The following is a 281,876-nucleotide window of genomic DNA, read 5'->3' as shown; positions in this document are numbered from 1 at the left end:
CAGGCACCAGGAAGGCCAAGGTCCTGTACGACTACGAGGGCCACGATGGAAGCGAGCTGTCCCTGTTGGCTGATGAGGTAATCAAAAACCTCTCTGTTAGACAAGGGGCAATGCTCGACCTACTCATGAGCAGAAAGCACTTACAAGACGACAGAATATAAAATATTACAATCTACATATACTTTGAGCATTTCTCGTTGCGCCCCTCGTATTTAGTTAAAGAATAAATAGCTCTGATTCTCACATTTGGTTTTGTTAACCATTCGACGCAACACATCTTTAATGTGTCTCAAAACAGAATTCAAATGCCTATATGTCTGTTCAAACATTATTTGTCTGGGTGGAGGTGTTCAGTTGTGAGTGTGTGTCTCTCAGCAGCAGATTGCATCATATCTGGCTGCTATGATCGAGGTTCTCCAGATGACTCCTCACAAACTACACATATGATCAGGGCCACTAGTCACAACACTGTGACCGGAGACACAGATTTTGTTTTGTTTAAAGTTTGTGATACGATAGCTTTTACATCTCTTAAATTGCTACTTCTTTATTATTTGGATGCCTTACAGCACTGGTTGTTCATTCATGTTGGTAGCAGGGACTCTTCTTTTTGGGTGATCCAGAGATGGAAGAGATATTTTGAGTGGAAGTACATCTCAGGCTGAAGCGTGGAAGGAGGAAGATGATGATCCATTATTAACACATGAGGTTGCTCCTCTGGTTCCCTTTGCTTGGGATTAACATAGTATTAGGGTTTTCTGGTAAAAAATATTTTTAACAAATCTTAAAATGTATTGTTTTGTGTTTCTCCAGCTCATTACTGTACACACAGTACCAGGAATGGATCCTGATTGGTTGATTGGAGAACGGGGGAACCAAAAGGGAAAAGTCCCAGTCACCTACCTCGAACTGCTGAGCTAATGGACCAAACAAGAGGATGCACACACACACACACACACATACATGTGTGCATTCAGTACAGTTACATTTTCATCTTAAACACTCATGGTATCTGTTGCAAAATGTTCTATAAATACAGGTGACTCGTGGGAGGAAATTGAAACAAAGGCTTGTAACTGTGGAAGCAACCGTTTTGTTTGGTGTAGCTGTGTGGGTCATTATGAAGGTCTCCCTCCTATTTTAGTAACGTGTGTTCGATGTGGTAAGTCCACAGTTACACCTACACTCCCTCATTTTGCCATCAGAGCACTCTGGATATTTTTGTGTTTAAAAACTGAAATTCCTCTGAATCTGTATTTATGAGGCTTTTAAAGAATTTGCATAATCCATTAAAGGATCTTTCTGGTTCACAACATTACGACTTGGGTCTTATTTGGGGGTGTGGAGCGTTTGTATTTGAAGGGAAGTAAATGTAGTGAAGAAGAAGACTATGCGAGCCGAGCTCAGCTGGACCCTGGATGCAGCTCGTTGTCTGCCAGAAACTTCAACTTAAACATAGAACATTGTGTTGTTGCAATCTTTGTCATCACCTAGCATTTGACTTGGTAAACTGAACCCATGTTGATTTTAATACCAAGTTAATTGTATACAGTAAGCTGACCGTTTACAGCAGTGAGAGTCCACCATCACCTCCAGTGTTTCCCATTCTAAAAGGTGGGTGTCTTTTTATATTTACAATTATGCTTTGGTCTGTACGCACGGGGGAGATCCCTCCCAATAGGCACACACTGACACGTGCACGCTCCCACCAGCAGACAGAGAGCGTGTGTTGGAAAACAAAGTTGCGGCCTGATTATTTACGGCTGTTTTCGGCCATGAAAAAGTTGGCTGACTGTCATGAATAAAAGTCGTTACTGCAAAAGGCTGAGCAATAAAAACGTAGATCCAAACTATATTTTAAAGATGGAATTGAATGCAGCACATGCTGTGTTTTTTTGCAAAGAACGTGGCCAGCTATTAAAAACCACATTTTTCTTCTTCTCTCAACTCGACTTTGATGTAAAACTGAAGGGATTCAGGGAAAAACACTAAAACCAGAGACTAATTCCCATGGAAAGATTCTGACTTGGAAAAGTCCCAGAATTTTGCAGCCATAGCGATTTGTAATGTCGTCTTTCAAAGAGAATCACAAGGTTGATTTTACATCCCAAGTTGCTAGAAGTATACAGCAGTTTAGTGGATGTGAGTTTACAACTGACATAGATTATTGGTCCCATAAGATGATGCTGAAAGAGATTGACTTTTTTCTTTAGAGCCATCATTGGGCCAAATATCATCCTTTTATTTGAGTGGTTTACTCGATTTGTATTACTTATTGGAATGATCATTGCAGCAATGTAATATGTAAGTTGTTGGATGTTGCTAATTACTATTAGTATTTCTTAACCTTGGTTATAGAAATTAATCTTACCTCATTGCCAATAACGGCCTTTTTCCAGAGCTTTCCAGTGAATTTTACAGCAGATGACTACTGAGCGGAGAGCTCCAGAAAAAGGTTGTCAAAAGGCTAAAGAGCTGAAAATGTTTTGTCAAACGAATCAAAATCATACCATGACGAATTATAATTTACACATTCAGTTTAGGATGTCATCGTTATGCTAATAGAGTGTGTTGCATGGGACCAAAAGTGAAAGTTATGCTCCTTTCATGTTTTATTTCAACATTTTTAAATACAAATCGATCCTAAAATGTAGGATAGACTGAGCACTGAGCAAAAAGGTACAGTAAGTTAATTAAGTGGGGTTAGTTATAGTATCACAATGTCATTGGATGGAGTAAAACAAGTAAAAATATGTATATTGTACAGTATGTAAAAATGAACTAAAGTGAGCTTGCGTCAGAGGTGATTTTCAGATGTGAAATAAACTATGGGCTTAGGCATGTGAAAATGATTTTCTGTTCTCAATCAGGAACATTTATTGCCAAAGTTTGTTGGACACACAAGAAATTTGACATGGCGGTTGGTGCAAAACATTGGACATTAAGACAATGAGACAATGGACAACGAGACAAATAACAGCCTCTCAAAATGTCAACATGTGATACAAATATACCACGGCTTCTTAAAAATGATGTTCCCATACACTCATTAGTCACAGTTTTAAACACTCTGTTAACGTTTGGAAAACACACCACACAACTATTTGAACATTTTTAGTAAAAGCCAAGCTTCGTCTAATAAATAAGTAGTGTTTGTTAATTAACTTAAGCTGCAGGTGTAATGTGAAACTTTCAACATAACGTTAAAATGAATGGATGCCAACTTTTCCTTTTTCCATTGGTCATGTGCAGCAGTCTTCCTAGTGAAAGTCTTGTGTTAATGAACCCATCCATGCGCAAAAAGTAAGTGACACCTGATTTTTAGCAAATGAGGCTGCGAAAAAGCCCGTCGATGCGTTTTGAGCACATGAAGAGATATACAGTAGATGAACTTTAGATGTGTGTTGACTGAGGTTGCTCAGTGAGAGCTAGCAGTGAGTCTCCTCCCCTCAGCCAAGGTCTACTTGGTATGGTCCTGTACCCAGTGACACAGTCTCAGGCAGTAAGTCTGAGGACTGACAGTGGAGAAGGACCGGCCTGGATGTCTCAGCCTCTTCCATAAATGCTCGAGTCTCTTCTTAAAACCATAAACTGTGAAAATGTCAATGATGCCGATGAAGTAGCGCTCCTCTGGCCCATCAATGACGTGCAGAGGATTCTTTAGATTGGGCAACAAACGTCTGTTTTGGGCCCTGAAGTCTGGAAGCTGAGCTGCGTCACAGCTCGGCACTGAAGGCTCTGGACACGCTTGACTGTTCAACCTGCCGCCGCATGATGCACCTGCTGCCAAATAGCTCCAATCAGTTTCAGACCAATTGAAGGTGGAGTCATCTTCTAAGATCGCCCCAGGGACAGGAGCCATGCCTCCGTGGAGAAGGCTGCAGCCTGGATTCACAGATCTGGAATAAGAAAGTCAGGGGAGATACAAGTTATGAGTCACAATTACTCTGTGTAGCTAATTCACATGACGTGCTGTATTTGTTGTAAAGGGATGGCAGGTAGATAAGGAAAATGAATTAGGATGTACTCCATCTTATTGTGAAATCAATAAGGAAATTCATTTTACAACTACTAAGATGTTGTATGAGATCTGAAGCAAAGACACATTTTATAATGAAGAAACGTGTTTTTGCCTCATTCCCAAAAGAACAAAAATAGACCAAACCTGGATATGGCTTTGAGAGACACCGAAGCAGAAAGAAGTCTTTGCATTCAATAGTACATGTCAATTTGGCTCACAGCTAAGGGACGCCCCGAAGAATAGTGCCATTTAAAGTGGAATTAATCCAAGACACATCAGGGTTCTTCTCGCTCCACTGTGTCATGACGAGGTTGGTCAGGACGAGCCACTCCAACACGAGCTCAGAACACAGCGATGTTCAGATGTCTAATGTAGGGATCACAAGGTACTATATTACAACAAACTGCAGTGCTCAGCATCTTAGTTTACGTGTGTGACGTGTACTTCTCGTAGCAATCAACATGGATGGGGATGAAATCATCATGTATCAGATGAGCACAAAATATGAAAGGGAGCATATTGGATTACATGTTGGGGGTTTATTCAAACAACACAACAACATTCCTTTTGCCACACTGCCCGTCAATCAGCTTCTTCTGTAAATGCTCCTTATCCCTACGAAATCATAGAAAATCAGCTAAAAGCTGCTTGGCTGCAAATGGTTTTTACTAATTACTTTGATTGGGCTACTCTGTAGTTTTGTAACATTTGTTTGAACTGTGGTCCCTTTTAAATAAAATGAATAAATAACTTTGAACCAGTCCCAATCAAATCATTCATCTCTGATTATTTATCCATATTGGTAGATAAAGATTGTTTCGGTAGTTTGTTTTTATCCACCATCCAAATTTAAATCAATTTCATTTCATTTCATTTGATGCCTGCCTTCCACTTATTCCAAAAGAACAACATTATCATCTTGCTAAAGCGTCCGATGAGTCAGTTTGATCTTTTTGGTATTGATAAGAAGTTTGATTTAGTGCATGCAGCACCACATTTCTGTGTAACACCCTTTTATTAATATTGCTGTGCTCTTCCCATCACTGTTCACCAAACTGTCACACGCCACTGTAGAGACAATACAACGCTGGACCACTTCTATGCCAACGGCAAAGAGGCATGCACATCAACATGATCAACAACCTGGTGCATCCCCTGCCTGCGTACAACCCTCTTGTACACAGGCAGTCAAATGATGGTCCAATGAAGCCGAGGATCAATCCATTGTGTGGGAAGTATTTGGTGATGTCCATGGGGAGGACATCAACGGCCACAAGACACAAGACTGCATCAAGAGCTACATAAACGTGTGTTCTGAACACCAAACCCACGAGGACTGTACCGTGTTTCTAACAGCAAACTCTGGATCAGACCTGAACTAAAGGAGGAGTTAAGGATTGTATATCGAAGAGGCCGAAGAGGACAAATAGAGAGGGAAGAGAGTAACGAGGACAAAGATGGAGGATCAGCTGGGTGAATGACCTGAACCCCACATCAACAAGATAACTGAAGGGATAATGTTAGACCCTCCAGAAGGGATCACCACACCACACAAGCAGGGTGGCAAAATGTTGGGAAGATATGTAAAACAAAAGGGGTTAAAGACACTGACTTTTTGGTTCTCATAATGAGAGTCGCGAAGGAGATACTCTGGTGGCGTTCATCCTGGTGTAAGGGCTGATGGGCCAAAAGGAGACTGTAGTCCAACACATTGAGCGTCTGGAGGAAGTGCGTGTCAATCTCCACCTGCTGAAGAAGCCATTGACGCTGCCGGTCTGCACACAAACAAACACCACGGGTCAAACATGGCTCCTCAGAAATACACAGCCAACTTTAAAAGTCTTTTTTGATCATTGGCATCATCTTTATACAATTGGAATCCTTTAAATTAGAATTTCTTACACAGTTCATTTTGTTGTTGGAGACATGAAGCACATCTCTTTATGTCTCCCATCACACAAACATCCCATTATCTCTTTTCTTACCAAGGATGACAAACTGGCCTTCAAAGTTGAGGTCTTTGAGAACCACAATGATCTGGCTCCCCTCTGGTGTCGGCTCTGTCCACCGACTCACCTCACAGCCCTTAATGTCGTATCTGCAACACAAAACACACATCGAACCGCACAAGGATGCTGCACCCTCCATTCCTGTGTAGTAAAACAGTAACACGTTGTGTTCGGGGCTGACCTGGCGTTGATTCGATCATCGGGATAAAATACGCTTTGCATAACAATGAAGTATTTCTGCAAAGGACGTGAAAAAAGGAAATGTGCTTTATTACCCTTTGTAACAAGCATTCATTTTAATGCCGTAAGATATATATATATATATATATTCTGGTACCTTGCTTCTGCGTGGGATTTTGATCCTATGAACACCTTGAAAAAACAGCGAGAAATAATTTAGTCCAATTCACTGAAAACATATTTATCCTTAAACATTAGCAGTGTTTGCCCGACCATTATAACAGGGATATGGTTTAGTCTACAAACTCCTGAAAAAAACATCTGTCTAGTGAGATTCAACATTAAATTAAGCAGGTCATACTTCAATAAGCGGATCAGTGTTTAAATACCCGGCTCCACAGGTCCACATGGGGATGTGTTAAACACTTAAGCCCAACATTGCTCCCTTAGCTGTGACTACAAGGTGTGCATGTAGTGAATGTTAGTTACTGATGGGCAGGTGTCACTGTGTATGGTAGTTCCTATCAATGGTTGGAAAAGAGAAATACAAGTACAGTTCATTTACCATTTTACTATCTAGCCCAAATAAAAGTGTGTCATTGTGTGTGGTGTGTGTACCTAGGAACTTCACCAGCAATGAATGGGGGAACTTCCTCAGATGTTCCATGTAGATTTTCAAGTTGGTCAGAAGGAATTTAATTTCCCTTTTGTTCTGAGTCTTCAAGAAGAAGCGCTTATCATTTCTAGAAGTCCATAAGCACAAAGGATACATATTTCTACCCTCTCAGTATAATTTGGATTCAACATTGTATCTTTCTTAACCATTTACAAACAGAAATACTGCATTAAACTGTGATACAAAAGGGAAAGCTGTTGCACAACAAAGTGCACCGCTGTCATTAAGCATGTGGAGATTCAGTTATTAAAGTGCAAGGCCACTTCTTTTCCTATGGAAAAGAGGAATAATTGTGTGTGCAGGCTAGTTCCCACAGCTGGTGTGTGATGACTCACGTCAGGAAGAAGTCGGCCTTGCTCTTGGAGTTGCTGATGAACTGGAGGTAGCAGCTGTCAGAGCAGAGCGACTGCTGATACTCCTGCTCCGTCATTCCTGAAGAGCTACGCAGGCTGGCAAACACAGGGCCTGCAAATGTCTCCATTGTAAAGTCCTACACACACACAAACACACACACACAAACACTCTAAATATACAGGTTCAACACAAAAACAAATTTGTGCCAGTTTAGTTACTTCCACCTACCTTATGAATCTGAGTGACCTCTAATTTGTAATCATCATCTGACAGTTCATTCTAAAGTGGAATAAAGAGGAAAGATGTCTTTAAGATTAGAAAGGCCTAATTGTTTATTGATTACCAATAATAGTAAAAAACCTGCCCTTAACATTCTATAAAATAATTGTTGCCGTTACTTAATCAATGCGTTGACATGATAATGCCGCGTTACAGTGACCAGCACTAATATTCATATATATATATTTTTATAACACTGAATTCACACACAGACAAACCATGGGTCACAGTGAGGGTGGGAGGTTGATCAGTATTGGCCTGGGAGGGGCATCATCGCACAGCCAATGAGAGCTTGCTGCAGCGCTCTGATGTATTTTGAATCCCTCCTGGGTCCTAAAACCCTCCCCCACTGCTTCTCATGAACATCAATAAGCATCATGAAGAAGATCAATCTACCAACATGCATTCATAACAAATCCGACAACTAGTGAACAGAGACTATTTATGCTGCTCTCTGATAAAAGATAAATGTCCATGCTGGTACCTGTTCAGAAATATAAGAAAACAGATTTATAAATGTTAACTTGCTGTTGCTCGGATGTACCAGTTATAATGAACTTATAATAGCTCGTCAGCAAAGCGTTGTTAAAACAAAGGCGACAGACACCTCTCTGTAACGATAGTGATGTAGACAGTCAAGTACAACCCCAAATAACCATCATTTTAGGAAACACCACCGGTCTGCGATCTGGACAAATCACATTGATCTTAATGTGCCTGCAAAGCGACATCTGATCCGTGCACTTTTGATAGTCCCTTTTACCGTAAAAACCATAAAACAAAAACACGAAAAACGAGAAAAGAGTGTTTTCATTTCATGTTTTTTTCGGTAAAAGGGAGTATCAAAAGATACACGGACCACATCACCATTTGTTACAGAGAGGTGTCGTTTGTATTTCAACAACGTTTTGCTGACCAGGGGCCTGTTTCAATAAGGAGGTTCAACCAACTCTGAGTTAAAACTTGAACTCTGAGTTGACTTACCCTGAGATGGGAAACTCTGAGTTTTCGGTTACAGAACAGCTGAAATGAGTTAGTTCAATCAACTCTGAGTTGACCTACTCTGAGTTAAGCGCGTGCACCACAACTATAAAAAGCCATTATCAATGGAGCGCAGATATTACGAGTCACCATGGCAACAGCGCCAGACAAAAAGAGGTCTTCATATTTTTCACCAGCAGAACTGGATGTGCTTATGCAAGCATATGGAGAGTACGAACATATATTTTAAAAAAAAGCAACACGGCTGCAGCGGCGAAGGACAGAGAGTTAGCTTGGGAGAAAATAGCTGCTCGAGTCAATGCGTAAGTTTACATTTGAATTACTGTTATACAGTGTTGTGTGTAATTAATTTCTATGTAATCTAAAAACTGTAATTTAATTCCGTAATTTAAAGTAAAATCTGATGTAATTGCATTAAATGCTGCATAAACTATAAAGCAATTCTGTATAAAACAATAGTGGATTTAACATCAAATTTTAAAAGATATATTTTTTCAAGAATAATTCATGCAATTGTATAATGTTTATTTGAAAGCATTAAAAGTGCAGTTTCTTGTCTCTCCTTGTATTGTTCAAGTGGTTGAAGTTGATATGGGATTTAGAAAGTAATTAGTAATAAGTAGACCAATACTTTCTAGAGATAGTCATTATTACATTAATCTAATTACACTGTTGAAGAAGCCAGTTGTAGTTAGTAATATAAGTGACTTGCCCAACTGTTATAATATCAGAAGTGAAACTGGAAGAAGAGTGTGTTATTCAACCTAATTTTAATTTTCATGTAGGTGCAATCTTGCACATTATTACTGTGGATGGACCTCCTGTTGACATAGTCCGCTTCATTTTCGGAAGGTGCAATGATGGGAATATGTGTGCCATCAATGCATCCAACCACATTCGGAAATCCTAAAAGGAATTCTATTATTAGTTTACTTCCAGGGGTCGCAGCAATATGCTCTTAACTGAACGTCATTTATCAGGTTAGCCTCATTTAAACCGATTTATACATCACTGACCTGCAATCCTGTGAAACTCCTCTTTGATGGCTTTCACGGGTTTGTGCCCAGGAAACAGCACAAAAATTTGGAGAAAGCGCTTAAGAGCGAGGCACACTTTCCTTACAACTCTGCAAACAGTAGCCTTACTGATATGTTCTGCATCCCCAATGTTATACAGAAAACTACCATTTGCAAAGAAACGTAATGCAACGCAAAGCATCTGCTCGGATGTTAGAGCACGGCCGCGATGGCTGATGTTTCTGATGTAAGGATGGATGAGATTATGGATGTATCTTAATGACTGTAAAGAAAAACGGTACCGCTCAAATAAAAATGAATATGGATATGACAAAAAATCCACTCTGGGTCTCAAAATCCTCTCCCGACGTAAATGCAACTCCCTACGGATTAATGCAGCCTCTTCATCCACAGGATCGTCCATAAAAGGACATGCCATTTCATTCACTTGATTTGATGCGCTCTGCGTGACTGAAATGTGCGCAATGAATGAATACCGAAAGAATGAATGAGGTGATTAAATACCACTTCCTCTTTAAAAAAGGGGAGGAGACGAAATAAACTCTGGGTTTCCCGAAGAAAACCTGCTCCCGACCAGGTTAGGTTCACAGAGTAAGTTGCCATGGTAACTGACTCTGAGTATAAGTTACCTCTCTTTCTGAAACAGGCTTGACTTACTCTGCTTTCTCAGGCTTAACATACCTCCCATTCTGAAACAGAAAACTCAGAGTTTCCCTCATTTCAGGGTTAACATACTCAGAGTTTTCACTTAACCTCCTTTCTGAAACAGGCCCCTGCTATTAAACCAGGAACCAAACAACAACAAAACTTTCAGGTTCACATTTGTTTTTCAAATGATCTAAACTTTTGACCTGGATTTATTCATTTAAATTCGTTGCCCAGCGGTAATAAATATATATCATGTATAGCAATAAAAAATCAACAAGCAGCCATGGACAACAACGTTTGGGAAATGCTAACAAACTTGAACAATTGACATTATTCTTTCTACCGGTTGGACCAGCATGGCAGACAGCAGCCCTGGATTTGGTTTGTCCAAGCGATGTTGTCCTACCTTAGCAGAACCGACGATACACCACAGATAACAGGGCGGGTTCATTTTCGTTTTAAATTCTAGGACCTTATTCTGATTAATATATGGCTTTGCCATTAGACGAATCTCAGTAGAGATGGCCAAGATATTGTTTATTTACTGTCTGCAGGACCGCATTAGTGCAAAGGAACAGAGGGGACTTATTGTATTGGGATAAAGGCTCAGAGGGGACTGGTTATAGTGGGATAAAGGAACAGAGGGGACTGGTTATAGTGGGATAAAGGAACAGAGGGGACTGGTTATAGTGGGATAAAGGAACAGAGGGGACTGGTTATAGTGGGATAAAGGAACAAAGGGGACTGGTTATAGTGGGATAAAGGAACAGAGGGGACTGGTTATAGTGGGATAAAGGAACAGAGGGGACTGGTTATAGTGGGATAAAGGAACAGAGGGGACTGGTTATAGTGGGATAAAGGAACAGAGGGGACTGGTTATAGTAGGATAAAGGAACAGAGGGGACTGGTTATAGTAGGATAAAGGGGCAGAGGGGACTGGTTATAGTAGGATAAAGGAACAGAGGGGACTGGTTATAGTAGGATAAAGGAACAGAGGGGACTGGTTATAGTAGGATAAAGGGGCAGAGGGGACTGGTTATAGTAGGATAAAGGGGCAGAGGGGACTGGTTATAGTAGGATAAAGGGGCAGAGGGGACTGGTTATAGTAGTATAAAGGGGCAGAGGGGACTGGTTATAATGACATAAAGGGGCAGAGGGGACTGGCTATAGTGGGATAAAGGGACACAGTGGGATAAATTCACTTTGATTGGAGTTGCTGGTGTCCTGACAATCTTAATAACATTGAAGTGTCGCATGTCTATTTTTATACTTGTAAACATTCGTTCTTGTCCAGTTTGAATGCAGTTTATGTTAACTATTCACAGTGAAAGATAAACTTATATTCAGAAATGGTACAGTTCTATATTTCTAGTGTAAGAAGGTTTCCTTTATTAACATATTATTTTTGCATTTATATGTTAATACAGCAACACTAGAATAAATCTTTTTTATATATTTTACATATTTTGAACATCTACGTAAAAGTATTGAAATTTATTAAAGCTTTATTAAAATGAGACCTTTTCCTGCAACCCATAATACTTTCAATAATAATTGAGCAAATTTGAAAACTATTGCATATGTGGAGGTGATTGAAATGGTGCCTCTGCCGACCCGTACTCACTGTAGGTGAATTGTTAATATTGTTTTCAATCGCTGCGGCCAATCCCTCCTTCATCATGCAGGTGAGACTGTAGAACTCGTGCTGCTGATCAATCTCAAAAACGCCCAGAAGCTTCCACTGCTGCCTTAACCCTCCCCAGAGCCTCCTCTTCACTGTGCCGGAGCGCTGACGGTGACCAGACATCCCCAGGCCACCCCCAGCTGCTGACATCTCCATCTGGGATACAAAAAAATACACACATCAAAAAAGAATCACCACAACCCTACCCACTGCACTCTAAATGCAGAAAGGTTTCCAAAGCTCCAGCAAAAAAGAAATGAAAGAGTAAGCGGAGGTCAGAGAGGCCAGTGACAAACACAAAAGACAGTTGAGTCGTTTACAGGGTAGCTATGGAAACCAACACAAAGGAATAGAACTTTCATGAGCTGTGGTAATGGGATGATACTGGCCCTCCTTTATTCAATCACATCTATGTCTACATTAGAGAAAAACAATCCAACCTTAATCGGTGTACCTGCAAATTAAAGCAGTGACAGTAATTAACATGACAAGGCAAAGACAAAAAGGGCATAGACTGGTGAAAATGTAAAATGTATTAATGTTCATGTAAAAACAGTTAGTTTGTACGTATTTGCTCAGAAATTGATTGTGTACCAAACATAAACAATGTTAAAATGACCAAAATCCACTTTTTAGGGTTAAAGGCTGGTGATATTCCTGTTTTTTGCTAGTTTACATATTCCAAACTAACAATGAATGCATTTACTAACCAGTACAGCAACATCAATGAGCCTCACTGTGTCACTAAGTCACACATTCCTTCATCGCCACTAGAACAAACACAGAGACAATTGCTTACTTTGATTCAATCCCAGGAATCTGATTGGAGTGAACTGGTCCTTTAACCTTTTATGCCTGTCACTGTGACAGTGGAGGAGGGATCGGACATGCTCTGGCCCTGACCCCTTTTGTAACTTGGTCAGATATGCTGTTGGGAAACCCCATAGCAACAAGCTTCAGGCACCTTTTTGGCTCTTTCTGTTACTTGCAACACTCACAACTTAAAATAAAATCAGTTTGATGGGTCCCGAGTGTGTATTTTGGAATCTTCATTCTGATCTTTAGAAGGTTCTTAACAAGTTTGGTCCTTAAAACATAGAAAGTCATTATTGTGGGTGATACAAATAGCACTGGTACTTTGTTTGTCTCATTGTTAAGATTCAATTGGTTGGACCAGGAAGCAGAGTCGCAGTCTTACACACTTCTCTGCGCTTCCTTCCGAGCAGTCACTCAGCGTAATTAACTCTATAGAAACGGACACCGTTATTTAAGTTAAAGGTAAACAACCCGAGGAGTTATATTTAATAACTTAATCAAAGTTAAATGTAACAATACAACATATTTGCAAGTTCAAAAAGATAATTCCTCAATGTTTGAATTATTGTTGATGAAATGAAAATGTTTAAATCCAATAAATTTACTGCAATCTCAACCATAGCAACCTTCTGGATCCTCACCAGTCAAGCTTTAAGGCAGACCATTCCACAAATACTGCTCTCCTCGCTGTCTCAGAGCCGGCTCTCTCTCCTCTGTCCTCGTCCTCCTGGACCTTTCTGCAGCATTTGACACTGTAAACCACCAGATCCTTATCTCCTCCCTTCAGGAAGTTGGTGTCAAAGGGTCTGCTATCTCCTTTCTCTCATCCTACCTTGACGGTTGCACTTACAGGGTAACTTGAAGAGGATCTGTGTCTGAACCTTGTCCTCTTACTACTGGAGTTCCCCAAGGTTCCGTCCTGGGTCCCCTCCTCTTCTCTCTGTACACCAACTCTCTCGGCTCTGTCATTTGCTCACATGGCTTCTCCTACCAACCCTGACTAGACTGAACTACTTCTCTTTTCAGCAAAAGGTTCTCCTATCCAGGACCCGAATGTGAACTTTGGCAACTCTGTGTTAACGTCAACTTTGACTGCTAGGAACAATGGTGAGACACTCGACAGCCAATTCTCCTTCACTGCCAACATTACAGCAACAACACGATCCTGTAGGTACACGCTTTACAACATCACAAGAATACGCCCCCTTTTCAATTAGAAGGCGGCGCAGGTACTCAAATATTGAGAAATTGTCTTTTTGAACTTGCAAATATGAGACTTTTACTTTTGAGATATCTCCAAATTTGTAAAGTAAAAATACTTCATATTCAGTATCATAGTAGTTAGAGAGGTCCTTAACAAATATGAATTGGTATTTGTCTGGATTTAGTGTGTTTATTGAGGTTCAAATATGGATAAATGGTGATTTTGAACTTGTACATGATTATAGGACAATAATTATATGCTTATAGGACATTCCAATATGTGTCTCATTGTCAGCAAGTGTTATGCATCCTTTGTAAAGAGACAGTTCAAAAATGGGCCTCACACTGTCTGTTTCCTTTAGTTATAAGGAAAATAGTGGGAATAGAACTGCTTGTTCTCCCTCCTGGAGGGACAGTCTCTATGTATTTCCTCGCTCAATTGATTTATTTTTTTTAATCTGAAAAAAATACTCAAAATAATTGTAGGGTTAAAAATAATTTTCTTTTAGTTCTGGAAGGCTTTTTAATAAATTATGTATTTTTATCTTTTCACTTTTATATTTTGAGGTCATATATTCCTTACATTTTTTTTATTGGCCAATATCAAATTACATTTTTTTGGTTTCAAATATTTGTGTCACTTTCAGATCGTATTTTCTTGGTTTCAGACCAAATTTGGATTTCATTTGGTATTCTTGAGGCTTAAGGAGCAGATCATCTATCAACAAAATCATCAACTGAGAGGGGCTTGTAATCATGACTGACAGCCTAAGAAGTCACAGGACCTTCCTCAATCGTTTGCATTCAGGAAACATCACGGCCTTTCAAAAATGATACTTCAGCGTGTTCTATACATCATATTCACGTTATTGGCATTACAAATATCAACGCTAGTGTTTAGCAATGTGTTTTGGAACATATTTGGCTTAAATCGCAGTATATCAGCAATAAACTATGCCAGATGGTGCCTTTCAACAAACATGCTTTGATTTGTGACGTTTTGCACTTCTCGCCGGGACACATGAGCTTGGTGTTGGACACCTCGTCTCTGTGTGTCACTCTGATGCACTGCTCATTGTTGTCTGGAAGCCTCTCAAGCTGGCCCATGATATTTCTGACAGTAAGCCGTAAACAAATCACAACAAAGCTGGATGCTGATCAATCATGGTATGTGTTTCAGACAGAGGTTGAAAAGAACAGCAAGGATGGAAAAATTAAGCAGGCACTTAGTTTTCACTTCAGACAACCATGCTTATTGTTTAAACTAAAATCCTGTTTTAAATAGCCGGATTGGAAATAAATACTCTCCTACAAAGGTGGCTCAAATAGTATTTACAAAAATGGCCACAATTATGGTTAGGAGAGAAGACGCTTCAGGCCAAACTACAGCTCTGTCATGCTCACAGAATTCCTCAAACTCATGACAGCGACAGCATTGCACAGCTGCAAAAATATTTGCGTCTAAAGAGGTCCAAATCAGAGGTTGGTCAAGGTCTGCACTATTCTTTACATTAGCAAAGTTCTAAATAAATACAACGCAGACATTTGCAGAGAGATGGACTTTACCAATGAACAAGGAGGATCTAGTGAAAAACCAACAAACTAAAGCTGTGGATGTTTTCGCATATGCATCCTCATTTGAACATGATGTTATATATATATATATATATATATATATATATATATATGCCAAAACATATACTTTAAATATACTTTTTTTAAATACTTTTTCATTGGCATGGTTTTCCGGACTTCGGTCTGGCAGCATGTTGTTCGAAACACACTGGCCCAGTGATGCTGAGTATGCAGCTGGTTGACAACCACATAAAAGGTGTTTTTCAGGGTTAATGCGGGTCAACCTCACAACCTCATTTGCCCACCACTATACAGTAAATATTTAAGAGCTATACATATTTACTAAAGATATAACTTTTTGTACATAATATCGTTAGTAAATATGTATAAAATCATAACTAACAAAATGCTGAAATCTGGCTCTGATTAAATCTCACCAGATATGTAGACCGAAAATCAGAATGCTCTCAGCTCAAAATTGCATAGCAATTTCCGTCAGTGTTAAACAACCGTGGGAAGAATTAAGGAAATACCAATGAAAACATAAAAAGCATTATCAAAGTTCAGAATGAGCTAGTAAGGTACTCTTTAAATGCTGCATGTTTACTTGCCTCAGTGTGGCTCGTGGATGCAGAGAAAAACAGGTCGATGCTCGGCCGCTGGACTGGTGTGTGTGTGTGTCTGTGTGTGTGTGGGTATGTGCGTGATGATACAGAGCCTTACCCCGCGGTCACACCCACAGGCACTGACTGCCCAGCCGCATTGCACTAGCAGCATAATGGTGGTGCAGTGATGAAACAGGAAGCACTATGGCATCAAGTTACAAATAATGTCGCTCAAATGTACAGAAACACACCACATGGTTCTGTAAGTAACACAAGGCACATTTTGGATGAGTAGGATCTAAATGAACACTTTAAATGAACCCAACGCCCAGCGGCTCATATGTTGCATGTTGCATGTGCATGCCTATGTTTTTGTGTGCCGCTTCTGTCAGAAAGTCCATGGAGCCCCATGTAGGGTTTAGTGAGATCTAGTGCTCATCTAGCTCATCACCAATCTGCCCCTTTGCCAATTACTGGACTGGACAGGACTGCTTCTGACAATCTGGATGCCTTCACAGAGGCTGTAACTTCCTACATCGGCTTCTGTGAAGACAACTGTGTGCCATCATGCACCAGGGTGAGTCACAACAAAGACAAACCCTGGTTCACAGCGGAACTCAGGAAACTACGTCTGCAGAAGGATCAGGCATTTAGGAGGGGGAACAAAGACTTGTACACAGAGTCTAAATACAGGTTTAGCAAGGCGGTGAGAGACGCTAAACGACTGTACTCTGAGAGACTCCAACATCAGTTCTCAGCTAACGACTCTGCTTCGGTTTGGAGAGGCTTTAAACACCTCACAAACTACAAGCCCAAAACCCCCCATTTCATGAATGACCTCCGCCTGGCAGACGAGCTGAATGAGTTCTACTGTAGATTTGAAAGACAATGTCCTGACTCCATCCCCACAACTTCACCCCCTCCTTCCTCCCCATACCCATCGGTGGCTCACACCTGTGGATTACCCTCCCCTTCCCCACCGTCCCTCTCTGTCCTGGAGAGAGACGTTAACCGGCTTTTTAAAAGACAGAACCCCCGTAAAGCAGCCGGTCCGGACTCAGTCTTGGCCCACACTATGAAGCATTGTGCTGACCAGCTGTCTCCTGTGTTCACCGCCATCTTCGACACCTCCTTGGAGACGTGCCACATTCCAGGCTGCTTCAAGGCCTCCACCATCATCCCTGTTCCCAAGAAGCCCAGGATCACAGGACTGAATGACTACAGGCCCATCGCCCTGACCTCTGTAGTCATGAAGTCCGTTTGAAGGGCTAGTCCTGTCCCACCTGAAGACCCTCACCGACCCCCTCCTGGACCCCTGCAGATTGCCTACAGAGCCTACAGGTCTGTAGACGATGCTGTCAACATGGCCCTCCACTTCATCCTCCAGCTTCTGGACTCCCCAGGAACCTACGCCAGGATCCTGTTTGTGGTCTTAAGCTCTGCCTTCAACACCATCATCCCGTCTCTGCTGCAGGACAAACTCTCTCAGCCCCACGTGGATCACTGACTTCCTGTCCGGGATGCTGGGGTTACATTATCTCCGCCTCTCGGTCCATCGGCACCGGTTCCCCCCAAGGCTGCGTTCTTTCCCCTCTGCTCTTCTCCCTGTACACCAACAGCTGCACCTCCAGTCACCAGTCCGTCAAGCTCCTGAAGTTTGCTGATGACACCACCCTCATTGGACTGATCTCTGGTGGGGACGAGTCCGCCTACAGGTGGGAGTCTGACCACCTGGTGACGTGGTGCAGCCAGAACAACCTGGAGCTCAACGCCCGGAAGACAGTGGAGATGGTTGTGGACTTCAGGAAGAACGCAGCCCCACCTTCCCCCCTCACCCAGTGTAACTCCTGGGATCCATCATCACCCAGGACCTCAAGTGGGAGCTGAACATCAGCCGACCCCTCCCACCCTGGACATGAACTGTTTGTGCCCCTTCCATCCGGCAGGAGGCTGAGGTCCATCAGGACTAAGACCACCCGGCAGACGAACAGTTTCTTCCCTTCGGCAGTTGGGCTCATCAACAGAGCCCTGGTACCCCGCTTTATTTCTTAACTAATATTGACAATAGTTATTTTTTATATTTATAATAAATCGAATTTAATAATAAAGCAGCAGTAGTTGGTTCACTTGTGCTTCGATCATGTGTCTGTTTTGGTTGTGCGGGTGCCTGTGTGTATTTGTCTGTGTTTGTCTGGTCCGCTTAGGTGGGCCCCGTCCCTGTGGAGCCTTCAAAGCATGTTACCGGCTCCGAGCTAATTATTACATGATTGCACCTCAGTTATTTCAAGTCATTTCACTCACTCAGCTTCTACTTTGAAAGAGGATCTGCGATAGCGGCATAGCAGGGCACAGCGCTGAGCGCGGCCCCAACTCAACCAACACGCCATTAGGAGAGACTAAATATAAGGCATGATGATGACATACTAAGTTGTTATTTTCACATACAGGATCTTTATTTCTTTCATCAATAGGCATTTTAACAATATGATTAAAGTAACCCTTGCCCACTAATAAACCTGCTCTGTTACTGCTGCCAACATACTAGTGTAAAAAACTAGTTTCCCAGCATCAACATTGCCCCATTACAAGATATACTGTTATACAAAATACAGTTTTCCCTTCAAAACTATTTACAATCAGCATACACAAAACTAAAATAGACACATCTTTAATAAATAAAGATTCATGCTGCTTTCAGAGTGTTTCCTCACAGTGAAACATATTTCACCTCCCTTCAAACCTGCCATGTCACAGTTAACTGTATTGGCCCAGTCACAAAAATGGAAAAGCATAATATTAGAGAAGCTGATATTTAGATATTCACGACATTCAATTTTCACTGAGAAGGGAGGGAGTACCTTCAGTGTGATGCATTGCAGGTACCATGAAGCCCTGCTCTTACTGGGTTAGTGAGAGTTCTCATGTGGAGTTTAGAAGCCCTCAAAGTGTTTCATTTGACGGATGAGGCCTGCAGGTGTTTGACTGTAACATGGGTGCTCTCTTGCAATCTAGTCTTTGCCCTGGATCGCAATGAAAACCTTCAGGTGTATTAAATTACATTGATATCACTCCTTGGCTAATGGATTCTTGTTTACACTTTCTAGACAATTAACAACTGTTGAATGGCAGCCATTTTTTTTATTTAGTCATAGGTTTTCTCAAAAGTCTTTCAAATTAAACACATCTTAACTAAACACTTAAACTGATCCTGAAATAGAACCAAAATACAAAATAAATGTCAACAAATACAATTTTGTAAGGATTAACATCATCTGTTGCTTGTGGTGCCACCAGAGAGGTTTTAGCATCACGGCTATTTTCACATCCATAAATTCACAGCCGTCCCTCCATCCTGACATTAGTCCACTTTCTTTGGCTTATGGTTCTTCCACATGATGACTGCAGTGAAGGTCCCTGTGAAGATGAAAGCGGTTTGGACTTAGCTTCAACATAGAGCATGAGACGGTTTGTGTGTGCAGAATGCAGACAGTGTACTCACCGACACAGAGGAGCAGTATTACTGCTGCGATGCCAGGCAGAATGACGGAGTACTCTCGAGGAAGAAAATACTTGTGTAGGAGGTGATCATTGTCCACGAAAGGCTGGAAGAGGACCAGATATCACATCATGAATTTGATTAGAAAGGTATTCTTTCATTTCACTTAAGTCATTTTGAAAGAATAATGTATTCAAGAGAATGTGATGCAAACTCTAAGCAGGTTATGTTTTACACAGTACTGTGTGGACACGGGAGAAAAGTCCTCACGTTTAATGGACATGAACAGAACCTACCAGGATGATGACCCAGACCGAGTAGTATGTAAACAGCAGGAGGCTGAAGACAACAAGACTCAGACCAACAGCTTGGTCCACCCCTGTAGCCTGAAAGGAGACCATTAAACACTGAGCAGAAAGCATTGTGGGGCAGTTATAAGTCAGTCATGGCCAAAACTCAATCTAATTATTCTACATATCCCAGATTAACTCTAAACTCTAATGAGTTTGGATAACAGTGCTGGTGCTAACTGCATATATGTTTTATACTTACTCCATACTCAATCAATATTCTGTAGTTACACTTCTAGACAGCTAGTTTAACTAACTACAGCTAAGTAGGTGGCATCATGTGGAGCAAAAGAGACAAAGCAGGAAACACAGAGATATCTGGATTTCCTGACTAGAAGTTTCCAGTAGGACTCAAGATCCAGATTTCCCACAATGCAACAGAAAAGGGGGCTAACGACTACTTGCATTATTGATTAATTAAAGGCCTTGATTGTCAGGAGAGTGATGTTCAGCCAGGTTCCTCAAAGTTGTAAATAAAAGATAACAAAATATATCAAAAATAATGGAATGTGAAGAGAAGGAAATCTTTAAACAAACATAATACTTTAACAAAGAATGATTATAAATGGAAGAAGAGCTGCTGCCACGGCGACAGGACGCAAAAAAAGGGAGGAAAATGTATTATAAAAATCTATTGCCAGTTATTTATTTGTCTTTGACTAATTATTTGGTTTCTCAGAATTTATGACATCCCACAGAGAACATCATCACCTGTTTAACCAGCTGAGAAGTCCTCCAAACTGTCCTCCCTGACACGAACACAACGTGAGAATAAGTGAGAGGGTCACAGAGAAGAGCAGCAAAAGGCTTACAAACAGCACCTGAATCTCTTTGGAAGGATGCAAATTCATAATAGTGAATACACTGTGTTGAGATTTGAGAAGGATGGAATCTATAGGGCCTGTAGGACAGGTCTCATCAATGAGGTAACAGACTGTCTCACATATTAGTCACGTGACGCACAGCATCAGGTACATTTGCTTTATCAATAATAAACGCTGCACTATAAAATGTAAGCCAATGATTGGCAGAAGATCATTAGGGATAACCTGCCTAATGTGCAAGTCAGTATTAAATTGGATACAGCGTTGCACTGAACCGGAGACGAAAGGCTAACGTTAATAACAAGAGATTTTACGCTGAGTGACGTTAACGTTACCGAGTTTACAGAAGGTCGATTCTCACCGTCCACAGGTAAAAGAAGCTAACCCTAGCTAACGATGTGTTAGGAAGCTTCTCTGCGGAATCAAATACCCAAATGTTCTGTTGCTACTTGACGAGTTACAGCTTTAAGTTTTAGGTTAAAGCAGGATGTCTCTTACCATTTCTGTTTGCTGACGTTTTCTGCTCCTCTTCTTCTTCCTGTTCCGGTTAAACCAGCTGATCAGAAGCCTCTGAGAGCCTCTGCTGCCTCCTGCCGGTTGATCAGCAAACACACAGTTTTGCTACAGTTAATGAAGCTACTGCAACTTAACAGGCATTTGTATGTATGGACTTTACATTTTGTTTTTGTTATAGACATGGATTCATCCATTAACGGACGTAATATGATGTATTTTTTATATGCAGTTTTCTTAATAAAGTACAAACTCAGGTAAACAATGTCCGATCAGTGAGTTCCCTGTAGTTTGTGCTTGCAGTGCTCTAGGGACAGGCGCCGCTGGCTCCATGCTGTCTGCTGCTTCACAGATGTTTGTTGCAAAGTAATCAAAAACGTCTTGATAACAACTCTGAGAGCAACCGGGAGACAAAATCGTTGCAGCAGAACAGATTTGTTTAGCTAAGAGCAAAGAGTCGTCGGATCAACTTGCCAATACAAGCTTTTTGGGTGAAATGAATTGTCCAATGCCTAACCCTAGCCCAAAGAAAGCAGGATTGCACTTTTATATATATGAGATGGTTGCTGAAACTGAGGTTTTGAGTGTTCATTGGATTAGACTACTAAGACGGTTTTTGGACCAACTCCCAATAAATCTCTTATTCAAATTAGTTTCATTTTTGTCAAGTGTAAATAAAAAAATCACAGATTTGCCTCAGAGGGTTTTACAATCTGCCCACATGCACCACTCCTCTGTTCCAAAGCCCTCACATCAGCACAAGAAAATAAAATACTTTTTAATGGGGAGGAAAAAAGGAAGATCCCTCTGCTATGATGTCCAAAGTGATATATAGTATGTCACGTGTACAGAATAAACAACATAGAGTTGTATAATATGTTCAATGCAAATGGAAGAAATGATTCAAGTTATAAGAGTAGTGAGCAGAATAATGATGGAATAATGACTACATATAATAATGACAGTAGCTGTTGATAAAGCAAAAAAAAAAGGAATGGTGTCAGTAATAGAAATGTGACTAATAATAATTGTGATAGTTGATACCAGCAGTTGTCAGCAGAGTCATGGCAGGAGGCAGGAACAGGGTCCAGAGAGAACCATGATCAGGAATCGTTTATTGCCATACGTCATACATGGAATTTGACTTAGTGGTTGGTGCATGACAGCAGACAGTACGACAATGGACAACAAACAATGTAGTGCGGGAATAAGATAAAAATATAATAAAATATAGTGAAATATATGCTATGGATTAGTAAGCTATGGGTATATCCTGCACTTGCCTGGGAACGCCTTGGTATCCCCCAGTAAGAGCTGGTGGATGTGGCCTGGGAAAGGGAAGTCTGGGGTCCCCTGCTGGAGCTGGAGCCTCCACAACCCGACCCCGGATAAGCGAGTGAATATGGATGGATGGATGGATGGCATTGTTAACAACAAAAATACAGACCAACTTGTTTACTTTAGAGAGTGTTTATTTTCATTTTCATTTTTAAAAGTATAGATCCAATTTGAGCAGCAATTTTCATTTGATAAATTAAATTAGAACAGTAAAAAATGTTTCCATTTTCTGTCCACAAAAAAAATCCAATATAATTACTCAACAATGTTTTCAAATCACCAGGAAAGAACAAAAACTTTCTGTGGGAACCAGTAGTTACGTCTGTCTTTAATATGTTAGAATTGGGCTCCTATCTCAGGGTGACCACGGGCGGCAGTGTGTATTAGTGAGGGAGGGTATAATGGGGCACAGGGATAATGATGCAGGGGTGACGGAGGACCACACGGTTTCTAGCGCAAACTAAGACAGACAGAGCTGGCCAGGAAGCCAAGTTATATAAAAGTGTGCATTATAAATTGTGAACAGTAATAATTGGGTACATCACCCAAAGAGACGAAAGACCTGGAATCTCTGTGTCAACGAGAGTAAGAAACAGGATCTTCCTCTGCAGCGAGCCCAGCGCCTCACTAAGATCAGTCACTACACCTTCTTACTGAATGAAAAAACATGCAACGCAAGGTCATAGGTTCCAATGGTCAGGTACAAAGAAATAATTATTACAGGTATTGAGAGAACAAATCAAAGCATCAGACAATTCACCAACAGACCCTCCTACAATATCCCATCCCACCATACAATATCTATTTGATATGGAATTCCAAATACATCTGCAGACCAGCCTGCTGGTCTGAAAATAAAAGGAAACCGAATTGGATGGATGTGTAACAACAGTTTCTAATCACTGGATGTGTACAAGGTGGGAATGACCTCATTCATACTTAAAGAGCACATTTGTTTAAAGATACAGGAATGGCAACCGTAGAGCATCGAAAATGAACACCACCTTACGGTATGAAGGTTAATGTTAAAGTCGTTCTAGTGCTTAGTGTAGATAGCAATGGAAAACTGTGGCTGAGCCCCGTGTGACAACCCCAGTATCCACTCTGTTTACCAGTTTAATCCTACATCTCCACTGTTTTTACGAGAGATGTGCCAAAACCAATACAGGTCCTATGCCGATTCAAGCTGGATTGGGAACCAGGAACAATAGAGTTGATCTGGTATCACAGATTATTTCTATAAATATCAATTCAGCAAATTTATATCTATGAAATGATTTGTTACATATAGTTTGACAAATAAAAAAGTCAAATTAGGCCTGATGTTGCCTTACACATTGATCCAAAAAGTCGTATCACTGAACTCACACAGTACAGGACTTAATGGTAAAGGATAACGATAAAAAGGACAAACATTCATGTACAGCATAGAGTGTGTATAGTGGAATGAACACACACTGCAGACTGAGAGCTGGGTGCTGAGCCTCTTTACTCACAGTCCATGTGCAGCAACAACTTCAATATGTTGTGTTTACTGCCCCTCGTGCAGCTCTAAGCATCAATGCAGTTCTAAGTAACTTTTCTTTGCAGCCTGTCGCAATGTGAAACATTTCATATCCTGTAGTCGGCATTCCGAACTCAGCTAATCCGTGCGTTCTCATTGGTGAGCCAGCAAGTACATCACTAGAAAACTGTATTTAGTCCCTGATTAATTTAAAATGTGATTTACTGCGATTAGTATTTTTTAAGTCCAGAGAATGAACGGCTACATATGGCCAGCCATATGAACATGTGTCTCATAAGACAAACTCTTTGACATATTCACCGGACTACATTTGTCCCATAACAACAGCATTGAAAGACAACAAAAACAGAAAAGATATTTCACATGTCATTTTACACAGCTATACAATCCCCATATGCTTTTAGTGGTTTTTCCAATCCCCACAAAGCAAACATGTGCAAAATAGTATATTAGATGCGTATATAGAGTGATCACATGACATCAAAATCAAAGAAGAGAACAACAGCTCAGAAAGACCTTCTGCTGCATTTGAAGGGTTTTCATCAACCCGTAAAGCCTTAAAATGATGTCAAAATCATATTAAACAATATTTGACTTCTGTACTTATACATTATGAGGGATAAATAATATGGATAACAATTGATTGCAGACATTCATTCTTGTATTTTGTATTTTGAAAAGCAGGTGCTTCTTCCCCATAAAAACTCAGAAATGTTCATGTTTTACGCAATGACCAAGCATTTCTGAACGCTGCGTTATTTCAGTGTTTCACTACTATTACCACATGTGGTGGTTTCAAGCTGTTGTTCAAGTCATTTCTGCAGTACGGACTGGTCAACGTTTCACTGGGTGTGTTTCATACTGGTCCCTAGTCCAGTAATGAGGAAAGAAAACCCCTGTACAGTGAAACAGGACTTCTGCATAGCTCAGTTATCGATGATATGGGCAAATGATTAATCATTTGGTCTCTTTATTAAAGACAATTCTAACCTTACGATACCTAAAATGTCTCATTCAGCGTTCAGATGATCTTTGCTCTGCCTTCTCCTGTCACTTATGATTGTAATATACAGTATATATATACATATTGATTTTTTGCATATAATGTACATAACATGTATATATATAAATATCACCACATGTTTATGAATGTTAAAGATGTATTAGTGTATTAGTGATCATTTTCAAACCAGCCAGTATCGCTAAAATGTAGCACAACAGCTGTACAAACAAAGAACAAACCAAAAAGGAATGTGACTGCAATTCAAGATAATAATTAATGAACAGAACAGAACTGAATGTCCTTAAGGAAGGAGTCAACTCAGTCATTTTAGGCACCTCATTCATGCTGTGAAAGTCATTTGTCACAACTCCAGATTAAGAATTGCTTACCTGTGTACATTAAATAAGTCAAAGCTAATAGCTAACAACAAAACCTATGAAATAACAAGGCAACCAGAATGAAATCAGTATAACATATTTTTTTCTTAACTTGACCTAAAAAACAATAAATAAGGCTGTGTCCAGTATTTGAGAAAATAGATTAATTGTTTGTTATAGACCTTCCATCCTCTGATTATATAAAATACCTAGTCTTCACAGTCTTATTCCGAGCCACGCCTCAGTGAGTCTCGATGACCACCGGCTCAAAAACACCAGCTGTTCCTCTGGGAAAACACAGAAACACCCGATCAGTAACAGAAGGTGGGCTGGTGGGAGGAGTCACGGAGGAACGCTGCTGTACCTGCTGGAGAGCTGTGTCCCGCTGAGGGCAGTGGTCCCATCTTTGCTGACAAACAGTCTCAAGTTGCTGTCTGAGGAAAATGAGGAGGAGGAGGAGTTACTTTTGTGACACCAAACGTTGAGCTGAAACCAAATCCTGACGATTAAGCTGCGTCATACCTTCATTGTTGCTGCTGTCAGAAAAGTTCTGACTCTGGACAATCTTGTCCACAATGTCATCTGCATCAATGCGGGTGTCGTCCACACAGCTGGGCTGCGTCTCCACACTCTCCTTCTTTCTCCTGTTGTTGGGAAAAAGACACAATAGAAAGAGATGGCACATCTCAGAAGTACAACAACATTGTACAAGAAGCAAAAGGAGCAGAAGCCTCGTACGACTCTTTCACTTCGATCAGCGTCTCATAACTACAGCCGATTTAACAAATCCATGGGATTCATTCCAATGACAAAGAATACAACATCGCCAGCATCATCCATCCGTTTGGTTCACAGCTGGATTGGTAGGCAGCGCATTGAAATAAGGCAAGCTTTTTGAATTTTATATTTTTATCAAGTGTTATTTTGATGGAGTGCCTTCATCCATCTATTGTCTTTAACCTGGAGGGTGATGACTTTGTATTAGTGCAATGTTACCATAACCCATCATGCATGTCAATAGAGATGGTATTCAAATCCTTTACAGCAGTAAAAGTACTAATAGCCCTTGCACTTATTGTAAGTCGCTTTGGATATTAGCGTCAGCTAAATGACATGTAATGTAATGTAATGTAATGTAATGTAATAGCCCAGTGTGATAATACACCACAACAGCTCAAAACCTTACTGAAGTAAAAGTAGGTCAGTATTTTTGTCTGTCTGTTTTACAACGGAACAGTCCTCCTCCCAGAAAGGAAAGAATCTCAGGCATGCAAGTCTACACATGCCTGAGATTCAACCTAAACCTTTATCAGTGAGATGGAGTTCAGACATGCACCAAATGCATGAGCAGATCGTTTGCAGGTGGAGGTGGAGGTGGAGGGGGGGTGCTAGAGCAAGTATCAAATGAAAGCACAACTTCTACAACAGAAATACCCGACTCAAAGTTGACTCGGTTTGATTGGCGGAAAAGCTTATAAAATACAAATCCGGTGTTACGTCCCCACTGGTACATTCAGGAGTGGTTATTTTTTATTCCCTTCTCTTGGAGGGACCACCATATCATGTGCGTTGTACACAGCACCTGAATATCCAAGTACCAAGACCACATACCACTGAAAAATGGACAAAGAAAGTAAATGTCTGAAAATGCATTATGTTTTCTTGTTGAAAACTAAATAAAAAGTGCAGGTGTGTGTGCCTGTACCTGGAGGATCTGTTGTTCATGAGGGCAGCTGCAGAGGGTAGAGGAGGTCTCCCTGGTCTGGTGGGCGTGCCTTGTTGGTGCAGCTCGGTGGGGGTAGAGGGAGCCAGCTGGGAGGGTGGAGCCAACCCACAGGAGACGCTGCTGCTGGAGGACGTGTTCCTCTGGTGACCGAGGTCAGTCAGGCTGGAGCAGCGAGAGTGAGCTGTGCTGTAGCCTGGAGGGGACGGGAGGGTTATCATTAACCCCCTTTCCTCCCACTGTGTGTACAGTTTTTACAGATGGAATTATTAACTTGCGCTGCAGACCGTTTGTTGGGATTTTGTCCCGAAGAAAAAACATTTGTGGTTCCTGAATGTTCCACGTGGAACCCTCTGGAAAAGGCCCTTACAGGACTTGGATGTGGTTTATGATGTTTGCTGCTGGTTCAATATTCTTTGTGTTGCCGCTGGCCCAATTTTAGATAGCTTTATGAAATATATTTAGATCTTGGTTTTTTAAAAGGGCTCTTTGCACCTGGTAAGCTTTGGATTCAAAACGACTACAGGGAGTATTTTGTTACAATAACAGGATGAAAACTGTATTTTCGTTTAATTACGTGACATAAAAAAGTATTTTCTGCTTTGTGCCCATTTTGCAATCCAACATGCCACTTGTTCATGGAAAAGTCCACTACCTATTGACACAGTCACTTGTTCCAATTTCATACCTTGGCATTCAAAGTGCTATACCTGAGGGGGGGATACACACGCCAGCTGACAAAACATCTAATTACCTGATTACACTACTTTTGTTTCCACAAATGAGTTTTCTGTGTTTGTGTTTTACTTAGCTCTGCTCTGTTCTAAGGCACCACTGTTGCTGCTTCCACGTCACCACATCAACCACATAAAAAAAACCTTTTCCAGAGTTCAGCTGGCGGTCTACTCTCGCACTCCCAATTTACCTCTAAGTTAATATTAAGCATGAATAACAAAATGTTTTTCATATGTGCATACAGCATGAGGTCATCATCTGCATATAGCATGAGCTAAAACCATTGCAAACTGATGGGAGATAATTGATTTATTGTACTGAAGAGCAGTGGTCCTTAAATCAAGCCATGCGGCACACCCATCCTGAAGGTTTTCAGAGGTGATTATTTACTGTTTATCCACACAGACTGCTGTCGTCCACTCGGCTGGGATCCAGAGTTATGGACAGGTTGAAGCCAGTTTGTTGAGTAGTATTTGATGGTTTACTGTGTCCAAAGTACTGCTCCCTCCTTTATCTGCGTCTGCTTCAACGACTTCAAGGAAGTACTAGCCTGTTATTGTAGTTGAATCTTTATTTTTCTGAAAACACATGGCAGAGGGTCTGAAAGTGATTTGGAATCAAGGTGTACAATGCCTTGTTCCGCTACAACCTTATGAATGCACATTGAAAAGTATAATGATCAGAGCTATAGTTGCTGAACCGTCGTCTCCGGATGTGTATGTATGGGTTATTATTGCCGGTTTCAGGGCATTGGGAACGTGGTCCCATTTGGGGGCGGGGGTTAGATCCCCTCTTTTAAACTACATCTCAAGATCGAATATCAAGCAGGATTCAGAATGATTATACTGACCGTGATTTGTACTAATAGATTACATATGTCCATTGATGTTAATGGTATATGCTATTAGCAATTAGCATCTACTACTACTAAATTAATGTTATTTTCTCTTTTTACAGCTGGTGGTCCCTGCATGAACAGTAGGCTTTGCATCAGGGTGATCTATAGTAGCGTCCAGCATCCAACCATTTAGTAGTTGCAAAAAGGGTTTTACTTTTGCAAAGAGACACAGTCGGAGAAAACCTCGCACCACCAATCTGTTTTTAAAACTTACAGTTTTATCTCAGTCGCTTTAGTACATTTCTCAGATTAGAATTTTAATTATCCAAACTACATGTTCAATCTTCACATCATTGTGTCACATCAAAAAAGCAGATTCCCATTTCTTTGAACAAGTGTCAAATGCTTTGGCACATCCATGTAAATGATTATGTACAATTATCTCCTGTTTTCTACATTATCAATTGCCTATGTCATCAAAATGTATTATAATCTGTTGAACCTAAAAACAAAGATCTATATCATGAACCATCAACTGGCAAGTAAATATACAATGTTCCAATGTCTGACAATGGAAAAAGAGGACAAGTTGGGAGGCAAAACAGAGGAAGAGGCAGAAGAGTCTGAGGACATATGCTGTTCCTGATGGGATAAGAGCCACACTCTCTACAGGGATTTCATCCCTGAACAAGAGAGGGTCGGATTGGAGATGAATTGCCAAAGTACGTGATAGTTTGGGACAATGTCAGTTTCCATCGCTCCAACATCATCAGGCAACGGTTTGCGATCCACAACAGGATGCTAAGTCAGGGAGTTCCTCTCACCCTACCCTACCTCCTTAACCCCATTGAGGTATTCTTCTCCACATGGAGATGGAAACTATATGAACACCAGCCACATACATAGATGACCCTGTAAAAGCCCCTGAGCCCCTCTGACCTGAGATCTTGCTGTGCTGGCTGGCAGAGCTGGAGCTGCGGAAATGAGAAGTATGAAAGACCTCATCTGGGCTGGACACACTCCCTCCCTCCTCAGGAAGCCCTGCAGAAAACACACACACATACACAGCCCTGACTGCAGTATGTGTCTTTAATATGTAAATATATATATATTTAATATGGCATATACGTAGCTGTCAACAGCTTTCCTGAAGACACATTCAGTCAATTTGTTGTTCAGGATCAGGAATCAGGAAACATTTATTGCCATAATATGTCAGACATACAGGGAATTTGACTTGGCGGTTGGTGCATGACAGACATTTAGACATTGGACAATGAGACAACATAGTGCAAGGAATAAAAAAAATGTATAATGCTATGGGTTAGTAATCTCATGAATACGAAGAGTTTCACACCGTAGGGCTCTCCTCCAGCAAGGTCTTAGTCCTGAATCTGACAAATGGCCGTTTGCTCTCTCCCTCCCCATTTCCTGACTGACATTTGTGAAAGACGTTTTAAAAATTATCCATGTGACCGTTAAACACATGGACTTTGGTCATTTTATAGGTTTTGTTTTAAATATGAAATCTGCAGAACATTGTTTATCCTATCATCAGTTTTGGGCAAGCATTCAAAGCATTCATGTGTATGTTGAATTCACATTTAAAAAGACACCTGAGCAGTCAGAAGATCAGATCCCAGGTAAGAAGAAAAATGTTAACACAATGATTATAATCAACAATTCAGGTGCTTTTCAGTCTGCCCTCCAAATAAACATTCATGGACACACTGTGTGCTTGCATACAACAAGTCTAATGGTCTTCCTGCTCAAGCTTCCTTCCTTCCAAGACTTCACTGATAAAATGTCACTGTGTTCCCAAATCTCACAACCAAAAGCTGCAAAAATAAGAACCACATTGTAATAAGTTTGTTTAACCCTTCATTTCCATTTAGTTAAAAAGGACAGTTACCTGAGCTACGTACTGACGACTCTCTGGGTTTTAAAGCTCCGGGACCCTCAAAAATGCCACCTAGCGTCTGCATGGTGGAATCAATGCTCTCACCCTTACAGTCCAGCTGCAGGGTGGGGTCCTCATCCCCAAGAGAGACAGATGTGGTTGTGCATGGAAGTCTGATGGTGAAAACACAAAAGAAACGTCAGTCAGGAGCAGGTACCTACTAGGATTCTAAGAACTAGAGAAGGTTAGACATTACAGTTTGACTGCTATTTGGCCTGCTGCTGTGACACACTGATCATGGAAGTTTTTACTGTATGGTTCTTTAAAGGAGCCATATTGGTTCTTTGTGGTCTGAATGAAATGTCTCAAACATGCTATGGTCACGGGGATCATTATTGACAGCACCGTTTTCAGCCGGCGTAAAACAATGGGAAATGTAAAAAACAAATGATTAAAAATAAGTATTTGTAATTGAAATGTAATTATAGTATGATTCCAATCATTCTATTGATTTTTATAGTCAATATTGCTGAATTTGTGCATTTTCCTATTCAGTTGCAAGACGCACAGTGAATAAAAGTCTCTGCACGTCCCCTCAGCGCACGTGACTGTCAGTCAGATACACTCTACGACACTATCGCTTGGAACCAGTCACACCCTGAACAAGAGGCTCCCCACCAAGATCCACAATTCAGGGCACCCCCCTCCATCGACCAAGCAGCACCACCCCTGGAATGTGTAATGTTCACCAAGGCACTGAAAGCCCATGCATTCAATTAGACCATAGAAAAAAACTAGAAAAACTAGAAACACTGGGTAGAGGGTGTTTGGGGGAGTTTCAGTTTGTCTGAGGGGGGTCCACAGAGTCAGGGTCTCTGAAAAAGAGGCACTCACGTTTTAAAGCAGGGATCCCCGGACAGCAGAGTTGTCCCAATCGTTACCTTGAAAAAAAGATGGATGTTACTAAACCTTAGTGTTTGTGTGTATGTATGTGTGTGTGGGGGTGGGGGGGGGCATTTCCCCACCTTAAGGATAGAATTGTCCTGTCGAATGTTTTTGGTGTCATAACCCTCAAGAATGCAGCAGCGAACTGTGGAGCCTGAACCAGCAAACTCTGCAATGTTGAGATCAGCAAAACCTAGCTGGAGCCACCAAAACACAGACAGACACATAGACAGACATGTGGACAGACAGACAGACACATAGACAGACATGTGGACAGACAGACAGACATGTGGACAGACAGACACATAGACAGACATGTGGACAGACAGACAGAGACATAGACACATAGACAGACATGTGGACAGACAGACAGACACATAGACAGACATGTGGACAGACAGACAGACACATAGACAGACATGTTGACAGACAGACAGAGACATAGACACATAGACAGACATGTGGACATACAGACAGACACATAGACAGACATGTGGACAGACATACAGACACATAGACAGACATGTGGACAGACAGACAGACACATAGACAGACAGACATACAGACACATAGACAGACATGTGGACAGACAGACACATAGACAGACAGACATACAGACAGACACATAGACAGACATGTGGACAGACAGACAGACACATAGACACATAGACAGACATGTGGACAGACAGACAGACACATAGACAGACATGTGGACAGACAGACAGACACATAGACACATAGACAGACATGTGGACAGACAGACAGACACATAGACAGACATGTGGACAGACAGACACATAGACAGACAGACATACAGACAGACACATAGACAGACATGTGGACAGACAGACAGAGACATAGACACATAGACAGACATGTGGACAGACAGACAGACAGACACATAGACAGACATGTGGACAGACAGACAGAGACATAGACACATAGACAGACATGTGGACATACAGACAGACACATAGACAGACATGTGGACAGACAGACAGACACATAGACAGACATGTGGACAGACAGACACATAGACAGACAGGCATACAGACACATAGACAGACATGTGGACAGACAGACATACAGACACATAGACAGACAGACATACAGACAGACACATAGACAGACATGTGGACAGACAGACATACACATAGACAGACATGTGGACAGACAGACAGACACATAGACAGACATGTGGACAGACAGACACATAGACAGACAGACATACAGACAGACACATAGACAGACATGTGGACAGACAGACAGACACATAGACAGACATGTGGACAGACAGACACATAGACAGACAGACAGACATACAGACACATAGACAGACATGTGGACAGACAGACAGACACATAGACAGACATGTGGACAGACAGACACATAGACAGACAGACATACAGACACATAGACAGACATGTGGACAGACAGACACATAGACAGACATGTGGACAGACAGACAGACACATAGACACATAGACAGACATGTGGACAGACAGACAGACACATAGACAGACATGTGGACAGACAGACAGACACATAGACACATAGACAGACATGTGGACAGACAGACAGACACATAGACAGACATGTGGACAGACAGACACATAGACAGACAGACATACAGACAGACACATAGACAGACATGTGGACAGACAGACAGAGACATAGACACATAGACAGACATGTGGACAGACAGACAGACAGACACATAGACAGACATGTGGACAGACAGACAGAGACATAGACAGACATGTGGACAGACAGACACATAGACAGACAGACATACAGACACATAGACAGACATGTGGACAGACAGACATACAGACACATAGACAGACAGACATACAGACAGACACATAGACAGACATGTGGACAGACAGACATACACATAGACAGACATGTGGACAGACAGACACATAGACAGACAGACAGACATACAGACACATAGACAGACAGAGTTCTTTAGCTTTGTCTCCCTTTGACTTTTGACTTGTCCAAACTCCAGAGAAATGTAACTGAACAACAAAGGCCGGGTTTGCATTCATGTGGATATTCAAGTTCCTGGAGGAGGATTCGTCCCGTTTTAATGTCTCCTTCACCTCATCACATGCATTAAAAAAGCCAAAAGGTTTGTGTATGGAATCAGACTCATTGCCACCACATTTCCTGAACTCGCCAGAGGCTACATCTTTTCGATTTTTGAAATTCCATGAGCTGGTAATATCGAGACAACATTGTTGTAATGTTATGAACCTTTAAAGTTATCTCTTATTTGTTTTATGTATTATTATTATAGTGAATGCATGCTGCTAAACTGCAGGTTCATCTCCAGTCCGTCTAAAGTCATTTATCAATCATACTTACATGTTGACCTTTTATTACATTTTAACAGCAGACATGACTCAGCATGGTTACACCCTATTAATTAAGCAGGAAGGATAACAGGATCCCTGTCTTCAGGATATGACATGACAATATTCTAATCTTTATTATTGAGCTGGAACAGCTGATGCTGTAAACTACATGACAGGTGCTTTAAGTTCAGCTGTTCAGCACACACACAGCGTGATCTGTTGCAGGCTACTTCTCACACTCATTACCCCTGTCACATGGCCCTGTAATGTGGATATTTTTGTACAGCTTTCAGCATCACTGACTACTTCACACGCTAAACAGGTCTGGGCTGGATTAATGAGAAGTTTGAATGTCTTCTATATTTTCCTGTTTACTAGTCACATCATCAGAAAATCAACTTACCTTTGAGAAGGCCTTTCCACCTTTGAGCTCCTGTACAGATAGAGAGCACAACAGTCCATCACATTACTCCATGTCAGCCTGCTATCACCACCTCCACAGTCATATCCATAAACATATTGTTACTTTTACATTGTTACACAGGGATGCTGTGGGGGAAACAGTTACTTGCATCATGCAGCAGGTATAATCACGTCTGCATTATGGGGCTGTTTGGGGTAATGGCACTGACTTTAAATAATAATCAAGAGAAGCAAGAGAGGGGGCTGCTGGGACTTGTAGTTTACCTTACGTACAGAGACCCGGCAGATGCAGGGATCCAACACTCCAGTGTTTGGACTGGCACTCATTTTACACACAAAAGAAAACTTCTTCCTCCATCGAACACAGTTCTGCTGCACCTCCTCCCTACACACACACACACACACACACAGGTGGACAAATAAAACTTAATAATCCCTTTCCATTGCTTGGCTTCCTGTCCTGCCCCTGGCCCCCTGTTAACTGGGCCCCAAATAATTGGTCATTAATAATTGCCCCCTTAGTGCAATCGATTGATGATTCCAATGTGATCTTACTTCTAAAGGCAGATCCTTGTTCTGCATCACACAGCCAAAGGCTCTTTAGTTTATGCATTTTGCACAGGCAAGATACGATGTCCACGTGATGTGGAGGGAAGCTGTGAGCTCCGGCCTCACAGCAGTTGACCAACACTATTATTGTCCTGGTGTTCTTTAGTAGCGCAGCCAGCAAACAGGCTCCTCCCTCAACAAAAGCTCTGGCATGCGCTCATCTGCTTCATACGTGTAGTGACAGTGAGACTTTAAAAGTCCAAAGTGTCACTGTGTTCTCCTCAGTACTTTCTGAATACTAAGCTTATTCTTTGTGGTTCAGAGTTTTGTTTTCCATTAGTACGTCTTCATAAAGAGATGCTAAAAGTGAATTATGGGTATTATCACCGTTAATGATTCACATAAGAAATATAAAAAATATGTAGGGCTTTTCTCCTGATGGAAATGTTTGTTGGAGGACAATTACTTCCCTCCCTATCTCGTCTATAACAATTACAATTGAATCATTTTGGCTGGTCCACTGTGTCCCTCCCTCAGTCTGTCAGCAGGCTTTTCTTACTAAACTAAAGTTAACTTCTACACTGTATTCTCTGATCACACACAGGCATCAAGGTCCTTTGCTTGTCCCGACTTGGCTGGTAGACTGATGTTATCACTGATACTCATGTCAGAAGACTGTTCCAGAGTATCATCCAGCTCTCCACAGGATCAGCACTTCAACGTGCAGATTTAGTCATGCACGTTTTTTTTAAATTGACTTGCTTTTGGCAAACCCACATAAGTATTCTTTTGGAGATGTGTTTGTGACCACATGTCAAATATATATGTTTTCTTTCTTATATTATCTGTCATGCCATCAATCATAGGATCTTAGGTTAGTTATCTTACGGCCTACTTTTCCAACACTGATTTTAACATTATCTGTACCAGAGAAAGCTCCCACTCTGCTTATCTGAAAGGTGACCTGCCGTTTACAGCCCTCCAAACAACTGGCTGCCTGGGAGGAGAAGAAATGGCCAGACAGGTTCTGCCACTTCTTTTCTTACAGCCCAAGCTCCCTGCCTTCACAAACACACCATTGTACAAGTAGATACAAGCAGAGCTTTGGGTCACAATGAAGCTACACTACAGAATGTGAGACTTCCAAAAAACTGGATCTCTCATCCTCTCATCCTCTCTTGGAATCTTAGTCATTCTTGCAATTCACTGTTACATTTTGCATTATCCATAATAATTGTTCCACCTCGGGCCACTGAGTATGTGTACTATTTAGTTTTTTGCTCTTTTGTGGATATCATTTAAGATTTCTAAAGCATAACTGGTAATAGTGCCATGGTCTGCCCTGTTCGCTTTAATCAAGCAGGCTTTACTGTGGGAGAATAGTTTAGTACTAGAGGGCTGTAAACTACCTGACTTTAACTTCATCACAGCCACCACACAGGCACCACATAGCCTGTGAACTTGTCTGACCTAAAGCAATGAATGTTATGCATTGCCTCAAGCAGGCTGCTGCTACTAATATTTAGTAGATAAACAATACACTATAATGAACTGTTTTCAGTGCAGTGATGGGATGTGTAAAAAAGGCACAAACGGTTAACGTGTTTGTAAAAGTGCAAGGTGAATGTAAAAACATATCAAATATAATGAGTACTGACCAAGCGGCTGGGTCAACTTGGTTTGGTTTCCATTTTATCTATTTTTATCATGGCTCACACTGAACGTAAAGCTTGCAGACCATGACCAGATAAAGTAAAAAATAAAGAAAAAGTGCATTGGATTATTCCTAATTTTATCTTATCTCCTCTAACTTACTAACCCATAGCTTATATTTTATTATACTTTTATTCTATTTTTATCTCATTTGCACTATGTTGTCTTTATTGCACTGTCTTCATGCACCTTCCGCCAAGACAATTGCCATAGTATGTACAACATACTATGGCAATAAACGTTTCCTGATTCCTGATTCCTGAAAATCACAGATTTCACCTTTATATATGCATTTACATCATCACGGGAGGTGGAATCCTGTTTGTTAATGTTTGTTACACAATATATTGACCCAGAGAATGCAGTAATGATCTCATCTCTAAACTAAACCGTTATCAGGTTGCCAGGGCAACAGTTCCACCAGGGCACCCCAAACTTCCCTTTCCCGGGCCACATATACATGCTCTGACAGGGGGATCTCAAGGCCTTCCCAGGCAAGTGTGGAGATATGATTTCTCCACCTAGTCCTGGGTCTTCCCAGGGCCATGCCAGGAAAACATTTGTTGGTAGGCGCTCAAGGGGCATCCCTACCAGAAGCCAAAGCCACCTCAACGGGCTCCTTTCTACGCAAAGGTACAACAGTGCGGTTAAAGAGGTGCAATACTGCAACGATGAGATCTGCAGCCCCCCAAACTGTTGACCCCCCTTCCCCGACTACGCCTCGATGCCCTGTCCATGAAAACCACAAACAGGATTGGTGACAAGGCGCAGCCCTTGCGAAGGCCAACCTCCGCCCTTACTGCCCTGTATACTACAGGGATTGTACCCCGCAATTCCTGCAGCACCTCCCACATTACCTCTCGAGGTGCCACGTCATACACCATCGCCAGGTGCTGTGGATTACCACAGTGGTTCTCAACTTGTCTGGCTCCGGGACCCACCTTTACCCCTTAAGGACAAGCTGCGACCCAATTCGATCTGTCGACCGGGGGGGGGTGGTGTCGACGGGGGGGGTGCTTCCGCGCGTTCTAATGGACGAACGAGCCGGAAAAAAGACAAAGCTCCGCTGCATTACAAAAAGTCCCTTCAAAATAACAAAAATAACAAAATAACTACAAACGGGTCCCACCAGTTGAGAAACACTGGAGTAGCATACTCCTAGGCCTCCTCCATGATCCAAGAAAGAGTAAAGAGATGGTCTGTCGTTCCATGACCAGGACGAAAACTGCATTGTTCCTCTTCAATCCTTGGTGATGAGATTCGAGTGACCCATTAAAACTGTCCTGTCTCCCCTGCCATGGTTATAATAATTCATTTTAAAATGATATTTTTAAAGCCTTATGCTGCTAAATGGATATTCTGTCGCCAGAACACTCCGCTTTTTATGCTGCCGCTTCCAGGCCTAGTCCAACACTCCTGTTCCACATCATCCTCCAAATATCTAGATTATGGGTCAACCTGTCTCTTATGCGTCACTTGTTCTCACATTCATAGCTCTGCTGGCTTCCAGTTGCTATGTGAACTAAATAAGCATTAAAAAGAAAAGGAAAGTCAAAGTTGCAAACCAGGAGTTCAAACTCCACACTGCTGATAGCGTGAGGCGCAATAAATCAGGAAAGGGGCGTCGCGACTGCAAACACCCAATCCAGTAGTGAAACATCATCAGCATTGTTTTAAAACTTCAATAAGCCTGTTCACACTGAGAGTTGACAACAGAGTTTTAAATGTATCCAGGTCTGTTTGTGTTTCAGAACTCCTTTGTTTTTAGTCTAAAATACATGCCTTTTTAAGAGGAATTGGAATAGTGTGGATGTAGGTGTGGAGTTCATTTTTCAAGCAAATAACTGGAACCATTTATTGAAACAAATAGGAAATCAAGGTAATCTCCCTAAAATTTCTGGCCCCCTTGTAACCAGGAGTTATTTGCATGCAGACAAGTGCAGGTAAGCACTGACCTACATTGTCTGGAAGCACTTTCGATTTCAGCCAACTGTTCTCAATTGTGGGATGGGTAAAACGCAGTGGTGTAGTCTAGGTGATACGTAGGTACACACCGTATACCCACTAGGAAAAGTAAAGGATTTCCACCCAAAAAAGCGTGATGATAAGTATCAATGTTGTTGTGACAGATAGTTCTAACTGTCATTCATAAATTCACGCCTACTGATGGAATCACGTCACACATACGCAGTCTACCGCTGTCCAATCCTCGCTTACTAACGGATGCATTCTTCTAACTTCTGGAATAACTTCATAATAATAACACTACATGGCTACAAACAAGAATAGTAAAAGAGACAATTTGTAGGTTTTGTAAATGTCACCTTCTTGTCTATTTTCAAGGGAAACTGGATTCTCGTCATCACAGTGGGGCAGAAGTGAGCGTGTACCAAGACATGGACCTTGTGCTCACATAAAAACTGGGCAGATTCAACAACTGTTTGTGATGAAATACTTACACAACGACTCAATGCCCCCCATGAAGTCCCAAATATGTCATTTTAACAAAACTGGTTTGTACGAAATAACCCCCCCCCCCCCGTCACATATGAGGTTGATATTGACCGTATCTGAGTTAAAAAAAAAGAAATGATGAGCTGCTATTTAACCATCATCAAAGTGAAGGTATTAATGAGTGCATTGCATACATTTCTTTCTGAGGGAAAAAAAGGTTTTGTCTCCACTTCCTTGTTTTCTAAATGTGCAGAGAATTGTTTAGAAGAAGGTGGGAAAACTGAACATTAATGGTATCCTCTCATTGGATTAAAACAAGTAAAAAGAATTAGTGACCCACTGTAATTGTAATTGGAGCAAGTCTATCTAATGCAGATATACCCGAGTTCCATATTTAAAAAATTCTTTGGAACAGCAGTCTGCTTTTTAGGAACTTTGTCATAGTAATTGAGATAATCTAAATACCTGATAGTGAACTACTTTTTTTGGAACTGTAGTACGTATGTTCTCCAAAAAACAGGATGGAGACGGCTAAGAATTGCTTTGGCCGGGACCACCTTTGTGATCAAAGGTAGACCTTAAGAGAAGCTGGCAAGTTTCAATCAATTATTTTGCTCGCTCAAGAAGTTTGCCGAAGAGCCCTCGGGCCACTTACTTAACCTCTGCATAGATCCACAAAGAGGCTGCGACACGTTTGTGGGTCTCAGTGTGAATGTACTCCAGGGGGCAGCTGAGAAACAGCATAAAGAAAACTTGCAGGAGACACAGGGGTGAAATAATATAAACTGTATTGAACTGGTTGAAGTGCAAGATATGCGGTTTGACACCAGTTTTACAGCGGTACCAGTCCTTATCTGAGGTGGAAAACTAACAAGAGAGGTCAACAGCTACATTCACTCTCTACATACTCTAGTCATACGCTCTCTTTGTAGTAAATCGTGTGGGAAAATGCATTTAAATCTGCAAGAGTTCCATTTGAAGTAGCTGCACATCACGTGTCAAATAGATGCAATATAGGTTTCATCAGGATATAGCAACGAAGTTATAAGTTGTTCTAAATACCTGGATGACAAAATGGCAAAGTCCCCGCCATCAATCAGCCGGATTTTGCAGAAAAGCACACCGTTGACGAAAGGCACCGCTGTAAGCTCCTCCAATGTGAAGTGCACTTGAAACTTAAACTTCTTCTTTTTCATCAAAAAAGACATTGCTCCCGGGTTCTCATGGTACGATGATAACTACCAATGAATGAAAACTGTAAAATATAGACGTATATATATGTATGTTGATTTCAAGTGTAAAATTCTACTTTGCTTGAAGCTCAGTCATCTCGGAAGTTGTTTTTAGACCTGGAATTGGGAGGGAAAAATACACTTATTAAAGTTATAGCAAGAACAAGATGAACTCGGTGTCTTTTGCAACTGCGTGGTAGCTGTGTTGCAGCACCGACAACTTTAGAAATCATGTGGTCCGTTTATTTTTCTACCCGACATTGCAGAAAAGGCATTCTCTAATCACAGTCATCTGGTGTATTCCATTAGTTCAGACACTGTCTCTATGAATGCTTTTCTCCAACACCAACACATTCGATCGGTGCACACATCTGCCACGCAAACACCGAAATCACTCGGCGGCTCAACGCCTTCGATATAAAGCTCACTGACCCTTTCCGTTCCGTCGGTCTGGATAAAACACCGCAATCAACTCGAGTCGTCGGCAGCCGTCTCGGTTTCAGCGCATCTTCACCAACTTGTGTCTCTCTAGCAATGACTTCTCAAGAATTCAGTGAGATCGGCTCCGTGAACGTCTCACGGGGCCAGTTAGGGACCGTCCACAAAGTCTGAGCAGAGGCGTGTAAGGAAAGATACCCTTCATGGAAATCTAATATAGACAGGATGTGCATTTCTGAAATTGTCCGAGAGCCGGTGGTGGCTGGTCAATATCTGGCGTGGCCACACCTTGAGCACCTGTAAAAAAATTAAATATGGAATATATCTGTACAATATGATACCTGTCTGAATGTCCCAGCAGTAATGATGAATGATACTAAATAGCATGACTATACTGAATAAGATCTCTGGTAAGAGGTCTTGCACTGTGTCTGGTGCAGGGGCGGATGGGGTATACGGGCGATTTCGGCAACGCCCCACCAACTGGGAGAAAGAGGGGGGGGTTCAACAAATTCTATCACAGCCAAAGTAGTCTTCTGTGTTCTAGACATATTATCTGTCATTGTCCAATCAGATTCGTCAGATTCAGGTCACGTTTCAAATGGTCGTGCGCGCCCGCCTCGAGTCCCGCCTCTCTCGGGGCGAATTCATTGACGTGGAAAATTGCCCAAGCATTCTCCCGTTGACTCTCATGTTAAAACTTTTTTTTTAGAAAATCGAGCGTTCAATGCCTTTTCAATGAGGATTTGGGGCTCGCACTTACGCGCTTGTGTCATACGTAAACGAGTAAGGGGGGTTTTGACTGATAGTTCATGAACTCGTTCATATTTTGGGCGAACGTGAACTGAACGTACTGTATTAATGCCCGATGAACGTTACTGTGAACTCGTTCATTCTGGTGTCTAGGAACGGCACTGTTCTTTCAGTTTAACGTTGTCCAAATAGGGTGCCAGATTTTTATAGACGCGCTAATAATAAGTAGCGGAAAAAACACCCAATCTGGCAACACCAGCCTCCAGTGTCGCACCTCTGCTTGCGTCATCAAAAAAGAAAGAAATGCATGGAGGCAACAGCTGCGTGTAGCAAAGAGGCAGCGTATAATAATTTAAATGTGTTTTATGAAGTTACTGACAAGGTCGGTGAGGATGGGAGGAATCTGACCTTTCTTTGCAAACATTTGCACTTCAATGATAACTGTCCTGTTTTTATTCCTTATTTAAAAAAGACCATTCAAGCAGCATGTGTTTGAGAATGTACTGTAGGGGTGAACGCTGCAGCTGCTCCTAGTGTGGAGTGAATGGACAGCAACATTAAAGCAACAAAGGGGAAATGCTCTCCCCTCAATGCTAATGTAAACCCTGGTTGGATAAGGATTCAAAATTGGATATGAAGGTTAAATCTGATGCATAGCTTCAGTGTTATAACTGATAAAATAATTGCTCTGTGGTTCTATATGGGTTGTGGCAATAATTTAGAAACATAATAGCTTGCAGCAACATATGGAAAAAAAGAACTGAATTAGTTGGAACTGTGAACAAATATTTTGAAGTTTGAACTATGAACTGAACTAGTTCACTTTAAAATTTGTGAACTGAACTTTGAACTAGTTCATGTAGAAAATGGACTCTCCCAACACTAACCAACACAATAGATTGGCCATAACACGAATCACATTCTGTTAACTTGTTCGAATGTTAACTTGTGTATAATTCCCAATTTCTATTGATGTATTTGCACTTAATCTTACTAAATTCTACAAGGCAAATACATTAAATTTACTTGGCCCTTGTCACAGGCAGACGCTCCCCGTCCCCGGAATATTGAGGTGCGAAGATCGGGACCTCAGTCACCCCTCTGTTTTGAGCCATAATGGTTTGTGCCATCTGGGATCAGCCCACCGACTCACCTGGGGCTCGTCACTAATCAGGGCCAGCCCTGTACTTAAGCCTGTGACTCCCCAAAGCTCCTTGCGAAGTCTTGTGCATGTTCCATCACATTCTGTTCGTTTTCCCGATCTCCTGTTCTTGCCTGTTATTGACCTCTCGTTTGTCCCAGACCTCGTTCCTGCCTGCCTGATCCTCAACGGTACTTCTGCCTAGCTCCACGCAATCCCGGCTTTCGACCACCCGCCTGTACTCCGGATACGACCACGCCTGACCCCCTGACGGTGCCTCTGTTTATCCCCGCTCTCCTGGCTTTCGACCCTCTGCCCGCCTACTGGACGCAACTACGCCTGACCCCCTGACGGTGACTCTGTTTATCCCCGCTCTCCTGGCTTTCGACCCTCTGCCCACCTACTGGACTCGACTACGCCTAACCCTTGTCTGTACTTCCCCAATAAAGCTGCGCTCTGCGCTTGGGTTTCACTCCTGTCTCTTGTGGTGCGTTACAGAAGACTTCGCCTTCAATCAGACCCAGCAGAGTCGCAGAGTCCCTTCAGTCCATGGAACCCTCGCACCAGCGTTACCGCAGTCAGCACTTCATCTAGCGCCACCTCAGCGATATGATGGTAGTCCCGAACTCTGCAGAGGTTTCCTGACGCAGTGCTCGTTGATATTTGAACTGCAATCCCCACAGTTTGCTTCAGACCGTGCTAAAGTGGCATTTATCATCTCTAGGCTCACAGGAAGAGCCTTGGAGTGGGCCACGGCCGTGTGGGACCAACAGGAACCTGTCTGTTCCGACCATGAGGGGTTCATGCAACGGCTAAGACAGGTGTTTGGTCACTCTACTAGCCTGCAGGAGGCTGCGAGGCGCCTCCTGAAGTTACCCCAGGGCCCACGGTCAGTGTCTGACTTTTCGATAGACTTCAGGACCTTGGCAACAGAAAGCGGGTGGGAAGACTCTGCCCTGATGCCCACCTTTTATCATGGCCTTAGCGAGTCTCTTAAGGATGAACTGGTGAACAGGGACTGGGGCAATACCCTTGAGGACCTCATCAGCCTGGCTGCCCAACTCGACCGTCGCAGGAGGGAGAGACAGCAGGAGAAGGAGTCCAGGGGCAGTGATGACCACCCGCTAAGGGGTCTTCCACACAGCGTCTCCGAGGGTACCCCAGGCCCGGAGGGGGAACCAGTGCAGCTCAGAAAAACTCGACTGTCCCCTGAGGAACGAGATCAACGAAGGAGGGAGTGGTTGTGCTTTTATTGTGGAAAGGCTGGGCACTACCGGAACAACTGCCCCCATCGGCGGACCAGGGAACAACCACTGACAGTGAGTACGCTCTTCTGTCCAAACATCTCCCAGCACCAATGCCTGGTGCCGGTCACTATCATCGGGAGCATGGGGCAGGCAACAACCGTTCCTGCGTTGATAGACTCGGGGTCTGCGGGGAATTTCATTAGTCAACGCCTAGTACAACAACTGCAACTAGCTACGTTGCCCTGTTCCCCACCATTATCGATTACCGCCATAAACAATCAGCCCCTTGGGTCAGGCTTCATCTCACAGGTTACCGTCCCGGTTACCCTGGTTGTGGGTGTTCTGCATTCTGAAGAATTATCCCTGTTAGTCATTGACAATGTATCGAACGATGTTATTTTAGGTCTGCCATGGCTGGCTTTTCATGAACCACAAATTTCTTGGAACACTAACGAACTGCTCCGTTGGGGTGACAAGTGTGTCTCTCAGTGTTTGACAAAACCCCTCAGAACAGCCACCATCAGGAGCACAGCCACTGCTGCCACACCAGAGGTCCCCCCGGCCTACCGAGACCTTGCAGCGATGTTCAGCAAGGCGAGCGCCGAGTGCCTGCCACCACACAGACCATGGGACTGCGCCATTGACTTGGTGCCAGGAGCTACGCTACCCCGAGGTAGGATCTTCCCATTATCTTTACCAGAGTCCCGGGCCATGGAAAAATATGTGGAGGAGGCTCTTGCCAACGGCTTTATTCGCCCATCCACGTCACCTGCAGCCTCAAGTTTCTTTTTTGTAAAGAAGAAGGATGGGGGTCTCAGACCATGTATTGACTACAGGGGGTTGAATTCAGTCACCGTTAAGTACCGCTACCCCCTGCCTTTGGTGCCTGCAGCAGTGGAACAACTGCGAGAAGCTCGGATATATACTAAACTAGATCTCCGCAGCGCCTACAATCTCATTCGCATCAGGAACGGGGACGAGTGGAAAACGGCGTTCCACACGGCAACAGGGCATTACGAGTATCGGGTGATGCCTTTTGGATTAGCCAATGCCCCATCGGTGTTCCAAGCCTTTGTCAATGAAGTACTCCGGGAATTCATAGGCAGGAGTAATAGTGTATATTGATGACATTCTGGTCTACTCCACAGATCTGGAGGCGCATGTCAGGCATGTACGCCAAGTCCTCGACAAACTGCTTGAGAACCACCTGTATGTCAAGCTGGAGAAGTGCGAATTCCACCAGACACAGGTACAATTTCTGGGATACATAATCTCCCCCCAGGGGGTCCAGATGGACGAGGGGAAGGTCAAGGCAGTAATGAACTGGCCCGAGCCCCAGACCATCAAGGAGCTCCAGCGGTTCCTAGGGTTTGCAAACTTTTACAGACGCTTCGTCCGTAATTTCAGTTCTGTTGCAGCACCCTTAACGTCTCTATTCAAGGGGTCCTCCAAGAAGCTCAGGTGGAATGAGGCTGCCGCCTCGGCCTTCCGGAAACTGAAGGACATGTTCACCTCAGCGCCGGTCCTCAGGCACCCGGATCCGGCCCTCCCCTTTGTGGTGGAGGTGGATGCATCTGAGACAGGAGTGGGAGGCGTCCTCTCACAACGCCAGGGTAAGCCCGCAAAGCTACACCCGTGCGCGTTCTTCTCTCACAAATTGACCTCGGCCGAAAGAAATTATGATGTAGGGAATCGAGAACTCTTGGCGGTCAAACTGGCGTTTGAGGAGTGGCGGCATTGGCTAGAGGGAGCCAAACACCCCTTTCTGGTGCTAACGGACCACCGTAATTTGGAGTACATACAGTCTGCTAAACGGCTAAATCCGCGTCAAGCTCGCTGGTCTGTTTTTTACCCGCTTTGACTTCATTTTGAGTTATAGACCCGGCTCGAAAAATGGCAAGGCAGATGCACTCTCCCGGCTCCAGGAATCTGCGTCCTCCCAGGACACTTCGGGACCAATCCTACCACCTAAGCACATCATCGCTCCCATCAGGTGGGATATCATGGGGCAGATACAACAGGCCCTGCCAGGTGACCCGATTCCCCAGGGGTGCCCCGGGAATAAAACCTATGTGCCCGCAGCGGTCTGAGCTCAGCTCCTTCAGTGGATGCATTCATGCCCCAGTTCTGGGCACCCAGGTATCCAACGCACCCTTGCACTAGCCAGAGAGCAGTTTTGGTGGCCATCTCTAACACAGGATGTCACGGACTATGTCCAGGCATGTACCACGTGTGCACAAACAAGATCCCCCCGGGACCTCCCCTCAGGTCTCCTGGAACCCCTCCCCATACCTAACCGACCCTGGTCCCATATGGCAGTGGACTTTATCACCGACCTCCCCTGTTCCCAGGGTTTTACCACCATCTTGGTGGCGGTGGATAGATTCTCCAAAGCCTGCCGCTTGATTCCCCTTAAGAAGCTACCCTCTGCCTTGGAGACCGCGGAATCTCTATTCCATCATGTGTTCGCTACCCGGACGGAGATACAACGGGCCGTTCAGCGCCAGAAGAAGAACGCTGACCAGCGCAGGCGCCCAGCGCCCCGGTTCCAACCCGGGCAGGACGTGTGGCTGTCCACGCGGAACATCCGTCTCCGCCTCCCGCCTAAGAAGCTAAGCCCCCGTTTTATTGGCCCATTCAAAATTATCAAACAGATCAACACAGTGTCATATCGGTTACAGTTACCCTCCCATTACAGGATCAATCCGACCTTTCATGTTTCCTTGCTTAAACCTGCAGTCAGGACCGAGGGCGGTCAGTCAGGACCTGAGGTGCAGCCGGCACCACCCCCATCGCTCCTGGATGACGGGGTAACATACACGGTCAGGGCACTATTAAATTCGCGTTGTCGCCAGTCTGGTCTACAATATCTCGTAGACTGGGAGGGTTATGGCCCTGAGGAGAGAGCCTGGCGTCCAGCCGCGGACATACACCCTGACCTCATCACGGACTTCCATCAGGCCCACCCCGAATGTCCCGGCCCGCGGCCTCGGGGTCGGCCCCCCCGTAGAGGACGAACTTCGGCTTCCGGAGCCGCCTGTAGAAGGGGGGGCTCTGTCACAGGCAGACGCTCCCCGTCCCCGGAATATTGAGGTGCGAAGATCGGGACCTCAGTCACCCCTCTGTTTTGAGCCATAATGGTTTGTGCCATCTGGGATCAGCCCACCGACTCACCTGGGGCTCGTCACTAATCAGGGCCAGCCCTGTACTTAAGCCTGTGACTCCCCAAAGCTCCTTGCGAAGTCTTGTGCATGTTCCATCACATTCTGAGCGTTTTCCCGATCTCCTGTTCTTGCCTGTTATTGACCTCTCGTTTGTCCCAGACCTCGTTCCGGCCTGCCTGATCCCCAACGGTACCTCTGCCTAGCTCCACGCAATCCCGGCTTTCGACCACCCGCCTGTACTCCGGATACGACCACGCCTGACCCCCTGACGGTGCCTCTGTTTATCCCCGCTCTCCTGGCTTTCGACCCTCTGCCCGCCTACTGGACGCAACTACGCCTGACCCCCTGACGGTGACTCTGTTTATCCCCGCTCTCCTGGCTTTCGACCCTCTGCCCGCCTACTGGACTCGACTACGCCTAACCCTTGTCTGTACTTCCCCAATAAAGCTGCGCTCTGCGCTTGGGTTTCACTCATGTCTCTTGTGGTGCGTTACAGCCCTATTTGCCTTTGTAATAAAATGTTCTATTTTGTCTTTATTATTTTGTCAGAATGCACCAGAATGCTTCGTTTGCATGTGAAAAAAAAACTTTATCCAGCCACCCCTACAATAAAATTCACCAGCCTCCACTGGTCTGGTGGTCTTACTCCGATTCTCAATTTTTAGTCGGGGTTCTTGGTCCTTAGGCCTTGGCGGGAAAAGAAACTCCTCTTGGGGGTCTAGCAGCGGGTTTGAATTTGCCGGCATTGATGGGGGAGGAGAAGGAACCGGGAGTAATTTGGGCTCTATTGTTGTGTTTTTGACTGTGCACATTATATCAGGTCCCCGGCAAAAGTAATGGTATTGATTCAGACGCATTTGGCAGTGGGCTTGAGCACAAACTAGTCCGTCTGTATTTCTACCCATAGCCTATAGGACAATAATGTCTCTCTTATGGTTGTGTTGCCCGCTATGAAAAATAGTGTGGGAACCCCTTCCCTCAGCAGATTTTATGAGATACAGGTGTTCAACATTCTTAGCAAGTTGAGTGAATTAAATCTTTTAAATACTCTGAACAGGACTATACATGTATTTATGTTGTGAAAGTTGTATGAGTAGAATATGTCTGCCCAAATACATTCATCAGCTTCGGAAAAGCGAGCATGAGGATTGGATTAAGGGCAGCGGACTGTGAGTATCACCGCCCATGGCCGACCAGCCAAACAGACCAACGCCATCAAACTGCCCCAGAGCAGATAAGGCCGTTGAAGCTGAGCTAACCCAGACAGGACGTGAGGTTAATTTGCACATTCGGCCCCTGGTTAATGTTTTTAAGACTACTCAAGGCCACCAGCAGTTGGAGGTCGTTGGAAAATAAATAGAAAAGATAATATTAAATTATGAAAAACATTCGATATTTGTGTTCATATATGTGTTGACATATGGAATGTACCCAGTAATGTAAGCTGTTATATCTTCACAAAATATATGCTTTTCCTACACGTCCCTGCCTGTATTGTATATATTACATCCTGTCTTTATGCGCTTTCTGGTTGCGCTAAGGGCAAGCTCAAGATTTCCCACAGAAGGCGGATCTAAGAAGCACTTAAGCCAATGGCTGATTAAATAAACAATTTGGCCAATCAGCATCCTTAAATAGACTCAAGCTTGCGTCAAAGCTGATATTGACAGACACGCTGGAGGAAGTAAAGAGCATAGACATATATACAGTACACACTGTATCATACTGATTTTATTGTATATACATGTATATTGTACTGAATTGCATGTGTTAACTGCAAAGCAGTAATGTGTTTTGGATTCATGGTCAGACAAGAGAAGGTGGACACTGGTGGGACCAAAGCACACTCAAAAAAAGGATATTGGCTGGTTGTTACATTTACTAATGTGTAACATGTAGAATGAACGATATTCATTAATGTTTTCAATGTGAACGTGATTCAGTCATGTAGGATTGGCATGAACTTCAAAAACGTAACGTTTATTAGATCCATTCATGTTGCGATTAACTGAGACAATCGAGTAGCCAGGCATGACCGCGAAAACCAAGGCGAGGGCAGTCTTCGTCAGAACCAGATTAAGAAGATACACCGTTGGCCGCACATGGAAAAGGTAAGCAGAAATCCATCACCATCCTTCTAAAAGTAAAACAATTATACGTGCATTAATGTCTTCATATCTTAGCTCGTTGTTCTGTTTATGCTATTTTTTATGTAGTGTTATTTTTTACTACATTTAAAAAGGGTAAAGTCCCCATGCGCATGGCTAGCAATGTCGCTTATATAACGTTACGTCACTCCTTTTTGCAACCTACCAATGTGAATGGTGAACAGTGAGCTATTGTTAATGACGAGGTAACGTTTTAGCAATATATTATAAGGTGTTCACGACTAGCTGACGTTGACTTAATGACGTTAGCATACTCCTTGTAGGGTTACATTAGCGCGCTAACGTTACTGCTGAATTTGAATGACAATAAATGACTAAGCACACGTTTCATTTACTAAGAGTAATACTACCGTCATTATATATATATATATATATATATATATATATATATATATATATATATATATATATATATATATATATATATATATATATATATTGACGGTAGCTAACGTTAGTTTGGAACATGGCCAATAGCTGCGCGCGGCAAATATAGCAGGCCGTTTTACCGACTCTCATAGATAGAAAGATAGCAATGAGTCGGCGGACCATCGGCGGTTCTCCAGAGGCAGTAGAAGCGACAGTATGACGTAATCGCAAACACGTTTGCCGGCGCACCGCCAGCGGCAACCGCTTCGTTTCCCGGACGGCCAGCCGCCGTTCCGCCGCAGTTATACCGAAGGCGGCTTCTCCGCGGCCCGCCGGAGGCAAACGCTATTTTGGAGCGATCTGTATATATATTTATACATATAAAAATGTATAGCATGCAGTTTATCTAGAATAATGATTGATCAAACCAGACAAATCTCCATTCCATTTTAATTCCACATTTCAAAGTACAGTACTGTCAATGGGCTGGCTCCGCTCTGGCCACCCGGCCCCCGCGCACACACTGGTCTGATGCGTCACAACAACCGGGAGTTTTTCGCGCGTCACTGACTTAGGAGGCCTTAACTTCCATGAATATTAATTGATTGTTCTATCTGACTTTATTGCAGCAATTTCTGACTGCAAAAGTGTCCTGTGTCTGCTATCCCCCAAAGTGTGTCTTGGATCAACCTCACTGACTACACCATCCCACTACAAGTCTCCTGGAATTCAAGAGAATCACAACAATCAATTTGCAGTCAAAGTTCTTCTCCCAGCTGGATCTGTACTCTGAAAACCTGATCCAGGTGTATGCCAAGAAAAGTGGAGTTCAAGGGAGAAAGATCAAGAGCATCATAACCCAGGTATGATGACAATGGAAAAGTTAAAGAGAGGCTATTCTACTCGTAGAACTTTTGTATTTTGTTTACTTACTTGTTGCCTTTATTGGTCGTCTGCACTTGTTGCTAACACCCCTGGATCCCAAGGGTTCACATACTAATTTACACACTGATATTGCATGGTTACTCATTGTGATTAATAAGATGGTTGGTTTAGATGGTGTTCCTAATGTTATTTTATCTGCATACTTAGACTGCCAGCATTGACGTCAGACGAGAATGCGTCCTCAAAGGTCTATGTGTTTACTTGAACGAAGATCCAGAGAAGCTGGTGAAGGAATACACGGTATGTTCATTTACCTTTATCTTTACTTGGGTAAGATCAAATACGATTAAGTTGGCCCAACTTAACTTCTTAGTGTTGTTTTCAACTATTTGAATATAGAATATTCTTTGAAAGCCCTAATGAATGAAGTTATTGATAGCTGTTTATACAGTAAAATAGTGCAATAAAAATGGCATGTAATGCACATAAGTGAAAAATGATTGCTTTTGTTAACTGTTTTGTCACAGAATATTGAAAGCAGTCAAACAGCTATGGCGGAGACAGTCTTTGCGATCCATGTGATTCGAAAAGAAGGAGCGGAGCCCAGTGATGACCCAGATGAAGTCGGAGTCATTCTGGAGGGGGTGGAAGTGCTGAGCGAGTTGGGAAATGTACCCTTTGCAGTGTCAATGTTGCTTGCGCTTGTGTATGCTCTCAACTTGAGCTACCCTCGAGAGCTCAAGTATACTTTTGAAGTTCTGCAGAAAATAATAATGGAACTAGACCCAAACAAACTATCCATAAAAGGACAAGCTCTCAAAATAAAGCTATCCCGTTAGACACATTATGATGGCTAAAGCAGATTAGACACTTCTGTGTGTGTTTATTATTTTCTGTATTCCTGCGTGTTCACCAGTGCATTAATTAAGTAATCACAAGTCTTTAAGATGAATGTTGTGAATGTAAGAGGATAAGAGGGATGTTTGTACAAAGACAAAGTCTTCAGAGTTCAGGTCAAGACTGCACTAATAACCACTGTTAGCACTTTCAAAAATGTATTTTAATTGTGTAAGTGTCATAGAAAGTTGAGAAAAGCTTTTGATATGTATGTTTATAAGAGAAGCTGCTCATTAAAACATTATTCAGTGCCTACTTTGAGAAATACAGTTGTATTGCAACATCTCTCATTTGTCTTGTTTCCAGCCAAAACAGTTGTATATTTTGTTAAAACTTAGTTTTAGTTGTGGTTCAGGGTAAATGTTAACACTAACATTTTTAGTATTACTATAGCGAAATCATGGAAAGTATTTCAACATAATTTAACTGCTTTCTTTAAGCAATAAGCAATTAAGTTGGTTCACTATAATATACTCAAGTCGGATCAACGTAATTTATTAGAGTTAGTCCAACCTATTTTTCTTGGGCAGGATTAAATTGAATAATTTGGGTTGGTCTAACTTCATTGACTAGCCTACATTTTACTAATGTGGCATTAGTCAAACCAACCGTATTCATTTGAGTTTGACACAACCCAAGAAAATGCGTTGAACCAACCATAATAAATTAAGTTGATCCTACTCAAATACATCAAGTCGTATCAACATAATTTCTTTATGCTCAAAGAATCAATAAAATAGTGTGCAAATCATTTCCATGATTTTATTAAGTTCGTTGAAAGCGTTGTTTTTTTGAGTGCAGGTGAACTCTAGTGGGACCAGAGAAGGTGGGCTCTAGTAAGACCTGGGCTCTGGTGGCACCAGAGCAGGGGGATTCTGGTGGTACAGGGGAAGCTGGACTCTAAAAACACTTACCGGTCCAGGGCTGCCTACAGGTGGGAATCTGACATCTGGTTACCGTGTGCGGTCAATACAAATTAGAGCTCAACGGTCTGAAGACAGTGGAGATGGTAATGGTGGATTTCAGGAAAAACGTAGCTCCACCAGCCTCTATCAACCTGTGGGACTTCCCCTGTTGACTCTGTGGAGTCTTTCCGCTTCTGGTACTCCATCATTACCCAGGATCTCAAGTGGGAGCTGAATATCAGCTCCATCACCAAGAAGACTCTCCAGAGAGCGTTCTTTCTGAGGCTGCTAAAGAAATTCAACCTGCCAAAGATGGTAATGTTGTACTTCTACTCTCTCCGCAGTGTCCCTTCCATCTGGCAGGAGGCTGAGGTCCATCAGGACCAAGACCTCATGCCACACTAACAGTTCCTCCCCGTCAGTAGTCGTGCTGTTATCTGTTTGCCTGTGCAATTGTATTGTATATGTACTGTCTTTTATGTTCTATTGTAAATTGAATTGTAAATTAAAATGTTTATATTCCTGCACTGTGTTAATATGTCTCAATGTCTTATTTTCCAATGTATGCACCAACCGCCATGACAAATTCCATACTTTGCAATAAATGGTTCTGTTTCTGATTCTGAACATAGGAGGTGGACTCTAGTTGGACCATGGGACGAGGACTGGTAGTACCAGAGCAGGGGGACTCTGTTGGGACAAGAGATGGTCATCCGTCTTTCATAACGACAATAAATTATTCTTGAATCCTTGAATTCCAAATTAGGGATAAATCATTTCAGTTAACACAGATTTCTTCCTCAAGGGAATATTAAAGATGAATATACAACTACGCTGCATGCAACTCACATGTAGACACTGACCTCTTCTGGTCCTTTAATAGGGATGCAGCCAGTAGTAAAAAAGAATGGTGAGTGATTTTTAAAATATTTTATTAAGTTCTGAGGACATACACACTAACTGAAGTGTGCTAGACTCACTCTAAGGGTAAACCGCAGGATGACTTGAAAACTAAGAATGACATTTTCAGCAAACAGCAGGGAATGACTTTCTGCTGCTTTGTATTAAAAACCTCATTTCAAAATTAAATACAATGTATTAAATAACAAACGCAATGTTAATTGTCATTTCACTGCTTCCGTGACTCCTTTTCCAATTCATAAACTTAACCAAAATCCTGCACACACTTACCTCAAGGCATCTTTTGACAAACTTTTTATTATAAAGTCTGTGTGCATGCACTCCTCTAAGTACAAAGCACACACACACACACACACACACACACACACACACACACACACACACACACACAGTCTTTATTGTGCATCCTCAGCCTGCTGTTTAGGGGTTGGAGGTGTTTTGGGCCTGCTGTGCTCCTCAGTTCCTGCCCCGTCAGCTGTTCCCATTGCTGCTGAGCTGCTGTGGGGAGCTGCTACCTCACTCCCAGTCTGTAGGAATTTGCGCAGGTCTTTGAGTGCAGGCCTGAGCATTTGAACTAATGCTAGAAGAGCAGCCTGGGTTCCTTCCAAGGCCTGAGCCTGTCTCTCTTGGGCGAATGCCTGAGCCTCCTGGGAGCGCCGCATCATGTGCAGCAGATCGTTCTGGCCCTCCAAGTGCTGGGCGATCTGTCGGATGTGAACGTTGGTGACTCTCTGTTCCTGCAGCAGGCGAGCTGAGTTAAGGGCGATACGGCTCTTCAGCTCCTGAGGTTTGGCCTGGCCTTGAGGGGGAGGAGGGGACGCCGCAGACGAGGCCAGCATCTCCACTGGAGCCTCAACGATGGGCATTGAGTCGGTTACAGTGGTGGTGCAGTACTCCACTACTCCTTCATCCTCCAGAGAGTGGTAGGTGGTTTCAGCTGGACACAGAACAGGAAAACAGTTATTACTAACTTAAAAGTTTTGGGGTTACCAAGTAAAGAGAGGGGGGGGGGTTAAAAAATTCTATCACAGTATATATAGTGCCCATGTGACCCACAGCAACAGCTAATAGTTTTTTTTGTCATTTTGTTGAGGTTAAAACGAGAAGATCAATAGCACATTCCTGTCTTTTATTGAAGAGTCAGGATGTGGTCCAAGGTGGAGGGGTGGGATTTTTTTAATTACTTGTACATCTATTTTCTAGTCTTCGACCACTTGAAGCTGTTTAACCCTACATGTCTTCATTAACACCCATTCATACACAGTTGAAAGGAGCTACCATACGCAGGGACAGCCCATCCATGACTAACAGTCAACATTCCCAAAAACTACATCAGAGCCGGGGATTGAACTATGACCCTACCACTGAACCACAGCCGCCATGCATATGCAGCTTATTGCCTCCTTCAATAACATGCAACCCTCTCTTTGAGGACACGTAGACCTTTCTTAATCATCACAAATGTTGAAAATGTGTTATGACATCAGGATGTTGAAGTGATAAACAGAGAAAGAGAGAAGTGCAGCAGGAAGAAGATGGCTCGTTCTCTAGGATCCAAATGTTTCTAGAACAGCAATCGCTGCTGATCGCTGCTGCAACTGTAGAGTTCGGACATTGACAACAGTAATGTAGCAGCATTTTCCTGCAGGGAAATTATTAAAGCGCAGATTCTTCTCTAATTTATCTTCATCGGCCTACTATCACCTCAAAAATGTAGCACAACTTAGAGGGCTCATGTCAGCTCAAGACTTAGAAACAGGTGTACATGCCTTTATAACTAGTAGGCTAGACCATTGTAATGGTCTCCTTGCAGGCAAAAACAGTCAGGCAGCTTCAGCTTGTTCAGAACACTGCTGCTAGAGTGCTAACAAAGACCAAAAAATGTGAGCACATTACACCAAATCTCAAATCCTTAAATTGGCTCCCAGTATGTGAGAGAATTAATTTCAAAATCCTACAGCTCATATATAAATCACTACATGGTTTAGGGCCAAAGTATATCACTGATATGCTTCCACTATATAAGCCTTCAAGATCACTAAGATCCTCTGACACCAATCTGTTAGTGATTCCCAGAGTAAATACAAATCATGGGAAAGCATCATTTAGTTACTATGCAACAAACACCTGGAATAAACTTCCTGAAGATTTAAGACTCGCCCCAACTCTGACCACATTTAAAACAAGACTGAAAACTTTTATGTTTACCTTTGCCTTCTGCTAAACTTTCCCTACATTGCCCTTTTACCTTTAATTAAACAATTTTAATAAGATCTCTACACTGTAACTTTTAATTATTTTTATATTTAGAATTGTATTTGCTGTTTCTTAATTGTCTTTTAATTCTTGCATTTTATTTCACTTAATTGTATGACATGTTATGATGTGAAGCACTTTGAGTCTGCCTTGTGTAGGAAAAGCGCTATCCAAATAAACTTGCCTTTCCTTCATATCAGCCTGCAATAGGCCTACACTGCAAAATTCTTAGAGTTAATCTTCCAGTGTTAGGCAAAAGTGTTGAAGTGCAGAGTTAAAATCACACTGCAAAAAGATTCAACTCTTACAGAGTCAATTGTACAGAAGAGCTGGAGTCATTATCCCGTGTCAAGATCAGATTCATTTGCAACACGTAGAGTTTAATTAACTCTTTGATAGGATTTCTGTACAGTGTCACACCTCTTGGTAGCAGGTTTAACTCCATGTAATATGGTGGAAGGGTTAGAGAGGGTGCACCAGGAACCACTGGGTTGTTGGTTTGAACCCAGGCTTACCCATGTTCTAATGCCAAGTGTCCCTCAGCAATAACCTAACCCTGAATTGCTCCCTGGGCTAAAATGTAAACTCCATGTGTTAATAATGCAACTAAGTTGCTTTTGATAAAAGCATCAGCTAAATGACGTTGTATTCAACACTGAGCAGATTTATTTTGACACTTATTCCGAGTTAAATTGTTAACACTTTGTTGAGTGTTGATTTAACACTGACAAGATTGGGACAATATAAACACCAGCTTAGAGTTAAAATGGACTCTCACAGAGTGAATATAACTCACTACTTACTGGTGTTGAGAAACGCTTGAGTATTGTTCAATTTCAACTATATAAGAGTTTGGCAACACTTTAGCAAGTGTTACATTGTGCAGTGTGGACCCCATGGGACACTTTAAAAGTGTTAAAATTAACTCCAATAGTGTTCATTTGAGTCTGTCCATTTTGCTGTGTATTTGCCTCTGATGTGTGTTAACAGAGTCTACAATGATCAGAAATCTCAATGAATGAATTCCATAAACAAAGAGCTACTCTGATAGGTCCTTTTAACCAGGGAGTTGGCTGTTTGATGGTACAATGCAGTTATGGGTGGGCTTTTTTGTAGAAATAAACTTACCGTTCAGTGGCTTTGCTTCGTCACAGACTGTTACTGAGCCAGCCGGGAGAGCTAGAAGATGCACACAAAATATGATGCTGAAAACACAAAAAACTACCAACAGGAAACGGATCATAAGAGAATAAGTAGGTTCAGAACAAAAACTCTCATTTGCCCTTTATAAAGTTTGGTTTCATTGGTTCTATCACTGTAAAAGTATCCAATGCTGTGTGATTCATAGACCTGATCACAATCCACGGCTGGTGTCCTCTCAGATATTATATTGCATGTGTCAAACGCTCCTTTGAGTAATGCAGCATCTTTTCACTGACACATGTTTCTCCCGCTGCATCTTCACATGCACGTTATTGCTGCAGAATTACATGTAACAATGCAACTGTAGCAGTGCGCGAGCTACTTACTCTCTGCTAGTGTGACGGTGGTGGCGGTGGTCACGGTCACAGGTAAGCTCATCTCAGCATCCGAGTCTGCTGCAGGTAGGCTGATGATGGTGGCCTCCCCCAGGAGGTTACAGATCCGCTGCTGCATAGCCGTGAGGATGACGGGGACCGGAGTGCAGTCGGCGGAGGTTCCCTCTATGGCAGCCCGCGCCTGGGCCACTTTCCGCCGGACCTCCGTCTTCATGTCGGACCACTTCTTTTTCACCTCGGGCAGCTCTCTGGGACAGGTGGTCACAGCGTTTACCTTCCTTAGGATGTCCACCCACGCGTTATTCTTTGCCATGTGGGTGACTCCAGCGTTGAAGTGGTTAACCAGTGTGTGTTTTTGTTTCTCTATTTCTTCTACTATAATTTCCACCTCTCTCTCCGAGAAATTCATTTTTCTCTTTTTCGCGATCGATGCCATTACTGCGAAAACGTGTCTTTTGTTGAAGTAATTGTGCGTAGTGTACGCAAAATAGTAAGGGTTTACTCAATTGATATGCGCAACGTAATGGCTACCAGAATCGGCGTCTTCTTCCTACTAACAACGCTTACGTTAGTTGGGCGTGAAGTCCCGCCCACTGACACCCCATTGGTTGAATATCTCGCTGTCATGCTTTGTACCCTGTGACTATTGGCTTAATCGAATGCCAATACTCAATGAGCTTGATTATTTTCATTAATATCTTACTTCATGTTACAGGCGTAGTTGGTGACAAACAGTATAGTTATATTTCATGTTTTCTTTTCTACAATTCTGTAACAGAGTGCCTTAGGCAGTAAATAAAAACAAAAACACAGTGAGGGGTCGAAACACCAAAACATAACATTTGATAAGTTGCCTTACATTTGTAGTGTTGAACGAACCAGTAAAATCAATATTTCACAAATGACTGTGTGGCATTTTGAGTTCTTGCACAATGACAGTAATAACAGAAAGACTCATTTTCTTTGTATCCTTTAATATTCTATGTATTCTCTCTCTCTCTGTGTGTGTGTGTGTGTGTGTGTGTGTGTGTGTGTGTGTGTGTGTGTGTGTGTGTGTGTGTGTGTGTGTGTGTGTCAGGAATCAGGAAACATTTATTACCAAAATATGTCAGACATACATGGCTATGGACTTGGCGGTTGGCGCATAACAGCAAAGACAATGGACAACAAAATAATTCAAGATTGTGTGTGAGTGTGTAAAGCAAAACCAAAGAAGCATATCTACTTACACTATCTTTTGAAAAAGTGGTCAATAAAAAGACGTTTTAGTTGAAAAAAAACCTGACCAATAAAAAGCTATTATTCAATGATTGAAAAGCTACAACGCTTGTAATGACCTTTGGTAATTAATATTACGTAATATATGAATGTTTTCAGGATTTACAATGTGCAGGATGTCCAAGGTAACTAAATAAACACAATGTAGCATCCCATCAACGTTGAATAAAACAGACTTGGGAGTGTTTCCTGACCGGTGTATTTTATTTCGAAAGAGTGCATGGCACCAACACCGTGAAAACTAAAGAGGGGAACAACAAAGGCAATTTAGCCAGATACAAAATAATCTTTTGACAGATGCACTTTAGCATACATGTATAACTGCATAGCAGGCAACAGTGATATGAATTGATCTAATTATCATTTACATGAACATGGAATACAGATACAATGAACCACATACCTCGCTCCGCATATCAAAGGAGTGCTATATTGTGGTTATCCCGGGAAGGCTGCCGCCATTAGCTTAACTTTGGATGTTATAGAGCTAGCTAGCAACTTAACAAATCATTAATAAATCATCAACAAACACTGAATGTACTCTTCAAACAACACCTTCGTTAAGGTTACTGCTATTTTAAATCTCTGGTTCTAGAGTCTGCATTGCCTTATAACGGGGCTTCTCGTGACTTCTTACAACATGAGCGCTAGCGATTAGTCACGTGTGAGGATAGTTTGCGGTCAAAATAAAAGTCACGTAAAACATAGAAGCGGGATCGTCAAAATAAAAACACTGCTAGTGGTCATTTACACACAAAGTCACACAAAGATCCACATACATGTGTATTTAGGTTGGGGCCATGTCGCTTTGCTTTCTGGTATTTGATAAAGGGATCTGCTATTTAAACAAAAGGACATGTCAGATGGATCCATATGTCAGATGGATTAAAGTAAACTGTGCTGAAACTTGAACGGTTATGGCATTCCACCAAATCAGAAGGATCTAGGCTAACTTGGCAAGACAGCGTTAAAACAGATAAGAAGGCTCTCCGTAACGCAAGAGCATCCTATTACTCATCATTAATCGAGAAAAATAAAAACAACTCCAGGTTTCTCTTCAGCACTGTAGCCAGACTGACAGAGAGTCACAGCGCTGTCAAGCCGTGTATTCCTGTGGACCTCAGTAGTAACAACTTTATGAACTTCTTCAATAATAAGATTCTGACTATCAAAGTGAAAATGTATGGTCTACTGCCCCCAACCAGTGGCAACCCGTCCTCTGATGTAGGAGCCTTGGATGCAGCCGTGGGCCCTGATACCTACTTGAATGGTTTCTCTTCCATCAACCTTGATCAACTGACTTCTACAATTTTGAAATCCAACTCTTCCACATGTCTTCTGGATCCGATTCAACTAAGCTGCTTAAGGAAGTTTTTCCGTTAATTAGCATATCCCTACTGGATATTATGAATCTGTCTTTGTTGACCGGACATGTACCACAGTCCTTCAAGGTAGCTGTAATTAAACCTCTTCTTAAGAAACCTACTTTAGCTCCAGAGGTGTTGGCTAACTACAGACCCATCTCTAATCTTCCCTTCCTCACTAAGATCCTTGAGAAATCTGTCACGAATCAATTATGTGACTTTCTACAAAACAATGCTTTGTTCAAGGATTTCCAGTCAGGATTTTGAGTGCATCACAGCACAGAAACGGCACGGGTGAAAATTACAAATGATCTTCTACTTGCATCAGACCAAGGACTTGTCTCTTTTCTTGTCTTGCTGGACCTCAGTGCTGCATTTGACACCATCGATCACCGTATCCTGCTGCAGAGACTGGAACACTTGATTGGCATCAAAGAAACTGCACTCAGCTGGTTTAAATCTTATTTATTGGATCGATCCCAGTTTGTGTTTGTGAACGGTGAATCATCGAGGACCACCAATGTTGGTCACGGAGTCCCACAAGGTTCTGTCCTTGGACCGATTCTACTTACCCTGTATATGCTTCCTTTGGGCGACTTTATCAGAAAACACTGCATAAACTTCCATTGTTATGCAGACGATACTCAACTGTATCTATCGATCAAGCCAGAAGACACCAACCAGCTTGTTAGACTTCAGGACTGTCTTGGAGACATCAAAACTTGGATGACCTGCAACTTCCTGATGTTAAACTCGGAAAAAACGGAAGTTATCATGATAGGCCCAGAGCGCCTTCGAAGTCAGCTGTCACGTGATACAGTCTCTATGGATGGAATTGCTCTGGTATCCAACAGCACCGTCAGAAATCTTGGAGTTCTCTTCGACCAGGATATGTCCTTCAACTCTCATATAAAGAAGACTTCAAGGACTGCCTTTTTCATCTACGTAATATATCGAAAATCAGGAAATTCCTGTCTCAAAGTGATGCAGAAAAACTAGTTCATCCATTTGTTACTTCTAGACTGGATTACTGTAATTCTTTGTTATCAGGCTGCTCTTGTAAACCGCTTAAACCTCTCCAGTTGATTCAGAATGCTGCAGCACGTGTATTAACAAGAACTAAGAAATGGGATCATATAACTCCTGTATTAACTTCTCTGCACTGGCTTCCTGTTAAATCAAGAATAGAATTTAAGGTACTTCTCCTCACCTACAAGGCACTTGCTGGTGAGGCACCGTCTTATCTTAAAGAGCTTGTTACACCGTATTGCCCTACAAGGCATCTGCGCTCCGTAGATGCTGGACTACTTGTGGTTCCTAGAGTTTTAAAAAGTAGGATGGGGGCCAGAGCCTTCAGTTATCAAGCTCCTCTTTTGTGGAACCAGCTTCCACTTTCAGTCCGGGGGGCAGACTCGGTCAGCTCATTTAAGATAAAGCTTAAAAAGTTCCTCTTTGATATTGCTTATAGTTAGGGCTGGCTCAGGTTAGCCTGGACCAGCCCTTAGTTAAGCTGCTCTAGGCTTCTAGAGCTTCTTAGGGCACACCGAGCCCCTCTCTCACTCTCACTCTCTCCTTCCACAATCATCCATGTTTTATTAATGTACATCACTAATCCAGCTTCTTTCCGGGAGTTCTTTGTGCTTTCTCGCCTAGCAGGTCTCCGTGGATCATAGTTTCGTGCGGACCCTGGTTCTGACTCCTGGCATGGCTCCGCTGACACCTGCTGCTGCCATCACCATTACTTTAAATATGATTCATATTACTGTCATCAAAAACCAACATCTTTCTGCTCTCCCTCCCCACAGAAGCCTCTGTGGATGGTGGTTCTATCTGATGGTGGTTGTCCTTGCAGTGGTCCTGCCGTACACCTGTTCTGCTACTTGCAATTACTTGTATCATTTCTGTTAGAGGAATTGAATGTATTGTACATCTTTTACATTGTTGATTCTGTACACATGACATCCATTGCAGTCTGTCCATCCCGGGAGAGGGATCCCTCCTCTCCCTAAGGTTTCTTCCCTTTTTTCCCCATTGAAGGATTTTTTCATTTTTGGGGGAGTTTTTCCTGTGCCGATGTGAGGGTTTCAGGACAGAGGATGTTGCATGTGTACAGACTGTACTCGGATGAGTATAAGTTGAAGGACGGGTTTCTCAGACTAAGCCAATCAGAGGTAGAGAAGTCCTTATTGCAGTAAGAGGATTAGTATGTGTCAACTATGCACTTGTGCTAGTTACTTGGCTTGGTGACATATTTTAGGCGAACGTTGGCTTGTTTAAAGATCTGTTGTTTATTGTTTTGACATATTGTAATGTTCCTAAACCTGTATGATATTAAACAAGCAATCACAACTAATATAAAACAACTACATAACGCTACATGTGCCGGTATTCTGTATGGACTGCTGTTAATAATGCTTAAACATTTATGCTAAATTGACAATTCGTTTTCAAAAAATGCCCTTCGGTCTCAGTTTATAAAGCTCTTTTTTACACGTTCAATTTGCCCCCAATGGACATACATGAAGTCGGTGGCAATCACGTGACGATCGAACGTCTGAATATCCGGTGACGCGACTCTCATTAAACGGCTCTGCCTCATCCCAACTAAACTTGAACAGCCAATGAAGATAGCGAGAAGCAGCCAATCAGAGGCCGAGGGGGGCGGGCCGTGTCTCAGCAGGGTTTTTTCTTTAAGCTAGCGGGTCACCGGCTTGTCGGAACAGAGTATCGTTATGTTTTTCTTCTTAGTCTGCAAGTTAACTAATTAACCAGCATAAACCTCTTATTCACAACGCCCCGTCTAACGTGAACCTGTATTTTCGTGACCGTCGACACACGTGTGTATAAACTCTCCCGTTTGATGCTAGGAAGTAACGTTAGTTTTTACCATCGCAAAGCTCCGGATGCTCATCTTATCACCGCATAGCGTTTAACTGGAATATTCCATTTCGGTTAGCTTTGCGTTAAAAAAGTAATTTATCAAGTTAAATTAGTAGAAGAGCCTTTTCGTCTTAGAGGAACCCTGCTAACTTGTTGTTCGTGGTGAAAAGTCTGGTTTGTAAGCTGACCGGCTCGTGGGTAGTGTTTCCTTTCATCGCCGACTCGCGTGGAGGGAAATGTGACTTAGCCGGGGCTCGAGGTGTCGTGTAACAGCGGGCTCACGTGCTCTCCGACTCGGTGGACACTCATGATAAAGCCAGCGTTCATCTCCAGCGGCGTTCCGTAATGCCTCCTTTGCACAGCGACCCGGGCGGTGGAGGAGGTCACTCCGGAGAACCCTCCTCGGCTCCCCCGTCCGAAGCAGCACCCCGAGAGTCCCCCGCCGGTGACTGCCACGCGGACCCGGGCTCGTCAGGGCATCCCTGTGACGTGTGCGGAGGGCCGGAGCAGGAGCACCGGCTGAAAGTGTTGTTCCAAGTCCTGGACGTGAACGGGGATGGAGGCATCTGTGTCAACGACATGGCAATTGGGCTAAAGAAACTAGGGGTGCATCGGACCGAACACGAGCTCATGGTGAGTGGAAATAGTTCAGCTCAATTGTATGAGGTGCTCCGTTCTTGTTGAGTTGCAATGTTTCCCGTCGTGAGTAAATCAAGTTTTAACTTGTTTGAATGTAAGTTACCTAACAAGCAATTATTTGTTTGTCCAAAAGACATCAGAATGTCTCAATTCAAACTATTCTTGTTAGTTAATCCAAGTTAATTCAAAATAAAAAAATGAATGATAAAGTATTTGCACTAGAGTACAAAAAGGTTGGGTTTATAAATTGCAATGTTTGGAGCATTCTAGCTCTTTGCTGCATGATGTCTTAAAACCTCTTCTCTTGGTTTGGACTTGGTCCTGAGTACCACTAGCAGTCCACTCTCTGGTGATCTAGGAGCCACTTAAATCCCTCTTTCTACATGGCATGTCATTAACTCATCCGCATACACATTGTCCAGTCCTCGGAAGTGTTAAGTGTCTTCTTACCCTGAACCGCAGTGGCCGTGATGGGAGGAAGTCTATTGCAATGATTCATTTAGTTAGAATGGATCAGCTTCTCTGAATCCTGTTCTCTCAGAAGGGCCTTGTGTCCGCCAATGTTTCTAAGGAGATGCGGATTCTATTGCTCCTTTTACATGAATATTTGCACTTTGGTGGGAGTCCCAAAACAATCTCTGCTATCTAGTATGATTTCAGAGATTTACAAATAATTACAGAAAGACCAACTGAAAATTTTCTTATCTTTTTGTTGCTGTGAAAAGATCTTCAAACTGAAAAAAATAATATGAACAATGACGATTACCACGAGATCTCCCATTTCTGACTAATACTATACGAATAAAATACGCCAGAGGACTGTTAGGTGGACGAGACGCTGACTGTGTGCTGACATCTCTCCCTCCTCCTTAATGAGGGAGCAGGGCATCACTCAGCAGATTTTCTACTGCGAGGGAGGTGGGACTCCTTCTACTCTGACTGTCATTTCCATCCTGCAATCGCTTCTTCCATTGGCTGAGCGGCTGGACAGGGGAACCTGTTACTATGGGCTGCCGCAATTGGTCGACTCGGGCTCAGCTGCAGTGAGGATGCAGGTTTCTGGAGGCTCACTGTGCTGCATTTTACCGGCTGCTAGTTGTGAAGCCAGCTATCTCATTTCATCATCCTGAACAACAGCTACTTTAGGTGTGGAATTCTTTGTTAAATCGTGCCTCAGAAGAATATGAGTTAGATTGGAGAGTTCTTGTTGTTTGTGGACCGGAGCCTGGACGTTGGTCAGCGGAGTCGTTTTACATTTATAATGAGAAAAAAAGAATCCGGTACAAAGAACTGTAGCAGTGTGTCCCCTGCTGATCTTTCTGCTAGTTCAATTCTTTGATTTGAGCCAACAGAAACTGTTAAGTGTCCTTAAGTTGCATAGGGGGCAATCAAATAGACAGCCTAAGCCCCATTCTGAGGTGGATGAAGACTTTTCTGTGCTGTAGCCTTTTTAGCAAGACTCAGTGTTAGCGACGGAGGCTCCTGGGAACTGCAGTGAGCTGCAAGTCGGTCTCCAGGGAAACCGCAAACTCCCACAGTATTGATTGTGATGGCACCGACTCCAGATCAGGTAGGATAAAGGAGGCGACTTGACCTGACTTTTCTATCCAGTCAGATATTTTGACCACTGTGCCTCTCCGTGCTGCTGAGCGCAGTGTTGTTGACCTGCACTGAGGCGGTACAAAAGGCTCCTCCAGAACAACATATAGCTGTGGACTCGGACATTTACCCTTAGAGGCTGCTAAGTACGCCGGTCTCAGAGCAACTAAACAGCTCCCCTGGAGCCGTGCCTTGCTCATGGGTACTTCAGTTTTCATTCACCTCAACATGCAATCCAATTTATACAAACCACTGTTTCACTAGGGCATAACTGCAGGTAAAGGCATTGGAAATGTTCAACCTGATTTCCCATTCTTTGTTATCAAAACTGTTGTGTAATAGACTGATACAATTGACTGATTCAGGATTTCAGTGTTTCCCCCAGGTTTAAAAATTCACTGGGGAGGGGGGGGGGGGGGGTAGTAGTTAGGCGAACAGTTAAGACGCCTTTGGTCTATCTGCTGGTGGGAGTGCCTTGCGCGCTCGTGCTGTGTCTGCATTTTTAAACTTTTTAAAATTCCGGATGGTTTCAGGTGGGGGTGGGGCTGATGTAATGTAGGGGAAACACTGCATTTAGTGTAAAGGTAACTGCCAGAGGTGTGGACTCGAGTCATGTGACTTGGACTCGAGTCAGACTCGAGTCATGAATTTGATGACTTGAGACTCGACTCGACAAAACGTACAAAGACTTGCAACTCGACTTGTTCCTTAACATCGATGACTCGTGACTACACTCTACAGCCTTTTGACTCGAGAAGACTTGCTACTTCCCATGAAAACTGGGGGTAAACATTTTCACACCACCGCGCCGCTCTGTTTATCTGCATCTGTCAAAAAAATGTGCGCCACCTGTATGCAGAGAGCGCGCGCTGCCTGCACGACATCCAATCACTGCAGTCCATTTGACCGTATCAACGAGACAGCTCGTTCATGGTTACAAAAATCTGGATTTTTGAACCCGGATTCATACTCCGATGGAAATCCTCACCAACATTATGTCAACGTCCGTTTTTAAAGTAGTGTAATGAGCTGAGTTATTAGTTAATCAGTTATGCAGATGTTGCATGTGTTCACGTTATGCTTTGTTACCAGCTGTAGTTACGCGAGACAACCCGAGTTTTGGGGGGCCGTGTATGCGGAAGTGTTCGTTCGGCGTGGTGACGGCCAACAGTGACCGAAGTTGAGATGTTTTATATAAATAATTGCACCGGAGTTGCAAGCCAGTCATCGCCTCCTTATTTACGCTGCAGCATTGGGGTGAGCGTTACAGTACTATAACACAGTCACAGTCGATCCACCATTACCCTTCCCTTCGTAGTCTAGGTCTGTGAGGCAGCGCACCATCACCCAGGGTTCCCCGTCCCCACTATAATAAAAGGACTCGAAATGACTCGAAACTAAAATGGTAAGACTTTGGACTTGGCTTGAGACTTGATGGCTTTGACTTGTGACTCGACTTGGGACTTGCCTCATCTTTGACTCGACTTGACTTGGGACTCGAGGGCAACGACTTGACTTACTTGTGACTTGCATAACAATGACTTTGTCCCACCTCTGCTATGTGTAAACAAATATGAAAAGAGTTCTAAACACAATGCCCATATCTATGATGGTGAGCGTTTCTATGTAAAACGGTGATTGGCGGTACAGTTTGATGGTTGGGGATTAAAAATGAGCTCTCCTTAACCTCGCGGTCGAGCAGCTTCTCAGCAAACACGTGTACCGCATCGCATCGGTCCTGTGCGGGGGAACCGCCTTTCTTGCAGTACACTCCCTTTTATGTGAGCTTCGCTCAATCCGCGGTGAGCCTATGGGTCCACATGCATCACCGAAACACCAACCCGACCGCGCCACAGAGGAATCCCTGAGAGTGAGACTGAGTCATGGTGCAACCATAACATGTTTTTGTTTTTTTACAGACCAAAGCTGCCCCGTCTCATTGTGGGTAATTACATACCGCTGCGTAAACCCATATTTTTTACGAATTATCAAGACAAATTCATTTTAAAAAATCCCTTTGCTCAGTTCAGGTGCTGATTGGTGAGGTGCCCCCGGATTAAATCACATTTGTTCCTGCCACAGTGGTGATTATACGACTGTTTGTGAGTTTTGTGTTGCTAGCATGAAATACGAGCCGTTAGCTTGTTTTGTTATTTTTTTTAAATGACGCGTTCTATTCAATGGAATTGTCGTCAATACGTCGTAGAACGTCATTAGGGTGCAGTACCGTCTTCAACCACAGCGAAGTTGCATTGGGCTGGTGGCGCTCTTTCAAAATAGATGGATACCTAGATGTATTACACTGCATTTCCATGCGAGAGTGAAACAAATAAGATTGTTATCCTTTTATTCACAACTATTTTTTGTTTTGCAATAAATGGTAATTATTGACCTACAAATTAGTATTTCGTTTCCGATACCTTTGCAACTTTGTTTTGAATCATTCTGGGATGTTTTTTTTAAATTGATTGGATAGTCTTATGGAGGAAATTTTCCACCAGCCCCCTTTGGTATCTACACACTATCTTCACCGTATTGTTTTTTCTTTATTTACTTTTACTGATCTGATCTGCTGTTTGGATTTGAATTTTAGGAAAGAAAAAAATAACAACAGTAAGAAAGAAACTTAAAAGGGTTTGCTTTCAATCAATACATAAAAATGATGCAGAAGTGGAATGGCTCTGTTTGGAAAATGGAAGGTCTTGGCTCCTGGCGCACCCCCCCCCCCCCCCCCCTTTGCTGCTTAGTTCAGGCACTTGTCCGGCTCACCTCCGGTCAGGTTGCAAATGTGTGATGGATGGAGAAATGGAAGAAAAGGAGGAGGAGGACAGAAGGCCTGCAGCACGATAGGCCTGTCCGAACTGGACAGCGCCTTAGGAATTTTGCCGGGGGAAGGAAGTAGAAACGCCTTTACCATACCGGGTGCAAATTGGTAACTGGTAACTGCAACACTGATGTGCGAGATGTGATATGAGTAACTCATTCATTTCACGGTTTCTGCTTAATGTCAAGCTCAAGCACTCCATGGACCCATCTTTGTCTTGAGTATTGGCTCAAAGATTGTGCTTGCTGCTCTCTGACGATACAAACTAAGGGACTGTGGGGGTTCTGCGGCCCCTAAACCAGTGCAACTAAGACAAAAGGGAGGAATGTTTCTATCTGGCCAACCAAGTTTGTTGGTGCTCCATTGCTATTTGCAGACACATTTGGCCCTTACATTTATTTCAAAACAATCCAATTTACAAAGATCAGAGCTGATCGGGACTATTCATTTACTTTGGGATGCAATGATAGTTGTGTAAGAAAAAATAATGACTGAAGCCCGATATATCCTTTTTTCAAAAAAAATTCCCAAGGAAAAACGTTGGTCAGGTTCATTCTGTGAGAGGACAAACATCCATATTAGCTCCCTGGCGTATATTCATGCCCCACTTAACTCCAATTCTGTGCATTCCTTCTGGTTGGCTTGGCAGCTATATAGGATGAAAGTGCTGTGAACTGTCTTCACATTACTAACAACCCCATGTGTGCGATGGCTGTAAAGTGGTCCAACTGCTGGCTTAGTCAACAGTGCACAGATGGCTGCTACTGTCTCCATCACCATCCAACGAGCTATAGCGCCGTTTTTACTACCAGCTACATATGAGTTCAAGTCAATATCTCTTACGGTCACGGTTGCTCTGTATACAGCAAATGACTGAAATGTGTTGACATTGTATAGATACAAAAATGACCTTAGAATTAAGCTGGTTTCTTCCCTCTTTCAGAAAATATTGAAGGCAGGAGACAAAGACCTGGATGGACAGTTGGACTTTGAGGAGTTTGTTCATTATCTCAGGGACCACGAGAAGAAACTACGGCTGGTCTTCAAGAGCCTGGACAAGAAGAACGATGGTGAGGACTCCTGTGACTTAGAGTCTGCCGTGTGGTACTGAGAACAGACAAGGCCTTATTCCCTACTCGGAGGCTTTGGCTCCGCTTGTCCTGTGACCTGTGAAGCTGAGACGCAATTTAAAAATATATATAATTAAAGGATTGTCCTTCTATAGTAATATTGTCTCCATTTATATTTGTTATTTATCCCAGGGGTGTTAAACACTCAAAAGAAACAACAAAAACAGTTTTCCCCCTTTCTTAGTTGAGCTCTAAATTATTATCATGGATTTGTACGTAGCAACTAATGTGGTCAAATAAAAATAGGGGATAATATTACATTTCCTTCTGAGATGTAAAGCGCTAGAGGTACTATGTTAAAAATAAATTCTTAAGTAAACTATCTATAAAATCTACTGAAACTGCCTATGTTTAATAGACCGTAGCATCAGTAACGTACATTCCCCTAGTGTCACAGCAACAGGTGCAATGCTGGGGTTAAGCGTCTTGCCCAAGAGCACATGGACACACGCGTTAGCAGAGCTCCAACGCCAATTCTGTAATTGGAGGACGACCGTGCTCTCCACTCACCCAGCGTTGCCCACCAAACTATTAAGCTGTACATTGTACTTGGTGTTCTAAAAGTACTAAAGGTATTCAAAGTCAGGCCTGAATATGCCAACATTGGGACTAGCGGCTGAAGGCGTCACAAAAAGCTGCGACGAAATACACACTGGAGAAAACGAGATAATCCAGTTCCACTGGAAAGTTCTCCCACTGAGGACATGAAATGTAACATTTTTAAAAAATGGACCATTTTGTGCGAGTGTGGGCATGCAAGACTGTTTTTTTAGTTTTTTTAACGAGGCATTGTAGACGTGGTAGCACATGTTGTTTGTAGGCCTTCTGTTTTTGAGGAATGCCCGGCGAGGTGAGCACTGACCCTTCTCCCTTGAGAAGCCAACGCTCTATCTGTCCTCACTGGGACCGGAGTAGCGCTGGTGCTCCCAAACTCACAGGCTGGAGCTGAGCTGACCCTGATGACAAGTGTTTTCTTCAACTTCACAAAGCTTTAGTACTACAGCACAAGGGTTCATCTATAATTTAAAAAGAATAAATTAATTTTTTCGGTGTAGGCTGGATCGACTCGCAAGAAATCGTGCAGTCTCTGCGTGACCTAGGAGTGAACATCTCTGAGGAGCAGGCTGAGAAGATCCTCAAAAGGTGTGTGTATGTGTTGCATTGATCTTCTGTCTTTCGATATTCCATCACCCATTGTTCCGCTTCTGTGTGTCATGAAGCTTTTATAAATGATTGCCCCCAGACTCTATGTATTCATGTGTTTGTCTACCGAGCCTGCAAGAGCTCAAGTTGTGATTTTTAAACAATTAGGATAAATGAATGATAAATGAATAAAATGTTTGTGCCTGTACAAAGACTATTAATCCCACTAAAATAACATGCTTGATGAGATAAAACACTTTCGCTGACCTCTAACATAGAGAACAAATGTTAAAAAACTGAGATGATCCAAAATGAGTAAGGCTAGAAGCGGGAAAACGGCTGCAAGAAAAATGAACGAGGGAATAGAAAAGAAATCAACGACCAACAACGTAACCATGGACCCGCATGCAGAGGAAGAGGTCCAAGCCAGACAAAAGATGTGCAAAGAGACACAAAACCTGAAGACCAAACTCACACAGGAACTAAAGGACAAAACTGATTTCAGAAAGGACACAACACAGGAATTCCACAACTCTTAGATGGAAGTAAACTAAAAGCCAAACAAGGCACACGTTTGACAGAAGCAGAGGAAACTGAGGCTCTGGAAGACCGGCAGAAGAATATTTGCATATACAGGATTAACGAAGGTACCGAGGGAAGATCGGTGCTAATATTCATGGACAACTTTTTGAAGATATATACACACACACAGATGGATCAAGATGGAAGATCAATGCTTCTTAACAGATGTAACATTTAAGATCAGAAAGATCACATACAAAGGGAAAATTGTGGCTTTTGCCCAAGATCATTCCTTTAACGTGAACAATAGCTTTGAGTACATCGCTTCAGACTAACCAGTAGCCAATGTGATGAGGTGTAGGCTCAGATCGGTGGCAGGCCCTCGGTTAGACACCAACTAACTTACAGGTTTTCAATCTCCCTGCGGAGCCCCAGTTTCTGTGTCCGCTGAGTGGCAGGTTGACAATGTATATTCACGCTTTGGCAGCAGGACGGGCACAGCATCTCAACACTGACTGGGCACTCTAGCTAATTATTTGCATCACTCCCATTTCTTTGCGCAAAGGGATTTGTGTCATCCGTGCCGCCTGTTGAAAATGGTCTTTGTTTGCAACCATTCGAGTCTGTGCATTGACTTTGAATGGAATCTACTCGCACAAGTAAATCGCTTCGCTTGTGGTGTGGGTGCAGAAATACAAATGAAATGCATTTAGATTAAAAAACTAATAGTAATGTAGTCTTCTCATTTTAATGGCTAACATAAATTACAGCAATCATTTACAGACATTACTTTTTATAAAAAATAGGGGTAACGAACTAGTAACAATGTAGTTGAGCTATGTATCAGCAGAAAGTAGCTAATTTCTGTGGGTCAGTGGGGTCCTTGTCTGGCTCCTCTAACCATCTGTCTGTCTGTCTTCTTCTCTCTGGCTGGTCTCAGAATAAGGAGGGGTCATATCTGGGCCCCTATCTTGTAGTAAGTAGAAGCTTCTCTAGTCTGCTTGCTCAGCCAGTGCTCCACTGATGCCCTCTTCAGTCTGCTGTGATAGTATGGTGGATGAGTATTCCCATCGTGGAGACGTGAGCAGATGGCTTGTTGTTTTTACCTGCCAAAACTGTCCCAATTTGAATGAACGCTTTACATCCTCAGCATGGATAAGAATGGGACGATGACTATTGACTGGAATGAGTGGCGGGATTACCACTTCCTGCATCCAGCAGGCAACATTCCTGAGATCATCCTCCACTGGAAACACTCCACGGTAAGAGACACCCTCTGCAACGCACACTCGGAGCAGCTCCTCACGGAATGGATGTGTTGGGAAAGGAAGTGAAATGTTCTGTTTGCAGTGATATCAAAGACATTTTAATAGGCACATGGCAATGTTACTTGCAGTAGTTAGAAGCCCTCCAGGCTGAAGGAAATGTACATACATTCTATCAAAGTCCAAATGCCCTCCAACCCCGAGGGATGGTTTTCCAATACCATTTATCCATTATTTGTGTCTGAATGTTTGGAAGTTCAGATTGTGAAATCATTATAAAGTAATCCAGAATACAAACAAATTAGAAAAAATAAAAAAAAAAGCTTAAGTTGATCTGTGCTGTCTTCACTTTGGTGGTTGAGAAATATTCTATTAGTCTGATGAAATAACTGCTAAATAATGAGGGTGTGTATGGAAGGCTGCTCTTGTGTATCCTCATGGCTCCTCAGACATCCCTCTTCTCTCCTCTCTCCTCAGAGCAGGAGTAAGAGCATTGGGGGCGTCCGTCATGATGACCCCTTCCTGTTAAAGTGAGGAATGGATGAATGGGTGTAGCTAATCGCTTTTAGGCTTCCTCCTCAGATCTTTGATGTTGGGGAGAGTTTGTTGGTGCCTGATGAATTCACGGCAGAGGAGAAGAAAACCGGAATGTGGTGGCGACACCTGGTGGCTGGAGGAGGAGCTGGTTGTGTGTCTCGGACCTGCACTGCACCACTGGATCGGCTCAAAGTCCTCATGCAGGTAAAGCACGACACCTGGATGAACAAAGGGAAGTGCCGTTGAGATCTATGTGAAGCCATTCCAACTGTCCTGAGTCACTGCCCCCCCCCCCCCTCCCCCTCCAGGTTCACAGCTCCAAGAGCAACAGCATGCATATCACTGGAGGCTTTGTCCAGATGATCCGAGAGGGTGGTGTGAGGTCACTGTGGCGAGGCAACGGCATCAATGTCATCAAAATTGCCCCCGAGTCTGCTATTAAGTTCATGGCCTATGAACAGGTATTACCATTACATCTCTGATCGGTTACATCATGGATCTCTCACATGTAGCATAACAAGAAATGTCCTGTCGGTCAGATGAAGCGCTTAATTGGAAGTAACCAGGAGACGTTGGGAATTGCGGAGAGACTGGTGGCTGGCTCTCTGGCTGGTGTAACCTCTCAGAGCAGCATCTACCCCATGGAGGTGAGAGACCAATGAACACAGACAGAACAACAATAGGGGATTGTACTCTTTCTGTAAATGTTACGTAGCAACTGATGACTCATTATGTCTGTGGGCAGAAATATGCATTCTTTGTCTTGTAACATTTTGCCTTGACCTCATCAAGTGAGACTAATGTGACCTATCTGGAGAAATCAGATCTACACACACAGACCTCCAGTTATGCACAGTGTGAGCAAGACATTTATGTAAATGTGGTCCATAATACACAACCTATTTTAAAATAAAAGATCATGCACGGCATATATATTGGTCTGTTTGTTAAAGTCTGAATGATTTCCTCCAACTGGACTCACTTTCATCGGTCCGGGGACATGACATCACTCTGTGCTCTCAGGTTTTGAAGACGCGGTTAGCCCTGAGGAAGACAGGCCAGTACTCGGGCATCTTGGATTGTGCCAAACATATCTATCAGAAGGAGGGAGTGGCTGCTTTCTACAAGGGCTACGTCCCCAACATGCTGGGCATCATCCCCTACGCTGGCATCGACCTGGCGGTCTATGAGGTCAGATGTTGTTGTCAAAGGGATAAGTTGTGGTCTATTGTTGAGTCTCTAGCTCAGTCTCCTCTCTTCCCTGTCAGACTTTGAAGAATTACTGGCTGCAGCGATTCGCCACAGACAGCGCTGATCCAGGGGTGTTTGTGTTGCTGGCTTGTTGCACCACTTCCAGCACATGTGGCCAGCTAGCCAGCTACCCGCTGGCCTTGGTCAGGACTCGGATGCAGGCCCAAGGTTGGTCACTACCCAACTCCACTTCTCTGTACAGCTACTACCTGTTAGAATCATATAACTGTGCTTAGGAGTTTAAGGAACGCCCTAATTCATTAACAATTAGTAAGGCATTCAATCCCATGTGATTGGACTTAATGCAAGAACATTATTTTACTCTAAATCTCTTTAGACCTTAGTCTAAATTTCACAAACTATCGTGATTGCGTGAACTAGTCTAAAATAATTTGTTTCGAGTGCGACTTGTTTATATTTATGTATTGTAAGATTTGGTCAGATGGCCACATAGAGGTTAACTGGAGGCTCCCACTGGTCTTTTGTAATGACTTTCTGACAGTTGACCAAGCAGACTGAGGCCTGGTCCTAGCTACACCCCGCTTAAGTCACGGGGGCTCGTGTGAACGACCACACAACTACAGCAGTTGCCCTGTACCATGCGTTGATTGGGTAAATTGTTCACTATCTTGTGCTCTCTTGGCAATGGGTAACTAATCATTCCATCATTTATGGAAACGTTATTATGGAGGATCATTGCCATCAAGATTGGACTATGACTTAAGGCAGCACAGATTGATGCAGTGGTCCTAGGTCAAGGCTGAACTCTCATGTGTATCCCCTACTTATCGTCTGATACAATGCACGCTGTGTCAGATTTATCGTTAACATTTAAACCATCAGTGTTTTTTGTGCTGGTGAGCCAAAACTATTCCATAAGAAAACACACATCTCAGATCAAAGGGGCTCAGGAGAGGGCTGCACTCCTGCTGTATATAAAAGAATTGCAGAACAGATTATCCATGTTTTTTAATAATATCTTCTCTTATTGAATAGATCTCATTCGGGTTGCATAGCTGTAGTCTTAGTGATTTCAAGTCTTGATGATGCAATGGAAGTAACTATTCACCATGTTATGATAAGAAAGCTCATTTGTAGTCGCTCAAGCGGCACGTTTCTTAAGTAGATGAAGATATAGACGAGCCAGATACCCAAATAGGCGTGTAGATGCACTAAAAAAGTGGAATTTGCATAATATGTCCCCTTTAGAGCTAATGTTGCTGTAAGATAAGTCCAATGAACACCTATGGGGTTTTCCCCTGAGTGTGAATTATCTGGTGGGCATGGTCACAGTACTTTCATTGTGCATCGAGGCCTGACAGTTTTATTGGGAGATGACTTTGAATGTGGGCATTGTATATAATGTTGATGGTTCTTATATTTAGTCATGTGTCTCGCTCAAGCAGCTTTGTGTGCTCAGCCTGTCTTCCTGTCTTCCTCAGCTACCCTGGAGGGGGGCCCTCAAATGAGCATGACCGCTCTGTTCAGACATATCATTAGGACAGAGGGACCCAAGGGACTCTACCGAGGCTTGGCGCCCAACTTCATGAAGGTCCTTCCATCTGTCAGCATCAGCTATGTGGTGTACGAGTACCTCAAGATCAGGCTGGGGGTCCAGTCAAAGTGAGGAGGGACATCATGGGGGCTGAGAATTGTTTTTGCTTTTCTTTTGAGGCAAGATTTAATGTGTGTCAGCTACTAAGAAACAACATATTGATTATAGAATATATTGAAATCATGATATTCTAGTGTCTTAAAGAATGAATGTGAATGAAGAGGAATCTGAACTTAAAAGCAGAGATAGAGGAAAGGTTGACTGTTTTAAGCAATCCAAGTTTAGAAAAAACCAATATCTAACAATCAAAGTAGTTTAGTTGACGACTGTGTGGCAGGAGCAGTCCTGCAAGTCTTATCAAAAGGAAGAGTCCTCATCTTAAAGGGCTTTGCTATGGCAGATCACAAACTCTGAAAATAAAACCTGCTCTCCCTCTACTCAATTGAGCTCATAAATTAAGTAGGCTGAACTAATTCATGACTTTACACCAAACTGAAGTATTAAAGAATATTACATTGAAACCCCAATTTGATTTGACAAGATGATGGAACTTTTAATGTTCTTTTTGTTTCTCAAGATTCACTGTTTCCTCAGTCGCTCTAAAGACGTTCTGTTATATTCAGTCAGCGACATGTCCTTATGATGTGATCAAACCTATTGAGTCATATCGACAGTGTTTGGGTAATAAGCTAGACTTATTTGTTGTAGACTTATGGGAAACACTGAAAACTGTCATGCAGTGTCTCAGAAGCCTCTCTGGGACACGCCTCCATTTTCCAATTGTTCACTTTTAAAACTTAAATCTTTTCACAGGTTGAACTTGAACATTGGGAAAATGGTATAATTTGCTGGATCACTAAGGAGTATTTTACTTGTAGGTTGGCTACATTCTCAATGATGTAATTAAATAGACCTTTAAGTCCTATGGCAGGACTGATGGCTGTGTCACATGAAGCGGAGTCCTACGAGTGCCTTCTGTGCCTCTCTTAGGTAAATGCACTAAATCACTACAAAGGTGGGGGCTGTGGAATGGTGAATGCACTTTATGGTACTCTGCTTTAATTCATGTTTTATTGTTATTTATGTATTTATTTTAACAGAAAAGGAGTTTGTGATCTATTGGTAGTGCTGAAATTGATATTCAGGTGCCTTTTAGAGTGATCTGTTAGTGTTCAATACTAAAACAAACAATGAAACGATCATATGAATGAATGCTGTAAAATATGTAACTCGTGCATTTTGAAATTATTAAAATGTGATGCATTACATTTTGTTTTTAATTTGTTAATTAGTTTTATTTCATCATAGACCTAAATGATGCATTGAGTTTCAAAAGTCATTTTTACTTAATTGGGTGGTATCTCACACCCAGAAACCATTTCAACGTAGAGTAAAATGTATAATCTATATTTCTAAGATGCTGTGAGGGAGGAGGGAGAAGTAGAAAGTAATATTTGATAAATGAAGTACGTTATATTGATTTTAGTTTTGAGTAAAGCCCAATCTGACCCCTGAGGGACGTAACTGACGTTGCCTGGGAAGTGGTTGAGTGAGAGTCAGAGCTTTAAGTGGTGTAAACATGAATGGGACAGCACTTCGCTGCAACATGTACCGTCGCCATGACAAACGTCAAAGAAATGATTTACAATTGAGTGTATTTATTTCATACTTTTTACTCTCTGATTTGACCGTTGTCTACGCTCTTTTCTCATTACATGCATTTTATTCTACGTTTTTTTTCAATGACAAAAATTAAACGCACGGAATAAATTGGTAAATATTGACTGATTTTGTGTGGTTCTTGTTATGTTTGATCATTAATGTTTAAACTGAACACGTGTGCGACTTCTTTGTTTAGCTTTTTTCATAAAAAAGCTCAACGTGTCTGCCATAGAGGACCAGACCGAACTAAACCCTCACGGAGTCCTCGTGGTCCCGCTGGCCGGTCCACTCGGGTAGAACACGAGCACGCGCACGAGTTGGTGAGCAGTCAGCTGACACGGTGCCGAGTCAGCGCACGTCTGGTCCCGTGGTGGCTGAGAGGAAGTGTGAGACGCTGTATCCTGTTCTATGGGACTCTTGCCGCGCACTCACTTCCTACAAGCTACACACCTATGTGCGTGTCCTGTACGGTCTGTGCCGTTACCGGGACCCACCATGCTCTCCTTGGAGCAAGTGAAGCGGAGCCTGGAGAGCACAGGGCAGGCTCACGTTCTGCAGTTTTGGCCCGAGCTGAGTGAGGCGGAGAGACACGGTTTCCTCCAGGAGTTGTCCCAGCTGGACCTCAAGGGCCTGAGCGATCACTGCGAAGGAGCTGTGAGAGCCGCTGCCGTCCCGCCCTGCCGCCTGGATGAGCACGTGGAGCCGGTTCCCGCCGAGTCCATCGGCAGCGCGAGGACCAGTGCCGAAGACTCCGTGGCAGCTTGGGGAAATGAAGGTGAAGGCTTCCGGTCACCAGAGAGGGACGCCAGGGGAAAGGAACAAAGCCTCTCACTCACTCAGCAAAAGGATACTTCTATACCAACTCTTTTCACTTTTATACTTTACTGCCCTTCATTTCAGGGGGAATGCTGCATAGTTCGTTTGACTACCTAAATCTTTACTCGACATCTTTAGTCGGTTTTTATGATTTAATTTAATTTAACATTAAACAACATATGAATACTTGAAATGTAATCCATTGAAGATTAAAGCAGTTGTGCCGAATCTATTGAAAAGGCTCCACCGTTGCTCCATTGATGTCGTCTCTTTTCTAAAATCAACATTCAGCTCCCTGGTTTTACTGATGTTGAGCAGTTGCTCCACATCACCGTTCCCTCGCTTCTCACAGATGAGGCTTGTTTTTTAACTTACTGAATGAAGCGTTCTTTTTTTTTTGTACAGCTACTACTCAATAGTACTATTATTCAGGCAAACAGACCAAGGGGGTTTAATCTGAGGGTTTTTTTTCCAGCTGTAAAACTTTTTCTTTCTGCTTCTCATGTCACTTCCTTTTTTTGACAGGGCTTTTGCAGATCTCAAAGAATCGAGTTGGGGTCCTGCTCTTGGCTGGGGGTCAGGGGACCCGTCTTGGTGTTCAGTATCCAAAAGGGATGTATAATGTTGGACTACCAAGCTGCAAAACCTTGTATCAAATACAGGCAGAGCGCATTCACAAAATCCAGGAGCTGGCCGACAGAAAGTTTGACTCCAAATGCACCGTTCCATGGTAAGATCATATCTTCCTCCACTTCTCGGATCCTTTGTAGGCTTATGCTTATGCACTTATTGTAAGTCGCTTTGGATAAAAGCGTCAGCTAAATGACATGTAATGTAATATGCTGACCAAATGAAAGATTGAAAATGAATGAAAACTGCTGCTAAATCTGCTCTACAAAGCCTGTAGGCAATACATATTGTATCAAACAAATACATGACATGTTGAAACTTTAAATATTTCTTTGACTGAATAGAACTTTTTCACAATAACCAAAAATGCGTAATCAATGTGGAAGTGGACTTCCTGCCAAGAGTCAACACATCTCTGAGAGTCTTCACAACTTCGCTCACAGATTTACCTACAATTACATTTGCTGACGTTGCGAGACTGGTGGAGGAAAACTCTGTCACAAAAGATAACAAAATAAATAAAAGGCACAAATGTTTCCATGAGAATTTGTCCATCAGTATCAAGTTTACTTAAGTGAGAGCGCTCATGCTAAGTGTTAGCTACTGAACTGTTAGCTAGAAGGACAAATCATTAGTGTGTCCACTTAGACATAATGTATATAATATAGAGTATATATAGAATACCTTAATAGAGCATTATAGGCTGCTTTTAATGAAGCATTGTATCAATTTGTCTCGTGTGTCGCAACAATAATGTCAGACAGCCTCTGGTTTTAAGGGGCAAACAGTGATTCCTAAAACGTAGTGGTCTGAGGTACATAAGTGCTTCCCTTTTTAATGCTAACGTTTGATCCTCATCATCCCGTCGGATTGCTTGAATCCATTTTCGTCAAACATCACCATCAACAGGGAAGGAATGAAATGACAGATATGGCTGCTTTTGGGAATAACAAGAACAGCCCGGTACGCTACAACAACTCTTTCTCATTGCTTTGTCTACCAAGCTTTATTTTTACTGACAACCGCGGCCTGCTGCTAGAAACAAGGTTGAGACCCCAAACAATGAGCTGATTGTTAAACGCTTTGTCAGAATCAGAAGTAATTTATTGAAACGATTGGTGCGATATGAGAATAAAATAAGATACAAAATATAGAACATAAAAATATAAACATAAAAGTACGATAGAACACAAATCTATGTAAACACGTTTCTATGGTGAGAGAAACCACTGAGCAAAAGTCCTTGGAATGTAGTATTTGGTATTTGTGGAGCTGTGGAAATCAATAGTAGACATTCAAACCTCTTGTCTCATGCTCCTTTTCAGGTACATAATGACCAGTGAGTTCACTCTGGCTCCCACTGAGAAGTTCTTCAAGGAGAACAACTACTTTGGTTTGCAGCCATCAAACATTGTAATGTTTGAGCAAAGAATGCTCCCCGCAGTGACCTTTGATGGAAAGGTCATCCTGCAAGGGAAAGGGAAGTTAGCCATGGCCCCAGGTAGGTGCCCACCAGACAAATATCAGCTAGTGAACATGTATCAGTGGCATTGGGTGAATCCAATGCATGTTCAGGATAGTTTGAGGTAATACTATGATTCAAAACCTCCACTCCCTAACAGATGGTAATGGTGGTCTGTACCAGGCACTAGTGGACAACAAGGTGCTGGAGGACATGAAGAAGAGGGGAGTGGAGTACTTGCATGTGTACTGTGTCGACAACATCCTGGTCAAAATGGCCGACCCTGTGTTTATTGGCTTCTGTGTGAGCAAAGGGGCTGACTGCGGAGCCAAGGTACAGTATAATCATACAGTACATATGAAAGAGTCCATTTCAAGTGTGGCTCAATATTTTGGGAATATGCTCATGTAGTTTTTAGTTGAGAGCTAGATGACAATATTGATTTCATGTCTGTGCATTAGACATAATGCTGGGGTAGGGAGGCATCTTTTTTACATTTCTGTTTGTGTTCAGATTTAAAACAATGTGCTAATCTGACCGTAGAGGTGCTGTGGCCATACATCTTAGACACTGGTGAAGAGAGGAGCAGAGCTGTGAACCTCCATCTGGTAGCGGCTCGGGTCACATGACAGGGGAGACTGCCGCAGGCACAGCGGTGCAAACCCACATGGGTAGTAAATTGGCCAAGGCTCCTGTGCGACGAGGTCTTTAGGTCCCATGTGGAGGACGCTGCTGGCAATTGTGGAGAGAAGGTCAGGGCTGCCTGTCTAGCATGCAACCTGAGAACCCGCTGGTAGACACCAGTTGTGAAGGAGGCCTTCCTGGCTGTGCTGGCTGTCCGCCCCCAAGGGGCCATAATGGCTTTTCCTTTGGTTGTTATGGAAGCAAGATCCTGCATTTGGTAGAAATCTGGGTAAACAAGGAAGATGGACTTTCGGTTGACCTCAATGAAGTATGGAGTGCTGTTGACCCTGACTGGGGATGTAGAGGAAGTCCGTGATCTCCACTCACCCACAGTTAGGATTTGGAATCAGGCAAAGAGGTTAGTTTGAGGTTGTGAACAGGTAGAGTTCAGGTTATGGTAAAGGTTAGATATAAAGGTGGGGGGTGGTTGTGATTGGGCACTAAAGCGGTATAGTCAAAGTAACAGTAACCGTTAAGGCGTGAGAACAGTCAACCACCTCTGGTTACTTTAGCCTGAGTTTGCTTGTCCGTTAGCCAGCAGCAGACCGGGTTGCGGAATGGCCTCGGGTCCTAGCTGGGTAAACTGGTGGCGCTGATTATCTCAAGAGCTCCTCTCCTCAAATGTAACAATCCTCACGCTTCTTTCTCTGATGCTGATATCATATTTAGTTAGTTCTTCAGTAATTAAAGAGACAACAAATTAAGAAAACAGCATGTACATGTGCCATAGTATGCTTCACGGATGCCTTCCATGACGGTTTTCACGGTACAACCAACTAGTAAGAGAGCCCCAGGGAGACCCAGAACGCAATAGAAGGGTTATACTCTTTATATCATCTTTTGGACATTGGTGTTTGGGGATTCCTCAGGATCCCCAATGTTGAGACATCTGGACTGGATGACACTCCAAATCCATATCATTTGAATCACTATTGTTATATAATTATATGAAATAAAAAAAATCTGGCCTCTCATCTGTATCACGTCAGGTGGTGGCGAAGGTGCACCCTGCTGAGCCAGTGGGCGTGGTTTGCCGGGTGAAAGGTGTGTCCCAGGTAGTGGAGTACAGTGAGATCCAACCAGAGACCGCTGAGCTCCGAGGACCTGGAGGGGAGTTGGTGTACAGTGCTGGAAACATCTGCAATCACTTTTTTACAAGGACCTTTCTGCAGGATGTAGCAGAGTAAGAGACTTTACTGCCCTGTGTGTTATTAGGATCGTCCTGTAAGCCCAGTGTGGGAATCACATCAAGGAGGTAGATAGATGGCACAATAGCGTGCAAAGTTCCACTGGATATGCCCGTTGATTAGGGACATGTTTTTTCACACAAGTTTTTTAAAGTCTGCAATAATTTAATGATTTAATCCTAAAGAGCAAGAGTGGTTTTAATTTAGGGGTCTGCTTAAAATTAATTTACCTCTTAAAAATGTTGGTGACATTCTGTACTTCTAATAATGTGTATGTGTGTGCACATTTGGATTGCCTTCTGTCCTTTCATCTTACAGGGTGTATAAAGGCCAACTGAAACAACATGTTGCCTTCAAGAAAGTGCCCTTTGTTGACACTTGTGGCAATCAAGTCAAACCCACCAAACCCAACGGCATTAAGATGGAGAAATTTGTTTTTGATGTCTTTCCATTCTCACGGTATTGTTGGTTATTATATTTTAACTTCAGATGATGATATCTGTCGTTTTACTACCAAAGTCATATCACAGTGCCTGTAAACTAATTCAAATCTTCTGATCTTTTGAAGGAACTTTGTTGCCTTTGAGGTTGTGAGGGAGGATGAGTTTTCTCCGCTAAAAAATGCAGACGGAGCCACCATCGACAGCCCAACCACGGCCAGGAACGCTTTGCTGGCTCAGCACTGCCGCTGGGCAACAGCCGCAAAAGCAACGCTGTTAGATGAACGAGGGAATCCCCTTCCTCCTTCAGACAGGTCAGAGCACAATGTACCGAAGTGCACTATGCACTTCATCTTCATCCATTGCCCTGGTTTTTATGGCGGGCTTTTGAACTGTCTGGATAAGCACAGGTAGAACGAACAGCATTAATGATGGCAAGATGCTTACTAGGAGAAAGTCGTGTCTATTTGATAGTTTTTGTGGAAAAAAGCAGCCTTCCAGGACCTCCAAAGCTCACTACATCTTATTTGTTTAATCAACATGTCAAAATGACTAGTTGTGTTATGGGAAGCTATGCTGAGAAAAAAATGGAGGCTTGGCATATATATCTTTCTATACTCTTTCAATGTGCATTTGGACCGGTGGGTGTTGTATTGAGAAATGCTTCCATCCCTAAAATCTGAAATAAAAATGCTTCTACAGTTTATCAGCAGAGGACAACCCCCCAGCTCAGTGTGAGATTTCCCCACTGGTCTCCTACTTTGGTGAGGTGAGTACATGGAAGTGATGCACATATGAACATTCAAGGATACTGGAGGTACATGTACTGATTGGGTTACAGCAGTGGTCCCAAACCTTTTCTGTCACCTTTGAGGATACAGGGACATTGTAAGACACCCTCCCCACCAAGTCTGGGTGTTAATCTTCTGAAATATGTAAAGCAGATACAGGTTATTAGAATGAAAACTGTTTCCATTTCTCAGCTTGTTATTAGATGAATTGCGGCCACTGAATACACTGCTTTTATGCAGTATATTGATCTAATCCCAGTTGTGTAATTGACTTCCTTCTCACTTGTGCCAGGGCCTGGAGCAGCTGCTCAAAGGGAGGACACTGGCAACCCCTCTCATCCTCGATGAAAAACTGGCCAAAGGGCTGCAGGCTCAGTGACCCTTCTCTGATGAATAGTGTGAGAGACAAGAGCAGATATCCAACTCTGGAGCAGGTGTTTAGAAGAATCAGCCCAAGAATGCACCATTGCTTATACATATTTGAACTTAACATAATAATGATAAAAAACAGTCACACATATTGCGTTATTCTGTTGAGGAAGAGTTAGAAATCTTTTGATTGAACAAATAAAACCAAATTCATTTTAAATTGCATTGCTGTACATGAAATTAAAAATATTATGTCTATATACTAAAAAAAAAAAAAAAATCCCTAAGTCTCTGTCAAAATAAATTCCGCTTATCATGATTGTTTCAGGATAAATGTAATTCACTGGTCATTGGTACATTTTTAGGAACTCAATCCTTGAGTTTTGTATCAAAGTGATTTCAGTAAATCTTCAGCGGCTTCCACAGAAAAGCTCAGCTTTTACAGCTGAACTAGACATAGCTTGTCTTGTTAAATTTAACAAAGCTCAATTTAGAAAACTAGGCAATTTCACAGATAATATGAAGAATGATTGAGATAAAAAGCAGATGATACTTATTTAGCATGACTTCAACGATGCTGGTCCATACAAGACAAAGCACAGCGTACCAAAAACACATTTCATTTCATTTAGAGATCTAATGAAAGTAAACAAATTGTTCAGCTGTCCCAACTATATCACATGCTGTTTTGTGTCAGCTGCTATTTCAGGAGAATGTTTGATTGCAGTATTGTTGTTTAACATCTTTATTAGTGCAGTTGGACTAACACAAAGGTCCAATCCTAATCTCCACCCTTAACCTTCAGGGATTTAGCTGGTCAATGTCACGTCACCATTACAACGTCAAAAATATATTACCTACTGATTGGAACATCTTCCAGACTTTCCTAATTGCATGGGGGGTAGTTTTTAATGTTTTACTTTTTCTTGTCAAAATTACATTAATGACAAAATTATTTTATTTTATGAAAATATTGTCTGATTTATTTATTTTTTCTCCATCTTTAATCCTTAACATTTTAACTGTATACATTTGAAAATGACTGTCTGAACATACATATGCTGTCCTCGGTGATTACTAATATTTAAATAGTGACGTATCACTCTGCCGCTCACAAGAATAATAATGACAGAGAAACAAATGAGCCCGTTTAAGACCTTAGTGCTCTGTAGTAACTGTAGTTTCACGCTGCACATTGACGTCACTGACATACGTTTCCTGCCGTATCCAAACTACACTGCTTAGTGAAGGTGGAGTCTGGCTGGATGTGAATAGTCCAAAAAAATGATCACCTAGTTTATTACTTGACCTCAATGGAAAACCTCACGGTCAAGAAAAGATGGTTATGAGAATTCATGAGGACGAACACGATGTTTAGGGAATCCAACTAAGTTAAGTTTGTTTGTTGCCAGAGTTTAGATTCATAACCTAATGTTTTCATTGAACTCTAACGTCCTTTTACCTTTACCCCATTGTTTGCGTGTCTGTATCCAGAGTGCAGGCTTGTTGTATTGTATCATTGTGCATTAAAACTAACAATGTTTTTATTAAAGGACGTGTGAGGGGACCCAGACTGTCATAGAGACTCTAAACTGCCAGGACGTCAGCTTCAAATGGACTCTTGAGGTGTAATAATAATACAAACATATTTTCCAAATATGAATTATTGAACATTTCTCTGTAATGTAGCATCCATGATCGCTTTATTTAGGCACACGTTAATCACTATTGATGTAGACGCGTACGAGGTTTAGGTACATTTCATTTATTGTGTCGCTTGTGTTTCTGACTGGACGAGGACTACTTGATGTTTCAGTAACAAGCGGTAGGTGAATGTGGAATGTAGCCCTATCCCTAAAAATAATAATAATAATTGTTGCTATATCAAACAAGAGATGTTGACCGTCCAGAACTGTATTTAAATGTATTAGCAAGACGGACTGACGTGGGGACGTCATTAAGTCAGCTGCTGTTTCAACTGTAAATGACCGTTCTCCGGTCTCCCGTACCAATGAGTCTGTTGTCCCTAGTCCGTTCTCCCGAGAACGCAAGTCCGTTCTCGCCGTCTTGCGCATCTCATGGCAGTGCCGACGCCTATTGTCACTTCCGGCCCCCGGGCTGTCATGTGACCGACGCTGGCCAATCATAGCGTGACAGTACACGGACGACAACACAAAACAAATGCATTAGACCGACGCTGAAATTCATGCATGATGTTTTTCGACCTACATTTAGCATAGTGTGTCACTGAGCCACGCGGCACCGACTCCAGTACAGTTGGGACACCTCAGTCCAGTCGGTCGCAATACAGCCGTTGTCGTATCTGGGACGCGAGCCGCCGCACGGGATGTTAACAAGGCGCGACACCGTCCCATCCTTCAGCTACTGCTCGTCCTCCGTGTCCGTCTGGAGGCAGCGATGGACGCGCTAACATGCTAGCACGCTAGCGTCATGTTCAAGAATGTGTTTGGCTCAGGGTTCCTAGTTCGAACAGCTCATGTGATTCTGACATGGGTCATAACGTTAATCCTCTTCCTACATGATACAGGTGAGCCCGCCTACAGAGGAACTCATTACAGCATTCCTTAGGTCTCTGCTGTATAATGGCATTGTATTTACGTTACAAACGGTCACAACTGTACCGTGAGCGTAGTGAATCAGCCACGGTTCTTCATGGCTGCCTGTGTGTCCTGTTAGAGCTCAGGAAGCAGGAGGAGACGGGCCAGCTCGTCCAGCCGGTGCTCTTCGTCCTGCTGGTGCTGGTGTCCGTGTTGCTCTATTTCGCCGTTTCTCTGATGGACCCGGGCTTCATCCTGTCTGATGACCAGGATGTACAGGTAACTTCTGACGCTGATGTATGTCCTCATAAAACGATTTTGCTTAAAAAATGTTGCTGTGGTGTGTGTGTGTGTGTGTGTGTGTGTGCGTGCGTGCGTGGGGGAGGGCTCAAATCTAACTTTTCTTTCCATTTATTAAGTAAAGAAGTTCAAAACACATAAACCAAAGAACCTTTTTGCTTTAGTTTAACACAAAACAGATATAATAAATTAATAGGGTCCATCCTCTGTCCCGAAAAAACCCTTCAATGGGGAAAAAAAGGGAAGAAACCTTAGGGAGAACGTCAGAGGAGGGATCCCTCTCCCGGGATGTACAGAATCAACAATGTAAAAGATGTACAATACATTCAATTCCTCTAACAGAAATGATACAAGTGATTGCAAGTAGCAGAACAGGTGTACAGCAGGACCACTGCAGGGACAACCACCATCAGATAGAACCACCATCCACAGAGGCTTCTGTGGGGAGGGAGAGCAGAAAGATGTTGGTTTATGATGACAGTAATATGAATCATATTTAAAGTAATGGTGATGGCAGCAGCAGGTGTCAGCAGAGCCAGGAGTCAGAACCGGGGTCCGCACCAAACTATGATCCACGGAGACCTGCTAGGCGAGAAAGCACAAAGAACTCCCGGAAAGAAGCTTAATTAGTGATGTACATTAATAAAACATGGATGATTGTGGAAGGAGAGAGTGAGAGTGAGAGAGGGGCTCGGTGTGTAAATGACAAACTAGCGCACTGAAAATGTTCTGATAAATGCTTAGACTGATAATGTGTAGTGGTTTCCCTGACTAGGTTGTCTTGTGTTTTGGGACAGTTCACACTGGGCGTGACGGAGGAGCAGCAGGACATGATCCCACACACCACCAAATCCCTGCGTCAGCGCCGTTGTGGCCACTGCCTGCTGCAGGTACCAATTATCCTAAAAAAAATAACTTTAGTGTAATTTAATTTGTATATTCATTATTCTTTGATTTTGTTGTATTGGAGAGCAAAAGTTCAGTTTTGCCTGCGGAAAGAGTCATTTGTGAAAACAAAACATGAGGGCCACTGTGCTTTCAACTGCAGAGCCTTCCATCATGTGTCTCGGGTTACAGTTTGTAGTAGAGAGCCTTGAGTTAAAGTGCTTTCTGACCCTGATGGATGGATTGAGTGATTATCTGTAGGCATGGTGTTGTAATTTCAATACAAAATACGTAATGTGTAAAAAATCTATCTCTCCTTCAGGATCAACAACTCAGCTTCCACCAGGAACACATGTACATTCATGATGCAAAGAGGCAAAGTTGTTCCTTCTATTAGGACACAAGAACCATCACACTTTACGTATTTCTGTCGTATGCATCATAACTCCATGTAATCCATGTGCTTTGTGAAAAGCTCAGGAGTAGTTCCATGTGATAAACCTCCTTCATTTCTTTTTTTGCGTTATGCTGAAGGAGCCTTGGACACAGAGATGAGCATGTTGTGTCCTGCGCACCAAAGCTTCAGTCCACACAGCATGTTATTGTTTCATGTAAACAAAAAAGAATGTTTCCACTGAACACCTTTACCATTGTTCTAAGCAGCAGCCAATGAGATCAAAGCACTGCCAGACGTGTCAGCACTGTGTGCGGCGGTACGACCATCACTGCCCCTGGATCGAGAACTGCGTTGGCGAGAGGAACCACCGCTGGTTTGTGCTTTACCTCGCCATCCAGCTGCTGGTGCTGCTGTGGGCGCTGCACATCGCCTGGTGAGTACCACGCTGTCACCAATCAATGCTGCAGCTGCAGAGCCTCTACAATAGGCCCCTCTCTCACTTGTTTCATCAGGACGGGTTTCAGGTACGCACCTGGCTGGCAGCTGTGGCTGCGTAGCAACGGCATGCTGCTGACCGTGGGGGTGTTGGTGGCGCTGCTCTCGCTGATCGTGCTGCTCCTGCTGGGCTCCCACATCTACCTGGTGTCTCTCAACACCACCACCTGGGAGTTCATGTCACGCCACCGCATCTCCTACCTAAAACACTGTGGCGCTGATGAAAACCCCTTCGACCGGGGCACCTTCAACAACCTGTGGTGTTTCTTCTGCGTGTGGCGCACAGTGGTGTGGGAACAGGTGTACTTCAGGGAGGGCAGTGACCAGGTGTAGGATTACATGGCAACACCAAAAGGGGTTTCACTCATAAGCAACCTCTAGCTTTTGGGACCAGATAGGTCAGTAGAGGAATTGGGCTTTTGTGTGGTTTACCTTCATGAAACATATGTTGCCCCACATGTTCCCGTCTTTAGCATCCCCCCCCCCCCCTCCAGTGGCTGGAGTCCATTACAGGTTCCGCACCCTGGTTCTGACAGTTGCTTCCCACTATTCGAGTATACAGTAGCATTTCCCTGTGTGACGCTAGTCTCAAAAAGCCCTGCTGGTCTTTAAGCCCCCACCTGAGCCTTCGCTCCTACGTGCTCCACTGGATCATTTCTGTGAGCAGTGAACATTCCCCCCTCCCCTACCATTCAATCATTTTTTAAGTTTTTTCTTGATACATGTGAAATAGTGCATAAACATTCGATACAAAAAGTGAATATACTTGTTTTAGGTGCATGTGTGGTTGCTATGAATTCCTGATTGACAGGTTAAATAATTGATTTTACCGACTTGTTTAATGTGATTGCTGTAATCACTATTGTGCACAAAGGTGTGACCGGGTCTATGATGCAATGGCTTCACCACGGTTGACAGAGCATCATTGTTATGAAATACGAAGGTACCTTACTTGTTTTTGGCATTGAATCACACCATGATGTACAGGACTCTCCAACTTTCAATGAACAGCATTTCAAGCTATTTTATATCGCATATTATTTTTTAAGAATTCCAAACCCAAAAATGTCTCTAGATTTTATATGACTATTTTACTGGAGCAACTGGAAGAGCAGTTGCTAAGAGATTTGTGAGTGCAATACATTGGTTGGCATTTGTGTGTGCAATAGTAACCTTGTAAGACAGCAATAAATGTGTTGAGTTCAATGCACAGCAGTGTTGTTGGACAAGATGCAGACTGCCTCCAGATGGATTCATTGATTGACTGTTTTTTTTATGAATTTACATTTAAATCCTCTTGGGTACTTCTGAATTATATGCAATGCTGTCATGCACTGTTTTTACTACTTTAAAATGACTTTACATCAATAAATGTTTATCCTGGTCACTGGAGTCCAGCACATATCAATTTATTAAATCATATTTCCTTCATGTTGTTTACACTTCAATCATGATTGGATCATTTTAAAATAACAAATTGGTAAATCAACAGTTGTATTGATTGGGCAAATCTCTCCCTGAATAATTTAAATGAATATTAGTATGAGTATTACATCCACTTCTAATGGTTATGATAAATAGCAGAGATACAATTTGTTTTCTTCATTGAGATCAAACCTATTTACAGTTCAGTTTTTGGACAGAGAGGCCTTTGTAAAACGATTGCACTTAACGGGAATTCATCCTTGGGCTTCATGAGACACATAAAACCAGCTCTTCCCCGGGACGGGACCGACTGGTAGTGTGTTCCTCAGCTTCTGTGGAATCACAGGCAGGTCGGACGGAGCAGCCTTTCACGTTGGGGGAGGGAGTCCCTCCAGTCAGCTCATGAAGGAAAAGTCAAAGTCAGCAAAGATGTCCTGTTGCTCAGCAGTGAGGATGCAGGGTGTCCGTGGGGGGGTGAGGACTGGCTTTAGACGAGTAAACTCCTCATCGAAGTTACTGACATCCTTCTGCGCTCTGATGACCGGCAGGAAGGGGGGCTTCAGCTTTTTGGCCAGGAGAGCGTCCCAGTCCATTTCCTGTTAAAACACAGTCAAGCTGGTGTAAAACAGTCAGTGCAGAGAGGGACAGTCAGGTGGTCAGCAGCACCTGGCAAAATAATGACCTGAAAGAATTTGTGGCGTTTGATCTCCGAGGCATCTTCCTCGCCTCCTCCCAGTCTCATCTCAGGATTCTTCTTCAGCAGCTAAAACATAAAGAAACCAATGAAGGAGTAAATAAGCGATCAGTAGAAGGCTCCCGTAGAGAACCCACATCCAGACGTTGAGGCCCACCTTTTGAATGAGCGACAAAGCCTCAGGAGAAAGGAAGCGAGGGTAGCGCACTTCATCGTTGACGATGCTGTCGAACACCTCTTCCTCATCATCCCCTGGGAAAGGAGACTGAGAGAGGAGCACAAAGTGAATGCTGCCCTACAGGGTCCCTCAGGGGAGTTACTGTGTGTCTGCATTTGAGCTGAATAATGCATCTAATCAAATACACTGACATCCCATCAGGTGAAAATTAGCTGCATTGCTTTAGGCCTTGTTCTGTTGCTCATGTTCCTACTGACCTCCCCCACCAGCATCTCATAGACGAGGACTCCCATCCCCCACCAGTCCACACTGCGGGTGTATGTGTTTTCCGTCAGCACCTCTGGGGCCAGAAACTCTGGTGTGCCACAGAATGTTGTGGTGCGATCGCCGTGGCCCATACCTACACACAGACAAGCCTTACTACACACACACACTGCATATAATCACATCAACATGCAGTTATGAAAGAAAACTACTGGGAGAAGTTCCTGTGTGGGGCCTCACGTTCCAAGCCTGCATGAGATGAACACTAGAAAATGATTGGCACGTGCTGCAGGTTGAAAGGCTACATCACTTTGACCTACTGGAGCAAACAAAGGAAATATTGATCTTACCTTCTTTGCACAAGCCAAAGTCTGCTATCCTGACAAAACCATCTGAATCCATCAGCAGGTTATCCAGCTTCAGATCCCTGACAGACACAAAGCAACATGCTCCCAACATGCAGCCACGTATGGAGTCACTCTGAGAGCAGCCTGAGAAGCACTCACCTGTAAACTATTTGGTTCTGGTGTAGAAACTCCAGGCCGAGCAGCACACAGGACGAGTAGAACCTGAAACCAGATGATGATGATGATGATGATGAGATGGAGCAATAGCACCGTGGTGTGTTTGTGCTCCGTGCAGAGTGATGTCAGCTCACCACGCCTGCTTCTCGGTGAAGATGCTGGCGTGAATGTGTGTCATGAGGTCTCCCCCGGGGGAGTAGGCCATCACAAAGCACACATGGTCGGCAGTCTGGAAGCAGCCGTACAGGTTCACCAGGAAAGGATGCTGGGAGGTGTTGATCACTTCAAAGATCCGCTTTTCACACATGAGGCTGAACACACACAAACACGTAAACGTTGCATTACACCCCATTCACAATATTTGCTATCACTTAATAACAAACCCATTCACTTGTGAATAGATGGTTTATGATTAAAAAATAGACTACTTTGTAATAACTGGGTATTTTTTAGGTAGTTTTTCTAATAGGAAGCCAATAATCACACTATTCTTTGATGATGACTATGTTAGCTTACTTTAGAGTGTGTCCATCTCAATGAATTAGAATATCAACGATAAGTTACGTTTCAGTAATTCAATGTAAAAAGTGAAACTCCTTTGTATAGATTTATTACGCACATGTCATTTTTATGTTGATGATGCTCATATCAAAAGGAAAACCTCAGAAAGTTAGAATATTACATTAACTTAACCAATTTTTTTTAAAAGTTCAACCGGATCTGGGATCCAGGCTCCTGGTGCAGTCACATATTTAAATGTACACACTGCAGAATGAAGCATCGATTCTACAATTATGTTTCAAGGGATGCTTACCTGTCAACTTCGTCCCGTGTTACGATGTCTCCTTTCTTCAGGGCTTTGATGGCGTAGAGTTTGCCTGACTTCTTATGCTCTGCCAGCAGCACCTTTGATCATTAAAGGAGGAACATTTGAAGATTAATATGCATCATTGGTACTTTGGGCTCTTGGGTTTGGGCTCTCACAGCTGGAACAAGTTGGGAGAGATGCGTACCTTACCGAAGTGACCTCTCCCCAGAACTGAAATGCAGTTGAACTCTTCCATTTGAAGTCCTTCATCCCTGCTGCATGACAGTATAAAGGTGAACACACATTTTGCAACTTCATATTCATATGTTATATATTCATATTCTTATCTGCCTTCGTGGCCTTTGAGTACCACTGTACATTCTTTATAAGCAGAACTATGTGTCTACACATATACATACACACACACACCAGAGGTGTCAAAAGTATTCACATTCATTACTCAAGTATAGATACTAGGTTTTGAAAATACTTTTGTAAAAGTGGACGTGTCAACTCAAGCTGGTTACTTAAGTAAAAGTATAAAAGTACTGGTTTTAAATCTACTTAAAGTAAAAAAGTAAAAGAATTGAAAGGGAAAAAAATGTCCATTAAGAACTAACAGTCCGTCAGTCCGTTACAACACGATGGGAAGGTGCCTTCAGGTCACGTGACCTGCCGGATGATGGAAAGACGGTTGACACGTTGTTCCCATTCATTAGACTGCAGTGTCTCCACATGGTTTACTACTTCATGGGGGGGCGCATCGCTTTTATAATGATGGGGAGCGGTCGGTTATCAAAATATTGAACAAATACAGAATCCTTATGTATACTTATCCTTAGTGTTCATTTCTAAAGCCTCGCATTAAGACATACGTCACTTTATTGAAGACTGTGTTGTCCCAGATTATCAATAAAGTTAGAAAAAACATGGTCATGAAGACTCATTTAACGTTACATGGACTTTGCATGAGGAGGAGGAGGCGGGTTCATGTCGCTAAACACCAACTGAGATCAACTTGTACCGCGACCACCAATCTGCCTCCTAAAAAAGATCCTTCACCACTTTACGCACCCAGCGTCACTGATTTGCGTCATGTGATAAACCAATAAGGTGTCTGGATGGTAAATGTTTACACTTCTCCATCAAGTTCACGCAAACCCGACGGCGCAGTTTTTTGTGTGTTTTTGAACGGTGACAAGCCGGAAAACCTTCAGAAATGAAATAGGAGTAACGAGGCGATTTAGATGTAAGAAGTAGAAAGTACAGATATTTGCACGAAAATGTAAGGAGTAGAAGTTAAAAGTAGTCTGAAAAAATTTCTACCCAAGTACAGTAACGAAGTATTTGTACTTTGTTACTTGACACCTCTGATATACACACACATATGACTTACTGTGGTGGTGGGTGAATAGAGGGATGATATTTGTTCTCTCCGAGACACTGGTTTCACAAACAAAAGTGATTAAGTGACACATCTGATTCACTGAAGCATAAAAACGGAAACATTAAGACTGGAAAAAAACCTGGTCTAGATCACAACCTAATACAAAGTGAATATTCTCTTGTTTTACTGGTATCTTGGTATGCTTACCGATGGAGAGTCTTTAGTGATCTTTCTGGTGCGATGTGGAGAACTGCCCGGTTGTTCTTCATTAAAATGTAGACGCATCACAGCAGGCTCTCTGTAAACAAGAGGAAGAGTGGCTGTGCTGCTGGTAGTACTGCGACAACCTTCAGCGATGCACCTCGAGTTCCTTTTTTTTGGAGCAAAATCTGCACTATTCTGTTAGGTCCCCATTTCTGCAGGATAAGCAGGAACAAACAACGACAACCGACAACTAAACTAAGTCAGTCATAGATTTGCTTTTGTACCAATTCATACATTCAAAAAAGATTTTAGCATGTACAGTCAATGGACATTAGTGGGGCCGAGTCTAAATAGAGTACATTGTGAGTGTTGATGATGAGGAAGCATCCTAATGGAGCTCCATGGCCTGAGGAACAGGAGACATGCACACACTGTACTTGCTCATGAGATTTGGGTGAGAATAAAAAATATATTACCTCACATATTCTTATATTGCAACCTCTGTATCTTAATTCTCATAACTCGGAATGCAGGTCAGTGGTAATGTCCCGGTTATCCTTCCTCTCTAATCTCAGACATTGTGAGTAGTGGAAAAACAGCCTCAAATTCTTGAGGACAACTGCGCAAAGACGTTAGTAGCTCTCTTTGGTACCAGCTCTCTCAGAGATGTGACAAAGAGATGTTGCTGAGTCCTGGTATCGAGACACCATAAAGCTTTACCGTTCTGGAGAAGTGTAGGAGGACAGGGCGGCAGTGTTGGTGCTTGCTAATGGAGGGCTCATGGACTCCAGGGAGCTGCAGGGAGGCAGGATGCTCATCACCAAACGGCCCCATGTGGCAAAGTTCATGTTCATCTGGGCAGCCCGCAGGAAGTCCTTCCCTGTGAGGAGAGCCGGGGACAAAAGAGATCAAATGGGAAGAAGTAGTAGTGTGTGAGTAGTGAGAAGAGAAAATCCTACACAGGACACATTCACTATGCTTCACACAAATTAGATACAAAAGGACCATCCAGTCATAAAATATTAATAAACAGCGTAATAACAAGTATTGGGAACGTTATCGCGCTATTATCATCTATCAGCGTTTGTAAAATGCTTTACTGGCTATGAATAAACTCAAACTATGGTGTGACTATTAGTATTCGCGTGGGAGGGGCATCATCACGCAGCCAATAAGAGGGCGGACCTAAGTGTTCTGAGACTTTGATAAAACACAGATTAATGAAGAAATGCAATGCAATATGAATACATGTTGTTACCTTTCTCTTTAGGGAAGATTCTCCTCTGCCTCTGGAGTTTGGAGCGCCGCTCGATGACAGGATTGATAAATGTGACCTGGAATGAACCGGATTCTGGTGTTAGATTCCTGCAGCATTAGTATGTCATGGGTAAGGGGATATGAACTGCTTGGGATCATTGATCCCTCACTGCTCATTCCAATGAACGGCAAATGATAACAAACATCATAAAGGACACCGATTGCAACTTTTCGTTTTAATGGTGAAACAATACGCTTGAATTTATTTGAAAAATTACATGAACTCTAGAATGAGAAAGGCAAGTCCAAAATGTGGGTAGCAAGCTATGGGCACTATTATTAAAGGGAACAGTCTACTATGTATTAGCTACAAAGTGACTGATGGAGGCCGTGGTAGACCACCTACGACAAGTTGTCAATGTACTCTGGTGGCTTTGAAGACAGTGACATTTGGGTCCCTTTATGAAAAGGTGTTTTTGCTATTGACGTTCCAGGTGAACCTTGATCATGCAACCATAACTAGACACCAGGAATATGTGATCAGTGGACAAAGAGAGGGGAAACTAACTCAGACACAGAGGCCACACGGCATGTTCTCCTGGCCGGAGTAATAACAATAAAGGAGGAATACAAAAATACAAAGTAAGAACCTCAATGAAGAGGATGCCCTGCGGTTCCAGCTGGACACACATGCCATGTCGGTGGTTGTCAAGGAAATCTTCCAGGCGCAGGAACTTCACCCCACATAACGCTCGCCAGTCTCTCCAGTACACAGCGATTTCCAGCTCCCTGGACTAGTTCAACACACACACACATACACATTACAAATATTTGTCCCATTCAGGACTGGATTACTACATCGGGAAGAACGGAATGGCTTTATCTTCTGAATTACTTAAGAAAATTAAGAAGAGGTACCAGTCAGTTGATGAGATGAGAAAACACTTCCTCAGATAGAAACACAAAAAAGAGAATACTTTTTTCTCATATTTAAATCCAGCTGTGTCAAACTGGCTGTGATTAGTAACGTGACCGGTAGGTGCCCAAGCTGTGCAGCTTCCCCTTTAGCCTGTAAAAGGGTCCTTAAACAGAGACTGAGGGGAATGTCAAACGGGACTCTTAGACAGAGAGGGCTGACGTGTAAGAGTTCAACCAGATTAGAGCACGTCTCCGGGGATTAACGGTGGGATCACATGAGCAGAGCAGGAGGCTGACAATCAAAGACATCTGTGGCCATCACGGCTCAGTGTCGTCGTCCTTATGCCCTTCGCAGATGTTCACCATGAGGGAAGATTGAGAGGATATTGTGCATTAATGGTAAATGGGCTGTACTTGTGTAGCTCTTTTCTAGTCTCCCGACCACTCAAATGATGACGGGAGCCACCTGCCCATCAGTCACTAGCATTCACACCCTGTAGTCACAGCTACAGGAGCAATGTGGCCGTTAAGTGACATGCCCAAAGACACATGGGTTAGCCGGGCCTGGGATCCAACCACCAATCCTCTGGTGGAGGACGACCGTGCTCTCCACCCACCCCCGGTCCGGTTCTACACTGAGCAGTAGTGTCATGAAGAGGAAAACAGAGCAGCACGTCACTGCATCTGTTGTGTGTTCAACATATGGAAAAACCAAGGGGCCTTTTAATGGTTAGCTGATGGTGATGAATTCATTACTTTTTTGCAAATAGAATACTATCTTTGGAATATCTTTGCATACACTTAGCATTGATCAAACAGACAAGGGAAACAGCTTTTTTGTACAAGGTAGAAGTTGAAACAGGGACAGCACCGACTGTTGAGCGAGGGGCGACCGCTCACACACAGCAACACACAGACTTATTGATAATCTTTAGTAACTCTACAAAGGCAAGGGAGAGAGATCCTTCAGTGGACAGAAGATGAGCAGGGGGGTCTACATGTGCACAAATAATAGGTCAATACCAATATAATACAGTTGAGGCTGAGTTATACGTTGAGTGGAGTGAAAGCCACTGACCCGTTCCAGTTCCATGCTGAAGCTCTGGCCCCAGGCATCTTTGCCCAGCTGTCGCCATTGTGTGCGCCCCACAATCCTGTTGTCCACCTTTAGCACAGCTCTTATCTCCGCTGAGACACGACACAAAGAAAACAACTGATGCGACTGTGAGGACATCGTGCAGAGAGAAGATGTCGGCTGCCATAGAAACCGTGTGGACAATTCTGAACACACACACATGCTCAAACAAAGTTTAGTAGTAGCAATAATAACGCCACTGAAATACACTTCCTGTCTCCTTAGATGCCACGCACACGCACACACACGCACACAATTAGATTCCATTAAAAGGGATAGTGTGTGTATTGACGGTAGTTTAGAGTGTGCTAACAAAGAGAAACTTTTGTGCACTTACAGGACAAGTCATCAGCCTTGCTCGTCTTGGCACTGGCACTGCGTCCCGATTGGCCGGCTCTCCCCTTCCCAGACTTTCCTTCGGAGAGGCTTACAGATGTGGCCGAGGCGCTGGTCACACGACCTCGGCCTGGGACCGACTCCAACAGGTCCTGGCAACCCATCAGACAAACCTCCAACCGACCTATGGAGAAGAAAAGGTCAATGTAAAACATACATGTATGCTTAAGGAAGGCCAATGTTGTGGATATTAGAACACGCTTTAATTTCAGAAAAGAGCTAGTCAGTAGTTGGATGTACTCCGACCCCTTTTCAAGTCAAAGTACCAACAAAATATTGTATGAATGCTCGGTTATGCTGAGCCGACTCTGGTTCAGTGGAGAGCCAGCTGGTTTCAGACGGAGAATCGGCGGTTAGATGCCGGCCACATCCACTAGTATCGATGCCGAAGTCTGTTGAGACGATCCTCAAATTCCTCCCGTAGCTGTGACTCCGCTGGGTGAGCGGTGCGAATGTTAGACAGTCCTGGTGGGCAGGTGGCACAGTGTACGAGTGGAGACCATCTCGGCCTTTGGTTGATGTCACACTGGAGCTCTGCACTGCTCTCATAGGGTGGTACACTCCGGTGGCCCCATGTTGAGAGCCATGTGGTTCTGGATTTCTTATTAAGATGATTTTTATTTTGTTGCTGTATGTGTATGTCGAGGTATTTAGACAGGATATACACTCACCGGCCACTTTATTAGGTACCCCCTGCTAGTAACGGGTTGGACCCCCTTTTGCCTTCAGAACTGCCTCAATTCTTCGTGGCATAGATTCAACAAGGTGCTGGAAGCATTCCTCAGGGAGTTTGGTCCATATTGACATGATGGCATCACACAGTTGACGCAGATTTGTCGGCTGCACATCCATGATGCGAATCTCCCGTTCCACCACATCCCAAAGATGCTCTATTGGATTGAGATCTGGTGATTGTGGAGGCCATTTGAGTACAGCAAACTCATTGTCATGTTCAAGAAACCAGTCTGAGATGATTCCAGCTTTATGACATGGCGCATTATCCTGCTGAAAGTAGCCATCAGAAGTTGGGTACATTGTGGTCATAAAGGGATGGACATGGTCAGCAACAATACTCAGGTAGGCTGTGGCGTTGCAACGATGCTCAATTGGTACCAAGGGGCCCAAAGAGTGCCAAGAAAATATTCCCCACACCATGACAACACCACCACCAGCCTGAACCGTTGATACAAGGCAGGATGGATCCATGCTTTCATGTTGTAGACGCCAAATTCTGACCCTACCATCCGAATGTCGCAGCAGAAATCGAGACTCATCAGACCAGGCAACGTTTTTCCAATCTTCTATTGTCCAATTTCGATGAGCTTGTGCAAATTGTAGCCTCAGTTTCCTGTTCTTAGCTGAAAGGAGTGGCACCCGGTGTGGTCTTCTGCTGCTGTAGCCCATCTGCCTCAAAGTTCCACGTACTGTGCGTTCACAGATGCTCTTATGCCCACCTTGGTTGTAACGGGTGGTTATTTGAGTCACTGTTGCCCTTCTATCAGCTCGAACCAGTCTGGCCATTCTCCTCTGACCTCTGGCATCAACAAGGCATTTCCGCCCACAGAACTGCCGCTCACTGGATGTTTTTTCTTTTTCGGACCATTCTCTGTAAACCCTAGAGATGGTTGTGCGTGAAAATCCCAGTAGATTAGCAGTTTCTGAAATACTCAGACCAGCCCTTCTGGCACCAACAATCATGCCACGTTCAAAGTCACTCAAATCACCTTTCTTCCCCATACTGATGCTCGGTTTGAACTGCAGGAGATTGTCTTGACAATGTCTACATGCCTAAATGCACTGAGTTGCCGCCATGTGATTGGCTGCTTAGAAATTAAGTGCTAACGGGCAGTTGGACAGGTGTACCTAATAAAGTGGCCGGTGAGTGTATAGAATACCTTACTAAAGCTTATAGGCTGCTTTTAATTAAGCATTGTGGTATCTAATGTGTTCTTTATAGTTGTCCAAGTGAACGTCTCGTAATGTTATGCCGAATGCAGACGTTAACAGCTGCCGCTCAAACACAGGCTGCCTTTTTCCTTTAGGGGTGAAATCCTTCCAGGGAAAAGGGGAAGGGACAGCCTCTGGTTTTAAGGGGCAAACAGTGATTCCTAAAACGTAGTGGTCTGAGGTACATAAGTGCTCCCCTTTTTAATGCTAACGTTTGGTCCGTCATCCCGCCGGATCGCTTGAATCCATTTTCGTCCCGGTACGCTACAACAACTCTTTCTTTTTGCTTGCGGTATTTGTTTGCCCTGACCAGACGGGAAGAAGATTACCACAACGATTGAGGTAACAAATACGGAAGTTGTGTGAAAGGTTTATACGTAAGCAGTGAATTTGCGGTTGATGTGGTAGAGCTGGTTGAACAGCTTTATATCATTAATGTACAATAAGAACACACCTTAAAATGGTGCCTATTCAGTCCAAAGAGAATTGTTGGCCTGGTGTATAACCCAAAACAACCTTGTAGTTCCTGAGTTTATCTCCCATTGAATATGCAAAGCAGCGTTTCACCCACTGGCCCAGACTTCAGAGATCACACATTTGTAAAATCACTTCCTTTCACACGGTCAGCTGTTGTGAGCTGTTGCTTACATGAAGCATGATATGCTTTTGTAGAAGATCAACTATGGCTGAATAAAAGATCGTTCATATTTAAATACTCCAATGACCCTGTTGCTAAGCAACCCTGACAACACATTAGTCTGAGTTTTTCTACTATGACGCAGGATCATACTGAAAGTACGGGTATTATATCACCATGAAATAAATATATATACTAAGAGCAACCTGTGAGACTGGCTGGTTTGAAGAGGAAGGAAGAAGAAGAGGACATGGTGTTGGTTTTCTTCTTGGACATGCCAGAGGAAGGTGGGGATCCCACAAACAGTTCCTCCCTGATGACAGCATGCTTGGGATGGTCCCGGGGCAGCTCACTCAAACGTCTCTCCAGGGACAGACTCAACAAATCCACCTTCTGAGAGGACTCCTGCATGCGCGCCTGGGCCTGAGGGACACACAACACGAGAATACCTCATCCCTTTCTTTTTGAGGGGGGAGTTTGTGACTTTAAAACATAAGGACAACAGGGAGAACTAATTGGACTCAAAGGGATTCAAATGAATAATATTAGGAATCAAATGGACCCGATATCCAGTGAACTCTGCTGGAATGGTGGTGAAGAGGTTGGTCTGAAACACTTTTCAGTGGCACAGGACAGAAGTGTTTCTTCTTATAAGTGATTATGGAAATACCCTCTTACCATCTCCTGTTTGCATGCTAGGGGTTAGGTGTCCATTTACAAGTCATTATTTTTCTTTCTCAAACCCACTGAGCAAACATGAATTCAGAACCTTCAGTTCACCACAATTCATGTCAACAACATGTTGCCAAGATTGTGTGTTTTGTCTTAGTTGTGAATCTCTGTTTTTGTGCTTGAAGTTAGTTTTAAAGTCATGAAATAGAAAATGTAATTTCAGTATTTTTCATTCAGGACATTTAAAAATAAACCATTTTCTAAGTTACCCTTACAAAATATCCCTCATGATGCAGCCTGTATTTTCTATAAAGTTCAAAATCCCCTCAAACACTTTGAGAACATGCCCTTTTGTAGGTTTTGTGCCTGTTGGATCACTACACACTATGAATAAACAAGGTTTGGGTTAAACAACCCACCTCTGCTAGTACACGCCGGTCCTGGATCTTGCTGCCACTCAGCTGCTTCACCACTTTTTTGGCGCCTTCTGCTACGGCGGATTCAATCTTCATGTGGTGCAGCAGGTCAGCCACCCGCATCTCCAGAGGATTGATGATCTCCACAGGCTGACCTGAGGGCAGCAGCAGATGTTACAACAGATACAGAAAGGAGGATGTTGTCAAATGTATTGGTAACCGATAAGCAGTCCTGTACATACAAGGGCTGAGCAATGAATCAATATCTCGGTTTTCACAAAACTGTGTTTTCCAAATTTCAAGCAAACTTGAACTGGAAAACAATTAAATAATTCTTGCCGTATTTGAAAAATGTAAAAAGTAACCTCGACATTTAAAGGAGTTCAACTCAAAATGAAAAACAATTTCATTATCTAATGTGAGACATTGACACATATAGATAATGTAAGCATTTATGTAGTTAAAATAAAAGCTAACGTTTGAAGGGGATCCAATGAGAAGCTCATGAGGAGTCTCGGTTCACTTTGTCAGTTGTTGGGGTTGCATACAGCGGGTCAGATGGAACGTTTACCGTGCAAGCCGTCCTGCTCCCCGTCTCGGGCTTGACTGACTTTGATGATCTGCATGCGCAGGAGCTCAATCTTCGTGCGACTGTCCTGTATCATCTGCTGGGCCGCAGTCATTATCTTCCTGTCCTGGAAAACAAACGGAAGCTAGACGCATGTGGTTCAATGCAGGTACTAGGGCGACATGTAGGGAGACTGGGTCGGAACCAGGTATCTGATTGGACCTTGAATGGTTATAAATCCTTTTATTTTGTATTCTTAGGATGGACATGCATTCTGCACAACTTAACTCCATTCATTTACATATGCAAAGCACCTTGACTGAGCTGTTGCTGTATGTTTGAATCATGTTCTCAGCGCCCTGTTTGACTTTGGTCTCCATGGTCAGCTGTTTCTTCAGTGTTCTGACCCGACTGGCCGCTGGGGATGTGACCTCTTCCCACGGACATGACTGTGCCGATAGGTTGTCCTCATCCTCCAAGCAGCCTGCATGAAAAATAACAGCAAATGACGGGTCTTGGCAAACTATTGTCTCTTGTTGGTGCTGATTCATTTAAGAGGGTTTATTGACTTATGCAATTACTCCGTCTTTCAGATAGTCAGAGGGCATGCATGCTATTGTCCTGGTGAGAGACACACATTTGTCTTTACATTGAACGCAGAAGAGTGTGTTTATTTTGCCAGTGTCAGATATTTAAAATATCAAAAGAAGGTCCCTCTGTCAGGATGCATAGTGTGCAATAGACGTCATGGGTACAGGACGAACAACGTAAAACATGTACAATATGTTCAATAATATAATTCAAGTTTCTTCCAGGTGCACAACAAGTTTGCTTTGCTGAAATATTTTGATGTAGCTGGGTATTTAGAAAAACCACAGATACAAATGTGCAGCTCAATAAGGCATGATGTTTGTAATGGAGGGCAAAGACCACAATTCCTGCAGCCCGAGTTAGGAATATTGGCTGGAGAAACCTTTGGAAAGGCAAATGTTTTATCCTGCAGGAGAAAGGCTGCTTATTAAATAGTAGTAGTAAAGAGCTATGATTGTAAACCTTTTGAATGTTTTAATGCGCTAAACAGAGAGCTTCTGTAAAGTGTCTCACTGATCTGTGACCAGTCAGCAGCTGATGTTTGCATACATTTCCATTCCCTCCAACCTTCATTTGTAGCTCTTGAGAGCAACAAGTAAAGATCGGTTTATGCCTGAATATCTTTGGCAAGTGTCCTCCCACACGTCTAAAGCCTAAAATATGCAATAGGCTTCCCTTTAACAACCTGTCCAACCTGTTCAGGACGTCTTCCCAACTTGAATTTAAAACCTCAAATGAATTGAAATCTAACAATTTGTTTTCATAATACCAAAGTGGCCTATACAGCATTACTTGAAGCAGAGGATTGATTAGGTCGTAGTAGGTTGAGTTGAATAGTTTGTAGAGGTAAAGCTGATGGAATGAAACATTGAGGATAGGCTTTTAAGGCTAAAGCAAGACATTATTGCTCATTTCATCCATCTGAACATCATCAAATATTTTTCATGTAACTTATATCAGTCTTCATATTGCTTACAATCCCAAAAGCATAATATATATTTGCGTTAAATATTTGCGTTAAATAGGAGTTTCTGTTCTTTAGGTTGAAAGTCCCTTCGATGATCTACTTTCAATTTGTTGTGTTGGTCTAACCGCTCAGGAGGTAATTCAGACCTGATGGCAGCACTAGTTGTCCAGTCTGGACTTCACACAAGTGTTGGACAATCAGACGGACTGAAGAAATGCCAAGTTGACCTGCATGCACGGCAGCCGGTAAAGTTACCTGGGGTGCAGTCCTTCTCGGTGGCCATGGACCTGGCATTGAGCTCCTGCAGCTCCCAATGCAATCTCTCCAGCTTGCGGCTGGAGGCTTTGAGCTGGCCCTCCACATCGGCGGCGCTTTTACGATTGGTGAGGGCCCGCCGGAGTCTCTCAGCAGCCTCCTTGATCTTCAGCTCGCGCTGGATCTCCTGCCTGAGCAGAGTACGGGCATCTTCCAGACGCTGCTGAAACTCGGGGTCCAGAATATCCCCCTCATCCAGAACCTGCATGGTGCCACTCTGAAGGACACATCACAGCGCTGTCAATGTCTGAGCCCTACGCTTCTTGTTTTTAGATCTCATATTGTAATGCACATCATGAAAAAATGGGGCCAGCTTTCCTTATTGGTCTTTTAAAAAGCATGCTTCCATCACCAATTACTTGGTGGAGCGGTTTCACACATGGCTCATACATATGGATTCCAGGAGCTGCAATTCAAGTAGTATACAACAAATGTACTTTCAAGCTAGACCCCATGCTTTAAAAAAAATGGGAAATAGAGAGAATGTTTAGTTGCAGGCAGCTTCAACATACAAAGGCTAGTACCAAGACGGATCAATGGAGGTCAACACTGCCAGAGGGACTAAAACCACCAGCTAGCACACACACGGCAGCCATCACCTGTGTGTGCAGGTATGCAAAGAGAACGATCATATCAATAACAAAAGAATCTCCTATTCAAACTGTCAGATGAAAAAACAGGTTGATGAGAACAAAAGAAAGGAGCGGAACAAGTTGATCAAGGGGAAGCAACTGCTGAGGGAGTGAAGTATTTCAGGAAGCCCATGACCCATCAGGGGTCATGGTAAGGTCAGGTCTGAAACTTATCAGGGTACTATTAACAATTAATCCTAAGTCAGTCCGTTTTTCAGAAGTCATTTACTCTCAAATGAAAAACCACAAATTGGTAGAGTCGGAAGGAACATCTGGAGTGGTTTTGCTAAACCGAAGGACAACATGATGGACTCAGTTCACAGAGCTCTAAGCTCTGCCCCCTTAGCTTCACAGAGCAATGCGTGCTCCTTTATTTAAGGTTTATGCATATTGAACGGGTCGTGCGTCCAAATAGTACCCTGTTTGACACCTTGGATGCCCAGCAATAGTTCCCTCATGTGTGATCTGATGAATGATCTAAATATGCAAAAGACATGTAGTTAGACAGGGGTTACATGCTTTATAGGGACTACGCAGCATTACATTTTCATGGTTCCGTTTAAATTAGGAGCTGTCTGTACCTTCTCTTGTTCTTATGAAATAAGAACATAGTAGATCATCCAAACAAGTTTGAACTCAAAGACCACAATTCCTTATATATATATATATATATATATATATATATATATATATATATATATATATTTTCTGTTCATAAACCAAGTTTCTCTGATTTTTGTATTATGGAAGTATTCACCAACAAATAATAATAGCCCTAATTGCAGTCATGCTCTTTTTACGCAAGAAGAAGACAGATTTAAGTTACACTGAAAACTAACAATGAACAATAAATATTCATAAACAAAAATGTTACGACAGTCTTGTTCGATTCGTTTCAGACGGATAAGACGAGCTTATGGAATGAAAACAGGAGGTACCCTTAAACTATTTACCTCTACCAACTATGATGTCATCAATCCTCTGCTTTAGTAATGCTATAGGCTATAGCCTGAAGGCCTATCCGCCTGGCTATTGTCTCCTTTAGGACACGCCTTCTGCCAAGCAAAACAAGCCCCTCCCCTCCCCTGTCCTGGGAAGTGATGTACAGTCTGGTCCGTATGAAAATAGATATCATGGGGACCAATGGATGGCCCCTGGTACATTTATTCACGTTAAGCAGGCAAGCCCTATTTAAATTGCCCTTGTCATTAGTGAAATTATGTGTATACGATGTCAAATCAAAAGGAAAAACTCTTTTCACCAAGGCCAACAAAAATGTTTGAGTGCAAGCCAACTTTCATTAAAATAAAGCATTTTGGTGGAGAGCGTGTGTTTATTCAAATAACAATGTCCGGAAGAACATCAGTCATTAGTCGGGTAGGACAGTGACAACCAGAGACACGGGGACTGTCAGCAGGGCCAAACAAGACAAACGGGAACATCCAGCTGTCTGTCAAAGTCGCACCAAAGTCACAACTAAACTGGGTTTTACCTGTGCAGGTAGACCGGACATGGCGGCTCTCGCAAGGCGCACAGCGTCGACGTCTGCTCCAGTTACCGGGGGACGCCGATGTTCTTCGGTCCAGAGAGTCGGTGAAACAGGTCCAGGAGGAACGGAACCGGTGACGTAAGCTTCTGTAAACTGCAGGCAGAACGTGGGCCCGACTGTCTGCTGCTTACGGACGGTCCATGCGGGCGCAAGTTATTCTGTCCGTAAGGAAAACAAACACCGAGGAAACTTTGAATCGACTTTAGCTCCACGAACAACTGACGTCACAGGACAGCGGCTGGATTGGTTGGCGGTCGATATGACGAAACGGCGTAGGAACCAATCATATTTGATTATTCAATGCACCTGCAAAGGTGACCACATGACACGTGGCCTACGTGATTCGTTCTTGTTTTATACAGCTGAGTTATTTAATTGAACTCCTCTTTGTATGAAAGCGTTTCAGCAAGGGCGTAACCATGCATTCTTTGGGAGGATCGTGTCCCCCCCCATATAAAGCACAACATAAGTCAAATATATGTTCTCCTTTTATGAACCCTGTCAATGAACGGTCTCTTGGCTCATTACTCCCCCGTGAGTTCGCTTCGTTCATCCTGGTTGGTGTCTACGCCCCGCCGGCGGGCAACGTGCAGGAATCAGGAAACATTTATTGCCATTATATGTTAGACATACATGGAACTTGGCAGCAGACATGCCAACCCTCCCGATTTTTCCGGGAGACTCCCGAATTTCAAAGCCCCTCCCGAAACTCTCCCGGACCGACCTTTCTCCCGAATTCCATCAGGACAACAATATTGCTACACCATCCGTCCCTGGGCGCGCCGTTTCAGACCGAACAATAATAAAGGTTACACCTTGAAGTCAAGCGCGGCAATTCTGACTGGCGCTGCACCTTCTAGCTCGCTTCAGAGTTCTGGAAGCAAAACAAGTCCAGAGATCAGTCCAATGAGGGTGGTGTCATCAGCAAACTTCAGGAGCTTGACGGACTGGTGACTGGAGGTGCAGTTGTTGTGCAGAAGGCACAGCGGACACTTGACCAGATACGGCGTGTGGAGCGGACCAACCCGGACTCTGGTTATTGTCCTTGGGGACTTTAACAAAGGAAACCTCAGCCATGAAGTACAGAGTATTGAATGCCAAACCAGAGAGCCGAACACGCTCGATCACTGTTTACACCTCACCTGCCCACACCAGCCCAATACCCGCTTAAAAAAATGATGGGAAAGGGTATTCATTTGGACTCCTCCCCCACCCCCCCAATGTCTAAACCATGGTTATGCCCTTGGGTTTCAGGATGCACTGTGTTGTTTTAGAGGTTAATGACTCGACATGGGACTTGACAAGTTAAGGTTGTTAACTAGCAATCTGAGAACCATTAGATCCATTTTTAACAGTTTGTTGTAGCCTGCGATGAGCTTTGACATGAAAACACATACTGTGGTTTATTTTCTATGAGACAAGCTTTTATGGAAACTGCAACTGATCATACAAGTCATCATATCACGGATGAATATAACTATTAGATATTCCATTAAGAAACTTTTGCTGCCTGCCACTCCATCAGAAGCCCATAGAGGTTGGAAAGCCTTGCTGTACCGGGCATCAGCGGGCATCTTTTTTTTAGGTTTATGCTCTTTAGGTTAAAATTACTTTCTGTGACCCATAAAGGCCCAATTCCCATTTTTGAGGAAAAGGACCCTCCCCCCTTCAACAGCTACCCGCTGGATGACCCCTGTAGCGCAGTGGTGGAGCTGCGTCGTTTTTCAGTCAGACCATTGGTGGTCGGTCAAATGGCTTTGCTGATCCATGTCGGTGTGTAGCTGTCCCTACAGTGTATGCATGTATGTTAATGTTAATAATGCCTGATAATTCCAGGAATGGGTTGTTTGAAATCCTCCATCACAGGATAAAACTAGGCCTCTCACCCCACCGTCTGTGGTCCCAAAATACATGAAGAGTTGATGTATCGTAGCCACCGTCACACCCTGTACAGCCAAGTGCTGTGAAATGCAGTTTTCTGGCATCCATCATCTACCAGGAACTTAAGTGGATTTCAAACATGGACATCTATAAAAGAGGAAAAAGAACTTCAAATTGCCTCATGAGCTGCTGCTTGGTGGCAATTTAAACCTCCACCCCGGACTCTTTCACCTGAATATGGTGCTGCCTAATGCGATCATTTTGTAATCTTAGTTCGAAAGTTAAACATATTTAACGATGATGAACGCCAAAATGAACTGGCACTTTCCTTGTGGACCGACAGACAGGTGTATGGAACGCTCCGCCCGTTGCTTTAAGGCTTTAGGGTGTAGTTTGGCACCCCGGCCAGCAGGTAGCAGTAGAGCGCCACACACGTGTTCACCGACCAAGCGCCTCGGAGAGAAACAAGCGTGCGAAGCTGCGCTCGTGCGTCTCTATCGCGGGCTCCAAGACACGCACTCTAAGGTAGAAGTAACTTTTATCCTCCAGAGAAGAGTTATAAACCACCTGGAATATACATCTGGTCAACGGTGTCACGGCAAACGATAACCATGTCGGCCTCACCGGCGAAAGTCAACAGAAAGGAGAATTCTAATCACGACGCAGCGGACGAGACCTCTGGTAACGTTAAGGAATGGCGGTTATCCCGTACAACGCCATTTTCATTTGTTTTTCGTCATTTTGTTATTTTCATTGTAGTTTATGTTGTGCCAAATTGAGTTAATTTGTGGACGAACGACCCTCTTTAGCTTTCCGACACATAAAGTTACACAATGGGTATGTTGTGCAGGACTGTGCTGTAGGTAGCGTGATAGCGTAGCATGATAACACAGGCTAACTATTTAGCCAGCATGAGGGCTTAGCTAGCTATTAGCTTACGTTAGCACCTAACAGTTCACATGAAGATGGCCGGTGTTTGCATTGCATAAGCTGCAATTGGCTCGATGTGCAGTTATTGTTCATGCAGACAATTTGTGGAGGGTTGTAGTCGGGAGATTTCGGTGACATCGTGTGCAGCTATGCTCGTACTCTATTGGATCCCAAACTTCAATAACGATTGTTTGCTAACGTCATGAGCAAGTGCAACATTCAAGGGACGTTGACGTTATATTGTTTTTCCAGCGGTCAAACTAGTTAATCACACGTTAATGTGTTCAACTTTAACACGCCTGAGTTTGGTTGGTTGGTGTGCCAGGTGGCCGACCAGCTAAACGTCAACAAGCTCCTGTCTTCGCTCGCCGCAGCTCAGGTGTCGCTTTGATGAGCTCTAATGAACGTTGATGGACCTCCAATGAAGGTTGATGGAGCTCATAGTCTGTGGCGGACCTCGCTGCACTACACTGGCGGGTTGAAGGGGCCCCGCTTTCTGCAGCCCCTCATTTAAACCAGGCCGCCTTCAGCAGCAACAGGAAGCTCCAGAGGCACGGGTCTGTCAGCCATGTCTGCACGCGCGCAAACATGCACACCCGGGCTGGAGTCCTGAGTTATTTCCCACCCTGCGAGCAAAGCTGCACCGGTGGAGCTGGGGTTGCCGTAGTATGTGTTTCTGTCGAAATAAAAAAAAAATGCGCTGAGTATGCAACCCGAGATGGGTAGAAAAGTATTATTTTGTTCACTTCAAGAATATCATACAATTATTAATGAAAAACCTAAAACCGTTTAATCATTATTTGTTTTTACTATGTATTCATGGTTTGTTTAAGCAGGAAAGACGTTTTTAACAAATAAAGTTGAGGTTATATGAAGTGGTTCAGAGCTGCAGAAGGGAAACCTGGCTAAATTAGTAGTCAGCGAGGGGCATTCTGGGAAGTGTATTGTTATTTGTTTTTGAACTAACTTTACATGATCCAAAGTTGTGTTGTTTTTTCATTTTATGGAGTTTTGTTTGCCAGAAGAATGTACCCTGGAGTACGTTATTTCTAGACCAAACACATGGATATTTGAGTACAATTCAAGGAAATCCTACTTTTAACTTGTTTTTACATTTTTATGGAGTTAAATGCATTACCACTGTATGGTGTGCCGGTTTTTGCTTGCTGTCAACCTGCAACATTAGAACAAAAATAAAAATCCCATGCCTTATGGGTGCTGTGAAAAATATGAAACTTCTAAAAATGATGGATGGGTATTGTTTTTTTTCTTCCAATACTGGTGCAGCAACAGTACCTGGACCTATACTTTTTTTTAAGCACAAAACGACGACTTTAATAACGGGAGGGCAAACATGCAGTCATCAGAGTTCTGTAAATAAACTATTTCATCGCCTCAAGGACCTATGGTTGATGGGTGGACTTGATGAATCAATGCTTACTTCTGAGAGTTTCCTCTTTTTCATTGAGTTGTCAGTTTGTTTCTGTGAATCATTTCACCAGCTGAAACTAAAATCTTGGGTTGTTTATTTCACGTTCAACAGTCTTTTTGGATCTACTTGCCACCCAACATGGTCGCTAACTTGTGACCCTACAATGCATGTGTCTGCGCTGAACTAATCAACATGTAATGGGAATGTGTAGATGTCATTTAATTACTTTTCAATGGCATTGCATCATGACATGTACTTTTTTTCTTAATCTAAAACCTTACGGTGGACGTGTTTTTTCCTTGCAGAAAAAGAGCAACAGGAAGCAATTGAACACATCGATGAAGTACAGAATGAAATTGACAGGTGCGCATTGACTCGTTTATATTTATTGGAAGATGTGCGCCTGGACAACGTTTTGTTAATGAAATGTCTTCTCTACTCTACAGACTGAACGAACAGGCTAGTGAAGAAATTTTAAAAGTAGAGCAGAAGTACAACAAATTACGCCAGCCCTTCTTTCAGAAACGATCAGATCTCATCGCCAAAATTCCCAACTTCTGGGTCACAACATTCGTCAACCATCCACAAGGTAAACTATGTTTTATTTTTACATCCATATTAGGGCTGCAACTAACGTTGATTTTAATGATGAATTAATCTGATTATTTTGATTGATTAATCCTGAATCTGATAAAAAGCATTAATGTCCAACCCCTCAAACAACTCAGTGTAAATTCTCCAAAAATCTTAAAGTGCACAAACAAGTTGATGCTTGAACATCCCTGAGCTAACACTGTGACCTGCAGTTAACAGTCTCTGTGCCTGTCCTTTAGTTTCAGCTCTTCTGGGGGAGGAGGATGAGGAAGCACTTCATTACTTGTCGAGGGTGGAGGTCACTGAGTTTGAGGACATCAAGTCTGGATATAGAATAGATTTTGTGAGTTGTCACCTTCTCTTTTGTATTTGTACATTTTCAATAACTATAATGGCATGTACTGATACAGATGTGTTTTTCTTTTCTTAAGTATTTTGACGAGAATCCATATTTTGAGAACAAAGCCCTCTCCAAAGAGTTTAATGTAAACGAGAGCGGAGATCCTGTTTCCAAGTCCTCTGAAATCAAATGGAAGGCTGGAAAGGTTAGTCTTTTCTCTTTGGCAAGTGTGTGATTTTCATTTATTATACTTCACTTGATGATTTTTAAAATACTTTTGCTTGTATAATAAACTATTGTTCCCTAGTCACTGTTCAAACGTTCATTGTTGACTACCACGTTTCCCTCCCCAGGACCTGACGAAGCGTACGGGCCAGACCTCAAACAAAGCTGGGAAAAAGAGGCAGCACGAGGAGCCAGAGAGCTTCTTCACCTGGTTCACTGATCACTCCGATGCAGGAGCTGACGAGTTGGGGGAAGTGATCAAGGACGACATCTGGCCGAATCCACTGCAGTACTACTTGGTAGGCTTCAGCCCTTATTAAAGTTCCTTCAATCTTAAAGCCTTCAGACATCCATTGTAGTCTGTCCATCCCACAAGAGGATCCTTCCTCTGACGTTCTCCTTAAGGTTTCTTCCTTTTTCTTCCCACGGAAGGGTTTTTATTTTTTGGGGAGTTTTTCCTCTGTTGCACAGAATGTAAAGCCCTCTGGGGAAAATTTCCCCCAAAATGCAGCAGATATGCCCTAAGGTCAAAATACGGCGTAATGCTGCTCTTGGGTGCCCTCTAGTAAAGGGTTGGCTGTAGGAGCTCAGGCTGATACTTGTTAATGTCTGAATGATCCCAAGGTACCCGACATGGAAGATGAGGAAGGTGATGGTGATGATGACGACGACGATGATGAAGAGGGTCTGGAAGATATTGACGAGGGAGAGGAGGAGGATGGTGAAGACGATGATGAGGATGGTGATGGGGAAGATGGAGAGGTTCGAGTACTGTAGATCAGGATTTGACCGTCCCTCAGCTTGTGGGATGATGGAAGAACCAATTAACTTTTTTTCCTTCTTCCAGGAAGACGGAGAGGAGGATTAAACCTTCCAGCCAACACCTGTTCCCGTCCTGTGATGGAGTCATCCTGCATCCCAGCGGAGCAAAATTCTCGTGTGTGTGTGTGTGTGTGTGTGCGCCCCGGGGGGTGTGTCCCGTCTGTCCTCTGCAGACATGTCCTATTCGTAGTCCATAACGCCATGTCATAGGCCAGCTCCATACACAGAAGGTCTGCATCGGGGGCGGGGGGAGGAGGGGTCTGTCCTGAAGTCTCACCTGTCACTGTTATTCTTCCTCTCCCAAAGACATTTGTTAAAAAAATCAGTAGCGTTCTGCACGTCATCCTGCGTAGATTTGAGATACGTACTTTAGCAATTTCTATGTAAAATATATAAGTTTCTGTTGTAAGTTTAATAACAATGAAGCCATGGTGCAGTGATGACTCAGTCAAAGCATCCGCATCAATATCTATACATCTATGCGTGTAGATGCATAGATAACATGGGGAGGATGCTGGGACGTGTTACAAGTTGCATTGTCCTTTGTGACTTGTACTACTGGAACTGATTAAAGCACCAGCTTGTTGCTTTCAATTCTTCTACATGATTTGAGTCAGACCGTTAATCAGTGTGCAGCATAATGGGGGGGCGGCGGGGCTTCGACACCAAATCTGGACTTCTGTTAAATTAATTCCTACGAACTTGTTTTTTTTCCAGACACCCGCAACAAGGTTTGAACTGTACTTTTTTTTTTTTTTTATCGAAACAACTTGAAAGATCTGATTTTTGAGCTCAACCTAACATTTGGAGATAGGAGAGAATAGATTTGTGTAGTCTGCAGGGTTTCTCCTGTTCCACTGAAAACCTGTTGGCATTAAATTAAGTGTACCAGTTGCTTTGTTACAAGAAATAAATGTATACATGATGTCTGGACTAGACCAAGGTTTATTTTTCCTGTACTTGCTGTCATTAGGCCCAGAAATTACATGGCACATTACACTTTTGGAAATATTGCAAAAGTGAACTCATTTATAGAATAATAAAACGGACACGTGCACCTGTGGCTTTTTGGAGTAACTTCTTTGGCTCGGACCGGTTCGAATGCGATGTCAGACGTGCTGCCGTGGAGCTCTGATTGCATCAAATGTACAGGAGGCTACGGACTAGTGTGACCATTGCTAATCATTACTCTTTAGGTGATGCTGTTATTAAACTAGGACACAAGTTGATCTACAAATTAATATTTATAAAGATATTGCAAAGATTAATGAAAGTCCTATTAGTTGGGGTTTGTTTTGGGACAAAATATAAATTGATGGTTCGGTATTTGGTGTATATATGACTACAGCTGGAGCCCTTCTCTGTAGGCTAGGGTCTACTTAAAGCATTAAGGCCAGATGGATTACATAACAACAATATGAAATGTACTGATCCTACATAGTAAACGACAAGGAATTACTGGACTAGCACCGGGTTTCATGCATTAGAAGTGTTCATTTGAGAAAACTCACGCACTTATATAGACAGTGTAGAAACAGGTTACATTAACGTGTACAGTGCATCCGGAAAGTTCACAGTATTTTAACTTTTTAACCCACAATATATAAGATGAAAAAGCTTGACTACAAAGTTGGTAGCAATCAGCCTCTTGAGTGCGATGCCACACGCTGGACACACGTGTCTGGGCAGTTTGTCCTATGCAGCGATGGGGGGCGTCGGTGCAAATCCGTGCTCCTGCAGGGACACTCACTGCTAAGAATGCTTTTAAACTTTGGTTAAAGCGTCGCCAAATTTACTATCAATGCTGTCAACATAATCGGGACCCAGATTCTGACCTTCACAATAAGATATCCCGCTGCAACACCTAGTGTTCCTACTTCTTTCTCTCATCAAAGAAACGCTCCTTTGGTAATTAGACATGTACATGTTTGTATATGTAATGGTGATTTTTTTTTTTTTTACAACTATGAATTAATATTACTTTAACGTCAGGTTTCGGTGGCGATCGCCAAGAGAGACAGGAAACGGCGTCACGCCGCAAATGACTGGGCAGATGGTTTAGGGCAGGGCTATTCATTTACAAATTCAGTTGGGCCAGATTTTCAAATCGAGAAAGGTTAGTTGGGCCAGTCATTTCAGCGTTTCTCTTTTGAATTTGGTCAGTTTGCACAGCAAAAGGTGCATAGAAAAGAAAAGAGCTAACTGAACAGAATCTGAGGTAGCTCCTACTTTTTCCACTTACAAAAGAAAAGAAACTGACCTAGGCACCTCCTGCCTAGGCCTACCTAAGCTACATATCTGACCTAAGTACTAAGTACATAAAACAAAAAAGTGCACAATAGGCAATTCACAATATCATTAAGTTTTCTTTTGAAATGAAATAAACATCTTGCTCATATTTGACCCATGCAGGAACATCTCAAAGTGCATAAAAATAAAAAGTGCGCAGTATTCACAACTATAACTAACTACACAAGGTGTACTACTGCACATTGAGGGAACATATTTTAAATCACCAACATGTGTGATTACACATGCCACATTATATTGATGTAGGTAGGCTACATTTATCCTGCTGACTTAGTGGGAGAGGTGACATTTTTTGTTTTGAACGAGAGCAGTGACTGTTGTCAATGTAATCCGGAGGCATTGATGGACGGTACGGTCAGTCAGGGAGCCACGAGAGTTGCTTTTTATCGAGTTCATGTGTGAAAAACTTGACTCACATGTGTACGTTGATCCAAACATACTGAGGATGACGATCGCTACTCTACACGGACACCTGGCCAACAGTAGTGTGTGAATGCTATTGAAGGGCGGGTCTTGGCGTGGCCATAGTGGGGGAAAAAATATCGCTGGCGGGACCCTATTTTCTCTTTTATACTGTCTATTGCGGAACTACGGGCTGGGCCACTCTGAGGTTGCTTTCGGGCCGCATGTGGCCCGCGGGCCGCCAATTGAATAGCCCTGGTTTAGGGCAAGGGATTTTGGACAGCTTTTAGCCAAAGGGGACAATTGTAGAGGACGTCATTAGTGAAGGCTGGAGCATCATTCTGCGTGTCCTTGCGTTTCTCTGAAAACGCAGAAGCATAAACTAGACTAAATGTGAATGAATTGCAACCGACGTACGGGGACTATTTTCATTAGACTATTTAATGAGATACACAACGTTTGGTGGTTACAACTATTTTGTGCGGAAAGGCAGCTTACTGTTTACTTACTGTAGATAGCTGTACTGTTTGACCCTCAGGTGTTACCGTAGTAGAAGTGGTTCTCGCGGGATTTGCGGTGTGTTATTTTTATGTGGTTGGCGGTAACGCAACGGGGGATTTTCATGGTGTCGAACTGTGGTCACAAATAAAGAAGGTTCCAACTCCCATTCCGATGCTTTATTACTCAAGGCAACACTTACTATTCATCATTTCGCTTGCAACTGTATTATAAAAGCCTAACAACACCCGTAAACAGTACATTATTGACGATACAGTACTGCCTCTCGTACCATATTGCTGAAGGACCATCCGCCATTAATGACGGAAGAAAGGCGGAAGGCGTTTTCTCTCTTGACTCTAGACATTCATCTCCGTAACCAAGGAGACGCTAGCTTTGAGGAAAATATCCCTAGTGTGGTTTAGCCATCAGTAAAACAGCTGTGTGAAAAGTCTCACATTTAATATTCTGTCGGCCCTGTCAGAAGCCAGCGGACGGTGTCCATGGTGGTTCAGGCTCACTATTGAACGTTTTGTCAGCCGGAGTTCAATCGCTAGCATGTTTACCGACGAAGCCCTGGAGCCAGCGAGCATCCGCTCTGCGTGGAGGACTTCTCAGCAGTCTGCGCGACACTCGGTACGTTTGACCAACCGTCGAAACTGTCGTGGTATTCATAACAATGTACTTTATATCTGTAGTTAGCGAATATTTTATGTTTTACAGAAACCATACTACCACAGTAGTTAGCGTTAGCTGACACATGTCACCTTCAGGTGTTGCTTGGAAATGTAAAAACCACAAGGAGGATTCCGCAAGAGAACAACCTGTAGCTTTCGTCCATGTCCATTTGAACATGAGACGTGAATGCATTAATTTCACTTATTATCTGGAAACCACCCTCTATATTCACTACGCATATTGCACCTGCTTAAGTCTGAATCACTTTAGAACTCATAATCGTCATCGCAACTGTGCAATATGCTTGCTGTATCTCTCAATAAAACAGCCTTTATTTGTGGGTGTTCAGACAGGCTGTCAGACCAGAGCTGTGCACAGTGCTGAGGCCGAGGTCCAGACTCTGTCGACCACCATCAGCGGGACCCAAACAGAGCCACGGCACGAGGCCCACGAGCAGCTCCTCCAGCCAAGCGTTGACGGGCCGGAGCCGCCCGGCCTCAGGGCCTTCCTGCAGCGGGTCGAGGACATGGTCATCAGAGAGTTGGATCGAAATGGCAGAAGTCACGCATTTGATGAATTCCAGGTGAACTGGGAAGACCAGAGTCAGCCAGTAAGTAAGCAACAAAATAGTGTTTGGATTCCTTAGTGTGAGGCCAAAGACGATGATCTTCATGAACAGTTGTTTGTATGACGCTGTCCTTCATGTTCAGGATCCAAATCTGTTCATCACGTTTGCAGGTTTCATGCCTCCATTGCCTTCAACATCCCAGCGCTCAAGAGAGAGGTCTTCATGTAACCAGTGTGTCCTGGAGTTGTACAGGTTCAGTCATTGCTTGTGCCTATGGTCGGTACGTCACGCTTCACCCATTCCATCTCTCTCTCTCTCTCTCTCTCTCTCTCTCTCTCTCTCTTTCTACACAAACTGTATATAAATGCCTTTTTTTGGCGGGCAGGACTGATGATGGCGACTGGATCACCGAGCCCTCGTGTGTTTGTACGTGGAACCTGGACCGTCGGGGTCTGAATCCCAAACAAGCTGACCTGGTCATCGATGTTGCCACTGCAGTGACGGCTGTGTGTTGTCACCCCCAGCAGCCCGCCCTCATCGCAGGTACTCCAGTCTGCGCTTTCACATCCTCAACGGATTCCACACTGTTCCTCAAGCAGCTGCTCTCATCTCATCTCATCTAGATGTCATTAACATGTGATACAGCTGGTGACTTGAGGGGAACAGTGGATGGATTCTCACCCCTGCGTTCAAATAATTAGATCATTCCTCAGCAGTGGCACAAAGCAAGCTGGAATTCTTTATTTAATGTTTTTTTTCTTACTCTTCCAAAACCACCATGTCCTCAATTTCCTATAATGCAACTCAAACTCACCTTGCAGAATGGGCCCCACCTGCTTACATAATCTAGTTTGCAATGCAGGCAAAGTTCAGAGCCACAAAACAGTGCCCACTAACCGTGTTTAATATATAATACAACAAGGAGAAGTCCTATATAATATATATATTCTTTATTAGAATCAGCAGAGTGAGCCTTTAAAAATGACTGTGACTCATGCAGATAGCAGAAGAATCCCTGTTTTCACTGAGGTTATTGTTGTGGCTGCAGGTGGTCTTTACAATGGAGAGGTGGTGGTCTGGGACACCAGTCAGACTCAGGACCCTGTGCTGGTGCAAACTGGAATGTCAGCAGACAGCCACAGAGAGCCCGTCTATCAGGTGAGTGGACCCACTCAGTGGGGTTCCTATTGGAGGACGGGTTAGGTCCCACAGGAAGGCTCTCTGAGGCTAGGTTTAGCATCCTCCGCTTCTCTTTCAAGTTGCGATAATAAAGCTGGAACTAAGTATACGCTTCAGTCCATTACTACTGAGAGTCCGTTAATTGATCTGTGAAACCTGATAGAGGATTTCAAGTGCTTTGTGTTTGTGTAGGTTGCCTGGGTGCCTCTACAGAAGACGGGAGAGTTTGGGGTGCTCAGTGCGTGTTCAGGAGGAAGGGTGCTGCTGTGGACGGGGGACCTGAAAGCGGGCCGGTTTGTCCTCATGGCTGCCTACGCCCTGGTGCCACAGCAGGTTCCCCACAGCAGCTACGTCGGCTTCAAGGTGAGCCTCAGGAGGAAAACACTGAAACGGCACGCTTCGAGTGTCAGAACACATTGGACCTAACAAAAACACAACCGTGAGCACTTCCTCACCAGGATCCAACTTATGTCTGCCAAGTACTTAATTTCCCTTATTTCTTTGATGTTTTTACAGTGGTTGTCATACACACAGGTAGCGTACAGTATAATGGGACTAATAAAGAGGCAAATATGAACGAGGAACAAGCCTTTAGCAAATAATCTGTACTCTCCAAGCTTCTCCTGTGTGTTGTTTTGTGTTGCTCGTAGGCCCGAGGCAGCAGCACTATGGGTGTCACCTCCCTGGCTCTGTCCCCATGGGACCCTGACACCTTCTTGGTGGGTTCCGAGGGCGGCCTGCTGCTCCGATGCTCCTTCTCCTCCCAGACACCAGCTGCTGTGCCCTCTGAAGGCCACAATGTGACACTGAGAGCCCCGGCGGTCTTCATGTTTAGGCCCCGCAGCGGCCCCGTCCACTCCATCCACTGCTCCCCTTTTCACAGGTCACAGCTCCCGTCACTCGACTAATCATTTCACAAGTGATCAGCAAGTAGTTGACAGGTGATTCAACAGTGACTTTGTGTGCAGGAATCTGTTTGTGAGCGCGGGGACTGATGGCCTGGCCCACCTCCACTCCCTGCTGCAGGCCGACCCCCTGCTCTCCCTCAGGGTGTCAGACTCCTCTGTGTTCGAGGTGCGGTGGTCTCCAACCAGACCACTGGTGTTTGCAGCAGCCACTGGACAAGGTATAGTAAAGAACATGAGAAGTATGTGTGCGTGACATTAAAATATTATCTCTTATGAAGACTCCTGTTGGAGCCATGTATGAGCCCATCCCACACACTATATGTCAAAGGTCACATGTCATGAACATACACTGCTCAGAAGAATTAAAGGAACACTTTGAAAACACATCAGATGTGGAAAAAAAGATGTTGGCTATCTACAGGTGAAACTCGAAAAATGTATGGCCTGGTATAGAAAATTAGTTTCACCCTTTAAGTTGAATTACTGAAAGTAATGAGCTTTTGCACGATATTCTAATTTTTTTAGTTTCACCTGTATACTGATACAGACAGTTTAATGCCTTAGGACGTTCTGCACTGAGGCCACCCCCATGAAGTCTGATTGTTTGGGCAGAGACCTGCTGGAGGTCATTCTGTAGGGCCCCTGCAGTGCTCAACCTGTTCCTCCTTGCACACATCCAATCTCCTTGTATGAGCCATCCTGGAGTTGGACAATCTGTGCAACTTCTGCAGGTTTCAAAATGGCCGCATGGTCCAAGTAGTGATAATGACTCCAGCTAAAGCCAGATAAAGATGGAGAAACTTGAATTGGCCTCCACATGCAAAACCAGTCCTGTTTTGGGGGTCTTCTCACTGTTGCCCCTCTAGTGCACCCAATGGAGCTGAAACTGATTAACAGCCCCCTCTGCTACTTGAACAGATTATTATCTGTTCATGTAATTCTTTTGAGCAGCGTATTTACAGCTGAATGAAGCTACAGTACTTGAGGGCGTCGGGCATTTGCCTCCATACTGACTCTCTGCTTGTCTCTGTCCAAGGCGAGGTGCACATATTTGACCTGGGACGCAGGTCCCTGAGGCCGGCAGCCACCATCGAGCAGGGAGGTGCAGACCAAGCTGCAACTTGTTTGGCCTTCAACAGTCAGAACTCCCACCTCTTGGCGTTGGGGAGAACAAATGGGACGGTCTGCATTTGGCAGCTGAGCCACGATTTGACAGAGCAGAGCCCCCGAGAGATCAGGAAGTTGGAGCAGATAGCCAATCAGGTGGCAGCATGAGAAATGCTGACATGGGACAGTTGAAGATTGCTACATTTTTGTGATTGACGATGATTTATGTGAACTGTGTTCAGAAAAATAAAAATCTAAAAAACAGTTAAATTGTGCGAGTGAAATCATCACAATAGAGGTTTCCAGTTCTAACCAGTAGCGTTTATTAAAGCACACTGCAGTTGTTAGGGTGTCGGTAACATCAATGCTATTAGGTTCTTAAATGTATTGAAAGCACAAGCTAAAACAATCACATTCAAATGTAGACAGATCCACTATGCCGTGATGAGAAGCACAAATAATTAGGGCTAGTGAGATAAATAGATTGTACAGACGGTTGTTATTAGTGAGTATTGGTGCAACAATCATGCACGTTCCGCTTTGTGTTGGAGTGTGTGTGTGTGTGTGTGTGTGTGTGGGGGGAAAACGCGTCCCGATTGGTCCCTGGAGGACGAAGGATCAGTTGACGAAGAGCGAGCGTGTGAATTCAACGAAGTCGAAAGCTGACGGCAGCTCCCGGCCCTTGCTGTCGAGATAGGGCTTCATGTGTGAGAGGCAGTAGTCGGCCTGCTCCTTGCTCAGGTTCTGAAAGAGAAGAGGACAGTTAGGCCTCCACAACGACTCGCCACTCGTGACGCCTCCAGACGGACGAGCGAGCACACACCTGGTAGAGCTCTTCTTTAGTGACGTAGGGTTTGTTCTCTGTGCTGAGAGCTCGGAAGGCGCTCTCAATCTCCTCACTGGACTTGACGTTCTCTGTCTCGCGGCTGATCATGAACGCCATGTACTCCTGCAACGAGACGTTGCCATCCCTGCAGATAGATCCCCCCACATTTAGGCAGCGTGTTAAATACCATACCGCCAAGTTTCAGTTTCATCAGTTCCAGCAACAGACCTGTTTGGATCCACAGTGTCGAGTATGGCCTCAAACTCCGGGTCAGGTTCTCCTTCCTCCACCATGGGAAGGTCATATCCTAGTGAGCGCAGACATGACTTGAACTCTTGGTGGTTCAGACGGCCGGACTTCTCCTTGTCGAAGTGCCTGCGAGTGTAGATGTGTAGGTGAGAACACAACTTCACCAGACGACACTTAGCAACACGTCAGCAGGAAGGCACGTACTTGAACATCATGCTGAACTCCTTCAGGGCCTCCTCTGTTACTCCAGTGGTGTTCCTAAAAGATGAAGGAACGTCAGCTGAGAGCAGCAGTAACACCTTTCTTACATTTAGTAACATTGTCTGGACTCCAGATAAAGTCCATGACAGGATGTGTTGGTGTGTACCTGGCCTGTATCTGTTGTTCCAGGTTGTGCTGCATCCGCATTCCCAGCTGGTCCAGTTGGTCCCACTGCTGGGCCAGGCCCACTGTGCTGTGCTCTGTGTACTTGTTGTCCAATATAAGGGCTTCCTCCATAGCTGCTCCCAGGTCTTCAATCTTCTTCAGCTGACTGCGCATGGCCCGGATCTCCTGGTGCTTACGCTACACACACACACACACACACACACACTTTATCATAGCTCAGCTAACAACGGGCTTGATCTTATAGTTCTTGTCCACTGACGGACACTGTCAGTGTGCATCAGGGATTGATATTTACCTTTGTGGCCTCCAGCTGGGACTCCAGGGTACCCGATTCTTCCACCATACACGACCTGACAGCAAGACAATCGCAAGTTAGAAAGGGAGCAGAGCAGTCTGATGAAACAATAAATCTCATTCACAATGACCCAAAGGGACCAAATACCATTGGAAGTGTCTTTTGTTTAGCATGTGTTTGGATAAGTGCAGGGGAAGGCAATAACTTGCTCTTTCCATCCCTAAAGTACACAAAGTAAACAAGGTGATGACTGTCAGTTCACTGAGTGCTGACACTGTCAGTCTGAGGACTGGCTGAATGGGAGATGAGCGCATACAGCCCCGATGGCAACAGGAAACACAGCAGCACAGAAAGAGTTTGACCTTTATCGGCTCCTTGGTACTGAGACACTGATAACCCTCTGACAGACTAGGTTACTCAGAGAAAGGATGGGCAGAACCAGAGATCAACATCAGACCAAATAACAGTGAAAGTTCACATGACTTCCATCTAGGAGCGTTTATGTTTTCAGACTAACCCCCTGCAAAATGTACTCATCAGCAGTGGCCACAGCAAACACTGATAAAAAAGAATGGTGGTACTAACCCATCCAGAAGATATGTCCTGGTTACAGCCATCGGTGACGATGCATGGGGGGGACACACAAATACAAGTTAACACGAGGCAACAAGTTTAGTGTGAAGAGGCTCCGTGTGAGGGGGCCGGCCTGTACCTGGTCTCCTGCAGCCATTGGTGGAACGCATTGGCGTGCTGCGCAAACTCTTGGCGCAACTTGTCGTTTTCTTCTTGCCTCCTCTGCTCCTTCTGCAGCTCCAGCTCTCGCTCCTACACCCATATGGCCGGAGGGGAGACACAGGGCAGGGGGGTCAACAGGGATCTACAGAAAACAATGACCACCTAGCCAGAAAGGATCGCTATTTGGAGGCTGACATCACAGATTCACCAAAAAATTATTAGTGGGTAAAATTCGGAGTAAGAGCTAAAAGTGGGTAAAAAAACTTCAGCAGGTGGTCTGCTGAATAACAATGCATGAATAATCTTTCATGTGGCCACCTTGATGATCTTCTGCAGGTTTCTCCAGGTTTCCTCCAGGGCGTCCATGGTGAACCAGGTGTAAGGGTTGGACACCACCTGGTAACTCTTGATCTGCTGGTCCAGCTCGGCCAGCTGGTTGAAGTCGGCCTGAGCCGAGCTCAGCGAGGAGCGGAAGGCCTCGTGGGCTTCACGCAGCGCCCGGATCTCCTCCAGAGAGTTGCATCTAACTGGGTCCGTCAGATCCTCTTCTGCATTCTCAAACCAACTGTTGAAGGCAGAGGCCTTCTTGGCAAAGGTCAGGAACAAGTCCTCAACCTGTGAACAAGACATGGCCCTTAAAATCATTCCAATTCCCTCCCATCCCTGTAGCTTTGCAGAGATGCTTCAAACAGATGATGATGATGATGATGATGATGATGATGATGATACCTTTCTGAAGTGCTCTTGAGCCTCCAGAAGCTTCTTCTTGCGAGTGCCCGAGTTGGACAGCAGTTGGTTCCAGCGCTTGATCAAGGAGGCGTGACGAGCTTCGATGGCTTTTGATTGGACGTGCTTGGCAGCTAGCAGCTGGTCCTTGAGAGCCGTGATGTTGGTGATACCCTCCTGCTGGAAGGCCTGGAGACCGGCATCAAACGTCTCCTGCAGACAGACATACAAAGCGACGTGGTCAGAGAGGAACACCTGATGAGGTACAAGTAGGACACTACTGCAGAAGATGAGTACCTGCTTGGTGAGCAGCGTCTGGACAGAGGACAGGTCTCTGCCGTAGTCATCCGTCTTCAGGCTGTTCTCTTTCTCGCCTAAATCAAGGTTGAAACGTTATAGATGGGTCAGACTATGGCCACACCTTGTTTTGAGAAGGTGCATCATAACGCCTCCAACTGTGGAATTCTTGAAGAGTGAGACCATAAACTAGCAAATGGACACAAACCTGTGTAGAAAAACTGATGAAATCTTTTCTAGAAAGCTCCATTTGTTTTTCTGTAATAAAAGCTAAAGAAATGCTGGAATAAAACTACTTTTGAGGGAATGTAGGATTTCCGTCTGTGGAAGACTGAAGCGTTCTAGTATTTAGAAACAGTCCCTTCTCTGTGGGAGGGGGACAGACATAGTTGTGTGTTCTCACCAATCCAGGACTCCACCACGTCGGCCTTCCAGTTGAACTGCAGGAAAGCAGAGTTTTCATCCAGTTTGGCCTTCCTCTGAGCGGCGGCCCTCTCCAGCTCTGACACTTTGCCTCGCAGAGCCGACATCTTGGCACTGATGTTGTCCACGTGATGGTTGTTCTATTTGACACACACGCACACACAGTATCGGTAACCCTGCACCCATCAACATGAAGGATTATTCTACTCTGTGCTATTCAGTCAGAACCTTCTTGATCAGCTCCTCTCCGTTGGTGCAGACATCGCTGACTCGGTCCCTGTGGACTGTGAAGTCAGTCTCAAATGCTTCATGCTTTTTCAGCAGACCCTGAGGATAAAAGGGAAGGTTTTCTTGACATCCATATCACGTCCTCATCCCCCATTGAAAGCTTTTTGATCAAGGTGTTATTAACACCGTCAGATAAGCACCTGCACAGCAGCCAGTGTGTCTCCGTAGTCCTCGCTCCCCACTAGATTCAACTTCTCATTAATCCAAGCCTCCTCCTCTTCCACGTTGGCCACAAACTGCTGGTACTCCAGTGACTCCTCCAGCCTCTGTCCCCTGGGAGCACACACACACACACACTTCTATCCATCTATCTGTCTCTATGTATGTGTGTGTGTACTGCCGAACGGCTGTGTAGCTCAGCAGGCTTACCTGGCTCCAGAGAAGTCCTTGAGTTCCTTCCAGTGGTCCACAAACTGAGCCAGCCTCTGCTGGATCTCCTCCTGGCCAATGGTGTTGTCATCGGACAGCTTCTTCCCAGTGTCCAGCACCGACTGGCGGCACACACAACAAATTATTGAATGGCAAAGCTACAATACCTTTACAAATGGGAAAGCATGGCATTTGTTTTTGAAAATAAGACAAGATAATCCTTAATAAGTTGGGAAAACACATCTTTCATAAGGCTTTGACTGAGGCATTTACTGCACAATGCCACAGCTCTCATGGACTGCTTGGAATGAGAAATACTAAATGCACTAAAGTTTAACATCCATGGTCGGCTAACTAGTGACTCCGCCACATGTGTAGGGAGTCCACTCTTTACACAAACTGAGGGACGAATATCAACTAATAAAGGGAACTGTTTGATTCCCACCTGAATGGCCGGCTCGTGGGCTCCAAGCTCGGCCTCCAGCCTCTTGTGTTTCTTCCTCAGGTTCTGTACTCCTGTCAAATCACGTCCGTAGTCCTCCGAACTCACAAGCAACTTCTTCTCTCTGTGGGGTTGGGACAGAGGTGTGAAGGTCCAAGTTTATTGTTCTGTTGACAAACAACACTTCTTCCTATTTACTCAAGTTCATTTAGGCTACATGTGTCAAACAATTACTTTATTATATATGAAAGAAAAAGAAATGGGCAGTAAAAATGTTTTGGTCCACTGCCGGCTGTAATGAGCAAAATGTAGTTGTTGGTATGAAGCCTCGAAGGTCTGCCATCATAACGTTGTGGTTCATACAGTCTCCTCATCTTTTTATGCAGCAAACGAGAACAAACAGTTCCACAAAAACGTTGATTTGAATGTCAACATTGCTTACCCTGACCCATCACTCGCTGCCAATAGCAATCAGAATTAAATGGAGGATAGTTCCTCACAACACGCTCAGCAGCTTTTACTGGCACAGGGTTTTCTCCCAAAAAACCTTCTTTCAAAAGATGTGAAAAAAACTGGCTTTGTAGATTACCAACAACATTTTTAAATGAATCTCCGCAGTTACTGAGAGATGAGGGAGATTAATCTCAGCATTTACTAGTAACTAGGTGAGTTTTGTTTTCCTTCTCCCTTCTGATTCCACTGCAGATACCATGATCCCTCTCTTACTTGATCCAAGACTCTTCATCATCCAGGTCCCTGAAGAACTGATGCAGGCGGTGGGACTCGTTGAGTTTGGCGCGGCGACCGGCGGCCATCGTCTTGATCTTAGTGAAGCGCCCGTTGACAGCGTCGCGCTTGTCCTTCACCTGTGAGGTGTCGACGGCTTTGCTGCCCATCAGGCTGTCAGCCTGGCCGTTCAGATCCTTCAGACGGTCCTGAGAGAGAGAGAGAGAGAGAGATGGGGGCGGTCAGAGTGGCTGACTCTAATGCTAGCTCTCTATGATTGATCAACAGTCATTTATAATGAGCTACGAACCTCATGGGCAGAGATATCAGCCTCCAGCAGCTGGTGTTTCTTCAGCAGGTTGTTCACTGAGGCCAGATCTTTCCCATAATCCTCAGATGCGAGAAGGGCTTCCACCTGAGAGAAAAGAAACATGCACCAGACTGTGAGAAAACCTCCTGTACATTGATGCCTTAATGCTTCTATCCACGTATCTGGCATGCAGGCGCTCACCTCAGAGAGCCAGAAGTCAAAGTCTTTGATGCCGGTGTTGAAGTTCTGCTGCTTGTTGGCTTCTTTGAGTTTCTGGCTCTTCTCTGCAGACTTGTTGACGAGGAACTGCCACTGTTCATCCAGAGCGCTGAGGCGCGCCTGTGCAATAACACATGTTTAAACTCAGTATATTCTCACACACTAGCGTTCGAGTAAATACATGGATTAATGAGAGTAGAGAAGAGCATTAGGTAGCAGCAGTTGACTGACGTATTACTGTCCTGCTGCACAACGGTTGTTGTTTTTATAACCGATAGCTGCAGGTTTAGACTGTAAGGACCCAGTAGTAGAGGGAGATGATGCCCCCTGTTTCTTTAGAGCAGGTGGCCAGGTGTTGCTGAATGCCTGCATAAACCTACATGTATGCTGTATATACCTTGACGGCGTCCTCGCTGCCTGCACAGGCTCCTCTCTGGATCAGGGTGTTGCCGGTGTCGATGACCCCTCGGATCCGGTCTGCGTTGGCATGCAGCTCGGCCTCAAACGCCTGATGTTTCTGATGCTTACTCTGGTAGCACACATGGACACAGCATGAGAATCCCAAGTGGAAGTATTCAGTACTATTTGAATGGATACACACGTATCACCTAGTCTTGTCTTCATACTTACATTGTGCACAAAAGCTCAATAGTCAGTTCTCTAGATTAACAAACATTGACCTGGAGCATTGTGAGGCTGACATTAACCTCAGCATCACAAGGCTTATGAAAGGGTGTCTGTGACTGAAAAACTAGGAATTACTAGAAATGACTTCAACACAGGACGAGCATCACGACGGACATCGACAGACACGCAGGACAAACAAGTGAAGAACAGAATGGCAGCGGACATGGAGGCAGTGTTTGTCTGCAACAAATAAAATAAAGCTACTGCAGGAAGAGCCCCTTCAAAGTTGCCTCATGTTTGGATAGTTCTTTGTTTATGACATCTCAGTTAGTCCAAGTAAATACAGTCTTTAAACATCAAACACACAGCCAGTGAGTTACTTCTATTCTGAATGTGACACAACAGTTGACTTCTGCCTGCTGTGATATCCCTCAATTCAATATCAAGGTCCAATTGGCTTAGATTCGACTAAAGTCAAACATGTGAAGCAAATTTAAGGTAACCTCCGGAAGGACTAAACATTACAAATGAAAGCCACACCCAACAACTAGTATCCTTTGATGACAAAATACACCTAGAAATAAAACACTAAAATTACGACAAAATTAAGAAACAAAAAAAAAGAAAGCTGCCACTCGACATGGCCGATGAGGGACAAACTCAAGATGAAGTGCTTGTTCTACATCATATCTAAACACACACAGCAAAGACATGGACACATGGAAGACAACCTGCTCTGTTGTTAGTCAGCTGACACACTACTCAAACTTACCAGCAGCTTGGACAGCTATAAAAAGATAAGACAGTGGGAGAAAAATTCAGTCTCACTTCCCCCGGGACAGAGGGAGGGGTTTGACATGGTTAAAGACGTCAGCTGAGGATATATAGATCACTTACTTGGCAAAGAATCAATTACCACATGTCTTCATTGTATGTGTTGCATTTAACTGAAACGCATTGTGAAGGGAGACTTGGTGTCTGCCAGTCGTTGTGGGCCAGGGGAAGCCCAGTGTGTACCTGGATGTTGGTGGGGTCCTTGTAGGACTCATCCGTTGCAGTCTGCAGCTTCTCGCTGATCCAGGCCTCGATCTCGTCCACGTCCCTGCTGAACTGCTGCAGGGTCTGGGATTCACCCAGCTTGGAACGCTTTTCGATCATCTGAGCCTTCAGCCGGCGCCACCTTATTAAACATCAAAATATGAGGTTTAAACTAAGCTAAAAACACAAGCGTGTGTGGAATCTAACAACTGGGAGCGACCAGTGAGTCATGTGAGAGCGTCAGAACCAAAGAATGTTACAAGAGGGATTCCCTTCCTTACACAGTACTTGAATGATATGCTCCTACCTGTCAAGGACTTCATTGCGGCGATTGAATATCTCCGGTTTAGCGTAATGATCAGCTCCAATCAGCTGGTCAGCAAAGGACTGCAGGGCAGCAATCTTCTCCTCCTGCAGTGGGGCCACATTAAATCATTTACAGAGCAATCTACCAAGCTACCCCTGAGAGACAGAACATCTTACCGACCTGCACGTTTATGGCCTTGTCAAAGTCTTCATGCTTCTTGATGAGGGCCTCCACACTGTCCAGCGAGTCACCCTTGTCATCACTAGCAAGGAAGGCTTCACGAGCTGCCATCCAGTTCTCTGCCTGCTCACAGTCCCTGTTGAAGAGCTGCAGAGGGACGAAGCATCAGGTAGTGGAGGGAGAACATTTCTGTGCTTTTTAAGGGCCATGTCATGGCTCAACATTCAGTACCTGCAGCTCGAGGCACTGGTCTAACATCATGCGACGCTGCACCCAAGCCTTCTCCAGGTCGGCCCGCTCGCGGTCTAGAGCCTCCAGTTTCTGCTGGATCTCAGGACTAGCATAGTGGCCTCGCACCAGCAGCTGCTGACCAAACTGTTCAAAGGCCTGGAAGGTTCCAGCACGAGCATCAATCTCTGTGCGGTGTTCCTGGATGACACAAAGAGAAAAGTTAGGAAGTGTTGGATGGTCAGAAAACTTTGACTGAAAGGAAGGGTTCTTTCTTTACCTGGTGTCTTTCCAGAAGGGCCTCGGCTCCGGTCACGTCTTTGGCCAACTCCTCTGAGGACACCAGCCCTCGTATGCCATTGATCCAGGACATCAGATCTCTGTACACAAATTAAATTAAAAAATACCAGACACATTAACTCCATCGCTCCCAAAAAAAAAAAAAAAAGTTTTTCAGAAATCAGACCACGTGGTCTTTCCTCACCTGAAGTCAGAGAGGAAGCGCTGCAGGTCGTGAGAGTTGCCGAGCTTGTCTTTGCGTTGATCAGCTCGCCCCACCAGGCTGCTCCAGGCAGTGTTCAGCTCGGTGCACTTCTCCTGAATATCATCCACGGCCTCTGGGTGGGACTGGATCAGACGCTCTGCTGTCTCCCCAAGAGAGTTCACCTGGCACAGGGAGTAGGGAAAAAAGATTAAAGACTCAAGGGAAGCAATAAATGTACTGAAATCTTATATTACTGAATATAAGACAATCTGACCTTATCCCCCAGAGCTGCGAGGTCTCTCTCAAAGCCTTCGTGCTTGCGCTGCAAAGCCTGGACACTGGCCAAGTCGTGACCATAGTTGTCGGTATTGAGGGCCTGGTTCTTCTCCTCTATCCACTCTTTTGTTTCATCAGCATCCCTTAGAATGCACAAACACAACTTTGGTGACTGTTGTGTAGGGAACTTGTGTGCTCAAACATCATCATCACATTAGGAACTGATGCCTTGCCCAATCTTGTCATGTCAATTTAATGAAGAACTTAAATATGTAACTTTAAAAAAAAAAAAAAAAACTTTCTTCCTCTCAAGAATGAAAAGTTTAAATCGGTAAGCACTAAAGCCTCACTTGGTCCGGTATGAGCAGTATCTATGTGGGCTAATGTTACTTTACATAGATGGTACCATGTGAACTGAAATGATTCTGTCTGTTGTTTGACTCTTCACGACTGCTCTCAAATTTGAATACCGTAAATCCTCAAATAGTGGCCGAGGCTTTTATTTATAGGCTGCACAGCGCACCAGCCTGTATTTGGGGTAGGCTTGTATTAGGGGCAGGCCTTTATTTCTTACTTACCGGTATCTTCTGTTATAGAATTGTATTATTTAGATAAAATAATGGGCATAATTACAGTAGGCTAATATCATTCATTGCATATGCGTTCAGCACTTCCTGCAACCATTTACCAATAAGCTACCAGTAGACCTAGAGCTAATCAACTTTCTGGAGACTAACCATTTAGAAATGAATCAGTAATAAACCATAGTGTCAGTCTTAAGTTTATCGTGTATAGCGCTTTATTTGCAGTGTCCTCCTCGTAGTTCTCCTCATCCTGGGCTACTGGCGTGCGGTTCTCCTCCTCCTCCCCCCCCCCCCCCCCCCCGCTGCCGGAGCTGCGCCAGCGCATCCCTACCAGCGGCGCATGGCTGTCCCGCTTTGAAGCAATGGATGAGATCATCTTCACTCCCGTCATCTTTCAGTGTCCACAAACTTTGACGGACTTTCGGATCATGTCCTTGTCCAGCTTCTCCCAGGCAGCGACCACCCAGTTCACGAGCATGTTCATGTTACCTCCAGCAGTATGTTCTTTACTTTTATTTTTTTTACCCCCGGCCTGTATTTGTCCGTATCGACCACGCCCCCGGCTACTATCTGAAGCCCGGCCTCTAATTGAATCCCGGTCTTTATTTGAGGATTTACGGTAAGTACTTTGTATACAACTACAGAATAAATTTGATTCTCAATAACCAACTTTGATGTAGTTTGGAATGCATTCAATATAAACCATTATTCAAAAAGGTGTTTTGAGCTGGAAGTTATTGATTATGATTGTTAGCTCCAGGCTTCTTACCCGTATAAACTGGATGGCACTGTGAAAACCTGACAGTGTTGGTGATATCACACCCCCCCATGTACCCTACGCTCTCGGGTTTGTACCTGTGGAATCGCTGCACCTCGTGGGCACTGCCCAGCATGTTGCTCCGGTCTTCAGCCAGCTGCTGCAGGGACCTCCAGCGATTATTTAGCTCCTACACATAAGTAAATGAGACCCATCAAACAGTTTTGTACAGCCCCTGTGCTGCCTGTTACTTCTAATATTAGTGATCAAATTGCAATTATTTACAGTAAGAGAACTAAACATTGAATGATTAGATCATTATCATTTACCTGCGTCATCACATTAACTTGAAGATTATGATTTAAAGTGAGGTGAGGAATGCTTAATTCAATATTTTACTCACTTATAGTCATGGAAATAAAATATGTGCAAGAAGTGAGTTAATGGACAAACAAAGTGCACAAGAATGGATGCATGTTAATAAGAACATTGCATAACATTTCCACAAAGAAAATAATTAACAAGTTAAAGAAGTGACTTACACTCACCGGCCACTTTATTAGGTACACCTGTCCAACTGCTTGTTAACACTTAATTTCTAAGCAGCCAATCACATGGCGGCAACTCAGTGCATTTAGGCATGTAGACATTGTCAAGACAATCTCCTGCAGTTCAAACCGAGCATCAGTATGGGGAAGAAAGGTGATTTGAGTGACTTTGAACGTGGCATGATTGTTGGTGCCAGAAGGGCTGGTCTGAGTATTTCAGAAACTGCTAATCTACTGGGATTTTCACGCACAACCATCTCTAGGGTTTACAGAGAATGGTCCGAAAAAGAAAAAACATCCAGTGAGCGGCAGTTCTGTGTGCGGAAATGCCTTGTTGATGCCAGAGGTCAGAGGAGAATGGCCAGACTGGTTCGAGCTGATAGAAGGGCAACAGTGACTCAAATAACCACCCGTTACAACCAAGGTGGGCATAAGAGCATCTCTGAACGCACAGTACGTCCAACTTTGAGGCAGATGGGCTACAGCAGCAGAAGACCACACCGGGTGCCACTCCTTTCAGCTAAGAACAGGAAAATGAGGCTACAATTTGCACAAGCTCAACGAAATTGGACAATAGAAGATTGGAAAAACGTTGCCTGGTCTGATGAGTCTCGATTTCTGCTGCGACATTCGGATGGTAGGGTCAGAATTTGGCGTCTACAACATGAAAGCATGGATCCATCCTGCCTTGTATCAACGGTTCAGGCTGGTGGTGGTGGTGTCATGGTGTAGGGAATATTTCCTTGGCACTCTTTGGGCCCCTTGGTACCAATTGAGCATCGTTGCAACGCCACAGCCTACCTGAGTATTGTTGCTGACCATGTCCATCCCTTTATGACCACAATGTACCCAACTTCTGATGGCTACTTTCAGCAGAATAATGCGCCATGTCATAAAGCTGGAATCATCTCAGACTGGTTTCTTGAACATGACAATGAGTTCGCTGTACTCAAATGGCCTCCACAATCACCAGATCTCAATCCAATAGAGCATCTTTGGGATGTGGTGGAACGGGAGATTCGCATCATGGATGTGCAGCCGACAAATCTGCGGCAACTGTGTGATGCCATCATGTCAATATGGACCAAACTCCCTGAGGAATGCTTCCAGCACCTTGTTGAATCTATGCCACGAAGAATTGAGGCAGTTCTGAAGGCAAAAGGGGGTCCAACCCGTTACTAGCATGGGGTACCTAATAAAGTGGCCGGTGAGTGTATATAGCATGCCAGGATTCAGTGGTACTAAATAGAGGATACAGAAACAAGGAAAGCATGATGATAACGGAGTTAGTTTTCTGATCACAAGGCAGGACGGTAGAGCTGAGGGAGGGAACATTCAAAACGCGATCCGGGTGGGCAAGTTATTCTTACCTTGATTGTATTAAAGTTAGCCGTTGTTTGAACAGCCAAGCGTACATTCTATAGTCATATATGAACAAAACATGACCAAAAGATGGGGGATAAGAACAGAAAACACCACACCAGTTAACAGAATGAAAGAAACTCATGGTTTGTCTTCAGACCAATCAGGACACAGGAAGCACTGCAACCATGGCTGTAGCAGAGCTAGTCAACCCCAAACACAGATTTATGATGAATCACATTAGACACGGAGACATAAGAGAATAAAAGATAAGGCCCTGTGTCTTATTATATCTAATGAGGACATTAACACCCAGAACCATCCCAGCAAGATGTCATTGGGTATGATTGCAGTAGATTCCATCAATGACACACCAGTATCAAACACCAACCCAGTGATGAGCAGCCATGCAGTTACACTACTAGAGCAAGATTGACAGGCGGTCACATTTTTGCAGGTGATGCATTTTGTCTAAATTAGAAGATTTTAAATGAAGCTCACCTTCCATGGAGATGCAGTCTTGGAATCGGCTTCATCCTGTTTTTTTAAATGCATGCGTCAAACAAGTAAAAAAAACAAGAGTCTTTCTTGTGGTATTTGAAATATTCGTGGAATATCAATCTAAAAACGGATGCAAAATGGTCAAACCTTGCCAGGAGCTGCACCAAGCGCCTCCTGCTGCTGCAGATAAAAAAACAACACGATCATTAAATTACAGATAAAACTTGGAAGATGACTCAATTCCTAAAGCCAGTGGAGAAAAACCTACCTGAGCCTGAACCATGGGGGCCTCCTCAGCCATGAGGCCTTCAGACTCCAGCTCAGACGCCACTTTGTTGATGTCCCTCAGACGAGACTCGTTGGCCTTTAAGTCCTGGACCAGACAAAACAACACCATTAGACACATTTTGAGACTAGAAGAAAAGTCCTCTAAAACGTAACGGACACTACCTTCTGGAAGTCGTCAAACTTCTTCTGCAGAACCTCAACCTGTTCCAGGTCAGAGCCCATCTCTTCATTAGTGAGAGCACTCTCCTTCTCGTTGATCCACTGCTGCAGCTCATTGGCCTCACGGAACAACATGAACTTCTTGCAGCTCTTCTCCAACATGTCCTTGCGCTTCTCTCCCAACTCCAACAGAGTACCATACCTTGAAAAAGATGAGGCCACAGAATTCAATCAAATTGTTTTCATTTCTATTTAAAAGCTTCGAATGCCTTTTAAAGCATAGATCATAAAAGAAAACAAATATTTGAAACTATTGAGAGTAAATAACAATATCTGCTCTTTTGAGGAATTTCTATTGTGGCATTTCATTGCAAATGTTCTTCCTAAAATCGAAATTGCAAAATATCTTCTATAGCTCTGAAACCATCCGTCAACTCTGTCCAGTGATTGACAAAAAGGTATTATTATATATTATACATATATTATTCGGCCAAATTATATATATATATATATATATATATATATATATATATATATATAAATACATCTCACAATAATGGATCAAAACACCACATTGTGTGTTAGGGAGCAAAGCGTCAGGACTTTTACAGATTGGGGAAATGTCATAGAAACAGGCCGAACAAAGAGTCATACACTCAGTGTTCCACCCAACAGTCTGCAGAAAGTTCATAATGAGCTGTTCATGTTGTTGTCATGTACAATTTCTTGATTTTGTTCATGGCTAAATCCATCATCTATTTTAAACAACATTTCATGTAATAGCTTTTGTAATCTACTTCTTGTGATTTTAAGTAAATTTAAAGTTAGAGTTGGACCAATTGAAAGTGAATCTTTGACAATGAGGTGCAATAATAAATGAAAGCCCAGTATGACCCAAACAGAACAGCGTATGACATGACAAACAATGGCAATGAACATCCAAAGGAGCGCCGGGGGATGAGTGGTATATGAGAGGATCATCTGTCCCGGCACTGAACAGAAAAGCAGCGTGAAGTAGACACGCCGTCACACAACATGAGGGGCTTGGGAGGGATGGAAAACTGCAACGACATTTAGTGAGATCACGATCACAAGAACACGCAGAGGGACGCTGGTTCCTACTCACAGCTCTTCCACCTGCTTCATGCGCACAGACACGCTGCAGGCCTCCTTGGTAACAAGCCTGCTCAGAGGCAAGGCAAGACCACCGCACAGCGGCACAAGAGTAAGTGGTTAAATACAGCAGAGGAGACAAGAGAAAGCCAGGGGACAGGTCATTATTGTTAAAAGATATGTTTCGATGAGTCAAGAAAGGTTAAAGAGCAGAGAATAGAGGAAATGTTAACAAATTAAGAAACTTTGGTTAGTAAAGAGCATTTGGGGAGGTTATGGTGTGGCTTTCTTACTGATTGTCAATCTGGTCTTGGCGCAGTGCAATACTGCCGTGTTCATCCAGCAGGTTTTCCCTGGAAGAGGACTGGGTAGGATCCAGCTTCTTCACGTAAGCAGCAGGAACAAAGCCCTGCCGGTCGTTCACCTCCACCTTCCACCAGTCCTGCAGCAAGGACAAGAGGGAATGATGTCAGCAAGGAATGTTCGGATGGAAACCAGCATATATGCAAATAGAAAAAGAATAACCCTAAATAAAAAGACATTGATAGATACTTTCAGCTCAAGGTATATTAATAAAAACCAAGAAGTACTTAGCTAAATACGAATGCCTTACTAAGAAGCGTCTCTAACATTCACCTTCCATACATCAAAAACAAGGGCCCCTTTTCTTCCTCTGGCCACACTGAATGCTGAGCATCCAACAGGGGAACCAGAGTGTACTGTACAAGGCACAAAGCCAAGATTGTGTTCTTACTGGAATCCTCCAAACAAGTCACGGATTGGAGGGCCTTCTTCAAATGGGAAACAGGGAAGTGGAGTAGGAACTATAACAGTGACCCAAATGAAGTGCAGATCTCAGCTAGGTGAGTCCACAGCAACCACTGCTGGAAAGTGGGATTAAATGAATACAAACCGCAACTAGCTAACCCTCTGAGTAGACACAAAAGGGCTGAAAGGCAATCCTACTTTCTCAAAGATGTTCCTAAGGTCAAAGGTACTCAGGGTCGCAGGGGGACTGGAGTCTATCCCTGCCAACTTCAGGCGAGAGACATGGTTCACCCTGGATCGTTCACCAGCCAACCGCAGGGCAACACAGATACAAACAACCATTCACACTCACATCCAAACACCTAAGGGCAATTTAGAGTTCCCACTCAAGCTGATCCCCAGAGCATGTCTTTGGACTGTGGGAGGAAGCCGGAGTACCAGAGAGAACCCACGCAGACACAGGGAGAACATGCAGACTCCACACAGGAAGGCCACTGGGTGGAGTGGGACCCAGGACCTTCTTGCTGTGAGGCGACAGTGCTAACCACCACGCCACCGTGCAACCCTAATTGAAATATCTTTTAATGGAATGTTCATTGGAGCTGGTTGGACTGACTGAGCTGTTCTACTCTGTACCTTGTTGGTGCTGTTGAGCAGGGTGAGGATGTCTCCCTTCTTCATGGTCACTTCCCGGGGACTCTTCTCCTGATAGTCGTACAGGGCCAGGACCAGCTCCTTCCCGGTCTCATCATCAGTCGGTGCCACTTGCTGCTGCTCAGTTCAACATACATTCAGATTCAATGATTTACGTTGTGCTTTCCCATAGTGTAGCAATCAGAGGCTTCATTAAAAAGCTGTGCCATGAAGCGACACATGTGAAGAGGGGTGGGTCTTTACCCTGCAGGACTGGGCTTGTTCCTTCAGAGCATGGATGCTGCTGCCATAGGCGCTCAGGTCAGACATCAGGGCCTCATGCTTCTTCAGCAAAGCCTGAGAAAGACAAACAATTCAGCAACACTGCATTTGCCAAAAGAATAAAGGGAATACATAGGCAATAAATAAAGTTTGCAGTAGAAAACCTAAAAGATTAACAAATGATATAGTAAGGAAGTATTTTAAAATCATATGCAATATTGATACAATATCTTGTTTACATACCTCAGCAGAGTCCTCATCTTTGCCGTAGTCTATGCTCCCCACAATCGGCTCCTTCTCCCTCATCCACGACTCAGCCTCGTTGGCATCAGCAAAGTACTGCTGGGCCTGCAGAGAGTCCTCCAGATCCTGTCTCCTCTGCGAGGCCTTGGCCTTCAGCGTGTCCCAGCGTCCATGTAGTTCAGAAAGCTTAACCTTCACATCCTCTGCGGCAAAGTGCCCTGCGAACCCCCCCCAGATGAATGATCAGCATTTTGAATGTTGGGACAATACTTCACAATCAACTCGTTGAGAGAGCAAACAAGGTTGGCTTTAAATGAATACCTTCCTCCACCATGGCCTCTCCTTTCTGGGTAACAGCCTTAATGCGAGGCTCGTGACCGGTGATCTCTGCCTGCAACGCCTGGTGCTTTTTCAGCAAGTTTTGGACACCAATCAGGTCTTTGCCTAAGAAAAACACCAAGAGTGACGTTTTGTGAAACCACTCATCCAAACAACATCTGAAGGTGGTGCTTTAACTGAAAGCAAAGCATCCTCCCTCCAGCTCATCTCTGTCAAGGAAAACCGTGAATGAGATCATTCATATAATATGAGTAAATGTAGCAAAGAAGATCTACCTCTGTTAGTAGAGGCAGCAATAGGCTCCTTCTCGCGGATCCAGGTCTCCTCGTCCTCCACATCTCTGAACAGCTGCTGGAGCCGCAGAGAGTCGGACAGTTTCTGCTTTCGTGCAGCCATGGGCTCACGCAGCCCTTCGTAACGTGCTACTAAAGCTTCCTGCTTCTTGCGGATGTTGTCAGCATCAAAGTGTCCCGCCTCTTGGAACTGACGGGCTTGGATAGTTATGCCGTCAATGCGATCCTGGTATAGAACAACAACAAAAATATCCATTTAATTAATGTGAATGGAAAAAGGCTGGAGTCAGTTAGCATCAAGAATGCTTTGAGGATGTAACGCAAACATCGGGCACCTGGTGAGCAGCCACGTCGGCCTCCAGCAGAGCATGTTTCTTCTGGAGGTTCTGGACACTAGTCAGGTCTTTGCCGTAGTCGTCTGAAGCCAGGTGGCCCTCAACCTCGTACAGCCACAGCTCAATGTCCTCGACATTTCTGTTGAACTGCTGCTGCTGGTTGGCCTCACGCAGCTTGATGCCTAAAGAGAAAAGGAAAAAAATCTAATTTACAATCAAAACTCAGTGTTCTTGTACCATCGGGGATGGTTTTATTTTATGTGTCAGCATAGGTGGAAATTAGTTTTATTGATTTATGAAAGAAAAGATCTTGGAAGTTTTAGTTTCATAGTTAGTGCTAAGAAGTTAAACAGCTCAGGATTCACTCTGACATCTATTTGAAGGGGATGTGAAAAAAAAACCATCTGGATTTATTGAAATTTCTCTCCAAAGCTACATTTTGCAAGATTACACCTGAACGCACCAGAGCTATACACCAGACAGTCCACTGGTGTTAAGAAAACTGATTTAAAGCAGACAAATCAGGTGAGCTGAAGAACAGTTTATGTCCTAATGAGTGTTGTCAAACGATTAAAATATTTAAATCACGATTAATTTATGTCATAGTAACTCAAAATTAATCACACATTTTCATCTATTCTAAATGCCCCTTCATTTATTTTTTCCCATATTCTTTTCTTCATTTTAATGCTCTTATCAACATGGAAAATTGGATTGGCTTGCTTAATGCAAATGTTTTATTTGACTGAAAAACAACATTGCAATACAAAATAAAACTGCACATTCCAGGTAAACAAGGACTCAGCAAATAGGTTTGTGTTAACGTCGCTAATAACGCGTTTAACTGACGCCTAATAGCAACGCTCAGTATGTCGGCACCTTCTGAACGGAAGAACTGCAAACCGGCCATGAGCTTATCTTATGACTCTTGTAGTTGTATTTCTTGACTCTGCTTGCTTGATTAATGCAGTTGTTTAGTTTCATATATGTTGTGAACATATTTCATGAAAAAGACATCTCAGTGAGAATCCCTAAATAATTAAAGTAATCATTCCCACGCTGACATAAAGTAGTACTGCCATATTTGATTGTAAAATGTTCTATATTCAATTTGTACTTCAATGAAAACAAATCTAGTCCCTCTTTCCTTCCTTTGCCAGTACCTTTAAGCTCAGTGGCCTCCAGTAGTTTCTTCCACTGGGAGCTCACTTCCTCCATGCGGCCAGCCACCTCAGTAGAGGCATAATGCTTTCCATCCAGCAGCTCCTGGCCAGACTTCTGCAGGGCATCAATGCGGCTCTGATTGGCTGACAGCTCAGCTTCAAATGCCTGGTGTTTCTGCACCTTGCCCTGCAGGTTGGACGGGTCCTATTGTCAAGAGAGCAGAAGCACAGAGGTTGGAGAATGGAAATGTTAGAAAAAGAGAGCATAATGTGGGGATGTGCAAAAACATTTTAAACAGGGGAAAACATTTCTGCCACTCATTGACAAACTACCTTGTAAGCCTCATCCGTGGCCGTCTTCATCTTCTCGTTGATCCAGCTCTTGAGCTCATCAGAGTCCCTGAAGAACTGCTGCAGATGGAAGGAGTCCTCCAAGGCAGCGCGACGAGACTGAGCGCGCTCATGCAATGCGTTGCGACGGCTGAGCAGCTACAAGTGTGAAAAGGCAGAGATGTCATGTTGTATTGAGACTTGACGATAAAATCCAGCCCGTGGCATTAGCATTCAGGGCTCATATTTGAGTTTTGATAAAGGGAATGTTGAGACAGACAAGAGTGTCACTTACAGCATCTCTGCGAGTTGCCACGTCCTCTTTGGCATAGTGGTTATTCTGGATTAGTTTTGTAGCAAACTCATCCAGGGCCTGGGGATGTACAAAAATATCTTTCATGGAGTAGCAACCTTATTTCAATGACATAATGTGTGGGGAAGTAGACGACCTTGAGTAACTTACAATGATCTTCTCTTCCTGAGCACTCAGGGACTTCTCAAAGTCCTCGTGTTTCTTCAGCAGTGCCTCCACACTGTCCAGGGAATCACCGAGGTCTTCATTCAGGAGGAAGGCCTAAATAATCCACAAACAATGAAACAAGGTTCATCCCATCAACTAGACCAGGAGTATTGGATTCAAATACAACAAGGTCCGGGACATCACAGAAATGTCTAACTTGCCTGATGATTTACTCCTATAATTATTGAAATAGCCACTATGAATAAACAGTGACATCTGTACAAAGTCTACAACTGACTGTCAAATCAGATAAAGAGAGTTCAATTGAACAATATCTCAATGTATATTGTTACTTTTCAATTATAAATAATAAAGACTCATTAATAATAAGCAATCTTCTCTTGTTTCAAGTGAATACGTCTGGGTTAAAATATCTCTTATCTCTCACTTAAACATTTATTCAAAGGATTGATGTTATCTTAAAATATCGAATTAATTAACAAACAGTAAACTGAACGGATCCATCCAACTTTAAGTTCAGTTCATCGGGTGTGAAGTGAAACCCCACTTGTGTCACCTCTATCCCTCTTTGCAGCTTTGTTGGACCATATATTCAAATGCTGGGAGTTTCATGATATAACCCGGTCCTCATTTCAAAAGGTGAGTGAGTATGATTTTTCTCAAGAGTTGCTCTTTGTCTGTTAGCAGAGCTTCACATTACTGCTTTTAATAATCGCCACGGTCTCTGCACATATGCGACATACTGGTGTTGAGTGTCCATAGTAAGAATGAACCTTCTTGGTTAAGGGTTCTATTCTCACTGACCACATTCCTCTCTTTGCGTAAATAACTTCTCTGAATCACATAATTTTCCCCGACTACGGCTGCTTATCAGAATACACATATTTGATTGCTCAGTGGTCAGTCAGTGGGCGAGCCACTTTACCTCTTGTTTGCTCATCCAATTGTCAACTTGCTCAGTATCTCTGTAGAAGAGCTGCAGGTCCATGCACTGCTCATACTGTTGCCTGCGGACCTCCCACAGCTCCAGCAGGGACTCCTTCTCCTCGGAGAGGATGGCCAGCTACAAACAACACAACAAATCATTCTAAACATGGTGAACTGGAAACTCAAGTTACATGTGGGTGTGCTGGTACAGAAAACCACCCAAAAGAATGGCATAGTATACCTTTTCCTTGACCTCCTCAGAAGCGTAGTGTCCTGTATTAAGCAGGGCCTGGCCTGCCTCATCAGTGGCGCGAAAACTGTCTTCATGAGCATCAATCTCTCCCTGGGACACAAGAAGACAACCATGCATTGCTTTTTATATTTGAAATAGGAAAAAGCCAAAAGGAGAGAAGAGACTATACCTTGTGCTCCTGGTGGCGGTCCAGCAGAGCTTCAGCTCCGGCCACGTCATTGGCCAGTTCGTCAGCATTGATCAGGGCTTTCATCTCCGTCACCCAGCTGGTCAGATCCCTGAAGTCTGCAGTGAAACGCTGCAGACTAAAAAGAGATCACAAGAGGGCACACGTGATGAGTTCCGAAGAAAAATTCACCTAACCAGTATATAGTAACTATTTATTGATCCATCAATTTATATAATAATTTAAATATTAAAAATTGTATTTCGACATGTGGGTCAGTTGAACCGGGATCATAATGCTGATCCTGTGACTGAAGGAGTACCCTACACTTAACTGAATATCAGACCTGGAATTATGGGCCACTGAAAGTACTGTAAAAATGTAACCACGCCCACAATTCTGCATATTTTCCTGAGTCTGTGTTATTGATAAGAGTACTAATAGTTGGGAGTCTGACTGTACTGCATGTTGAGAAGAATGCATTGTTCTGTAAAGGGACAGAACCAATCTGTATAAACCTCCTAGTATTGTTTCAATAGTATATTTTTCAAAGGCAATTACATTGAACCCAAAAGAGCAAATTTAAAAGTACATAAGGATATTATTTATCATCGCAAAAACCTCTACGGACAGAGAAATCGCTGTTTTCATAGAGTAGGACTATTCCATATTAACCGTAGTATTGGGAGTTTACCGGTAGGAGTCGTTGAGACGGGCGTGGCGCTCAGCGGCCAGAGTCCGAATCTGTTCCCAGTTGGTGACGAGTTCGTCTTTCTTCAAATGGATTTGTGAAGCATTTTGGGGATGTGTCTGCTGTAGGCGCTCTGCATCGCCACCTAGTGTGTTGACCTGAAAATAGACAAAGATAAAAGTTCTATATCAGGGTCCTGGGTTGTATGCATGTTGATGTTAGCATGTTAGCATAAAGCATCTTCCTGCCTTATCTTCCAGGGCAGCCAGGTCTCTCTCCAGCCCCTCGTGTTTGCGAAGCAGGGCCTGCACACTGGCCAGGTCACGTCCAAAGTCATCAGAGGCCATCAGCTGCTCCTTCTCCTTGATCCAACTGATTGTCTCATCCACATCCCTGTTGTTGGAATCAAGAATACGAGTTTGTATTGACATTGTGTCTTAATACCATTTGTGTTAAAATCAACAAACAAAGACAGATAAGTGTCCACATTTGAACAGAGACAGAAATTGGGTAAAGGCTGTGACATGGGGTCTACCTGTTGAAGCGCTGCACCTCAGCTGCCCCAAACAGCTTGCCCTGCCTCTGCTGTGCGAGGCCCTTCAGGCGCTGCCAGGACGCATTGACCTCGTCCTGCTTACGGACTATGAGCTCAGCCTCAGGATGGGCTTCCTGGATCAGCTTGGCTGCAAGCTGGTTCACCTCGTTCACGCGTTCCTCATGGGCAGCCAGGTCAGTCTGGAATTCCTCAAACTTCTTCTGCAGAAGCTCCACATGCTCCAGGTCCTGCCCCAGCTCTTCAGACGAGGCCATGGCCTCCTACATGTGAACAGAGATGAAAAACATTGAGGCAAATGCATTTACATCAAACATCTGAAGCCATTTAAATTGAAAAGGAAGGCCGTACAATTTAGTCAACTTGAAGACTATTTCTGCACTTCCAGTTATAGCTTGTTGTTGCTGTCAGAGTTCATTTCTACTCATTTAGTTCTTTATTAGTTACCAGTGAATCTAATGTTTTCCTATTGATGACAAACATTACCCATTCAAATTAGTAGGTACCCTCTATTTAGCTTTCAACAATGACATTTTAAATAGTACAGCTATTTTGTCTTTGTTAGTTTGTTTTAAACTTGAATTAGAGCATCTTAAGCGCAAACAGAAAACAGAGTTTCTTGACTCTGCCAAAGGCAAGACAAAAACAGAACCGTAGTTTCATAATAAAAATGTTCCCATGTGAACCTGACCTTGTCACTGATCCAGTCCAGGGCATCTTCACACTCTCGCAGGTACTGGACCAGTTTCTGGGCCTGCAGAAGACGCGTTCCCTTCTCCTTTGTCCTCTGCAGCAGAAGGTCCCACAGGCGATGCAACTCCTCCAGACGAGTCTAGAGCACAGGAGGGAGGGAGAGACGGATTCTTTAATGTGAGTGCACAGTGGAGAGGAGCGCAGAAGGAAATATGAAAATATGTAAAAAGGGCAAAACCTGATGTCATATAGTTTTCCCCTCTATAATTAATTAGTATGAAAATAAATAAATAGAAAAGGATATTGTAGAGTTGGAAAGGTGATAGGTCATCTGTTTAAAGCAGTCAGACAAACCAGTTGAGCTCCCTCCACCCCAAACACTGTAAACCTAGGGGCAACACTGTAGTTCATTACTTAACAACAGTGGGGGCAGCTTTCAACCAAGAGCCAGCTCTGGAAAAATGTTCACGGCACTCAAGAGTCACATGACACATGGTCCACAGCAGCTCCACACCTACTTGTATATACTCTCCCGTATTGACACTTGTAACTATGGGTCTTTGTTGTGTCCGGTAAGGCGTGTACGACTGAATCAGACAGAGCAGGTTTAACAATGGACAGGAATGTGCATATTAGGGGGACCACCAACGCCACTGGGTGCCTTACTCGGATGGTATCAGATGAGAAGTGTCCCTCGCTGATCATAAGGTTTCCAGTCTCGTCCAGTTTGATGATAGCCCCGGCGTTGGCCTGAACTTCAGCTTCAAAGGCCTGATGTTTCTGCAGCTTACCCTGTTAGCATGAAGAGACATGGGATGAATACATATATCCAAATACATGTACACAAGAAAACATCGAAAGCAGCCTGGCGTACCTGCAGGTTGGAGGGGTCCTTGTAGTTCTCATCAGAGGCGATCTGCAGCTTCTCCTGGATCCACTTCTCCAACTCGTCGGCATCCCGGCGGAAGAACTGAAAGCGGTAAGAGTCCTCCAGCTTGGTCCGGCGCGTAATGGACAGCTCCTTGAAGCGCCGGTAGCGGTCCAGCACCTGCTGTCGGCGTTCTTGGATGTCTTCGGCTGTCTCCAGCACTTTAGCCCCTGCGGTATCCATTTTCTGGAAACACACCATGATGAGAATCAGAACCAGCTTTTTATATTACAGAAAATACACTGATGGTGGTAGTAACTAGAAATTAAGTGAGGATACTTATTGTGGACATAATAAGCAGAATTAAATATTCAAACATTGTTTCCCAGATGCATTATGACTGACACAGACACACACAGAGGAGCAGAGCAGAAGGGCTTTAAAAAGAATATGTGATCGCTGACTCCAGCTATTTGTGAAGGTTTATGATACACATATCATAAGCAGTTATTATGTCACATAATGTACATAGATGGTACTGGATTTTATCAATATGCCAAAAAACACAAAACAATCACCAAGCCTAAGTTGACTCGTGAGTTAAAACATTTGTAATTTTCTATACATTTAAGGAATAGTTTGTAGACAAGCTTGGAACTATGAGCCAGGCTGCAAAAAGACAAAACAAAAACCCATCCTGTCCCAAGCTGAGCCACCAGAGCCAGCAGCTGAAACGGTCGAATGCCAAACGGGGGTGGGGAGCCGGAAATTCCTCATGCATGCAAATAGTTCCTAGGCTTCAACACACAATGGAAGCGCTGCAGTCAGCTTCCTAGTCCACTGGGCCTCTGACCCCCTTCGGGGTCTCAAACTGTGGCTAACGTCTAGGCTAGCTAGCAACCTTGAATTAACAACCCCTTGAAACTAGCTTAATTTCTACGAAGGGTGATGGGATGCACGTTGTGAAGAATGTGTGACGTGTGATGTCCAATGTAGACCAATTGGATTTTTGTTGACAAAGCAGAACGTGAGAAAAAGAGCGTGAATAGAAGTGGAACAGACTCGTGGTCCATGGCTACCCTCAATGCATGGATTAGAGCAGTCAGCAGGACAGAGGTACCCCTCCCCCATCTCCTAGCTTGTCCCAGGGCACTGGGGCTTAAAGGCTGGAACATGCGTCACCGTCTTGTGTCGACGGAATCGTTTCAAGTCACGGTTCTAAAAGCCTTGTGCGTGTTGCAAAGCATTTCACCTCCAGAACACCAGGTGGAAGAACGCTTTTTGTTGAAGACGACCTAGAGAGGGACGTCTTTGTCTATGAAAGTCATTGGTTTGTTTATTTATTTATCAGAGACTTCTTTTGTCCCGTGCATCGCCACTGCTGCTTTTCAATGCATTTTTTGATAGGACATATTTGTCCCGTATTTGCCTCCACAACTTTGTTCACCCCTCCACCGGCAAACCAACGTTTGTGGAGATCTGCGACCACTATAAGGGCGCCATCATCGCGTCCTTATAGTCCGCTAATGACGGGTTGTATCAATGGTCATATTTCTCTTCAAACTGATTCATTCTATCGTAAAAAATGTAATTGAAATAAATTGAATTATGCTATGTAACCAGAAATGTGAGTAATAATAATAATAATTCCGCCATTTTCAAAAAGAAGATTTTTTACGAGAGAATGATTAGAGGAAAAAGTAACTACAGAAGTGAGCTATGGGCAGCAGGGATAGAAGAAGACTAATACCAATAACAATAGATAGACCGCATGTCTGAGAAAAATGAGACGCAGCTCTTTGGAAAAGAGGAGGCTGACATTTACAATGCCACACTGCCAGCTTGGGTTAGTTTACCTGCTCGTAACCAGTCCCAGCAATCAATTAGGGGCCATCCAAACTGGGATGACGCGGGAATCTGTATTTTAGTTTAACAGCTTTCATAGAACACTGAACTCTTCCACAAATAGTTGGCCTCCCTAGCGGTGTGATCAAGCAGACCATTCAAGCAGTCACAATTAGGGTTGCGAAATTAAGGGAGTATTCAAAGTTGGAAATAACGAGAATATACGGCATTAACCAAAACATCATTTAGGGGTAATTTAAGTGTATTATTGTATATATATGTGACTCTTTGTGAAGGTGACTTGTCTTTTGGTCTCCACATTGTTATCTGAGTGGTAACAGATGTTTGCTTGATTAGTCTTCTAGTTATTCCTATTAACTTGAACTTTGCATTAAATTATGCATTTCAGAAGGAGCTGGCGTCAACAGTTATTGTGTATCAAGTACAAAGGCTCTACTGGCAGTTGTGGCGCTATTTTGTGGACCGCCGAATGGTTGTTACTAGGCAACTGCTTCGCTCAGGCCATTTCAGATGTGAATGCCAAAAATGATATATATAAATAAATTGAATTAATGAATACCCCCTGACTATTAAAAAGATATGTTTTAGATGCTATAGAAGAAGAATTTGACTGATTTATTTAGAGATTTTATTAAGGAAATAAATTAGTCCATGAAGATGAGAATATTCTATGCTAAATCTGCTTTGTTTGTATGCCCCCTGGTGTTTTGGAGAATAGGGCACCAAACTGCTTGCGATCATGCTTGTGTCACATGACCTCACAGCCCTGTGACTGCTGATAGCACTTTGTCCCACCATGGATGAGTAGATAACAGCTTTCTCTCTTCACCTCGCTGCGGTACACCCACACACACTGATACTACCGACTTCTATTTCACTGATGGGTGCAGTTATATAACCCTAATTCACCTTTTACCTCCGCTAACAGGCATATTAAGAATGCAATGCTGGTCAGGTACTGGGAACTATGCCAGCAGCATGTGACTTTCAAAGTCATCCCCATTACAAAGTCCACTTAATGGGTAGAGCAACAGAAGGTACTGCTACTCTCTCTGGAAACAATGCAAACACATTCCCATTATAGAAGAGCATTAAAGAATAAACATCCCTGCTGCCTGATAGCTTCATGAAAAGCTTATTCATGAAAAGCCTTGTGATCGATATGACTCTCGGGGTTTAAACGTGTCTAACAGCCGGCTACACCACTCAGCAGTGAGAAGGGTGGAATTCCAGTCATTCCACTTGATAAACAGCTGAAGCCCGTTGGCAAAGTTACCATGAAGCCAGGCTAAAAGCCTGACATTCAAGCCCATCTTAGAAAGTGCAGCATGCTTCCATCAGTTTTACTGATCCCATTAACATTCCCTAAATCCTCATCAGAGATGAAGTCATTTACCCAGCAACGCCCAAATGCTGAGCCATTTGTGATGAATTGAGGTCCTGCTGACGCTATAATGGGAGTTGGAGGCTGAAGGCTTCTGGGGGAAATGAGACCAGTCACGTCCCCTTCCTACTCAGGAACAGTTAGCATGAAAACCCCTTAAACTGATTCTGTGGACAACGTGCAGCTGACTATCATTTGCTGTGCCAAACAGCAAAAAGACTTACAGGGCAATGCCTTCACCAAAGTAGTCCAACATGAAGACATCTTAGAAGTTATATTAGATCTACATGTACACATTAACGTCCAAGAGCTAAATCAGCAACGTATTTCAAGCAACTGTAGTTAGTCAGCGAAATGTGTAGCATTTAACTACCAACTGATTTTCAGTTAATACAAATATAACCTACATCAGGGTTTCCAAGTCTCAAATGAATATTATTTGCTGAGCTTCTGCCTGTCAGTTAAACTACTTCTACTGGGCCGATAACCAGTCAAATCCCAACGTTTTCTGGAGCAGAAAACATTATACGGTTTAAAAAAAACACAATAGCGTATTCTACTTCCCTTTAAGATAAGAATACCACACTAACCGATGACATGCTGTAGGGTTACTCACTGCTAAGGCAGGACAGTCCTGGTTCAGGAGAAAAGTCCAACAAACACATAAACAATTCACTACGCACTTACCAAATCCGCATGACATAGAAATTAAATGACAAGAAAATACATTGTCATACAGACAGCCCTACGTTGGTAGTTTGACTGAATGAAAATAAGAAACGAATCATACACACATCAGATATGTCTAGCCTGGATTGTCAGCTCAGCGTGGCTCTTGTTGTTGAGAAGTCCTAGTCGCCAGAGATGGGTACATCTGGAGTACACTCCTTAACAATCGGTTGGTGAAGGCTCATCTACTCCGCAGCACAGACAGACGCATTGCACCTGCAGTGACTACGCTGTACAGAAAAGCGAGCCAAGTTGTAGCCCAGCCCATGCGTCTCTCCTCCCTCCACTTCTCTCCCATCCCACATCATCATCCCCTCTCCTATGCAAACCCAGACACACAGAGACACAGTGAGACAGACATGGAGGTTACCTTGAGTTTGGGTCTAGTAATGGTCGGCTGTTTGGGGGCATAACATTGATCGTACATCAATAATCAATCAATAAGAGGCCATCAGAGCATAATCAGAATAGAAAGATGCTTTCACAGCAAGCATTATATTGGAAGTTTATCATGATAATGTTTCAGAGGTCAATGCATCAAGAGGCACTACATATTTAAGAGACTCTTCCATTCAAGTCTCAAAATGTGTGGAAAGTAGTCCAAGAGAGCAGTAAAACGAGTTTGCAGCCTGTGCAGTATCTAGAGGCCTAACACACAATCTATTTTGATCTGGGTCATAGTCAGACTGGATTTACTATTGAAAATGTAATTTGGGTGTAGAGAGAAGAAATATGTAGGTTTGTATTTACTGTAGAAATCGGGGCGTTATAGTTATATCATGGTATTCAAGTGAAAAACAAAAGAGGCAGACTACAAATGGCTGCAGAGCTGACCCTGCAGAAACGACTGACCCCACCCTCTCTGAGTGCTCTTCTAACAACACAAATGCATGCCTGGTCCCAAACATGGCGAGGCCTTTGCATTCCATGGCCGGGGACAAAGTCCAGTTATGCCAGAAATTAGCAATGGAATTAAAAACACTTATTGGATGGAGGGGGGTGGGGGGTGTAATCTTGTAAATGAAAAACATGTAGATGAAAAGGAGCCCAAAGATAACATGAGGAAGAATATTCTATAATTTTCCGAAACAACATGTAATCGAGTAGTAATAGGATCATCCATTTCAAATGAGGCCGACTACAGGGACCTAGAATCTACTGTGGAAATATCTGCCAACTATTTTAGGTAGTACAGCTCAAAGAGCTGTCCCATTTAGCTTTCATGTTCTTGTAAAACATCAAAATGAGCTTTCGTACATTCCACTCATATACTTTTAAGTCTGTTTATACTTTGATGAGCTTAGAAAAGGCTCATCTATTCTCGCCTGGATGATCAATATGCACATCAACTTGCTCCGACCAACATGACAATATGAGCATCACGGAGCGTTTCTGGACTATGCTATTTAACGCAGTAAATCACATGGAACTATAGATATGAAAGAGAACATGTATTATATAAGCTGGGCTCTTTCCACGTGATTAATAACGTGATCAGTAACGATGGTACTTTTGTTCCCATGGTGATCGTAGCCAGTGTACTGCAGCCTTCTATCTGACGCCCTCTCGGGAGTGGGGGCAGTTGATACGTGGAGAACTTGGCACCACCCTGACACAGTCCGTCTCCTGGACAGTCAGTAGCAGAAGTGTGAAGTGGCGTCTTTTCGTTACCGATTCACCTACACAACCGTAAAGACTTTACCGACCATCGTCCTATCGTAGCCGGGTAGAGTCTCCTCGTATCCGCTGACAATACATCTTTCATACCGTTCACAAATGACCCATGTATTTGGGCATTACAGCAGAGGACACATGCCAATGATTACCGTGACATTGCGAGTCTTTGGGTTATTGCACAGTAACAAGAGGCCCGACAGCTGGAGCCATTTGTCCCGAGGTATTCACTGGGCGGCTCCCTCTCCGCCATGGCCGACAACAATGTAGCCGCCTACGTAACCAGGCCATTTTCATCCTACTGCTGTTTCATTCACCAAGTCAACAGAGGCGATTCACAAACTGGGATTCAGGACCTGACGCAACGACTATACATGCATCTATGTGGATCTGTTTCGGTGTCTTGAGTTGTAACGTTGTAAACTAGCGTTAATAACTAGCGGGCTAACTAGCTAGTGGACTGCTAGCCGCTCCTGAAGAACCCCATGGGTTAACGTCCCGTTATGTTCGCTGTCGTTAACACGATAAACCAGAACAATAATACAGTTAACGTTGCGCTTTCAAAGCAGCAAATACAATAGTTGTGTTAGCGGACGTAAAATATATCGAATCAATGTTAATCAACTATTTCGTTTGAATGCAACGCAGCTTGATGGATGTTAAAGCCAGCTGGTGTCGTTTGGCTAACAGTAATGTCAACACAGAGCAAACATAACACGATGTTAAGTTAAACCACTGACCGTTTATCGGCCACGCAGTGGGCTTTCCGTCGTTATTTCAACTATCGCACCCTAATAATCGTTAAAGGAACGCCCGCAGCTAACGTTAGCCACTGTGCTAGCGCAGCCGCAGCGGAGACAGGAAACACACATTCGCAGCTCGGACTAAGTTAACGTTACATTGTGCAATGTTTCCGTTTGCAAAAGGCCAATTGAGTCTGAATGGAATCATTTTCATACCTCGGTGGGTTTTCGACAGAGGTTAAGAAGTGGTTCTTGTCCAGGCAGATCGACGGAGAAAGATGCGAAGCTGAGCTCTGGGTTGCTTTTTTGATCAACTGTGACGTAATTTTCTGCAGCTGTACGGAAAGACCCGAAGGCTACCGAATGGGCCCGAAACTTCAAAGCATAGTGGGGTGGCTTGGCATCATTAGACCACATCATCAACCAAAATATCCAAATATCTGTTTAAGCAGTTTAAGACTTTCACATCCATCTTGATTGTACACAAATACCCTTTGTAATACAAACTGTGTTTAAGGCAGACCAGAATCACGCAGTACTTGCTGCTCAGGCGCTTTGTTAGTCACATATAATATAATAAGTGCTAATCAATTCAGGGCTGGCTGTTATGGTCCTATTCCTAGAAGCTGCGCTACCATGCCTGCAGTCTCTGTGAGAGTTCAACTTATTACTCAAAGGATTTTAGAAAATACATCATCTATTGATGACATAGTTTAATTAATTATTTTTCTTTCCCATTTTGAACTACCCTTTCATAAAATTAAGTAAAACATACATTTAGTAGTAGGACGCTTCATCTTAGCCTTCATACTAATTATTTTGAAGTTGACTGACGCGCTGATTGATAAGACAGCTTCTTCTCTATTGGTGGTGCTAGGTCTAGATAGTTATTTTATTAATCCTAGGGATACAAATTATTTTGTATCGCACACATAAAGAAATAAACAAAGAAATAGAATTTCAAAATAAATGAAATGAACTTAACTAAACAATAATGCAAAGATTTAACCAAACACTAGTGGGTAGGAATCATCTCCTCTTTCTGACCTTGGGACGAGTTCTTCCTAACCACGAGGCCATCCTAACCAGTTTATTAAGCCTACTACTGTCCCTGGCTCTGATGCTGCTCCCCCCCCAGACTAAAGACAGGTGTACTGGCCACAACAGAACATCTCAACATGTACACACATTGAAGGATGGAAACTCATCCCTTATACACAATGTTGATGTTGATCTTCCAGATCGTACACTCATTATACAACCCAAAGAAAATAAGAGATGATAAAAAAAAAAGTTTGGATCAGCTGGAAAAACATTGTAGTTTTATTGACGCTTTTAAAAGTTACCCATAGTGGGCATCAATTATTCAGTGAATGAATACACTTGATGGCTAAGCAACAACTATTGCAATAATATAGTGTAGGAAACTGTACATCCAAAAGGATTTTTTGACACACACTGCCCTGTGATAGCACCAATGCTATCAATTTGCCATCAAATCAATGCCAATTTTCAGTTCTGTACAACCAAAGAGCACAAATACAATAAAGCACATAGAGCCACATAATGTGCAACAGAATTGTTTACATGTAAACAAGGACACAAATCAATACTTTTAGTAAATCTCATGGTAATATTACCGGTCTGTTAACTGGTAATATTACCTCTGTGAGTTGACAATAAGACTAAAGGGGTGATGAAGAGGAGCAATTCTTATTGATTTTGACAAATAAAACACTAACTTTCAGATCCAAACCTTCATGTCTATAACATTTTTTATACAACAACGCCTTACTTTTGTTCAGTGTGTCATGACTGACTTTTGCATAGTGGAGGAGTGGCACTGGAAGGCTCTAGTTGGACTTTGGTCGGCTTACTGGCTTCCTGCAGTCTTAAACATCCCGATGGGAGCGACGCTAAGGCAGCGGCTTGGATGAAGCGCTGTGAACCATAAACGCTCTGGAATGTCATCAGGGCAACCACAATGTTTCACCAAGCGGCCCCTTCATCTGACCAGCTGTGCCAGCAGTTCATTGCTGGTTGTTCACAGTATCACAAACATTAGGACAAAGATGATGTCTCTCTCTTTACGTAGTAAGACAGTGTGGGTTCGTTACTGTCAGCTGGAAGGTAAACAGCTCGATGAGCTGATACATCGTAAATAGCCAGGTGGTCATGGTCCCAACCACGTTCATTTGTTTTAGGATCAACATTTGAGCCTTGAAAGTACTAGGCGATGGTGCATTAAAGCACTGGGTAAAATACGCACGAGTAAAATGAAAGATGAATCTTCAAGATCTTTAACAAATGCTTTGTCTTAAGAATATCATGCCCTGAGTTTACATGAGATGGTGGAAAGCCACTAAAGACATTTTAGAATCCTTCATTTAAGGCCTTTAATATTACAACTCCTGTTAAAAGCAGCGAATGAGAGCTTATAACAGAGCGCTGACAGGCGGGTGTCAGACGGGTGAGGCGGTGCGCAGTGAGCTGTCTAAGGCCAAGTCCCCAAACACACTGGCGTAGGAGGCTTTGAGGAACTGGACGTAGTTCTGGAGACTTCGGTTGGTGCTGTCGGACTGCTCCAGACGATCCTTCATATCCTGTAGTCGGCTCTGGTACCGCCTCTCCACCTGAGCGTCATAAATACACAGGTTGTAGACATCCTCACACGGGAGATATTAGATACTGTTATTGGAGGCCTTCACCTCCTCCTTGCTGCGTCGAACTTGATTGATTTCTGACGTAGTCCTGCTAAGCTGAGCCTCTAGGTCCAATATCTTGTACTGGGTGGAGCGCTCTTTGGTGGCAGCAAGGCCTCTGCTCTCTGACATCTAGAGATAAATATGACCCACTGGACATAAGTACTGGGCGAAGAGGCTTTCTGATGCCCTCCTAATGAGGATCTACTATTGTGTTCTGTAAACATTCAGACCTGTTGGTGAGCCTCCCCCAGAGCCTCCTCCAGCTGTCGGCTCAAGAGGCAACATTCTCTCTTTTTTTCTTCTAGGCGGCGCTGTTCGCTTTGGATGGTGTCTTCCCGTTTGGCGATGAGTGCGAGAAGGTCGCTTTTCTGACTGCCAGTCTCACCCAGCTTTCTGTAGGATGACACTGGACAGCCTCAGCAACAATGAGCAGCGAGAACGAACAGTTAGCTAGAGCCCTAACTCGTTAACACACAGGATACACATATTATAGTGTTATGTAAGACTTACAATATCATCGCATCTGATGTCATTGAGAATAAACAGCAATAGTCAATATAGAAACATGTATTAATGCTCCAGAACCTGCATGAGAATCACATTTTTAAAGTTTTTCAGACAACTCGCTGCACATCATACACTTACTGCTAGTAGCTTAATCACTGACTCCATGGCAACTATATTCCATCTGGTAACATCAGCAAAACCCCTCAGATTATGGGAACTTGGATCATGATGATCTGTCCAATAGAGGTGGGTCCTACAAGGTGAGACTGATCTGAACCAACGGCAAAGCCAGATGGTGGAAAGCAAGTGGTGTCTGACCTTTCCAAGCTCTCCACGCGCTGCTGAAGCTGTCGGTTCTCCTCCAGCAGCACCTTGTTCTTCTGCCTTAGAAGCTCTACTTGGCTGCACTGGGTCTCCACCTTGCACAACACAGGTCCTTCATCTCACAACTTGGGCTGCATGTCCCACTTACTGCTTTTATTAATGTTTAAACATATTGTGACAGACTCAAAATTGTAGCAAAAAATGGAAAATTGAAAAGACTATGTGGCAAAGGTTAGCCTTAACCCTGGAGATTGATAGTGGCCTGATACCAATGTTGTTTTCAGTGCTACTGCAGTCTAACCTCAATTCAAAATTAAAAACCACATTTCCCAAAATGTATTTCCAATCAGCACCTAAAGATGGACCATAAATGATTATTTGGTGATGCTAGATGGAGCTCGCGTGCATCGCCTGCTGACCTTCATGTGCAGCTCGGTCAAGGTGGCGCTGAGCTCCGTGCTGCGTCTCTCCTGGCTGCGCTCCCTGTCCTGTGCCTCCTGCAGCTGGAGTTCAGAGCGCCGTAAGGCTTCGGGAAGATGCTCCAAGGCCGCCAGCCGCCCCAGAAGCTCGCTGCGCACCGCCTCTACTTCCTGCTCCAGCTCCCTGCGCACCAGCTGGGCCTCCTGCTGCGCCCGAGCCAGCCGTGCGCGGTAGTCATCCGCTTCGGCCCGGGTCTTCCCAACCTGGAAAGAAGAACTAGTGGCTTGAGCCTCAAACCACTGATACAGCTTTTAATAAATATATATATATATATATATATATAGTATAAAAATCTGGCCATTTCTTTGGACAAAACTCTAAATTCTAAGCATCCCATTGGAAGTCGTACTAAGAGACTCCAGTTGTTTGTGGGTTTCTTCTCTTCATTTAAGTCACGGTTCCCTCCGTTAACGTGATGCAAAGGCATGTCTGTCTCAGCTTGACCTTTTTTGCTTTTAGAAATAACAAACCAGTTATTCTATACAGTTATTATTAAACATTTGTTAATAATGGAATGGATAATAGTGGACATTTGTAATGCACTACAGCCTTTAGGAGCAAATTCAATGTGCGTACAGTTTTCTTTCTTGTTCTTAATTTGTTACATTTAACTGTATATTTTGATGTACCAGGTCGTTCTAGGCAGCTGAATAGCAACAATTTGCCTGAGCTTTAAGGGGCTCCCTGCGCAAAGTAAATCATTTAAGAGGAGTTTGATTTCTTATGTCTATTAACCTTGCATAGTTCTAAGTGCGTGTCTAAGTGTGCATGTCAAAGTGAGGACATCTAAGTGAAGGCATCTACGTGTTTTATTGTATGTATAAAAGTTTGACTTAACTCTTGGTCAGTTCAACATCACAAAAGATTTGTTAACAATACATTTGATCTGATTGAATGAAGATGCCATACAAATGTCACAGTGTTGCATTGTGTGTTAAATACCTGCATCTTATAGCTGTCCAGCAGGCTGTCATATTGCTGGATTGAGACTTTGACCTGCTGGAGCTCGGACTGAGACAAGGCTAGCCTCTCCTCCATTGCAGACGATGTGGCCTAAAAGGAACACACGTTCTTCTTCACACTTAACCCTCCGAATGTCACATGAGCAAGTGGAAGTCAATGGGAAAGACAATGGGGAAGGGAAATGACATTTTGATCAGGGTAGCATTTAATAAAAGTGCTCTTTGGGTTTTCACCTTGAGAGACTGCTTCTCCAGTTGGGCAGCAGTGGTCTCTGTGGTCAGTCTTTGCAAGGAGTCCAGCAGAGCCTCTCTCTCCGCTCTGCCTTTGTCCCCTGCAGTCTGCAGCTGCTGAGTCACCTCTGCTATACGGCTGCATCACACACCACAACATCTGTCATATTTACCTTTAGATGACAACAATTGCAGCATTTGAACTAACAATCAACTATACACTGTTACATGGTTTGAGAAAAATACTTTACAGAATTGACAAATCAATCATTCTATCATGCATTAAACATATTGTTAATTTTTTATGTTGTTTACACTGTCCATCCTGATGGAGGGATCCTCCTTGGCCATTCCCTCGAAGGGTTTTTGCTATTTTGTTTATATTGTATATAAAAGGTTTAAAAAAAGATGCTAAAGGTGAAATGTTCACCACATGTTGCCAATGGGACAGAACCAAACCCTCAGTCAGCGCTTTTCTAGTCTTCTGACCACTCAAAGTGCTTTAACACTACATGACATCACTCACCCATTCATACACTAATGACAGGACCTGCCATACACAGTGGCACCTGCCCATCAGTAACTAACATTCACATTCTTGTCTCCAGAGCTGGAGTTACCTGTTCAGCCATGACACTTCAGTCTCCAGTTTACTCCTCTCCTTCACCTCTTGAGCATGGTGACTCTGCCAGGACTCAGCTGCTGACAGTGCATCCACCACCTGCTTCTCCTGTTCATAGGAGTGAATAGAAAATGGCAGTGTTTCCATTTTTGTGGGTCAGAGAGAGAGAGAGAGAGAGAGAGAGATGGGGCAATAGGCTCTTTGAAAGGTTACCTGAAACTACCACAACCAAGAAGAAGAATCAGTAATAATTGAAGTGCTTCTTTAACATATGGTGATCTAATTATTGACAAAAGCACCTGGTGAAGATGTTGCAATGAATTATAGTCACCGGTGCATTGTGTGTATATTCAATGCACGGCTGTAGTGCACTGTGCTCTGTGACACGGCCCTACCAGGTCCAGTAGCTGGAGGCTCAGCTGGCCAGCAGTGTCCTCGCTGCGCTGCGCTCGCTGCTTCTGGGCCCGCGTGGCCTGTTTCAGAGCCTCCCGGTCAGCACCGGCCTGCTGCTTCAGCCTCACCAGCTGCTCCTTCAGATGCTCCATTACCCCCTTCTGCTGGCTGGCTGCTTGCTCCTGGTTCTGGACCAATGGAAAGGAGAGAACCAAGGCTTATGTTGGCTGCGGTGTCGATGCTCTACGTTTGTAAAGCACAATATCAACCGCTGCTTCATTTATCAACTACATAACGTTCATAGCACGGACAACAGTGGAGGAGAACACTTGATGCTAGGACCCACAGATTCTATGACAAACCTTTATTTGCACAGAGAGACGGTTGTTTTCAGCTTCTTTGTTCCGCAGCTGTCCTTGTAAATGAGCTCTGGTCGACTCCAGACTCTTCGACAAATCAGCTGCGCTCTTTGCATTGTGCTGTTTTCGCAAAACACAGTACAATTGAAATTAGAGCTCCACAGAGCTGTGGTTAGAATCAGAAAGTGTCACAAATACGGTCACAGTACTGTGCTGTCAGTACCTTTTCAGTGTCTATATGTTTGGAGAGTTGATTAACCTCTCTGTCCTTCTCTTGAAGTTTCACCACAAGATGCTGTAGAGGGAAAAAAGCTGTATTTATACACACACGCACACATATATATATTTTAGACAAAATATTGTGGTAGATTTAGGTTCTATCCAACTCACAGCATTGTCTGCCTCCGTGGCTGCCAGTCTCTGGAGCAATGCATCCTTCTGCTCGGACCATCGGAGCGACTCCTTCTGCCCAACAGCCGTCCACCAAGGAGTCACAAAAACATAAAGAGAGTGAGCCAGTGCGACAGATCTAGTGTGTCGTTGGAGGAGGCATTACGCACATTACCTGGGACCCGTGCTGCTCCCTGAGAAGGTGGCGCAGAGTTCGGTTTGTCGCTTCAAATGTCTCCAGTTTCTGTAGCAGCAGCTCCTTCTGACGGTCCAAGACCGAAGAGTCAGAGGGGGAGAGCTTCTTCAGCAGCCAACACAGAGACAGACAGGAGAAAGGAAATAGGGTTACAGAAGAAGGTTGTGGGAACTCATTTCATATCAGTGTAAACATTTATGGATGAACACGAGTGACACTCACACCGCCTACAGCCCCGCACAGTCTGGAAACCGTTTCTCGCAGGGCTGAGACTTGTTTGGCAGCTGCTGTCCCGTCCACCTCGGCCTCCAGCAGCTTCCTGTGCAGAGCATCTTTGTCTTGCTGCATGTCGTCCCCGTCGCGCCTGCAAAGACAAGACGATTACAGTGTGCCTTACTCACTCACCTACAGTAAGTAGCACATGCACACGCACCACGGGGTGATGAAAAGAGGTAAAGTCTTTCAAAAAAAGTATTCCAATAGGAGGGATACCAACTTTTAATAAATGTGTCCTGGTTCAAGAATCAAAAACAATGCAAAGCTTTTCAAAGTCAATTGGGTGGCCCGTTCTCCCCCTTCCACATGCAAACCTCCACCCCCACTCCCCAACCACAAGCCCCTCAGCTCGTCATCTCCCCCCACTGACCAAAGACTGTACACCATCACTACTGGACCTTCCTGCACTCAAACACCTTGGAATCTGTTTGCACTAAAAACTATGCACTGAACATTTGACTAGTCTAGTAACGTTAGGCAGCTATTGTTTACTATGATGCACTATTTAACGCTTACTCAATCTGTATTACCTAACTTATCATATGCCCATTTGCCTTTTGTAAATTATGTTTATAGTTCCTGCTTATAGTCTACCTATATTTAAATGCACTAATCAATCTGTATAATGTGTACATGATACCTCAATCTGCATATCCCATATTATATAACTTCTATCTGTAAGATACTTATTATTATCTGTATACTTGTACTACTTACTACTGCACTTCTGGTTGGATGCTAAACTGCATTTCGTTGCTCTGTACTTGTACATGTGTAATGACAATAAAGTTGAATCTAATCTAAAAAATAACAGGCTGCAAAAAATCCCCCACTGTCACCATGGCAAGCCCAGTGCACAAGCCTTAAGTGGCAAATCCCTTAAAAACTCAACCTTCGGCTTCTGCCATCAGGGCCGAGCTACAGCGCCCCCTGTGGAAACCAAACATCCATGGGACACATTAGTAAGGACAGCCCCCGTTTCAAGGCAGCATTCAGATCTATTTATCATCGAGTACCTGGTGCACCTCCAAATGTAGCTTCTATTGTAACATATTCTGCATATGGGACTGTCATAGGAAATCTAAAATCAATGGGACACCATCCCATCCCCACTAGGATCATTGCACCCAGCTGAGTCCAATTAGCTCCCCTGTACTGCATAGACACTTAGGCGCCAGTGCCTATTAACGCAGACTTTGGCCCAGCCTGGGGGAGTGGAGTGCACGGTCACCCTTCAATCAAAGGATGGGCAGATCGATATTTGCCTGATGTGGTCGGTCTCCTCGAGCATCTTCTCCATGGATTGCCGTAGGTGCGTGTTCTCCCGCTCGGTCTCCTCCAGCTCCTTGGCTACTTCAGCCAGTTCCTCCTCCTGGTCGGCGATCACGCGCTGGGAGACGCTCAGCCGCTCCGACTGGCGCTCCAGCAGCTGCTCCTTCTTCCGCAGCTCCACCTGCACACACAACTGTGGAGTCGGTAGCCATACTCCTTGGTGAACTCCAGGCGTTATTAAAGCCGTATTTGATAAAACTAACCTTTATTCATAATAATGTATGCATTTTTGTTTACATTTGAGCCATCATTCAGTCAGTTAATTATATCTTCATCCTCATTCTCACTTCATGTTTCAGCAAGAGCAATATCTCTAATCCCGCTCTATAAAAATCCTTGAAATATCTCAGAGATGAAGGTCACATTGGAGTGAGAGAAAAAACATAGTGGAAATGAGAGATTTTATCTTTGATTTCAAATAAAGTTAGAAGATTTCAAGCATTTTCTCCCAAAATGTGTTATTTTGTGTAGAATGAATTGCCAATCTGGTACATTTAATCCTAAATCCTAATCCTTAAAGCAAAAGTATCACAGCCAGGTTAAAGGGAAGATATGTTATGATATGTTTTCTCATGTTGAAATGAAAAACTAAGTTCAGTTCAAGACATTTGTCACTTTAGAATAATAGTCCCAATAAAATAAACAATGAAAATGGATCAAAAACTAAAATCTAGTTCAGCTTTTAAGTCCAAAGGGGACTTAATAAGGAAAGGACGATGCAGAGGAAAAACTGACCTCGTTTTTTAGAGAGCTGACTTCAGTCAGTAAGCTGTCAATCTTCCTCTCATACTGGCTGATTCGCCCGTGCAGCCCTTCTTCTTGTTCCTCTGAGGTGAGGTCAGCTAGTCGCAGCACAGACTGGGACCGTTCAGCTCCTGGTTCAGGGAGTGCTTGTGCGATCTCAAGGCAGTGTGTTGGCCCCTTGGTTCAAATGAAACGTTAACGGAGACTAATGACAGAGGAAAACAGAGGACGGGATTTGGGTGTACATATGGTCTAAATTGCTTTACCTCCCACTTGTATGAAGCGTCCCGTACCGAGGCCTTTCCTGGTGGTATCCATGGCACCCGAGATTTGACCTTGGCTGTGGGGAGGAGGTTAACTCTGTTGACCTGGGTCTTCCCCTTAAAAACACATGTGTGCAGCAACATGTCATCGTCATCTGTTAGGCCGTGACGCTGAACTACATTGCGTGAGAATAGGTGTGCACTAACAGGACATAGTGCTAGGATTTTCAAGAAGACATAACTTATTATAAGGCGATGATAACAGATTATTATCAAAAAGATCATCTTAAAAAAGTGCACATGTACAGTAAAAGGAAAAGTGAAACGAGCAAAAAACAAAGACATCCCTTTTAGAGACACATCTATAGATCTCTGACCTGGGTCGTCCTCTTGCTCTTCACGTGCACGTGGACCGGTGTGTCTTCCCCAATGTGCAAATGGATTGGAGGAGAACTTGAGCGAGTTCTCATGGCTTTCCTCTATGAGACACAATGGTTTAGTATTTCAGCTCACATCCACAATAGTCATTCTTGTTGAGCTGATGACCTGAGTTCTGAGTAGTCAGCAGGGTTATATGAAATGTGTCAATGCATGCAAAACACACTAAATCACTAACTGTAAACAAACTATTATATATAAATTATATATATGTAATGTTACACGTTAGCCTGACAGTAGCATTAGCTTAATACCACCCGACAGTAGCTTTGCTAGCTATTCAATTGAGAAACAAGTTCTCCTTCTTACCATATGAAAAACCAAAAGATGTTCATCAAGACTTGAAAGTATGTTTCATTGAAGGAATCTCGGGGTTTGTTTAGATGCAGAATAACGCGAGGTCTACAGACTTTGATAAACCTCAACAGGTAGTAGTAACGCTAGCGTCTCTCTGGTTGGTCAGTTTAAAGCATGTGATGTCTTTCCCTAACAGTGATTGGACTACGGTCAACGTTGTAGCGTCACTTAGCAACAAAATCAACAAGCACCATTAACTACAAATGAACAATTACCTATTGAACAGCAAACCAAGAACGAAGGTCTTCGTGTTATGGGGGGAACTTAATCTGTTTGGGAGCACATCGTGCTCGAATACGTCATGAACTAAAACCGAAATCGTTTCCTATTTTAAGTCCCATTGTAGACGGTGTCATTTAGCTTAGGGGCGCAGTATCTCTACGAGGCCACTGGAGGGCAGTGAATCGTCCCCAGACCCACCGTTAAATTATGTTCTTTCGACTGATTTGTTTCCAATTAGAATTGTATTTGGCCAACGAAACAGTTCACCTTAAGTTGTTAGTTAGTTGAAGTTTTGAAATCATCATTAGTGTTAAAAATGCAAGTTAATGATGCACTCTTCATCGTATGTAGTTGTATTGGTACATGGCAATCTCAATGTAAAATATGCATGTCCCTCCCAGTCCCACAATGAAGACACCATCCGTTGTTTTATGAAGCCACACTTGTCTTTTTCTTTATTGGCTCAATCTGGCAACACAGAAAAAACAACAAAAGAAACACCATCTGATACAATAATTGATCTCAATCACTGTTAAGATGGAAAAGCAAGAGCACATCAGTCTTTGGCACTTTCTATTCTAAACAAACATGCTGCCCACAATGAAAAATTATCTGTGCACTCTTTTTTTTTAAACTTGATGTTTTGAAAATACATTTGACACAGACTGAAAATCAAAACAAGCAGGTCACAAGTGTTGCAATAAAGGAAGGCTTCACCCATCTTTTGGACATGTTTTAGAGTATAAAAAGGTAGAAATGACTCCTGCATATCTGGGGAGAAAACAGGATTGATCAGTCGGCAGTTATTGAGTCGTGTTCCCAAGAGGTGTCAACATGCTTCTCCATGGATGTGGCTCTATTATATTGAGCAGTGGATTTTGTGCTTGTGGCATGTCAAAAACATTTATTCATTAGATCTTGTGCTGGTAGAATGTAATACTGATGATGTCTCACACCCCTAAGACGGTCTTGAAATCCTCCGTTATTTTCTCCAATTTTCACTGCTTCTTCACTGTAGCAGAAATCAAACAAAAGGCTGCTCTGTAGGGATTATATTTTGTGAAGCAGAGATTTTCTGACAGTACACTTTGTTGCAGCTGGTCAAAACAACTGATTAAACTTGACATTATCTATGTTTATCTTAGCCTGTACTAGTCAGCATGGGAATAAGTAAAGGCAAAACACCCCAATGTGGGTCAAGTGAAGGAGAAGTAGGAATAATTTGAAACCCCAATTCTCAAAACCAAAAACAGAGCTTCAAACCAGAGAGAAACTTGTATGCAGTAAGGCTGAGTCAGTTTCCCTACAACAAGGACGTAGTACCCAGCAGCAGGTTGTAAACTCCTTTGAGCGCATGTGGGCTTTTAACCGGATTGTTAGTGTGCATTTTACAATCTCATGAGTATGAACTCTGCATGATCTACATTAGATCTTCACCTGCAATGCACAGAACATCTGTCGCGTGGTCCACACAGGTATGTCATTAATCTCCTTTGCACAGATTCATAGTATATTTACAAAAGGAGGCTGTTTTATACAAGTCAATATCTTGTTAATCTCTCAGTGGTCGGAGTTATCTAGTCAGCAAAAGTTAGTGTCTCATTTACATTTGTTGTTGCGGTAAATATCCGTTTGCACAACTTCATCACACAAATGACACCTTTTAAACAACTTGTGTGAACTACAAATCAAGACAACTTTTTTTTAAAAGGATTCCTCAGCTTCCAGGACTCTGACAAGCCGCGCTGATACACCGTCCAAATAACGCCATTTCCTCTTCCAGACTCCACCTACACCGCCGCACCATGTGCTGCTCTCACACACACACACACACACACACACACACACACACACACACACACACACACACACACACACACACACACACACACACACACACACACACACACACACACACACACACACACACACACACACACACACGCGCTGAAGTCATTCCTACAGCAAACACACCCAACAAGCTAAAAGTTCTTTAGTTTGTTTTGTTTGAATTTGATCAGTGTCACTGAAACATTGCTTCCCTTCTTCTAACCAAGCATATCAAACGCTAGTGTGAAGTAAAATCTAATCAAATCCGACAGCAGCGTCTTACAGCACCACTGGCTAGCAGGCATACGTGTACATGTGATATGAACATGGGATTGCTGCTTATCAAACAGTTTTTGGAAATCAGCAAATATGTTTGACACATTTCAAGTTGAGGCTGTTAAAAACAGTGACAGCTGATGACCAGTTCCTTTAAGAACATGTTCGAAATCACCAACTCCTCCGAGTAAAAAAGAAGGTCACCAGTGTGAAGGGCTGGCATGAGGAACGCTCACATGGAAGGGTTATTCTCACAGCACGACGACTAGATCAGAACAATATTAAACTTTAGAAAATGCAAGCCTACAATATCTTAATCATCATAACACAAGGGAACGTGGAGGTGGCTATTACAATGACAGGTGAAGAAAGGGTAGAAATGGCTCACTTTACCAAACAAAACAGCGGTACTCGGCCTGTGCAAGTCCTTGGAAAGTTGGAATGACACTTCAAAAAAATGACCAGAGAATAAAGTGGCCTCATTAACGGCTCTTCTTCAGAGGAACAGTGTGTAACATTAAGTACCGGCAGTGAGCCTCCTAACTATGTACCAGAATAATGATGTTCATGTTCACATCTGCACAGGGAGCAGGTCCTCCCCTCACAGTCCACCAAGGTTCTACAGAAGCCCACAGAGGACAAGCCAGAAGGTGACTTCACCACCAAATCCTACACACTGCTCCTTTAAATTTAACTTCTTATTTCATCACACATTTTATAGACTAAATACCCAACAAACATTTGTGCCAAAACATGGCTCCACATCATCTGTACACAAACGCTAACAATGTCAATAAAAACAACCAACACAAAGACAAAATTCAAAAATTGAATTAAATCAATTCAAAAATCTTCCAACCAGCTGTTTGGCTACTTCCTACATCATTAAAGAGACAGTCAGCTGCTTTTAGTACCTGCATCCTTTCAATGGCCTCCGTGATTATTTAGATCCTTCAGCTACTAGCGGGCTACTACGCCATCTTTGTGGGTCAGAAATGGATATTTGAATAGAATAGAATTAGTGAGGAGGTCATACCCCAATTCTGCGGCATGAACTGGCTTTAATATAAACCTTTAATAAAACCCCAAACATTGAACATTGATCGCCTCAGAAGAGCAGCTTTAAGCATCACTGCATTGATGGATGCATGCGAGTGTGCACACCTGGCTGCCTCCCTTCATCTCCTCTGTCCATTTGCTGACAAACATCTACATGTAAGGGCCCATGCAACACATGCACTGGCTCCATTTACTAGCCAACCATTTGAAATCTATGAGCCTTTCAAAGACTCAGAGCTGGATAAAAAAAAACTACATGGATACATTTCTTGCCCTTTTGCATGCAAATACAGCACAGTGATATGGCAAAGCAAGAAGGATCACTTTAAAAACGCTCAGGGCTGAATAACGGACGGTAGAAGCTATTAGATGGATTGCTGGTTTGTGATGAGGACTTGGAACAATCAACAGAACATGACCTCATGCACCTGAACCTGCTACGAGTCAAGCTTTTATACAGCTTTTTTTTATACAGCCAGTAACTGTACAACGTTACTGGCAAACCCCAGTAGTATCAGCTTCTAAGCCAGCAGATACATATTGTTCCCATGTAGTGATGCAGCAAAGGCTTTTGTTTAGCATCCTGCTTTGCCTTCATACACAGAGATACAGTCACGACTGGAAGATACTTCATCAATTCTCTAGATTTTAGGCTATAACAACCTTTCCTCTAATTAACAAAAATAAATCATATTTTTTTGCCACACAAAAGCAATAATTCTGTGAGGAGGACTATAGCTAGAGGCTGCAGTTTCTGACCTCACACCAGGATGTGGACTGGAGGACTCGCTTTACTCTTAGGTCAGACATGATGCAGATTATATTTTAATGTTGCCCAACATTTGCTTCCACATGTTCAGTAAAATGTGTGACATGAGCCTTTATGTTCTGAATAAGTTATTTCATTACCTGAAAAAAAAGAAGGGAAAGGAAAAGGATGAGGGCCCAGGCAGCTGAGTCTGTATGTACACATGCCATTTAGCCCTGAGCAGCAATGCTAGTATGCGTCCAGTAAATCATCCCAGAATAGACTCTGCACATCCAGCATCGTTGCCAGCTCCAAAATTTGCTTCTGTAGAAGGCTGTTCTCCACGGTGTCCTGCTTTGGGAGCTCAGGGTACGACTCTGGGAAGCTCTGGGACTCCTGCAGACACAAAGCAAGTGTTCTCTGTCATCACACGCTGCCAAACTGTTCAGGGTTTCACTGTGGACGGAGGCCAGTGCTTAATTATGCGGCCTGGGGTCCGCTAGGCAAAAAATTAGAGCACATATCCACTTCAGTGTTTGTCCTATCGTCCCAGTGGGATGGTGGTCAGCCGACCAGCTTGCAGGTGTGTTACCAGTAGCAGCTCCATTGATGTGGTGCAGTGGACTGTAATCTCCCTCAATAGATGCTCTGAAGGGTGCATCAAGTATATTGTGTGTTGGCATCTTTACAAGTGGGACACGCTTTGTGTGTAATGTGCCCGATGAGGCGTGAATGCACATTCAAGAGAACAAGCCTGTGTACTTGGCTCAGATGGTATATTTCTGTCATTGAAATGAACAAAGCAACTTTTCAGGAAACTGTAGCAGCAGGGACTTACCCGGAAGACTTTATGCAGTCTCAGTGCAGCTGAGCAGAACACAAAGCGGATCAGCAGCTGCCGGAGGAACTCGTCCCCAAAGAATTGCAAAAAGGCTTGATCTGAAAAAGCACAACATTTTAGTGGGTTTTTTCTTTTTCTCCATCGCCTGCATCTTCCATCCAAGGACTTTCCAATGGAACACAACAAGATACTAACCCGAAAAAAGCTCTCGCTGTCACATACATTACACTCTCCTAAGCTGTCACAATCTCAGATTTGCCACCGAAGCATTTTTAAATTGCAACAGCTCTAGAGACCCGAGAGATATTGGTTCCCACATTATGAAAGCTGACAATACAATCATGAAAACTACATTAACTTTTAGTGTTATTAGATGCTACTCAATTGTATCTGTTGATCAGACAATACCAGCCAGCTAAGTTTCTTCCCCTTTGAAGGTTTTCTTTCCATTTCTGGGGTAGCTTTTCCTGTGCCCATGGGAGGGTTTCAGGACAGAGGATGTTGCACTTGTACAGAGTGTAACTATATTTGACTCCCCCGTCACTACTGTGGACTCCTTCCGTTTCCTGAGATCCATCATCACCCAGGACCTCAAGTGGGAGCTAAATATCAGCCGACCCCTCCCACCCTGGACATGAACTGTTTGTGCCCCTTCCATCCGGCAGGAGGCTGAGGTCCATCAGGACTAAGACCTCCCGCCACACTAACAGTTTCTACCCTTCTACCCATCAACAGAGCCCTGGTCCCCCAGAGTGACTCTCACTCTCTACATGTACATTCACTTTGTCACTTTGTTTAGCTGGTGCACTTTATCTTTATTTTTATTTCTAATTTTTTATCTTATCTCTTCTTACTTAATAACCCATAGCTTTAGCTACCAACCTATAGCATATATTTTAGTATACTTTTATAGAAGAAACCCACTCTCAACCCTTCTGAAGAAAACATCAGGACCTTGGTGTGTCAGGCTCTGCTCTCTCTTCTCTCATGCTACCTTGATGGCCGCATCTATCGGGTAACTTGGAGAGGATCAAGGTCGGAGTCCTCAGGGCTCCGCCCTGGGTCCCCTCCTCTTCTCAATCTACACCAACTCCCTTGGCTCCGTCATTCGATCGCATGGTTTCTCCACCCACAGCTATACCGACGACACTCAACTAATTCTCTCCTTGCCTGACTCGGACACTCAGGTGGCGGCACGGATCTCTACATGTCTGACTGTGGATGTCGGCTCATCACCTGAAGATCAACCCCGATAAGACCAAACTACTTTTCTTCCCTGGAAAAAACTCTCCCACTCAGGACCTGACTGTTAACTTCGGCGACTCCGTGTTAATGCCCACTCTGACTGCTAGGAACCTCAGTGTGACACTCGACTCCCAACTCTCCCTGACTGCCAACATCACAGCGACAACACGATCCTGTAGATACACGCTCTACAACATCAGGAGAATACGACCCCTTCTCACTCAGAAGGCAGCGCAGGTACTGATTCAGGCTCTTGTCATCTCCCGCCTTGACTACTGTAACTCTCTCCTGGCAGGTCTCCCTGCTACCGCCATACGACCACTGCAGCTCATCCAGAACGCAGCAGCTCGACTGGTCTTCAACCTTCCGAAATACTCCCACACCACTTCTCCGCTCTCTTCACTGGTTACCAGTGGCTGCCCGCATCCACTTCAAAACATTGGTAGTCACGTACCATGCTGTGAATGGATCGGGTCCAGTCTACATCCAGGACATGGTGAAACCCTACATCCCAACCCACACACTCTGCTCTGCATCAAGCTGCTTGTTCCTCCCTCACTGAGAGAAAAGCACTCGGCGAGATCGCGACTCTTTGCTGTCCTGGCTCCCAGATGGTGGAACGAGCTCTCTGATGACATCAGGACCGCAGAGAGCCTCTACATCTTCCGTCCAAAACTCAAAGACACACCTCTTTAGACTCTACCTTTACTAAAACACTAACAAACTGTAGCACTTAAATTGTACTTATAATGGCACTTATCTATAACATGTTTTGAAACTGCTTATTTGATGAAAATTGTACTTTCTTGTTACCTGTTCTTCTGAGTTTGTATCTCTATGTGGAAATGCACTTATTGTAAGTCGCTTTGGATAAAAGCGTCAGCTAAATGACATGTAATGTAATGTAATAGATGTGTTACCTATAGTCCGTGACTGAGTAATCATCTGCCCAATGTCCCGGTAGACTTTAATGAGAAACTCTTGAGCCCTTTCCCACAGGCCTCGCTGCACGCTGTTTAATCCGCACACAGAGGAGAAAGCCAAGAGGGGACTGTAGAGGAACAGAGTGAAGAGACTCCCTCGCTGGGACTGATCTGATGTTAGAAGGTTAGAAGAGATAACAGCTGAGAACAACAACAATAGGCAGCAGGAGAACATCATAAAATTCATACAAATTAGACATTTTAAAACCTAAATAAAAAATGTTTTTAGTGTCACTGATAAAAACTGATTTAAAAATCAGTATATATTCAAATTGATGTAAAACTTCCAGCTAATAGATAAGTGGAGCCTTTAGTTAAAGCATAGGCGTGTTGATATTTCATAAAGTTATTGTCAATGAATCCTGTAAGCTGACCTGAACCAACCAATGCAGTGTTGCTCTAGACTAACACAAACACGCACACACACACACCTTGAACACTCTTGGGATATACTGCAGGGGATAGGAGGCACACCAGAGGCTGCCCAAACAGATTTGTGAAATGCTAAGGACAGAAAAAGTCATATTAGTGAGAAGAATATACAGTACATTCACAGAGTGATCATATCATAAACACATCAAGTGTCACATGTCAGAAAACATCAAAAGGGCATTTTGATGCTTTGGCGGATGTACACAGGGAGTAGGGTGGCCGTAGTCGCTGCCCACAGGCTCTCTGCCCCTCACAGGGGGACAACTTCTCTAAAGATGGGATTTTCAGGTAACTGAAATATTGACATACCTTGTAGGCTGCGCTGTTTGAAGAATCTACAATGACAAAGAGTGGCTTCCGGGTGAAAGGGAATAAATCCCCTGGGTGAAGGCTGCAAGATGAAGGACAAGTACGTCAGGAGGTTTATGTCCAACAAGCCTCCAGTGAGCTGAACACATGGTTAGAGATTCTAAGCTTGTCACACACACACACACACACACACACACACACACACACACACACGTTAGTCGAATGAATAATCACCAGTGCATTTCTTTCTGGGCCTGATTCCTCTTCTGTACAGTCTCTCCGTTCACCACGTCTCGATTTGTATTCGTGAGAACTCCTCCAAAATCGTATGGTCCTGCAGGAAATAGTCAAAGATTAAGCTCAATTGGTTCAACTTAGACAGAGGTGATTTATTGTGACATATAGATCATACTTCTACTACTGTTTTCGGGTTATTTCCTGGCTACTTTAATCATTTGACAGCACTACTTTTTTTACTTGATTCAACTGGTAGGCTCAGGGGCTGAAGACAATCAATACTTTCACATAAAAAGTCTATATGATATCAAGAAGAAAATGTGGGGTCTGACATTAAGATTTTACCTTCATAATCTGAATTGCCAGAAGGGAAGACTCCCGTCGCTGACAGGTAAACAAGCAGAACGCTGTTGGCAGGCAACTCCTAAGAAGAAAAAAAAGATGCTTACTTTAAGTTCAAGGGAGAAGTGGGAATCATGGGTAAGGGGTGCGGAGAAGCTCTAACAAAATATGCCAGTAATTTGGATTGTGTGTAATAAGAATATCTTACTTGAAAACCAAGTTTAAAACTGACCTTAAAAGAGGCAGACAAGAAGGTAAAAAGCTGGCTGAATGTGGGTTTGTACAGCAAATACTTGTGGGGGTTCTCTCTTTTAGCCGGCTTCTCATTGGGTTCCTGTGGGAAATGAAAGCATTACTGTTTGTATTTCATAAATACAAACACACACATATAAACAGTGCCGTGAAAAGTATTTGCCCCCTTCCTGGTTTCCTATTTGTCACACTTAAATGCAAATCTAACATTAGACAAAGATAACCTGAGTAAAAAAAAACTGCAGTTTTAAAATAATTTTATTTATTATTCAAACCTACCTGGCCTTATGTAAAAAAAAAAAAATTATTGGGGGGAAAAAAATGATACCCATCCCTACAAATAACGCTGCAAATCGATGAAATTGATAAAAAATCAATTATTAAAAGTGTTGGCAACAAATTTCATTATCAATTTGTTATGTTGCGTGATTATTACGTCGCTCACTGAGTTGCAGAGATGCATGTGGAGCAAAAATAAAAAGAGTTGAGGCGACGTAGAGGAAAGTGCAGACAGCAGCGCGTCTGTTCGAGATAAGTCGTCCAAGGTGTGCGAGCATTTCACATTGAATAAACTAAAAAGGTATGTGTTGGCAAAATTTGCAAGGTAACGTAACATGGCACGGGAGCACCATGTTGTCCCTTTTTTATGTGAGGGATGTAAGGAACCTCCAGCAGCTGATCTGCTGCTGCTGTTTACTCGTTATCCAACTGATCAAGCCAGCGTTAGCTCAATAACATCAGTAAAGCAGTTAGCAAGGCTAAAGGCACGTTTTTATTTACTCACGCTGCTAACTAAGAAGCATAGATGTGGTCTATAAATTTACTTAACTTGCACCACAATGATGGTAATAATTTAAAGAACAAGCTTCAAGTGAACATGGGGGTGAGTTTGTGAGTGTGTGTGTCTAGAGAACAAGTTCTGACATTAAAACAAATTAATTTTCTGATTTGTATTTTTCTTCATTTTTTATAAATTATTATTATGTTCAAAGAGTAACCTGTACTATTTTTGAATTTGGAGTTCGGTTTTAGAATAAAGGATTGGAAATTAAAGATTTTTTTATTCGATTCATTGATTAATCATAAAAAATAATTATTAGACCTATTTAGCGATTATCAAATACACAATACACAACACAATACACTACATTTCAATTCACCATTGAATTTTGCGTTTCTGCGATTAATCTCATATATTCTCGCTCGATTAAAAGTTGAATCACAAGTACGGCATCTTCAAACATGACTCACCAGCGTTCCCTGCTTGGACGGCTGCATTGCCAGGTTTACTGGTTCCCTCTCCAAAGCTTGAAGCATGCGGAACATATCGATGGTTAACTCACTGAACTTCACCTGAAAAAGGAACAGACCTGACCTTAGCATCCAGAGACTTGTGCAGAACTTGTCATTTAGGCATGATGTTTTTACAGTTGCCCCAGAGCTCAGTTTTTGAAGAGCACAGAAGATTTCTCGCAGGTGGACAACATGGCACAAAGGCAAATCTGAGCTGCCATAATAAGAACCGTGCAAAGATTATGAAGAAAAATCATCTGTATATCTGTTTCAGAGATTTTAGGTTTTTGGTCAGCACAAAAGGGCACTTAAACTACTAGTAGCACCTCCCAGAGCTTGTGTTCCACTGCAGCATTCTGAGAGAGTAAATAAATAAGAGACATACAGGAGCAGCAAAATAACAGCTGACTGTGTTCTAGGGAAACAAGGAATAAACCTTTAAAGCTAGCAAGGTGCTACATTTATTAGTCAAGTTAAACTGTCAGGTTTGTATCGCCTAATGCCCTGAATACCGGCTCACTGTCCATATCCTTTACTTCCACAGCCTCCTCAATCACTTCAGGAGGCAATCAAACAAGATCCATGTGGAAATAGAAACTTCATCAATGGAAGAATACAAAAAAGTAAATTGTGACGCAAACTAAATGTACGGTGTGTGTGTGAAGTCAAGTGTTGTTAGGCAGACACTTACTGGGGCAAAATGAAATAGGAGGAAGTGGTGTGACATGGAGCAGTGTTCCACATAGGCCTACAGCCTTGGGGAGGGGGTCTCTGCATTGTCGAAGTGTGAATAGAATTAGTGGGTTAAAACCTGGTTGTTACAGTTGCCGATGATTAGTGCATCTGCAAGGACGAGCTGCCCAACCACCATGCCTTGTTCTAGTGGAGGCACGCTTCCCTCCTGCAGACGATTGCTGGTGACAACAACAGAATTGTTGTCATTCAGAACCACCACGGGATCTGCCTGTTTCACAGAGAGAGACAAACCACAGTGAGCCACAGGTGATGCAATGACACACCTGCCAAGTGTATCATACATCAAGGACTCAGTGAACGATCCAATCACACACATTTGCAACTACCATTACAGACAATGATATAGAGGACATTGGAAGTGTGCTACATATTAAGGCTTAGTTACCTCTACAAAAGCTGCCACTTCCTGGAGAACCAGGTTCCATTCCAGTTGGTCCTCTGTGTTGAATCGCTGTGTGTAATCTTCGATTTCCTCAGATAACTCCTACATGTAGCAAACAGACACGATGTTCCATATAGATCCATGCACATTTCAAAATACACTCTTTTCAATTGTCTTCCATCCACTTATCAGAGAGCTGACATGCTGGATCATAATTAGGCATTGGAGGCAATGGGCAATGGGACACAGTGCATCTCTTCTCTGTTCCTCAACAGCCTGTTGTGCTAGCAGCTGTAATGGTACCGACCACGGCAGTCAGCGTGCACCTCCAATTCGAGTATGGTGGGATATGAAAATCCCAGCATACTCAATAAAGAGCCAGAACTGTGCTCTTGGTAACGGTCAATGGACCCTGAAACAGCTAAAACTTCACAAATAACTTTTATGGTCAATTTAAATGAATTTAACAAATGAGGCATAGGTGGCAAAAGGATCACTGTCACATTGGTGCATGTCAATCCCAATCTCACTTCCCAAAATCCACCCTGAAAGGAGGCTATATTGCTAAATGATGTGCACAGTGTCATGCTCCTCAGAAAACCAAGAGATCACTGCATACATACAAATACAAAATACCATACCTTCACCAAAACTTTCACTAGGTCCATCTTGTTCAGCAGTAAACAGACGACTATGTAGCGAGCGTAATAACGAAGCTTCTTCACCACTAATTCTGGCCTGGTAAGAGATGAGAGAAAACAATAAGAACGTATAGGAACAATAGGAAAAGTACATGGAAAGCCTTGTTGATTATGGTTTAGATGTCAGGATCACTGCCCAGCAAATCAACTCAACTTAGTTTGCTTGCTTCGGTCTGTGGTTGACAAATGTAAAGAATAAGAATGATGTTCAAGTTTTTTATATTACATCTTACATTATATAATCAACAAATCCCAAACCAACAACAAATGTATCTACTAACTACAACGTATTGTGTTTTTACATTACGTCATTTAGTTGATGCTTTAATCAAAGCAACTTACAAAAAGTGCAATAAGTGTTTGTATCAAAGCTTCATAGAACGTCTCTCTGTGCCATACAGCTCCACTTTTATCCACTACAATACATCCAAGCCAGAGCTGAGCTTTGGTGTCAGATACTTGTCAAATCTGGATTAATCCACTGCCGAAAATAGCCCCAACTAATGCAATATGTCCTACTGTTACACACTGAAGACCGGCACAAGAACCTGCTGTTAAATGGAGAGATTTGGATTAAGAAAAGAGATATTATATATAAAAAGCAGAAAGAAAATCCTAAGAGAGTGGATGTCATCGGAATGCATTATATACCAAGCAAAGACATCCATTTCATGAAATTGCAAGTCAAAATCATTTATGGAAGTTACCTGTCCTCTTTGTTGACCTGAAAGTAGTAGGAGCGCTGACGGATGGCTGAGTAGAAGGAAAAGGCCTCATTCAGGTAACTTGTTTCTGAGGTCCGAAGGCTGTGAGTCGGGGCGAGAAAGCAGAGGGTTGTTCTCCAAAGTGGAGCCATTTCACTATTACACTATTCATGAAGCCTTCAGCTGCACATCCATGAGCAGAAGCAGTAGGTGTGAATGGCCTGGCCTGCTGCTCTACGCACTCTGCTGGCCCACAAAGGCTGCTTGTGCTAAAGCTCACAGAACTACGATTTCAACACTTCATACATTTATTTCCAACTGTTTCAATGAATATCAATGAATCCGATGTAACGCCACATTGCACATTTTTAATTGGCCTGCATCAAAGTCTCAAATTACAATGGACTATTTCCACTGTATTGCACTTCTTAGTTGAACACAGTTGTGAAAACTGTCAGCATAATTCGGGCAAAAGGGCTTTACCACAGAGAATATAAAGCGTTCCTCTCTAATGTCGATGCTGCATACGGGACCTACTCTACATTCTGAGGTGCGCTGGCTCAAATGCAGCACTGCTGCAGCGGGTTTATTCCCTGAGATCAAATATTGACACGTTTTTGAAAGAAAAGGATAGACCTCTCCATGAGATCACTGACCCTTCATGGTTGGCAGGCCTGCCGTTTTTAGTTGATCACATCTCTCATGAAAGAATTCAGTCAGCGCGTCCAAGAAAACAGTGGGATTTCCTTCACAATGAGAGGAAATCACACTGTTTTCATTGGATGCAGAAGAAGTGAAGGAGAGTCTGCAATAAGAACTGATTGAAACTAAGTGTGATGATTCTCTTAAGAATTAGCATTAGCTTCTCTTCCTTCCTGACTTCTACTGAAGTTTGGAAAAGGTTTCCTCTGATGAGACGCTACACAAAACGATTGATGATTCTGTTGGGCTCAACATCTGTGAGCAGACGTTTTCTGTGTTAATGCTGAACAACAGCTGGCCGACAGCATCTCTGTGACGTCCTTCGCATCTTAAACATACTGCTGACCTGCCCGCTGTCCTTCCGACCAGCATCACTGCTCCCACTGAGCACAACATTCTCCTGTTACAGGGGAGTTCAAAATGTACAGTTTGCATTTATCAATAAGATCAATTACTTAATAAATTCACTCAATCAAAGTTGATGTCAAGTTCTGTAGAAATGTTAATGTTAAGTTAATGTGTTAACAATCCCAACAATTTAGTTGAGTAATGAGCTTGAAATATCCACATCCCCTATTTCCCTTCCTGTGTCTCCCTTCATACAGGACAATGAAGGGGGATCAGCACCCTTAGAACTAATCTGAGGCTCACTGAGAGAATGACCTGCCAACCTTTTACAAAAAAATAAATAAATGAAAATCTACTGTTGGAGAGCTGTGATGTAGTCTTTTTTTCTTCAAACATGTTCATATATCAAACAAAATTTACCTGCATTTTTCCAATATTGTGCATTAGATGTAAGGCAGTATACTACACATCTTATGAGTGGCCCAGTCCTTTGTAGATTTTTCACAATGTGGCCCTCAGGGGAAAAAAAGTTTGGATACCCCTGCCCTACACTGAACTTTTTTAATTATATGTAAACCACGGTGATAGACGATTGGAGAATAAATCATGAAACCTTATTGAAATATTGTATTCGGATAATCAATTACAGATATACAGTTTGACTTACTAGTAGTGGTAGTAAAGCTGTCCAATTTTGGATGCAACTTCCCCAATCTGCCATCTCCTCAAGCCATAGCGACTGTCCAGGACCTGCCTGTCAGTAAACCAAACATACGATACTGAAATCACTCACACGGAACATCTGGCAAAGGCATTGTGACCGTCATGTGCATGTTAATCAAATAAGAGACTTATACTATGTCACAATGTGAATACAGCAAACACTACTCCTAACAAGTGTAACCAGTCTGCTGTTGTTTGGAAACCTGCGTGTGATGTTTGAAGCCATTGTGATGAATCATAACATAACATACATGAAACACGGCACCCTCCTCCCACCAAATCGAACCGGGAAAACAAGAGATGGAAGTAACCTGTGCTGCTGCTGGAATTTCCAAAGCTTGGTGTAGACGTCAAAAGTGCGTCCAAAGTAGGACTGCCACTGCTTGTGTCCATACTGAGGCAGGTCTCTGCAGCAAAGAACACACACACACAACCTTTCATACATTGTAGCGCACCCAGGATACACACTTTAAGGTCTAAGTCAAAAGTTATGCAGACATCAAAATTCTATCATCTTTGTGTCAACATTTTATTTTACACTTATCCGTAGACCTTTTTATGATAAATAGATTTTTGTTGGCAGGTTGGCAGAGCGTAAGATGGGTCTCAAATAGTTTCTTTTGTCTCACCAAACAGTTGACAGTTTCATCAAAGAGCAGTAGATCCTTACATTAAAAAGCTGGGACGTGTAAATGTTTAGAATATTAAACTAAATTGTTCCTAAATGGTAACTTTATGTTATACTGATTATGGGTCTGTGCTATTATTATTGACCTGAATTAAAGATCTGAACATATTCCAAACAGACCCCTAAGGGGAAGATCTTTATTGGCAAATGTGAACCCTATTTAAGGCAATAAAACTGCGTGCCAAAAGGAAGCTCTATTTAATCCATTTGGTCCATCAGTCCAGTTGAAGAACCGAGCCCTTTTCTCTCTCCATCAGACCGGTCCTGCTTGGCTCATTACCAAAGGACCGGTTCACTGACTCCAGATGGCCAACCTGCTGGTTGGCTCGCTACACCTATGTGTTACATTCTGTGTCAATTTTTCCCCCCAACGACAACGTTAAATGTTTTTTTTAAACAAAATAACATTTAACCTCTGTTAAAAATAATAAATATACTTATTTGGGATTCCTATATATGCAAGACAGGCTGTAGTCTAGAGTGTTTCTTGCTTTTTTTAAAACCAAAATGAACAGAAAACATAAATCAGACTCATTCAATAGTATTTGTATTTCTTTGTAGTTTGTCGTGTTTAGCAGTATGTGAAGCAATGTCAAACAGCTTGAGCATTGTGCAGAGCGCTGTCTTTGCATCCGAGTCACAGCTTTCAGTTGTCTCTCTGTTAATGAGCTCATTACGTCATGCTTTGTAAAAGCAAAGAACACATTTAAACATAGAACCTTCAACTACAGTCTAAACTATTTGTATTTTACCCAAATAGAGGATTGGCTGTTAACCAAAATATGGCAGTAACTTATGGGGAGAGGAGAAACATCTCTCACCGACTGCACTCATTCTAACTTAACAGTTAACTACCGTTAGCTAGCTAGCGAGCCTTCGTAGCTAACGTTAGTTAAATAGCTAATCAGAGCTAGCTAACGTTAGCTAGCTAGAAAAACATCTGTCCTTCTGGCTTTCAGTATTCAGGGAAAGGCAACATCCCTGAAGATGTTTCACTAGAACTCAGAAGTAGAAGAGACCTCCTCCAGACTCAATCCCCAACTGATGAACATGGGAAATCATTTGATTATTATTAGGGCCGGGACTTTAGCGTGTTAATTAAGATTAATTAATTACAATGTGAATTAAGATTAATTAATTACACAAAAAATAACACATTAAACATTTTTTACGCATTTTTACACTTATTTTTTGCACCGCGGAACGTTTCTCACTGGATGAGTTTCGGCGGACCGATTATACTGGAGCACCAACTAGCGTTCATGACTTCAGACAACAACAAACCACAGTGAACATGAACGAAGAAGCTGACAAGACCGTGTCGGTTGGCCTCGTGAATGGGAAATTTTATTATAAAAAACAAACGGATGGAAGCGTCGATAAGAGCATGTTTGTGTGCAAGCTGTGCAACAAGGAATTTGCATCGAGCCTCAAGCATCACCTCAACGCAAAACAATTAGCAGCTAGCGTGGACGTTAGCCTGACTCCGAGTACAAGGACCCACACCCAACCCACACTGCACCAGATGACTGGTTTAAGGACCAGGGTAACTAAGTCCACGTCTGAAAAAATAACCAATGTTCTGAATGTACTTGAAAGTATTGGTCTACTTAAAAAAAACATAGTTTACAGAAAGTCTACTTACCTATAGGCTACCTGAATTTCTAAAAGTACTATATTTCTAAATATGCTATTGCTACACTTGTCTGCTGGAATTGGTTGAAAAAAAATAAAAATCCATAAAAATGTGAAAAAAATTACTTCTCACTGTTCTCAGGTCAAATATTTATGCAATTAAAATGCAATTAATTTCGATTAATTAATTACAGAGCCTCTAATTAATTAGATAAATATTTCTAATCGAGTCCCGGCCCTAATTATTATTATTATATCATTGTTCTGTAGGTCAGACTAAACAAAACCTCATGCTTTTACACATAGTAGAAGAATACCAACGCTTTTATTAACTGGAGGGTGAAACCAGTTTGGGTCGTGGCATTTTGGTTTGAAGTATAGGCTATATATACACAGAAATGTAAAAATAATACTAATACTAATAATTTCATTGGGTTTTCACTGTTGTACTTTGTCTGTGCAAAAAAGGGGTGCTTATGTAATGTACACTATAAGTATAAGACATTAAATACAGTTTTCCAAATGTAAATTGAAAATTACTATACATATTGTGATAATGTAATAAATAATGTAGATCAATATATATATATATATATATAAACATTTGGCCAGATGCTTGAGCCAATACTTCCTGTATTGAATACATATCAAACCTGTGCATTGCCTCCGTTTCCTGCAACTAGACACTGTGTGTCAATGCTTGATTACAAACATGCAGCAGACGGGACAACACAAGAAGTTCAAACCTACCGGAGTCCATTGAAGAGTTGTTTGGACTTGTCCAGCAGATAGCAGAAATCTGTGACAGTCTTCCTCTCGCCTAATGGAATATCATCCTCAGTCTCAGCTCCAGTCATGACACCGACTTTTCACACCTGATTACAAGTAGAAACAAATAAATACTGTATTGACTAAGCAGTGATCCCACATTAAAAAAATACTGCTTTGTTATAAATGGTTAGAAATATTGGAACCAGGGTTACACTAGACTAACCAGCATAGTCCACTTGTATATATTAATGTGTCGACTCAGAGGAAATACATGTTTAAACTACTACCTCCCAGACAGACGCTGCTGGAAGCAGATATCTGAGTGTCTAACTGGCGCCCTACATAAATAGTAATAGAAATAAGATAGTATAGAGGAAATGTGTCACATGGTCACCTTTTTAGGTTGACTTGGGATGTCCCAGATTTCACTCACAGTGGCTGCAACCTCCAATTAGCTAAGATGGAAGTGCAATCAGGTCACAGCATCTCAGTTAGGTCACAATATTACGCTATTGCAGAGTATCATCAGAAACAATTAATTTATTGTGCCATAGAAATAAATGACAATAAGAGTAGTCAGAGACAGAGTGCAGAGTGAATCCTGCAGGTACCTCCATGTGTTTTCAGTTCTTTGGTTCATAACAGACCAATGGTCCTGAAATGTTCCGTGCAGGATCTTTTACATGCAGCAGCTCTCATTGAGCTTTAGATAAAGGTCTGTGTAGCGTGACCATCACCCGATGAGGGGAAGGTTAAATGAATACATTAGGGTTTAACAATCATGGGGACAAATTTAGGAGAAAATCCGCTGGTGGTTTCACAATAGTATTGTGAAACAATAGATAGAATGGGTACTGCAATGTAAACTAGAGTAGACAGTGATGCAGCTGGGCAACATGGGTCTGATCGAGCCGATCATTCACCGTTAGCTACTCATCACACATCGGGCCGTTCTCCATTCAGCCTGCAGAAGGCTGAATGGTGCCTTAGCGCCTTAATGAAGCACGCTCCTTTGTGGATAACACAGTAACTGGAAGCAGCTCATACACTGCACGTACGTAGCGGCATGGAGCACCGTTACCTCCGCGTGTGCCATTCTACGTCCCTCCTTACCTCGCCAGCCGGCTAGCGGGGACGAGCAGGCGGACGTTTCCACAGGGACGCGCCTCACAAATCTGTGCGAAAGCCACGACGAGCTCCGTGGGTGAAACGCGCCTCTCTTGACATGTCCCCCTGGGACCGGGACCTCGCCGCGTGGACCGGACAGCTGTCGGCTGAAGCCTGAACGAGACTCTGGATGAGAGGACTCTCTCCGGTGGCAGATGAGGAGGCAGGAGGAGGCAAGAGGAGGCAGGGCGAGGACAGCGGCTGGCACCTCTTTTCCACAACTGGCTAGCTACTTCCGGGTCAACAATTCCAAAATAAAAGCGTCCCATCTTCAAACAATTATAACCCAGTTGTATCAGTAAAATATGACAATGGCCAACCTTCACGGGCAGAGCAATGATCAAGCATAGATATTTTCACAAATGGTAATCGAAAATAAATGTAATCTTTTATGTGAGCAATTCCTAAATCTAAAAAAGTCATTATACATAAAAAAAAACCCCGATATATTTATACATATACATATATAATACGGAATGGCCGGTGAGGGTGGCACTACTTTTTGTTTTGCAGTAAATGTTAAATATTGAACTATGAATTCTTGTTGCATTTTTGATACTTTAATGGTTTTCTGGTATTTCATTCTGGGATGTTCGCTGAAACGGATTGGATAGCCCTACCTAGAACATCTTCTACCAACCGCCAATGGTTGATACATTGCTGTTTATGACGCTGATGTTTAGAAGAAGCAGTACATGGAGGAACATAGGGCCCAGGGGGATTCAGGTGATGGAACAACCTGGGGGAGAACGTCATGGCTGGGTGGCCCGAATAACGAGTTACAATGAAGAGCAGCTTGTTCTCACGTCTTGTATCTAATAAAAAGACGACAGTGGTATTTATTAATAACTTTTTTTCTATCAACTGCACCGTCTGGAAAATATTTTAAATAAAAGAGATCGCTACCCCTCTCCATGTCTGTGCCAGTTTTCTGTTTAGGTTCATCAGAGCGCTGCAGCACGCTAAAGCCCGCCCCCCAATGCTCTCATTGGCTGCGTGATGACGCCCCTCCAAAGAGAATACTGATTAACATCCCACCCTGACTTTAAGGCGCGATAAAACCATTAAAGCATTGAACACCACAATGATATTTAATTTAGTAGTAGCGTAGTTCTATATATTATTTCCACTGTATTCTTAAATTACCAAAAGTTAAATATGTATAGTGTATATATAAGTGTATGCAGCAAGTTAATAGTATGTAAAAACCTTGAAAAGAAAACTAGCCAAACTGTTTAAAAGGTAATCATGAGACAAAAAAGCTACAATTCTATATTATATATATATACACACACACACACACATACACACATAGATAGATCTATATCACTATTTTAACATGTATTATTGGCGGTTAGCACCAATTTAAATGCTTTATTTGCTTCATCGGGATACATAAAACATCAAAATCTAACCATTACACATTTTATCAATAAAATAAGAGGAAACTTAAAAAGGTATCTTCTCATTGCAGAAGGTTTTTCTTAAATACAGTGTGGTGCAAACAGACTGTAGCCTTAGAAGGAACCCATCACTGCTCAATATGCCGTAGACATGAAAGGGCCGTTACTTCCATTAACTTCTTAAAACGTGTGATTAAGTTTTTGAAGCTTGAGAGTTGAGAGGTCTAGCTCTTGTCTTTAGAGGAAGTAGGGGGTAGTAGTTCGCGGAGGTATGACACGCTCGGAGTCGGGCACGGCACGGAACAGCTTGGGCTCTCGTCTGTTGACGTCTTTGAAGACCATGATGGACGCAATGTTTCCACAGCGGTAGCAGTAGTTGGGCGCCGACCACACGGTCACCAGCTTCTCATCAAACATAAACTTGTAGCCTTCGTGAACCAGCTGATGTGCGCGGCAGATTAGCTTCAGATTGTTGATGTGCACAAACTGTGACAAAATAGGAATATTATTTTCAATCGAAAAGGTACAATTTTCCATTGATTGGTTTTAAATGTTGAGACGACATACCTCATTGGTAACCTTGGAGCCAAACAACCAGCCTGCACCTCGCGGACTGATCGCCCAGGTGTCCACATCTTCTGGATCAGACCACACAAGGTCACAGAAGGCCCCCTTGTGGGGGATCTCCTGGTTGCGTTCGATGGTGCGGATCTGGTCCAACGTCTTGATGTCAGGTGAAAGACCACCATGGACACACAGGACCTGCTCATCTATCAACTGTTGAGACATGAGAGAAGGTTTTTAATAATTGGAAGTTCTGAAAATCAGTCAGTATGACCTAAATCATAATGTTGATCAAGTTCTGAGTGTGAGAAAGCACTCCACGGTCACTCTCAGATTGGAACCCTGCTAAAACTGTAAAATGATGAAAGTTTAACTGTAAGTAAGGCTTAAAATGAGTGAAGATGTGATTTGTTTTTTTTAACGAAACATGAGCTATGTTAAGCAAGAAAGAAAGCAAAAAAGGACAGCTCCACTTTTGTTTATCAGTAGGATTTACTTGGCTGATGCAAAACCTTTTGTGATCTCTAACTTGCTGTAGGACAGAATTGATCCATGTTGCTAACATGTTTGCGCTATGTTCAAAGAGAGTTTGTGATGTTACCAAAGGGAAAGAACCACGAGTAGACTTACGGCTGCAACAGTCAGCATGTCGAACACTTTGGTGCAATACCGCCAGGCATTTGCATTTCCATATTTTGTTTGGCACTCATCTAAAAATAAGCAACAGACATGGAAACATGGCTCAATGAGCTGGTAAAGAGATAAAAAATGTGCATGTATGAAAAGAGTGACGCATGTGCACTTACCATAAAAGCCGTACACTTGCGTTATTTGTCTGCTCTCGTGGTTTCCACGTAGAAGTGTGATGCGATCAGGCCACTTTGCTTTTAAAGCCAGCAGATGTGTAAATGTCTCCAAGCTATAATATCCTCTGTCTACGAAGTCACCCTAGAGAGGGAAAAGGGCGTCAAAGAGGCTCCATGTAGGAAATCAGGTCATTAATGTTGGCTTATCTATATGAATATAGACCCAAATACAAAGATGTTCCATTGTGACTTAATTGTTTAGTGAGAAGATTACATTTACACAATAGAGGTGCAAATTATTCAGTGCATCACAATTCAGATCTGAAGTGACAGTAAAAAAACTAAATTGCAACAAGTTACATATATTACTAAGAGGGCAGTATTTCCATTCTTATGTAAATATGGGCGCTGCAACTGAATCTCTGGTTGGACGCCCTCTTATTAATGAATTCTTACTTATTTGAAAAGGCCACAATACAAGAGGAACAACTTATTGTGGAAGTTGAGGCGAGAAGTCATCGGTGCCATTGGCATTTTCACTACAAGAAAATGCCAACTACTCATTCATGTGTTTTCCCTTCATTGAATCTGTGACGGCAGACGATGACCTGCATGGAGTGCCGCTATGAGCTCATGAACTTAGTAACTGCATGCTGCGTTCACATGTCAGTAATGTAAACTACTGGGGTCATTGAATTAGGAGACGATGCTAAAAGCTTCTGTGTTTGGAGCCGAGGTAGACCACAAAATATTTGGTTCAACAGGGGGAATGTCATGTAAAAATTATATAAATAAAAAAGTTAGTATCTTACAAAGGTATAGTGTTCAATTTCAGTGCAGAATCAACTGTTTTATTATGTTGGGTAAATCTCACTTACCATGAAAATGTAATTTGTGTCTGGAACTTGGCCTCCAGTTCTGAAGAGCTCACAAAGATCATAAAACTAGAAAATTAAAGAAAATGTATTCTTGCTTATTAGGGGGAAAAACCGAAAAGTCACAGAAGTATTAGCATTAGAACAACAAATTCACTGGGGATGGGAGATAATGCAATAAAATAACTTTATCATGATTAAAATATAATTGAAATATTGTAATACACAGAAAACCAAAACGTTTTGCACCTAAATTCTTAAAAAAACTGGCGATGAATCACCATACTTTATCGGTCCAAAATGATGTATCTAATAACATTTCAATAAGGTTATTGGTTATGATTTAGTAATAATAATAAAATCATTCTTGGAAGAGAAGAAGAAACCAATTGGGCCTACCTGACCATGAATATCTCCACAAACAGTAACTGGAGTAGAGACAGGCTGAACATTTGATTCTTCCAGCAGTAAATCACATACGTAATCACATAATCTCTGAAAAAGTAAAACATGACAATCGTTAGTTACAGCCTCAGCCAGATCATCCAGAGGAAGCTCCAAGATCCTCAAAATGTAGTGGTGGATAACCACTTAACTAAGTGATTATGTTTCATTGATTAGCCCGTCGCCATAGCTACCAACGCCATAGCCAACGTTATCTGCTGCGGACATGAATGGAGGTAAACAAAGAATTTCTGCACAACTCATTTGATAATCAAGGTATTTAGTACTAATCACATTTGGCAGTCGGTATGGGGGGGCGGAGTCATCCCTAGTTACATAACAAAGGGGAGCAGCTCTTGGGAGGAAAGAAAAACAGATCAAATGTAGCTTTCCTATTTAAAAAAAAAAAAAAGTTTGACAATCCAGATGACAACCACGTTATTTTCTATACTATTTTTTTACAACAACGCATTAAAAAATGACAGCTTCCTATTCCCCTCTTTTTGGAAGAACAACACAGACCCGTTTGCCTGAAAGTCACCAGGGTCATTGATGAAGAGCAGCTCTGTGAATCCCAGCCACAGACCGGATAGAAGAAGTGGACCAGTCCTCATCATGACGTCTAGCCCACTGACCTCTGTTTGAGGACTATAGTTCTGAGCCTTATCCCAAATACCGGGGGGGATTTAAAATGCAGCAATTAGCAGCTGACATTCAGCAACTGAGAATGACAGCAAATTAAGGAGACAACATGGTTTGGGAGCTTCTTAGCCTCTGTGCCGAGGACATCAACAATCAGAGCAACTCAAGATGATCTACACCTCAGCAGAGGACCAGATGAGTCAGTAGCGCCAGGGGGTAATGAAAAGAAACTACTGTAAAACAGTTGTTGTTGTTCAGGTTAAACAATAATTCAATCTTTTTTTATACGATCTGTAGGCTACTTGTAGTTTGTCAACCACGTGTGGATTTATTTGTAATAATATATATATGTAGAGATGCGATTACCTTACATTATACTTAATTAATCTTTTAAGTCAGCCTTGTAACATACTTTGCTGCTCATAACATCTGCTTTAAATTGCATTTTTAGCAAATACACAATATTTTTACAGATTAAACTTTCATTGAACAAGTGACTAATAACATTGTAGAGGTAAATATAACTATTAAACACAAAAACCTGGTGTTTAACGTCATGACGAAGAGCCTATCAGCCCTTTGCTCAGACCAGATGGAAAGCCATCTCTTATAATGCCTCTAGAAACGTATCCATGCTAACATGTTCAAGAGGTCAGAGCCAGTCTGGATTAGGTCAGGCACAGAAATAAAGAGCATGCCTTGTGAATCGATAGATCGATCGATTCTGTGCAGGCTTCTCTCATCTCAAACCAGCCTTATATTTAGGATGAGACTGCTCAGTGTGCAACAACAGAGCTGATGTACTGGCTGGCTGTGTAATCTGTAGGGAACTGACCTGCATTTACATGTTGCTCGTGGTCAAATGTAGTCAAAGTTGATGGTTTTTGTTTTCTTAATGTTGAATTTGTAAAGATGTTATAATGCCATTTTAAATCTGTTCAAATGATTTTGTATCATTGTTTTTTTACATTGCTTCTGATGCGAACTTAAAAAAGGTCAGTACTGTTTTTGTTTTATGTTTCTACAACTGCATTGTATTGTGTAAGCCGGTGTTGATTTTATAATGTATACACAGGAATGAATTAGAATCAGAGAGACACGGAGAAGAAAACAAGCCGACGAGAGGAGACTACATGATGCAGATATTGAAGGGAACTAGCTAAGGTAAGATCACTTCTCTTCCTTATATACAGTAATGCAGAAAATGGCACATCCATTATAGTTCCGGCTATGCGACACTGTAATGTGAAGGATAGCATGCAAAGGACCAGATTACAGGAGAGCAACACCTCACATTGAGCTCTGTGAGGAGGATGAAGGAGCCATTAGAAGCAGGCTTTAGTGTACTCCGGAGTATCTATGGTGAGGATACACCTAGCTGCTGATGCAGCCTTGGGAGGAGACCTGCTGCCGTGCTTCCCGTATTTAGCTAGCGCTAGTAGCTAGCGTTAGCTTAAAGCGCTGACGGCTACAGCGTCTTCTAGAAAAGCCTGTCCAGACATTCATCGGACTTTGTTAGTCGGAGGTCGCTTCCCTCGGGGCGGCTGGTTAAAGAGGCAAACAGATAACAAGCCTCTCTACGTCAGAGTAACAACTAACGTCAAGTAATAGCAGTTACTTTATTAGCGACTTTTGAGGAACAAATATCGTAGTTTGTGTCCACTGAAATCAAACATTAGACTACTTTTACTTGAGCTTCTTAAACTCACCTTTAGATCATTTTCCGGAAGGTATTTGCAGTGTCTCGCTATTTCAACGTAATTATCAAGGTCTAAAGGCGCCATTGTGAAGGCGCTAAAATAGTTAGCCGGCTAGCAAGTTCCTCTTCTTCTTCACTGTTCCTTCATGTTCAACTTTAACCAATGGTGTAAAGTGGACATTCACATTGTGAATCACATCCTGTGGAAACCTTCAAAATAAAACGCTTTAACGACGAAACTGTCCTCTATGAATAAACAATGATAAAATTAAGTCAAAAAGGCTATGTCAAAGCAATATTTTAGGTATTTTATCCAAATTCTCTTTTTTAATCTTAACGAAAAGGCGAGTGGCTATTTCTTTAAACTTTTATTTTGAAGGAATCATTACAGTGGCATTATCTACATTGAACTTGATACTCTATACTGCGATTGCTGTGCAGGGCAAATGCAAAAGCGCCCCCTATCGACCCGCACTGATCTCTAAGTAGCTCGAGGTGCATTTATTTGTCTGTAGGTTTGTTGACTTATATTGGTTATTTTATTGTATAGACTAGTTAAATAATTTTGTAAGCTGTTTTAACAATGAAAATCTGCATTTTAATGCACAGCAATGTTGCATAAACTTTTCTGCTGTTATGCGCCAAGTCAAATTCCTTGTATGTCTGACATATTTTGGTAATAAAAGTTTCCTGATTGCTGATTCCTGATTCCTCCATCTTTTCCTCACAACTTTTCCGTCATCTTCCCGAAGATGGAATACACAAGCGGTGAGAATAAGGTTCATTGGAGGTTCCTAGCAGGGGTCATTTAGGCTCCACGTGCACACAAAGAAGATTTATTACGGACGATCCAAATCCATTTGTGATAAGGGTTGCTTAATTTGCGACCATCTGCGACTGTGGGTAATATATACAATGTGTGGGACGTTGCAGAGAGGAGACATACATATTAGTGAACAGTTTGTGGAGAAAAAAAATAATAAAAAATAAATGAGTTAGCAAAGACAATGATAGGAACGAAAGTAGTTTCAATATAGTAGTATTAATACTAACAAAATAGAACAATAAAATAAATTCCTTCCTATAACCTCCTCCTTCTCTGCGCTCCATCCATCCTCCTGCGCGTGGAGTGGATGGGGTTAAATTCCGTGTGTAGTGCGCAGTGCCGTTAGGGGAGGACAAAGACACCCCCGTTCGCACCGTTACTCCGCATATTGACCCCGTGAGAGAACAAGATGCGGACTGCGTCCGTCGTGTTTTGCGGGATCTTGCCTTTGCACCTTTTTCTCTGTGTGCATTCTCTTCCGGTCAGCGGCCGGCCAACCAGGAGGTCCAGGCAGCCACAGGTGAGTCCAACACGGACACTTGAGCATTACGCAGTGAGACAGAGTATGACTTTATTCATGTGAAGAGATCACTCACTGCTGGGCAGGCAGGCACACGAGAGGATGCAGAGTGTGTGCGTGCGTGTGTGTGTGTGTGTGTGTGTGTGTGTGTGACAAGAGAGATGGCGTTCAATACACACCAATTAAGCTTTATCATGTAATTTACTGTCACCAAAGTCAGCAAAACATATTTCTCATTAAGCCATAAGTGGTTCAAAATGGAGCAAAGTGAAGTTGTGTAAACTCACTGTCACTTTAACTCCCTGACAGCGTTCAGAGGCCTGTTGTTGTAACCTCCTTTGTTCTCCAACATAAGCTGCCCCCTACATGCAATATCTGAAATCCTTTTTAACCCGTGTCCTGTATGAGGACAAGATACTGATACTGATGGAAAGGAAGTTTCGCTTTGCAATCTAAACTTCCCTTTGAAGTAAAGATGAGACATTGTGCGTGTTATGTCATTGTTCTAAAACTGTGCTGTTTGCTGACTCAGGCGAACAGCAGAGCAGATTGCTGCTCATCGGGCTGAGCCAGAGAGGACCACAACAACACACTAACCCTAACCCCACAACACAGCTTGGTATTATATAATCCTTGATTGTGTTGGCCAACTTTCCTAAAATGCAGAGAAACCCTGAAAACATGAAGGCCCCCACATAAAAGCCTTTTTCCCCGTTTTATTAGATTACATGTGGTCCATTTGGCCTTTAATTACTGACAGGAAGGGTCGTGTAGCCAAGCTTTAGAGATTGGAACCCGGTAAATGGTGCGTCCACTTTACCAGCTGGCACCACACCATGAAACAAGTCTTCAATGAGCACAGTCCTGATTGTCATCATTGTGTTTATTTCATCTTGCAAACTTTACGGGTGTAGTCGAGATAAAAGATCATTTAATCTTAAGGTTACTGTGATAACTGGATATTAGTCTCAGTATCAGCAAGAAGATTTTGTATTTCTTTCTAGTTCTAATCGAGATCTAAATGCCTGTCAGGCATCCAGATAAGATCATGCCAGAAACTCCTTTAGCTCACTCCAGCGGGGACCGCGGATGGACCCGGGGGGCTTTATGCTGAGTTTGGCCCTGCGATGAGAGCGAGGGGAGGGAGCAAGAGGAGGGAAGAGGAGGGAGGAAGAGGAGGGAGGATAGGAGCTCAGCAGAGTCTCCTCCTCTGGCCAGCTACAGGTCATCTCGTTGGTCGTCAGGTAGTTTACAGACAAACCTCTTCATTTAAAGACGATACACTGTATTACTGTAACAACCATTCAGTAAAGCTTTGATTTGTCATATCTACTTTAAAAGGCATAATTTAAGTTAATCCTCAAAAGAAAGAAGTCAGTCCCTTACAAAGCGCTAAGCATACAGTCTATCAATGAAACAGCAGTATTGAAGCTCAGGTATCAGGACTGAAAGGTTGAATGGAGAAGAGGTCGAGTGAGAGATCAGTCTGTCATCTCTGTTCACACCAAAGCCTTTTTATCTCCACTTGGCATCCAACAGAGAATGCTACCGACTTCTTTTTGACATATTAAGCCTTTTTTGTATGTGCCTGTCTGTGGGAGTAGATCTTATCTCAATTGTAGTGTGATGACTTAGGTAGTCATATCAGATTTTGCTCAGTTTTTTACAATTGCAAGTTAATAATGTCAGGTCAGCCTTCCTCCTTGAAAACATTTCATGACACACTCCCTGTAGAACACGGCAGACGACCTGACCTGACTGAACACGGACTTTCCGGGAATCTGCTTACTGTGTGTGATTAAGCTTTGCTGAGGTTTTCAGAATACACTTGTGTCTGTGTGTGGGGGACATTTTTTCCATCTTGTGCGTGTTCATACCTGCATGCACACATTGTATTTCCCTGTTTGTAACAGATGTAACCAATGCCACCTATTAAGCAACGCTCCACTGTAAAGATGGGCTCACCACTTACTTTGGGTTTAAGCTTACCATGTCAATTTGCGGCGGGGTTTCAAGGAATCCAGGGTCCTGTGGGGACAGGTTAGCTCTATCTCCAGGATTCCCCCAGCATACCAGACAGCTTTGTTTTAATAGCATTTGACTTTGTGTTTCTACATTATGAAAGTCGCTTCTTGCCCACACATGTGTGATGTTCTGTCAGCCTGGGTCAATTCCACGTCCAGCCAGATTCCAGCCATGCAGGCTGTTGGAAATTGCCATGACTTTAGTCAAGCAATCACTTCTGTTGTCCATGCAAAAATAACCCCAGTGTGTCATCGGTGACCCAATGAAATACATTTGAATCTGTGGTTATGCCATGACAACATGTAGAAACGTCCAGGGGGGTGAATGCTTATGCAAGGCACTGTATGACATGTTTTAAAGTAATTAATGGTTCAATGGTTCTTCTGCAGAGCAATGTAGTTTTCAGCCGTTTGGGATTTCAAGTACAAGTCTAAGTCATGCCACATATCCAAGTTCTATGATGACTGTGTGAATGAGGGGTGTATCCCTCTTTTGCCTTTCATTGCTTCATACAAAATAATCATTGAAAATATAAATAAAGAGCTCCCTAATAAACACTGCTATTTCCCCTGCTGCTGCTCTCAAGTGTGTTGTAATCCAAACTAATTCATAAATCAAGATAACTATCTTTAAATTGACCATATATATGACACATACCAAGGTTACCAAACAGCCAATCATGGCAGCAGCAGCTCTCATTAGAGGAAACTTGGATGTTGTACGGTTGGGTCGGTGCCAGCGTTCTGCTCTGCTTTTTGTGGTGTCCTGATGAAGCAGAATAAAGAAGCGGGACGTTGGACAGGCTGGTAATGAGAGCTATTTCTGTAGCTGAGCTGGATTCCCCAATGTCAGTGGCAGAGACACAGATCCTAAACAAATTGTCCATTCCTCATGGACAATGCGCGCCACCCAGATTTACCAGATGGATGTCTCAGTCCTGCTCAACAGATTGACTGCAGAAGCCTTTTTGCATTCATATTTGCTGAGGATGAACCGACTAGTTGTCTTCCCATGCAACTGGACTGTTTTTGCTGATGCATGACATTTTTCAGTACTCAACAGGTATTGACATCACTACCACACACACTGCATGTATCAGTGAGGGTGAGAGTTCGAGAGAGCTTACAATTTGTCACAACTGAGAGCATTAAACAACCCTAAAACATTTGGACTAACTCACTTCATCAGACCCGTATTCTACTGTAAATCCAACCTGTCAGTCAGCAGCACCGAGCTAAACAGTGTTAACGGAGGGTACATGTGCTGCATTCCAGTTTACTCATTAAAACAGAATATTGGGCCAAGGTAGTTGTAATCTTGGATGTTGAAACTTAAATAAATAAAAAATAAATAAAGTTTTTTGAAAGAGAGTTTTTCACACAAAGATATTGGAGTCAATTTAAAACTAGCTCTAAGCAGTTTATGATGTATAACCAAAATACTGATTCCAATATTCTGATGGAATCAGTAGCATTTGTAAAAAAAAGAGTCTACAGTGTTTTTTTAATCTGTTGAATTGTGTCCTATGCAAATAGCAACTTAAACATTGACTCAAGAGCATAAAATACACTCCTTTAATACATATTTGTTGACGTCAGCCTTTCAAAAACAGTATTTTAATGTTCTTGCCTCACACAAGAAGATGCACGCTGCATGTATCTAAGGTGGTTCTGAAGCACGGAAATATTCCTACAACTTAAACACAGTCTATTTCCTTTTCAGGTTTAGTCAAAAAACACGAAAGACATTTAAAGCTCTTTTTCAGAAAGAAAATCACCCACAAGTAAACAAAAAAATTGATATAGTTTACAGACCTAATTATAGCAAATCCAACTCTGCCTTTGTTATAGTTGAGTTGCTAGAAATACAAATTGAGCAACAAATATATTTCAATTTAAGTACTCTTATGATCCATAACAGTCATAACATAAAACCAGGGTTTTCCTGCTGCTACTATGCCCATTGTTCTCCTGAGCTTTGAGTTGGAAAGGTTAATTAGGTCATCCCATTTCTTATCACTAAATGAGCTCTCTTTCAGGAGACAGATTCTACGTCATGCAGACGTTTGCTCAGCGTGGGTGAAAGAGGACGAGAGAGGAATGAGGGGCATGCAGCGCTCTGGATACGCTCTGCTTCATTCTTTTGTCTATGCCCGTTTCCTTCTCCAGGGATTAGTTTCTGTGAATGTACATTTTAAGTTCTCATTGCTACATATTGAATATATATTGAATATAGAATCCCTTGATTTAAAAATGTCCTTTTTGGTGCATAAAGCTCCTCAATATACAAACAACTAGTGAATCCGATCGTAGGACTCAAAAAGAAGACTAGCGATAGCCACACAAGACTGACAGTGACAGTTCTCACCCACTAATTTCCATCGTCTCCACAGCAGTGTCTACTGGTCCAGCTTGTTGTCCTTAAGGGGCTACTCAGCAACTTTGAAGCACTACTGTACCAATCATAGGCTAATGGGACAGCTGACCTTGTTGACTTCAATTGTCACATCAGCAAAACAGAACCAAAGTGTTTCAGCAAGTTACAGACTCCCCTGTGTGGGGAGGCAGGATTGTGGCAGCCACCCAGCACAGCGCAAATCCCAAAGTCTTTAGTAAATCCACGCGGCATGCAAGATAGTACCGTCAGCATAAAAATGGACATCGCAATAATCAGTTGGCAAATGAAATGTATAATCAATAGGGCTGTCAACATAAACGCATTCATCTATGCAATTAATGTGGCCGAATTAATGCAACAAAATATTTTGATGTAGTTAACGTATGTTTGTTAACTTCCGGTTTACTCCCGGCCCGGTACCAGAAAAGGAGTCACTCGACCTGTCAAACAGAAGGGGGATGAGTGTCAAATGGAACACAAAGCACTGCTATGCTAAGCTAGCTGCCATGCTAAGATAGCTGCTACTATTAGTTATTTGAAAAAAATCTATTGACAGCCCTAAAAATGAATCATAGCTAGAGCCTGTTCCTGTATGATGACCTTCATGGACGTCCCTTTGTTTGAAGGTATGGCCTCGCAGCAACAGGGGGACACATGAACAGGACATGCTAAACAAAGACTACCATCTGAGGTCTCCATCGGAATCCAAAAATGACACCAAGTTCTGGCAGCGTCCTCGCTGTGGAGTTCCAGACCATTCCACCTTGATGCAGGTTGACCTGTTGTACCATAACCTGAAGGAGAAGAGGGGAGGTCTGAGTCGAATGCAGCGCAGGAAGCGATTTGCTCTGTTTGGACGGCGCTGGGAGAAGATGGACCTCACATACAAGTAAGGAACACTCATTTTCTGTTTGTAAGGACATTAGTTTGCTATGCTACCTTCGGGCGGGACATCTTCCATAGCTTTAATGTATTTCATTGACTTTTTTTTATCCTAATCTGTGATTTGCTAAAACACAAATGGTGGTCCAAGGGAGGAACCAATCACTTCCTCCGCCATCTGTGGTGCAACCCCTATGACCAGTACCCCTATACCAGTGATGTCATCATGGGCACCGACAGAGGAAACATTGTTAGTCTTTAGATGTTATTTTTTAGGATGGCTATACGCGTTTAAAAGATGCAAATATTGATGTGTGTGTGTGTGTGTCTGTCCAATAGGATTGTCCGTTTCCCCTGGCAGATGAGTGAGGGCAAAGTGCGGCACATACTCCAAGAGGCATTTGGAGTGTGGGGTGCAGTGACTCCTTTGACCTTCAAAGAGGTCACCACTGAGGGAGCTGACATTATTATCGACTTCAACAGGTAAGAAAGGGGCACCAGAAGTCACATACTCCTACTTGCAGCAAAGCGTATGTGATCTCATGATTACTCATGAATGCTCAGGGCAGGATTAGTCAAACAAAAGTTTTTCAAAACCATAGTCAATTCTTCCAAACCAAATAATATTCTCACAATGAAATTAAGTCATAAACTCAAATAGTCACCACAGAGGAGGCTTAGGATTCCCTTTACAGAACAAAGCACAACCAGGTTTTTTATTTGAATGGGTTCAAAGTACTGTGAGTACTATTATGAATGGTGAGTTGTTTTTTAAAATCGATTGTTGAATTTAAATATGTCACACTTGCATTTGGGATCCTCCCACAACTGAAAATACTTCAAATCTAGGTTTCTCAAAAGCTCCTCATCACATGTATCTCAAATAATGATTGAAATGTCACCAGAGCAGTCATATGGTTGTGTCAATACAGCTTTCCATATTTGAAACACCATATTGTTAAACACAGTGAAAGGGGTTTCATATGTCATTCATTCATTATAAAATGGAGACTAATCACCAAAAAGGTCAATGTCAAGCTCAAGAACAGATTACAAACCGAAATGATTACAATGACAATGTCTGACAGGTTTTCAAATAGCACGCCTCCAGCTACATGTCAGCATCTCAGATGAGTCATTTTGGTATCTAGTTAATACTTCAGTGTGCTCCCACGAGCCTTCTTCGTGATGTAGCTGATGGAGGTCCTGGGTGATGATGCAGTCCAGCAAACGGGAGAAATCACACACAGTGATGGGGCTGCGTCCTTTATGAAATCCACAAACAGCTCCACTGTCTGAGCGTTAAGCTCCAGGTTGTCCCATCTGCACCACGTCTCGGACCTGTAGGCGGACTCATGACCATCATAAATGAGTCCAATGAGGGTGGTGTTACCCGCTGACATCACAAGTTTGACGGACGGATGACTGGAGGTGCAACTGTCAGTGTAAAGGGACTTCACAGGCTGCTTATTTTAATCTGAACCATCTGTCATCTGCAAATATGATTGGAAAAAGGTTCTTTGATTCACATTAAAATGTCATTGGTTGTGCACGTATTTAGTCATTTCCTATTGCGATTTGAGTAGTTCAAATCCTCCTGAATGTCTGCACACATCTTTTGTGCCAATAGAGAACCATGTTCAGAAAATGTCTTTTATTTGATATTTTAAATTCTTTATAAATATAAATGCAAAAATAAATATATAGATGTATATATAGATACATCTATATATTTTTTTTCTTTTTTTTCTAAGGGATCTTCTTTTTGCTGCCACTGTGAGCACTCATAGTTCAAATATTTTTTATTAAAAATTACATTACATTACATGTCATTTAGCTGACGCTTTTATCCAAGGCGACGTACAATAAGTGCATTTCCACATAGATACAAACTCAGAAGAACAAGTAACAAGAAAGTACATTTTTCATCAAATAAGCAGTTACAAAACATGTTAAATATATCATCCCTGTATGAAATGAAGAAGCTTAATTTGGCAGATTTTTTCCTAGACGTTATGTCATACCAAATAGAGGATTCGTAGCAGACAGAGCAGTGTGAGAAACACATGGTGGTGGCAACGACGGAGGGGTTCCCCACACTCATTATTCATATTTGTAAATCAATGTGATGCATTTTGGATAATAACTACTCACTAGTGAGCTACTAAAATATAAATTCTCACAATTCCAATTGATAAATGTGTTTTTGGAGTACCAACAAGGCATTATTTGTTTTCATTCTCCCACCAGGATTTTCAATTCAATTCAATTCAATTAAATTCATTTTATTTTGTATAGCCCAAAATCGCAAATTACTAATTTGCCTCAGAGGGCTTTACAGTCTGTACACATGTAACACCCTCTGTCCCGAAACCCTCACATCGGCACAGGAAAAACTCCCCAAAATATGAAAAAACCCTTTAATGGGGAAAAAAGGGAAGAAACCTTAAGGAGAATGGACGGACTGCAATGGATGTCATGTGTACAGAATCAACAATGTAAAAGATGTACAATACATTCAATTTCTCTAACAGAAATGATACAAGTAATTGCAAGTAGCAGAAGAAGTGTACGGCAGGACCACCACAGGGACAACCTCCATCAGATAGAACCACCATCCACAGAGGCTTCTGTGGGGAGGGAGAGCAGAAAGATGTTGGTTTATGATGACAGTAATATGAATCACATTTAAAGTAATGATGATGGCAGCAGCAGGTGTCAGCAGAGCCATGCCAGGAGTCAGAACCGGGGTCCGCACGAAACTATGATCCACGGAGACCTGCTAGGCAAGAAAGCACAAAGAACTCCCGGAAAGAAGCGTAATTAGAGAAATCTTCAACATGCTTAGCCCATACATGTAGCATCAAGTGTGTTATATGTAATATTGCTTGTGTATAATATCATTTACAAAATGCTTGTGTAGATACTGGCATGGCGACAGCTTACCGTTTGATGGTCCTGGAGGAATCCTCGCACACGCCTTCTTCCCCAGGACACACAGAGAGGGCGAAGTCCACTTTGACTATGATGAGAATTGGACAGTGGGGAACATTACAGGTGAGTATGTTTATATAAATAACTTGAGATCCTGTTTTATGTTCTCCACGTTCCTACACCTCAGAAAGTCCAAACCAAGAGTGGTCGTACAAATGGGGTTTTACATTTTCAGCACAGAAGACAAAAACAACAACAAATAGGTAGTGATATAAAACTAAAACTATATAATTACAAATTGGAAATTAAAAAAAAACACTCCATTTTTAAAAAATTGTGGTTTGACGGAAAGTATCACATGGATTGATCATTTGAAGATAAATGTAAGAAAGTGATACATTTAATGAGGTGATTGGTGGGAAACAGCATTGAAAGCTATAGACAGTGGATTAAATAGATCTATATTAGATTACTTAGATTTACATTGTAAATCGTCTTTGTGTACCAAGAAAAGCGCTATAAATAATAATAGTATTATTATCATTATGAGCATTATGATAGGTGTGTGTTGTATGGGTCAGCAGCAAGATCCTCTCTACATCCAATATCGCAATGAGAATATGCACCGAGGCTTTTGAAACAACACCAACAGTGGCACCACGGCTGGAAATGGGTGAAATGCTTCTAGAATTGCAAAAAGCGCAGTTGGCTTTGAGTTATTGGGATAATCTTCCGGTGAACATCCGAAGGGGAGGCAGACAAGATGCTTTCTGCTTCCAATAGTGTTTGCATTAGAGTGGATGGAGGACACAAGATGGCTGAGGGCAATCATTTGTTCGGACTCAAGTTCATCAATTGCAAGCTTATAGATATTTAGAATGAAAAGAAATGCTAAATAATGATCAAGGTGAATTTAAAAAGGGAAGAAGCACCATTGTGTGAACCCAACATTATGCACTATGTGTAGAAAATGTAATCAGAAACGTTTAAACAAATAAATAGAGTCCAGTATCTTTTGATGTAGAAAAGACCAATGACATGCTCTGGAAACATGTTTCTTAATACAATTATACAATATAGGAGTTAAAGGGTGACTGTATGATTTGATGAAAAACTCTTATGTAGTAATAGTTCAGTCGAAGCTATACAGTAGAAGCTGGAATTCCACAAGGAAGCATAAAGCACGATCCTTTTTTCAGTTATGATCATTGCTATCTTCAGTAAAGTAGATACACAGTTATGGTTGGCATTATTATCTAATACTAGAAAATGCATTTCCTGCTGAAAATGCGTTGGAATGCAAAAAGCTGAAATTAATTTCAAAACATTGCTTATAATACAGAAATGAAGAAAGCTGAAATGAAATCTAAACATTGCCGAAAGAATAAAAATAGGAGAAGCTGAAATAAATTTTAAATATGCTGAAAATACAGAATTGAGAAAAGCTGAATGGGAGAAGCTTCTATGAATTTGAAAATACCGAAATAGTAAAAGCTGAAATTACTTCTAAACATTGCTGAAAGAATAGAAATAGGAAAATCTGAGAATTAAAAAATACATTTTTTGTAGTAATATAAGGTTTAGTACTAGTTATAGTTGTAATTGTGGTACTAGCATTAGAAGGAGTAAGTACTAGTTTCACTAGTATTTGAAAGCAATTGTGGTGTACCTATGGTTGAGGTACAGATAATCATTGAGGCTTTTATTTTGAAATAATGGAATTGGGTGGGTGGGGGGGTTGGGAGACAGAATGTTATTCAAACTAAATGGACTTGGTAAAATAGATTTGTACAGCACTCTTCTAGTCTCCTGACCACTCAAAGCGCTACCATACACAGTGGCACCTGTCCATCAGTAAACATTCACACACTGTAGTCACAGTTACAGGAGCAATGCTGGGGTTAGGTGTCTTGCCCAAGGACACATTGACATGCAGGTTAGCCGGGCCTGGGATCAGACCGCCAACCCTCTGATTGGAGGACGGCCGCACTCCTCACTCACCCACAGTCGCCATAAGCTAAGAAAACTAAGTTATTAATTGATGGGCCTCATCAAACATTACAGTAAGAATTCCCTTCATGGGGGTTGAAATACTAGTAGTACTAGTACTATTAGTAGTAGTAAAAGTCATTTTAGTAATAATACCAGTTGAAATACTAGAAGTACTAGAAATATTAGTAGTGGTTGTAGTACTATTTGAAAGAGCAATAAGTATTCAACGAAACAGCTTTATCCGAAGCTTCATGGTTAAATTACAGATAATCATTGCAGCTTTTATTTTGAAATGATGGCGTTGGGTGAGTGGGTGGAGGGGTTGAGAGACAGAATATTTGTTATTCAAACTAAGAAGCTATTAATTGATAGACCTCATCAAACATTACAGTAAAAACTTCCCTCCTTGGTGGGTTGTTTTGAAATGATGAGAGAAGGTGGAGAGAAGGAGGTCATGTCAGGCTGCACTAATCAGCAAATATGGATCAGCTGTGAGTCACAGACAGAGCCCCAGCTAGTTGCCGTGACAACGGAGCAGGTGCAGTCAGTAACGAGCTCACAGGGGTAGACAGTGAGTTACTGAGAATCCACACCTCAAACAAATGCTTTCTGGAGCAAAACTATTTGGGGTAGCCAAAAAATAATGTGATTTTAAGAGACACAATACTCCACCGAACGCATGAGTGTAGCTTTCATGTCTCTATGTGTTTTCAAACTGCTCATATAGCAGTTTACAAAACATATACCTTCTGGTTTTTAAAAAAAAAATGGCGACAGATTTAGATTGAAGCCTACGGGGCGCGGGACAGACTTTGGCTCACTATTGGGCTCCTCACACAAAAAGTAAATAACTGTGGGATTCCATACTCTATGAGTCCGACCAGCACAAGCAAGGCATTGTTTTTTTCTAGAAATGAAGCCTAAAACGTTAATATATTGTGGCCGTAAAAGCTTTTTTTTTTTACTGGACCCTGACACGCCTCCACTCTGCCTCACTCTAAGAAAACCCAATACACACTCGTGTAAAATTCAGAAACGAACCCAAGAACTAATGAAACATAATTAGTGATTATGAAAAAAGTATAATAGATATCAACAAGCTGTTTTTTAAATAAAATTGTTAAGACTTGTTAAGAATTTCAAATGGTGTCTCTAGCTGAAAGATTGGCGAAGCTGAAAAAGTTGAAAGTTGAAGAGGTTTAAGAGAATTTGAAAACAAACTCCCTTTGAAAACCATGTTTAAAAAGTTTCTGATTTTAATTAATATAAATTCAACTATAAGAGCTAGAAAGCTGAAAAGTAATAGCACCCCTCTCCTGAATGAGCTGAACATTTTAATATTTGAACGGTTTAAATAGCGGAAAGTGTGAAGGAGTTGAAAGGAGGCGCGGAAGAAATATAATAAGTAGAATAAAGATTCGAAGAACAATACTTGGAATGCATCAATTCCAATAATTAGTATTAGAAATGTAGAATGGTGGCACTAGTAAACATCTGAGATATTCTATCAGATCCATCAAACACTTCCCCCGACCAAGAAAAATAAGAGCAGTCTACTTCATGTGGACACCAGCTCATAAAGGTTTTGAAGGGACTCCCAAACATTATTTATAGAGTCATTACTGGTGATCCCTGTGACACTCGCTGTTGTTTCTGTATAACAAAGGAGGTTGATCCTCACAGAGTAATAATAATTCTTTAATATGCAATTGTTTGAATTGATTAACTATTTGCATTTTTTGTAATTATTTCAAATGGGTGAACCTCAATGATGTACATTTTGAATGAGTGAATACATGAACGTTGAACAACTTAGTTTAAAAACTCATCATTTGTGTTCATCATTAGATTCAAAAACCGATTCTACTACTTACGTTAGTGTCACTGTCCCCTTATGCTTTGCTGTCATGTTTAGGCACTGATCTCGCACAAGTGGCCACTCATGAGTTTGGCCATGTCCTTGGCCTGCAGCACTCCCTGGAGCCTGATGCTGTGATGTGTCCTTTCTACAGTGACTCCTACCCTCTGCAGCTCAGCGAGGATGACAAGAGGGGCATCCAGTATCTATATGGGCCCCCTCTGCGTGCACAGCCCGACATCACTGAGACCAATGAGATTGACATTGGAATGGTGAGCCACTGGGAATGGAAACAAATAATTAATTTTTATGCCACAGTTTATTTAAATGTCCTCCTCAACGCCAGATATTCAGAACTCGCACCAAATATCACCCAGTGCAAATCCCAGTTGTCGCTCACTCTGAAGAATTATAAGTTCGTCAAGCTTTTGAAATGGTGGTTCTCCATTATTACACAACTCTAAAATCATTATATAAAAAGCAATATTGGCACAATGGCCTGCAAATATATGCATTGGGTTTCAAGATTTCACCAGTCTCCTGTTGAATATGCATATTACAATATGCATATTGGGCTAATGGTTCTGCCATGTGTGTTGTTGTCCCCCAGTTTGACGCGTGCAGAACGAACTTTGATGCCGTATCTATGATCAGGGGAGAGCTGTTCTTCTTTAAGTCTCGCTATGTTTGGCGTATCCGGGATGGGCAGCTTCAAGCTGGCTATCCAGCCTTGGCTTCACGTCACTGGAGAGGCATTCCTGACCAAATCGATGCTGCGTATGAAGACACGAAGGGCAACATCTGGTTCTTCCAAGGTTGGTCATACAGAAGCCAACTTGAAAAAACAGCATTTCTGCAGACACTGTTGAAAAAGTTTCATTCAAATGTGAAAAATATGGTAATGACTGAATTTGTATCTTAAATCAGATTTTAAACGCATATAGTCTACTAAATGAAGATGAGATGCAGTCATAATGGGATTGCTCAGATTTAACTTCAAATTTAAATCAAAGGTTAATTGCTGTATAGATTTTCTTTTTTTAATCGGAATGTATAGGTCTTTGAAATATTCTGAAAACATTAGGAGTAAAATGTAATAGTGTAAATTGTTCTGTCTCTAAGAGGTGATGCACTTTTTCTATTTTTAAATCCACGGTGATGAACTGTTTTGTAGTGACAGTATTGAGTTTTGATACTTGGGGATTCAGTTAATAACTGAACTGATAGTTAAACACAGATTATAGCACTGATCTAGAAAACTAGTTGTACATTTGTTTTGTTCTTCCTGCCATCAAGACACTACTTCACTCATATCTTTGGAAAGAGCAAAGTCATTTGTGGATGAGGCAGAGTTTAGGGGCTGGGGAGTCTGCCAGTTGTCGCTGAGGAGGTCCAAACACAGAAAGGCTTCAGGGGTGGATAAGACTCTGAAGGCTCTGGATATTGTTGGAGTCTCATATTTGACACACCTCTTCGGTGTTACATGGTGGTTGGGGATAATCCCTGTGGAGAGCAGACCAGGGACTAGGAGAGTGAGCTCCAATCATTGGGGTATCACACTGCTAAGCCTCTCCAGGGAGGTTTGATCCAGGGTACAGCAGGAGCAATGCTCATATCATGGAACAGGTAGGTTGCCCTTGCAGATCCGTTGGAGGGTTTACTGGAGATCAACAATCCAGTCTACTTGTGTTGTGTAGGCATTTGGAGTCCTGTGGGGGGCATTGCATATGGTGTAAGGCGTTGTTGCTGTGAGTCATCAAAACTCAATACAACATCAAACACATTGGCAGTGGGTCTTGGCCTCTGCCATCTTCCATCCAACTTGTGAGAACAGTTTGTAAGGTTGCCAGGGAGTGGTATGTCTGGAAAACCCTGTCGAACCTGCTGCGCCTGTGACCTGGCCCTGAATAAGTGGAAATGGATAGTGACTGATAACATTCAAGTGCAGATTTAAAACCCATTTAGATCGTTCTTACTTTTCTAACTGGAAACTCTTTGAAATGAAGACATAAAATATTGAAGAGTATTCTAAGTTGTGTCATCATATATGACATTACTGCTAGATGCTGCTACAGGTGCAACACACCCAACATTATCCATCGGCAGAGCTGGGTTTGGTCAGAGGTGAAACAGACCCGAACACTGATGGGTATTTCATATGAATCAGTTATACTGTAGTAGACCGAAAGGGACACAATCCCCCTCCGCAGAAATAGTAGTCTATGACATTAATATCTTTCTACCCCCACAGGTGACAGCTACTGGGTGTTTGATGCCGAGAAGAAGATCACAGGACCAGATTCAGTGCGGCAGCTTGGTCTTCCTGTCACAGATATCCAAGCAGCTTTGAAATGGGACGAGGACCGTGTTGAGAAAGTCTACATCTTCAAATCTGCTTCCTACTGGCCCTTCAATCCCCAAATGAATCGAGTAGTTGATGTTCATCCTCGCAGCATGCACAAGTGGGGAGGAGTGCCCGGCCAAATAGATGCAGCATTTCAAGACCTTTATGGTGAGATTAGGCACCAAAAGGATACATTTGAACTTTCACATGAGTTTCCTTTGCCCTTGCCTAGTTGGAGGTAAAAGTCCACAGTTGACTGTGGCCTTCTCTCTTTTCTCACCCTCTCACAGGTTACGCCAATTTCCTGAGTGGACTGCAATATTGGAAATTTGACCCTGTAGCGTTGAAGGTGCTAGAAGGCTACCCTCGCAGCATCGGGATGGATTTCTTTGGCTGTTCTGCCATTCTCTCTTAATGAGTTCATATGCATTTAGACTCACTATGGTTTACTCCCTTGACATTTCAAAATCACAGTTTATTTCTATAAATTCACTGTATGTGAATGAATGAAACATGTACATCTTTGATTATTGAAGGTGCTCTTTAAGGTTCCTCAGGCGAGATCAATCAGTACCTCATATATTACACACATTTAAAAAAATGTTCTTTTCACTGAGTTATTTTTGTGCATTTCATAGAACCATACAATGGTCATCAATATCTGTTGAAAAGCATTTGTCTGTTTTCATTAGAAGAATACAATTCATTTGGCTCACACACCCATATTCTGCATTATAAATTATGTGTTTCTATCCTAATTAGAAAATTAGACAGTTTGAGCAACTGTACATTTCTTTTGATAGACATCACCATTGATTATTTGTTTTCAAGGAGTGACTGTTTGCAATCAGTGCAGGACACTGACTAATACATTGACTAATACAGTATAATACACTGGTGTGTTTGTACCAGGGCAGTCTAGAGCAGAATTACCCTTGTGGTTTAAAGTTGAAAATGTACTGACAGCAATAAGATCTTTTAATAGATTTTACACATATACTGATCTGTTTTCCTTTATATTCAATTGTGTCTGTCAAATTATGTATTTGATATGTCAATAAATCAATTTAGTTTTTTGAAAACCAGCTTTGAGTATTTCTCAAAGTCCTATGTCACATGTTAGCAAACGTCACTTAAAGCGGGGGGGGGGGGGGGGGTTGACCAATGTGGTGTGCCTCCCAGGGCAGGATTACCGTGAGGTGAAGGGACGTGTGGAAAGTTATTGGGGCCTTAGTAGCGACCATTGCCATGATCATCAACTTCTAGATATGAATCCCTCATTGGGCATTTGATCTGCATTATCTGGCCAGATCTCATTTCCTGAACAGCAGCCCACAGTTGGAAACATTAATTGACTGCAAAAACTGGTTAGCAGAGCAGCAGTAATATATGTAAAAATATGTGTCTGTGTCTGCTCCCCGGACTGAACGAAGTCCGTCGGCCGCTCCATGGCAGCCATGGTGGATACGGAGCGGCACCTTTGGCTGAGCCACTCCGCACTGCAGGAGAAGGACAAGTCCTTCTTCTTGGATGCCCCTCTCCTCTTTGGAGGTGCCACTCGGGCTGTCGCGGATAAACTCCGCGGCGAGAGGTGGCAGGCGGAGGCGCTCGATTCTTTCGTTCCCCGACAACGCCACGTCCGCGTGCTCGGACGAGGTTCTCTCGCGGCCGGACTGGTCTGAGGACCGCCGCCGCTGACTACATCAGCGCTTCCCTGCCAGTACACTGTTACAGGGCGCGGTGTCTGTAGACCCGGAACTACCAGATACCCCGAGGGGCCGGGGCCCTGAGAAACTTTTTGGGTGAGTGGCGAGCCCTCCCTGACGTATCTCAATGGGTCCTGCACACAATCGATGTCGGCTACGCCATCCAGTTTAGGTGGCGGCCGCCTCGATTTCGGGGCGCACTTCCCACGGTGGTAGACCCCCAGCAGGCTCTGGTGTTGGAGCAAGAATTACAGACCCTGCTGCGGAAGGGAGCCGTAGAACGAGTTCTCCCCCCAGACAGAGTCAGGCTATTACAGCCGGTACTTCATCGTTCCAAAGAAGGATGGGGGTTTGCTTCCGATACTAGATCTCCGCTGTTTGAACCGCGCTGTTGCGAAGTTGAGCTTCAAAATGCTCACTCTCAAACAGATCGCGGCACAAATCAGGTCCGAGGACTGTTTTGTCACGGTGGATCCCCAGGACGCTTACTTTCATATTCCCATCCTCCCTCGACACAGGAAATTCCTGAGGTCCGCTTACCAATACAAGGTCCTTACTTTTGGCCTAGCCCTCTCGCCCCGTACGTTCACAAAATGCGTGGATGCAGCTCTGGCGCCATTGCGTCTCCAGGGCATTCGTATTTTGAACCATTTGGACGACTGGTTGATTTTAGCGCCCTCCGAGAGACTGGCGGCCCAAGACCGTGATGTTGTGCTCGCTCATATCGTCACCGTCTAGGGCTGAGACTCAACACCAGGAAAAGCGTACTGTCCCCAGCACGTAGGACCACTTTCCTGGGCGTAATTTGGGATTCGACCACAATGCGGGCACACCTGTCTCCCGCTCGGGTAGTTTTGATCCTCTCTGCTGTTCAGCAGGCTAGGCCAGCCACTCACTGTGAAACAGTTTCAGAGCCTGTTAGGTCTCCTGGCAGCGGCATCCAATGTGATCCCCCGCGGCCTGTTACACTTGAGACCGTTGCAGTGGTGGCTCAAGACCAAGGGGTTCTCCCCAAGGGGGAACCAGCACCGCCTGATCAAAGTCACTCGGCGCTGCCTGAGGGCCTTGGTCATATGGAGGCACCCTGGGTTTCTAGCCCAAGGGCCCGTTTTAGGGGCGATCTGTCGCCGGGTCATCCTCACGACAGACGCTTCCCTCACGGGCTGGGGTGCAATCATGAGTGGTCACTCAGCCTCGGGGCTGTGGCAGCATCATATCCGGCACATAAACCAGCTGGAAATGCTGGCGGTGTTTCAGGCGCTGAAACACTTCCGCCCAGCCCTGACGGACCAGCATGTGCTTGTCCGGACAGACAACACATCAGTGGTTTTTTATATCAACCATCAGGGAGGTCTACGCTCTCGGCCGCTGAATAAGCTAGCCCGCCAGATCCTCCTGTGGTCCGTGGGGAAGCTCCGCTCGTTAAGAGCGGCTTTTATCCCGGGCGTCTTGAACCAGGGAGCAGACACCCTGTCGAGGCAGGGGCCGAGGCCCGGGGACTGGAGACTCCACCCAGAGGCGGTGGAGTTCCTTTGGGGTCACTTCGGCCGCGCCGATGTGGACCTATTTGCCTCCGCAGAGACAACTCATTGTCCTCGGTGGTTCTCCCTCACGCACCCCGCCCCTCTCGGCGTGGATGCTTTGGGACAGGCATGGCCAAAAAGCATGCGCTTGTACGCTTTCCCCCCGGTTGCTCTGCTCCCAGGGGTTCTGGATAGGGTCCGTCAGGACGGAGTCAGCCTACGGTTAGTAGCCCCGTTCTGGCCGGCTCAAGTATGGTTTGCGGACCTAATATTGCTTCTCGCAGGCCCCCTGGTGGAGATCCCCATCAGGTCGGACCTGCTGTCTCAGGCGTCAGGGTCCATAGTTCACCCCCGCCCGGAGCGCTTTGGACCAGGTCTAAAATCCTATGGGATCAATGTCATTGCTTTTCTATAATTTAACAAAATACTTCTATTCTCGTAGCGACTACACACACATCACAGATTCTGTCAGTGGAATATGTTTTCATTTATGTTTTGCAGGTGGATGGTTATTTAAATATCCTCCTGCAAAACATAAATTAACCTGTATTATGCAAAGTTACACTTCTGATGGATGACAGAAATTATCACAGTATATTGAAAAACAAAGACACGTAGGTTAACAAAACACGCTATTTCAAACAAGTTCTTTATTGTTATTTTATATATAAAAACAAGTCCACTATAAAGACAAAGGCATATTACAAAAGAATAGAAGAAGCAATGGTCCATATGTTAATGGAATCTGTTCAAGATGAAAATCAGCACTTAGAAAAGACACCACTGTCTGCTTGTATTTTTTATGTGTGCTTCTCAAAACACTCACAGTAACAGAGAGATTGCAGCCTGCTTATATTGATGCAATGTGAGGCACGCTGCAAACAGCAGTAACAACGGGAACAATTTGTCCCTCATGCAAAGGGGACACGATGAACTAGCTATGTGATGGCATGCAAATGAACACTGATGGGAAGTGGGAAGTCATCAGAACCAGAGCACGCCACACAGCAACATTATCCGGGAATCTAGTTTGTTTTAATGACCTTCAGGCACAGTATATACAAGGAACACTTGAATGTGGCTCACTGTGTAGTGAAGCCTGTATGCGGAACTGGCTTAATTTACTGCAGCTTTCAAATGATTCTGGTGTTGGGAGATGTTCTGTTCCATGTCACACCATCCCAAGGGGTATTGGGACATGTTCTATCTAGTAAAGGTTCTCCAACCACCAGAAATGTTCAAAGCCAACCACTTGCCTTGGTATGCCTCAAACAGGGAAAAGAGTCCATTACAGTTAAAAATGTGCTGGTTTGTATGACAGCAGACTAAAATCCAAAGATATTCATCTTACAATGACTTTGAGTCGAGGGAAGAAAAAAAAAGTTTTACCATTTTTCCTGCAAGAAACTATTTATCAATTATCAAAACTGTGCATGATATTTTTTTGCTTATCCACCAGATGATTAAACCACTAATTTTACATCAAAATGAAATGACATTTTTCACAACACACATACATTTAAGTGTAACCCTTGCATTTTGAGCACATTAGATTGCTCAGGGGCTTAATGTGATAATTTTCTTCTATTCTTCTTCCTTCCTTCCTAATATATATTTGACATGTCTGCAGGGGAAAACACCAATCAGGAACACCAAGAAATGTCAATTAAACCAGGATCAAAATTGGATCGCTCATTCACAGATTATTTTGCCATTTCGAGTGGATCTTTGTTAAACCGAGAAAACAGCCCTGTGAAATCTGTGATGAAGAGTGTTTTTTGGCAAATACATTCATACAGTTACATTTAACTTAATGTAATGCAAAGTGCATTGTTTTGAGTTGTGTGACTATTTCAAGGGGTGTTGTGTGTAACTGTGACGTATGAGGTGAGGTAACCATGGAGACCGACCACCTGTGGGTGCAGGAACATCCAGAGGCTTCTTCAATGCTGAAGGATGACCTGGTATGGTGTGTGTTCACTCAAAGTATTTACTGGAGTCTCCTGGTGTCTTTCTTTCTGTCGGGTGTAGCTCTGCATTGCTTTCTACCAGGAGGGGGCAGTGTTGGCCAGTCTTCTCATGCGCCTAGAGAAACAAATTGTGCTCACATTAAGTCAAGAATTCTACAATAAGGGATCTCAGCATCTGGACAATGGATCTTTATCTACACAAGACAAACATTGTACAGATTAACTAAAACAAACATATTTCATTCTGTTGGGGTCTGTTCCAGAAAATGAGTTTCATGCTGGGTTCACCATGGCAACGGATAAATACAAAGCAGAGCTTCCACTTTAATCCAGTTGATTCATAATTAGTAGGTGGATGCAGAATATTATGATATTGATATGGCAGTTGTGTTACAAAGATGGATGTCAGAATTTACAGAATTATTATTATTATTAAGTTATTGGACGGTCTGACCTTGTGTTCCGGTCCTGGTCTCGGATCTTTTTCTCCATTTCAGCATCTGTGAGGGTCTCCAGCAGGGGGCACCATTGATCTGCATCACCTGTGTTGCGAATGGCGATCTCCACTGTCGGGAGTGGGTTCTCACTGTGAGCACATTGCAAGCGAGGCAGTACTCGATCAGTCAAACATCAAACAATGACGATCATCAGCTCATAATGGCGGGAGAAAATAAGGAATGAGACTAGGTCCAAACATTTTCCCATGAAGTGAGGTCTGACTGTGCTCCAAAGTTAATCAAGGTTTATTTGAAGTTCAATTCATTCTATTTCTCCATTCATCATCGGTTTTGGGGAGCCTGTAAAGGGGCGTGGCTGAGTTACCTGAAGGCATAGGTCCTCTGGTGCCAGCTGAGCTGACCGCGAATGCTGTAGGCGATAGTAGTGACAAATTCTCCACCCAGACCGAGATCAGAGCACAGCTTCAGTGCAAAGGACTCTGGAGAGTTCTCCCTCTCTGACATGTCCCACTCAAACTGGTCCACCAGAGAAATGTTCCCCACATGGATGTTCAGCTGAGGAACAGAGAAAAACAAATCCTTAAACTAACCCTGGTCTGGTATGTTCCTGTAAATCCATCAGCTGCTCCCTGAGGAACGCACCTTGATGATGACTCTTTGGTCCGCCTGCTCCTCCAGGATGCTGTCTGTGGGGTACGACTCAATCTGCTGACGAATGGCTGAGGCAATGGCAGGGACAAAGGCCAGAGGATTCAGGTCCAGGTCGTCACATAAAATCTCCGCAAACATCTCTGGGGTCATCAGTTTCTCTAAAGAGGAACAGATTTGGGAGGTTAAAGAAAAGCTTAAAGTTTAGTAACTTGAAAGACATTAGACAACACGTTCTGTTGTTGATGTGGGGAAGCTAGTTGACGTGTGTATTAACCATTCATGTTCCACGTGAAGGCGTCTCGCAGTTTCTGTCCGTCGATCTCCATGTCTAGTCGAATGGGAACCAGCGCCTCCACCTGGGCTGCGTTCTCATGGATCACTGCAGGGTCGTGGTCATCAAAGCTGAGCGAGACACAAGAAACAGACAACCTCAATGTCGTATTTCTAAAAAGATGTAAATAAACTAATGTCAAAAGAACATCCGATTTGACATGATCAAGAAAAGTAACGTATTGTGCAGCCAGTGATTAGGGTTACCATATTACATCACATGTCATTTAGCTGAGGCTTTTATCCAAAGCGACTTACAATAAGTACATTTCAACCATAGAGAAACTCAGAAGAACAAGAAAGTACAATTTCATCAAATAAGCCAATTTACATCTTGCTATTGAGAGCCATTAAGAGCCATTATAAGTACAATTTAATTGCTACAATTTGTTTTAGGTTTTTTAGTCCGGGTATAGTCTGAGGAGGTGTGTCTTTAGTTTGTGGCAAAAGATGTAAAGACTCTGCAGTGCTGGTGTCATATTTATCTACTGGTCAACTCTTTATTACAACGTGCCTCCTAACAGACGCTGAAACAACCACATCGACTTTAGCACTAGAACCCAGCATGCTAACCAACGTAACATGTTTTTGACATTAAAACCAGTTGGGACAAAAATCAAGAATGATACGTACTGTCAAACATTCATGTGCTACCAGAGGGCTTTGCACGAAACCAGGATAAGAGTTAAGCCGGGATTTTCAGGTTATCCTGGATGAATTTAGCAGGTTGAATTAAACCCAGCCAAGTAACCATGGCAATTTATTCATTGCAGCTAGCTACTAAGGTTAATCCTGGAGTCTCATGTGTTGAATCAGCTGCCGCTCTGATGGGCAATATATAAAGTCCATTCACCAGTGTTTCTTCCTGCACCATAATGCTCATTTCTGAGCCACGTGTTGGATGAAGAAGCGCTGATATGAGACAAGCTCTCAGACGTGAGAGGATGTTTGGGGGACCGATCGGACCAAAACGAAGCTCTCACCATCCCACAGATGCTCTGTATCGCACTGCGCTTTATATATGCCGAAATTGTAAATAAAAGGCACCATTTGCCGTACTGTCAGAAATGTTGTGTTTGGCACTGAAGTCCTTAACAGACATCTTTATTAGATTCCCTGGCCACAGAAGAATGTGTTACATCAAAGAGGAAGATTGCAGGCAACATGAATTGTAGATTACAAAAAAGTTTAGATACAAGATGCCTGCTCACTTATTTTAAGTCATTTCTACACCATTTGCAAACTTTTAAGGCACTCCCCAACCATGCAAAATGATTTTATATTTTATCTTGACCTGTTGCCAGGATCTTTTTCGGTCTTGATTGTTCTGTGCACATTATTTTAGAAAGATATTTAGAATTAGACACAGCTTAGAGATTTGTGCATTTTTCAAACATATTTGTGTATTGTGAATAAGTTTGAAATTAGTCTTTAGGGTAAATTTCCAGAGGAACATTAATTCCCTCTGCTCACTTTTAAGGCAAAGTATAAACTTAATAATACGTTGTATTTATATAGTGCTTTACATGGTAGGCTACTCAAAGACACTTTCAAGTAAAACCAGAACATAAACACATACAGCAATGAAGCAAACACATAAAACAATCATATTAAAAGCAATTAAAACACTGTGTACAACTTTCCTAGTAAGTAGATATTTTTAAATCCTTCTGCATTCAGTCGCTCTGTGTTTGTCTGCCAGGCCTTTTCTCTGTTTAATTACAGCTGCCGTATTCCTTTTGTGCGTATTATATGCTTCACCTCCTCATAAATTGCCATAATATGCCTCACTTCCTGCACCAGTACATCTGTGATCGATACCGTGGTCTATCTAAGAAAGCCGTGGACACGCACTTATGAACACCTGGATTGACATAGCTTCACCTTCTCATGCTGGCTCGGCAAACGTGCAACCGGTTAAGCCGCAATGAGCGATCACTTATCGTGGGTTTTTTTACTCTAATTTTCACGATTCTAATCATGGGCTGAGTGTAATTATTATACTAATGGTCATTATGGCAGTTCAGTATCCTTTAATACAACTATAAATACACACTTGAATTGCATTGAAAGGTTTATTGGAGCTGTAATTGCTCCTCCTATCTATCAGGCTTTGAATCGAAGTGGAATCCTTTCAGAGAGATCTCTCTGAATATCCTCCTGGGTTAACTTGTTAGGAGCTCCATATAGCCAGAAGATATACTGTTTCACAGTAAAAAACTCTCCTACCAGAGGGGGAAAGTCCTCTTCTTGTCGCGGCCCATTCGGTTGCGGTTGATGGTGGTGGAGCAAGGCACAGCGTCCAGATGGTGAGAGCTGTTGGGCAGAGTGGGGACCCACTGACTGCTCCTCTTTGCCTTCTGCTCCCTTAAGAAAAGGGAAATAAAACACATCTGACATTGTTGGCCAAAAAAGAATGTAGTGCAATTCCATTAACTTAGAAACTGATTAAGAGATCTTGAGTCTTCTGACTGGCCCAAGCCTCGAACTTTCTCTTGTCTATTTGTATTGTCAAAGCCCAAGTTGACACAACAAAAAGATGACATTACAGTGATTTGTCATCTAACTATGGTACAACTCTGGCTCAGAATTATTCCATATTCTGAGCCTACAGTACATCTTGCATCACACATTATTTTTAGGAGAATAAAAAGATTTTAAATGTAAAACAACAAAACATTCAAGTTACCTGAGGTAAGCAGGGGGCTCAGTGCTGATGGACACTGCTTTGTATTTCTCATCATTACCCTCGAAAATCTCTTCACATTCTGATGCCTTCAGCAGAGTAACACTCGTTGCTACAGATGGACAATAGCCAAGACAGAAACACAGATGCATGTCAACTTTTAATCACATCTTCAGTGCTCAATATCAAATACTTTTTTCTAGAATTGCTGAGGATTTGTAACTGATGCAGTTGTTATTCATGGTTATAATGTTTTGGGATATTTGTAGTGTTGGTATTGGGTAGGTCTCATTTGGTCCTCATGAGGACGCCGTTGACTCGACTGTCCCGTTCCGTCTGCACTGATTTGGAGGACCAGCTGATCTATCCTATGTGGCCCAGCATATCCCATCATGCAGTGCAGGCAAAGGAGGATTTTATTTATCAGGCGTTTACTTTTAATTGCAAGTACTAGATATCACTCAAATATCTACCAATAAAAGAAATGTAATATACAACATCCCATCTAAGTTTATAAAATCACTTAAGCTACGTTGGTTTTACATTTTTTAAATACACATTAGACAGGAGAACAAATTGCTCTTAGTTGTCTTTCCTTCATGATGCCAGACCGCAGTTAGCACTGAAAAAGCACTTTCTTTCATGGATCCAGGAGGAAGCAGCATCAAACTGGAGAACAAGGTGCGTGGAGACACTCAGCTACTGTAGCTTGGACATATTCTGTAATATCTTATGGTTATAGAGCTTGTATATGTGTGAAAATAATAACAGGTCATTGCATAGATATTTGGCAATCTTTTTTCCCCTTGTTAGACCGAACTGCTTGTTACTCGGTTCAAAGTATTTTACCCCAAACATTTTAATTGTTTATAACTTATAGCTGTTGAACATAAACTTCATAAACAACCTGTGGACAATTATAGACAGGAGTCATTCTGAATGAATGATGAAAGATTCACCGCCTACCATGTGATGACGCAACAATTTTCTTCCTCTCCTCCACCGAGGCAAGCCTCCTCCATAAAGATGGATATCGTTTATACAAAGAGCCTCTGAACATACGCAGGTAGTTTCCAACCTGGGAAGCAGAAGGCAGATAGAAATCAGAAATAAATAGCTAGAACCTCAGATTAAACTATTTTCCTATTTGCACACAAGGCATCACAAATAACCATCCACCTGAAATATTGTTTTATATGTATTAAACAATAAATAATGTGTAAAATTAAAAAGTAAAGTTAGTTATTGATCGACGATTAAACATTTTGGCTGTACAGATCGGGATTGGACGCCCTCTTCAGGCTGTCTTGCTTTGTGGGATGTCCATCATCTTTTCCTAGTCAATGGTCTGTTGCTTTCTGACTAAACAGCCATACGGTCTTGCAGGTACTCTTGTTATTACCTACATGCATTATAATACCTCGCCACGTGTTGTTTTCTTTACTTAATTAAGAGCATTACGTTTCTACGATTTGTTATGTTCAAATATCAGAGGTGGATAAAGACTGAGGGGTTGACACTTTGCTTTAATCGTTCATCACATGTGAATTCAGGTTAAGTTAAACAACTAACGTTAAACCGTTAACCCCTCTTCAGCACCCTGGGATTCACGTTAGAACTCAATACAACAAACTAGCGTCCAAATGTGTAACGTTAGCAGTTATGAAATTGGCTTTGGCCATGAGGTTACATATTACGCGTCATTTGCTGGCTGACGTTTGTTAATAACATCCCGTTCTTCATTTGAGCTCTTTGTTCAAGAAACCATCAGTGGGACTCGTTAGCATGCTAGCATCAACTAGCCAAAAGAACAGAGAACTGAGGCTAACATGAGGGTACCCAGCTTTCAAAGTGAATGAACAGATAGTCACATACCTCTGACCCAACCATGTAAAAGTCTCCATCTTGCTCTAGTTGAAATTTAACTGGTTTCTGGCCAAACGTTTTACTCAGAGCCAACTGCATCTTCACGCAGTCACTAATCAGCTAACGCTATTTTAAGCAGCGGTCTTCTCTAGATGCGTTTGAGAGTTGAAATTAAGGTGGGAAATTAGGGTGTCTTCTTTGCCAATTGCCTTCACTTCAGTTTTCTGCATTTGAAAACACCAACTACGACAATATCGGACCAATAAGTGTAACAATGTTTACGGGTATGAACAAATACATACTGGGGCTACAGCCACTGCTATATACGTCCGGCTTTAGAAAGTGTGGATATACAGGTCTTTGGTTAAAATTTTATTTCCGAAAATCCCGAACATTGCATTGGTTTGTTACGCTTCCTTTTCAATGTAGAAGAACTGCTTCCAAAGCTCATTACCGCCCCTGCCGGTGAAAAGTGACACTAACAGTTTCATTGGAAATATATCAAATTTAAAATCCCACTTGCTATATTACAATATAAAACAAATGAAGAAAAAAGGCGAAGCACACACATAAATGAGGCAGTAAACATAATGCAACACAATGAATAATGCTGATTTTACTTTTTAGTTCTCTGAATGTAAAATCCGACTACATTTGTATTTCTTATGATTATTGAAAAGTGAAAAACACTATAGTGATCCATAAAAAGAATACACTGCAGTCCATTCCTAATCTCAACCTACTACACAAGACGACAGGTTATCACCAACTCAAATTTGGACCATATCTTTAAAGCATAATTAAAGCTTTTCAATCCGCTTATTAATTTGACATATGCATCACACACATCGTATTAGCTTATTTGATCTCCTTTCTATAGCAACACACAAGCCAAATACTGTAAGCCAGGATTCATCATCCATTTCCCACAAACCCCATCAAATGTTAACATTTAAAGATAATCATAACAAAATACAAAATGTGTGCAAACTGGAAAGTAACCAAAGGTGTTGTAACAAATAAGAAAATAAGCAAGACTTATCGTTTTTGTATATGACCGAATTACACAAACGCTAAACGGCGTTTGTGTTGAATAAAACCCTAAAAGGAGTGCAGTGGTGAAAACATAACACAATAGTAGTTAAAAACCTGAAGTTGAGGAAACAGTAAACATCTCAAAATGAGTGTGAGAATAGAGAACCCAGGTGCAAGACCCCTTCTACGGATAATAATGTTATTTGTCTGCATCAGTTAGTCAAGATTCAAGAAATCAATATTTTTGGGGTTTCAATAATACTTCTTACTACAGAGTACAAAGAGATGAAACCAAACTATAATTTGCCACATTTATTTCTTTAAAAAGTGAAATGAGGAGGAAAAAAATGCACTCACCATCTGAATAAATTCATTTTGATATTTTTCTGCTGTCACTTATTTCTCTTTAATGACAGTTGTTTTCTATCCATTTTTTAGATTGAAAAAAAACATCATCGGCTCCGGAGGCTCACGATCCAGAGTTCCATCAGAAGCTTGTGGTCTCTGTAATAGTCTTAGAGCAAGGATCTCGCATCAAGAAGAGTTTCTGAGAATGATAGAGGCCCATTTACCATGACAACAGACGTTATCTCTATATTTGGCATTCTTCATCCAGAACTAAACAAACAAGTCAAAATCAAAGACCATGTTCGTCCCCTTTGTCTCTCTGAGGGAATGTCCTTCCACCATCTGTGGGCATATTTAACCTCCGAGGCGCTGTCCTTCTCCCCAGGCAAATCCTCCCGGGCGCTCCTCGGGCAAAGGGTTGTAGTTGGCATCTTCCTCTGGTGTGTCAAACAGCATCTTTCTGTAGGAGACACACAAAGGATCAAATATTTCTGTTTGACCACCCACGATTAAGGGCAGCAATCCGGCCTAAATAAACCCTAAATCCACTAAATCTCATTGCAGATTGCCATGAAACTCCCTGAGCAGGTTAATTCTCTCTAGAGGACTGACCATTTTCATTTTGCTTACTTCGGGAAACATAAAGGACAAACAGACCTACGGTTGAAGTTCTAAGAATTCATTCATTCATTCCTACAGTTTCAAATTGTAGAGTCTATTGTATCGTACATGTTTTGTCTTTCAGCCTTGTTTTATTCAGCAAAAGTTAGAAGAAACAAGACTCACATGATGGATGGAGTCTTGAGCCATCTTCCACCACCTGGCTGGTTGGGGAAAACATCCTCCAGAAAGAAGTACACATGACCCACAGCGATACCTCAAGAATGGTAAAAACATTTTTAGCACAAGTACGATTCATACGAACTACACCAGTTCCATTTAAGCACAGCGGCAAAGGTATAAGTGACGTCTGCAGAGGAGATGATTGGTACCTAAAAGATCAACAATGATGGAGTTTCCCAGCAGAAGTGAGAATCCCATCAGCACCCAGGGAAGGAAGGGGGCCTGGAAATTCAGCAGGCCAAAGAAATTCATGCGAACGTTGGGATTTCGCCGACTCCACACGTACACCAGCATGATGGTGAAGGCTTGGCCCAGAAACACCAGACTTACAAAAGTGCCAAATATCTGACACCTTGTTAAAGAAGACGTCTTGGACAAGCAGAACATTGTGAGGCCTGAGCCACCGTAGTAACAAACAAGTAGAGCTCCTCCTCAAAGACACAATTCTCTCAGTCTGGATAAAAAGAAATGCTGAGCAAAAGAAATGGAAGTGCCGTTGAGCCACGTGTTTTAATGGAACATTAATGTGAAGGATACGGTCATCAGAAGCCCCCCAAAGAGGAACATGAAGACAAAGTCGGCCGTGCGTCCCCTGAAGGAGCCTTCCTCCAGCATACGACAGTATCTATACCTGACAGCAAAGGGTTAAAGAAATCTACACAGAAGTTCAGCCACAAGCGCGTCACACAGTTTGGCCTCACCACCTAAATACTAAACTGCTACGTCATACATCCATGTTTACGGTTGGGTGATTGTACTCCTCGTTTCAGCCACACGCAGCCTTCCTCTCACAGGAAAGTATGCAAACACAAGTGAGACATGGAACCGAGAAGGATACAAAAATATCATGTTGAACAGGAAATTGAAGCCAACTGGACCAAAAAACAGGAAGTTGGTTATTAATCGCCATACCTACATTAAGAAAAGGAAAGACAACAGTTAGCCGTACATGTCATACACAGAGTGCTAATTAAGGGGGCTTCATCATGAAGCCGAAAATGTGATGTCTTTTTTCAAAAGAAGAACATGGGGACATACATGAGTGGCAGCTGAAGCAGACAAATAGAAGCAATTGTATTTACAGTATGCACCCTGAATCCTCCTAAGGAGGATGAACATTGGGTCAGATACCTTACCTGGTAATTCCTTAGGATCAAATCCGGATTGAAGTATAGCTGAAATGGTGTGATGAGCTCCAGTTGCTGTGAGAGAAAAAGACCAAACAAACTTTGTTTGACGCACTCCAGGGAACTGCATCGGAATTCAAGCTCCAGATTGCAGACGATGTACAGTGACACGGGCCGTGCTATTCACTCAGTGAATCCCTGACTCTGACTGCTAACAGTCACTGATTCTCCACGCGGCACGTTTCTGTAAAGTGTGATTCAGCAGCTGCTCCGTGTGAACGTCAATAATGTTTCGTCCACCAGAATAAAGCAAAGGTGTGCAGAGGTGACGTCAAGGAAGGCAAAGCAACATTTTTCTTACTTATATTCCAACACACTTCAGATGGATGTATTACACTTCTGTACTATATTATATCTATTGACAGCATGAATGACAAGCTATTCTGAAGTTAGATTTTGCAGAAATATATGATCAGTTTAACACATATGTTGCATTATAATAAATTGATTTATTGACTGAGTGATAAATAGATAAACAATTTCTATCCAAAAACAGATGATGTGCGAAACAAAAAAATATATACAAAAATATATAGAAAACACCTACAGGTTAAACGATCCAAGTGATGCTTAGACTGAGATCATTTTACAGTCGGATCCCATTTAAGACAACAGCTCGCTGGATGTTGAAGCTACAGAAGCATCAACGTCTGTGAGCTCTCCACGAAGAGTCCCCCTATGGAAACGCGACCCAACGACCCTTTCAAACTCGGGATCCCTTGTCAAAAGGGACATTGTTGGCTGAGGTAGTTTACGCTTCTGACTTTTAAAAAGTTGTTTGAACGAGCCAGCATCCCGGACAACCAGCTTCCGACACGTCTCCTTCTCACAGGTGCTAACAGCTAGCCGCTAACAGCTAGGGAGGTTACGTCAGCTGTGTCGAGCGACACCGAGCTGTGTACAAAACGACAACGCGTGAGTGTGTCTTACCACTGCCGCAGTAGTGAGGACACACGCGGTCGTGTAGGCCCTGGTAACAACAGGAATCTGCAGGTACTCTTGTTGTAGTGTCTGGTAAGCCATTTTGCACAGACTGGAAGCTTCCGGCACTTCGTTGACACGTCATCGCACAAGGCGGCGGCGTGTTGCGTTCAATGACCTGCGACTCTCCACAACACAACAACATCCGTGAGCCGGGAGTAATGTGCGTGGCTAAAGTGGACCAAAACACAGATATGCATTTTGCCCTTGTGTGTAATTGTTTAATTAATAATACCATTCTACCCAGCTTTGTCAGAAAAATAATTAAATAGATGATGTAGTATCAATACTTTGAAATAAGGTTAAAGGAAAATAGAAATTGCACAATGAAGTCAGAAGAAAAAGCATTAAACTCTAGACTTTGACATTGGCCCTTAAGGGGAGTCGCTTGGTTCTTGTTCTGGGAAAGACAAAGAGAAGAGAGAAGGAAACACAGAAAACACCAGGAAGAAGAAATCAAAACAAACCATAAAAGCAGCTGAACAACAGCTAAAAGTATAACACCAATCAGCATTTAAGAGGATGCGCGTGTGTGGTGTGGTGTGGTCAGCACCGTCGCCTCACAGCAAGAAGGTCCCGGGCCTGACCCCACCCAGTGTATGTCTCTGTGTTAGCCCTGCAAATGGCTGGTGACCAATCCGCTCGATGTTGGCTGGGATTGACTTCAGGGACCCTGTGTGCAGGATAAGCGGTTTGAAGATGGATGGACCAGGGAGAAAGACAATGAAGCAGGCAAAAAGGTCTTAGTTGGAAATAAAACCCTAGTAGGGGAAGTGTTGGGGATGATTAGAAGGATGGGAGGGGACAATTGAAGAAAAAGTTGTGGTGACTAATAAAGAGAAGGTGGTCCTTGGTTAATGCTTTTGATACACAGCACTAACAAAAACGAATTCTGTTTCATTTGAAAACCATATCTCAGTAAAGAGCTGAACCGTTGTTGAAACAGGACTCTCTGTGGTGTGCGTTGAACTCGGACACATCCCGCCTTTGTGTGGTTAAGAAGAGGGCTTACATAACTTCTAGGATATATGAAAATAACTATACACTAAATAAAAACTAGAAACGGCTGAAAACGTATAAAACATATATTTTGACTTCTCATAGACCCCATCCTCATATGGCTGCTTAAATAAGTTGTAGCAATATTTAGCATCTCTTTACTAGAGCTATGTACCACAGTCCTTTAAAGTAGCTGTAATAAACCTCCTTTAAAAATATACATCTTTATATAATTTTCACATCCTCTATAAGATGCTTAGGAAATGTGTCAATAGCGCTTATACGTACAACGTTAGAGTAAGGTATGCGTATGCTACGGTGCTCTTATATGACACTGAAAAAACTAACCACATCCCCATTGGCTCATGAGATTAAAAGTAATAAGCTGCTTTACGTTAAAAATAGAAACAATAAGAAGTGGAGCAGTCTGAGGCGCACAAACAATTTGTCTGAGAAAGCAGTCGCTGCTCTGCTGCTCTTCTTCATTCGTTGATAGAAACCGTCAGGATTTCACAGCAAGACGTAAGTTACCTCTTCTTATGCATTCTGCGTGTGCAAAAAAGGATCTACAGGTTCATACGCCTGCGAAGATCCAAGCATTTCAAGATGATTTCCAATGACAATGCAAACTCTTGTTTTTTGAATGTCTATAATAACGTCATGCTATTTACACATTTTTTGTATTTCACCAAGAACTGTGAAAATGTTTGATTTTTGTGTATCATAGTAAAAATGATATACACAGGGGCACATCATCATTATCATTCGTATCATTGGTGTTGTTGTCATCGTTGCTGTCTAAGTTACATTCATATCCTGGTGACATTGTGGACATTGGCCTTTCCCACATCAACTAAATCCCAGAAATCCCTTACTTCCAGTATGTGTATCCAAAAACAATTGGGAAAATATGAGTTGAAGTTTGTGTTGAAATGTTAGCGTGACGTTATTTTTTCAGACTTGTTTTGCAGTTAATGTGAGACTGTGGTGCCTCAGGAATGAGTAAAAGAGGGAGGAGGAGGAACAGCAGGTGGAGAAAGAGATCCAGCAGCAGTAAGCGTGAGTTGAAGCTTTCGGCTGACGGTGCAACAAGGTCAATCATGTGCTTAGCTGAGTCACACTTTTCCAACACCTGCGCAGTTGGCCAATATCTGGACTTCTTAGGACCAGGTTCAAGGTTTTCATTAGGCTTAATGAAGCAGAGAACGCCTTAGACACACTATTGCTGACCTCACAAGGACTTCACACTGTTTCAACTGACACTTCAGCTGTTTTATGATTTACATAATGGAACAGCTGGAAACATTTGAACATAGCCTCACATGAAAGGATGGAATGATATCCTACAAAAAGTAAAAAATATCTACTTATTTGAAAAAGTCCTTCATTTTAATAAAATAACTACGGAAGTGCGGTTAGGGAATTACGCAAGTTACAGAACAATTAAATCTAACATCGGATTTCACATTGGAAACAGACGGTAACCTAAAAGATCTGTGTTTGTTGCACAAATCCAACCCCCACTACCATTATGTGGGTAACATACAAAAACAATTAAGATGATCTATAGATTATGAACCATCACCCAAACCCACATCATTTCTTTGTAGGCACATGCCATTGTTTAGGGGGGTCTGTTAAAAATGAATCAAATATCTATAAGTAGTTTTTCATGCAGGCATCTACTGAAAATAAGAATCAATGTGTTTTCTTGAGCGTAGAATGAGCCATTTGTACCTCTAGAGGGGGAAGGGTTCATGTTTCTATGTTTATGGCAATACTGATATCTGGTCTATACGTCACAAATACCCGTATTGTGACAGTGATGGTGCTGATCTATTCAATGTAATTCCAAATCCTTGTTACAGATGAAAGAATTGGAAAATTCCCACTGGGTGTTGTACTTCCAGCTTCTCTGTTCTTTGCTTGTCTGTAAGCGCACGTGAGCGTGTTTTATTTTGATACAATCTAACATGTGTTTTTGATTTGGATTATTATTTAGTATGTACTTATATACATTATAAATAGGTAAAAATCTGTGATCTGTTAAAGCTATATATACCTATCATACCACATTGTAGATGTTTGTTAACATTTTGTGTGAATTTTTTACTTTCAGAGGGAGTCTCAGCTTGTAGCTTTCATAAGCAGAACAAAAGCAACACCTTTAGCTGCAAAGAGGACAATGTTGAAAAGGGTGAGACAGACTTTCTTCAAAAAGAAAATTTCCTGTCAGGATCGGAAGATGAGGAAAAATACGACAGTGCTGCACCAAAGGATAAAAGAGTCAAACTGGATCATCATGGGAATTCATTTACAAAACAAAGGAGTATTTATACCAAAACGACAGAGGATAAAGAGAAAGGAGCGAGGGCATTGGCGTCGGTGTCTGTCAATGACGTGCAAGATTTCCCCCCAAATATCATTGTCCAGCAGTCATGTGTGCCCTTTTCTGAAGATCCAACCCACCCATCAGCACCAGTTACTAACATAATGAACATCACAATGAACTGCTCCGGGTCACATGGCAAACATGAAATTCAAGAAAGTTTTCAATTGAATACTTCTGACAACAAGACCTCACTTGTTTTAATAAACACAAAAGGGAATTGTGCTGATGTGTTTTTAAAGAGTAAATGTGAGAAGACATGGTTACCAAAAAATAAGTCATGTGAGCAGTCGTTCCAAAATGTGACTAATCACAACGGGAATCAAAGCTCAAACTACAGGTTTACCTTTGGCAACACGAGTGAACACACAGAGTCTCATTGTGATTCCAAATATGTCCCTCCAACAAGCGCCTGGGACAACACACTGTGGGGGCAATGCTGCAGGGATCACAAACAAACACCAACAGACCTAATGTTGACAAATCATCCATCTACACCAAGACCATCGTCAAATATCAAATCTCAAGGGAAGAGGAAAAACTTTGACAAAAGCATCAGAAGTGGTCAATTCTGGGACATTTGTCCACCCAAAGAGTTTGCAGACTTAAGAAATAATACTTTGGAGGAATTAACCGACTGCCTGGCTTCCTGTAGAATTGGTGCTCAAAGTCCTGCAGATAAAAAGCCAATGCAATTTCACGCAAACATTACTAATAATGAAGAATCTAAACGGCAATTTTCTTTACAAGCAGGAGAAACAGCAGAGGTGGCACCTTGGTTCCATAGATTAGCAGAACCAGCCAGCTATGAGCCAATGCTCATGAGACCCTCCTTGTCCAGGTCCAACTTCACCAAAGATTTCATTAACTGTCAGCAGAAAAAATCCTTGATTAGAAACAACGGTATGGCCACTGTGGAGCACAGAGGACGGTGGTCTCCAAAGAAAAGACACCAGACATATCCTGGGAGGTCACAGGGTCCTGGATCGATGCAGGAAGATCTTCTGTCCCCATGTACTAAATCATTTCCCTCTTTAGTCATGCACTCACTGCTTCTGCAAACTGAAGGGCTGGGAAGGATTCACCGGGGTACGGACAGGTTCTCTGCATTCGGAAATGATCATTTTCCACAATACAAGGCCCGCCTTGCCTCCGAAGACCCAAACAGTTGCGATGAAAGGCAGTATGTCACCGATATGACCAGCTCTGAAGATATACCTGATGATGAGTTCATGGTCAATGAGCAGTGTCCAAGACCAATCAGTTACCCCCCTCAAGAGCTCAGACAGCAGGATGGAGACATCAAACAGAGCATAGCCATGGATGTACGTAGCGGGGGGACAGACAGTGATCCTGGTAAAGAAATGGAGGAAGTCAAATTTCACAGCTCAGAGCTCCACGCAGAGAAGTTGAGTCACAGAGCCCTTGCCATACAAGCGACCCCTCCATCCTGCAGAGGACCAGAGGAACAAATATCAAAGAGGCATCCTGCAACATCACTCCTCAAGGTCCAGGTTGAAATTGAAAGCCCAGTTTTGCCTAAACATATTAAGTCGTTGGTCACAACAGTACACGTTAATGCACTCAGGCAAACAACACACAGTACAGCTGACCTGGGAGTCCCTTACATGTTCCCTTTGCAGGAGGGGGGCGTTTGTTCAATCAACACAATGGAGATTGCAGATGAGATTGAATCTATACCATTTGGTGAAAAAACAGGAAATGCCAGCCCTTCTTTACCACTAATAGCTGAGCAGAGAAAGGATGAGCAATTGAACACAGCAAGAAGGATAACAGACAATCCTGACCAACCTGCAGCCACTGCATTACGTCCTGCTGACAGTTCTATTGATGCAGAAACCCATGTGACAGAGCAGCTCAGTAAAACGGCCGGGGAAGATGAACACATAGTATCTGGATGTAAGTACACCAAAGTTTGTCAGATGATATGGTTATTTGAAATAAAACTGAACAACTGATTTCAGGTCATTTGTAAAACTGACCGATTGTGTCTTTTTATCACCATTTCCAGCCTCCAAGGAGCATCAAAAACCAGTGGTTCATAGAGACCCGGACAGCAGTGGCTCTGACCACTGGCTTATGAGGCGAAAGCTCTTCAAGGAGAGCAAGGAACGGAGCTCCGCTGGAGGAAGCTCAATGACCAGTGATATCACAGAGGAATCAGGTAACTGGGGGGTTGAGTTTGGGTCAATAAGGGGTGTATCCAAATAATCAGCAGTCAGTGATGATCAAACTTGTGCATTCTTTAAAGGATGATACTTTCACCTCCAGATTATACAAGTGCAAGTCCATTTACCACATAACGCCCCTTAGGGCATTTGTGGTATTACTCTATACCAGGGTGCACCAAACGTGCATAACGAATCGATATTAAAAAAAACATGACCCTCTCGAACCTCTCGTTCGACTGCGCATGTGTGGGGACCTTTGTGTAATTTTCACAACACAAAAGTCATCTGGATTTGGTCTGCGGGCCACGAGTTTGACATATGTGCTTGATACAAATAGCCAGGAGGAACTTGCATACTAACTTCTTTTACTGTTTTACAACAGTAAAAGAAACATGAACTATTATGTCATCTGTCAGATGCTCTATATCAGGTTCAATAAAATATGGAAATTTCTTAAGTAATATATATTTGATCACTATGGAAGAAAAAATATATTGATGGTGTGGATGAATAACTTCAATAAGGTCTAGTGAGTATTAGATCAAATGTTCTGATCAGTCAATGGAGGTTATTTTAGGTAGCAATAGCTTTTTTCCTGACTGTGGGCTAAAGCACAGGGTCCTGAGGCAGATGGTGTTGCATGTGTACACCGGTCTAAATGACTATTGTCAAAATCTGTAAACGTATCATTTCACCCACTGTTATGCACCTTTTACAGAGCATGCTGCACTGTACCACGCATTGTTGTGTGCTCCCTTATGTTTTTTTTCTAGTCTCAGAGGATTCTCGCTCTATGGAAATTCCAATTCAAGACAATGAAGACAGTGGCTTTTACACAGAGACTTTCCATTCTTCACCATGGATTTACCAAGGAGATGATGCAGACTCGGCTTTTATTCCACCCAACCTCAAAAACAAAACTCGAGCTGTCTCAAGTACGTTTGTGATTATGAGGAAAAATGGAAAATTCATTTGGAATTCAATCGCTGTTCTGATATTGGCTGCAGAGGCTATAATGTACACTGAAGTAAGCAAATGACCACGTAGATATCCTTCTACGCTGACCTAATCTTTCTCTTCCTATTCAGTACGGGAGAGGACGGTTAAGATCAGCAGAGGGGAAGGAGAATATCCCTGGGGATTTAGAATACAGTTTTCTAACCCCATTGTGGTTACAGAGGTTGACACAAGTAAGTGAATTCCTTGCTTACAGTCCTATTTCATCCATGTAGGTGACCGAGAGGATTGCTTTAAACATTTAATAAACACAATCAGGACAGTTTAAATGCCAAAATACGTTGCATGATAATAATGAAATAATAAGCAATAATTCATTTTAATTCATTTTATTTTGTATAGCCCAAAATCGCAAATTACAAATTTGCCTCAGAGGGCTTTACAGTCTGTACACATGCAACATCCTCTGTCCCGAAACCCTCACATCGGCACAGGAAAAACTCCCCAAAATATGAAAAAACCCTTCAATGGGGAAAAAAGGGAAGAAACCTTAGGGAGAACGTCAGAGGAGGGATCCCTCTCCCGGGATGAACAGACTGCAATGGATGTCATGTGTACAGAATCAACAATGTAAAAGATGTACAATACATTCAATTTCTCTAACTGAAATGATACAAGTAATTGCAAGTAGCAGAAGAGGTGTACGGCAGGACCACTGCAGGGACAACCTCCATCAGATCGAACCACCATCCACAGAGGCTTCTGTGGGGAGGGAGAGCAGAAAGATGTTGGTTTTTGATGACAGTAATATGAATCATATTTAAAGTAATGATGATGGCAGCAGCAGGTGTCAGCAGAGCCATGAGCCAGGAGTCAGAACCGGGGTCCGCACGAAACTATGATCCACGGAGACCTGCTAGGCGAGAAAGCACAAAAAACTCCCGGAAAGAAGCTTAATTAGTGATGTACATTAATAAAGCATGGATGATTGTGGGAGGAGAGAGTGAGAGTGAGAGAGGGGCTCGGTGTGTCCTAAGAAGTCCCCCGGCAGTCTAAGCCTAGAGAAGCTTAACTAAGGGCTGGTCCAGGCTAACCTGAGCCAGCCCTTAGCCAATAATCAAGACATCATTTTAAAAAGTTCAAATAAACTAAAGTAGACAAAATCAAAGTACGTTATAAAAGTAGTATATTTTTATTTTAATATAGAAAAGGATCAGTTGGAAGGTTTTTGTTGCATTAGGACTGGATGGACCAAAGCCTGTGGCCAGAGTGAAGGGAATCTGGGAGGTTTGGTCCAGGGTCAGAACAGCTGGCTGCAATCTTTCTCGCCTGCTTCAGGGTTCTGGTGGAGAATATGTCATGGAGAGATGGCCGATTGCAGCCAATCACTGTCTCAGCTGAGCAAACGACGCATACCACACAGTGATGGAGGGGCAGAGGATGGACTCAATGATGGCCGTGTAGAAGTGCACAGTCTTTGTCTTTGAACTGATATTCTTTATCACGATCCACTCTGAACGGTGCAGAGTCCAGCATTGATCAAGTTTGTTGTGAGGGCACGTTGCACCTTTGCATTGTAAGCAAGAACTTAAAAGAAAAGTTGGAAGTAAGTCCTCTGGAATAGTTCCCCTCATGTTAAAGAGCTCATCTCTGGTGAAAGAGCTCCAGGAAAAAACACACACAAAAATAGGCAGCCTTCTAAATTTAGCCTACAAACAGGATCCTGATGAGAAGGCAACCAATGGGAGGCAGTCACATGACCTGGATTATAACGTGACATGTTTTTCTTCTCAATGAGACCAAGTTACTTCAACGGGTCAAGGAAATAATACAAAAGCTTCTCTCTGCTTAACCGAATGTGTTCATTTTATGGCAACTATTTATTATTTTTGAAGGGTTGTTCCTTAAAATGAATATGATGTACGTTATTATGCTAAATTATATAAATACCGATAACCAAATGAATGCAATTTCGATGCCTTGTAAGCCGTTGCACTTAACACACAGTGTTGTGTTTTCTCTGCCAACCACATATTTTTCTGTCATTTTAGATGGGCCTGCTGAGGAAGCAGGGTTGATGGTAGGAGACTCGGTGCTATCTGTCAATGGAACCGATGTAACCAGCATTTCCCACTCGGAAGCTACGGATTTGGCCAGGCAAGGTATGCTGTTTCCAGGCCTCATAATGATCCAAGAAACACATTTAAAGTAAGGTATAAACCTATAACAGTTCACCTTGTCATCTAATCCTAAAGGGGAAAAGTATATGCGCTCAATTAAAAGGAACCGGCATCTGAAGTTGATAACTGGGGCTCTCCTCTACTCAGACACAAATAGTAATGGGTATAACAATCGTATATGAAAGTCACCACGCCTGTGGTTAGTTGCGTATGACAATATATTGTTGCAAATCAAATTCAAACCGGCGTACAAGCAAATAAGTAAATATTCACAAACAATAACTCTACTCCCACAAGTACAAATGTTCCTCAGTTCAATGCAAAAACAAACCAATAATAATGAAATCCCCAAAACCAAGAGAAGACCAAACCAATAGCAGTCGAAGGTAATGTTCGCCCGTTACAATCTATACAAGCAAGGACAACACTACAGATAACATGAACAATAGTGAAAACCCCCTAATGGAACCCTATATTCACACAGCAGGCCCATGATCATATTATCAAGTACAACATAGTATAAATATGAGGAGGAAAACTACAACAACAAACTACAACCGTTCACAACTGCTGCACTCAATGGCCGAGTCATTGTAAACTAATATTTCAACACGCTGAATGTTGTGTTATTTTAGTGGTTAGGTAAATGTAGCAGTGGGTTTGACTATTTATGCAGAACACTTAAGTGTATGTTATCTAAAAGAAAAACGTTTCTATCCTTTAGGTCCAGATGTTCTAACGCTGACTATTGGGTCGGACATTGCTCGTGGTCCAAACACCCCCAGACCAGCTTGTCGCGGTTATCTTTACAAGCGTACCCATCGCGGCCTGTTTAAAGGCTGGAGGAGGAGGTGGTTTGTGCTCACACATGACTGCTGCCTTTTCTACCACAGACATAAACGGGTGAGCAGGAAGCATCATCATTGCATACCCATGTTTCCTAAAAGAGTTGTGCTACCACAAATGTCTGTTTAACATTACGTTTTGATCCTTGCAGGATGAAAGAAAAAAGCGGGCTTTGTTTGCAGTAAAACTGGAAGGGGCTGAAGTGGGACCAGATCTTTCCCTGGGGAAACCCTTTGTGTTCAAGTGCCGCCCTCAATCCAGTAGCCGGGTGTACTTCCTCTGTGCCACTTCCAGCCAGGAGATGAAACGGTACTGTACAGACCTTTGGAACTTTCTAAACCAACCAACTTTTTAATATTAACATTTTCTCATGTCTGTTTTTATATCTATTTTATATTTTCATAAAAGCTCAATAGAAATGCTTATTATTACAAGACTTATTTTATGCTCGGCTAAGGATGCAAATTGTGATTAAGTGGTGTCTTTGTGATTCCAGGTGGCTTGAGGCTATGGAGAAAGCTATTCATCCCATCACACAGGTAACAACTGGATAATGCTGGGCAGTAGCTGCATCAAATCAGCAAACGTACACTACATGGTATTAACATGCTACCGTGTACTATGCGGTACATTATTGCAAAGCAGGTAGATATTGACATGGTTGTCAGGTGCATAGTTGTCATTCTCATAACATCAGTAATTCATAAATCAAATCCTCAGAACCACCCAGACATTTGCAGATGTTGCAAGACTAATAATAAGCTGCAAGTTCTGTCAATAGCCACATTTGCTGTTTATGTTCAAAATTATGATTTCTGGGGAGCATTTTTGGAGGGAGGCCTGAAGGGATGGGCTATCAGACTCTCACTAGATTTAGAGGCTGGATCATTTCTTTTAGTTTCTCAACATTACTAACTCTAGGTTATAACTATAACATGTTATTGTAAAACAATCACTTATATTGTGCTTACATATATACATATACATATTCATATTATAGCATTGACTTGCATTGAGGTTGGCCCAATGTAAAAGAAGATTTTTTTTCATTTTTTGAAAAAGTGGTTAAAGTACTTTTGTTGTGGGGCTGACCTTCAGGCTTCAATGGATTCAAAGTGTATTAGGGAGTATTTAACCCTGGCCTATTATCTAAAATATATTTACCCCCCACGCTAACATTAATCTCCTCAATTACCTCTCATGTTTCAGAACCATGTGTGGGTGGATGTCACCAGACACAACTCCAATCTGCCTCCGCTGGCTGTGAAAACCCCCGAGTGTCTTGGACTGCTTCATAAAATGGATAAAAACCAGGACGCATGGGTACAGCACTACTGCATTCTGAAGGATGGTTGTCTCTACTTGTACAACGGGATCCGTGCATCTCATGCACATGGTATGATATACAGTATGTAGTCTGTCAAATGGTTTTAAAATAGCTAACAAAACTGCAGAATCTAACATGTTTCAGGTTTCAAGGTGCATTCAAATTTTTATATTTTTAATCGGAGCATTAATAATGACCACCCATTCTTGCTATAGCCTATATACAGTATATTGGGATAATACTAAAGTGGAGGAGCACTGAAGGATATCAACGATATCAACGATTCTTTTATCTCACCCCAAACTTCCCAGGCTCTATTTGAGTTAACAACTATATCCAAAGTGGTATTTAGTTATGATGACCTTAATTATGAATGGTAATAATCATCAGGGCTTGTGAATAGCCAAAATACCACCTTGGTGATCTGGACCCTCTTGCAACATGTCATTGTTTACACCAGGTTATTTTATGTTAATGTGATTAGGTGAATGGTAGTGAGGTATCTTCTGCACCCTCAACCCTATATTCAACACACCTATTCCCTGATTGTTAACTAGACCACAGCAAAATGTCCACCATAAGCCAGCAGAGGGCAGCACAGGATAATGTTGGAGTCAGGGTCAAGAGTTGACGCCTTAGAAAATTGGATCAAAGAGGCGTCAGGTAGCATACTCATATTCAGGAAGAGGCAATCAGAGCTGCAGTCAGGGTGATGGCTGAGGATGGCTTCCATCGGGCTATTGGGGCTTGTTTGAAGCAAAGATATATATACGGTGATGAAAAGAGCTAAGGAAGGCCCTTGATTTCTCTTGTTGACTAGCCAGCTATTTCACTCCTGCAGGGAATGACTGCCAGGGTGTGGCTGAGGAGGATACCACTTGCACGGCTCCACCTGCAGATAGAGCCAGACTACCAAATAGGATAAATATTTTACCAGTTTGGTGAATCCAGGAGTTCAACCATGCCACAGATTTTGTTGACCATTGCAAGAATTCTCTGAAAAGCCTATTTTGCCTTTCTTTCCTAGCCTTTCTGAGGAGCAACCGTGCACATCTGTATAACCACCTGCCTAGTGCCTGTGGAAATTTTCAAATCTGCCTGAAATGGAGACTATGAGTCAAAGGTTGCGATGGGCGCCGTATCCTCAGAGCATGTAATCAGAGGTTGGCAAATGGCATTGTCACTACTGCTGACCGGGTGCCTGAGGTGGGCTCCCTGATAGAGAAAGACTGGAGCAACGCCAAAGAATACTGAAATCAAACACAATAGATGGTTTGAAACTATTCGATTGGCAGTGCAATCCTTACATTGTGGTACATAGCCAACTATTTAGTGTCTGATCTGCTACATCGTTTTCAGGGCAATGAATTTGCATGTTATATGTCAACAAGCAATATCACAGGTGGTAATAACTAAAGGGCAACATAATAACAACAATAACTGCATGGCAGAGCAAAAACAATGGCAGAACATCTATGCCTTTTCCCCACTTATATTGGGGTATTATGACATATACCAGTGCCTTGTAGTTCATTCAACATACCACTAATACATGCTCCACACACTTAGTGTAATGCTTACTGAGTTACGTGTCACGCTGAGGTGGCGGAAGCAGGACTCAAATGCAGACTTAACTAACAAAATACTTCATTTTTCCAAAAACCCAGAATGCATATGGGCCAAACTCAGATCAGGCTCAGGCTCAGGCTCAGGCTAACCTACCAAAACACATCCAACGTAACGACATTCAATGACTCGACAAGGGACAAGAAACACACAGGGCTTCAATACACTGGGAAGGTGCAGGTGATTGGACACAGGTGGAAACAATCAGGGACACGACAGACAATCACAGGGGATGACGACAGGGCAGGAAGTGAAGCTGATCCAGGGACACGAGAGGCAGGAAACTACAAAATAAAACAGGAAACAAACCCAAACCGTGACATTATGAGTGCTGCTTTATTTAAGGATGATACCCATTGTATAATATCAATAAACTAACAATACTTCTAAACACTTTCATCATTATTTTCATTTATGATTGTCCAACACCGGGGTAACTTTCTTGCCATATTTAAAAATGATCGATGCTTATATTGCCATGCCAATCTTACAGATTTCCAATCTTACAGATTTGATTTTCCTGACCTGCTTTTGAAGGAAATATTACACTCTGTCTTTAGGTGGGATTTACCTTCAGGGATACATGGTGCGAGAGCATTCCTATGGATCCAAGAAATCCACTATTGAGCTGAGACCTCCAAATGATGAGTTCAAGGTTTTCCACCTCTGTGCTGAAAATCCTCATGAAAATAAAAGGTGAGGAGCTGTAAGTTAATTCAGGGACTTTTGCAGCTTAGAAGGCTCAGGCGACTCCCTGCTATTACCGAGGCCTTGTGCAAATCAACAGCGATTTCTGAGAAGCATAATGCCACCTGAATCACAAAGAGAACATTTGCAATCAACCTAAAAGGATAATAATTAACATGTTACCACATCTGGAAACTAGTGCGTATGCTTCTATGTAGGCACACAAAGCATTTGGTTGGCGAAGGGGGGAGATCCCTGATAATATGAATATATATAAGTAAATATAAGTAAAAAAGAATGTAAAGGAAACATCTCAATTTGGTATTAGTTCAGGAACTCTGGGGTTATATCAACTTGAGTATTAAGCCTTTTCTAATAGTTATATGTTCATTAAGGTCCTGGAGTGGTAAATGGTGCAACTCAGAACAAATGTTGATGGTTCTGGTTCTCTTTACAGATGGATCATAGCTCTCAAAGCTTCAATAATGAAGTGGCTACCTTCACGTTCAGCCTTCCACGAGTACATGAATCGGCCTTTAGAAGAGACCAGAATGTGAGTGAGACGCACCCTATGGATTGCTGGATGCTCATGTGGTTTGTAGCTGACAGCACCACAATGTTACTCTGGGATGTCTGGAGTGAATTAGTTTTAGTATTCCCCTTGGCCTATGCATGCTCATTTACATACAGCTCAATTGCAAAAACCAAAGTGCAAAAGGGAAGGATGAGAACAGAAACTGTACCAAATAGTGCTTCATTTAAGCATACGTGTGAAATCACAGTTGGAATATGTCAATTTGTAAATGTATCCATGAAATGGAAATGTACCATTGTTTCTTCCTTTACATAGTATTTCTTTAAGAGGTTATCCTGAACACTTTCCTTTTCAGTCAGCAATGCTGCTAAATGCTTAAGATGGGTTGAAAGCAGAGGTCATATTTTTGGTACGTTACTATAGATGTGTATGACAATTTAAAAACACTTGAAGTTTAACGCCATTTAAATTTCTCATGAATACATTTTTTTGGGAGATTTCATTTTGTAATATGAAATAATGTCACTAACTTGCTTTTATACCGATTCTGTGTTAATGTGTTTTGGTTTTTATTGCTCCATTACAAACTTTAACAATATTTGTGTTTTGATACTGCTGTTAGTCACGTTATGACAGCTAGTAATGCATCCATGTGTTTGCCAAATAAATTCTGTAATCAAATTGTTTTGAGTCTATTTCTGTTACTTAATTTGGAAAATATTATGTAGCAAATGCTAAAGATGTAAGGGTAGATTCACCTGAATCAGAAAATGATTAGCAGAAGTTATGAGATTCGTTGTGCAAAAGACAGACGCTCAGGGAGTGACACCTGGGTGGCGTTTGATAAAGATCTGGTTCTGGCTTGTGCATGTGATTCGGAACAGCGTGAAAGAAAGACACAGTTCTTTTAAACACAATTTTTACATCTTTAAACACCTGCGTACACCTGTGATTTGCTCGACAAATGCAGCTCATCCTAAAGTCAACTAACATTAGCCAAAGTGTGAGCTAGCCTTGTCTAAACAACCAACGTAATTTCACATTAATATTGGTGTAAAAACAAATCTTCCACTATATCATATAATAAATAAGGACATATTACATATCATTTTAAGGAGGTAGAGCGGTAAATAAGGATCAGTTTTCACATCTTCCAAGGGATCCATTCCCAACTGACAAGATCACGGCGGCTGATCCCTTACTGAGACATTTGACAGACACCTTTATCCAAAGTAAGTGAATATCACCTTACATCATACTATGTTTTAGAAACTTGCACATCTTGCAATTGTCTTTCTTATCTTCATAATATGGTTTTAGTGGAGTAGTGAACTGTGTAAATGGGACTTGGATTGTACTGCATGAGTAGTATAAGAAACAGATGTTGATGTTGTTTTGTTATTTAATGTGTCCTCATTTAAGTCAATACTTTCGAATGTTTCTTCGTTTATTTATTCACTGTTTATCGACGAGGCATGCAATAGTAGTAAAATAATAATAGCAGTACGTTTTTCCCCCAAGACATCAATGTTATACCAAAGTAATTGATATGAAAACTTTCCTTTTGAGGGGTGAAGTATTCCTTTAATCAGAAAAACTACCAAACCAAAGATTGACGACTACCTTCAGAAATCATTATATGTCATTTAGCAGACGTTTTTATCCAAAGCGACTTAGATTGCATTTTTAGCTCATGGTTTTACATTTTTAATGCATCCCACTGACCGGGGAGCAGTTAGGGGTTAGGGGTCTTGCTCAGAGACACGGGTCAGGTGTGGATTTTAGGTAAATCTGTTATCCACTCTGTCCTGTCTGTAATCAGCTGCACCATCACCGTGGCAACCGCACAGACACTTAGTCTCTCACTCAGGTGATGCTACTCAGCTACTCAGCAGACTCGCATGTCTCCCCTTCTCCATCCTTCAATTTCCCTCTCGCTTACTCACTCTGTTTATCTTTCTCTCCTTTTCCGTTTATCCCCCTCATTTGTACTCATTCATAATCTCTCTGCCCATCTCTCTCCCTCTTGTTCGTACTCATTTAACTCACTAATCCCATCATTTCGAAATAAAACCCCGTTGGAGGAAATTCCTATTACTTTGTATTTTTTAATTGCAAATTTTTCAATGTGCTTTTATTGATACAACAACTTTTTTCCAAATATCCTGCATTTCCTCTTCGCTTTTAGTGAGCTCTAAGTAGAAACGCACAAATATGGTGGGCTCATCCATTTTACTCAGATTAGTTGTTTTTCTATATTAGAACATTTTGAAGCATGGCAGTGTCACATACACGTTTTAGGTTTCATACATATACACATGTTCGGGAAATGAATTACATTTTTAATGTTTTACAAAAAATTTAAAGAAATTTCCCCACTAAGCAACCCAACAAAATGTGTAAAACCTGAAGGCAGGAACACACTTTTCTACACCATTGTAAGTGTTCAGATGGCTTACTTGTCTTCAATATGACAGTTTGTGAATGCCTAATTGGTGCTGTGATGGTGAAGTTTCAACAAACAGTGGGTTGAAGACATCAGTGCAATCAGAATCCATTTTCTGCAATATGGCAAAAACACATCCAATATTAGCTTTAAATGCAACATACACACTCGTTAAAAAGACACACTTCAAAATACTTTTGTCCACCCATGTACATTGAAAGCAATAAATAAATGTATAAGTATTGTGATGGCTAGTCATCTAAGGAGCTGGTAATTGAAAATTCCCTGGTATTACAAGTCCCAAATTACTTCAACATATTAAAATGGAAGTGATCAACTCAGCACAAGAATGGTTAAACAGGGTAAAACACAACAATTAAAAACTCTTTGAATGTACATGAGGCTTGTGACTATTTTACTACATTTTCTTTATGTCTTTAAGATGCCGAACTTCTGATAAAAGAGAGATTTAGAAACACATTAACATTGACTTACAGCAATAAATCAATACATTTCTACAGTTGTATGCACTGCCATGAAATGAAAAGAAAATCTAAACTTCCACTAACAAAGTCCTCATAGATAAACAATTAAACCATGATTAGACTAAATTGAAATGATGGGTTTTAAGTTAGTAGAGTAGGGGATATGTGCTTTCATCAGCTGTAAGCTGATGTTTCAGTGCATCTCTGACCAGTAAACAGCCACAAGACTGTCAATAAATAGGTTCACCAGTTATTGCTAAATTTATATAATTTACATGTTTTATCCTCAACAACCTCATTATAATGTGAGGAGTGTCCCAACTGTATGTATGTGTGATTTCAGACTGTCTTCTTAAAGACCAAGCTTGAAATGACGCCTAAAAAGGGCGTTCACCTGTGCTTTCATGTCTTGTTTCTGGTAAACATGCGCTCCCCTCGCAGGGTAAGGTGCTGCAGTTGGTACTGTAAGACCTCAGTGTCTGATGATTCTTTGATACTTATTTTGTCCAGATTAAGGTAGTCGAGAGACTTTGACTGGGCCCTCTTTCCTTTAAGCAGACAGAGCGGTAGTGGAGCATTCAGACCCCTTCCAGGCTCTCCGTGGGTCAAGGACCTGAGGAAGGTGTCACTCGAGCTGGGCATGCGCCTCCGTCTCCGGCCATTGGCAGCAGGAATGTCGTAGGGTTGGTAGTGTCGACTTTTACCTTTGCAGATTCGTGAAGGCCGGTGGATGCCCAAGTCCACCGACTTTGGCACGGCACTCTCAACAGAGCTGGTCATGGCCTCTGATACGGTACCCTTCTCTGGTGTTCCTTCTGACCACTTGTGAGCAAGCTTGAGGAGATCTTCACCAGTGGTGAAGCTTACCAGATAGTTTGAGTCCATGTGGAGGATCTGGTATCCTGAAACAGTACCTCTGATGGGTGAACACGGGGTGCTGGCACAGCGAGGTCTATCTGCTTCCGGTTTCAATGTCGCTTTGATTTCCGATGCAGGAATGATGGAGACATGTGCTCTTGACACTCCATTGATATCCATTTCCATCCTCACAGACATGTCCTGACTGATGAAAGGTGGGGAAAAAACATCACTTGAGTCATTCTGGCAGCAAAACATCTGTTACACAAAATACGATCATTCAGGGACGTTGTTCACTAAAGAGAAGTGCCAAAACTCCCCTTATTCACATGTTGTTCACTGCGGCCGATACGATCCGATATTATGCAGCGAGATAAAGACCAATTTTTATTTTATTTTTATTTCACACCCTTTGTTTGAACATTTGTGAACAGAGCGGCATGACTTGGTGGATGGAAAAGTAGCTTGTGGGCCAAAAAAGTGTGGGCATCCCTGGTCTACACACTCTGACTTGTGCATTACAGGACCTCAGGGTTTCTCTTTCATCAAATTAAAGTAACAAAGATCAAAGGTCTGAGAGTGAAAGTGGGGCCGAGTTTGGAGACTTTTTGAGATGATAAAAGAAGGTATGGCACAGGTATTTTAAATTGTCATTAAAGGTCAGGTGAGGGTCAAACCTAACTCCCAGATTAGTGACTGTGGAGGACAGGGGCATGACCTGACTGTCAAAGGTGAGATGAGTTATGGAGGATGACTGAACCTGGCCAACTCCCCAAGACAGGCGGTGAGACATAAAATGGCTGCTAAGTGGCTTTGGGCAGTTTGGATGTAGAGCTGTGTGTTGAGGTCTGCTGATGACACCACTGAGTGGGAGCATATAAATAATGAAGAGAATGGGCTTGAGGAACAACTGTTGTGGAACACCACAGGAGAGCGAGAGTAATCTGGAATTGCATCTTCCCAATGAGGCACATTCAGTTCTGCTCGAAAGGTAGGACTGAAACCACACTGGTGGTGTGGAGGCACTCTAGGAGGATGGTGAGATCCACTGTGTCAAATGCAGCAACAGATCTAGGAGGATGAGGAGTAAGGGTGATCCTGCATGGGCTGTGATCAGCAGGTCATTCATCACCTTGAGAAAAGCTGTTTCAGTGCTGAGGGAGGAACGGAATCCTGACTGAAACACTTCAAAAGAGATCAAAAGACAAGAAAAACTGCTCAGGGATGTATTATAGAGTTCTGCTAATTCATCCATTAATGCAGAGGGTGGAAAGGTGATCCATGGTCAAAGAGGTGGAGTCAATGCTTTTCCAGTTATGGAAAGACATTTGACACTTGGACACATGCACACACCGAGATCATAAACCTCTAGGTTACTGATGGAAGCGGAGTCAGTGATGACCAGATCCAGAGTGTGCCCTTTGGTGTGAGTAGGAACCTCCACATGCTGCTGCAGGCCAAGACAATCAAGCACACTGCTGCAAACTGACACAAGGGTTGTCGACATGGATATTTAAACAACAAAGACAATGACAATATTATTTGACATGCACTTATACTGGCTATTATTGTGCATTAGCATTAAAACAATATTTGAATTAAAAAGACATGTAAGGAGATCCGGACCGTCACTGAGAGCCTTTAAATCGGCAGCAGGACGGGAAGGAAGTGAGCTCAAGTCAGCTTCAAAGGTACTTTGAATTGTAATAATAATAAATCCATATTTTAGGTCATCTGTTTGCTTGTATGATTGTGTATGAAGTTTATTTTTATTTAATTATTTAAGAGCCCACCTATCTAACAACAGCCTCCATTATGACTATTATAGACATGAAATGTCACTATGTCACCTACCATAGTGGAGCCTCATTGACTATTATAACCTAGCCAACAGTTACTACAATATTAACCGTTAATGATTTCCCTATTTAAAGTTATAGTACCTGCAATAATCACTGTATCATAACATGAAATACAATGAGGATAATCACAAATGTAAAGATGTAAAGGCACAGATGAGCTTCAGGTCCATTTAGTTGTTTATGAATTTAACTACTACCACAATTAACTAACTAATCAATCAACTTTTTGATGTTTTAGTACCAAGAAGACAAACGGTAGGTGTGTAAGTGGAATGTAGCCCTATCCATTAGAATAGGAATTATTTAATTGTTGTTAATGTTTCAAACCTCATTTTAGTTAATACATAGTTTACTTTGGTGCTTCACCATATATATACATATGATGTATTTTGTAATGAATGACAATATGCAGGGTTTTAATCGATGGTTGATACTGGTAAATAATGGTGAAAATATTTAATAGTCAACAACTGCATTGTATTAATTGGCAAGACCAGATAACGTGGTGACGTCATGAAGTCAGCCGGTGTTCCAAACGCAGAATGACCGTCCTCCCGTCCCAGGCAGTCTGGACTCCCGAGTCCATTGTCCAAGTACACAAATCCGTACTTGTCGTATGTGGTATTGAGAAACGGACCTTGTGTTACTGCATCACGCGCACAGAGCCGCTCCTCGCAGGAGGCTGGATGAGGCAGCACTGCGCACGACTAATTTCGTTTTTAGAAATTAGCCAGCCATATTTCATGTTTTAATCTGAGCTGTGAAAAAAAGAGAAAACTATTCGTTTTCACTGCCGTAATTATCGAGAGGAAATCTTATTAAACATAGACGTCCCAGTACGGCGATGGATGGAAGCGACTCGAAGCCTCAGCCGCACGCGCAGGACGCCATGGCGCAGCGTATACCGACTCATAGAAAACGGCCAATAGTGATAGAAGACATATTCCGCTGTAATAACTCACACATCACTCCAACAAACCGGAGTAGACACGGTGCCGCTTCTAATATCGACGGTAGCGTCTTTAAATCCATCGACACGAGAACAGCACACAGGGAAAGATGGCTGTTGCGACATACGACCGGCTGGGTCCCTGTTGCCCGCTGCTGGACGGGCAGCGACTTCTCCCTGCCGGGACAGACCGCGTCTGACCACGACGTGCTCGTGAGGGTTACACCCATGGATCGATTTTAACACCCGGTTGATCACTCCACATGAATTCGTGGGCGCGTGGGACTGCCGTTTGAACGGGACACGCTCGTCTTCGCTCTTTAATCCTCATCAAATATCTCTTGGTTTCGAAGCTCGCGACGTTAGAGAGTGAATTACACAAAAAAATAAAATAAATGCAAACCTGTTCGACTGAGAGGAGAATCCGACGTCCAACCTTCCCGTCTGCGGATGCTTCCTCCTCACGCTGTGTTCCGTCAACACAAGCAGAATGAACACTTCCGGTCTCATTTTCAGGGAAAAAAAAGCTGTCATACATTATTTATTTGATTAATTGTTTACAGTATTTGCGTAGTAACTATACTTCATTTCTTACTGTCTTTGTAATGAGACAAATAAACAAACTGATATGCTCTACATTTAATTTCCTGCAGTTTACATAACAGGTTATTTTGTTTGCATAGTTAGACCATATCCATGATTACCACCCTCTGGTTTATGGACGCCCATTTTTAATTAGTAATAGAACAAAAAATAAAATAAAAGTGAGCCATGGTCAAAATGAAAAAAACTTGAAATACATCAAAATTATAAAAATAATTGTTTTGTAGTATACGTTTCTCTGGCTTCACTGCTTCAAAACCAATGTCTAATATAATGTCTAACTAATGATGTGTGTTTTAGGTTTTCTGTGTGTAGCTCTAAATGATGATTTTAAATGTCAGAAAAGCACTCTCTAAATAAAATGTATTATTATGAGGTGTGTTGGTAAAAACATCTCAGGATGCATAATGGGTCAAGAACCTTTAAGTAGTAGTTTAAAAATTGTTGAACTGAAGTCAGGAGGGTTTTCCACTCATCTTCCAATGGCATATTTTCTAAAGCTAGGTGCCGCTTGGAAGCTGAAGTCCATTGTCAGAGGCACACTGGTACCGCTTCCTGATCCATACATTTAATGCATGTTGGCGTTTCACTAATATAAATGACATACCACTCAAGGGTTTAACATTTACCACTCAAATAAATATACAGTTTGGCTTATTTCTTATTTCTAAAGCCATGCATTTATTCCAACAAGAAATTTGACAATTTAAAATAGATGCGCTTAGAATAGAATTTCATTATAATAAATGAGAGAATATAAACTAGAACAATAGATTTGCGTGGACATTTTTTTATTATTGTAAAAGATGTTTTTCCATTGGAGAAAAGCAGAAGCAAAGCATCATTGTTTTGTCAGCATCCATGTCAAATAGAAAGATTAAAAGGCTGTCTGCATTGGATAACTGGCTGAGAAGATTTAATAATAGCTTTCAGAAATGTTTTTATTTTCAAATGACATCACTTGTTGAAGAATGATCGGAACATCCAATATAAAGTTAAAAAACATCAAACTGTAAATATAAGGAGGTCTAAAATGAAGTCACCCACTTTTTTGAGCGAGAACAGGTTGAAGAGGGGTGCTGAGAGAAACACAAAGCCTCTCCCAGTCTAGGTGCAAAGAGTAGGGTATGTTGAATATTTGGGAAACATTGTTGTGCATTCATCACCAAAGAAGCTGCACTTGATGTGACATTTTCTGTCGCAAATATAGCTTTGAGGCACGAGCTTAAGGAGAATGCAGGCTGGCTAGCTCTGGAAAGGTGTGGGTCTGTATTGGTAAAAGCAGGCAAGTGTCAGCTAAACTACCTTCTACAACGGTGTAGAAGGTAGACATGAAATAAATCGCAACACAAATAGTAAAATGAAAATACAGAAAAACGTCTCTTAAATCTGTGAACCTCCTTGCATGGTTATTTACACCTTGACATGTAGTTAAACTAGAAACAAGTAAACTGTAAATGAAGAAGACAGAAAGCCACAATCTGTTCCAAACCCAGTAGCATTTATTAAACTGCACAACATTTTAAAAATGTAGCTTGAATTTCTATTGAACATTTTTGGTATTTTGTAAGTGACTCAGTTATGAAGACACGTACTCTACAGCATGTCTCTAAAGCCAGCATTGTCCCGCACCATGCTACTGTAAACTGATTGGTACACCTTCAAAACATCCAGTGCTGAAGGGCGGAGTTTGGGATCTTCCTTCTTACACTCCTCGTGAATCTGAAAAAGATGGAAGTGGACCACATCCCCTCCAGGTACCCTTCCCATCAGGAACCATGTCACGTCTGGGATCTTCCAGATGTCTGTTCTCTCATCATACCCAGGCATAAGATTATCTGAAAATGGCTTCCCTTTGCTTCTAAATGGCCAAAGCTGCTCTGGGGCAACAAAGTCCCCAGTGAGCTCTCGATGTCCACATTTCACCAACAAGCCTCTGGACTCATCCACCTCAGGCAACGCATCAAGATCGTTTACTACCAGGTGAAAGTCACTAGTCAGCAGAAACTGGGTGAGAGTTTTCTCCAAGCTGCTGGAGTCACACATAACCCGCTTCCCAGCTGGGCTGTCATGAAGATAATGAAGGATAGAGACATAATCTATAGCCAGCCCCAGCCGCATCTGCCATTTGTTGTGTTGCTGGTGCTGCTCTTGTGCCAGAATACTTTCCAGGTTAAGCAAAGAGCCAAGTGGGTGGTGCTCTGTGACCTGGGTGCGGTTTTCAAGGCAAAACCCCACCAGCTGCACCACCTGGGGTCCCTGAAGGGCCTGTAACATAGAAACTCCATGGAGAAAATCCTCCAGGTAATCCGGAGAGGACAGTTGGGACAAAGCCACCTTCTGACCCCTCCACTCTGCCAGATGGACCTATGGAAGGAAAAGTGGAAGATGAGGTCAGTAAGTCAGGAGGAAAGGACGCACCTGGAAATAATGACCAATACAAATGAAAAGAGGACCTGGTGGATATATTTGAGAATTCTTAAAAAAAAAAAAAAAAATCTAGTAAAATTGCAAACTTATTTCCTGAGGTTTAATGGAGAAAATAACGCTTTCCCTAATCATATTTCATACCTCTTTTATAGATGGGGGTGTCTGACTTAAATCATTTGTTTATCAATGCTTTTCTACCCTGAATAAAATTGCTGTGACACATCTTTGCCAATATTAAATAAAGCAATCCTGACAACGAAGAGCAACCTTAAAACCTCTGGGATTATGTTAATCACATTGTCATGTATCTTGATACTATTGCAATACAAGTTGAGTTGGAGACTGAAAGGCTGTTGCCAAAGGTTGCGGATTGATGTAGCTACTCTTTAATTTGCTTTATTGTGTCACAATGACTAATACCAGTTAATCCGGTGCTTGCTAAATCCAATCGGTTCAAGCTCATACACCACATCCGAAAGGGGAAAACTGGGTTATAACCCAAATCTAAAGTGGAATTGGCATGATGTACATATTATATACCCTCTCTAGTTCAGTTCACACAATAAAAAGATACAGTATAAAATTGGCAGATTAAAAGACCCTCTACCTTCTTAACAGCTCCCTGGCCAATCAGTTTCAGCTTGCGTACTTCAGCATTTATCTGTGAACACTGGAGCCAGGGGATGCAGTTTTTCATGGTCGCCATTTTAAAATGTCGAGGTTCACAGCCAACACGGGAGGACACCAGCAGCTCATCAGTCGGATACAACGACTCCAGGTAAAAGTAAAGTAAGGCATTGCTGAGCAGCAAAGCAGCAAGGCACAACCCCACCGCTGGAAAGCCAAGGGACATTGAACTGCTATTGGTCCGACTCATGGTACCCTCCAGCTTAAAAAGAAAACAAGAATGGAAATCTGCCTCCACAGGAATATGAAACACTCATGTCACAGGGTCAGAAAGAAATCTTTTCAAGAGGTGTTCAAGTCACCACGTGACATTATCACGCAAACGCAATCGTTGATTGAAATTGTTGCCGCCACATAGGACCAGGAAGGTTTGGGTAGCTCATTGCACCTGATAAAAAAAAACACTTACTTTACTTTATTTACTCAGGTTATCTTTGTCTAATTTAAAAAAATGTTTGATGATCTCGAACAAATAAGAAACCAGCAAATACTTTTACACAGCACAGTATATATTTTTGAAAATATCTAGGGCTGGCTCGGGTTAGCCTGGACCAGCCCATACATAAGCTGCTATAGGCATTGACTGCCGGACCTCATAGGACACACTGAGCTCATTTCTCCTCCACTTCTATATAAATCCACATGTCATTAATGCACAAAACAATGTCAGCTTCTTTCCTGGAGTCATTGTGCTTTGATTCATTATAAACCCACATTACTGACACAGGTTTCTGTGGATGGTGGTTACATCTGGACGGTAGTTGTTCCTGCAGTGGTCCTGCCTGACATCCACTGCTACAATCATTATTATAGTCACATTTACTTTTATTACTATTACTGACGAGTGGAGCCTTGTCCTCACAGGACAGCGGTACGTTTAATTCAGGCTTGAACGGCTGAAAGTAAACAGGCTGTTGGACCGTAACAGCGGTACGTACAACGCCATTTTAAGCGAGGTAAACACTTCAGGGGGGAGCAGAGACGTCTACAAAGGAACGACATATTACGGTGCTCTGCAGTATTTCCCAATTAAGTTAGATAACCATGTACACAACAGAGCTACCATGGACGACATTAAAAAGAGGATAAGACACGTCCGACGTAGTTTAAGAGGCACAGCAAGCTTCACTTAATGTAAGATAACAACACAGCAGCGTTAAACGATAACACGAGCTTTTAAACTACATTTTGCGTTTTTTACTGACGTACCTGTAACTACGCGTGTTTACATGGGGCCAAACAACTCGTCCACTGCTAACGTGATTCAAAACACGGCGTGTGCTTGAAATCCGCCAGCAGCCAGAATGAGAAAATCAACTTCCTGTAAGATTTGCAGAATAAAAGCACTATATTTAAGGAACTCGTATTTAACTTGACGAATGCAGGAACTACTGTCATTGAAAGTCCAGCCTATGTGCGTGGGTGCGTGGCTGCGTGGGGTTTCTTTTGAGTTAAACCCTTGTAGAGATAACGCTTTTATTTTGAAATATGGAAGTCTGGTTGTCACCGAATAATACCCTCGTCTTTATAGCGTTAGTCGATTGAAAGACTTGGAGCGGCAGCGAGCAGGTACCCTTTTTGTCTACAAAGATCTCGTTAAATGTGCCGTCAAGCCAGATTGAAGGCTAACAGTTTCTTCGACATGTGAAATGAATTAAAACTCAGGTTCGATGTTTAACATGTCAACACGCAACGCACTGGATAACGTTAGCCGACGTTAGCTCCTGTGGAATGCATTTTAACATTACTGAAGGAGTTCACTCAATTACAGTAACATACAGCTGTCTATAACGTGTACTATGTGTGTACTTAGATAGAGGACTCTGGTACGTCATGTGTACATAGACCGCCAGCCAGCTCAGTGCTAGTCAAAGATGGCTATTTGCATTTGACGCCTCCTGTTTTACGGAAGTTTAGGCGTGACATCTGTGTATTTATGAGTCAACGTTAATGGTTATTTAACGGGTTTAACAACATTAATTGTTTTGAAATGGTTCAATAAAATATATAGGGAATTGGATATATTTGTACTACCATCTTGATGTTGCTTTTCCAACTTGTCACATTGGCGAACTCGACATTTTGTCATGAGCTCTTACTTAAAAATTAAAACCAACAACTGTTCACTATAATGCTGCAACAACAAGATACTGAAAAATCAGAGTTTAGCAGGCTTTAGATGTACATGAACGTGGACCTTTTCCGATCATGTTTTTCTGGTGCAATACGTCCATAAGTGGGATGTGCCTTGTTTCCATAGTTTCCCCCATCTTCTCAGGCAGTGGTCTCTGACGTCATCAGAGCCCCGCCCCTTCGCGCTCCTCCGCTGTTAGGTCCACCTGACTCTTTGAACAGCGATGAGTCACTAAGCAAGCTGAATATCTCGCGGATTATTCCTCGGCCATACATACGCATCCTCAGGGTTTCAAGGTATGATTTAAGCAAAGCTAAAACATGGTGGTCTGCAGGGTGGAAAGATATGAGTAGTAGGATTTGTCAACTGTCGAAGACATTTTGCCGTTGTCTTTATGCTGTGGTTTGCTCACAGTTTGTGTGCATTAAACCATTCGTACGTTGTATGAATCATTGAGCATTACTGACATATAATTGATTTAGTGGACCTTTGGCCCTTCATTTATTGCTTGTTATGTGTAATGAGAGTAAAGCAGATATTCCCTTGTGGATGTTTTCTCCACACATAACATCAATGTTTTAGCCAGATAAGTGACTATGGAACAGTTATATATGACAATGCAAAACTACCAATTCTATGATAGAGAATGTAACTGCATCTACCCATCACATTAGGAGAGAAAAGTTCCCACTGAGACAGAGAGTTATCATTTTGATAACCTGTGGTTAATGTGGACATGTGAGCAGCAAATGGTGGATGCTGGTCTGTGAAGATGACAGTGGAGTTATTTGGGAATAAATCATTGCTCTTCGGTCAAGTATTGTTAGTGTCCAATAGTGATTAACTCATAAAATAATAGAATTTGTTAAATTAACCTTTACAATAAATGTAGGTGTTGTAAAATTGTTCCTTTTTAAGTTTCTTATCGTAGTATGTAGTTCCTCATATGTGGATGTTATCTGCCTACACATGCATATGACATAAGGATCCGCATTTATTCTACTTCTTCACCAAAAACAACATCTTACAAGATTGCATTGATAAAGTTTTTAATAACAGAAATTGCATGAACAGACAATGAACACATCATCTTGTAACTCAATGGAACTGTTAATAGCTGTTTGTATTCTTTTGTTTTTTGACTAATGCTCTATTCACTCTGATGCTGTTAAACTTTCAAAGGATGCTCTTCACCTCATTTAGCCCAACATGACTGCCCAGTGCCACAGCTCACGTTTGGTAGCTCTCTTCCTGCAGATTCTAACCATTAGTTGATCTGATTTTTATGGGTAAATGACAAATGTTGTACATAAGTATTTAACCAAATCCGCTGTATAGCATATTTAAACATCCTCTTTATGTAACAGTAATAACTAGTAAATGTATTTCTTGCAGAACATGTATTGAAATGCAAAAAGCAGAAGTGAATCATCAAAAAATTGTTGAAAATACAGAAATGGCAAACTATCTGATCCAAAACATCCACAGCCAAAGCATTAAACTGCATAACCTCCAACTATAGGCAAGGCAATTCAAGCAATTCAAAGTGCTTCACATATAACCATTAAAAACATCCAAACATAAAGCAAGGAGATTTACAAACTGTTAGGAACATTGATAGATTGAAAAATAAAATAAAAACTTGTATCATTAAAAGGATAAAAAATATGTTAAATGACGCAGTGCAATGTCATTTAAGAATGTCCAAGAATTCCAAATTGCAGGAACAGTCGGAAAAGTCTTTAATCTGGATTTAAAGGACTCTTTTTGAGTTTACCAAAAAGAATGCTAATTTAAATGTATTACTGGCAGAGTTCATCCGCATCATCAGAAGAAGCTAAGAGATGAAATCCAACACAGGAAAAGGTGGAAGCTCAATGATTAGATTGTCAAAAGTAATAGCAGTATTTGGAGCAGTAGTAGTAATGGTAGTAGTAGTATGGATATATATATATATATATATTACTTTTGAATATATAGTTATATTTACATTATAGTTAAATACTTGTGTTGTTTTTATTGTTTTTCTTTTTTAGATCCCTTTTCTTAATTTCTTTTGTATATCCTTTGCCATTGGTACTGAGTTTTTGTAAAAGAGAGCACATGTAACTTGAGTCCAATTCCACAAAGCTACATCGCAAAAAAAGTTGATTCTGATTCTGATACTTGACATAACAGATGTATTAGTTTATGTAGCAATAGTAGTATATGTTGCAATAGTGGCTGTAGTGGCTGTGGTAAGCAGTTAAAATAACAGTTGTATTCATAATAATAGTTGTTGGAATATTAGAAGAAGCATCTCAACAAAAAAGCTTAATTCTGTGCTGTGTGTTAAAATACAGTTGCGGCTTTTATTTTGAAAGGGTGGGACTTGGTGGGGGAGAAATATTTAGGATGTTGAAGGGGGGAGTCTCCAAGACGTCAGTATCTGAGGTATGCAGAAGCACAGCGCTGTGACCATTAGCCGGATTTGAGAATCATTGTAAATATCAACATTGCTTATTATTATTTACAACTTAACCGGGTGGAGGAGTTTGAGTGGCTCAGTGATCCTGTCAGTTATTATGTGTGGGACATCAGCCCCCAGTAGGGTTTCCCAAGGCTAACAGGCCCATGTGGAAAGCCTAGAGGAATGTTTAGCAGTCATGGACTGATGTTTATTATCGCCGGAGCGAAGAACAGCTCAGGGGATGTGCCTCGTCACCTCCATAGTGGGAGGTGGAGCGCTACCGCCTAGATAGAGTGTGGCGGCAGACAGTTCTAAGCCCACTAAACAGTAGAGACACTTGGAAACCCCCACCCACTCTGATCATGTGAACAAGCACCATGTGTCACTTGTAAATGCTGCAATAAACTGAAGTGGAAAAGTCTGCTAATATGTACTTGTTTTATAAAAAAACTAATATTTTATAGTTTATATATTCTAATGTAATTATATAGTTTATATATTCTAATGTAATTATTTTGAAACAAAGATTTGGAAGGGGGACAATGTTCTTATATCATGAAATGGGGGCTCAAAAAACGTACTGCCTAAATAGAACAGAAAAAGAAGAATATCGGATCATTGAAATAAAAGTGCAAACACATTTTTTAAACCCCAAACCTTCTTGCTTTCAGACATATTGTTCTTTTAGCCCTCAGTGGTCTATTTAGAGATTTTCACTATCTGTGTTGAATTTGTTGTCCTGTCACCTTCTTTTTCCAGGTGGCAGTTCCACTAAGTTTGAAATCACGCTCATCAAGGAGGGATAGCAGCTTCACCGAGCCTTATGTTGCCTTTCTTTAACCAAGTTGAGCAAGGAAACAGGTGCTCCAGTCGCTGTCTTGTGCAATGAACCCGCCTGCTCTCTTCCCACAGGACCCTGACAGGCCGGCAGCAGGAGGCATGATGGGAGTCGCTGTGGTCTGTGTGGTGGTTCTGGCATTCATCTGTCACAGCCACAGCCTGAAATTACAAAACACTCTCTACAGGTCTAGAAGGTAAGACGCGCTTTTGGAAATAATTCATTTGCGATGTTCACTATGTTGTTGGAGAGTTTATTCCAATCACGTAAGGATTGTGGGAGTCCACGTCACGAGTTCCAAACTTATGCCGCTAGAAGCAAACTTCCAAAGCCTGGACAGACACGTATCGCCTACCCTCACACCTTCTCCTCCTCCTGAGACTATTCCTCTCTGGGTTAAACCCAGTGTTTCCCCTCCCGAGGTGCACCGAGGGGGGAGGGTAGTGGCTGTGTGTCTGTGTTTGTGTGCGTATGTATGTGCGCACATCCCCTGGCAGAGCCACTGCAAAGAAGGATTTTTAAATGAAAGACTTTCTTGAAGACGGAGCCTTTGCGGCCGACCTGGACTGGGTCCTCCAACGAGTGGTCGGTCTTAGCTACGGTGGGTGCTCTCGTTGCCTAGCAACCTGCTGCGCTTGACGGCGAAAGCTTCAAAACCCCTCAAAATGAAATAAGAAAAAATAACTCTGCCTCAGTTCTGAAGAAAATAAATATTTGTCCGCCTGCAATAAATGATGGGATATACTGGGCCGCAAAAGATACATATATTTTTTCCAAATCCCTGCGTATTGGTCGCCTGTACCGCTCACTTCGACGTTCACATTTGGAGGAGTTGACAAAGCGGGACAGACGAGTCCCAGCCAAAGTGACGAATGATGAGCAGCCGATCGAATGACACACAGCTACACGCTCCCTTCTCGTCAGCAGATCAGACATCCATCACTTTGTACGATTGGCAACAGCAGTGGTGAAATGTAACTAAGTACATTGCATAGAGTGAGGCTAACTGGGGAAACGCTAAATGCACTCACAGACTGCTTAGTTGTATTTCACAGGGATACATTTGTGTAAATAAAGGAAATGTGGGTTTTGAGTAGCTTCCCACAACGTAGAACCACGTCTCCATGACTCGGTTTCCTAGCAGCACCAACTCCCTGAAGGAGCCAGGGCTTTCTGACTCCGGGAGTGCCTAATGGGGGTTATGTGGTACAGTTATCACAATAGATGCCGCCCTATCAGGGGCGTGGGAGTTGTCTTGTAAGGTCTCCACCATCAAAGTTAAGTTTGCAGCTATTTCTGCCTGTCCTATTGGCTTTGAGGGGGTGGGCTATCCATCCACTTCCATCCCTCGGTCTGCGGTCTGGGAGGGGGGTGTTGCATCTTGAGACCTTCCCACCTGGTTGGATTCCCTTTCGGCTTCACCTTTGGTGGACCTAAAAATGGGGGCTTTTTGTTGTCTCATTCTTCAGCTAAACGATTAGATGAGATTAATGTCCTTTCAAACGTAGGTACATTACATCCTACCCCGCCTTTAGCCCTAAGGTGTTAGGGCCACACACCACCATTTATTTGTGCTGCCACTCTCCTGAGATGGGCCTCAGCTTCTACATATGTTGTGTCCGGTGCCTGTTTTACGCATCTACATTCATTCATTCACCTTTGGTTGGTATTTTATAATTCGTAAGGCTGCTGTGGATATTGCAAATACAAATTGACTACATTCGAGTTTATAGACTTTTCTGTGTCCCCCTTATTACTACTCATTTAACCCTCACATCACTTTTGAAAAACAACTTTACTGATTAGAAAGTGTGTTCCTGCTCACCCCTCCCCACATATTCTGTTTCAATACACAGTTGGAAATGCCAGGGATATAGATTGTCCTTTTGTGTGTACGGCTTTCTGCAAGGCCTTAGCACTGCCACCTTTACTGTTACTGTTTCCTGTTGTTCAGCAGAATGTAGCTCATTCTGTTCCTTTGTTCCCCCCGAAGGTCTCAGGAAAAAGTCTTGGCCGATCCCAGCGGTTGTGTGTCCAGGACCAAGCCAAAGGTCTTTACAAACTCTGACAACTTCTCTCTGGATATTCAGATGCCAAGTGTTGTCCCAACTGCGGTGAGTCGGTGTCTGGAAACATACCGCTTTAGTTCTGCATCTTTTCACTTCCACTCCTAGAGCATAAGGAGCATAAGGCCCTTACGGCATTTCCAATAGGGGCAACAACCCGCTTTAGTCCAAATTTAGGCCAAAGGTCTTGTTCATTCAGCAAATGGTTTATAGATTCAATACTAGTGAGTTAGTGTCTTTAATTGATTTTAAATGTTACAAATCCTTTTCCTTGTCTACTCCTTAAACTTTTGCCAGAAATGAGAAATCTGGCATTTTTCCCTTTGACTTTGTCAATTGAAAAGTAGCTTGCGAGCCAAAAAGTATATTAATGTACACATCATAACGTTTGCTGGGTTTCTTCACTATTTCAGTCGGATACTTACCTGTGCACAGCAATTGCTCTGCCAACTACTCAAAATGCATATATTGGTGAGTATTTGATTCAAATATATATTGGACTGCTAACGTACAGTATTTAGGCTGTAAGACGGCAGAGTAGGTGCAGCAGTAACAGTAATAATAGTTGTTGAAGAAGCACCAACAATTGTAGCAGACACATTTAATGAAGTAGTAATAGAGTAGTAAGTGATTACCTGTGATGTAAATTCACACTTTTACTAGGATGTTTTAGGGATGTAGCCTGACTGTGGCGTCTAAAGGTCCTTCTGTTTACACAATGTAAGGCCTTCAACTTGTTTTTAGTCCCCTGTGGACTTTGATCCCCTTAATCCGTGGCTGAACAATAAGACAAATAACTGTTTTTTGATCACAGCCCAGTCGTGTCATTTAGTCCACATTTGTGCGTGTGCAGTAGTTCTTTAAATGTTTTAACACACTGCATTTCTTCCTCAGTGGACTTTATACCTCATGCCAGTATGGACACAGTTCATCACATGCTTCTGTTTGGCTGCCAGACTCCTGTGTCCTCCAGCGGCTACTGGTAATTTACTATTTCAGCACTGAGAAAATGGTAGAGTCTGGTCCATCATCTTTAATTATTGCTGCTTATGTGATCCTTGCACCTTGATAGGGAGCAAAAGTACTCCTGTGTACTGACATATACATCTATACTATTCAGAAACAACCTGAAAAGCAGGGACTCTAGCTTTGATTCTGTCAAACACAAGGTTTGTGAACTCAATGTGATGTTCTCTCTACATTATCCTTGTACAATTTATTGTTGAACAAACAGCTGCCACAAAAAACCTTAAGTTGCCGTTCTCTTACGTCCCTGAATTGTGATCAGCCTGCGTCCTGAGGTGAGCTGGATAACTCAGCAGCAGCTCATTTTAGAACACTAGCCCTAGCAGACGGTTTCTTTTCTCTCTATTCTCCATTATGTTAAAACAAGACATTTATAATATTGTTTGGTTTTAGTTGCTGGATGGAACATTGATCAAACTCAATTGGCATTTTTTGTGTACATCTTGATGTTGCAGAGCTGATGCGACGCTTCCTCTAGTTTCCTGGCCTGTTAGAGTCTACAAGCGTATTAGTTTTGCCCTTAGTTGCTGACAGAGAAGATCCAGTGTGTAGGATGTAGGAGGATTTATTGGCAGGAATGCGGTATGGTAATTACAACTTTGAAAAAGGAGCTTTGAGCAGAGGAAGCTAAACAGTGGGCTCAGTCTGCAACCTCAGAGCTAAATGCCACTGGAAGGTGTTAAAGGATAAAAAATGATTTTTTGCGTAAACTCAATATTGTGTTGGGATCTGCCCAAGGCAAGTTTGGTTATTAGCAAATAAGTATATATGACCAAACTATGGCTACACGTTGGCAGAGGTGTTGCTCGGAGGCCGTGTTTGTTCACCTAGTGTGGTTACACCTCTGTCTACTGTTAATCTATGTGTGGAGGGGCATGTGTATGGTTAAAACATAAAGAAAAAAGACTCAAAGCCAAGCACATCCTAGTCACCACAGTGAGACACAATAGAAGTAGACTTAATGTGCTAATATTTAGATTTTGATCTGGTTCCCCCAAGAGGCCAAAAATGTATACTCGTATTGGATTCTATTTGATAAAAATATATAGAAAGTCTTTCAAGTTGCCCATGACCTGCATACGTGTTAAAGCTCTTTCCTCCCAATGGACAGGTCTTATTATCTGTGTGATTCACCGTGTTTTGCTATTTGATCAATGAAAGTTGAATTGATTGGTTGTTTGTCCCTCTCAAGGGACTGTGGGAGTGTACAAGGCACATGTGAAGATGAAGCATCCATTATGTACGCCTGGGCTCGGAATGCACCACCCACTAGATTACCCAAAGGTATGTCTCTCAAAGGTGGAGCTGTAGTCAACCAAAGAAGATGTTGGTTGACTAAAGGAGTAAAAAAATCTATACACTAAACAACACATTTTGTTGCACAGTTGTCTGTCCAGTGGTCAGTGCTTCTATCCTTGATAGAGGATAACGTGCAGCTCTCCTCCCCGTTGCTCTATCCAGATGTTAGCTACAGCTGGAGCGCTCACTTTCTCCTGCGCCAATAGTAGTGGAAGAGCTAAGCGCAATAACTGTTAAAATGACATAGTCCAATGTGTCAAAATCAAGGCCCGCGGTCCAAATCCCACCGCGGTGTCCGGCTGCTTGTCCAGTGCAGCGTCAGTGAACCGTCAGCCGTATTGCCAGCACAGCCCCCCATCAGCCGGTCGGACCGCCAGCGCCCCCCCCAACCTCACTCTGTATCTAACCCTGTGTGGGGTTTTAGAGACATTTGTCTGGAATAGTCCAAAAGCCAAACTGCTGTGTGTGTGTGTGTTTACAGATGGAAGAATATTCATACTAAGCAGGATATTTCTGCTATACAGCACCAGTCAAAACACTGTTTTTAATTTAATACCACTCACACTGATGTTTCTTCAGCACATAAATCCTGATATACCTGTTCCAATACGCTGATATTAGAAGATATGTCTGTTCAACTACAGTTATGAAAAATATGACTTCATCCCATCATTATCCACAGACCTCACTGTTTATCGTTATCATGTGCATTATTTCTTTAGTAGTATATGAAAACACTTGAGGTGAAGAAAGGTCCTGAGTGGTCAAGTATTATTTACATGTCTCTGTTTTCCCTTTCTTTTTCCATTCCTCTCTCTGTTATCTTATCAGATGTTGGTTTTAAAGTCGGGAGAAATTCTGGAATGTCACACCTGGTGCTGCAGATCCATTATGGAGATGTCAGTGCTTTCAAAGGTGAGTCCTAATGGAATATGAAGACAAAATGGGCCAGCTGGTTGATTTATGATGTAAATCTAATCTTTTTATCCAGGCCATCATCACGCCACATCTCCACAAGACTTTGATTTATGAGAAAATACCCTCCAAAACTTTCCTCTCATCCTCGGCTGTATTTTGTGTTTAGTGTGAGATATCAAATAATAAATAGCACCACTACTAGGGTGGCACGGTGGTGTGGTGGATAGCACTGTTAACTGCCTCACATCAAGAAGGTCCTGGGTTCTGTGTGGAGTCTGCATGTTCTCCCCGTGTCCGCGTGGGTTCTCTCCAGGTTCTCCGGCTTCCTCCCATGGTCCAAACACACGCTCTGGGGATCAGGTTAATTGGTGACCCTAAATTCTCAGGTGGATTTATGTGTGAATGCAGGGTGCACCGTCTCTCACCTAAAGTTGGCTGTGCTTCACTCCGGCCTCCCCCCACCACCCGGGCAGTGAAGATGACTGACCGGACTGACCATTACTTACGTCATGCTGAAAAGTTTGATTTCAATGTTTTTGTTCTGCAGACCATCATGAAGACTGCTCAGGAGTTACCTTAAGAATGACATCCAAACTGTAAGTCATTTCTGAAAAGTATACACGTTTTTATGATACTGATTTACAAAGGCAAGTGAAATGTAGTGCTAATATGAACCTTGTATGACCAACCAACGCAAAACATGATTTTACAGCCTCCTATCGTATGACTGTGACTGTTTGTTCCCTCCTTAAAGGCAGCCCTTCATTGCTGGCATATACCTGCTCATGTCTGTGGACACAGTCATCCTTCCAGGAAAAAGAGGTATGTTTTTTCATAGATTGAAATATGTATAGCCTAATATCGCAAATTACAAATATTGCAACAATTGAAGTAGATCAAGTTGAATCGCCAGGAATGCGTAATAATAGGACAGAAATGGAGTTTTGCTGATTGGGCCTCCCTTGACGTCCAATCATCTTTCTTTTTTAGTTACAAATGCAGACATCGCTTGTGATTACACATCATATCCCATCTACCCGTTTGCCTTCAGGACTCACACACACCGCCTCGGTAAGTCATTCCAGATCATTTAACAGTCCGTTTCACAGTGATCTCATTCAGTTTCGGTGATAACCTGGATGAGTGTTTTTGTCACAGGTCAAGTGGTCAGTGGCTACAGGATCCGAGACGGAAGGTGGAGCCTGATTGGGAGACAGTCCCCTCAGCGACCACAGGTAAGCTCTTGTGTATACAACAAATAACATCCCTAACTGAAGTTATGTAGAATGAAAAGTTTAGGATGTTGTTTATATATATACATACAGCGGGTGAAATAAGTATTGAACACCTCAACATTTTTCTCAGTAAATGTATTTCCAAAGGAGCTATTGACTAGTGTTGTTACCTCTGACCTTCCTGCTTTGAAGCTTGTGTCTAAATATGAACCAGTGCAAGGCGAAGCAAATGTATCGGTGCTTGGTTCGGTCGCTGCTGATCACGTGATCAGTGACGTCCGAAGCTTCGTTCCGGCGCACACGGCGGTCACGTGACCGCTTCGATTTGATTCAAATGAGTGCGAAACAGGGTTCAGGCTTGCCTGTCTGATACAGTCAAAGTCAGCGTTGTTGAGAGTAGCAAAGAGCAAATTTACAATGGAACCTTTTGGCAAAGAGGTCGCTCCGAGATGTGGGAGCCCTTCAGTTTGATTTCCTCTAACAAGGTTGGCAATAGGCAAGCCAAGTCTGTCATTTGTATTGGGGAATCATTAATTATCTATGGAAAATCAATAATATCATGCCCCATCCCATGTGTCCACAAGCACCTCAATATCCTGTCATAACAAACCTGTACAATCACTGCCCCACTGACCTTTCCTCTGTAAATCACTTCCCACATTCCAGATTCAAACAATTCACATACCCTGTGACTGCCATGAAGTGCACATGCAGTAGGAAGCACTTGCTGGTATTTCAAATTATATATATATATATATATATATATATATATATATATATATATATAATTCTTCTGCTAGTATGATCACAAACATACATGTACAAAGGTGCCGAAAGACACATAGATAAGTGTTTGTTCCACTTCTTCCCAATGTAGAGAGAATTGAAAAACACAAACAAGGACACCATTCAAACCTGAAAAACAATAGTTTTATTCATATAGGAATCCATGTATTTTTTAGATGCTTTATTGGTTCAACTTTTCATAATGATGTTTAACCCACGGAGACTGGGCCAAAATATACTAGTAGACTATTGGAAACATGCACTACAAGCAGAAGTCATCATAGAGTTTGCGATGCATTGAATGAATGAACCTTTTTCCAATTGGCTGGAAAGCTTCACTGGTTCAGAAAGCTTCACTTTGCCATCACTACTATTGACATGACATTTTCACCAGATGTTTTTTTAACAACCCAAGTAATAAATACATACAAAGAAACCAAAACAAAGAAGTTCACAAATAAAGTTATGTGTAAAAATGTGAAATGACACAGGGAAAAAGTATTGAACACGCTTATTGATATTTGTTCAATACTTTGTACAAAAGCCTTTGTTGTTAATGACATCATTGGATGTATCTTGTGTGTCACCTTGGCAATCAGTTGGGACTGAATCAGCTGATATTAATTTGCACTGACAAGGGTCTGGATTGCTTTTAAATTACTAGGTTCAGCTGTTGTCCTTGTTTCCATACCTTTCTGCACCTCCCTTTCTTCATGTGTTCAATACTTTTTCCCTGTGTCATTTCACATTATTACACATAACTTCTGAACTTCTTTGTTTTGGTTTCTTTGTATGTATGTATTACTTGGGTTGTTATTAACATCTGGTGATAATTTCATGTCAATAGCTCCTTTGGAAATATATTTACTGAGAAAAATGGTGACATGTTCAATAATTATTTCACCCGCTGTGTTTATATATATATATACTATCAACTCTATGAGTTGAGTGATTCTGGTCCCCTGTGGAAGTTGACAGAGATGAAGTGACTGCTAGTTGTATACATTCAAAATGACTTATTCCAAGTCTTCTTCAATACAGCATAATGTTCATTTTGTAAATGGTAATCCCATTTCAACAGATGTTGTTCCTAGAGAAAGGTCTGCTTTGGGGCGGGCTACCTTGTAACTGACAGGTTGCTGCCTGCTCGAGAGCAGTATGTCACTCCTCTGCATTCCCAATATGTCCTCTGTTATCTGACCCTCACACCCGCACAATTCATACGACTGATGATGATTGAAATATTGAGAGTAGTAAGCCAGGTGTAATGCAGGACCACTGCAGGAACAACCACCATCAGGTATTCAATTCAATTCCATTTTTTAAATTTAATAGGCCAAAATCGCAAATGACAAATTTGCCTCCACGGGCTTTACAGTCTGTACACATGCTCTGTCTCCAAACCCTCACATCGGCACTGGAAAGCTATGGAGTAAAAACAAGCATAGTCACATTTTCAGGCATAGAACTGCTACTATCTGTATTGATGTATGTTTAATATATCAGAGTTCAACCAACAATACATCCTTCTCCACAGCTTTTAGTTTGCTCATTGCCCAGCATGTCTTTTCTCTACAGGCTTTCTATCCTGCCAACAAGGAGGTGAATGTGAAGTATGGTGACACAATTGCAGCCCGATGTGTGTTTACAGGGGAGGGCAGGACCTCCAAAACATATATTGGGTGAGTTCAGTCGTATAATGTAAGGCATTTTTACAGCGCGAGCCTTTGTGTGTCCCCATTTAGACTGTGTTTGTATTGAAACATCATAGACAGTCACTGTCCAGTCAGGGTTTGTTCTCCTCTCCAACACCTCACTGTCTGATTGACTGCACATTCATCTTAATTCTTATTTTCCTTGTGTTCAAGTTGTTTTTCAGTTTATGTCAGGTGTCTCATTCACATTCCAATTGCCAAGCATGACAGATATTGAAGTTCTATTTTATTAATCTACTTATCATTTTTACTCATTTCATACTTTTCTTGCAAAAGGGCAGTTTTTACAGAATGTAGATTAGATCTGAAATTTTTGAGGCAGATGAACATCATTGAAGGTCAAAGGTTATCTGCTATGTAATGACCATCATTCAACTGTTTAACAATAGTTCTTGATTGTCAATAAATATTCACAAAGAAAGAATTTACAAAGTTATTGATAGGGATTAGTTTGAGTATCATATTGAGGAGTTCAGAATCATAAAGATATTGCAATTTTCCTCCATTTTTATCACCATAAGTGAACTGTTTTCCATATTTTCTGCAGTGGTACCTCTGATGATGAAATGTGCAACTTCTATATAATGTACTACATGGAGAGCAAACATGCCATCCCCTACATGAACTGCATGGATTCGGGCTCCAAGGATCTGTTCCAGCACATTCCAGCTGAGGCCAATGTTCCCATCGCTGTCAGTTCAGGTCAAATGAACTCTATGATGCATATGGGACACTCAACAGGTACAAAAGCATCAAACGTTGTTCATGTTGTTATTTAGTTCAGAATCTAGCTGTTTTGTTGGATGGGAAATGAAGGTGCACTTGTGTAAGGTTCACACTTGCTATTTACTTTACTTACTTTGACTTTCCTAATTGAACTCTATTTTTCCTACAAAGACCACAAAGACAACAAATTGGCCGTGGATAAAGACAAAGCAGAGCAGAATCTGGATCAGGGTAAGTTCAAGGACAAAATCCTCCAGTCTGATAATCCGGCTGAGATCCCAGTTCAGTTGAGTCGCTGTGTAATGAGGGTGCTGTTCCGAAAAATAACACTAACTAAAATGTGCAAGATTCTTCCAGTATACATAATGTACACAAATCTATACGACAACAGAAAAATCTCTTTGAAATCACACGTGCAACTTTGTCATACTGAATTGACATTATATTACCATGGTATAATTCAGTTAGATATCACCCTCCTTCTTTCATTCAGTCCATTGTTTTCTTCATGCCTCAAATGACTGTTACGAAAGAGACAATTAGAAAAGCAACAAATAGGAGCCTTGCTTTTAATTTGATTTAATTCAAGTAATAATAGAGTGAAAAAGGAATTATCGTCTTACAAGTTCCAAGGTTATTCATTGTCATCGTAGGGGTTTGCGCAACAAAAAATGCATTTTGTGGTCTGGTTTGGTTACAAAAAAATGAGAATAAAGCCCACATAGAAAGGCCTGAGGAAAAAAGCTGTTCTGAAGCCGGCTGGTATGGCAGCTCATATCTCTGGCCATTCAGCAGACACTGTGGAGGGTGATGAGACAGGAGACGGAGATGCGTTGAGTCAGCTTTACTCAATAATTCAATAAGTACTGTATTTTTGCGACTACAAGGCGCACTGGATTATAAGGCGCACCTTCAATGAATCGCCTATTTTAGAACTATTTTCCTATATAGGGCGCACCGGATTATAAGGCGCATAGAATAGAAGATACTGCAGTAAAACGTTTGACTGGGGCTGCGTTATGCATCCACTAGATCGGGCTGTGCTAAATCAAACTTTATTAAGCGTTCACTCCCATGGTAACGTTGTTCATACATTAATGTGGATATTAACAATATCTCTGAACCTCCAACTTTCGTTCTTGATTAATGAAAACATTCTTGGCAAATGCTATGGTGCATCTTGGGCAGCGCTGGAACAGACGGTGGCGCCTCGGACCGTCAGCTCGATCCCGAGATCCAACTACGAGCTTTTTAACTACAGCAGCTTTAATATACGCTGTTGGAGCTGGAATTACCGCGGCTGCTGGCACCAGACTTTCCCTCCAATGGATCCTCGTTAACCAGTATGGATCAACCAATTGATCCATATATATGGCGCTCCGGATTATAAGGCGCACTGTCGTTTTTTTAGGAAAAAAAAGGATTTTAAGTGCGCCTTATAGTCGCGAAAAACGGTGCTTTATAAACTGTACAACCAGTGAGAACCACAGCGGCCACGCACATTAAAATCACAACTTCAAAACATAACTCTCCCTTAAAGGTACAGTCCCTTGGTGAATGTCTCTCCAGCGTTACTTGTGGGTCACCACAACACAAGGTAAAAGGCTCCCATTTGATATTGTGCCATAGTACATTTTGTCAACTGACTCCACCTATCACTCCAAATCCAGAACATGTATATCTGTATATACTTTGTACTGCTGTCAATTTATATTTTGAGAGCTCTTAAAAAGAATGATTCAATCTTAATCAGTGCTTTGTTGTTTGTTATGTGGCACAGTCGGCCTCTCCCCCAACAAAACAGTCCCATCCGAAGCCAAGCAAAAGGCTGTTCTGAATGTGTGTATGTTGTGGTGGAAATTATCTTTGACGCTATTGAGTCTTTTTAGGCTGAAATGAGGAATACCGTTCAACAAAACTTGTCTTTGAGACAATTTATTCCCAGCACAGTCATAGAGAATCCCAAGGAGATAAAGGTACACAGAGTTGTTCCCCACAATGGGGGCTGTATGCTGGAACGTCTGGCTGCAATGCCACATGGCGTAAAGTTAAGGAAGTGCGTTACAACAGTCCACTACCACGGGGATCACCATTTCAATTCTTTTGGTGTCGTCTTTTGACCTGTTTTGGCCAGTATGCAACCCGGTCCAGAGAGGAATGGTGGATGTGTTGCTGGGAAGTGGTCATTCAGGCAGTGGGCAGTTCTTTTTTGACAGGGACAATGGTGGACTTCTTGATACACGACACAGACTAGATCAATGTGAAGATATGTGTTATGGCTGGTTATACTGGTTTTTACTGGACCAAAGAGCTGACACAAAGACGGCAGAGTAGGTGATGGAATGAGTTTAAAATACATGTCATTTAGCAGATGCTTTTATCCAAAGTTCCTTTCAATAAGTGCATTCAACCATAAGGATACAAAATTAGAAGGAAAAGAAACAAGGAAGGTAAGGGTTAAAGTGAGGCGGATTCAAGCTGGAGGAGCATTCAGCTGAGGTGAATGCAGGTAGGGAGGTGTTAATCGCTAGTTTATTTTTAAAATAATGTAACATATTATGTAGTTATGTATGCAGGACTAAAAGTGCCACAATTAAATAAATAAACACATCATTAAATAATTGCTTAAATGTGTCATTAATTAATTAAAAATAGAATTAAATACATACATGTGTTAATAAATGTGTCATTAATTAATTCAAATACAGATTTATGTTATGTAAAATACATATATACTTATTTCACTATTTACATTTACATTTCATGATCCTGCGTTGCAGTGCTTCATGAATTACTTAAAACTGTCAAACTGACCCATCAAAAGTTGGTAGGTGGAACCTAACGCCTGATTGGTTACCCTGTGTATCAAGTCAAGACAAATCAATTCCGGATACTGGATTGATGCAGAGCTACTAAACGACTGAATCCATCCACCCCACCGTGGACAACAAATCTCCACCTGTTGCAAACACATGAATTGTAATGAAACATCTAGAAAGATGCATTGTTTATCTGCTAATATCACTGACCTGATGAGCTTATGGTGGCCATCTATATGCCACAAAGAGTTTGGGCCAGGAACAAAATACTGCCGTGGCCAGGTACTCTACCAAAGCAATGGATCAGACTGGATTCGCGTTAGCCCCGCCCACTGACTTTGATGGGTCAGTTTGACAGTTTTAAGTAATTCATGAAGCACTGCAACGCAGGATCATGAAATGTAAATGTAAATAGTGAAATATGTATTTTTTATAAAATGAATCTTTATTTTAATTAATTAATGACACATTTAATTACACATTTATGTATTTAATTCTGATTTTAATTAATTAATGACACATTTAAGTACACATTTATGTATTCTTTTCTAATTATAATTAATTAATGACACATTTAAGTAATTATTTAATTGTGTATTTATTTACTTAATTGTGGCACTTTTAGTCGTCCATAGTTATGTAGTGGCCAATACAAACATGTATTTCATTCACCATGGAAATATTTCATCAGAGCTAAATGGATGTGTAAATCAAGGCCTGGTCTATGGCCTACTGTCTCCTTGTACTTTTTCCAATTTCTATTCTTTCCTGTCCTTCTCTGCCCTTGTCTATGCAGGTGACCTCTATTCTCTTATGTCCAAGTTGCTAGGCCAGAACAACGATGTAGCTTACATTCAGAAGTACAATCCAAGCAAAACGCATAGCGTTCAGGCCGAGTTAATGGCTCTGATTGATAGCTTGATGCAAAAGCAAGATCTGGGCTTTCCCAGTGCGACGGTAGCCTTCCACACGAGGGAGGATCAGGTTTTAGTGAGGGACAGAGTCCACAAGTTCCATCAGCTTGAGGCCACAGCAAAGCCACCAAGAAGCAAGCTGCTAGCTGAAGGTGGGTCCTGGATGCAAATGTCTTGTTGATGTTGATGCTGAAAACATCTGCCTTGTTTTCTTTGCGTTCCAGTTTTCTTAAACTGTAATATAAAATGTTTTATAAGACAGTACAAATATCACCCCTTTTTTAGAATGAATTTAGCTATGCAATCACTTTAAGAAATACGCATATACGTTTTTGTTATTAAATAGACGTATTGAAATGGTATGTATAAACTCAGGGCTTGCTGTGGGACCACTTTGTTTGTTTGTTATATTTCCTCGTCCTCATCTCTTTTTACGCTGTCACTTGTGGATATATTACTTAAACTGGCCCTCAGAAATTGGTAAAAAATAATGTGACGGTCTAGATTTCAGTCTTAATGTTCAATAACTCATTCATTCTGCACCGTGATCGATGTTATGGCTTCAATGCAGAGGTGGCTTGTTTTCCATTTGTCCTTGTCGAGTTTTCTTATCAACAAGCAAAAGTTCTGCTGACATTCAGTGATACCCACCATACAGGATTACTTCCAGACAAAACATTTTGAAACTTGGTCTCTGTGACCTCTTTTTTATGTCTACTGTTACTTGGACAGTAAATAAATTCTTGGTGGAAAACTTACGTGCTGTGTCAGTGGGTATTTGGGTCCATTTCTCGTTCTACATCCATAACAGAGAATGAGGATTTGGGGTTTGTTGCTGTTGAGTTTGAAGAGGTTTGCTTGCATTTAAGTCTTTTTATCTGTGAGGTAGTTGGTGATGATGGAGTAGTGGTTGTGATCGATTTTGGTGGAGATGTAGAGCTGCATCGTGTCGTCGTTGCAGTGGAAATGGAGACCACGGTGGATGTTGACAAACATCGACGAGGATGAAAAGGAGGGGGCCGAGTAATGAACCTTGGGGGACACCTGGGACCAACTTTTTATTTATTGATGGTAATAAACTGTTGGTGGTTGAAGAGTTATGACTAGAACCAAGAAAGAGCTGTGCCAGTAATGTGAAGGGAGGACTGAAGGAGGGAAGGAAGATGGAGTGATAGATGGTGTCAAAGGCTGCACAAGCAGTACAGTAGTTCAGGAATACTAAAATCCATTGAAATACATATTTCAAATACAAGGAATAGAAATGCTGCCCATCTCTTAACCATATGTAAGAATACATAATTCCAGGCCAGATAGGCTCCTGAGCAGCTGTGAAGAGGTGGCTGTTTGCTAAACCTTCCTTTTCACTGTCTAGACTGCTTTTTCCAAACTAAGGACTGCCTCATGAAAACCAGAACAGATAAACAAAACAACACACAGTCAAGTAAGGTAGTGGTCAGATGACATATGCTGTCGGATATGTTATCACACTCTCTTCCCCATACTGACATAGTACTTTTATTTATAGTGCTTCAATGCTTCGTTGGATTTATGCTCAGTTCGCATCAAACTGAGAAGTGCATCATGATGACGCTGCTTCCTGAGCTGCTTCAGACCGACCAGCAGCCAGTTTGATGACCTGTTGTGTCGCTCGTGGCCTGCGTCTCTCGGTTAGACACAAACTAACGTACAGGCTCAGGTACAAATTGAAAGTGTTCTCGCGGCCCAATCGGGGGCCGTGGTCCTATGGTTAAGAATCACTGCACTAGACTGAAACCAGGCCAGTGAACCTTTAGTGTGGAAGAGAATGAAAATGTGTGCCGATATTTGAAACGCTTTTCTTGTCCCGTCCCTACGTCGTGGCTGCTTTTCACCCAGCCATTTGAACATGGCTGTTTCATTTTGTATCAAATTTGAAAAGTAATCAAATCAAATAGATCTGTGAATCCTTTTTATTACACAAACAGACAAACAGAAGGCCATGGATCCTCTTTGATACCGTGTGTGTGTGTGTGTGTGTGTGTGTGTGTGTGTGTGTGTGTGTGTGTGTGTGTGTGTGTGTGTGTGTGTGTGTGTGTGTGTGTGTGTGTGTGTGTGTGTGTGTGTGTGTGTGTGTGTGTGTGTGTGTGTGTGTGTGTGTGTGTGTGTTGTAGACTACCATTTGGAGCAAATCTCAACCTGGCCTCAGAGTTCTCTCCAGCTGGGTCAGGTGTCAGGACTTGCCCTGGACTCAGATGCTAACTTGGTCATTTTCCACAGAGGGGACCACCGCTGGGGGGCAAGGTAAGTCGCTTCTGTTATGATACAATCATTTTTGGAAAATAAACCAATTCTTCCTTAAAACAGAACTTAATGAGATTTGTTTATCTGGAGATCACACTATTTTACTACATATTTTGAGCTATGGCCACACCACTAAGTTTTTTTTTTTTACTTTTGCGACATTTCATGGATTCCAAACATTTACGTTTTTTTCCAAACCCTCAAACAGAGTAATTTGATAACAGTTTTAGTCTGAATTGGCAAAACAAGACTTTTAAAAATGAAGACTCAGACATCCAAGAATGCTTGAAAGCAGTTCAAATGAATGTGGAAGAATCTACAAAGAAAATCTTTTTTTTTAGTTCTTTTAACAGCCAGGCGAGATACCAGCAGAGGTCCCAAGGTCCCATTCAGCAGTCCACTATTTTGGTTGTGGACCCGGCCAAAGGCAACATCCTGAAGGCGTCTGGCAGAGATATGTAAGTTATTGTATGCTCTAATTTTCATTCTTCTGATCGCAAGTGCTAAACACAGAGACAAACTGGGATTGTACTTTACCTTTTGCACTGTTGTACATACTGTAATGGAATCCATCTTATAATAATTCCTATCCTGATGATGCAGGTTTTTTTTGCCGCATGGAATAACAACAGACAAGAAGAATAATTACTGGGTCACCGATGTGGCTCTTCATCAGGTAATGTGCATCTGAATTAGATATATATATATATATATAATATATTGAATAACTGGCACTAACTTTAAACAGATGGACATTGTCCAGTGTCCTCAAGATAATATTATAGGGGAAACTGACATAGAAAAATATATTACTTCAACAATTCTTATCGATGACCGTCAATGGTAGCCTAATTGTTGACGGATTATTGTTTATTGTAAATTTAAAATTTTGTTTGTAAACAGTACTGTATGTCTGATGTTAATGTATTGAGAAGAGATTTAATACATGGATGAAATCTACAAACGTAGGATGAAGTAGCACCAATGAATATTTCTGTCAACCCATCAGGTGTTAAAAGTGAGCAGTGATGGCAGAGACACAGTGCTGCTGGCACTTGGAGAGGCTTTCACGCCAGGAAGTGACAACAACCACTTTTGCCAGCCCACTGATGTGGCGGTAGACACTGAGACTGGCGACATCTTTGTGTCTGATGGCTACTGCAATGCCAGGATAATGAAGTTCTCCGCTGAGGGGAAGTACATATTTCAGTGGGGTGCAGGTAGGGATCTGACTCTACACATGCACAAACACACAAAGCTTCAAGAAAGCTGCAAAGCAAGTCTCAGAGGACACGGAGCGTTTTCAGTATATGCAAAATGTATTTTATGTTTTGATTTAATTATTTATATTCCAGTAAAGCCAACCGTATTAATGTACCCCCTTCTTGAATAAGCCTCTACATACAATCTGTTGCTGTCAATTACCTTTAAAGGACTCATACTTGGTTTTAAATGAGGTCTCTCTGTGTTCACTCTTAAGTATCACGTGAATTGTTCAAACCTGTATCAGGGATAAACATTATCGCCTGCCCGGGGCGGTGTAATGCCTCACTTGCAAAAATAGCTTTGATCTTTTTTTATTAAAACATGCAACAGGAAGCTCAACAATAATGCCCTTATATCACCAATCTCTAATAATAGATGCTAGATGATGAACATGAAAGCTAACTTGCTGTTGTTGACAGCTCAGTCTTCCATGGTTAAAGAAGCTAACAGCATACACCCAACAAATCAAGTCATTCGTTCCCATCAAACTGCACAGAGTAATGCATTGTGCGTCTTCTCGAGTCCCATCCAGGAGCTGTTCCCAGTCACATGCTAGATAATAGTGAATGAGGCCAGTCGTTTTTGTGTGGATTGCTAGCATAGGTTATGATTGTCATGTTTTTCCAACTAAAGGCTCGTCAGAAAGGAAGAGGCGCATTCCATTCCGAATCCCCCACAGCCTGGTGTTCCTTCCCGACAGACAGGAAGTGTGTGTGGCTGACAGGGAGAACGGGCGGATCCAGTGCTTCATAGCCCAAACTGGAGAGTTCGTCAAGGAAATCAGGAAAGAGGAGTTTGGAGGGGAGGTGTTTGCCATCACCTACAGCCCTGCTGGAGGTGAGTTCATGGACTGTTGGTAAACTGAAAGCTTGCTTTATCATCAGTGGCAGTGGGTCGATAAAAGGCAAAGGGGCGTCGCCCCTCCTGGAGCACCCCAAAAAAGAAAACATAATATTAAATTTACATGTACATTTACAAATGTAAATGTACATACATGTGTTTTTCGAATATAGAATTTAAATTGACATACATTTATATGTAAAGGTCCCGCACTCCAGCTTTAGTAAATGTTATTAAGTTATGCACAATTCTATTGAATTAATTTAATCGGAGGTGCCTTACAATTATTTGTGTGTGTGTGTGTGTGTGTGTGTGTGTGTGTGTGTGTGTGTGTGTGTGTGTGTGTGTGTGTGTGTTTGTGTGTGTGGAAAAATGAAGATGGCTTAATTTTCGCAGTAAACGGGGACTCTCCATATCACTCAAATCCACTCCGAGGTTTTGTAATAGATTATTCAACCATGGATATTTTGGACACCTTCAATCCGGAGAAAAAGGTAATGGCACGCCCACATACACACAGACGCTTCCTAGCTCCACTAGACTGAACTAATGGTGGAGGCTAGGATTTCATGTAGAGGACATTTCACAGTGTTTAAGAAAAAGGGCGCCATTGAGCATGTCGACTATTCTACTTAATTTACCACCTTGGAAGCTAGCCAGACCATTTTCTTCAGGTTGTCATGAACTTTTACGGTTAACCCCTTATATACCTTAACATCACCTGTACAATCCTTACCTCTAGGTGTTTTGCACTGTTGACAGAATGTGGGCCAGTGTTTTTTATCATAGAGCTTGTAGTTAGATTCCTGTGTCCACTTTTCTTCTTTGCGGTTCCTAACTTCTGGTTGGACCGTGTCTTGCAAACCCCTTACACTTACAATCCCACTGTTGACTGCTTTTTAAAAATAATATGTATTGGAGCCTTTTGCCTTTATCACAGTTCAGCCAAAGTTAGTCACAAAATGGGAAAAATGAGGGGATGGTCTGCAGCAAAGGTGAGATGCTTCTTTGCTGAAGTTCTCATGGGATGTTCAGTCCACATAAAGCTTGGGTCACCCATGTTCCACAACTATATTTGACCATGGTCACAATAACACACATATGGGAATTTCTCTCTAGTCATTGTTGATTGCTTTTGCTATTTTCTATTAGTGTAATTTGGCAGTTTGAGGCATCATTGTACTAATGGGTGTCAGGCTTTTTTAGCAGATTAAAAGCACCTGCCAGGTCTGTCCGTCTAGGTGTTAAAAACTAAACACATTTAAAACAAAATAATAACAATCCAGAAAATTCCATTCATATATATTAATATAAACTGTATAAAATACAGATTTCTGGTGCAAACATAAGGGAAATTTTGAAGACACAGGGATTTTGGAATAATGTCCACTTCAGTTGCCTGAAACATTGTGCTGTATTTTCATTCATTTGCAGGAATTTAAAATGCCTCACGACATAGTTGAAACCAGGGGTGGAAGCGTCTTTGTTGGGGATGCCGGCAGTGGATCAGTCTTTAAATTCACCAATGCGAGTAAGCTCAGCTTCATTAACTGTGAGAAATATAAATACATACATTTTCTCCTGTGAGGAATCCATCTGAACTTGTTGTTTTGCCTCAAGTAGAATTCACCAGATATTGGTGAGAATTTAGAAATGATCAAGTCCTTTATGTTGTTACTTTGTAACTGAACTGTATATTACATTTATCTGCCGTTTTATTAACCAGTATCAACCACTGGATAGAAAACATATTGTCTTTTTTTCATGTTCATTTCAAGAGTCACATCGCTCTGTCAAGAAAGCTGGAATCGAGGTTGAGGAACTTGATGGTAAGTATTGTTGAGCCTCTGCTAAAAGGCTCCAGCCTGGACCTCAAGGCATCACCCGGCATGCACATGAAAACACCCGCATGTGTGTTGTGGTGTGGTCTCTATTTTACAAAGACAAGTTCACCTATAAAACTTAATCAAATGTAGATTCCAAATGTGAGCAGACTTTGTAATGCTCCAGTAATGTTTCAAGCTCCTTCCCTCTTGAGGAATTGAGGAATCAATCAAATCATTGGTGGTTTGGACGCAAGTCCAATGTGTCCTCAGGCAAGACACTTAACTCCAATATGCTTCTGTTGGGGTGTTTGAATAGTTGTTAATCTCCTAACCCCCCAGCACAGTTGCCCCTTCCTTTAGGGTCTGAATGTGAATGTGCATGGTGTGTGTAAGTACAAGTTAATATGCAATTCAAACAATAACTGCTGTCACTCTGAAGTACAAGTACACATAAGTAAGTGTGGTGCAGAGAGCAAACTAAATCCTTTTATGAATGTGATGAAAATAGCATCCCTAAATGGTTTGGGTCCTTCTGCTGTGTGGCTCATCGCTCTTTTTAAGAAAATAAGGAACCATGGAGTGGAAACCCTGTTTTCTCTCTACAGAAATGGAGACATTTGTACAAACCAAGGTGAGGCCGGAGCACAACGTGTCAAAGACAGCAGCCATCCAGGAGAAGCAAACCGTGTCCCTACAGCCTGAACCTGAGGAAGAGGGAGAAGAGGAGAAGAAGAAGAGTGCAGCCAAGCCGGGCAGAGGGCAGGGTGTTCTCCCAGCTATCATCACCACCCTGCTGCTCATCCCGCTGTTGGTGGTCATCTCTGTCGGAGTCTTCATCTGCTGTAGAAAAAACAGTATGTATGAGCCATTAATAAATCCATATTAGGCAACAAAAAGGTCTTTTGTATCCAATATGGGCTTAGAATAGAAAAGGCAGTGTTGTTTCAGGAAGTCCTGGGCAGTGAAGTCTTACATCCCCGAGCACCCCGACATGTGTGCTTGGTGTTGACATGCTTCCTGGTGGTCTACGCACACGACACAGCAGACAAACCCCACCGCCTCTCAACATGTTTCTTTTTGAATAGCCTCCTACATTTGAATATTGTCTGTTAATCATGGGTTAGTGGAAAAAACAAAGTGTTCATCCCTTGTCTCCCCCAAAAATGGCGGCCCACCCCGCCCTGCTTGGCTGCTGTTACTAAGGCACTAAGGCTGTCTTGTCAAGCTGGATCACGAGTAAAAAGCAGCAGCAGCAGAAGAGCTACAGGAGGCCCAAAAGGAACAACAGTAGGATTTTGTAGAGACTCCTCCTGCTCCTCGTCCAGGACCCCAACATGACTTTGTTTGAGGTGCAGAATGATCACTGTAGTGCTCCCGTGCCATGTCTTGTGGATTTAGCTTTTTTTTTTTTTAGTGTATTTAGTCTTGCGCCCTGTGACTGCTCTTTCCTCTACCTGGGCACACTTTTACATATGTCAGTGTGTCAATAAGGAGGACTTCATACAAAATATAAAGTCATCCTTTTTGATTAAATGCATTTCATAGAGAAAAGCAGACGGTAAGTTTTCTTAAAAGTCGTTAATTCCTAACAAACATATTTTTTTATTGCGAGATTAACGTTTTCTTAAAACGGGGTGGATGAGTAGCTGCTGAAAGCAAAGAAGAAATAGTAACTTACCTTTTATTGGTAACCTAACTGTTACGGTTCATTGTTTCTGAAATAAAAGGCCTGACTGCTTTGTTCACAGCAAACATGAAAAAAAGAAAAAACTAAGCCATTGTTTAACTGCACTTGTTTTTTTTATTCAAATAAAACATTTGCATAAAGCAAGCCAATCCACTTTTCCATGTTGATAAGAGCATTAAAATGAAAAAATAAATATACAAAGTGACATTTAGAATAGATAAAAATGTGTTATTAATTGTGATTAAATATTTTAATAGTTTGACAGCATATACGGATACATGTTGTAGTTATTATATATTGTTTGTTTTCAGATGCGTGTGAGATGAAAACTGAACCCAGTTCTGTGAGAGGGATCTTGGGAAAAATAAGAGGTATGTCATTTAACATTAAAAATAGTGCCCTTTACTCAATGAATTTGTTTCTTTACCCAGGTAGGGTCTCATTCCCCCTACACTTCAAGTTGTTGCTCTTGTTAATGTATACTATAAATATACTTTTAAATGACCAAGCCACTGCTTGTCAAATCTCTCGAACCCAACTTCAAACCAGGTTTTGTTGAAGAAAACAATATTACGCATTACTAAATCTACAAACACATGAGTAATTATAGAAGTGTATATGTTGATTCTTATGATTAATTAGTTATTTTTTTGTATTTCTATTTGGTTATTTCTATTTTCTTTCTCATTGGTATATACACTCACCGGCCACTTTATTAGGTACCCCATGCTAGTAACGGGTTGGACCCCCTTTTGCCTTCAGAACTGCCTCAATTCTTCGTGGCATAGATTCAACAAGGTGCTGGAAGCATTCCTCAGGGAGTTTGGTCCATATTGACATGATGGCATCACACAGTTGCCGCAGATTTGTCGGCTGCACATCCATGATGCGAATCTCCCGTTCCACCACATCCCAAAGATGCTCTATTGGATTGAGATCTGGTGATTGTGGAGGCCATTTGAGTACAGCGAACTCATTGTCATGTTCAAGAAACCAGTCTGAGATGATTCCAGCTTTATGACATGGCGCTTTATCCTGCTGAAAGTAGCCATCAGAAGTTGGGTACATTGTGGTCATAAAGGGATGGACATGGTCAGCAACAATACTCAGGTAGGCTGTGGCGTTGCAACGATGCTCAATTGGTACCAAGGGGCCCAAAGAGTGCCAAGAAAATATTCCCCACACCATGACACCACCACCACCAGCCTGAACCGTTGATACAAGGCAGGATGGATCCATCCTTTCATGTTGTAGACGCCAAATTCTGACCCTACCATCCGAATGTCGCAGCAGAAATCGAGACTCATCAGACCAGGCAACGTTTTTCCAATCTTCTATTGTCCAATTTCGATGAGCTTGTGCAAATTGTAGCCTCAGTTTCCTGTTCTTAGCTGAAAGGAGTGGCACCCGGTGTGGTCTTCTGCTGCTGTAGCCCATCTGCCTCAAAGTTCGACGTACTGTGCGTTCAGAGATGCTCTTATGCCCACCTTGGTTGTAACGGGTGGTTATTTGAGTCACTGTTGCCCTTCTATCAGCTCGAACCAGTCTGGCCATTCTCCTCTGACCTCTGGCATCAACAAGGCATTTCCGCCCACAGAACTGCCGCTCACTGGATGTTTTTTCTTTTTCGGACCATTCTCTGTAAACCCTAGAGATGGTTGTGCGTGAAAATCCCAGTAGATTAGCAGTTTCTGAAATACTCAGACCAGCCCTTCTGGCACCAACAATCATGCCACGTTCAAAGTCACTCAAATCACCTTTCTTCCCCATACTGATGCTCGGTTTGAACTGCAGGAGATTGTCTTGACAATGTCTACATGCCTAAATGCACTGAGTTGCCGCCATGTGATTGGCTGCTTAGAAATTAAGTGTTAACGAGCAGTTGGACAGTTGTACCTAATAAAGTGGCCGGTGAGTGTATATTAAGTCACTCACACGTTAAAATATGCACTTTTAGTTATCAATCAGAGCATTTTGCACTGTTCTAAACGATTCACTATTCTGCTTGATAATAGAGAGAAAGCCCAAATCAATGAATCCATACCAACCCCAACCCTAACCCTAAAAATATGATACAGTAGCTCCTGTCATCAGTTTATGAATGGGTAGGACTGGGTCCATTCATTTGTGTAATTTGATATATCCGGGGAAGTGGATTGGACTTCAATTACATAATAATCCAATATGGCTGTGAATTTGAAAGCAAATTGTCCTTCGCAATCCACTCATGATAGACTATATATTATGTATTGTAATGTGATCCGACTGATATTGTAATTAGTGCTGGGCAAAGAGGAAAAAATAATAAAAAAATCGATTAATCACATGATTGTTCTGTGATTAACAGCTGGTAAAAAGGGAACCTTACGGATGTTTTATTCAGTACTAATCATAGATAAATATTCCAGTATCTTATTTGTGGTATCGTATCGAAATATTTTGCCAGGTATAGTATCAAAGTCAGAATTTTGGTATCGGAAACAACCCTACTACCTGGATACTACCTCAAAAGGTATTGTCATGGTCCCTGAGCAGAGAATACCCTGAGCTGAAATGCACTTGGAGTAAAAAAATGCTATGTTTTATTAAAAATTTCTCAATTTCTCACTTTTAATTTTTTTTAATTAAAACTTGGTTCAGGTCTTGGTATTAATGTGGTATTACTACTTCTACTTAATCAAAGGATCTGGATAATTATTCCACCATTGGTGGCTCACTTAACATTAGATTTGATTAGTGTTTTTGGAAACTGTACAAAATCCTGGTTCATGTGATGCATGTGTTTTTCCCTCTTACAAGGTAAAGCTGTGGGCGGGCTGAACCTGGGGAACTTCTTGGCGTCCCGTAAGGGCTACAGCCGCCAGGGCTTCGACCAGCTGAGCACCGAAGGCAGCGACCAGGAGAGGAACGAGGGGGACAGCAGTGATTCGGAGAACGAGGAGTACTCCGCTCTGCCACCTCCTCCGCCCTCGTCCTAGGTGCCAATCCTCTGCTTACATCGCCAAGATGTACGTTATTCATGTGTATAACTGTTGTGTTAGCTGCCAATCTCATTGTTTATATAATCCAAAAATGGTTGTATATAAAAGCTTAATTTGGGAAATCAAAGTAACCTTCATGAGATTAACCTGCTGACTTGATTCAGCCTTGTTGATAAAATTCTGACATAAAACTATGACAGATGGTTTTCCCCAAGTCCAACTGGCCTCTGATGTAATTATGAGCACAGAGTCCTGGACAAATGTTTGAAATGTGTGGTGTCAGATTTCGCCTTAAGACAAGAAAAACACCATTCAAGGGTTTTTCTTGAAATGAGCATCAGGGATTTGAAAAATATCAAAGAAATTCTCCAAATAAGTTATTTTTTATTTGAAACCGATGAAAACTGATCAGCTGGATTTTTTAATGTTGATTTATATCAACGTTCCAAAATAATCATTAGACACAGAAGTTCAATATCCGAAATGTAAAGTTTGATTATTATTAATTTGTAGTCAAAGAAACCTGTTTCACAACCTGAAGGGTTGTGTTGTCATGGCAACACTGTGAGCATCACACTGTTTCTCCTGGCGAAAAGATTCACTTCGGCCTGCCTGGTGCGCATTTAATGAAAATCCCTTTTAATCACTTACTGTCAAGATCTACTATTGGATTTTAACATCAATATTCCATTTCCAAATTTGCCTCAAGAAAAACCTAAAGTCTCCTGTTGGGTTTATTTTGCTCTTCAAGGTTTTAATTTGAGTCAGAGCCAAACATGAAAATACAGTTTTTTCATTTCATCTCAATATCTGAGTATGAATTAAGTCGAGCAGGATTAATTATGGATGCATTTTGATCTTAAATATAAGTAGTTTAATAACCACGCTGATATAGCATATTGTTTAGGCTGTTTAGTTTACCATACATCTATTAAATGTAGAAGAGCAACACACAACATTTAGTTCAGTAACATTTCACTTGTATTTTGTGCCTTTTCTCATCTGTATTTTGCCTTTCTTAAGCATTTGCCATTACAAAATGTACCTGGGATGAGAACAACTGCGGCTGCTAAAGCTACTACTGAATTGCTTTCTCTTCCATTCAAGGGAACAGAAAATGGATATTATTATATGTATATTTATGTCTGTATATTTGTGTGTGCACAATGCCAATCAAGCAGCCAAGTCTCAAGCACTGTAACTATTACATCAATCTTACAAACTTCCAACATTATGAAGAAACTTTGCTCACAATTGAATACTGAGAAACATGTTTCACTCAAATCTACACCATAAGTCATGAAAGTAAATCTGAATTAAGGACATGGGGAGCACTTATAAGAATGCAACAGTTAATGTTAGTTGATAAAAGCTAATCAACACACACAGACACAGAGTCAACCCACAAATGGTTGCGTATGAAGTTTGTTGCTTCCAAATATTTGGTTTAATTCTGTATTCTCGGGTTCCTTTTAATGTCCTCAATATTTCATCAGATATTCTTAAATTCTGTTTACGTTTTCTCAGACCATTAAATATTTGTGTTTCTATCAATAATTATTCTATGTACCGAATCTGTATTTGTCATACACTTTGTATGAAAGATTTCCTTAATGGCATGCGCGAGAAATAGCATTCCCAATGTTGCAGTCACGTGTGGGCTATCTGATATTTATTTTGACACACTGGTTTTACTGCAAGAGTACTATTTTTTAGTAACTATGTTATTTGTGTAATAAAGTATCTGCAAAGCATCACATGATTCAGCATTTCTCTTTTGCAGTGTTTGTTAGGCCGGTCTCGGAGAAACCTGAGCGCAATATAATGCATAATATTTATTTATTGGAACCATCGCTGTAGAAATATACGTCAGGCCCAAACCAATAAACCAATCTCAATCAATACTCAAATTTACCTGGAGAAAACCAGATGTACAAAAGGGACTTGTCTACCCTTCACTACCCGACTGCTTGTATTTCCCCTGTCAGGCTGTTTCCAGGTCACTACAATGTCTTTTCATTGATTCATTGACTTGAGTATTCTCAAAGTATTTTCTTTATTAAATGTCCTCAGTTAATGTTTCTTTATCACAGTAAACATTTACATTCTGCGTAGCGGTACTTTATTGGAAGTTATGAATCAAGATAATTGTTGCACAATGTAATTTATCTTCACAAAGTTGTCATTGGGTGTGGTAGGGGATCCAAGACCAACAAATACCCAGATGTGACTCGCCCCAGCCGTTTCATCGAAGATGTATTGGAACAGTTTAGCATTTTTTGGAGAGCCAAATACCCCAGAATGCATTTCACCCCAGCAACACGTAGCAATGGCGTAAAGTTTTGAGGTTCGCATTGTTGCCTCACAGCCAGAAGGTCCTGGGATTCGCCTCAGTTTGTAGTACAGTGTTGTACAACTATAGTTAAGTTGTTGAGTTACAGTTAGACAGAGGGCCAGATAAATCAGTAAAAATGACCAGACGTGTCTTATTCAGTGGGCAACTGAGAATAAGTGCATATTTCATTTTTTCAAGACTTCGAGGCACCAGGAGAGTGGTAAAGACAATAATATCCTTCTGTTAGGTGCCATATACGATGGGTTTGGCTGGGATTCCAAAGGCTGCCACAAAAGGGCACTGTTGTACCTTATGCCATAAAACTGGAGTTAAAATATCAAAAATATAGCGCCCTAAATGTTCTAGCTGAGGATAGGCCCAAAACATGTGCACTAGATCTGCTTGAGGACAATCATGGTTTCCGGGGCTATCTGATAGTCTGCTGTTACTTAAGTGCATCCTGTGGACCACTTTAGTGCACTACGATTCTTTTGCTCTCCTTATTCTGCTCAATTATTTGTTGTGCAGTTGACGAGTCTCGCTGTGTGTTGGTTGCTAAGTAACCAGGAGATAGGATATATCAATTTGTATGTGCATTACATGGCGTTTAGCATTTAGCTGACGCTTTTATCCAAAAGGACTTCCCATGTTTTTTTTGACGTTTATAACCCACACCACACATTGCATGAGGGCACCCAGGGAGCAGTTGGGTGTCTTACTCAGGGATACTTGCAGCACGCAGGATTCAAACCTCCGTGCACCACCGTCACCACCATGGAAGTAGCTTCGGTGTGCTGTGTTCACGAAGATGCTGTTGTTTGGAAGCTGTTTTCTTAAGATCAACAACCTTACGATTGGTAATATTTATGTGCAGACTTGTTCAAATGTTAGCAGGTATTTCTATTATTATTTCATTTTGGTTAAACACGCCTCTGGAATACTGGAGTAAAGTACTTAAAATAGACAACTAGAGTAGTATTGACAATCATTTTGGAGGTTTTTGTCAGATGATGCTGTGTGACAATGTATAACTGACGTCAAAGTCATTTGATTGATTTGACATGAAAGATAAATGTAACTCGCTGAGCGAGGCTAAGCGAGCAGGAGACAAATGTCCCTGTCTCATTAGTTCTGTTTGCAGGAAAATATCATCTGTCTATAATAATACTAGTAATTACTAGTTATTATTAGTACCATAAGAATAATTACACATGTTATTATGATTAGAATTATTTTTGTTGTCATTATTGTTATTTTAATTATAATTAAGACCAATAAAATGAGAGGGAGATACAAAGGAATAGACAGAGAGAGAAAGGGAGAGAGAGGGGGAGAGAGGTAGAGACCCAAGGGGAGAGAGGTAGCGGTAGAGAGAGAGCAAGAGCTAGAGAGAGATGTAGAGAGAAAGAGACAGAGGTAGAGACAGAGAGACGGGGAGAGAGAGAGATGTAGAGAGACAAAGAGAGGTAGAGGTAGAGGTAGAGAGAAAGAGAGAAGTAGAGAGAGAGAGGTAGAGAGACAAAGAGAGGTAGAGGTAGAGATAGAGAGGTAGAGAGAAAGACAGAGAAGTAGAGAGAGAGAGGTAGAGAGACAAAGAGAGGTAGAGGTAGAGATAGAGAGGTAGAGAGAAAGAGAGAGAAGTAGAGAGAGAGAGGTAGGGAGACAAAGAGGGAGAAGGAGAGAGAGAGAGAGAGAGAGAGAGAGAGAGAGCAGGCGTGCACTGGATATCTGACTCAATCCGTCTGTTCTTGGATCATTCAGCAGCTTTCTGCCTCTTTCTGTGAGTATAACCTTCAACAAACATCATTATTGTTGGTTTTAACTCCCAGTTACCTTTAGATACCTCGTCTTCAGATGTCTTGGATGATTTTATTGACCCATCAGGTGTGAAGTTACCGGGAATGTGAACGTAATTAAAGAAGATTCCTGACAGATCAGAGGAGTAGAGAGATGGGAAAGCTTCATTACAGAGAGGTGTTCACTCCACAGGAAGGATTATTATTATTATTACATCAACCTGTAACATCTCCCTAACTGATCATGTATTTTGATTGTAGGATTTGCAAAGTAACTCTGACTTTCAAATAAATGAAGTAAAAGCTAAAAATGCCTTTAAAGTGTAGTGAATAAGTACAAAGCAGTGGGAAATGGAAATGCTCGATCCCTTTGGACAAATACAAGAAAACGCTGTAATTTCATAGTTTTCCCAGCAGAGAGCACTGACTTTGAATTTGGCATAGATAACAGCTCTGATATTTACAAGATAGTTTTAGATTAGGAACGTTCATGATGCATTATGTGTGTTATAATCAATAAGTGTTCCGGGGAGGCAGGTAGCATCAGAGAGGTCAAAGACCTCACACCTCATCACTGACAGAAACCGAGCAACTGGGGATCATCAGACTCATTTCAATTTACTGTTTGACTGCTTGCGCTATCAAATATTTTTCTCTGAATCAGTTAAAACAATACTAACACACACATATGTATTTTCTAATCCTCCTGTTCACTTTAAACTTTTGTACTGTTGAACTGGCCACAAAGAGATTCCATCTTATTGCAATTTCAATTAAAAGCCCCGGTCCTTATCTTGTGTAAATATTTAAAAAGTTAAAGAAAAAAGAAAGGAAAAATGGAATTATCTTCCAGTCTTTCTAATAAATCACTCCCTGTTCATGATACTATCCTTGGAAATCTTTTGTTCATGTTGCAAGACACCAGCGGCAATCAAATTCAATAAAATCACACCCAAATATGTTTTTTAATGCAGCCGTAATTGCCCAAAAGATTTACACTTGTGCCAAGGTTTTCTTCTAAAATAGTACCTCAGTGAAGATTCCCTGACTCTTATTCTATAGAACCATAGGAGCTGGGATGGAGCCGCTGCAGATGATGGAGGATTATTAATAAAAGCGGAAATAAATTGTGATGATTTTCTATTAGTAGAAAGTGAAATTGCAATATAAATGAATCACACGATGAATAAAAAACAGAATCACACTCACACACACACACATATGTTCAGCAATACCATTCGATGTTTCAGCTACACCTCTGAGTTTACACCTCAGTAATCTTTCCTCCTCCTCTTTTTCCTGCAGGCACTGGCCGTCTCTTCTCTTCGTTCTACCTACATCCTCAAGCCGCCGGCGTCAGTGGAATGTTTCAATCCCCTCTGATATTTAGGTTAATCTGATTATGAAAATTAACTTTGAGACTCTTCTTCATCAATGACAGCCAAGATGGAGACTCCTTTCTACCACGATGACTCCACCGTCGCCGCTGGCTTCAGCCAGTTCGCAGAATATGACCGTTACCCAGGAAACAAGGTACTGATGAGTAAGAAGGCCGTGTCCGTGGTGGCCAGTCATCATTTCCCCAGCAGTGGGGCAGCAGGAGGGAGAGTCATGAACCACCACAATGCTGGGCTCACCTGCAATAGCTCTTTAATGACATCAGTTGTGCCTTCTGCGGACGTTAGCTTGCTAAAGCTGGCATCCCCCGACCTGGAACACCTGATCCTCCAGTCAAACCAGGGACATGTCACCACCAGCCCCGTGTCAAACTCCAGCAATCCCTTCACATACCGCAACCAGGCCACCAACGAGCAAGAAGGATTTGCTGATGGCTTTGTCAAAGCACTCGCTGACCTTCACAAGCAGAACCAGCTGGTAGGAGGCGCTCACATGTCACCGTCCTCACCCTCCAGCGTCTCCCTGCAAGCATCCTATCAGAGGAGCCTGATGCCTGGAGGAGACATGCCTATCTACACCAATCTCAGTAGCTACAATCCAGGCCACCTGCCATACCCTGGGGGGCAGATAGCATACGTTAGTAGCTCTGGCCAAGGCGGTGGTGGAGCCCCTCAAACCCAAATGCGAAGCCTGGACACCCCTCAGATCGTCCCCGAGGCGCCTCACCTGCCGGGTGACTCCATGTCTCCGCCCTCCCTCGCCCCGATTGACCTTGAGACACATGAGCAGATCAAAGCAGAACGCAAGAAGCTCCGCAACCGTATTGCAGCGTCCAAGTGCCGCAAGCGAAAGCTGGAGCGTATTTCGCGGCTGGAGGAGAAAGTGAAGGTTCTGAAGAACCAAAACTTGGACTTGGCCTCCACCGCTGAAATGCTAAGACAGCAGGTCACACAGCTCAAAGTGAAGGTCATGAGTCACGTCACAAATGGCTGCCAGATCGCTGTTGCTTTGGCCGCTGCCAAGTCAGGAGAAGGACGCCCTGGCAGCGAGGACTCAGGCTGCTGAGTCAACTATACAGGGAGGAGTTTAAGAATATACAAAGTTCAAATTTGGACAATTTGAATCTGGACAGCAGTTTGTTTTTTTAAAAGCTGGCAAATGTGACTTGAAGAGAACGTGCATTTGAAAGGAAGAAAACACATTAATTAATTGATTTCCAAGTTTGCAGCACATGTCATGACAATATTCACAATTATTAGGTGTGATTGCGTTACAGAAAATAAATTAAAACAGTGGAATTTTTTTACCACAATATTATATATATTATATAAAGACATTGTTTTAGTAAATTACCTGTTTAAACTTTTTTTATACTGCATATAGATCTCTATTTAAAATAAAGTAGCAAAAATTGCTCAAACCAGAAACAGTGTCAAGCAATTCCATTACCTTTCGAGGTAATGAGGTAATGGAATTGCTTGACACTGTTATTCAAATTATTATGACTTTTGATGAACGGCACGTATTGTTTCAAAATATCTTAAGATCCTTTAAATCCAGTTAATTGCTCAAAATGACCGATAATGAAGAAGTTTTTGTTTGTAATCTGATTACTGTAAACTTATTACGTTTTCTTTTACTACAAGTCCGCTATGTGAGTTAACAAAGCTAAAGGACCACCACATTACATTACTGAAGTTCAGCTGTGTTTGGCTAAAATACAGTGAGTTTCTTAGCTGTCCTTACATTTTAAAGTACCTTTTAATCACGGAATGGTTAGAAGTGCCATCGGCTTCCTTCTTCCCCAAACATCAGTTGTTTTATTTGGTTGTTGGGTCGTGAAAGCTTTTACTTTGTCTAAATTTTTCAGGAATGACCTCTGTGAAATAAAATATATTTTTTAAATAGACTCATGAACTGGGCTTTTGGTATGATCTTTAACTCAACAGCAAATAAGATGACCATTAAACTGTATCTATCATTTGGACAATGATTTTGCAGCAAAAAGCCAACAAGGAGCACTGACCAAGCTGCTTTGCCAGCTGTACAAGCTGCTCACTTTAGGAGTGAGAATGGGTTCATACTACAATAGTGCTTAATGGTACAATTATTTAGTGAGGAGGGTTTGAGGGGCCATAGAGGGGACTTTGGGGGTGTACTATTGTCCTTGAGGATGAAGTATCATTAGAGTCTCTACTTTAAAAGCATTGCTTTGTTTTTAACTGAACAAGAAGTAAGTAACAAGTAAATGAGTGAGTAAAAAATAATTAATTCAGTTGCAATCAAAGCTGTAAGCAGCATTGGTCATGCTCTATTACATGTGCATGCAAGGATGATTTCCCGACCCTGATTGGAGCTGCCATGTATTTCTGGCAGGTTTTAAGCCTTGAATATTTAGAGTGTACCTCTAAATATCATCCTAAATGTAAGCCTGTAAAGATAGGTAAAACAAGTGTGTGTGTGTGTGTGTGTGTGTGTGTGGGAACCTGCTGTCGCATTTGTAAAATGACAGACTGTCAAATTAAATGTGGAACTCAAAAATTACCGCTGAGTGAGTCAAACCAGGAAGAGTCCAGGAGAAATGGCAGACTGTATACATCGATGTGGAAAAGGTAAATAAAGAACTTTAAGATAAATAAATGTAAGCTAAAAGTACTGACCCAAGTAAAATATGGTTGGAATAACTACAAGTTTGTTAAAGTACAGCATCAGGGAATACACATTCAATTCATACAAAATTAAAAATGACCAAATTACTTGAATTTAAGTGTACCTATTATCCATGTGCCTATCATATTTGGTTGATCTAGGTCAAATGCACAGTAATAGCTGCTTTGTCACTATTTTGTATGGGGCGCTATTGAAGCTCTGATGTATTAAAATCATATCGGATCATTTGACGTTGACCTGATTTACCTACAAGGAGAAATAAGGCAAAATATAAATGGTAGAAACATGATACATATTATTGTCTTTATGATCAGAATGTTATGACTCACATTTGGAGCAGATTCGACAATGTAAGGTCGATTTAAAACAACTTCCTGCTTCATGGCAAATGATGTTTTTCTGCAGTCAAGCCGTGTATACATAGTGTAGTAACTATTGCCATCCACTTCAGGGGTGCGTGGTCTGTAATGAGGGTGAATTCCCTGCTCCACAAGTAACATCGTAGATGATGGATGGCCCATTTCACGGCCAGACCTTCCTTCTCGACTGTGGCATAGGTCTTCTCGTGTGGCAGCAGCTTCCGGCTGATGTAGGTCACCGGGTGTTCGTCCCCGTCGACATTCTGGTCCGACTGCTCCAATGCCGGTACCAGAGGCGTCCGTGTGGAGGACAAAGGGCTTCGAGAAGTCAGGGGCCACCAATACCGGTTCCTCCACTTCACATGGTGGGGCAGATTCTTCCGGGTCAGTTCGTGGAGGGGGGCTGCGACTGTGGCAAAGTTCTTCACAAACTTCTGGTAGGAGCCCACTAGCCGGGGGCCCCACCGCACACCAGGTAGCGCAGCGTGTGGTGGTCGATTGCCTGTTACGGGCACTTCCTCGCCCTCTCCGCCAGGCAGCCGGCACCCCACCAACATCGAAGAGTTGGTAGAGGCCATCGAGCTGGCGGAGGCCACCCAACGCCGGGAGGTTGGAGAGAGAGAGCTGTTCTTTCCCCGCCGGGAAACCTGGGAGCAACGCACGCCGGAACGTGTCCAGCGACCAGTAAGCAGGCCGGCGGTTTCTGGCCCGCAGGACAAACCTATGACCACCGAAGCACCACGGACCCCTGGACAGGCTTGGCTGACTAACTGTGCCGGGCGCCACCGTCCTGCCTCCTCGACCCGAGCCCAAAGCTCGCCTGCCCATCACCTGCATCCACGGCGATACCAGGGATGTGCCGTCGCGGCGCATCACCATCACGGCGCTGCCCGGAGCATGGCCGGTGGAAGTGGGGATTGTCAGGCGAGCTTTGGGCTCGGGTCGAGGAGGCAGGACGGTGGGCCTGACGAGGGTGACCGCGCTGCCCGAGTCCAGGAGGGCGAGGAATGGTCGGCCACATATCCTCACTTCCGCCCGCGGGGCCTGTTTTGGAGTCACCGCGCCCCACGACGAAAAGGCCCCGACGACTCCCAGCGCTGCTGGCCTCGGATAGCCCCAGGGAGGGTGAGTCATCCCACCATAACCCTAATCTGTACTTTGACCTCTTCCAGCAGGTGTCCGGGGCTGGGGGGTTCGCCAGGGAGCAGCACAAGGATGATCGCCTAACGCACTGCTGGTCCCAGGTGAGGGTTGCCAATGGGAAGGAACTCCAACCAGCACCTCACCCCACGCCTCACTTTGTGATAAAGAACGGCCTGCTTTTCTGTGTCGCGCAACGAAGGGGGAAAGAAAAAACCCTGCTGGTGGTCCCACGGACAAAGACTGAAGCAGTGATCGAACTAGCGCATGCGCACCCCATGGCCGGCCACCTGGGGGCCCAGAACACCGCCCAACGCATACGTGACCGATTCCACTGGCCGGGTCTGGATGCCGAGGTCAAGCGCTTCTGTCAAGCCTGTCCCATCTGTCAACGGACGTCACCACGCACCCGGCCCCAAGCCCACTGATTCCACTGCCCATCATCGAGGTGCCCTTCGAGCGCATCGGGATGGACCTGGTGGGGCCGCTGCCGAAGTCTGCCCGGGGACACGAACACATCCTGGTCATCCTGGACTACGCCACCCGCTACCCGGAGGCCATCCCCCTCCGTAAAGCCACCGCCAAAGCCATTGCCCAGGAGGTGTTCCTGCTGAGTAGTCGGGTCAGTCTACCCTCCCAGATCCTGACTGACCAAGGCACCCCATTTATGTACCGGGTGATGGCTGACCTCTGCAAGCTCCTCCAGATTAAGCGGCTCCGCACCACCGTGTACCACCCGCAGACGGATGGCCTGGTCGAGCGTTTTAATCAGACGCTAAAACAGATGCTGCGTCGAGTGGCGGCAGAGGACAGGCGGGACAGGGACAAGATGCTGCCGTACATCCTGTTTGGGATCCGAGAAGTACCCCAGGCGTCCACCGGCTTCACCCCATTCGAGCTCCTCTTCGGCCGACAGCCCCGCGGTCTACTCGACGTCGCCAGAGAAGCTTGGGAGCAGCAGCCTGCGCCCCACTGAACCACGGTGGAGCACGTCCAGGAGATGCGGGAGCGGATCGACAGGGTCATGCCCCTCGTCCGGGAACACCTGGCCAAGGCCCAACAATCCCAGCAACGGCACTACAACAGGGCGGCCCAGCCACGGGAGTTCCAGCCTGGCGACCACGGCCCGGTTACCTACCGAGTCCGGCAGCCGGGGAGACGGAAGGAGGACCAAATGTACCACATAAACCTCCTGAAGCGCTGGGTTGGGACCGGACCCCAGCTGGCGGCCCTCGCTCACCTACCCCCCGTGGCTATCGACATGGACCCCCAGCTATCGGCGGCCCAAAAGTTGGAGCTGCAACACCTGGTGAGTCAGTTCACCGATGTGTTCTCTCCCCAGCCGGGGCGGACCCAAGTCCTCAAGCACGATATCCGCACAGCTCCCGGAGTCATCCGGCAGCGGCCCTATCGCGTCCCGGAGGCTCGACGACACGCTATCGAGGAAGAGGTACAGGAGATGCTGAGGTTGGGGACCATTGAGCCCTCACGCAGCCCGTGGTCCAGCCCGATCGTCCTGGTACCAAAGCCCGATGGCACCTTCCGCTTTTGCAATGACTTTCGCCGCCTCAATGAGGTCTCTGAGTTTGACCCAATGCCGCGGGTCGATGATCTGTTGGATCGCCTAGGAAGGGCCCGGTTCATCTCAACCCTGGACCTCACCAAAATTATGCGGAGGCCTATCTGGACGGTGTGGTTGTTCACTCAGAGACCTGGGAGGACCACCTAGAGCGGCTGCGGAAGGTGCTGTCGGAGCTACGCCGGGCTGGGCTGACCACCAACCCCCGCAAGTGTCACCTGGCCCTCGCCGAAGCCAAGTACCTGGGTTATCAGGTTGGCCGGGGCCTTATCCGGCCCCAGGAGAAGAAGGTGGCCGCTATCCTCTCCGCAACGCGGCCCACCACCAAGACACAGGTACGGGCCTTTTGGGGGTTGGCGGGATACTACCTGACCAGGAAGGGGCAACCGGAGAAGGTCCCGTGAAAACCGGAGACAGAAAACGCGTTCCGGTGGATAAAAACAGCCCTCACGTCGGCCCCGGTGC

General features: G+C 42.6%; 23 protein-coding genes and 1 long non-coding RNA gene across 48 annotated transcripts in view; 11 read left to right on the top strand and 13 right to left on the bottom strand.

Annotated features, from left to right (window-relative positions):
- Positions 1-1,315, top strand: part of LOC119226854 (endophilin-B2-like) — an 11,192-nt gene extending 9,877 nt beyond the window's left edge. For all 7 annotated transcript variants that reach the window (XM_037485191.2, XM_062558843.1, XM_037485193.2 and 4 more), the window contains 2 exons: positions 1-77; positions 814-1,315. The exon at positions 1-77 is cut by the window's left edge and continues 149 nt beyond it. In XM_037485191.2, coding sequence (XP_037341088.1) covers positions 1-77; positions 814-921 — 185 coding nt within the window. In that variant the 3' untranslated portion in view covers positions 922-1,315. The remainder of the gene's footprint in view (positions 78-813) is intronic.
- Positions 1,316-2,604: 1,289 nt separating this feature from the next.
- On the bottom strand, positions 2,605-16,210 carry pip5kl1 (phosphatidylinositol-4-phosphate 5-kinase-like 1). Of its 3 annotated transcripts, XM_037485513.2 has the most exons (10): positions 16,096-16,210; positions 11,831-12,046; positions 7,469-7,519; positions 7,222-7,376; positions 6,829-6,953; positions 6,368-6,402; positions 6,212-6,267; positions 6,007-6,119; positions 5,634-5,796; positions 2,605-3,899 (listed from the first exon to the last, which is right to left on the bottom strand). In XM_037485513.2, the coding sequence occupies exons 2-10, from the start codon at positions 12,044-12,046 to the stop codon at positions 3,461-3,463; spliced, it is 1,353 nt and encodes a 450-aa protein (XP_037341410.2). In that variant the 5' UTR covers positions 16,096-16,210; the 3' UTR covers positions 2,605-3,460. The 3 variants fall into 3 exon arrangements, with proteins under 3 accessions (XP_037341410.2, XP_037341412.2, XP_037341413.2); XM_037485515.2 differs by lacking the exon at positions 7,469-7,519; XM_037485516.2 differs by lacking the exons at positions 6,829-6,953; positions 7,469-7,519; positions 11,831-12,046; positions 16,096-16,210 and having other exon boundaries at positions 7,222-7,328.
- A 2,306-nt stretch (positions 16,211-18,516) lies between these two features.
- On the bottom strand, positions 18,517-21,353 carry dpm2 (dolichyl-phosphate mannosyltransferase subunit 2, regulatory). The gene is made up of 4 exons (XM_037485491.2): positions 21,258-21,353; positions 19,882-19,971; positions 19,589-19,691; positions 18,517-19,503 (listed from the first exon to the last, which is right to left on the bottom strand). The coding sequence occupies exons 1-4, from the start codon at positions 21,258-21,260 to the stop codon at positions 19,448-19,450; spliced, it is 252 nt and encodes an 83-aa protein (XP_037341388.2). The 5' UTR covers positions 21,261-21,353; the 3' UTR covers positions 18,517-19,447.
- A 1,388-nt stretch (positions 21,354-22,741) lies between these two features.
- On the bottom strand, positions 22,742-40,972 carry eeig1b (estrogen-induced osteoclastogenesis regulator 1b). Its single transcript, XM_037485488.2, has 12 exons — positions 40,823-40,972; positions 40,221-40,507; positions 34,707-34,827; positions 34,423-34,452; positions 31,737-31,853; positions 31,606-31,652; positions 30,724-30,884; positions 29,751-29,852; positions 27,221-27,434; positions 26,038-26,159; positions 25,880-25,949; positions 22,742-25,802 (listed from the first exon to the last, which is right to left on the bottom strand). Exons 2-12 carry the CDS (start codon positions 40,364-40,366, stop codon positions 25,757-25,759), a joined length of 1,176 nt encoding a protein of 391 aa, XP_037341385.1. The 5' UTR covers positions 40,367-40,507; positions 40,823-40,972; the 3' UTR covers positions 22,742-25,756.
- Positions 40,973-48,982: 8,010 nt separating this feature from the next.
- On the top strand, positions 48,983-52,192 carry LOC134107214 (uncharacterized). The gene is made up of 4 exons (XR_009942706.1): positions 48,983-49,244; positions 50,300-50,533; positions 50,763-50,855; positions 51,083-52,192. It is a non-coding gene; the product is annotated as an uncharacterized LOC134107214 (long non-coding RNA).
- Positions 52,193-53,314: 1,122 nt separating this feature from the next.
- Positions 53,315-57,932, bottom strand: naif1 (nuclear apoptosis inducing factor 1). Its single transcript, XM_037485637.2, has 3 exons — positions 57,064-57,932; positions 56,663-56,713; positions 53,315-54,215 (listed from the first exon to the last, which is right to left on the bottom strand). Exons 1-3 carry the CDS (start codon positions 57,506-57,508, stop codon positions 53,674-53,676), a joined length of 1,038 nt encoding a protein of 345 aa, XP_037341534.2. The 5' UTR covers positions 57,509-57,932; the 3' UTR covers positions 53,315-53,673.
- A 4,369-nt stretch (positions 57,933-62,301) lies between these two features.
- Positions 62,302-76,603, top strand: slc25a25b (solute carrier family 25 member 25b). 3 transcript variants are annotated; one of them, XM_037485215.2, is made up of 11 exons: positions 62,302-63,227; positions 68,600-68,726; positions 69,842-69,929; positions 71,392-71,427; positions 71,602-71,713; positions 72,299-72,457; positions 72,562-72,714; positions 72,793-72,900; positions 73,277-73,444; positions 73,522-73,672; positions 74,947-76,602. In XM_037485215.2, the coding sequence occupies exons 1-11, from the start codon at positions 62,940-62,942 to the stop codon at positions 75,129-75,131; spliced, it is 1,575 nt and encodes a 524-aa protein (XP_037341112.2). In that variant the 5' UTR covers positions 62,302-62,939; the 3' UTR covers positions 75,132-76,602. The 3 variants fall into 3 exon arrangements, with proteins under 3 accessions (XP_037341112.2, XP_037341114.2, XP_062414845.1); XM_062558861.1 differs by lacking the exon at positions 62,302-63,227 and adding an exon at positions 64,265-64,803 and having other exon boundaries at positions 74,947-76,603; XM_037485217.2 differs by lacking the exon at positions 71,392-71,427 and having other exon boundaries at positions 62,308-63,227; positions 74,947-76,601.
- A 464-nt stretch (positions 76,604-77,067) lies between these two features.
- uap1l1 (UDP-N-acetylglucosamine pyrophosphorylase 1, like 1) lies at positions 77,068-83,346 on the top strand. Its single transcript, XM_037484842.2, has 9 exons — positions 77,068-77,496; positions 78,063-78,267; positions 79,493-79,668; positions 79,790-79,962; positions 81,303-81,496; positions 81,819-81,959; positions 82,069-82,254; positions 82,643-82,709; positions 83,024-83,346. Exons 1-9 carry the CDS (start codon positions 77,130-77,132, stop codon positions 83,108-83,110), a joined length of 1,596 nt encoding a protein of 531 aa, XP_037340739.2. The 5' UTR covers positions 77,068-77,129; the 3' UTR covers positions 83,111-83,346.
- Positions 83,347-85,246: 1,900 nt separating this feature from the next.
- Positions 85,247-89,122, top strand: zdhhc12b (zinc finger DHHC-type palmitoyltransferase 12b). The gene is made up of 5 exons (XM_037484843.2): positions 85,247-85,648; positions 85,798-85,937; positions 86,756-86,848; positions 87,507-87,673; positions 87,753-89,122. The coding sequence occupies exons 1-5, from the start codon at positions 85,552-85,554 to the stop codon at positions 88,066-88,068; spliced, it is 813 nt and encodes a 270-aa protein (XP_037340740.1). The 5' UTR covers positions 85,247-85,551; the 3' UTR covers positions 88,069-89,122.
- Positions 89,123-89,128: 6 nt separating this feature from the next.
- Positions 89,129-105,458, bottom strand: pkn3 (protein kinase N3). The gene is made up of 22 exons (XM_037484841.2): positions 105,163-105,458; positions 102,979-103,255; positions 101,480-101,649; positions 101,169-101,292; positions 100,601-100,752; positions 99,716-99,932; positions 96,867-97,049; positions 96,473-96,582; positions 95,127-95,270; positions 94,478-94,553; positions 93,940-94,099; positions 93,223-93,313; positions 93,025-93,071; positions 91,834-91,903; positions 91,635-91,726; positions 90,955-91,131; positions 90,803-90,865; positions 90,647-90,723; positions 90,290-90,432; positions 90,012-90,119; positions 89,843-89,923; positions 89,129-89,756 (listed from the first exon to the last, which is right to left on the bottom strand). The coding sequence occupies exons 1-22, from the start codon at positions 105,181-105,183 to the stop codon at positions 89,556-89,558; spliced, it is 2,784 nt and encodes a 927-aa protein (XP_037340738.2). The 5' UTR covers positions 105,184-105,458; the 3' UTR covers positions 89,129-89,555.
- A 2,070-nt stretch (positions 105,459-107,528) lies between these two features.
- On the top strand, positions 107,529-112,506 carry LOC119226874 (protein SET). 2 transcript variants are annotated; one of them, XM_037485221.2, is made up of 8 exons: positions 107,529-107,781; positions 109,768-109,825; positions 109,909-110,051; positions 110,296-110,399; positions 110,488-110,601; positions 110,750-110,920; positions 111,246-111,383; positions 111,469-112,506. In XM_037485221.2, the coding sequence occupies exons 1-8, from the start codon at positions 107,712-107,714 to the stop codon at positions 111,487-111,489; spliced, it is 819 nt and encodes a 272-aa protein (XP_037341118.2). In that variant the 5' UTR covers positions 107,529-107,711; the 3' UTR covers positions 111,490-112,506. The 2 variants fall into 2 exon arrangements, with proteins under 2 accessions (XP_037341118.2, XP_062414847.1); XM_062558863.1 differs by lacking the exon at positions 107,529-107,781 and adding an exon at positions 107,919-107,937.
- Positions 112,507-114,855: 2,349 nt separating this feature from the next.
- On the top strand, positions 114,856-119,357 carry dync2i2 (dynein 2 intermediate chain 2). The gene is made up of 9 exons (XM_037485630.2): positions 114,856-115,289; positions 115,681-115,941; positions 116,070-116,179; positions 116,285-116,442; positions 116,948-117,057; positions 117,271-117,441; positions 117,729-117,961; positions 118,047-118,204; positions 119,023-119,357. The coding sequence occupies exons 1-9, from the start codon at positions 115,212-115,214 to the stop codon at positions 119,259-119,261; spliced, it is 1,518 nt and encodes a 505-aa protein (XP_037341527.2). The 5' UTR covers positions 114,856-115,211; the 3' UTR covers positions 119,262-119,357.
- A 35-nt stretch (positions 119,358-119,392) lies between these two features.
- On the bottom strand, positions 119,393-149,600 carry sptan1 (spectrin alpha, non-erythrocytic 1). 6 transcript variants are annotated; one of them, XM_037485624.2, is made up of 56 exons: positions 149,468-149,600; positions 142,862-143,101; positions 142,654-142,779; positions 141,986-142,126; positions 141,277-141,557; positions 140,990-141,134; positions 140,745-140,899; positions 140,054-140,189; positions 139,873-139,974; positions 139,630-139,767; positions 138,687-138,797; positions 138,519-138,596; positions 138,227-138,382; positions 137,894-138,098; positions 136,731-136,912; positions 136,378-136,621; positions 136,085-136,207; positions 135,764-135,981; positions 135,503-135,595; positions 135,242-135,376; positions 134,131-134,279; positions 133,851-133,907; positions 132,728-132,926; positions 132,546-132,650; positions 132,425-132,457; positions 132,278-132,313; positions 131,785-131,832; positions 129,965-130,056; positions 128,524-128,668; positions 128,250-128,431; positions 128,046-128,145; positions 127,769-127,966; positions 127,538-127,684; positions 127,358-127,461; positions 127,030-127,192; positions 126,785-126,799; positions 125,783-125,914; positions 125,368-125,505; positions 125,167-125,271; positions 124,857-125,065; positions 124,134-124,254; positions 123,689-123,810; positions 123,460-123,592; positions 123,260-123,358; positions 123,012-123,171; positions 122,609-122,685; positions 122,315-122,524; positions 121,904-122,200; positions 121,563-121,675; positions 121,436-121,453; positions 120,851-120,905; positions 120,536-120,732; positions 120,373-120,426; positions 120,148-120,294; positions 119,917-120,064; positions 119,393-119,837 (listed from the first exon to the last, which is right to left on the bottom strand). In XM_037485624.2, exons 2-56 carry the CDS (start codon positions 143,096-143,098, stop codon positions 119,712-119,714), a joined length of 7,440 nt encoding a protein of 2,479 aa, XP_037341521.1. In that variant the 5' UTR covers positions 143,099-143,101; positions 149,468-149,600; the 3' UTR covers positions 119,393-119,711. The 6 variants fall into 6 exon arrangements, with proteins under 6 accessions (XP_037341521.1, XP_037341525.1, XP_037341522.1 ...); XM_037485628.2 differs by lacking the exon at positions 149,468-149,600 and adding an exon at positions 146,900-147,060; XM_037485625.2 differs by lacking the exon at positions 126,785-126,799.
- Positions 149,601-150,556: 956 nt separating this feature from the next.
- Positions 150,557-160,016, bottom strand: odf2a (outer dense fiber of sperm tails 2a). 3 transcript variants are annotated; one of them, XM_062558893.1, is made up of 19 exons: positions 159,783-160,016; positions 159,413-159,514; positions 159,039-159,152; positions 158,764-158,949; positions 157,962-158,149; positions 156,643-156,784; positions 156,400-156,522; positions 156,225-156,299; positions 156,058-156,129; positions 155,838-155,954; positions 155,478-155,663; positions 155,081-155,190; positions 154,464-154,599; positions 154,210-154,320; positions 153,207-153,506; positions 152,782-152,882; positions 152,187-152,349; positions 151,960-152,085; positions 150,557-151,884 (listed from the first exon to the last, which is right to left on the bottom strand). In XM_062558893.1, the coding sequence occupies exons 1-19, from the start codon at positions 159,783-159,785 to the stop codon at positions 151,714-151,716; spliced, it is 2,526 nt and encodes an 841-aa protein (XP_062414877.1). In that variant the 5' UTR covers positions 159,786-160,016; the 3' UTR covers positions 150,557-151,713. The 3 variants fall into 3 exon arrangements, with proteins under 3 accessions (XP_062414877.1, XP_037341328.2, XP_037341330.2); XM_037485431.2 differs by having other exon boundaries at positions 153,207-153,470; positions 156,400-156,525; positions 159,783-160,014; XM_037485433.2 differs by having other exon boundaries at positions 153,207-153,470; positions 156,225-156,296; positions 156,400-156,525; positions 159,783-160,014.
- A 466-nt stretch (positions 160,017-160,482) lies between these two features.
- Positions 160,483-178,714, bottom strand: scai (suppressor of cancer cell invasion). 2 transcript variants are annotated; one of them, XM_037485141.2, is made up of 18 exons: positions 178,423-178,714; positions 177,704-177,764; positions 177,289-177,413; positions 174,527-174,622; positions 174,160-174,246; positions 172,446-172,544; positions 171,679-171,775; positions 171,041-171,139; positions 170,711-170,863; positions 169,858-169,959; positions 168,587-168,688; positions 168,358-168,436; positions 168,010-168,109; positions 167,776-167,857; positions 167,466-167,538; positions 166,972-167,145; positions 164,804-164,904; positions 160,483-164,361 (listed from the first exon to the last, which is right to left on the bottom strand). In XM_037485141.2, exons 3-18 carry the CDS (start codon positions 177,393-177,395, stop codon positions 164,215-164,217), a joined length of 1,698 nt encoding a protein of 565 aa, XP_037341038.1. In that variant the 5' UTR covers positions 177,396-177,413; positions 177,704-177,764; positions 178,423-178,714; the 3' UTR covers positions 160,483-164,214. The 2 variants fall into 2 exon arrangements, with proteins under 2 accessions (XP_037341038.1, XP_037341037.1); XM_037485140.2 differs by lacking the exon at positions 177,704-177,764 and having other exon boundaries at positions 178,423-178,713.
- A 1,121-nt stretch (positions 178,715-179,835) lies between these two features.
- On the bottom strand, positions 179,836-185,077 carry LOC119226915 (serine/threonine-protein phosphatase 6 catalytic subunit). The gene is made up of 7 exons (XM_037485301.2): positions 184,920-185,077; positions 182,524-182,619; positions 182,128-182,193; positions 181,250-181,391; positions 181,074-181,153; positions 180,447-180,656; positions 179,836-180,365 (listed from the first exon to the last, which is right to left on the bottom strand). The coding sequence occupies exons 1-7, from the start codon at positions 184,992-184,994 to the stop codon at positions 180,117-180,119; spliced, it is 918 nt and encodes a 305-aa protein (XP_037341198.1). The 5' UTR covers positions 184,995-185,077; the 3' UTR covers positions 179,836-180,116.
- Positions 185,078-186,053: 976 nt separating this feature from the next.
- Positions 186,054-201,694, top strand: LOC119226914 (stromelysin-3-like). The gene is made up of 8 exons (XM_037485300.2): positions 186,054-186,255; positions 191,304-191,566; positions 191,899-192,042; positions 194,483-194,616; positions 198,401-198,615; positions 198,954-199,158; positions 200,595-200,855; positions 200,978-201,694. Exons 1-8 carry the CDS (start codon positions 186,145-186,147, stop codon positions 201,100-201,102), a joined length of 1,458 nt encoding a protein of 485 aa, XP_037341197.1. The 5' UTR covers positions 186,054-186,144; the 3' UTR covers positions 201,103-201,694.
- A 2,841-nt stretch (positions 201,695-204,535) lies between these two features.
- Positions 204,536-212,995, bottom strand: LOC119226723 (SWI/SNF-related matrix-associated actin-dependent regulator of chromatin subfamily B member 1). The gene is made up of 9 exons (XM_037484957.2): positions 211,887-212,995; positions 210,978-211,089; positions 210,015-210,123; positions 209,555-209,692; positions 207,270-207,397; positions 206,987-207,153; positions 206,709-206,899; positions 206,341-206,472; positions 204,536-206,001 (listed from the first exon to the last, which is right to left on the bottom strand). The coding sequence occupies exons 1-9, from the start codon at positions 211,974-211,976 to the stop codon at positions 205,962-205,964; spliced, it is 1,107 nt and encodes a 368-aa protein (XP_037340854.1). The 5' UTR covers positions 211,977-212,995; the 3' UTR covers positions 204,536-205,961.
- Positions 212,996-213,134: 139 nt separating this feature from the next.
- On the bottom strand, positions 213,135-216,418 carry derl2 (derlin 2). The gene is made up of 7 exons (XM_037484958.2): positions 216,221-216,418; positions 215,240-215,305; positions 214,942-215,015; positions 214,641-214,734; positions 214,253-214,448; positions 214,047-214,137; positions 213,135-213,720 (listed from the first exon to the last, which is right to left on the bottom strand). Exons 1-7 carry the CDS (start codon positions 216,311-216,313, stop codon positions 213,615-213,617), a joined length of 720 nt encoding a protein of 239 aa, XP_037340855.1. The 5' UTR covers positions 216,314-216,418; the 3' UTR covers positions 213,135-213,614.
- Positions 216,419-217,724: 1,306 nt separating this feature from the next.
- Positions 217,725-231,105, top strand: pdzph1 (PDZ and pleckstrin homology domains 1). Its single transcript, XM_037483804.2, has 13 exons — positions 217,725-217,792; positions 218,242-218,329; positions 219,390-221,579; positions 221,692-221,844; positions 222,625-222,786; positions 222,940-223,041; positions 224,860-224,970; positions 225,713-225,891; positions 225,986-226,143; positions 226,331-226,373; positions 227,044-227,230; positions 229,348-229,483; positions 229,932-231,105. The coding sequence occupies exons 2-13, from the start codon at positions 218,269-218,271 to the stop codon at positions 230,029-230,031; spliced, it is 3,582 nt and encodes a 1,193-aa protein (XP_037339701.2). The 5' UTR covers positions 217,725-217,792; positions 218,242-218,268; the 3' UTR covers positions 230,032-231,105.
- A 1,504-nt stretch (positions 231,106-232,609) lies between these two features.
- macir (macrophage immunometabolism regulator) lies at positions 232,610-237,111 on the bottom strand. 2 transcript variants are annotated; one of them, XM_037485234.2, is made up of 2 exons: positions 237,013-237,111; positions 232,610-234,003 (listed from the first exon to the last, which is right to left on the bottom strand). In XM_037485234.2, exon 2 carries the CDS (start codon positions 233,994-233,996, stop codon positions 233,343-233,345), a length of 654 nt encoding a protein of 217 aa, XP_037341131.1. In that variant the 5' UTR covers positions 233,997-234,003; positions 237,013-237,111; the 3' UTR covers positions 232,610-233,342. The 2 variants fall into 2 exon arrangements, with proteins under 2 accessions (XP_037341131.1, XP_037341130.1); XM_037485233.2 differs by lacking the exon at positions 237,013-237,111 and adding an exon at positions 236,623-236,990.
- Positions 237,112-237,986: 875 nt separating this feature from the next.
- On the bottom strand, positions 237,987-241,677 carry pomk (protein O-mannose kinase). 2 transcript variants are annotated; one of them, XM_037483932.2, is made up of 3 exons: positions 241,539-241,677; positions 240,250-240,531; positions 237,987-239,579 (listed from the first exon to the last, which is right to left on the bottom strand). In XM_037483932.2, exons 2-3 carry the CDS (start codon positions 240,517-240,519, stop codon positions 238,809-238,811), a joined length of 1,041 nt encoding a protein of 346 aa, XP_037339829.1. In that variant the 5' UTR covers positions 240,520-240,531; positions 241,539-241,677; the 3' UTR covers positions 237,987-238,808. The 2 variants fall into 2 exon arrangements, with proteins under 2 accessions (XP_037339829.1, XP_037339830.1); XM_037483933.2 differs by having other exon boundaries at positions 240,250-240,717; positions 241,539-241,644.
- An 80-nt stretch (positions 241,678-241,757) lies between these two features.
- Positions 241,758-271,888, top strand: pam (peptidylglycine alpha-amidating monooxygenase). Of its 4 annotated transcripts, none has more exons than XM_037483928.2 (27): positions 241,809-241,898; positions 242,590-242,759; positions 245,825-245,946; positions 247,744-247,864; positions 248,230-248,287; positions 248,711-248,798; positions 250,035-250,126; positions 250,973-251,056; positions 251,607-251,655; positions 251,814-251,881; positions 252,050-252,130; positions 252,218-252,294; positions 254,659-254,762; positions 255,343-255,536; positions 255,693-255,752; positions 259,137-259,406; positions 261,405-261,534; positions 261,876-261,992; positions 262,138-262,210; positions 262,544-262,754; positions 263,434-263,637; positions 264,019-264,134; positions 265,075-265,171; positions 265,419-265,469; positions 266,072-266,320; positions 267,465-267,524; positions 269,953-271,888. In XM_037483928.2, the coding sequence occupies exons 3-27, from the start codon at positions 245,852-245,854 to the stop codon at positions 270,129-270,131; spliced, it is 2,928 nt and encodes a 975-aa protein (XP_037339825.2). In that variant the 5' UTR covers positions 241,809-241,898; positions 242,590-242,759; positions 245,825-245,851; the 3' UTR covers positions 270,132-271,888. The 4 variants fall into 4 exon arrangements, with proteins under 4 accessions (XP_037339826.2, XP_037339825.2, XP_037339828.2 ...); XM_037483930.2 differs by having other exon boundaries at positions 241,820-241,898; positions 242,608-242,759; XM_037483929.2 differs by lacking the exon at positions 242,590-242,759 and having other exon boundaries at positions 241,758-241,898.
- A 1,686-nt stretch (positions 271,889-273,574) lies between these two features.
- On the top strand, positions 273,575-277,492 carry june (JunE proto-oncogene, AP-1 transcription factor subunit). Its single transcript, XM_037483935.2, has 2 exons — positions 273,575-274,249; positions 275,571-277,492. The coding sequence occupies exon 2, from the start codon at positions 275,700-275,702 to the stop codon at positions 276,726-276,728; it is 1,029 nt and encodes a 342-aa protein (XP_037339832.2). The 5' UTR covers positions 273,575-274,249; positions 275,571-275,699; the 3' UTR covers positions 276,729-277,492.
- The last annotated feature ends 4,384 nt before the right edge of the window (positions 277,493-281,876 follow it).

The sequence above is a fragment of the Pungitius pungitius genome, chromosome 18 (assembly GCF_949316345.1).
Source record: "Pungitius pungitius chromosome 18, fPunPun2.1, whole genome shotgun sequence".
Taxonomy (NCBI): domain Eukaryota; kingdom Metazoa; phylum Chordata; class Actinopteri; order Perciformes; family Gasterosteidae; genus Pungitius; species Pungitius pungitius.
The sequence above is the reverse complement of the archived record's forward strand: the minus strand, read 5'-3'. Positions and strand labels throughout refer to the sequence as shown.

Bases quoted from the DNA above. Each gene is read 5' to 3' on its own strand.
- LOC119226915 (XM_037485301.2), bottom strand. From the start codon at position 184,994: ATGGCGCCTTTAGACCTTGATAATTACGTTGAAATAGCGAGACACTGC. The intron at 180,657-181,073 runs GTAAGTCTACTC...ATGTCTCAACAG, and splicing joins ACATGCTGACTGTTGCAGCC to TTGATAGATGAGCAGGTCCT. The intron at 180,366-180,446 runs GTATGTCGTCTC...ATTTTGTCACAG, and splicing joins GCTCCAAGGTTACCAATGAG to TTTGTGCACATCAACAATCT.
- LOC119226914 (XM_037485300.2), top strand. From the start codon at position 186,145: ATGCGGACTGCGTCCGTCGTGTTTTGCGGGATCTTGCCTTTGCACCTT. The intron at 194,617-198,400 runs GTGAGTATGTTT...TGTCATGTTTAG, and splicing joins GACAGTGGGGAACATTACAG to GCACTGATCTCGCACAAGTG. The intron at 198,616-198,953 runs GTGAGCCACTGG...GTTGTCCCCCAG, and splicing joins ATGAGATTGACATTGGAATG to TTTGACGCGTGCAGAACGAA.
- pip5kl1 (XM_037485513.2), bottom strand. From the start codon at position 12,046: ATGGAGATGTCAGCAGCTGGGGGTGGCCTGGGGATGTCTGGTCACCGT. The intron at 6,268-6,367 runs GTACCAGAATAT...CGTCCTTTGCAG, and splicing joins AAATCCCACGCAGAAGCAAG to AAATACTTCATTGTTATGCA. The intron at 6,120-6,211 runs GTCAGCCCCGAA...TTTGTGTTGCAG, and splicing joins GATGATCGAATCAACGCCAG to ATACGACATTAAGGGCTGTG.
- LOC119226874 (XM_037485221.2), top strand. From the start codon at position 107,712: ATGTCGGCCTCACCGGCGAAAGTCAACAGAAAGGAGAATTCTAATCAC. The intron at 110,052-110,295 runs GTAAACTATGTT...CCTGTCCTTTAG, and splicing joins ATTCGTCAACCATCCACAAG to TTTCAGCTCTTCTGGGGGAG. The intron at 110,400-110,487 runs GTGAGTTGTCAC...TCTTTTCTTAAG, and splicing joins CTGGATATAGAATAGATTTT to TATTTTGACGAGAATCCATA.
- scai (XM_037485141.2), bottom strand. From the start codon at position 177,395: ATGACTGGAGCTGAGACTGAGGATGATATTCCATTAGGCGAGAGGAAG. The intron at 168,437-168,586 runs GTCAGTTTTAAA...TTTTCTTCTTAG, and splicing joins TCTTGTCTGCCTCTTTTAAG to GAGTTGCCTGCCAACAGCGT. The intron at 167,146-167,465 runs GTGTGTGTGTGT...TTCTAACATCAG, and splicing joins ATATCCCAAGAGTGTTCAAG to ATCAGTCCCAGCGAGGGAGT.
- slc25a25b (XM_037485215.2), top strand. From the start codon at position 62,940: ATGCCTCCTTTGCACAGCGACCCGGGCGGTGGAGGAGGTCACTCCGGA. The intron at 63,228-68,599 runs GTGAGTGGAAAT...TCCCTCTTTCAG, and splicing joins GGACCGAACACGAGCTCATG to AAAATATTGAAGGCAGGAGA. The intron at 69,930-71,391 runs GTGTGTGTATGT...GGCTGGTCTCAG, and splicing joins GCTGAGAAGATCCTCAAAAG to AATAAGGAGGGGTCATATCT.
- naif1 (XM_037485637.2), bottom strand. From the start codon at position 57,508: ATGGCATCGATCGCGAAAAAGAGAAAAATGAATTTCTCGGAGAGAGAG. The intron at 56,714-57,063 runs GTAAGTAGCTCG...TGCATCTTCTAG, and splicing joins CACCGTCACACTAGCAGAGA to CTCTCCCGGCTGGCTCAGTA. The intron at 54,216-56,662 runs GTAAGTTTATTT...TTCTGTGTCCAG, and splicing joins CGAAGCAAAGCCACTGAACG to CTGAAACCACCTACCACTCT.
- sptan1 (XM_037485624.2), bottom strand. From the start codon at position 143,098: ATGGATACCGCAGGGGCTAAAGTGCTGGAGACAGCCGAAGACATCCAA. The intron at 121,676-121,903 runs GTGGCCACATGA...ATATGGGTGTAG, and splicing joins ACCTGCAGAAGATCATCAAG to GAGCGAGAGCTGGAGCTGCA. The intron at 120,295-120,372 runs GTACGTGCCTTC...CTACACTCGCAG, and splicing joins GAGTTCAGCATGATGTTCAA to GCACTTCGACAAGGAGAAGT.
- pam (XM_037483929.2), top strand. From the start codon at position 245,852: ATGATGGGAGTCGCTGTGGTCTGTGTGGTGGTTCTGGCATTCATCTGT. The intron at 262,755-263,433 runs GTAGGGATCTGA...TTCCAACTAAAG, and splicing joins CATATTTCAGTGGGGTGCAG to GCTCGTCAGAAAGGAAGAGG. The intron at 263,638-264,018 runs GTGAGTTCATGG...GGAAAAATGAAG, and splicing joins CACCTACAGCCCTGCTGGAG to ATGGCTTAATTTTCGCAGTA.
- dpm2 (XM_037485491.2), bottom strand. The intron at 19,692-19,881 runs GTAGGTTCTGTT...GTCCTCTTCCAG, and splicing joins CGGTCTGGGTCATCATCCTG to CCTTTCGTGGACAATGATCA. The intron at 19,504-19,588 runs GTGAGTACACTG...TCATCTTCACAG, and splicing joins AATACTGCTCCTCTGTGTCG to GGACCTTCACTGCAGTCATC.
- dync2i2 (XM_037485630.2), top strand. From the start codon at position 115,212: ATGTTTACCGACGAAGCCCTGGAGCCAGCGAGCATCCGCTCTGCGTGG. The intron at 117,962-118,046 runs GTCACAGCTCCC...CTTTGTGTGCAG, and splicing joins CACTGCTCCCCTTTTCACAG to GAATCTGTTTGTGAGCGCGG. The intron at 118,205-119,022 runs GTATAGTAAAGA...TCTCTGTCCAAG, and splicing joins TGCAGCAGCCACTGGACAAG to GCGAGGTGCACATATTTGAC.
- pdzph1 (XM_037483804.2), top strand. From the start codon at position 218,269: ATGAGTAAAAGAGGGAGGAGGAGGAACAGCAGGTGGAGAAAGAGATCC. The intron at 225,892-225,985 runs GTGAGCAGGAAG...TGATCCTTGCAG, and splicing joins TCTACCACAGACATAAACGG to GATGAAAGAAAAAAGCGGGC. The intron at 229,484-229,931 runs GTGAGGAGCTGT...TTCTCTTTACAG, and splicing joins AATCCTCATGAAAATAAAAG to ATGGATCATAGCTCTCAAAG.
- derl2 (XM_037484958.2), bottom strand. From the start codon at position 216,313: ATGGCTTACCAGACACTACAACAAGAGTACCTGCAGATTCCTGTTGTT. The intron at 214,735-214,941 runs GTATCCTTCTCG...CTTTGCTGTCAG, and splicing joins CTGTTCAACATGATATTTTT to GTATAGATACTGTCGTATGC. The intron at 214,449-214,640 runs GTATCCTTCACA...ACAAGGTGTCAG, and splicing joins TTGGGGGGCTTCTGATGACC to ATATTTGGCACTTTTGTAAG.
- eeig1b (XM_037485488.2), bottom strand. From the start codon at position 40,366: ATGTCTTTTTTGATGAAAAAGAAGAAGTTTAAGTTTCAAGTGCACTTC. The intron at 27,435-29,750 runs GTCAGAGGGGCT...CGTCCCCTCCAG, and splicing joins CCAGCACAGCAAGATCTCAG to GCTACAGCACAGCTCACTCT. The intron at 25,803-25,879 runs GTACAGCAGCGT...GTGTTTTCCCAG, and splicing joins GGGACACAGCTCTCCAGCAG to AGGAACAGCTGGTGTTTTTG.
- june (XM_037483935.2), top strand. From the start codon at position 275,700: ATGACAGCCAAGATGGAGACTCCTTTCTACCACGATGACTCCACCGTC.
- zdhhc12b (XM_037484843.2), top strand. From the start codon at position 85,552: ATGTTCAAGAATGTGTTTGGCTCAGGGTTCCTAGTTCGAACAGCTCAT. The intron at 85,649-85,797 runs GTGAGCCCGCCT...GTGTCCTGTTAG, and splicing joins CCTCTTCCTACATGATACAG to AGCTCAGGAAGCAGGAGGAG. The intron at 85,938-86,755 runs GTAACTTCTGAC...GTTTTGGGACAG, and splicing joins CTGATGACCAGGATGTACAG to TTCACACTGGGCGTGACGGA.
- odf2a (XM_062558893.1), bottom strand. The intron at 156,785-157,961 runs GCAAATATCGAT...TTGTCTTTGCAG, and splicing joins GAGGAGACCGACCACATCAG to GCGCGACGGGGACGACATGC. The intron at 152,086-152,186 runs GTCTGAATGTTT...ATTTATCTCTAG, and splicing joins TGGGGGAGGCTCACCAACAG to ATGTCAGAGAGCAGAGGCCT.
- LOC119226723 (XM_037484957.2), bottom strand. From the start codon at position 211,976: ATGCAGTTGGCTCTGAGTAAAACGTTTGGCCAGAAACCAGTTAAATTT. The intron at 211,090-211,886 runs GTATGTGACTAT...TCTGCTTCCCAG, and splicing joins TTTACATGGTTGGGTCAGAG to GTTGGAAACTACCTGCGTAT. The intron at 206,473-206,708 runs GTAACTCAGCCA...ATGTGCTCACAG, and splicing joins CAGAGGACCTATGCCTTCAG to TGAGAACCCACTCCCGACAG.
- pomk (XM_037483932.2), bottom strand. From the start codon at position 240,519: ATGAGTCGGACCAATAGCAGTTCAATGTCCCTTGGCTTTCCAGCGGTG. The intron at 239,580-240,249 runs GTAGAGGGTCTT...TTCCTTCCATAG, and splicing joins GCCAGGGAGCTGTTAAGAAG to GTCCATCTGGCAGAGTGGAG.
- pkn3 (XM_037484841.2), bottom strand. From the start codon at position 105,183: ATGTCCGGTCTACCTGCACAG. The intron at 96,583-96,866 runs GTAAGTGCACAA...GTCGTGTCTCAG, and splicing joins CAAGGCTGATGACTTGTCCT to CGGAGATAAGAGCTGTGCTA. The intron at 93,072-93,222 runs GTAAGCATACCA...TTGTGAAACCAG, and splicing joins TCACTAAAGACTCTCCATCG to TGTCTCGGAGAGAACAAATA.
- uap1l1 (XM_037484842.2), top strand. From the start codon at position 77,130: ATGGGACTCTTGCCGCGCACTCACTTCCTACAAGCTACACACCTATGT. The intron at 79,669-79,789 runs GTAGGTGCCCAC...ACTCCCTAACAG, and splicing joins GAAGTTAGCCATGGCCCCAG to ATGGTAATGGTGGTCTGTAC. The intron at 82,255-82,642 runs GTCAGAGCACAA...ATGCTTCTACAG, and splicing joins CCCCTTCCTCCTTCAGACAG to TTTATCAGCAGAGGACAACC.
- macir (XM_037485233.2), bottom strand. From the start codon at position 236,735: ATGTCGCAACAGCCATCTTTCCCTGTGTGCTGTTCTCGTGTCGATGGA. The intron at 234,004-236,622 runs GTGAGTTATTAC...ACCTTTCATCAG, and splicing joins CCGGTTTGTTGGAGTGATGT to TCAGGACATGTCTGTGAGGA.